Consider the following 270506-nt stretch of genomic DNA (forward strand, 5'->3'; position numbering starts at 1 on the left):
AATCAAGAACTAGGATCTTCAGCAACGAGCACAGCGAGCATCCATTTCCTTACTGAGCTAGCCCAACTGAGCTAGTTCTTCTAGTGCACTGGGCTGTCCATGGCCAGCTTTGTTACCATTAATTACAGTAAACACATATCTAACCTTTCTAGGAAACCTGAAAAAGAGTATTTATAAAGAAGGGGATTTGATTTTTCGAAATAATGGGATACAGACAAAACTGGCTTGCCTTTCCTTTCCCCAAGAAATATGGTCCATTTCAAGTAAGTTACATTTCTCTTTTGTGTCCTTTAGCCTACCCCAAGTGGCTTGCAGTGTTTATCAACTTTAATCAACATGACTGACAGGAAACCTGATAATAGAGAATAGCTGTCTCCACTGGTGGGGCAAAAATCTTTTGAAATGTCAGTAGTGAATATGCTGTATTTACATTTCTTTGGGACTCTAGTTCTTAAAAGATTTTCATCTTTTACACTAGAGGGATGAAAGTAAAGGTTATTTAACTATCCATCAGAAACTGTATCTTATGACAGCATGACAAAATATTCCTGCTTTTAAAAGTACAGAATGCCTGTCTTGCATCTCCAGCAGCCCTTTCAGTTGCATACCAAGTTCATGGCCACTGTTTGTCCTCTAATAATGAAAAAGCTGTTCATCACTGCTTGCTGCTAGCTCTGGAAGTTTCCTTTGAAAGTCCATATTGGTTTTGTATATGATCAATATATTCCTTTACTGATAGTTCTGGTAAAGAAGTAAAACAGATAAGAGAAACTACAAGGTAGTCTTAGATTATAGCAAGGAACACCCTCTGAGAGCAGAGAGTTTCAGAAGAAAACTTGGAAAACCTATCTTTAATTATCTGTGGAGTTAAGTTAAAGTGATGAAAGTCCTCTGGTCTTTCCCCATCCACAAAAGTAAAGAAGCTCCAGAGGAACTAATTGCATACATTTTCTTAACCCAGTAGATTCTACAAATGACCCTAACGAAACTTTAGCTAATCAGCAACTGGTTGTGGCCCCTAACATTTCCATTCTTTAGAGCAATATCTTGTTTTCTATTCCATAGTCTGAATTAGGTTTCTCTTTGGATTCTAAAGCCACCATAACTTTTTGACATCATCTCACAAACTCATGAAAATTAAAAAAAAATGGTGACAAGGGGCTCTGCGACTGGGGACAGAGAACAAAGTCTGGAACCTGAACAAAAATGGGAATGCTCTGGAACAGGAAGTAGCTGGCTTTTAAGACATAAATTAAAGCAGATTTCCTAATCTCCATTGGATTTCTTGATTATTCTATAGTTTGTTGTGTTCTATGTAACTGGTCCAACCAGTGATATGCAGAGCTAAGACAGTTGAGCAGAACTAATCAAACATGAAAAATATGGTTTCACTAAAATTTCAAAAACTGGTGTTTTGTTTTATTTCATAGAGTTTCAAATTAACCATTTTGTGGTTGAATATGATTTTTCCCGAGAATTTTTTGTTTGTTTTTTTGTTTCAGACTTTTTTTTACTGATTTTTTTTCTTTTCCTTTTTTTTTTTTTTTTACAAAGGTTAATTAGCAAATGTTTCTCACCTTTCATAGTTGTTAGGGACTGGAAGGGACCTTGCAGATCATCAGGTCCAGCTTCCCTCACCCCCCCCCCCCCGCCACTTGGGCAGGAAAGACTGCTGGGATCAGATGACCCCAGCAAGATGAGCATCAAGACTTTTTTAAAGATTGCCAGGGTGGGGGACTGTACCACCCCTGGTGGGGAGTCTGTTCCAAACCCTCAGCACTGGACTTGTATAGTTTTTCCTTATGTCCAGCGTGAAGTAATCTTCAGTCAGTTTGTGGCCATTATTTCTTGTCCTCCCCTGGGGGGCCTTGATGAACAGATGCTCCCCCAGGCCCTGATGTACGCCTCAATATACTTATAGGTCACCACCAAGTCTCCTCTGAGTCTTCTCTTCTCCAGGCTGAACAGTCCCAAGTCTTTCAGCCTCTCCTCATGTGACTTGGTCTCCAGGCCTCTAACCATGCATGTGGCCCTCCTTTGGACTTTTTAAATATGATTTTGGTAAAATTTCAAAATACTTCAGAAACGTTTTTGAAAACCTGAAGCTGACAATCTTTCCCATTACACAATTACTTTTTTCTCTTTTAATTAATTCCATTTTCAACAACAAGTGTAAAGGGTTGACAGAAATTTTTCACAACCAGGTAGATTTATGTATTTGTTCTTCTCACTCTTTCTTATCTCCAACTGTTTACTAAATATTTTAATAAAGGAAAGTTTATAAAGGTGAAGTTAATCTTATTGATAGATTGATTATCCAGGGCAATTTTTTTCATCAATTTAGAGCCATTAGAAGGTTACCTGGGGTTCACAACCCAACCGTGTGTTCTTTTCTGCTTTCTTTTTAAAGCACTATATAGCCAGAATATAGTTCTACCCACTCATTGCCCAGGGGTGGAATCACATAGGTTGACACATTCATCTACTATCAGACCAATCAGTATCCAGAGAAAAAGATAACAGGAGGCACTGAGCAGCTTTCAATCACTTCCAAGAACCTTCACTGACAGCTTTGGTGAGGGAATCGGGATTTTGCTGGCTGGCTGAGAGACAGCTGTAGATGCCTTAAAGGACTAAGGGGACAGTAATTGAGCTCATTTGGCAACTGACAACTGTTGATGAGAACTCAGCCTGGCAAAGCACACAGAAGTGCAGAAGTCCTCACCCACCAGAGGTCTCTATTTCTCCTGTCCTTGTGATCCCTTTTCATGCTTCAGGAGACTTTCTTCCACTCCCTTATACACCAAAATATCTTCCCTTTATTCAGGATGAGCTGTCTTCCCCAAGAAAAGATCACTGACAGTTGGAAACAATATACTTTCCACTTCTGTGCTGCATTTTTTTTTTAAATCCACACAGCTGCTACAGGATAGAAAACGGGCACTTGGACAAGAAGTGATGAGAGACAATCCATTAAAGGAAAAAAGTGTGTGGATTTGCAATTTGATGTGGAAAAATTGGACCCTCTCAATCACTTTACATAAACTAATTTGGAGTCTTGCTGTGGAGATGAATCATTACCCTGTTTATATATGCCATCAATAGAAAGATTTAGGATTCCTAGATTTGTTACACAGAGTCAGACTTATTCCATTTAATCTTCATCAATGCTTCTGTCTTCCAGTTTATCTTCCAAAGTGTTTAATGGAAAAGAAAATGTATAATCAGGTAATTTTCTAGAATTATTTTTGGTATTAAGTAGGCTTTCTTTTGACAACAGTGTTAACTATACTTTGTGGCATATGCATTGGGATTACATGTGCAATACTTGGCAAGTCAAGTACATCGAGTTGTATAACTATAGTCACACTCACTTTCTCATTAACAATCAAAACTGCTCTTATCTCTAGCTCTGGCTCTCTTTTTTTTTTTCTTGTACCCATTATAACTGCATACAAGCATGGCTTTATATGACAGCTTTTTGAGCCAGTTTTTCTATAATGGCAAAATTTTCAGCGAACAAAGGAGAAGGCCTAGAGTTATATGCAGTATACACATAATGAGTATTTCAATGTTCTGTGTGGCTAGAGCCAAAGCGAACAGTTATATTCACATGCTGAACTATGGGTGATAATACTACCTGAGTCATGGGCAGTGACTCTACAAGGGAAGAACACTGTGCCAGCCCTTTTACTGGCACAAATGAATTTGCCCTCTGCAGGAGCTCTAGCACCTGGGCTGATGCGCTGGAGTCGGGCCAGTGTTCTGCATGCTCAATTGCTTTTCCCATTTCTTCCTCACACACCTCTACAAGAAAGAGACCAGCAAGAGAGTAGCAACTGCTGTCCATTGGCTATAGGCACCGGCTACAGGCACTCCACATAAGTGCATTTCTTACATCTGATTTATCTCCAACCCAAATGCATAGGAGAATGTATAGTTGAACCCAGTTGTTTCAGACATTTGCCTGATAAATGTGGAAGAATGTTTAATTCTTAAAAAGAGACTTACAGAAATGATTCAGACATTGGATTGGGGCTGAAATATCCGAGTCTGAATGCTACAGGAATTGCTGACAAGCAATCCTATGGAAAAACAAGATAATAACCAAATTGCAAAATAATTGAGCATGTAGGAAGACATAAGGAAAAAGCAGAATGATTCTAATTGGTGACTGTAACTACCCAGACATGCAATAGTGTACATTGGTGAAATAAAGCTAGAGAACTGTTAGTGAAATAAAGCTAGAGTATTTTTTATGGAAGGAGCACAAGAACACCTTTATATGCATCGACTGAAACTGAAAAAAAAAATTCTAAATGCTGAAATACCACATTAGTAGGTATAAATGAGAATACAGTGCTAGAGAAGATTAAGTCATAATATAGTTAGTTTTCATATGCAAATCAAAGTTTGACATTATCATTTCAAATCTTTCTTATGGAGATGTATTTTGAAAAGTGTAAGAGGAACCTAATAAAACCTGAAAGCTGAAAAAAGAAAAAAAATGACTTCAGAATGGAAAATGTATGTAATAAGTAGGAAAGATTGGGTAGAGGCAGTAATGAGGATATAATATTTTACTAATGTGGCTACTTTTCTGCAAGAGTCTCAGAGTACTTTGCAGATATTAAATAGCCTCATGTTCCCATTTAAGCTAAGTATTATTTTTGTACCCATTTTTAGAAAAGAATATGCTGACACACAGAGGTTACAGAACGAGGCAAGTGGCAACCCGGTTCCCTTTGTCACCAAGAGACAAACTTGAGAGATGAAGTGCAGTGGAAAAGAGGTACTGGTTTATTTAAAGGTGTCTTCACATAGCATAGCCCATGCACATGTTATGAGTAAAATCACATTTGAATGAAATCAGGGTGGTCTACATAAGTGTGAAAAGGGAGAAGGGAGGGGAACACAGTGATTGAAGTAAAAAATAGGATATCCGTTTTATTTGCCATTAAGGCTGTGCAAAGCTTTGGTCGCTGATTCAATTTGGAGGAAATTCGGCCTGATTCGCCAGCCAAATCTCTAAATCCAAATTGAATCAGGAGACCCATTAATCTCTCCAAATCAAATTAGAAACCTCTGATTCGATTTGGAGAGATTCAACTATTTGGACATAGATTCAGCTTTATATGGTTTTTCTACATACCTCCAGGTACCAGGTGACTCATGAACACTGATATGGTGGGGCAGATGGAGTGCACAGGAGTGCAGGGAAGGTCCCCAGCACACTCGTCAATGGACCCAGAAGTTGAGCAGAAGCACCAGGTCCACTGCAGAGCACAACAGGGACTCCCCGCTGCCCTTCCCCACTCCCCAGCTCAGCAACGGGTGCCTACTGGGTCTGGGGGTCACCCAGGCCCCAGCAGCCAATTGCTGAGCTGGGTCGGTTGCCGGGGGGCCCCAGCATGGTCCCAGTGGACTGGAAGTACTTCCAGTCCACTTCTAGTTTCACTACCAAGCATTCTCATAAGCATTCTCACCCCATTCTCATAAAAGCACTAGACAACTGCAGCATCGATGCCTACACAGTCAAATGGGTGGCTAATTGGCTTGATGGTCACACCCAGAGAATGGTGGTTGACAAGTCATTTTCGATGTGGAGGGATGTGGGCAATAGAGTTCCCTAGAGCTCAGTCCTCAGGCCTGTGCTATTCAACATCTTTATCAGCAACTTGGAGGTGGGCATGGAAAACACGCTGTCCAACTTCATTTTTGACACAAAGATGTGGGGAGAAGTGGGTACACTGGAGGGGAAGCACAGAATCCAACTAGATCTAGACAGGTTACAGAGGTGGGCAGATGAGAATAGAATGGAATTCAATGCAGATAAAAGCAAGGTGCTGCATCTAGGAAGAAGGAACCAGCAACACACCTATAGGCTGTGGAACACACTTTTCAACAGCACAGTAGCTGAAAAGGATCTTGGAGTCATTGTTGACTTCAGGATGGACATGAGCTGCCAACATGAGGAAGCGATCAGTAAGGCAAACCACACCTTGTCGTGCATCTACAGATGCATCGCAAGTAGGTCCAGGGAGGTGATCCTTCCCCTCTATGCAGCACTGGTCAGGCTGCAGTTGGACTACTGTGTCCAGTTCTGGGTGCTGCACTTCAAGGGGGATGTGGCTAGCATTGAGAGTGTCCAGAGGAGGGCCACTTGCATGGTCAGGCGGCAGCAGGCCAGGCCCTATGAAGATGGACTAAAGGGCTTGAATCTATTGAGCCTCCAAAAGAAAAGACTGAGAGGAGATCTGGTATCCATCTATAAACTCACCGGGGGGACCAGCAGAAAATAAGTGAAGCTCTATTCCCCTGGGCACCACCTGGGATAACAAGGAATAAAGGCCACAAATTAATTGAGAACAGGTTCAGGCTTGGCATCAGGAGGCATTACTTTACAGTTAGGGCTGCCAGGCTCTGGAATGGACTCCCAAGGGAGGTGGTGCTCTCCCCTACCTTGGGGGTATTATGATCCTAGCACTCATTCCTGCCCAGGGCAGGGGGTCGGACTTGATGATCTGTTCAGGTCCCTTCTGACCCTAGAAATTATGAAACATGCAGGAGGTGCCCCTGCATTCCTTTAGGACACTCCATCTGCCCCAGAATTGCAGCATTCAAAAGCCACACCTGGTACCTCGAGGTATGTAGAAAAAACATTTAAATTTGTGTCTATGGCCAAAACAATGATTCTTTGAATCAGAGTCAAATCTTCAGATTTGGATTCAGCCAAATCAAATTGGGATATTGATCCAAATCAGCAAATCAAATCATTCTTCCCCGAATCGGGCCAAATCCAAATCGAATATGGCCTGCTTCGCAGACTCCTATTTGCCATGTTAGAAAAGTTGAAAAAAAACTTAAGTTAAACAAAGCATTTAGTCTTTGGTGTATTTATACACATTTTGTTAATCTGGAAACAATGTTTTGAGTAAAAACAATCAACATATTTCTTTTTTGTTATTTTCAAAATAGGGTTTTAACTTTTGGCATTTCTTTTTTCCTTTACAAAAACAATTCAACAAAAGTGGTATTAATTAACAGGATATTGTAATCTACCGAAATCTTAATTGTTTTGGTGACAAAAGTTTCAGCTAAACAGTTTTTTTTTTTTCTGGGCAGGTCTACACGTGCAATTCATGTGCTCTGTTGAAGTCCAGCACAGTTTGCTCTGGTGTCACCTGCTTCTGGGTGCAGCGTCTTATAGAATCATAGAAACAAAGAACCAGAAGAGACCTGTAAGATCATCAGTTCCAGTCCCCTGCCGCTCAGATGGGCTCAACAAAATGGCTATCCAACCTCATCGTGAACACCTCCAAGGGGGATGATTGCACCACCTCTGCCGGGCGTGTGTTCCCAATTCTGGTGACCCTTACAGAGAAATTCTTACTTATATCTATCCTGAATTCACCCTCTATTACCTTATGCCCATTGGTCCTCATCCTCCCTTGGGGGGCCTTCCTGAAGAGTTGCTCCCTTAGATCCTGGTGCTTACCTCTGATGTACTTGTAGGTGGCTATCAAGTCACCTCTTAGTCTTCTCTTACTCAGGCTGAACTGACCCAGTTCCTGGAGTCTGTCCTTGTAGGTCCTATCCTCCATGCCCTTGACCATATGGGTGGCCCTTCTTTGTACTCTCTCAAGCTTATCCATGTCCTTCTTGACATGCAGTGCCCAGAACTGGACACAGTACTCCAGCTGAGGCCTCACCAGTGCTGAGTTGAGAGGGATCTATTGGCCGCACATCACCTGATGCACACCAGAGTTCTATTTGCCCTTCTAGCAACCTCATTACACCGCCCAACATGCCAGTCTGTCAAGGTCATCCTGGATCCTAGCCTTATCTTCCAATGTGCCCATGTTTCCCCACAGCTTGGTATCATCCGTGAACTTAATCACTGAGCACTCCACCCCATCATCCAAGTCATTAATATATAGAAGAGCATGGGTCCAAGAATTGATCCCTATGGGACACCACTGGAGATGGCCCTCCAAGATGTGACCACCCCATCAATTACCATGCTCTGGGAGCAGCCTCTGGGCCAATTGTCTACCCAACTCACTGTACACTGCTCCAGGCAAGCAACCTCCATTTTGTTTGCGAGTATCCTGTGGGACACAGAATCAAAGACTTTACTGAAGTCTAAGTAAATGACATCAACCTTCTATCTAAATGGCTAGTTACCTGATCGTAGAAGGACACAAAGTGTGTCAGGCATGTTCTACCCTCAACAAAGTCATACTGGTTACTTCTTAATACCTTATCAGCTACCAACTTGTCATTGATGGCCTCCTTAATACATTTTTCAAAGATTTTACCCAGCACTGAGGTCAGACTGCTCACTCTGTAGTTTGCAGTTTCCATTTTTGAAGATGGGCATCACATTGGCCATCTTCCAGTTGTCCAAGACTGCTCCCAAGTTTCATGGCTCTGCAAACAGCTTGGCCAGTGGCACTGCTATAAGCTTCACCAGTTTTTCAGGACTCTTGGGTGCAGATGGTCAAGCCCGGCAGACTTGAAAACATTCAAATGTCGTAGGAGTTCCCTCACCTGCTCAGGACTGATTTCATGTGGCCTGTTGTCTTCCCCGTGCTTCCCAGGTCTCTGACCAGGTGAAAAGTCCCTGTTTGATTTCAGGAATACTGAATACTTTAACTAATTCTTCATGTCTGTTTTCTTGTGCAGGGACCGGGACTTCCCTGCTGGGATGCCAGATGGACTCGAGGGGAACGCCTCCATACCTCTGGTTGGGGAGGACCGGGTTAGAGAGCTTCTGGAGGAGCTGGACATGTTCAAGTCAGCGGGGCCAGATGCTCTCCACCCCAGGGTGTTAAGGGAGCTAGCTGGGGTTATTGCAGGGTCCTTGACACAGCTTTACAAGTGCTTGTGGTGCTCAGGCCAGGTGCCAGATGACTGGAAGATAGCTAATGTGGTCCCCATCTTCAAAACAGGGAGGACGGAGGTCCCGGGCAATTATAGGCCCATCAGTCTTATCTCTATCCTTGGGAAACTCTTTGAGAAGATCCTCAAGGAGCACATCTGTGATGGGCTGGCTTCAGGGATGATGCTCAAGAGCAACCAGCACGGTTTCATTAGGGGCAGGTCTTGTCAGACCAACCTGATTGCTTTTTATGATCAGGTCACAAAGGCAATGGATGCAGGTGTTGCTGTGGACGTAGTCTTTCTGGACTTCAGCAAGGCCTTTGACACTGTCTCCCTCCCCATTCTCATTAAAAAACTAGGCAACTGTGGCATTGATGCCTACATAGTCAGATGGATTGCAGATTGGCTCAAGGGTCATACTCAGAGGGTGGTGGTGGATGGGTCATATTCAACATGGGGGGGAAGTGGGCAGCGGAGTCCCCCAGGGCTCAGTCCTGGGGCCTGCGCTGTTCAATTTCTTCATCAGCGATTTGGACGATGGGGTGAAATGCAACCTGTTTAAATTCGCTGATGATACCAAAATTTGGGGTGAGGTGAGCACACTAGTAGGGAGGGAAAGACTGCAACAAGACCTGGATAGGTTACAGGAGTGGGCTGACATAAACAAGATGCGTTTCAATACTGACAAGTGCAGGGTGCTGCACTTAGGCAGTAGAAACCAGCAGCACACTTATAGAATGGGAAACTCCCTTCTTGAGAGCACAGAGGCAGAAAGGGATCTTGGAGTCATTACTGACTCCAAGATGAACATGGGCCAACAATGCGAGGTCTCGGTTGGCAGGGCTATCCGCACCTTGTCATGCATCTCAAGTAGAGCCAGGGAGGTGATCCTCCACCTCTATGAGACACTGGTCAGGCCACAGCTGGAGTACTATGTCCAGTTCTGTGTGCCCCATTTCAGAAGGGATGTGGACAACATTGAAAGAGTCCGGCGGAGGGCTACACGCATGATCTGGGGACTGCAGGGCAGACCCTACATTGAGAGACTGTGGGACCTAAACCTGTTCCTCCTTCACAAGAGAAGGCTGAGGGGGGACATAGTGACTGTCTATAAATTCACTAGGGGTGACCAGAAGGGTTTAGGGGAGATTCTGTTTCCCCTAGCGCCCCCTGGCATGACAAGGTACCATGGACACAAGTTATTAGAGAGTAGATTTAGATTAGATATCCACAAGAACTACTTCATAGTCAGGGCGGCTAGGAGCTGGAACCAACTTCCTAGGGAAGTGGTGCTGGCTCCTACCCTGGGGAACTTTAAGAAGAGGCTTGATGACTACCTGGCTGGAGTCATTTGAGTCCAGTCTTTTTCTCCCGCCCAGGCGGGGGATTGGGCTTGAAGATCTACAAGGTCCCTTCCAACCCTACTTCTATGATTCTATGAGACAAAATATATATTTAGGAGTTCTTCTTTTTCATGGGCATCATAGAAGGACTTTTTGTTGTCTTTTATTGTCTTTTATTTCGGTGGTCAGCTTGATCTCCATGCCTGCCTTAGCCTTCCATGTTTCATATCTACAGGCCCTAGAGAAACAGGTGTATTCCTCTCTGGTTGCCGAGCCTTTCTTCCAGTGCTTGTATGTTTCTTTTTTTCTTCTTGGCTCTGAGCTTATGTGAAGACACTGCACCCAGAAACAGCTGACTTAGAGCAGAGGGCCCAGGGGGTCAACCCTGGGGCTGGATAAGGAACAAGGGTGCTACAGTGCAGGGCTACAGGGCAGGCAGCTCTTGCACTATAGCACCTTCATGCCTCAGCCAGCCCTGGTCACTGTATGCATGTGAGTTTGATTACATGTAACTACTCTCCTATCAAGTTATCTCAGGCAGTAGTATCCTACAGTAGAGTTAATTCGTTTAGGGTGCAGACAAAAGTGCCAATCTTTACCCAATCTGGCCACCGAAAGCAGTCTATAGCCATTACCAAACATAAGTACATGGCTAAAAACACCTTAAAAAATGGCCAATCAGATGAAAATCTGGCCCCTCATTGCATGACGTATCAGATAAAGATGTTTCAGAATGTAGCATCTTCTGTAACGTGTGTCTGTGGAGCTCCCAGCCTGTCACTGTTTTCAGAATGGGAGGGGGGAAAGGGAGTTGAAAGAGTTCAGTGGAGGGTTTTTTCAGGTCCCCCTGGAGGGTGGGTGGCTGTATTTGAGCACCTCCCCCAGGTGGCGACAAGAACAATCTCCCTCCCCTGCCTTCCCCCTTCCCATTCTGAAAACAGGGAGCCCTGGCCATTGGTGTGGGAACCTGGCTGCAGGCTCAGCAGCTAGATTCCCCACCCCCTGTAATGAACAGTGAACTTGTGTTTGGTCTCGGGTAATGTAACTCAGAGCACTTTTCAGAAATCATTCTGAGTTACAGCTGGAAGCCGCACTTCTGTCTTCACCTTTACTGAGTCCTAATATAGGCACATGTGTAGACTATGATACTTTACTGCAGAGCTAATTAGTCAACTTGGGAGTAAAGCGCATGTATAAATGTGCCCTCTACGTACAGTGTATATGTGAATATTGGGTAAGAGTGCTTTTACTGTCTGGTAATAGAACCAAAATTCAAGACTTGTGCCATTACTTCCATATTTCCAGGTTGGTGACACTCAATCTTGTTAGTGGCATCCATTCTGTAAGATTTGAGGAATCACTTCTCCAGCGTTCAGCACACTGAGCTTGGCTGGGTACTGAATATCTGCTTTGGAGTAAATTGCAAAGTAGCAGCAATGTTCTTCCATCAGTATTTCAGTCCTTTCACCTTTTGGGGTTAGGAATGCAAGCACCATCTTGTCTGTTTAATAACAACCCCAAACACACCACTCTTGTATCTCTCACATTCCTGGGGACAGTTGCACAGAAAGTCTACAAAACTGATCATAAGACTGAGCAGGGGGGCTTTATAACTCTACAGATACACTGTAAATCCTAACACCTGATTAACAGCAGAGGCTCTGTTTCTGGATAGAAACCTCAGTACTTGCTGAGAAACGCACCTATTAATATATTTGATCCTTAGTCCTCCATCAACAATATTTATAGAGTAGTACTTACATACCTCAGTGCAAAGGCCTGATGCAGTAGATAATTATTCTGAAATCCTTCTATAAAAGAGCAAAGTATTATTATTATTATGTATTACCCTGAAGGCAAAGACAGTATAATGTTCCAGTATTTTGTTGTTCTCATCAGAAACTGTAAGAAAAATTGTGCCCAGACGCCACAGTGCAGGATCATGAAGTCTACATGATGGCAATGTGTGCACCAAAAAATTGAGCATATACACTTAATGAGAAAAGCATAACTACTCAATTGAGAAGGACAAAAAAGAATGAATTCCATTGTTTCCCTCAGTCTGAAAGAGCAAGTATCAGCCACACACTAAAGTAAAAATTGACAAAATACTATATTTCTGCCATTGAAACAGAGAAGGAAACAAGGCAATCAGAACTATGAAGAGTTGACAACTCACCAGGCACTGATAAATAACTACCCAGAATTCTAAGGGAAGTACTAAATTAAAGCAAAAGCTTTGTTTAAGGTATCCAGTGACTTGCTATACATGACCCTAGGGCAAGCAGAGAAGCATGGATTTTATTTAAGAAAGAAAAGCCAAGGAAAGGAAGATGAGAAAAATGGGATTGAGGAAGACTGAGTGACAATGACCATATCTCCAGGAGCAGTGGACTGTGCAGTTGTTAGTGTGCAGTCATTTAGTACTTACATAACCAAGTACTAAATGACAGAGCAGTAAGTGGAGTTACTGCCCAGTAGCATCTCAGCATGTTTTTTTAGTGATGCTACTCTGCAGTAGCAATGAGCTTCACACAGTAGGTCATTACTACTGTGCAGCATTGCATCACTGTTAGTGCTCCTCGCTCCTCCCAACACTACTGTGCAGAAGAGCTGTGCAAAATTTCCCTGGTTGTTTCATTTTGATGTTCTTTCAACTCATTTTAAGCTTGAAATAGCAAACTTGAAATGAAACGAAGGGTGTCGAAACAGCCTTGATACAAAATGAGGCTATTCAAAGCGTTACAAAAGTTTTTAAACGTTTTGAGTTTCAAAGCAGCCAGCACCCAGGTAGAGGGAGATGGGAGAGCCAGGGCTCCACAGACCCATGTAGCTCAGCCAGGCAGGGAGCGCAGCTCTGGCTTTCCCCATCTTCTGTGGCTGGGATGCAGGGAAGCCAATCACAGTGCTGGGGAAGGGAACTGAGCATTGCAATCGGGCTGGGGAAGGGAACTGAGCCCGATCATTCAGTTCCCCTTCCCAGCCCTATGATCACGCTGGGGAAGGCAACTCAACCCAGCTGGGCTGAGGTCCCCTGCCCAGTGATACAATCACACTGGAGAAAGGAACTTAGCTCAGCTAGGCTAAGTTGCCTTCCCCAACCTGATCATAGTGCTGAGGAGGGAAACTGAGCAATCGGTCTCATTTCCCTTGCCCAGCTCCCCTGTCCTAGGCGGCAGCACCCAGCTTCCCTCCCTCATCTGGCAAACAGATCAGGGGCCCGCAACCCCAGGAGGACTGGCACAGCCTGCGCAGGCCTCCCAAGGTTGCAGGCCCCAATCTGCCTGCTGGATGAAAGAGACTGTTTTGAGCTTCCCCTTTATAGCCTATTGGCAAAACATCAAAGCAGCATCACTGTTTCGACTAAATGAAACAGAACAGAAGTTTTGAATCAAAATGAAATTTGAAACAAAATGCTGTTCCATCAAAACCTGGAAATGCAAGTCAAAGCACAATGGTGTCATTTCACACAGCCCTACTGCACAGTAGCATCTTATAGAGACATGGCCAATGAAACTAGAAAATGTTTATCTTTCTAGGGGGCCCATGTGGAATTATAACTGTATGAAAACTTAACCATTCAACATCATTTTCCACAAAGTGGCTTGCAAAAAAAATCTGCATCAGTCTATCGTATTTTACTTTAGGAAAATAAAATAAGTAATTTGCACAGTCCAGAGAATGCATCTGAAGGCACAGAAATTTCTGGGGTGAAATTTAAGAGGGAAAAGCACATGCAGTAATAGAAAATAATGCAGGAAAGAGTTAGTTGCAATGTTGGAAAACAGCATTTTGGGGTCACTTTTGTTTTTTTTATAATGCCTTGACCTAAATTTGCCAAAGATATAAATAGGGAAGGGAAGATAAAGGCATTATAGAAGAACAGGACAAATGCATTTGAAGTGGTCTAAATATATTCAGTTTAGAAGCTGATAAGTACCTTATTCAGTTCAGTACGCAGAAATGTGAAGTAATAAGATTAAGGACCAAAAATAATCAAAGAAGATATAGTCAAAAGGTAAACATGACAAGTAATATAATCCATAACGACTGGGTCCTTTTCACTGGGGAAAACGCAGCACTTTCCAATACAACCCGTTGCATGAGATCTTGTTAGCTTCATGGAACACTGTGAAAAAAAATGTCAGTTCTCTTTGCTTCCTTATCCACTTAGACCCTTGTTTAGAAAGTTGTGTAAGCAGTTGGATCACTTTAGGCTGGCGACTCCCATTCCCCTTTCTATAGGTAGGGAGTAGCAAAACCCTGCACAAACTACTGAATTAAGTATGTTACCTTAGGTAACTGGCTTGCACACTGGATGTTCTATGCACTTATTGACTATAGGAGATACACAAGGAGTAGTTATGTATGTATTAGTAGTATGTATTTACTTCAGATTACAGAGTTTATAGTATGAGGCAAAAGTCCCCAAACCTATGGAATGACAAATTAACCCTTGTAGACAAAAAAAAAAAAAAGTATTGTTCACTCCATTTAGTACAAATAGTTTAAAAACAAAAAAAAGTTGTTTTGATTTCCGTAGACGGATGGTATTATGTCCTTTGCAATCCAGGTGAGATGAAGCTGTAGGTTGCAGAGGGTGATTCATTTGGTCATTCAAAGAGTCTCTTTTTTATATATATATTTTGAGTATCAGAAACTTGAGTTAATAGCAAGGTCTGCTAAAGGAATGCTTGTTATTGTTGAGGTGCCCAGATACAGTGGAAAGATTACATATTAGTTTTTATCAGAAGTGATCCTTTACCCAAGTAATTAAAGGACCCAGTTAGGCTATGTCTAGCTCAAAGCCAGTTTACTATTTATATTTTTAAGAGATAGTTGCTGTGTTGGAGGAATTACACTGAGCGTTTTCAGTACACAATTGTCTAGCAAATAACTCCTTAATTGGATTTGTTCAAAGTAATGATAACAAGATTTAAAACACAGGGTTGACACAAGAAAATATAGTGCAGAAAGACCATTCTGTGTCTTGAGCTGTCAACTGAAACTATATTGAATTTTCCAGAGCAAATTCAAATAAAAGTGTTGAGATTAAAAGTGATAAAGCAGCAACAGTGAGATCAGAATCCCTCCAAAAATTAGATTAAAACCTCCTCTGGGCCATAAAAACCTTATTATCTCGACATGACTAGATCAATCATTGCAAGACAATTATCTTAACAAGTTAAACTAGTGCATTGGTGTGATACAGAGAAAGTTAGACCATAATTTTTTCTCTAGTTGGTATGAAAAAATAGGATATCAAGTCCAGACAATGTAGAATTCCAAGTAAAACAGACACTTCTCAACTTCATTGTGACAAATAAGTCATAAAGTCAATCTGTAAACATCAATAAAAACCTCCTTTAAGCAACAAAAGTCTGGGTCATATTGAATTGTGAAGAAGGACAAGAACAGTAACTCTTATGGCTTATTCATTTTTGTACAAACTTATTTAACGCTATTGTTATCTCTTCACTGCCATTGCTCCAAGTAGCCCTGTTTCAGTGAAAATAATGACACGTTGTGTTCCAGTGGTGCCTATCACGAGAGGACATCAAGGAATATGCTATATATTTCCAAATTAATCTCATATAACTTCACATTTTATTTAATGTCTTGGAAGCAGATGTGTGGTAGTATCACTGCTTTACGTCTGGGAACCAAAGCACAAAAAGGGTAAGGGTGACCTGAGAATGGCCACTAAAGTTAGTGACAGAGCAAGAAGTTCAACCTAATTTCAGAGCATTGTAACACTATTCTTAGCCACAACTCCGTGCTCAAAAATAAACATTTGCTTTGTTGATTGGATAGCGTATTAAGCTTAATTTGATTTGTTCTATTTGAAATCTTCTTTTCATAACATATTTTTGTTGTTTTTGTGAAGCAACATTTTTCCAAATCCTGCAAGTTTTATGACAAAAACCCACTAATTTGCTTTCAAATGTGCAGGTTTTTGTCTAGGCGGAAGGAATAAGTTGTGTCCTAGCATTGACTTAGCCACATGGGAGGAGTGGCATGGCCCAGCTCCAATCCAGCCATGGGGCTTGGGAATTTAGCAGGGGTGGGAGGGGCGGTAGCAGTATTAATTGCCACTGCTCCCTCACTGCCAAATTTCCTGACCCATGGGGAGCCCCAATAGCTGGATGCTATGGCACCATAGCCTGGATTTGGCCCACAGATTGGAGGTTGATGTAGGTCTGCTCACTTTTTGAGGAGCCTGTTTAACCATCATGTTTTTAAGCAGAATTCCCCCTTGAAAACAGTCAATTACTTTTAAGGGGGAGTTCAGCCTAAAAGACAGGAGTTTAACATGAAATCAATAGGAATATAATTGGGAGATCTTTAAAAAAATGATCAATGTTGGGTCCCAAATGAGCAAAAAAGCAATTCCTTTGCATTATGAATTAATTGTCTTGAAGTGATCATTACGAGAAATGATGCAATTTTCTTATATTCACTGAATAAGATCACTGATGAGCTTGCGACAAACTCTTCATATCAATTTTGATCTAAACATTATTCCAGTATGCAGATACTGTAGGATATATTTATTTTGAACACATTTTTATTACCAACTTTTATAAATTCCTGGAAATAAAGATTCAAAATACTCGAAGCCATTAACAATGGTGGGAGTAGAGCTGATGCTGAAATAAATGGCTTCACAGATCCATGAAGGACAGCTGGTTTTAGATACCCATACATAAATAATAAGTTTAACATTTCATTTTTGTATAATTGCCACGTAGTTCTTCAGGTTTTATTAGCCTAGACAACTCATAATAATTATGATAAACAGACATTGTCATTAAAAATCAGGAGAAATTTGATAAGATTAAGTATAATGCAATACATCTTCCTTGCTTGCAGATTCAGTATAATAAATTACCCTTAGGCTTCAGAATGAGGCATTGTATAATTGAGGAAAACAGATCAATTTTTAAGGATACTTATTTAAATGCAAAATAGACTTTTTGAGAATGGTAAACTTGATTAAAATCCCTCTTTAAGTACAAATCATAAACAACAATATCTAATACTCACAGGCCATAACCATCATATTAATAATACAACTTATTGTTTGGATATAATTGTAAGGCCTTAATGACATGGCAGCTGTAATTTACTTTAAAAATTAGAAATTATGAACTCTGAAATCTTTTAATGTGACTGAAATGCACACAATGACTAAGTGCATCTTGTAGTTTGTAACTGAAAGACTTTGGATCACAGTTTGAAGCTTCATGATTTGAAGGTGCCACACATCAGTTTTCTCCCTGTGATTTTATGTTCTGTATGTCTGTGGTTTGGAGTTTTTTTTTCATTTTGTTTTACAATATATTGGGCTTAGGGCTAAATCTGAAAAAGGGCTGATGAGGCTAAAATGAGACTTAGATACCAATAAATCTCCTCAATTCAAAAGTATAATCTCTGGGAATGATCTGCTGAACTGGTTAATGAAAATAGGCATGTCAAATTCCTGTGTAACTAGATCACAAGTATAAGAGATTCACTGAAGTTAGGCCCTTAGCAATAGGCCCCAAATAGCCATAGGGGAAGCTCTTGCTTCTTAAAGATTGGCTACATTACTTCAAAATTATATATGGCTATATAATTGCCAAAGGCAAAGATTGCATATATACATGTATAGTGTATTGGTGTAAGCTATGTCAGGATCATTCCAGTGCAGTTATTAGATTGTTAAAAGTAGAATTAGAGTAGGACTCTAAATAGATAATTAGTATTTGGAAGCATTCACCAGTATTGGATAGAGCCAAAATCAACTGCGTTTTAAATGATTCTGTCTTGTACTGTGATCGTTCCCCTCCATGATGACCCCTCTATATATCCTTTTATGTTTAGGAGAGAGCCACATTACCTCTCAATTTTTATCCTTATGTTCTGGAGAATTAACTCAAAAAATAAATATCAGCAAAACTGAGCTTAGATGATGATGATGATAATAATAATAATAGCAGTAAAATTATTATCATTATTATTATTAGACAAATCAATAAGATGTCCTCAGATATAGCACAGTCAGAACAGTTTCTTTCTTATCAGGCTTCCTCTACACAATTTGTTCTGACTGATCCAACCTTGGGCAGACCCTCTGTTCCGTTTCTAAATAGTTGTCTGATAAAGATAAGAGCTTTTCTTGACCTACTCACAGGAGCCGAAAAAAGTGACCATCTCTGGGGAATATGAGATGAAAAGAATAAAATTTCACTGTTTCCAAATTGGGATCCTTCTGCTGCCTGAAACCTTATGGATTCAGAGAAGACCCTTAAACCCAACATTCTCCTCCAGCATGTTTTGCCGAGAAAGCAACATATATAGACTCGTGTTCACTAACAAATATGGTCTTTAACATCCCTTCACAAAATGTCATCATCCTCATCCCTGCCATCACATGATTTTAAACTGTTTCAAGAGATTTTCAGTGGAATCAAATAGATTTTTCAACTGGAATTAAAGTCTATACATGATATTTGATGTTTATTTGATTTATTCTGCCCTAGCAAATTGAATGGAGGCGACTGTCATTGAACACAAATCTTACCTGCCTCAGAATGGTGTTGTACAGAATAACGATTACTAAATATTTGTAAATTCTTGTAAATTCTCCATAATTTCTCTTCAGACACTAGGACTGAATTGTGGAAGGGAATAACACTAAAACCATGAAACTCAGCTCGTGCTTTGGCAGACGCATGCTGTTTGCTACATGAAAGCACTGTTGAGCTTATGATGCATTTACCACAAATAACTGCATTTTACCTCCTAGGGCCAATTTTGGAAGAATGTAAAGAAAAATGTTATCTCGCATAATGCCTTATGACAATACTGTCAACACAGTAGTATGCCTCATGGACTGCCATGCACAATAGTTGAGTTTGGCAATGTGCAGCATAAATACCTTATGCACTTTCTCAGGATCTTGCTCTGATTCATATTTACGCCAATGAAAAGCCAGCCATCTGAAAACACTGTGACAACTCACTTTGCTGTAAGCTACATCAATGAACCATTTTGTTTTACAGTACCACAATGTGTTCAGTATTGTCCACACATGCCTTGAAGAGCCTCCAATCAAAACAGAAAAGAAACAGATGCAGAGAAGAGGAATAGAGGAATAAAGCCTATAATTTTATGATCTCTCAAAATAAATTTCACCCATCCATAACAGCTATTTCTATTAGCTCTCCATTCTATAGTAGGTCAGGAAGTAGGAATTCTTCAGGAAAGATTGGAAGAAAGAGAAAAAATAATGCAGAAGAAAAAATGGAGATAAAGGTGCAGTGCTGAGACTGGCACTGTTGGTAGAGAAGAATAATTGAAGGTAACGCAAGAGATGTGAATAGGTAAGTAGGAAGATGTAAAGTTGTGAATAGTGCTGAAGGAAAGACATAGAAGCTTGGCCTTAATGTGATAAAAAGGAGAGATCACCAAAGATTTATGGAGAGACACAATCTAATAACTGAAAATGCTGTAGATAGGGTTATTTTTTTTTCTATTTCTTTAGTGTTTTGTTTTGTTTTGTTTTTTGCTTTGTTTTATTTTATGGGGATAGTTATTAAGGTGGTAGAGAGGCAAAGAGTGGGAAGCAAATGTGTTCCAGAAGAGACATTCGATAAAGTATTTACAATAAAAATACAGGTTAAGTTCTAAAAATAAATATTTATATTTAAGCAGATCTTTCTTATTTAGATAATGATACCATTGCATGCAGGATTAGATGGACTACTGATCTCAGCAATTAAGGCATTCCTGCATCTCTGTAATAGCAAATAGAAGAATAGCTATTTCAAGCAGGACTGTCCAACTGGCAGCCTAGGGGCCATATGCAGCCTCTGTGCTCTTACCCAGCCACTGCTCCCACATTACTCTGGCTGCAACAGATTCCAGGTTCCCCCTCCCTCCTCTGGCTGACCCTTGCTGGCCTTGCTCCAGGGGCAGGACACCAGGGCCAGCCCATCCATGCCTGCAAAACTTGTAGCCAGAGGGGGCTCTGCAGCCAAAGGGTCCCATGCAGCTGGCCACTCACTCCCCTTCCCGCCGGCTGCCAATGCCTCTGCCAACTTCGTTGGCCTGCATTAATGCATGGGCAAACTGGGCATGTGCCCAGGGGCCCCTTCCAACGCAGGGCCTCGGGATCCTTTTAAACTCAGTGCCCATTTTCAGCGCCAAGTTTACTACGGCTTTCATATTTGCTTCCCTGGCAGCTGGAAGCAGGGTCTTTCCACCACCAATAGGACTGAGGGAAGGGGGACAGGTCTGGGGTCTTGCCTGAAGGCTCATGCCTGCAGGCTGAGTGGTGCTGCACCTGGGCAGGAGGAGGCTGAGACAGGCTAGAAGAGCCTTGCCTTATCTGGAAGGCAGTTGGAGCCAGGCCAGCTGGGCCAGAAGCACTGCGCCATGCTTCACCTTTGTGGATTATAGTGCTAGAGCCCCCCAAAATTCATGTTATCCCCCCAGAGCGGAGCTACCCCTCCCAGGGCTGCTGCCTGCCCACAGAGACATGGCGCAGTACTCCCCGCTGGACCCAAGCCAGTGCGGCCCTCTGAATTGGCAGGGCTGCTCAGGATGGCCAAGCAGCATCCCCTTGCATGTGAGTGTAATGGGGGGAGAGAGGGAGAATGGGACAGTCACGGGGGGGGAGGGGAGAGAAAGGGCCGAGAGCTGTCTGTGAGGAGGGGGATCTGTGTGTGTGTGATATCTTTTATTAGACCAACTAAATAGTTAGAAACATTTTTCTTAGCAAGCTTTTGGGTTTAAAAACGCTTGGTCAGGCTGGGGAAGCATCTGCACTTGGTGTGTGCACTTTTCCAAAGAGGATGCAGCTAAACTGTTCTCAGTGGTGGCAGATGACAGAACAAGGAGCAATGGTCTTAAATATAAGGAAAAAACATTCTCACTAGAAGGGTAGTCAAGCACTAGAACAGGTTTTCCATAGAGGCTGTGGGATCCCCATCCTTGGAGGCATTTAAGACCCGGCTAGACAAAGCCCTTACTGGATTGATCTAGCTGGGAATCATCCTGCTTTGAGTAGGGGGCTGGACTAGAGGTCCCTGCCAACCATAATTTTCTATGTTTCTAAGTTGAAACAACTGGATAACTCGGAAGGCAAGGAATACACATAAAACATTTTATAATTGTATTCATTGGTACAGTCCAACTCAGGCCAATCAGGTAACTGTTTGACGTAAGTGGAGTGGTCTAAGGCTTTTTTCTAGTGCATGTTCCAAAAATCACAACTCATGAAAATAAGCATTAATAGCTAAATTATGGAAGACTTGAACAAGATTTCTAGCTGTGTGATTTCCACTGAATGTTATGAGAAAGCACACTTATAGAAACAATTGGTAAGCTTTGAAAGCTTGCCCTTAAGGTTATAAATAGGAATAAAAAAGCTTTTATGTATCTTCCACATATGATATTTTGAAAGAAATTAAACATCAAATGCTACATTTAGGTAATGTCATTTAGCTGCTTCTAAAAGCAGAAGAAGACATGAAAATTCAAAGTTAACGCTGACAATCCATCTTCAATGTATTCCCATACAAAATGTAAAGAAAAGGCCTTAGGATGATGTATCAGTTTTAATTCAGAATTTTTAGGCTTTTTCCTTTGTATTACAATCCTAATATAATTTGTGTGTGTGTGTACATATCTTTTATTTTTGTTATAATTTCTATTAACATGTATAATTAATTCAATAACTTAAGTATTTCTAAAGGATCCTATATGCACAAAAGATCATATAAATGCAATATGACTTTTTACAGTTTATACTTAGTCTATTTGTATACATTTTACTGTAAGCATAATATGCATACAATTTATTCTGCTATTGATATATATGCATTAAGCTAAAATGGCAGAGGAGATACCCTGTGTTTTGCGTATTATTTCACGTAGCAGGAAGGCTCTGGTTCTGTGAGGTAAATACAATTGTAAGGTTTCTGATATGAAATTGTTTGTTTTTTGCCATTTTTTTATTTGAAAAGCCCATTATGGGTATTGAAGGATTATATTTTTAAGAGTCTTTTTACTTTCAGAGTTCATAAATAATAGACCAAAAAATAATATAATACTTGAGAGATATAGCAATGCCCTTTGTTAATAATCCCATCTCTAAACATGTTGGAAGGGTCTGAAGTAGTGAAACATATCAATTTTCTTTATATGTTAGACAGAAATATCTTGCTAGACCTCATGTTTCCTTTTAAAATCACTTGCACTGGAAAGTAATATAATAACTATATGTGCTGTGAAAAGCAACACAGGCGGGGAGAAGAAAATTCAACCTATGGACAAAGTTGAGAGGAAAATGGGAAAACAGAACAGAACTACTTTGTCACATTGTTGCATCTCCCTTAGAGAAAGATAAAAATTCCAGTACATGAAGTGAAAGCAGAAGAAGATAGATAGCAGAAGAAGATGCAATGTGATTTTAGGAAATCCAAGATATTTCATTGTTTGTGTACTGCAGAAGTTTTCTGCAGTACACAAACCTGCCATATTTGCAACTATGCTACTGAATTGACAACCAGTTTAGTATAGCTCACCTGTGATACTGTCAATGTAATCCAAATAATCTTAATAAAATGAAATATGGGAATGGACACTGACCCAAGAACAGGTACTAGAAAAAGTAAAATGATTATCAAGACACGTTCTGAAGTACTATATCCCAGAGGAGCAGCTAGCACTACAAGTGTGATGCCTCAGAAGCTGATGGAGTAGTGTTAATTCAAAATAACAGCTGTATAGCACTTGCAAGAAGAGCTTTGACAGAGAAAAGAAATATGCTTAGGTAGAAAAGGAGTTGTTGGCTGTGTTCTTTGGAATGGGAGGATTCAATGAGTTTACCTCTGATCACAAGGTTTAGATGATCACAACCCATTAGAAAATGTACTGGAGAAGCTCCTGCCAAGTGTAGCTTAACCATAATGCATGAGACTGAATCTCCAAAACAATGAGTTAAGGATAAAGTACTGCTTGGAAAGTCAATTGTCTTAGCAGATGTGCTAGGACATACTTAGTGGAGTACAGCAAACATGGCTTCATGGAACGTGAGAAAGCATATCAACACATCTCTGTATTTTCACATCTCTGTTAGAAGGTCCCAGGCAATCCAACAAAAGACCATATAAGTTGGATTCTACAGGCAATAAAATAATATATATACCAGTACTAGTCAAAACACAAAGAGAAAGTGGCATTGGAAACTATCTCCTACTACATACCAGGTGAAAGATGCATTGGTGCAGATTTTGTTTACAAATAGTACTATCATATTTCTGACCATGTATTATCATATGTGTGTGTGTATAAATAGATAGATATTGATAGTTATCTATATCTATATCTGTGAGAGGGGCAGTGGAAGCCCCTCTAGAGGGTCCTGGACCCCCACCCCATGTGCCCCAATACCTACCACAAGGATCCCAATGAGCAACAGCCAGGAGGAATCGTGGGTGCAGGTTCCGCAATTCCAGAGCTGCCTGAAGCTGTGGATCAGTGAGGGATGAGGGTGGAGCCTCCAAGAGCTGTGGGCTGCTCAAATACCAGCTGGAAAAGCAGCTGAGTGGCCAACAGAGGGAGAAAGATGCCAACCGGGAGACGCCAGGGGGGAGATTGCTCAGCTGGGCATGGAGGGAGAAGGAGACGCCGGCTGCTGGTAGGAAGATCACCTGGCTGAAGGCAGGAGAGGTGGAGCTGAGTGGTGAGCAGGGAGGAATCCGTAGCCAGGGGAAACCTGCATTCCCTGGGAGCAACCCTGCAGCCCCGCCAGGGAATCCAGGTACAGTGAGAGGAGGCGTCAGCAAGGAGCAGTTACTCCCCACCAGGGGCATGGCAGGGAGACAAGAGCAACCCAGCGTAGGAACCTCACACCCCACCACTGAACCTGGGAAGACAGAGAGCAACCCCAGGTCAGCAGGGGTCTGAGGTGGGCAAACTGAGGAGGTGAATCTGGGAGGGGCACGGGACAGTGGCCCAACCCCACAGTCACCCAGAGCACAGGGACAAGTGAATCCCCCATCCTTTTGCTTCAGTTTGTTTATTTTTGAGCCATCAAGAGGCACTGGGAGATGGAATCCCAGGGGTCCTTCAACAGAGGCCAGATGTTTGTTTCAGTTGGGTTCATCAGATGCCCTAGCTAGCGCAAAGACAGGGCAGGCTTACATGCCCCAGCCAGCCTGAAGCCAAGGAACCATGTATGGGGAATGTGGAACTGGCCTGGAAGGCCCCAAACTAGTCCAAGGTAGGTGAGCTGGGCAAGAAGAGAGATCATCCAGGAGAAGACCTGCTGAGTCCAGCATTCATCCGGGCCATGGATGTGGTAAGGGTGAGGTGAAAGGGAGGTTTGCAGCCCCACAAAGAAAGAACCAGGATCGAGACTTCTTCACTCACTGGAAGGAACTGCCTCCCCAACAAAGAACATTGAAGATCTGGCAGGAGAGTAGGAGTAGCACCCATACCATCTAGGTGGCACCTGAGCCTAAGTCACACCCTGACATCATTTGGAGGCAAGGCGCCCATCAAGAAGAGGCCAAAGTCTTATAACACCTACCAGTGACAATATCAATATCTATATATCTATAGATATAGATATGTATGCTTCACTCTTGCAAATAGAGACATATCTGTAATAATGGACCCCAAAGTTCCGGAAGTAAGGCCATTTCTGTACTGTGTACTAGTCTAGTTACCTCTGGGCATATGGAGTTAGCAAACATTTAAACAAAAGACATAGCAGCAACAAAAATGGTTCAAAGGAAAGATCTACTAACTGTTATGTAGCTTAGGCAAGTGAAAGGTTGCAACAGGAAGGTAGACTGTGGGGCCCAGCCAGAAGGCTAACTGTAGTAGTTTCAACACTTCTGTAAATAATTCTCTTAAAGCCTGGTTTAGTTTTATAAGCATGGAGTCCTCTCATGTTATTACCTACCTAGGTGGAACAGGAAATGCGTACTTTCAGATTCTAGTTCTTACACTTTGATAACCTAAAATCTAGGCCTCCAGGGTATTGTAAAGAAAATAATACTTTGCCAGTTTTGCCCACAGGAAAAAAAAAATCTCAATGAAAAATGTTGACCAGCTTTGATAATAATCTCTTTTAGTGACAAAAGATATATTGCCTTTCACTTGCAAATTCATTGTAAATCCCATGCAACTTGATGTCTAAATGCATAAGCCTTGTCCAGGCCATGAAAATCAATGGAAAGCCTAACGACTTCAGTGTGCCCTGGGTCAGCTTTCATGTGTCAGCTCTGTTTTTTGGGAATTATGTAGAACAGTGTTTATTTTTTTGTACTTGGAAAAAATTTATATTTTAAGTATATCTTAATCATATAAATATATACTTACATCTACGTAGATTTATTTTATAATCTATATTAGATTTCATATTACATCATTATAAATGAAATAGATATAGCTGGATAACATTAAATAGATATATAATTTACTCCTGTCCCTGTCATTCTTTTATAGATAATATATTTTACACAGGATATTTATAGTGGGCTTCCTCATTTCACCACTGACATTGAGTGATCCTTCCAGTCTTGATTCAGGTATGATTAAAAACAGATGTTATAGCACTCAGTGACACACAGAGGAGCAAGTGCTTTTCTTGGTTATCTTAATATATTCAGCTTAACCAGTATGTGAAGGCAGCTAGTCTGCATCTTTTTTAAACCAATGAAAGGAAGAGCAGAATTTGCTGTACTAGGCACATCTATACAAGATGTTTACTGGGGAGCTAATTAGTAGGGCTGTGTGAAGCTTCAGGTGTTGATTCAATTTGGAGGAGATTTAGCCAAATTTGGGAGACCAGTGAAAAGGTTCAAATCGATTTGAAGATCTCCAAATTAATTCATAAAAGATTCAGAGAGCTTCACAGAGATTCAGAGATTTGGGCAGTCCCTGCTCGCTGTGGCAGGGAGCTGGACCTGGACTCTGTGTGTAAGTAGGGGGTGGGAGGGCTGGAGGAAAAGGCAGGGGCCCATTGGAGGACCCCCACCAGGTCCCATCCCCTGCTTGCTCCCCCAGCCACCCTGAGTGCCCCACTGCCCACTCTCCCAGCCTCATCAATGGCTGGCCCACCCAGCCCCAGTGTCCCAGCGCTTTAAAAAAAACAAAAAAACCCCATGCTCACAAGATCCTGCCAGGTGGGGGGGTGATCCCTGCTTCCCCACACTGTCCCATGCTGTTTGGGGGGCTCTGCCACAAGGCCCCATCCCTTGCATACTCTCCCAGACCCATCAATGGCTGCCCTGCCCAGCCCCAGAGTCTGGCTCTTTAAAAAAATCAAAACAAAACAAAAGCCCTGCACTCACTAGCTGCTGCAACATCCATCTGGCCTTCTGGGGACTCATGGCAGAGTCCTCACCATTCCACATGGGGCAGTTGGGGGGCAGTGGCGATTGCCCCCCTGCATGGCAGGAGCTCTTTTTTAAGAGCCGGGAAGCTGGGGCTGGGTGGGACAGCCATTGACAGGGCTGGGAGAATGGGTGGGGGATGGGAGCTCATGACAGAGCCCCCCATGCAGCACAGGGCAGTTGGGGGGCAGTCAGAATTGCCCCCCTTTCCATCCCGCCTGGCAGGAACTAGTGAGTGCGGGGCTTTTTTTTTTTTTGCTTTTTTTTTGGCCTGGGTGGCACAGTCATTGATGATGCTGGGAGAACAAGTGGGGAATGGGGGCTGTCTGATTCAGAGATTCAGCCAACTTGGTAGCAGCAAAATCTCTGAATCAGATTCAGCTGAATTGATTAAGGACAGTGATTCAAATCACCAAATCGAATCACTGTGCCCGAATCAGGTGAATCCAAATCCAAAGTGAACACTAGCTGCTTTGCACACGCCTACTCATTAGCTCCACTGTAAATGTTTTGGCATCTACATGTACAGCCCTATTAGGCCACAGGAAACTAATAAATTCTACAGCAGGTTAGTATTTGTAAATACAAGTACTATCCTGCTGCAGAGTTTTTTCATACACAGCAACTCATGTAGATGCTGACCCAGCTGGCAGGGATACAAGGGTGCTTCAGCACGGGGGGCTGCCTACCAGCTAGACCTATACTGAAGTACCCTTAAGCCCTAGCCAGCCCCTCCACAGTACTTGAGACAGTACTTGAGAGTAGCCCCAGGCTGGCAGGCTGATCCCCCTGGGCCCCTACCAGTCCAGGGCTACTCCAACCCAACTTAATGTGCTGTGGTCCCAAGTGCACGTGTCAACCCAGTGCCCAAAAGCAATAAACTCTGGCATGATATTCAGTGGAGTTTATTGCTGCCCATTAATATGCATGTGTAGATGTACCTACTGTGTAGAAATAAAGAAGCACTTGTTCTGAAAAACATCATCTCTTGAAAGATTTCGCATCACTATCAGTAAATAATGGAAATGATTTTTAATAATAATGACAATCTTAATGCCTGCTGTGGGTTATTAAATCTCTATCACTTAATTTATTTCTGAAGGGAAAAAGCTGGGATACATTAGTAAAAATCATGGAACATATACAATTGAAAGGTAAATAAAATGGAAGTGTGGTATCTGTAAAAGGTACCAGATTACAGGTAGGTTAGCCATTTAAACAGCCAAGTTAAACAACTACATGGATTTATTACTGCCTAGAGGCCATGCTGGCACCAGCCATGTTTTAAAGAAGTAGAACTCTATGAGGGGAACCCCTATGTCACGTCATTTGATTGCTGTACTGCTTTCATACAGCTGATTACTTTTTGTATATTTGTTTCCCTATTATTTTGATTTCATATACATTGAATATTGTATTCTAACCTATGGATACATAAATAATTTCTCCAGAGACGTTGAAAGTTGTGAATTTCTTTGATGGATCTGACATTGTGAAAGATGAACCTTAATCTGTCAATAATCCATACTTGATACATAGCTGAAATATTGGTAACATGTAGCTATATAAAATAATGTAAATACAGTCATTTTAAATACAGAGCGATCTTTACTGAAGCAAATAAATTCCAGCCACGGACAATTAACATATAAGCCAAGAGCAAGTTAAGTTAACTCTTAAAGTTATGAAGCGAAAGGAAAAATTAGAGACGTTTGAAATGAGAGTGGCTTCCAAAGCTAGATTGGCAGAAGAGATGAGTCAACCAGGAGGCAATAAGGAGAACAAAGTTTATTATCCTTCTGCCTTCTGATCAAAATTTTCTGTAATGTTGATGAATATTGGCCTGATACAAGAAGCCTGTCACAAAATGCAATCTGTTACACCCCTACATTAAAAAACAAAAAATAAGTGAAGTATGTGGAGGAAGTACAGTAGGGTAAGAGGATACCTACTAGGGGTGAATGAAACAGGCTGCATTAGGTTTGGATTCGGATTCGGCCCAAATCAGGGACAATGATTTGCTTAATTGATTTGGATCACTGTCCCCAATTCAATTTGGCAAAATCCAAATCTGAAGATTTGATGCTGATTCAGAGAATCAGCAATTCGGCCATAGAAGCAGCTTAAATATTTTTTCTACATGCCTCAAGGTACCAGGCACGGCTTATGAATACTGTGATGCTGGAGCAGATGCAGCATCTCACAGGAGCGTGGCAGGTGGCCCTGCGTGCTCAGTGGTGAACCTGGTTCCACTGCAGGGGGGCTCCCCCATGCCTCCTGGCTCAGCAATTGGCCACAGGTCGACCCCGGGTTCCCCCCCAAACCCAAGAGGCACCAGTCACTAGGATGGGCAGCTCTGGGGAGGTGGCCCTGCATGCTCCCCAGTGGACCTGGAAGTGGACTGGAAATGCTTCTGGTCCATTTCCTGGTCTGCTGCTGAGTGCACTGGGGACTTCCACACACGTTCCTGTGGGATGCTCCATCCGCCCCACCATCACAGCATTCACAAACCACTTGGCACCTTGGTAGCTTCCTAAACATATAGAAAAAACATTTAAAACTGTGTCTATGTCCAAATTGTTGAATCCTTCTGAATCTCTCTGAATTGATTCAGAGAGTTCCAATTCGAATTAAGAGAGATTAAAAGGTCCTCTAATTTGATCTGGATTTGGAGATTTGGCCACTGGATTGGGCCTAATCTCTGCCTAGTCGAATCAGGGACCAAAGCTTTACACAGCCCTAATACCTACAACCAAGGATGGTATCTTTCGTACGATGAAAAACTGAAAAAAGGTTAGAAAAACTGACCACAGCTGGAGATTAAAGAGTGTTTTGTTTTATGTGATGTTTTGTTTAACATCAGGTAAATCTAAGTGGGTCCTATTAAGGTGAGCACTACAAAAATTTAATGAATTTTGGGTTGGATTAGGCAATTTGAGTTGTAGGCTATTTAGGGATTTAGTGCAGACCGTTTCAGAGATAGATCAGTGAGATGTGATTTTTTTTCAAATAGCGGTGTCCAAAATAATATCCTGTATGGATCCAAGTCACATCAGAAGAATATCAGTTTCATCAAAGGGAAGCTGAAAAACTTTCACTGTGGATACACATGCTGGATATTTAGAGGCAAGTGGTCAGATAGAAAAAAAGAATGATGAAATCTTGCAGAAGGCACAGTTATCAACAGCTGTGCAAATAGCACAAGCCAGAAGGTGAACTTTCCTTGCCAGCATACTGAGAATTTCAGATTACAAGTTCCCAACACAAACTCCTGATAGCTCCAAGGCAAAAGAAGAAAGGTTGAGAGCTGAGGCCCACTGAACCTTCAGATATCCATGTGTGCATGGCCTCTTCCTCATCCATAGGCACACACCCAACCACTGAGAAATGACGTTATTTTCGGCCATGAGCGAATATCAAGGGGTTTGCTTCCTTTTCCCACTCCCCTTTTTCCTTACACGAGAAATTGTTTAAGCTTTTGTAACTCTAGCGCCTGTAACAATAATGATAAGTCTTAACTTTTCATTGATTTTCCCCCCTATACCAGGAGTGAGAAAATAGTGTTGGAAGGGACTTTAGGAGGTCGTCTTTGCTCAAGACAGGAGCATCCCTGATTAAACCATTCTAGTCCATTGTCTATCTAAACTTCTGTAAAAAATGGACAACTTCCACACCTTCTGTGGGTAGCCTGTTCAAATACTTGAACGCTCTCATAAGCAAGAAAGTTCTTCCTAATAGCCAACCTAAATTTCCCTTGCTTCAGCTGAAGACAATTGTTCCTTGCCCTGTTCCCTGTGGACAAGTTTTACATTCTCGTTGGGAAATTTTAAAGCCTTCTAAGTTATTCTAAATCTTTATCTATTTATATGAAAGGATAATTATAATTCTCCCTGGATTTTCAATTGTAGCTAAATAATAAACATGTAACTATAGATAAATTTAAACAAATACAAGTGCGAAAAATGTCAACTGCTTCCCCTGTGCTCTGGGTGCCCTGATGTATCCTTACACTGCTGTTTTGTGGTCCTTTTTGCTTAGGTTTCATTGATATGAACAGGGCAATTCAATACCAACAATGCTGTAACTGACTAGCTGGAAACAAGCAGAAAGGATTTTTCTGAGACTAGCAGCAGAAGGACCTCTGAACACAAACAATGGTAGAGCAATCAATTCACAGAACCACTTAAGGAGGTTTTAAAGAATATCCCTATCAAAGTTCATAGACCTTTACTGTACCTGCTTTATGATACTTGTTACTCACTTCTCTCTTTCCAGATCTTCACATGACTGGATTTTGCTAACTCTGACGCTGATGATTTCACTTCTAAATTCAGCTCTTTCAAAATGAACTTTTGTGTGTGTCATTGCAAGAAAGGCTGCCAAGCTGTGAAAAAAATATTAAAGAAATCTTCATTAACAACATAGGATCCAATTCTGAGATGATATCTAGGGTGAACTAATGTAGAAACCTTGACCATGATTTTGGAACCTGAGAAGAAGCTATACCTTATATATGTATGTGTGTGTGTACATGTGTGTACATGTGTATATATATGTGTGTGTGTGTGTATATGTGTGTATGTGTATGTATATGTATGTGTATATGTGTATATATGAGTGTGTGTGTGTGTATATAAGGTAGCTATCTATACTTTATATGTGTAATCTGTGATTAGCTAGCATGTTGCGTTTTTCTGTACTGATTTCTCCACTGTCATACATGCTGTTGTCACTTTCAGGTTGAATTAATGGTATGTTTGTCTCTTTAGACTATCTTGAGAACCAATGGGAAGTTCCAGGTAGTACGTATATCAGTGGACTAGGGTTTAGTATAGCAGGTTGTTATCACAAAGCTACAGCTGTGCACTGTCTTTAGATCTGCTTCTGGCTACCATTCAAGTTACTGGTTCAGTCTATAAAACTATTACATGGGAATCTGGCAACCTTAAAAAACCAGCTTGTCTGCCTATATACTGTAATGATAGCTAAATAACATCTCTTGGAAAATCTCTGGGTGCAAAGCTAGAAATTGGAGGCAGAAAATTCTCAGTAGAAATTCTCCAACTATAGAACTTGCCTTCACTTGCCAAATTAAAACTTCAGCATATAGTGTATTTTTTCTTCCAAACCCTTGCCTAATCTATAGCACCTCTTCCTATGCATATATATGCAGCTTCTTTATTAACTGAAGTTTGCTTTCCTATGCAATGTGCATAGATGCCATGGAAACATGGAAACCATAAATTATTTTTAAAAAAAGAAAACAAGTCCACTCTTGACTGAATTGCATTCTGTCCATTGTAACTTATGAAAAGATGTGTGAGAGGCAAATAGAAAGAGACATCGTTCACCTGAAAACTCCCATCATTTGCCCTACATAAAGTAGACTGTATCTTCAGTACTCTTTATTGTAGGTATAAGTGATTCTGTAAATACAATTACTAGCCATGTCTGTTTATCAATGGTAAATTTGGTGGGATAATTATATAATTCATGTGCCTAAGCTACATCAAATAACCCTCACAGATTCAAGTACAGCACACATTCCTTATCAGTAGTGTAACTGGGTGGGGGTGACTGGGGCTGGGTACCATCATTGTGGGAGAATAAATAGCTCAGAAAAAATATGCAGATTTGGCTCAGAAAAAATAGCTGTTACCGCAGGGGCTGCATGGCCATCCCTTTGTCTCTTACAGAGAGTGTTTGTTTGTTGTAATGCCTCTTCTCAGATTTTTTATAATGCGAAAACTCAATACAAAAGGAAACAACAACACAGGTTATAGGGATACAGCAGCTTGATTCAAGCTGCATCAAAATACATGGAAGTCTTTCTACTGACTTCAGGGCAGTTAGATCAGACCCCTGAATTATTTTCTTTGCTATAACTGTATAAATAGGACTTCTATACAAAAAGTTAACTAATTATATGTTCTACTTATTTTTTTTGCATTCATCACGTACACATACATTTAGTCACGGAAGGAATCAGGACTCGTGGTAGAAGCGATATATTTTATTAGACCACCTAGATTTCTGCAAAAAACAATCTTTATTTACAACCTCTTGGGCACAAGCACACTTCTTCAGACATAACAGAAAAGCTTGTAAAAGTTCTTCTAGGTAGAAATGAAAGCTCCTATTTCATAGGAGAGTTGAAAGGGTGGTAAAATCTCCTGTTTGGAACAGTTCATATTATGCAGATTTGGCTCAGAAAAAGGTTGGAATAATCTGTTTACCTCAAAGTTGTTTGGTGGTAAGCGGGACATAGTCATATTTCCTTCTGGTTTTGATGTTTCATATTTCACAGAAGAGTAAAAAGATGGAATGCTCTTCTGGGCAAGAATTTCTTATGTGAGGTATCTCTGGGCTCTGTGATAATGCAAATTACCTTGAACAAATGCAGGAGCAGGGTCTCAGGTTTCAGGTGATAAAATTTGTTTCCTCCTTGTAAAATTATAAAGAATTCATATTAAAAATCAGCTAAAATTCAATATTTCCCATGTGTCAGGTATCCAGGTGGTAGCTGTATTGGACTAGAGGCAAAAGGAATCAGAACTCATGGTAGAGGTGATATCTTTAAACACAAATGCATTTCCGTGTACGTAATTTTGCAGATCAGGCCTGCCATGTCAATAATCTTAACTAATAAATTGCTTTTAAATTGTATCTAAGTGGAAAATTAGAAGTAAACTTGTTGACTCTCCTATCTTCAGAGTCAACAAGGTATCATTGCTTACATACATGTTTACTGGAATAGATATTTCCCAGAGTTGGTGTATTTTCCAGCTTGTTTTGACAAAAGCTCATGAATTTGTAGACGGTGACATGATATCTGTTCACATCTTGTTGTTAAGGTCAACATCAAGATTTGTTGTCCTCAACAGCTTGTTAGTATTGATATTTCAAGTTCCTCACTCGCGTATTACCTACTTGCTGTTAACTACTTTTCTGCTGGCTTCTCAAATAAATATTCTATCCCAAAGGCAGTAGCAAGTATGCAGACAAGCTTGAGTATCAATCTTCATTTTCATTTGTAAGTATCTTTTTTCCTTTTCAGGTCAGATTTTTATTATGCTGTGGAAGAGCAACGGGTATGTGAAACAAGGCTTTTATGTTTATAGTTCCAAATGTAGCCCAAGTTTGGGCAGTCACCATATCCTAGTTACAAGTTTAGAGGTATATTTTTGTTTGTGGTTATTTTTTTCAATTCAGTTAACATGGCTTTCATGAAAAAGTTATTTAAATTGGTCTGTCTATACAGGTATAACCTTTGACCTTATCTTGTAAACAAAGAAAATAAGCAATCAGTACTAAATCATAGACTCTAGGGCTGTGTGCAGCTTCGGGTGCTGATTCGATTTGGAGGAGATTTGGCCCAATTCAGTGACTGAATTTCCAAATCCAGATTGAATCAGGTGGCCAATTAAAAGGTCTGAACTGATTGTAAATTCTCTGGATGAATTCGGAAAAGATTCAGAGAGCTTCGGTGATTCGGGCAGTCCCCAGTGGCTGCAGAAGGGAGCTGGACCCAGACTCTGAGCTGGTAAATAGGGGGCAGGGGAGAGGGTGCTGAATGAGGCTCTCGGTGCTTTGAAAAAAGGCCCTACTCAGTGGCTGCTGCCTGGTGGGGGGGGGGTGTTCCCCGCTGCCCCCCAATTCCCCATGCTGCATGGGGGGCTCTGCCACAAGCCCTCCAACCCCCGCCTGCTCCCCCAACTACCCCATGGCTGCCCCGTCTGCCTCAGCACCAGCCCTTTATGAAAAAAAAGAAAGAATACCCTGAATTCACTGTATCCTGCAGCAGTCTCCGGGCTTCTGGGTGCTCATGTGGTGTGGAAGAGTGGGGGGCAGCAGGGATCAGCCCCCACCAGCACCAGGCAGGAACCGGTGAGTTGCGGCTTTTTTGTTATTTTCTTAAAGGGCCAGGAGCTGGGGTGGGTGGGGCAGCCAAGGGGAGGGGACTTGAGCAGTGGGGGGTTGGGGGCCTTGTGACAGAGCCCCCCATGCAGTGTGGCACAGTTGGGGGGCAGTGGGGATCACCCCCTCTGCCTGGCAGCAGCCGGTGAGCAGGGGCTTTTTTTTTTCAAAGCGCCAGGAGCTGGGGTGGGTGGGATAGCCATTGCCGGGACTGGGAGAGTGGGTAGGGGATGGGACCTGTGTGATTCAGAGATTCGTCTGATTCAGCACAGTGATTCGATTCAGGACAATGATTCAAATCACCGAATCGAATCGCTCCCCCAGACTGGCCAAATCTGAAGTGAATACTAGCCGCTTTGCACAGGCCTAATAGAAGCCCTAATATGCATGTGATATGCTGCCGGTTAGATACACAGATGCTTCAAGCACTGTACAAGAAAATAAAAAGGCTACTGATTAATCATTCTAAAGATAAAGGTGTAAAAGATGAAGGTTCTCTCTTATCTGAATGCTGGTAAGTAAAGCAAATCAGATTAAAGATGGAATGTTTGCCTCTTGTCGCTTAGCCCTGCTAAAATCTGTGCTTATCTGCAGAGAGTCAGCTATGTTTGTGCTTCAAAATCCAAACATCTGTCTTCAGACAGTGTTTTCTTTTTTTATTAACCTCCATCCCAACCCAGCATCTGTGCAGTAATTCTGTATCAGAGTTCTAAAGATTTTAAACATTCAACATATAACAGAGATCAACATAATAGCATCTCTGAATATGAAGAAAGAAAATAGATTAATTAAAAACAGTGTATTAACTGAGTGCAAAATTACATTCATTCAGTATCATTCATTTAATTTCTGGTAGAGACACATACCTCTAACATTTTCATGATATACAATGGCTACATCTTTGTGATATCATGGGAGATAAAATCACTTTCATTAGAAAGAATGACACATTGTTATAAAGGTGAGAATGCAAAATATAAACAAAGCTTTATACCACAATATGGAACAATGGCAGATAATCCCTTGCTGCTGGATAACAAGCAACCTTGCTTTCTTTTTGTAAAATGATTTATTTCTAAGAAAAAGCAAGTAATCAAAATGTAGCAACCAAAATAAATAGAATGCAGTTTTCCTTTCTTTAACTGACATTACAATGAAAGGAACAACATTTTAAATCCAAGTATTATAACATGGCACTATCATTGGTATCATTAAAAATACAAAAAATGATTGCTATTTAAAGCCCTATCATTTTCTATCATGCTCAACAGTTTTGACTAGCCAAAAATTTAAAACCACACATTTTCTTAGTCATAAGATTCAATTAAAATATGTAACCACCTTGAAAGATATGATCACAAAAACTATTTTAAGTTTTTTTCAGGTTTTTCAAGTATTTGCATTAAAGCATTCTTTTAAAAAAATCAGCAAACACAATAAAACTAAAGTGATTAAAAATATTTCCCATTCCCAATGGTTGGGTTCATCATCCATTCTGTGTTCAGCTTCCCCAAGTCTAAATAACTGTGGAAGTTGAATACATGAGGACGATTATGTTCACTGTTGGGAAAAAGCAGGAATAGAATTTCTTCCTGGCTTTGTAAAAGATCTGTATTAATGTTACTATTGAAATTCAAGCTGTTGTTGACAATTCATATGTGCCTAAATTCATATATATATATATTCATATAGGAATATATTTCATATATATATATATATATGAATTTAGGCACATATGAATTGTCAACAACAGCTTGACAATATCTCCCATGATATCACAAAGATGTAGCCATATATATATATGAATTTAGACTCATATGAATTGTCAACAACAGCTTCACACACACACACACACACACACACACACACAGAGCTCAATTATTTGAAGGGTTTAGCACTCATACCACCATAAATGTAGATACCTAACTTTAAGCACCCAAGCTTGAATTTAGGTGAATTCTTGACACCACTTAAGTAAATGAGAGTTTTGATATTGATTTTAGTGGAAACAGTATAACACTTATGGCAGTATCCTGATTATTTTCATAGTAATTTTCAGCTAACTATTTTTCTGTGTATTTGTTTATAGTTTGAGATTTCCCTAATGCACTAAAATAGACATATTAATTATTTTGTTATTATGTATCACCAAGAGTGAGCTTAGAGCAAAATGTAGAAAGACTTCTTCTTTGCTTTGATAATCTTACAAGTCTAAAAGACAAACCATATAGGATGAACTGGTAAATCCAGGGAGGAAATACTTCAAAAGTTTTTAATTTTTATTATTTTGAGATCAGTGATTGTTACTGTTACAGAAAATGTAAGGTTTTGGCAAGGATTTGAAAGAAAAAATAGTGGTTACCTGGCAACCAGGAATTGAGTATGTAATTGAGAGTGTAGTAAACTCACTGTTTTCATCCGTCTTATTACTTGGGATGAGCAGTGCTAGCCTTTGGAGCCATTTTAAAATTATTGGTAGACTTTGATTCTGACTGATATCAATTTGCTTCAGCATATTAAGTAGGAAAGTGATGGTCCCTAGGAAATGCTTTGGACAAGAGATGGTCCACACAATCATTAACGGAAGAGGAGGTAGCTCTTTAAGATATTAAGTTTACTCTCTCTGGTCTGTACTATGAAGCCTGGAAAAAATGTAGGAATCAATTGCAAAAATTAACTTAGACCAGGTACACACATATTTTAGGTATTAGGTACACCTTAATATACAAGTGCCTGGGTTGGGGTATACAACCCCACTGAGAGACCCCCACGGCCATATAAGCAGGCATAGTGACAGGGAGCAGACTGGGCTGGAGATGCCTGTCACTGACTTGGCAGTGCTCAACAATCTCCAGGAACCTGGGGAGGCTGTGGTCACTCTGAGAAATGTGCTTGTGCACCCCCAACCCACAGGACTGGCTCTGGCAGTGCATGCAGTCTCACCCCTCCACCCTCACTGAAGGGCAAACTTCAGTTTTGTTCATTCCTGACATAAAGTAGGGCGCTTACAAAAACCCATGTAGGTTTGAGCAATTCTTCCTCAGGCTTCTTGAATTCCCGTGCTTAGCCTTAATCAATTTACTTGATTTCTGGTGTGCCTTCACTATCATGAAGTATTAATGTGGCCTGGACACGTTTGTTTCACTTTATTTCATTCCTCCATTAATTTATATTATAAACTATGTTTATAGGCAGATGACATTATTTGGGTAGATGTGATGTCTTTTATTAAAACAACTAAATAGCTAGAAAAAATGTTCTTTGCAAGCGTTTGGGCACAAATACCCTCTTTGGACATAGGGAGAGTCTGTTGGTGTTTGTGTTTTCTCTTGGCTAGAATAGAAATCAATATGCAAAATGCAGGGCTATAAAAATGCAAATGCATAGCAGTGAGGATCTTAGGAAATGGTAGACAATAGAGAGAGAATAGAAACAATAGAAATGGGAGAGGAATTCCCTCATATCCTCACTGCCATGCATTTGAATTTTCATAGGCCTGCTCATGGGCAACTGGTGCCTCCAGAGTCTGAAGGGGGTACCAGCAGCCAATCGCTAACTGAGAGGGAAGGTCCCCCAGTGGCCAATTGCTGACCTGGGGAGGGGGGAGTGCCCTCAGTGTTGCCAGCACTTCTCAGTGCCGGCTGGCACCAATCTCAGGGGGGGACAAGCATTGGCCGGCACTTCACTCAGTGAGGGCCAAACTCAGGGGGGGGCACATGCCCCCTCATGTTCCCTCTACGCATCACCTATGGGCCTGCATTTGGCGTATTGGCTTGTATTCTACCCAAGAAAGCACACAGACACCAACAGACTCTCCCTTTGCCTGAAGAAGGGCATTAGTGCCCGAAAGCCTGCAAAGAACAATTTTCCAACTATTTTGTTGGTTTAGTAAAAGGTATAACATTTATCCAAATAACCTTGATTAGCAATGTCCTTAGACCAACACAGCTACAACCAACAACCCCGATTTATGTTTCTTGCACTTACCAATTGGTAATACTGTGACTTCCATATTTTTATCAGTGACATAAAAATATTTTGTCTAAGGCAGAGATTTCTTTGCCTACTGGATGAAATTAGAGCTGGCCAGTAATTTTTCAGTGATTGAAACCATTTCTCCACCTGCTGTGTATATATTTGTGACATGCTATTTGTCGTCTGGCTTTGTTTATTCTTAAGTGAAATTATAACAACAACATGACATTGTCCAAAAGTTAACCTAGACAACATTCAGTTTAATAGCATATATATAGGTAAATGGGGGAAAATATAACTGGGTTAACTCCTCACTGACTTGTGAATGAACTGGGATAAAACTTTTAAGCTTGATCGTTCATGATTCATGGAAAACTGACTGCTTATATGAGACTGAGTATTCCACTTGTACACAGATCCCCAATTAATTAAGACTTTCCATATGTTACCTTTCCACATAAGCAGTTACTATAGTGGACAAAGGCAAGTTTTGTGTTTTCAAATGTGCCAGGAGGTGGACCACAAAATCATTAATGGAAGAAGAGATGCTTATAAGATAATACATTTACTGTCTGTTGTCTGTACTATGAAAAGCCTGGAAAACTATGAAAAGCCTGCCTAGGTTAAGTGCATGTTAAGCCTTATGATCTCCTTGACATGTTGCTGTTTCTCTAGAAGCCTTTTTTCTTACTGCTATTGCTGATACTAATAATTTATTTCCATTTGAATAATGATTCTCTTCTTCTCACAGCATGCTTTTCAGCTACTTTGAATATGGGGTAGTTGGGAAGTAAGAATAAGGATAGTTATCTAATATTGTGGATCCTGGAGTGATTTGTTTCCTAGTATTAGTATTTAGCTAAATAAGGGTTGAGGAAATATCTTATTCCACATACTGGTGCTTAATCCTATGACATACCCCACTAAGGTGGAGAATCTAATTTGTTCTGGTGACACATTTTAATGAATTCTGTCCTCAAAAATCTTAATAAACATTAATGTTTAAGTTTGTTATATAAAAATCAGAATGTTCCTGTGGATTACTGTGACAGCTACATATTTATTTGGTTCAGTGCCTAAGCGTGAGTTAGCATGAGAAGGTCATCATCAACCCTCATACTGATAGTCTGTCTGTCAGCAATTGGTGGCCAAATCTCCAAAGCACTGGATGCCTAAAGGCTCAGTTAAAATGTAGAATTTTCAACATAGTGTAAGCATGTCTAATGCCTATGACAAATCTGTCCCTAGAAAAGCACCGGAAGGGCAGGTAAGGTGTTGCTGTAGAATCACAACATGAGCAGAAAAGTCATCACAAATTCCAAGAACCATTCATCTCTCATTCCACAGAGCACCCCCCCCCCCCATCAAAACTTTAAAGAACCAATTATCCCAAAATAGTAGAGGGTTTAACTGAAACTAACAATCGGGTACCTTGTCACCTGGACAAGGGCCTTCTACAATCAAGATAGGGGAAATGAGGTTGATGTCATATACATGGACTGCAAAAAGGTCTGTAACCTGGTCTCCCATAATGTCTTCATGGTCAAACTGGGAAAATGTGGCCTTGACTACTTGATGGTATCGTGGCTAGGTAACTGGCTCCTTGGTAAGACCCAAAGGATCGATCGATTGATTGATGGAACTGAGTCATCATGGTGGAAAGTGACCAGTGGCATCCCTCAGGGTTCAGTACTTGGACCAGTGCTCTTCAACATGTTCAGCAATGATTTAGGGTATTATAAGCAATCTGGCACAGATTGTTGACAACACCAAAGTATGGGGAAGCACGGTCATGCTCGAAGATAGGCTGGCAATACAGGCCAACCTGGACAGCCTCGTGAAGTGGGTGGGCCTCAACCTGATGTCATTTAAGACAGAGAAATGCAAAGTGTTCCATCTGGGAAGAAATCACCTGCAACACACTTACAGGCTTGGCAGTCCTATGCTTGCCAGCAGTACAACTGAATGGACCTGGGTGTCATGAATGACAACAAAATGAACATGAGCCATCAAAACAATGCCATAGCTGGAAGAGCTAATCAAACACTGGCGTGCATACACAAAGGCATCTTGAGCAAGGCAAAAGATCTTATCCTCCTGATCTACTAGGCCTTGGTGAGACTGCAGCTGGAGTACTGAGTCCAGTTCTGGGTGTAACGCTTCAAAAAGGATCTGGAGAAGCTTAAGAGAGTCCAAAGGAGGGCCATGCACATGATTAGGGATCTGAAGACCAAATCATACAAGGAATGGCTGAGGGACTTGAGATTGGTGAGCCTGGAGAAGATAAGATTCAAGGGAGCCTTGGTGACAGCCTAGAAATATATTAAGGGTGTACATCAGGGCTTAAGGGAGCATCTAGTCACCAAGGCCCCCCAAGGGAGGACAAGAAATAATGGCCACAAACTGATTGAAGATCGCTTCAGGCTATACATAAGGACAAACTTCTTTACAAGCTGAGGGCCAAGGGTTTGGAACAGGCTCCCCCCAGAGGTGCTACAGTCATGCACCCTGGTGATCTAAAACATCTTGACACCCATCTGGCTGGGGTCATCTGATCTCCACAGTCTTTCCTGCCCAAATGCAGGGGGGCTGGACCCGATAATCTCTAAGGTTCCTTCTAGCCCCTAACAACTATGAAATTATAAAATATTTTCCATCTGATTCCTGTAGGGAATATAACGTTTCTTATATTGCCTCTGAATTTGGATAGAAGCATTCGTGGGGCCTCTGCTGCAATCACTGATCTTCTTTTGGAAGAGAATTTATTAAAGTAATTTCTGCCAGTGGGCATGAAAACTCTTCACTATGAAACAGCTGAGGATAATCTCTGTAAAAAGTATATGGCTGCCTACCTCACAAAGTGTGCCAGATCTATACAAATGTAGTCTTGATGGAAATATCCTTATGCACAGGATATAATATGTTGCTTTATGTGAGAACACTTGGAGTTGGCATGGCAGAAAGAAAGAATTGTTGGTAATTTAAAAAAAAAGTTTTATACCCCCTTTATTTGCACTGAAGTTCCTTTCTGTTATGGTGATGCTGCTGATGACATAATAGATTTTGTGAGCCCCTACACACACTCATTTTTTGATAGTTTTCTTTTTATCCCTAGTCAACACATTTATGGCTTTCAATATATTGACTAGCTGGATAATTATATACATAGTCACATAGAGTTCATGCATACAAAAGCACTGGAAGTCCCTGCATACATTCATTCCCTAGGGATTGTCACCATTACAGTATACTTACTTCCTTGGTTACCAAAAGTCCCATTACCATAATCATAAATGTCCTTAATGTGAATCCCTAATATTTCATATTCCTCTGAAGCTAGAGCCCTGATTATACTATGTAAAAAGCTTAGTAAGGGGATGCAAGATAAAATTTATGATAAGGCAAAATTCTAAACTTTTTAATTTCCAGAAAATGTATCCATTCTTAACTTGTGATGCCGAAGCAACAGTTTTGTGTTATATTCCTTCTGTCTGGGTGGGTTCACTTAAATCAAAATCAATGGAGAAGTCAAACATTTGAACTGGGGAGAAAGAGACAATTTCTTGATATTTTTACTTGTTTAGATCCTCAATGTGATGTCAACAATATCACAATATTTCCTATGGTGTTTAAGTACAGGTAAAGTCTATATCCCAATACCTACTGCATATAGGACTCTTACTTGCAGGCAATAGAAATTAGCAGTGTTTCATGGGCAATTTCTCACTTCTACCAGCTGTTACCAAAATAGCCCATTATTAAAAGCTGAAATCATACCAGACTGTACTGTGTTCATGTTCGGTTACTTTGTGGCATAAGATAACAGGCAACCCCCTGCAAATTGACAGCCAAGTTATGCTAAATAGAGACCTCATACTGTTCTGTTCTACGTGCACATGAAGAATCATTTAGGGTGATGTCTGTGCTGCCTATAAGTAAGTGGAGATAAATACACAGAACAATTTGTAAGAATATGGCATATTCCCCAAATTTAAGCATGTTATAAAGTAGCGCTTTTATTTAGCACCACATAAAGCTAACATAAAGAAGCTTCTATTCTGACACTTATTCACACCAGATTTGACTTTACTCTGCAGTGGTATGTACAAGCATTTCATTTAGCTCAGCATAACTTAATTTAAATGCCCAATTGTATAGGTGTGCAGAGGGCCCCAAAAATGGTGCACCCAATCTGTTAATACATCTGAATAGGTTTTATAGGTTTCATAGACATTAGGGCTGGAAGGGACCTCGGGAGATCATCGAGTTCAGCCCCCTGCCCAAAGGGCAGGAAGTCAGCTGGGGTCATAGGATCCCAGCAAGATAAGCATCCAATTTACTCTTGAAGGTGTTCAATGTAGGTGCTTGAACCACCTCCGCTGGCAGACTGTTCCAGACCTGGGGGGCTCGGACAGTAAAGAAATTCTTCCTTGTGTCCAGCCTGAAACGGTCTTGCAGGAGTTTGTGACTGTTCGACCTCATCATCCCTTGGGGCGCTCTGGTGAACAGACGTTCCCCCAGATCCTGGTGGTCACCCCTCATAAACGTATAGGTGGCCATCAGATCACCCCTGAGCCTCCGCTTTTCCAGGCTAAAGAGTCCCATGGCTCTCAGCCTGTCATCGTAAGATCTGTTTTCCTGACCTCTGATCATGCACGTGGCTCTCCTCTGGACTCTCTCAAGCTTCTCCACATCCTTTTTGAATTGTGGAGCCCAAAACTGGACGCAGTACTCCAGCTGCGGTGCACTAACTTGGATTGAGATCAGGTTAACCCAACCTATGAAGGAGTTAACCCAATGTCACAAACACCTGTACATGTTTCCAGCATAGCCCCAGGGCTGGGAAAGGCCAGGTGCTCACCCCAGGAATTATTCCGACCCTGATTGGGCTCTTTGTAGTCCTCCAATCTTCCCTTCACATGGAACCACTAATCACCCCTCGTGGATGTGCCATCACCCACCGATCCCTCCAAATCCAGAATTTTAACTAAAACTATTTGCCAACTGAGGGAGTTGGTGATTGTAGGTACACCATCTAAAATGTTTTGCAAAAGTATCATGGAGCAAAAGTCCTGATGGTAAATTTATAAACATCAATCTGATACTGAAAAATCATGATCTATCTCTTGTCCACAAAAGTTAATGCCATTATTTGTGTAGGGAGAGAAGACCTTGGTTGTGGATAGAGTAAAGCCTAGATCCAGTGCATAAAGCCTATAAAATATATTCAAGATGCAAGTCCAAGGAATTTTTACATTTTAAAATAAAAAAATCACAGAACAGACATTTTTCTTTGAGTAAGATCAGGCTAATGGTAACTAGGACTTTTATTGCTACTATCCAGCATCCAATATGTAATCTCTAATCAGGCTTCTTTATTTTTATTTTATATTTTTTGTAAGTTCAAGAACCTTTTAAATTGCCTTCACTAGATAAAGAAGGTCATGCCCTGTAAGACTCTTGCTCTACTGATTTGGACGAAAAGAATTTCTTCAAGAAGTTTTCCAAATTTGAGAAAGCCTCCAGATAGCTATAATTTTAATGAGAGGCTCTAGAAATAGAACACTTCTCTTTTTTTCCCACCCCTTTGGAGGTACATGATATATAATGTTTTTTCATATTATGTTTGAACTTCTTTCATATTTGAAGCTAACTGCACATGAAAACCTAGCCTTCTCAAGCTACTTTTACCATTTGGACTCAAAGCAGAGCAAGTTTTATTGCTGTCACTTCTCCTTTGTTATCTTATCTTTCCATCACACTCTCCATTAGCTCAATCATAGGACTGTTATGACTTTTACTGCTGCTATTATGTATGGACCATTAAATCATTTACCATTCTCCAAAACATATTTGTTCATAAAAGTCTAATTTTAAGGGTTAAACATTCAGCTCAGCACTATCACATTGGTAATCAAAGGATTAATAGCACAAAATAATCCAGGATAAAATGCACTGTAATTCAGTTTTAGGAACACAATCCATTTGTAGCTGTAAAAAAATATTATTTGTTTGGATGGTTGGTTATTTTTCTCCTTGTGCTGCTTACTTTGACATTTTCTCAACACGGAAATAAAGGAGGAGACTATAATATGAAATGCTGCCGTACAATGCACACTTCATTGGACATTAAGCAACTTAACTGATATGTTTGAATAATTTATTTGTGGGCCAAATCCTGACTACCAAAGCTGTGCACTGCTGAGTTCTAGCAGTACACACCTCTCCTCGTGGCTTGGGGTAGTAGCAAACATGTAACTGCTACAAAGATACCTCTCTTGAAACAAGGTGAAGAAAACTTAGTTGCAGATCCAACAAGCCTAGCACTACTTCTAGCCCCACAGCTCCCAATCCCAGTCTACAGACACATGGAAGATATCCATGTATTCTGGCTATCCAGAATCTTCTCTCCTCATCCTTGGCCATAGACCTTACTAGTAAGATTTGTCCTGCTGTTAAAAAACAGTAAGCTAATATTTCATACATACCAATTTTACCATATACTTGTAATACTATTATACAGCAACATGAGGAAAGTTGGCTGTGTTATCGTTTCTTTATTGATCATGCAAAAAGCTCCAAACCTAAGTTACCTAATCATGGGCTCTTTTGAAACACTGTGGTGCAAACAAAACATTTTTAGTACTGTTTTGCCTGTTCCAAAAGATCTAAAAATGGGGAGATAATCTCCAAATCAGCCAAAGTCCAATGGAAGTCAAAATGCTTTAAAAAGTCAGGTAAACACTTGAGAAGCTCAAACTCTGTTCTTTTCACGTTTGGTTTTAGAAAAGTTTTTGAAAAGTTTCAAGTTCAAACTGGTACAGGGAAAGAGCAGCTATTACTATGTTGGAAAAAAACATTTACTTATGCCTAATTGAAGTCATCTTCCTGTCTCTAATTATAATAACAAGTGAAAATATGTTAAATGTAATGAGACAAATTCAGTGCCCTTGAGCCTAGCTAGATTGTGCAAGGTATAGATCATTGCAAAATTGGATGTAATGTAGTTTTACTTCTATAGGCTTGTATGCTTTAACCAATGTTCACTGTATGTGGTGTATACCAGTCTTTTATCTAATGTCTTATTCTACTTTTCTGTTCCTAAAACTGCTATGTGACTTAGGTAGATGATAAGCTAACTCTGCTGAAAAAAATGCTCATGTGTCATCAATACCTATAAATAATGTTTACTTTCCCTTCCCATATTCATGTCAGCCTCATGAGCAGCCAAGAACAAAAACATTGCAGTTCTGCAGCTAATTCCTTGTGACACCTCAAAAATGTAAGAACAAACCTCAGTACAATGCAACCATTATCTACAATCTAAAGTAAAATGTAATGCACTATATTATGTTAAGCCATAAGTATAATGCATCTTTAACTGGATGCGGTTGTTCGATGGGTAATAATATCATAACAAAATAAAAATAAAACAAAGAATCTCTGTCACCTACTGTTTATGGTTTCTAAAATCTCTACTTAAATCATGTCCTCAAATAAAAGATTAGGTATTATAGCCTTTATACATGGAAAATAAAATTCCATTGTTTTAGGTTTGCTAGTAAAGCAGCCAGAAATATGTATAGATATATCTATATATTGATATATAGATATACCTATATATATCCCCAGAAGTATTTAGATCAATCTCTCTCTCTCTCTTTCTCTCTCTCTCCGGGGATTTTAAAAGTATTTCAGCATTCAAGTTTACAAGTCACCTTATTCGAATACTTAGTTAAATACATGCTTACACATCTGCTTAAAGTTATTTTTCATCAAAGTAAAAATATTTAAAATGAAGCACTCAAGAAGAGGCGAGCTCTCTTCCAGTGCCTGATCCAGAACCCTTCAATGTTAATATTAGTAAGTTCTGGGTTAGGCCTTTTGTTAAACCTTCAGTTTCTGACTCATTCTACCTTCAAAAACTTCCTACTTTTTCTAATGGCAGACAAGGTTCTTTGCATGAATCTGATATCTTTTATTAGACCAACTTAAATAGTTAGAAAACAATTATTAAGCAAGCTTTCGGGTTCAAAAACCCTTCGTCAGGCCAAGGAAGTTTCAGCAGTTGGTGTGTGCTCTTCCTGGATGGAATGAAAAGTAAGAAGCCAGAGGCTGGGCTGGTATGCATACTATTCCCCCATCTTGGTGTCATCTGCAAATGTGGTGAGGCTGCACTCCATCCCATCTTCCAGGTCTTTGATGAAAATAGTGAATACAACTGGCCTCAGGACTGACCTCTGGGGCACTCTACTTGATACAAACTGCCAACTAGACATTGAGCCATTGATTGCTACCCTCTGATCCTGATGCTCCCACCAGTTTTCTGTCCACCTTCCAGTCCATTCATCCAGCCCATACTTCCTTATCTTGCCTGGGAGAATGTTGTTGGAGACTGTATCAAAAGACTTGCTAAAATCAAGGTACACCACATCCATCAGTCTCCCTGTCTACACAGAGCCAGTCACCTCATCTTAGAAGGCAATCAGGTTGGTCAGGCATGACCTGTCCCTGGTGACTCCATGTTGACTGTTCCTAATCACACTTTTTGTCCTCCAAGTGCTTAATAATGCATTCCTTGAAGATCTGCTCCATGATTTTTCTAGGGACTGATGTGAGATAGACTGGTTTGCAGTCCCCTGGATCCCCTTTTTTCCCTTTCTTAAATATAGGCACTATGCTTGCCCTTTTCCAATCATCCAGGTTTTGCCAAGTTTCTGAACGAACAATAGTTTCAGGGTTGAGAAATCACCTAGGATGAAATGGAAAAAGAATAACTATATTTAGTAGTTCTAATTTTGGAATGTCCAAAATTAGGAAGGAAAGAGAACCAGAAAAGAAATAGAAGGGCAACGTTTAATAAAGAGAGAACATTATTTTTTTCCTTAAAAATCAGCCTTTACAAAGATAAAATTCTTCAAAATAAGAAATTTGTAAAGACAATTTGGCTTGTTGTAAGTTTTTTTTTGGAGAAGTTAGATGGATACTACTACTGTTTTGGGGAGGTAGGGGGAATGGCAGCAGTGCTTTCAAGATATCAGAAAAAGATACAGAGAGATTCTTGCCAATTAATTGATTTTAGAGCTGGTAAGATGCTAGATTGTTATGAAAATTTGTCGGTGCCTTGAAGTTTATGCTCTCAACAGGAACAGTTGAATTCATATTGAATTTTGTTCAGTGTGTCTACTCAGTAATTACCCAATCTATTCTTTAAGAAAGTCTGGACAGCAGTTGGAAACATTTCTAGAAATTACTTGTCTAATAAATGAAATGTAAATAAAACCATGTAATACCCAGCAAAAGAATATGTATGCAAGTATATATTGGACTGCATGTATATTATTTAAAAGACTGGACAATAATGTGTTTTTTTGGAAAATGATAGAGAAGTGTGTTGGCTTTTGCTGGAAGAGCAAAATGAATTTACATTCATTATATTAAACAAATGAAAGGGTTTGAAAACACAACTGCATCCTTTTATCTTTGTAAGCAGAATTGGCTGACAAGATATTTGATGGGCTATCTCCCTCAAAAAAGTTTCCTCATATCCTGCTGAGAAAGACTGACAATGACTCTGAAGGATAAGAGAAGACACTGAATTTCTATTAATTTCTTGAATTGTAAGTTATAAGTACTTGTCTAATGAATTAAGCATTTTATTCTGTTCTTGGCTTTTTGATCTATCAAGCATTAATAATGTACTAATAAAAGCGTTGTAATGATAAACACTAATACCAAAGTCCTTTCTTTAGACATGAGATTATGAGACCACTGACAACTTCCTGTTCCACTGAAGTTACAAGGATGGAAACCAATATTTTAATCCAAAATTACAGTGCCATGAAGACAGAGGTAAATATTCATGATGTAGCTCAGTTGTCAGCCCGGCTATATCTGTTGATATTATTACTTTGTTTGAAATAAATAGCTTAAGTTTTAATTTCTCCAATATTTTTTAACTTACAGAAAAAAACCTGCATTACTAAAGTCAATGCCATTACCTAACCCACTGACTTCAAAGGCAGAATGCTGGTTCAGATTCATGTCCACTAATGCGAGAGTCTACACAGCTAAGAAAATGAAAAATGTCTTTTATAACAAATCAGAATATAATGTCTTCCAAGTGTTCTTTACCTCAGGCTACCTGACTAGAGAGAGATGTTTTCTTGCATTCATTAACAGGAAACACTGTAAATCCCCATAAAGTTTTAATGTCAACTCTAAAACAAAGTATATACTCATGCACGTATAATATATTTCCTGAATAGGAGATGTTGATGATAACCTTGTTTTCCAGACAAATACAGTATTTATGAATGTCACACTGTAAAAATATGTGCAAATGTAATCTAAATTATGAACAGCTTGATTAACAAAAACCAAGTGAACTCCTTCCATTGAGAAGGGTTAAAAATGAGGTCATGGTTTTACATTTAGACATTTTTTGAGTAAATAATGAATTCAGGCAGAATTGTCTCACAAAAGGCTTCTCAAGCTAACAAGTTGAGTCAGGACAGTACAAATGATGCCAAGGGACAAATACTCATATCATTTGAGAAAAATGGAATTGAAGGGTATAGGGCAATAGCAATAAGTGTCAGTGCAGTCAGAATGTGACTGAATCAGTTAATGTGAGTAGATTGGGGATGTCAATTAAAATAGATGCTTGAGCATATCAATAGATAGGGTTGAAATCACAGTGTTTTGCAACATTCAGAGAAAGTACACAGCCACATCAGGCTATGTTAAGAGCTTTACACCTGTGCAACTCTAAGTAGAACCAAGTCGTGACAGTTCTCCCTATTTTGGAAATACAGCAAGCATGATTAAGTCGAGTTCACAGAACATTTTCATATTAGTGACATGTCATCCATGTGAGGATATCTCCACACATCTACCATACTCCATAAATTTCATTGTATCGGTCCTTTCTGGAAAAAAGTTGATTAGCTACCCATTGAGTAGCTATCCCATTCTGTCTCAGCCTGGGATAAGGTACCCAGAGATTGAATGTTCATTGAGTTGACCTGACCTCTTACACTTTCTCCCACCCTTCCTTCCCCTCCCTACTTTTCTGCCCTTGTCCTCCTAATTTCCAGCTATTTGCTTTTTCACAGACAGCCTCTTTTGTACCTTGAATTACTAGGACTGAAGAGTCTCCCTGGTTCACTTTTTTCCTCCCCCCTCTCCTCCCCGTCCCTGTTTTACCTTTTGTTTTCCTAATTTCTACCAATTTATATTCTCACTGACATCCTAGCACACTTTCAGCTTCTATCTTTCCTTGGAGCCTCAGAACAGCACAGATTTCCTATGCCTGAAGAAGGGTGATTGTTCCCAAAAGCTTGCTAAGAACTTTTCCCCAACTACTCAGTTGGTCTAATAATAGATATCACATCTACTCAAAGAAGCTTGCATGCCTATGTCCTTAAACCAACATGGCTACAACCCAAAACCCAGCAGCACTGTTGTCTAGCAACAGGTCCCAGCCCTTTGGGAATGTCCAGATAGCCTCATGATGACAACAACCTAGAGAATTATTTCATTGGCTCAAAGAAAGGATGGTCAACCTAGTTACCAGCCATGGAAATAAATGGCCCAGACAGAGTAAGATGGAATAGTGGATAAATGTGGTATTGGCCACTTACAGTGAAAAAAAATGGTTGTAAGTGTACCTCCTCCAATGAATATATTTTGTTCATTCAATTCAATGTATTCTTTAATATTAGTCTAGCCCTATTTTTTTCAGCTGAATTTGCCTCAGCATAGTACCTCTTCTTTCAATCTCTACAGCATCAATATTTACGTGGTCCATGTAAATATGTAAAATACTAAGCTAAAATATCATGTTAAAAATGTAAAATACTAAGGTACTAGTAAAAGTTTATCACGCGTGGTCAGCTGCCATAGCTTCTAAGAATGAGCGCCTATGATCACAAGCCATATTTAGCAATTACTTTGTCATTAACTAGTATCTTGCTGTGTTATAATAATCACGAGGATCCCTTACAAGCAGTGGTTCTCTTCTGTTTGGCAGTGGGTTAGCCATATCATTCATCACTAAAGGAAGCCTAGAAATGGAAGATTAATCTTTGCAGTACTAAAAAGTGGAATTTACTGCAGAAGAAGGATTATTTTACATTGGAAAAAAAACCCAAAGGAAGTGAAAAACTAAAACCATAATAAAAGACAGAAGGCATGGCCTCATGTAGCAGCATGAGGCTTTTTGTAGTTATGCACCCTGTTATCTGAGGTTTGAATCCTGCCTGCTGAAAGACTGGCTCTTCAATTCCATCAGGATAGAAGAGAGGTAAGAAAATTTTTTTCATCAGTATTCTCTGATTATTGCTTCTGTTACCAATAAAAGCAAACATCAAACTACCTGAGTATGCTTTGTCTGCGAAAAGGAACACTGTCTCTTCACTAGTACCAAGACATCAGTTCTGGATGAATGTCACATGAGCAGATGCATTAGCAACATTTCCGTTTCCTTTAGAGGCATCCAAATAAGGCTAAACTTTACGCTTGGAATTGTGCAGAATTCAGTTGTGTTTCCAAGACTCCAAAATTGTTAATTTATTTTTCAATTGTATATTATTTCTGTTCAGGTGATATGGAATTTCCTCCTCCAAATCATGTCTAAATGCTAATTGTATCTCTTTCCAATGTCATCTGCTTGAATCAAGTTCTTCTCAGTTATGCTGAGAATGGGGGTAACAATAGCCACTCCTGTGTCTATTCCAAGTCATTTTAAAGTGACGTTGAAATGTTGAGTCTGAAGACAGTCAGACAAGAATGCTAAGGATGGTGGTGCTTCATTACGTGCTCTTTGCAGTACCAGAGGTACCATAGAAAGACTTTTATTGAAAGTTTTCCTTAATTATTATTTTTACTGCCAGACTTCTAAACCATACAATATCAGCTTTCTTCAGACTTTGCTTCTCAGTTCCTTTTATGGTAAAGCTTAATACTATGAACATATGGAACAGCTGAAAGTCTGCCAAATATTTAAATGACAAGGTTATAAATATACAGACAGAAATGTCCACACTACACCTTTCCCCCTTAAAAATATAGTTCTGTTGGTCTGAGCCAAAACAGACAGTAAATCAGAATATGTAACTTGTTTTGTCATTAACTTTACAATTTATAAAGTGTCCAGGGTCCCTTAGCCTTATTAGACTGAAATAGTTATTCTGAGTTAATGTGGCTAGGAGAGGATTCTGGAGCAACTATTACAGAGGGAGATTATGTTCTTCGGAGAAAACAGTAAAATGCCTTACAAAATGCCGAGGCCAAGATGCAAGGCCCTCAGCTGTCTTCTGCCTTGCACCTTGATTCGTATAAGTAGGATTAACTTCATTGTGCTAGCTTTCCCCATTCTGTATGGTAGGTGGGAGATTAACTATCTCTGTTTCCAACTCTGTTTCAGGCCCATGAATTCATGTTTTCTGTATACAGAGACTCAAAACTTGGTAAACAGGGACCCAGAAGCCCTGGAATGGGGTATATTTTTTTCCCCTCTGGGATTCTGTTACCTTTTCCTCTTTCCCATGACTTCTCCCTCGCATCTGTGGCCAAAAGGGGGTCCCTTTTCCACTAGATCATTGGAAACAAAGGCAGAAAGCTGAGACTGCTGGGGCACCAAGTGCCAATACATGCCAATGGGCCCAGACTCTGGAGCGGATCTAGTTTCTCTCATATTTCTAAGGATTTGTCTGGTTTAGGAGTAGGTCTTTTGGACAGTTCTACAGAGGGCACAGACCATTCACCTAAACAGATCAACCAAAAATAAATTACATAAGAGATTGTTCATGGAAATTTCCTTCTGCAGATCGTACCCAGCCTCAGGATTTCCATGTCAGGGACATTTCAGTGCATCTTTCCCTAGACTCTTCATCACCCAGGACCTGGTTCTGTCATCTTTGCTCATGTCAGGCCTGATTCTCATTTGAAAGACTTTATAAATTTTTGTCACTATACCAGAATGTTAAAGTAGCAACTCTATTCTCTTCTATTCAGTTTTCTATGCTATCCTTATCTGCATCATACCTTTTATTTACTGCATTAAGAGAAATGAGTAGAATCTGTCTGACTTCTTTCATTTTCTCTCTGAGATTTCCCTCTGAAGTATTTTATTTTGGTAGAATTTTATAATTTGTTTTTATTTAATGTGCAAGCCATATACTTTATTTTTGAGTAGGCACTGTGTACATGGAATAGAAAGTCATGCTTGTGAGATCCTAATGACACAGACAGAAGTTACATTTGTTGCAGGACTGGTCCCTTGAAAACACTCTACAGCTATGCCCTGACGAAAGTGCACAGCTACAGAGCAATTTAAAAGTGCCTGATCACATGACAAATTAACTCTCATTATGTATGGGTATGTACAGGGTTGAAATGAAAGTTTTGCACCTTCATTATCTTCCGTCTGATTGGGGCATCAGCCCAGGCCTTAACCTAGTGCTGCCTGCATGATGGGAGGAGGAAGAAGAGGTCCAATCCATCCACTCTCACTTCAGTGCAGGTTGGAAAAATCCCAGCCTGAGCTCCCTTCTCCCCACTCCCATCATGCAGATAGCACAAGAGCTGCAGGGGCATGGTTATGAGCTAGGGCAGAGAAGCTGCAGATGTGCAGCTCCTCAGCTGAATTGACTCCAAAATTAGCTCTCTTACCCTCCCAACCCAAAAGCAAACATTGGTTGGGTCAGGAGGGTCAGTCTAACTCAGGGGTGTCCAACCTTTTTGAATGTGGGGCCGGATCATGAACTTTTTATCACCTACTGGGCCAGCAAGCCATATTCAAAGACCTCACAGGAAGCAGTATCACATCACCCCCCTGAAATGAAAGTACAGTGCTTGCTTTCATTTCCCATTGCAGCTCATGGCAGATTCCCCCATGTGGTATGGGGCAGTGGAAGGTAGCGGGGATTATCCCCTGCCTGGCAGAGTGTGAGGTGAATGCAAGGCTGGTTTTTTTTTGTGTTTTTTTTATGCGCTGGGATGCTGGAGCTGGACAAGGAAGCCATTGACATGGCTGAGAGCACAGGTGGGGGTCAGGGGCTACTGAGCGGGGGAAGCAGGCAGGGGATAGGGCCTGGCAGGAATCCCCCATGGTCCCCTCCCCTTGCCCCCTACTTACCAGCATGGAGTCCAGGTCCAGCTCCCTGCAGCGGCAAGTGGGGATTGCCCAAATCTCTGAAGCTCTCTGAAAGTTTTCCAAATGGATTCTGAGAGCTTCAAATTGATTCAGACCTTTTTACTGGTCTCCTGATTCAATTCAGATTTGGAGTTTTGGCCGTTGAATCAAGCCGAATCTCTTTGAAATCAAATCAGCACCTGAAGCTTCACATAACCCTAGTAGACATGCCCACTGGATACTAGTTTACTCCACAAACATTTTCATTCATTTTAATGTAATAAGTTATGGGCCAGCCAAGAGTAGCAGAAAGATACCCAAAATAGTGAATGCGAATTAATCTTAAGGCAATTGTTTTAAAAAAGTATAACTCCAGCACTAAGCTATATGCATGTTTGGAAAGCAATAAAGTCTGCTTGGTAAATTCTGGCATATGTGATCTGGCCATTTGCTCTTGTAATATACTATACTATTTTTGACATTGGATTTTGAGATTAAATTGCATAAAAAACTTGTGAAAATAAGGCTGTAGTATTTTGTCAGCAGGATGTGTTAGGAAAGGAGAGAGTTTGTGCATGTATTTATTTCTCTACAATTAGTGAACGCGTTTTGTGATCATAGCTACTAAATGTTGCTAATACTATTAGAATTACTAGTATAGTAAACTCATGCCATCAACTTGAAACACTAAAAGGCAGCTATATGCCATTCAGAAGTATAACTACGCCAGAACCAGCACTCATCTAAAAAAATAAATTATTTTCAAACAGGTGGGGGGATGTGGGTGCACTAGAAGGGTGCAATAGGCTACAAGCTGACCTTGACAGGTTGCAACGGTGGGCGGATGAGAATAGGATGGGGTTTAACACTGATAAGTGCAAGGTGTTGTACATGGGGAGGAAGAACCGGCACCACACTTACAGGTTGGGGAACTCCCCTCTTGCCAGCACGGAGACGGAAAAGGATCTTGGAGTCGTCATTGACTCCATGATGAACATGGGCCGGCAGTGTGGGGAGGCAGTCAAGAAGGCCAATCGTACCCTGTCATGCATCCACAGATGCATCTCGAGCAGGTCCAGGGAGGTGATCCTCCCCCTCTATGCGGCACTGGTCAGGCCGCAGCTGGAGTACTGCGTCCAGTTCTGGGCGCCACACTTCAAGAGGGATGTGGACGATATGGAAAGAGTCCAGAGGAGGGCCACTCGTATGATCAGGGGTCAGCAGGGCAAGCCTTATGAGGAGAGGCTACGGGACCTGAACCTGTTTAGCCTCCACAAGAGAAGGTTAAGGGGGGACCTTGTGGCCTGCTACAAACTGGTCAGGGGGGATCAGCAGGTATTGGGGGAGTCCCTGTTCCCCCGTGCGCTGCCAGGAGTGACCAGGAATAACAGTCACAAGCTGGCGGAGGGTAAGTTTAGATTAGATATTAGGAGGCGCTACTTCACTGTCAGGGCGGCTAGGGCCTGGAACCGGCTTCCAGGGGAAGTGGTGCAGGCTCCTAGCCTGGGGATTTTTAAAAGGAAGTTAGATGAGCACCTTGCCGGGGTCATCTGACCCCGGTGCTCTTTCCTGCCAAGGCAGGGGGTCGGACTAGATGATCTTCCTAGGTCCCTTCCGACTCTAGCTACTATGAAACTATGAAACTAGGTGGTTAAACTATCCCATGCAACCATAATCTAAACTTTACATGAGACTACCCTCAACCCGGACACAATACCCTAACCTGCCACAGGTAAAGCAGGGAAACCACAGTAGCCAATGTCCCGCTTTTATTATATGCATTATATGTTCTATTTAAAGTGTAGTTGCATGATAATGCTTACTACACTTTAAATAGAACACGTCCTAAGCACTGGAGCCATTAAAGACTCAAACGGGTTGCAGTGTGCTGTGATGGCTGGGACCAACAAATATCAATCCCAGACTTCCAACCACCCTGGAGCTGGTTCATTCAGCCATGTTTCTCTTAAGGATATAGGGCCATTTGCCAGTCCCAGCCTTGGCACTGCACTGGAATCCCCTGAATGTATTACCTCCATGAAGCAGTCAGACCTTAGGTCAACATGTTAGGTAATATGATCTGGAGGTAGTCTTTGCCAAAAAAGTCGTAATTTTGCTATACTAGGATGACACTTAGCATGTGTTTACTGCTTGAATGCAGAGATGGTCACATTTTAAAGAGCAGTTAGCATGTGGTAAGTGTAACTTGTGACAGTTTCTCTTCAGAGACGCGTACAGTCACAGCAGAAGAGAGACTATGCACGTTACTCTGCTAGCAGCATTCTTTCGGCACCCAATGTCTTCAAAGTGAGGCTCAGGCCTTTTCCTGGTGGTTCTTGGGTATCAACCTTCTCTGCAGCTATTTTTAGTGCACAAATGAGCTTCAACAAAGGGTTTAATGATTCCATTTACTTTAGAGAGCTCTGTGATTGACTTTGATTCTAAGGCTCCTAATGACAAGGGAAATCATATTATTTTTAGGAAAACCTGGGAGACTGCCCCTGCCCTGAGGCCAGCAGTGCTGCTGCAGGCAGAGGCAGGCAGGCAGGCAGGGGCATGGGGCATAATCCGGTGGGGAGGTGGATACTGCCTGGCACACCATGCTGCTCTGCCTTCTTGCCAGACTGTGCCCTGTGCCCCTGTGATTATGGGACTTCAATTTTAAGTTTCACCAACCCCCCAGGACCAGCCTGTGAAATCTGGGACTGTCCTGGTCAAACTGGGATGTATGTTCACCTGACTGATGACAAGCTACTAATACATCTTTTCTAGAAGTAACTGTGAGAAGTTAGGACACAGTAAAAGAACTTGCCTTATTCCTGAATAGAAAAAATATTTTCACCCCCTCCCAATTACTCCTGCTACCCAGAAAGCAATGGAAAACACTTTGCTCAGGTTATGACTGAGAAAACAACATATTCAAAAAGATATCAACTGAAATGCCCCCATCTATTCTTTCCTTTTTTACCATCCCCCTTTTTGCCAGGAAAGGGAATGAAACAGTACAAAGGGATGTTTGGTTTTGGATAAGTGGGCTTGCCCCCAAGAGCAGAAAATGAGGACTACATCCCAAGAGACCCTTGAAGGGCAGAAGGAGAACGGTGCTATACAACATTACAGAGATTCCAGATAATACTGTACCCCCTGGGACTGCCTAAGGAAACTGCTGTAACTTCTGTAAATCCCGAAGTATGTCTAGTTATGTTAGAGCAGCCTGGGGAGAGTGTGTGTGTGTTGGGGACATAATTTAAATGATGATTTAAAGCCATCTCCTCCTGGGACATACAGTGTGTAACTTAGAATACCTCCAATTATTCCTTAGATACATTGCTATGTGATTGACCCTCTATACACATTACGGGTATCACACAGTTATCGAATTAATTGCTCATTAACCTTAAACCCAGCAACACATGCGAATTACTTATTGCATGACAAAAAGGTCCAACCAACTATGAAGTTAGACCTTGATGATGTGTACTAGATTTATAGCTGGTTGATATCCAGTTCTAATTTGCACATGTAGCAGGAGCTAGGAGACCTATCAATTGACAGAGCTCCTAGATGCAGAAGTGCACCATGCCTAGCATGAAACCCCCGGGCTTACAGTATCATGGCAGCCACAGTCCTCAAGGTTTCATAGTTATAGTTTCATAGTTTGTACGGTCGGAAGGGACCTGAGCAGATCATCTAGTCTGACCCCCTGCCATGGCAGGAAAGAATACTGGGGTCAAATGACCCCAGCAAGATGTTCATCCAACCTCCTCTTAAACACCCCCAGGGTAGGAGCCTGCACCACTTCTCTTGGAAGCTGGTTCCAGACCCTAGCTGCCCTGACCGTGAAGTAGCGCCTCCTGATATCTAACCTAAACCTACCCTCTGCCAGCTTGTGACCGTTATTCCTGGTCACTCCTGGTGGTGCTTGGGGGAACAGGGACTCCCCCAATGCCTGCTGATCCCCCCTGACTGGTTTATAACAGGCCACAAGATCCCCCCTCAGCCTTCTCTTTTGGAGGCTGAACAGGTTCAGGTCCTGCAGCCTCTCCTCATAGGGCCTGCCCTGCTGTCCTCTGATCATATGAGTGGCCCTCCTCTGGACCCTCTCCATGCTGTCGACATCCCTCTTGAAGTGCAGCGCCCAGAATTGGATGCAGTACTCCAGCTGCGGCCTGACCAGTGCCGCACAGAGGGGGAGGATCACCTCCTTGGACCTGCTCGAGATGCATCTGTGGATGCATGCCAAGGTGCGGTTGGCCTTCCTGACTGCCTCTCCACACTGCCGGCCCATGTTCATCTTGGTGTCAATGATGACCCCCAGATCCCTTTCTGCCTCCGTGCTGATAAGAGGGGAGTTCCCCAACCTATAGGTATGGTGCCAGTTGTTCCTCCCCAGGTGCATCACCTTGCACTTGTCTGTGTTGAAACCCATCCTATTCTCGTCCGCCCACCCTTGTAACCTGTCGAGGTCTGATTGTAGCCTGTTGCATCCTTCCAATGTACCCACGTCCCCCCACAACTTAGTGTCATCAGCAAATTTGAACAGGGTGCTTTTTACCCGCTCATCCAAATCGCTGATGAAGATGTTGAACAGTGCGGGCCCGAGGACTGAGCCCTGTGGGACCCCACTGCCCACGTCCTTCCAGGTTGAGAAGGACCCATCCACTACCACCCTCTGGGTGCGGCCCTCCAGCCAGTTGGCGACCCATTTGTCTGTGTGATGGGGTGTGTGAGGCTCCAGGATGCATAAAAGTATTCCAAAGTCTCTAGGTTTCATAAAACCTCCAGGCTCACACATGCAGCCAGAACCAAGAGCCATGTCAAGTGCAGGACTCTCGAGATGGCCCTGCAGCTGGGACCCCTCTCAGGAAAGAGGGGTCCCAGCCATAGGAGCATGTTTCTTGCTGAAGCAGAGGAGGCCTAGGATCTGGCCTTCCCTACTCCAGCAATAAGGCACAACTGGATCTACTGTGTGATCCTGCAATCACACCTCCTGCCATGCACATGTCATGGCAGGAGGTGTAATTGTATGGATCCCACAGGAGATCCAATCATACCTTTACCTGAACATGTGGAGGAGCCATGGGTGTTGCAATTAGATATTCTGCTAGCATTTTGAATTTTTGTTTTCTAATGCAAGGAAACGACAATTGTTCTGTATTCTGTTCTGCTCTATAGAAGTGTAACTATATCCATGCACAATTTTGTTCTGTTTTCCAAGGTGGCTAACAATTTTGAAGGAGCTGATCTGTATGTGTTTGCCTGAATTTTTCCCTGAAGTTTCAGTTCCAAACAAAATTTAACACTGAAAGGAAATCTCAGTTCAAACTGCCAAATCTTGCCTGGCTTGAAGTTGAAACTATGCAAAACCTCCATATTTAATTCAGTTCTGAATGGCTGCTATAAATCTCTATGCTGATCCCAAGAGTTGCATTAAAGTTCACGCCACACTTAAGCCAAGTTTCTTTGAAATGATTGCTAATTTCAACCCTTTATGTCCCTTCTGCCAAGTTTTAGGTTTGTAAGCAAACCTGATATAAGAAAAAATTGGCAGTTCTCCCTCTTTTTTATGTGCCGTTGTGAAAGTTTGACGAAACTCTAATTGTGACACTGGCACAGCATATGAAAGTCAGATTTTTTTTTTCTTGATTTCAACCAAGTCAAATCACTAGGGGCTAAGTCCTGACCCTTTAATATTTTCTTCCCTCAGGCAAATTCCCTTTTAATTCAATAGAATTTTCTTAAGTAAGACCCAATGACAAGCTCAGTACTTCAGAATTTGGTCCTTGGAATCTTTCATCTGAACCTGCATATAGGACAATATTACAAAAGAGATCATGATGTGAATAATCTTTGGAGGATTTTCTTTTTCTTGAGATAAATTTACCACATACGTGGATGTAAAAAGATGCATAGGGTATGTACAGCCATTACATTCAGTTTGACAAGTCAATCTTTGCAGGCATTTAGAGAGGTTAAATCGGGCAAAATGGCAGGCCTGATCTGAGTTAGCTCACCTGAGGGGAACAGGTTAACTTGATCTATCAAACACCTCTATGCATTCAGAGTGCAGCTCCAGGGCTTGGGAAACCCAATGCTGACCCCCCATCTGAGGTTGTCGTTTTCCTACCCGCACCCCCCCCGGCCTGACACTGGACCCCCCCACTCCCCACATGGACCATTAGCCCCTCCCCTGATCCCACCCCATGTTACTTACCCCAGGGTGCCCGTGCAGCTCCCAGCACCAGAGAATGGCTGTACATGCGATTTCCAATCTGTTCACATGGCTTACTTTAATCTATGTGACCATAGACCAGGAGTGGCAAATGGCTGTATGCACACATACATTATGAAAAGGAATAGCCTAAAACTCTGGTCCTGTCATTTGTTCATTATTAAGTTTATTACCTCTGAAATAAGGCTGCAGCAGTTATTCAATTCTCACGCTGCTCTGAACATGCACAAAGATCTGTTTATTAATCGCTCTTTTGTTTAAAAAGGATAACAGGGTAAGCTAAGTGGAGGACTTGGAGCTGCTCAGCAGTTAGGGAATGACTACTTGGGAGTGTTTAACATTTGAAATAACTGCCTGACCAAAACTCAACTACCTATAAAATATATTTATTGCTGAACAACAGACATCAGCTGAATAGGCCTTTGCACTAGTAAATGTAAATTCTATTTGGTAAAATCAGTGGCTGCAGCAGTACATGAACTTCCTGAAAATGTTTAGTTCACCGAAAAATGTTTAGTTGTACTAAATGAAAATGCTTCGTTTCACTAAATATTTTGTCTGGTATCCCACACTGACAAAACCGACATGAGGGCGATTTGGGAAAGGAAGTCTCTGTAAGAAACCCACTGCAGAGAGCACCATACCTACACTCCCTGCAGCCCCAGGAGATCTTTTAGTATCGGGGCCTCCTTTGCCAGAGATAATGATAATAATTTTAAAATTACCATTTCTGCGGCTCCTTTCTGTCTAGGCTCTGGGTGGCCGCCTGGCTCGCCCGTGCCTCTGTCTGGCCCTGACTGCAGAATTCTTCCCCTGTCACCCTGCTTGGTTTGATTTCTCTCTGGATTTAGCTGAAGGCCTTGGAGGAAAGGAGTCAAGAGCACTCACGCAGAAGCCCCTTACTGCTGTACCCCTGGTGCCCTGGCCTTACCATAGATGCCTGCCTCAAATGGAATCTCACCCTCCCGTTTTTGTAACAGCCCCCAGTACATCTTTAAAGGAAAGTAACCTGAGACTGTATTATGATTTGGGCTGGAGCTGGAAGTAAGTACCTGTCCCTGGCCTATCTTCTCTTTCCTCCTCCCTCCATACTATAAATGTTCCTGAATTCTTGAACAGCCTCCACAAGGTCCGGAAAAGAAAGGCATCCTGGGGGAAAAAAATCACTAATCTCATTCTTCCACTCGGGTGGGGAGGGAAAGATCTGTGCAGGAAAGCATCTTCTGGAAGCAGATGTAGGTGGAAATGATCTGGACTAGCATTTTTCAACCCAGAGCCACTATAGGAAGCTCCTTTCAGCAAGGTTGAAAGCAACTGTCTGCATTGCATTTATTTCAAATGATATAGGATGAGGATTATAAAGTAAACTTTGTTGCTGAATACGGAGCCTAGTCCAAAATTTTGAGAACCACAAAGATGGTTTATTACTTTGACTATGATTTATATAAGTTAAAAGGGCCCTTTAATTTGAAAATTATTCTTCTGTGTGGATTTGGTAAGTACTTGAGCCATCAAGAAGATGACATGTAGCAGCTCAGGAAAACAAAAACAAAACGAGAAAGTACTGGACTTCATAGCTATGAGAATTTTTTGCCTAATATAGAGAGCTACTAATCAGATATGTGGCTCCAAATGTATTCTTTTTCATTGATTTCCAAGTCATATTCTCTCCATTTAAAAGATGAAATCCCCATCTGGTTGTTAAAGGTCAAGCTGTGTTCCCCTAACTTCCTACATATCCATAGTAAAAAATATTCTTCAGTTCAATTCATATGAAATAGAATCCAGTTTTCTTCTGGTTAGCAATGCAGAACCACTTCAACTATAGAAAAAGCAAAGGGCAATGCTTGGTAAAGTAAGAAAGCCTAAATGAAAACACAGGCAGTGGGTATAAAATATGTTAAGATTGGTGTCACAACAGTTACCTCAAAAAAGGGGTATGCTGTAAGTCCCTTTCCCTTTCAGCTCAGTATAATTTGTTCATCAGTCAATACCCATAAAAGATAAACTTAATTGAGTTAGAGGAACAAGAAGGGGTCTTAATCATACTACTTTCTAGGAACTATCAAAATGAAAAGGATTAATGATCCCACAGTTATTTTTGTCCATCAGTTGACTAGATGGACATAAAATGCATTTTGCTTTTCATTATATTTTATGGTTCCCTAAATGTGTGTTTTTGCATTTTATACATACACACACTGAGCTGGATCTAGCTGAACATTGAAAACTGTTGCAAAAAACATGTGAACCTGTTTTCATGAAATGTTTGTTCTGAAAGCTGGCTAAGGATTTCCAAGTCTACTTCGGAATACATCATATTCCTATGTTGACAGTAAAGTCTCTTATGATTTGGAAAGAAAATGCCTTTGTACTGTTTTCCATGTATAGTTAGAGACATGCTTGGCTTGCTAAGTTTAGAACTGAGCCTTGTTTAAATCCAAACTCTACCTCCATGTCAGGCCCATTTTTAATTGTGACAGCATCAGTCTTTTCAGGCTTTTTTAGAAATTCAGGACATGATATTTTCTTGTACAATAAGTATTCTTGCTGTCTTTAGTCTACCTGATGTCTATCTGAGGGTGACTGGTATGTTGCTATGGTGGATCTTTTTTACATTGATTCTGGCCTCTTACATGGGGACTATGACCTAGAGGATTGATGGTTGCCTACTACTAAATACTTGTACACTGAAAAAACACCAACAAATTGCATTCAACTGTTCACATAGTTGTTACTGTATTTGTTAAAGTAATGAGGAAATAGACTTTGACTTGATTTGAATGCTATTGTAGGTATTTCTGCAAAAAGGAAAAATATTTCTCTTCTAAAATATACCTGTTCAAAAATATAAAACAGTTACAGGAAAGACTATATTATGTGGAAGCTGTGCTGAAAATAAAATACATGTGGTAAACAAATGTTAACTTTCTGCTTTGCCCCTTAGAAGAAGGAGGAAGCTTGTAGCATGGTAATTAACACCCACTTATCACACTGCACAGATTAAAAAACAGGTCCTAGCCTCAATATCTACCTTTATGAAAACAATCTCTTCAATTAATCTAATCCAGAATAGAACAAGGTTTTTCTTTCATGTCTTTGTTATTCTGGTCCCCCACCCCCTACCCGTTAACTTCTTTTCCCCATTTACCACACAGGAATCCATATATCACTTCAGGGTGAAAATTCCCTGACCTTAAAATACACTCAGCTAAGCCCTTTCAAAAAGAGATTGAGATGTCACAGATATAGGAATTATGAAATCAGGTTACCCAATTTACGTTGGAACAGAAATGTAGTTCTTACAGTAGTCTCTTTGTTACATAGAACAATTTCAGCTCTGAAAGTGGGCACTTCCCGATTCGGCCAGCCATCTAATAGCAAGCATAAGGGCTAGGGACAGAAACTACACTTACGTTGGTGTAAGTAATTGGAAACTCATTCAAATCTGTAATACAACAGAAATTTGGTACACAGAAACTGCCGTCAAAGTGGCCAAAACTGGTTTAAGATAAACCTGGATGGATGTAGTATCAGACTTAACTGATTTAAGTTAAATCAGTTTATTGAATTTCTGTCCCAGATCCCCTCCAGATTCAAGTTAACCCACAGCATCCCAGGATGCTTTGAACCTGCCCCCCTCGCAGGGTGGGCAGGCTAGGCTTGGCCCAAGCTCTCTGCTCTAAACGAGCAGGGAGGCCTGATCTAGCGCCTCCCGGTTTCTGGCCTGATCCACTGTAGGCATGTGGCTGCATTTCAGAAATCAAAAGTGGTTCACTTGCTTATTGGTTTTGTCTACAAAGCTTAGACTAACCTGCAAAGTTTGAATCGATTCAGACTTGGACTTTTTGACTGTCTGTACTTAGCCAATGAGACAGATAAATAGCTGCTATCAGAATGCGCCGATAACGTCCATTCTACTCAAAATGTGAAGTAGGAATTTTTTTATTTGTAGTAATTAGAATGCATATTATTGGGCAGATGCTAGAAAGCTTTAAGTTGACCAAATATGCCTCTAATGTGCTTGTGTAATTAGGATGATTGCTTGGACAAATTGGGTAACTTTATATTCGGGTTAGTTTAGCACATAGAACAAGTGATACGTTCACATGTGTAGTTATGGTACCTGTGAATTTCAATTAGATGCTCCTTTTGTGTATGCTGCTGCATGTCTAAATATTCAAAAAGCTAATGTGTACTCATTAGCAGTTTATAGGCTTCCTTCTTAGTTTTATTTTTAAAATTTATTTCTCCATTGCAAATATACAGCACCTAGCAGTGGCACAGTCAAACATGCTGCCCTTTCTCCTACCGCCTACCCCTAAATTGGAAGTAGCATAGCCAAGTACAAACAGTACCACCAGCAGGTAAATTAGCATGGGGGCAGGTTAATTGGCCCTATCACTCAGCAGTTTCAGTTAAACTACTTGAATTGCCATGTGATTGTAGTTATACTGCTTCTGATTTAGGATGCAGCCTGTCTGGAGCAACATGGTGTACCTCAGGGTTGTGACCCTGCTACAGTCATTTTACTGTGTAGCTAATATAAAGATTCCTACCCTGCTCCATTAGAGTTATGTACAGAGTATTTATGGTATGTAATTTCCATTTTTTCCTTTTATCCTGGTTGTGCCTTATTCACAACTCGAATAGCAAATACCCTAACCTGGCTGCTGCTAAGGTTTCTTTGTACAGCTGCTTCTCTCAAAACCTCTAGTGCTTTCTGCTTCAAACACTAAATTCCTTTTATATGTTAGTTGGAGGGAACATGATGTATATCCATGAGGAGTAATAATTGCACTTTAGCTTTATTCTGAATTCTAGCACCTGAATTTAAGGTTGGGCATCAGAGGACTCCTGTATTCTCATATAGGCAGAGGGGAAGGGAAGTTGAACTGGAAGGGCATATGTTCTGCTGATGTATCCAGTTTGGAGTTTGTTTTCATTTTCATTAATAAATGGACTCTGCCCCTTCCAAACACTGATATGGACAGGACCACGTACCCCTTCCATTCTACAAGTTGTTTTGTTTTAAAACGTAAAGGATGATTTGGTCTAAAATATTATATTGTCTTCCTCCTCAGGCATTCCTGTCCCACATGAGGACCACATTAGGCAGTGCCATAATAAAGCAAGATATGCCCGCCACACTGGGACTACTTAGGGGTGCTTACAGATATAATGTTACCACCTTGGCCATTTGTAGACATGCTTACCATTTTCCAAATCTTATTAACTGATTCACATCATGCTGTTCAAATCAAATTTCAATTTGAATTAAGGATTAATAGACAATCATTGGCCATCAGGGAGGTTTTCCTGCATTTTTGCACTTCAGGGCCACAAAACTGTACTCACGTGCTATACCTGGTGGTGGGCAATAGCAATAGCAAGCCCTAGATACCTTCTCTATATATGTCAATTAATAGAGTTTAAATTGCCTAGTTTGGATTGCCCTAGTCTGCATTAACTTCAATCCTTATTCAATGGGGATTAGTTCATTTGGACTGGAGCTGATTTTAATTTGGACTACAGATGTCCATGTGATGGCTGTAGTCCAGATGAAACCTAGAAAAACATAACAGCCTATAAATGGCCCTTAATGCTGTACTAGAATCAAATCAATGAATGCGCCCAGTGCAGTAAACTTATGGATATGTGCTTAGTGTTGGCACTGGATTTAGGACCAGCCCTTATACCTTTGTTCTGGGCGAGCAGAACCCTCAAATTGACCACAACCTTTCCATTCGACAATACGCACATTTATTGATACAGAGTTATAACGAAAAAGCAACAATACAAACAATCAAGCAATTCTATATCTATCAATCCTAGGGCTGTCATTGGAGTGAAAGTACATCTGGTCAGGATGCAGGCTCCACTCTGAGGCTCTCTCTCTTAGGTGTCAGCAGTTTGGAGGTAGGATGCTGAGGCCCAGAGCCCTCCTTCAGTGGGATGCATGAGATGGGCTGCTGGTATGCCCTCTGTCCATGGAGACCTTGGGGACCCTTCCAGGGGGACAAGGTCCAGGATGGAGACAGGGAGGAAGAAGATGAAGGGAGAAAAGGAGGGACAGCAAGGAGGGGCAGGGAGGGAACTTTTGTTACTCTCAAGTCTCTGGTTTTGGATTCTCCTGCCCTTCTGATAATTCGTCATCCATGGCTATCTCTCTGTGGTACACACATCCACATAGCTTTCCAAGTCTTCTGCTAATTTGGTTTGTTCCCCCATAACTTGGACTCAGCCCCCCTGATGCTCTGGAGCCTTGTAGCTGGTGTCACATAACTTGTGTTATGGGACAGTATGGTACATACTTCCTTGGTTGTTAGGCTGTGCATTCTTGTTGTGCTGCCTACCTTGAAGACTGTGATCTCGTGTTACGACATGCCCCCCTTCGTTCTCAAGCTGTGTCCATCCATTGGCCTTGTGCTAGACAGCCCGTCTGCTTCCAGAGCTATATGGAACTCTGTGAGAGGACCCAAGCTCTTTAGAAATCAGTTAACCCCTTGAACCTTTATATTACATATATCTTATATGGGCTTACAAATAAGCCCATCTTGAACCCTTATAATACATATATCTATACCTACAAGCCAATTCCCCCAAAAACAGACCTTTAAATACCATTTTCAAGCCAACACTCAGCACTGTCATAATGCATCTTAGATTGGGCTGCATATATGAGTTAGGTAGAAGAATATGTATTTGGAAAATTTGGCAGGTTTTAGCCTGAACTAGAGTTCTGAGCAGCTCAGCACAATTAAGATTTAGGTGGTTCTACCCCCAAACTCAGTAGGCACTTCTATCTGTGCATTAATGCATCATGGTTACTGCACATTAAGTTTAGTACCTGTAATAACCAGGGCTAACTAAATGCACAATAACCAGTTCCACTGTGCAGTAATGCCAGGACAGTAGCATGGCTTTTGCTGTGACAAAATAATGCCCAGTAGACTTAGGCTACTGAACATCTAGCCTCTTATTTAGATGTACCCAGTAGTACCTAAAAGTTAGCCATTGGCATTGCTTTCAATTTAATATGCAGGTTCCAGTTTCAGTACCCACCAGCTCTTTTAGAGCAAACTATTACCTTCATGCACTGACTTGAGCTATTCCAGGTATTGGTGGTTCATTCATGATACTTTGTTTGTATGACAGGAATTGAAATCCATCTTCTTGGGTGCTCTTTTGGAAGTAATTTAGTCCATTAATGTCACTGAACCAGAATTGTTGATTCTTGGGCATTAGTTTTGCAATGGTAGAAGCAAGTATAACAAGAGAACGAAGCTGATCATTAATGATCTTACATATGTTTGAAGCAACAATGAACATTTTCAATTTCCACACCATTAGGAGCTTGAAGAACTATAAAAATGCATTTTGCAACCTTCATATAGATAAATGATTACCGCTCTCAGAGCCTTGACTATCATTTTAACAAATGATTATTGGCTGGATTCCAACTTTGGACCTTGGCTTCAGCAAAAATATAATTTTAGCTACATAAAAATAAATTGTTATTGAAACCATTTCCTGTATCCTCTTCACATTACAATTCCAGATATAAAACACTCAATTGAAAATGTCTGGGAAATAGACTGTCATGGAACTGATACCAAGGTTCTTTAATCTCTCTATTCTGGTGAATTTATAGACATGCCCATGTTGATTTATTATTGAAATTTATTTTCCTTAAAGCAGCTGTATGACATTGAAGCTAGGATGACATATAGAATGTAGTCCAAAGTAAATTAAAGAACTTAAACAGTAAAATAGAAAGAAGTGAGTAGTTATCATCTGATTATAACTGAGTGCATTAGGCAGCTCAGTATCCTTGCAAACACTTAATATATTAAGAACATCAGTCATTAGTGCAGTCATGAGAGTCTTGCTGCTATTGTGTATCACTTTTATAAGGAAATGAGCTCTTGAGTTCTATGTAGGACAGAAAAACAACATGTTCCTAGAAAAATGGAGTTTTCAATGTCTATGCCTACTACAATGGCTGAGGCCTGATTCCCCTTCTCTTTATACCATGTGGATTTAGAAGTCACTCCATTACAATGACTGGCATAAACAGTGTATAATGGGTGTTGAATTGGATCTATGTGACTGTCATTTATTTAATATACATAAGGTAAATAAGGGGGCTTTCAAAGTGAGTTAGATAGTGCTCTGTGCATCTGAAAGAAGAGGGTGTAAGAAACATGCTCAACACAATGGCATAATTTCATGACTGGATGAGCATGTGGAGGGTACCAGAGAGTAATAGACACATTCTCAGAGTGTTCAGGGAACTCGTGTTGTAGTGGTGGTGATAGATAATACTAGTTCTTATGCAGCGGTTCTCATCACTGGATGTTAAAGTGCCTTACGAAAGAGACACACATCATTATCCTAAGTTTACAGACACAGAAATATTCCCAGCACTCCCATGGGGCACAACTAACACTTGCTGCTCCAACAATACAGTCCTTAAATGAGTGGCTCTGTGAATCATCTATCTATTTTAAAGCAATTTAGGATACTTCGGGTGAAATCTTGTCCCCACTACATTATTTCAACAAAATGCCCATTGATTTCAATGAGGATAGATTCATGATTTGTTTTTCAGTTTTATAATTTGATGTTCTAGTACTGTGGAATGATAGACACTTAGGTTAAATAGATGAAACGCCTTTCAAAAAAACAAAAAGTTCAATATAAAAACCTAATTTTTGACTGACCCTAAATGATTTTCCCCTTTTTCTATCCAAAATGAAAAACTAAAAAATGGTTTCATTTTATTTTTTGATTTTTTTTAAAATATTTTTTTCAAAATTAAATGCAGCTACATTTCAAAACAAAAAGCAAAAACATTTCACTTCCGAATTCTCAAAATGGATCATACTGTTTTTTTAATAGTTTTCTGGGGAAGGCATGCTGAATATGATATGAATCGGTCAACTTGAACATAGAACATATTGACAATCCATTGACATTAATAGACCCATGTTGTTTTGTACTAGCTGAAGATCTGCATATTCTGGAAGGCAATTTAAAGGGGAAGGAATATCTGCTGAAAATAGCTAAACTACTGTTGAAGTCTCTCAGAGGACTGTCTACCATGCTTGAATGCTAAAATTCTGGACATTTTCAAGCTACATCTAGCCAAAAATTCAATGTAAGAATGCAAGTGAAAAAAATCAAACGAAGTATTCTCCCCACTTTCTAGTCCACACACAAGTGCAAAATCATAATGCTAAACTGATGCTGATAAAGGAAATGCTACAGTGGAGTATTGAATAAGGTAGAGAAAGTCTGTAAGGTTTAAATTTTAAGGTAACTGGTATGAAGAATTTTTAAAGCTTGTAAATGGAAATAGTGGAGAATAAAGACTTGGGGGTTTATTTAGGAATTCAAGGAAAAGTTCAGGACTTAGATCCTCAGTGGCTCAAATCACAAGGTCTGTTATTTATATCTGCTAAGGACCTGTTTGCAAAATTTCCAACAGTATCTCTGGGAGTTTCTAGTTTACATGGGCTATGCTATATCAGTGACGTTTTTCTTGGGAATTGGAGTATGGTGAAACCAGCAGCTATGCAAACCATTCCATAATAAGCTGTTTTAACAGCCACATTTTTACAACAGCTTTTCCAGTCTGTTCTTAGCTCAAATGCTAGACATTAATTCTCAGTTGCATCATAAATGTCAGGTATATATGGTTTAAATGAATACATTCTTTGTTCAGTCCACATGCATCTTTCCTGCTTTCTCAAGTGTTAGACACATAACACAAGAACAATGCAAGAAGAGGAAACTGGTGTCTGTTAAAGTTTATTTATGCTGCACTGATCAGGAAAAGAGGCATAAATAGGAATTTTTATATTGCTTTAAGGTAAGACAGTCATAACAGTTATGGTTCCAATTCAACAGATCACTTAAATATGTGTCTAACATTAAGCAGAAAAGCAATTCTATCCCTATTCAGTCAAGTATGTTGGATCAGAGCCTAAAACAGGACTATAATTTGCAACTCTGAGGTTGGCTCTGCCATATCAGACCCCCAAAGATCTAAGTAATTACCCTGGGATGTTATGTTAGCATAGCCAAGCAAGTACTATTGCTACTATTAAAAAAAGAACTATATGTGCTTTCTATAGCTGTCAATGCTTTATGTCCTATTTCTCATCTTGATCAGAAATTACCATTTTTCTGATAGATAATGTGCTAAAAAGTCTCAACTGATATATAAAGTTGAATTCATAATGACCAATATGGCTCTTCCAGCATCAACTTTGTTTTAATAATTTTTTCTTCAAATACTTCAATTAATTCCATGTGTTCTGTCTGAATAATTCTTCCTCGACACGATTCAAGTGATGTTTGACATGAAAGTGAAAAATGAAAGACAATGTATTCTATATCAGATATAACATAAGCATGCCAGTTTTAGATATTGCTAGTTAATCCTAAATGAACTTACATAATTTATAGTGTGCAAAGATAAACTATGCTGATTTTCCCCTACCTCTCAGCAAAGAAGACTCAAGAGCAGATCGCTATCAGAAGATCTAATATCACTAAAACTGCGTGACAGACATTCAGGCCACCTGGTCTAACTTACTTCACTCAAGTAAGGCCCTGACACTAGTAAGGTAGATCTAAGTTTGAGTTATACAGGAGTAACCCACCTCTGATGTATGCCTAACTTAGACTGAGTAGGTCATTTTTAGTATGATCTAAGTGTCCTGAACTTTTGTACTGATCCCAGCACAGGCCCAGGGGTGACAGTGCCCAGCCACTAGCCCCAGCTGTGGGGATGCACTTTTCCTACCCCCTCCATGGCACTGAGCTACTTTTAGCTGCCCAGTTCCTCCTCCTTCTCCGAGACAGACACCCCGCTGCCTGCCAACCCCCACATCCTGCAAGTTGTTCCAGCATTTGCCAGTGCTGAGAGCTGAGCAATTAAGGCAGGAGAAATGGCTGGTAGGCAGGATGCAGCATGGTTCATCTGGGAGTCGGTGGGCTTAAAATAGCTCCTGGTGTCTGGGCAGGGGTGTGGGAAAGAGAGTCCCCAAATCCTAAGCCTCACCACATATCCTGTTAGTCCTCCTGATCCCACCAATCCCCCCAGACCCTCACAATTCATAGATTTCATAGATTTCATAGACATTAGGGCTGGAAGGGACCTCGGGAGATCATTGAGTCCAGCCCCCTGCCCAAAGGGCAGGAAGTCAGCTGGGTTCATAGGATCCCAGCAAGATAAGCATCCAACTTGCTCTTGAAGGTGTTCAATGTAGGTGCTTGAACCACCTCTGCTGGCAGACTGTTCCAGACCTTGGGGGCCCGGACAGTAAAGAAATTCTTTCTTATGTCCAGCCTGAAACGGTCTTGCAGGAGTTTGTGACCGTTCGACCTCATCATCCCTTGGGGCACTCTGGTGAACAGACGTTCCCCCAGATCCTGGTGGTCACCCCTCATAAACTTATAGGTGGCCACCAGATCACCCCAGAGCCTACGCTTTTCCAGGCTAAAGAGTCCCATCGCTCTCAGCCTGTCATCGTAAGATCTATTTTCCTGACCTCTGATCATGCGCGTGGCTCTCCTCTGGACTCTCTCAAGCTTCTCCATATCCTTTTTGAATTGTGGAGCCCAAAACTGGACGCAGTACTCCAGCTGCGGCCTCACCAAGGCCGAGTACAAGGAGAGAATGACATCCCGGGATTTGCTCAAGAAGCATCTATGGATGCAAGCCAGTGTTTTGGTTGCTTTATTAGCCACAGCATCGCATTGCAGGCTCATGTTCATCTTGTGGTCAATGATGACCCCCAAGTCTCTTTCTTCTGTAGTGCTAACCAACGTAGCACTGCCGAGCCTGCAGGTGCTGCAGGCTTTTCCTCCCAAGGTGGAGAACCTTGCATTTTTTGGTGTTAAACACCATCAGGTTCTCGTCTGCCCATTTGCTGAGCTTGTCCAGGTCAGCCTGGATCACCCGCCTATCTTCTGGCGTGGATGCTTTGCCCCAAAGTTTGGTGTCATCGGCGAACTTGGCTAGTCCACTCCTGACTTCAATGTCCACATCATTAATGAAGATGTTGAACAGTATGGGTCCCAGGACAGAGCCTTGAGGGACCCCACTGGTCACAGGGCACCACGATGAGTGACTGCCATCAATCACAACCCTCTGGATCCGACCATGGAGCCAATTTCCCAGCCAGCGGATCATGGTGGAGCCAAGGCCACAGCTGGGCAGTTTGGCCAAGAGGTGATCATGGGATACCAGATCAAAAACTTTTTTGAAGTCAAGATATATGACATCAATCTCTTCTCCCTTGTCCAAATGATAGGTCACCTGGTCATAGAAGGAAATGAGATTGGTCAAACAAGACCTACCCGCAACAAACCCGTGCTGGCTGTCCCTTAGAATGTTAGCCTGGGCCAGTCCATCAAGGATGGCCTCCTTAATAAACTTTTCTAAGATCTTCCCCAGGATAGAAGTCAGGCTAATGGGCCTGTAGTTAGCCGGATCCACTCTCCTCCCTTTCTTGAAGATCGGCACCACATTGGCCTTCTACACCAGAGCGCCAGGAGTTTTCAAAGATCCGTGCCAGGGGCTGGGCTATGACGCTCGCCAGCTCCTTGAGTACCCTGGGGTGCAGGTTGTCAGGGCCAGCTGACTTGAAGGTATCCAGCTTCTCAAGGTGTTCCTTCACGAGGTCAGCATTGATGGAGGGTAGGGGATCCCCCTCACCCAGATCTCCCTGTCCCATAGCAGGCATGGGCATCCCGTGTGACTGATGAAAGACTGACGCAAAGTACCTATTTAATAGGTTGGCTTTTTCCTGGGCGTCAGTTGTCAGTTGCCCCATCTGGTTTAGCAGGGGTCCAACATTGCCTTTGCTTTTCCTCCATCTCCCCACATATCTGAAAAAGGGCTTTTTGTTGTCCTTGATGCCTGAAGCTAGTTGGAGTTCAGTTGCAGCCTTGGCTTTCCTGGTTTGGTCCCTGCAGGACCGGACCAGCGCGGAGTAATCCTCCTTGGAGGTGAATCCCGTCCTCCATCCTTTGTAGGCTTTCCTTTTTAGCTGCAGGATGTCCGCTAGGTCTCTGGAGAGCCAGGGGGGTTCTGTGCCTTCTTGCTGCCTTTCCTCCGTGTTGGAATAGATTTAGCTTGTGCATTGAGCATCGCTTCCTTGAAGAGCAACCACTCTTCTTGAACTCCCATCACCCTGGGGTCATGGTCCCTGAGGGCCTGACTGACTAGCCTCTTGAGCTTGTCAAAGTCGGCTTTTCCGAAGTCAAGGACTTCTGTGTTGCTGACTGACTTGCCAGCTTTACGGCGGATGGTGAAGGTGATCAGCTCATGGTCGCTGTCACCCAGCTTCCCATCGATCACTAGGTCGCCGATTAAGTCATCCCCCGTAGCCAGTACCAGGTCGAGGAGCGCTTTGCCTCTCGTTGGCCCATAGACTTCTTGAGTCAGGTAGAGGTCATCCACACATGAGAGAAAGCTTTGTGACCGCTCGGATTTTGCTGAGTGATCTTCCCATGAGATGTCCGGGTAATTGAAGTCACCCATGACAACCAAGGTCCTAGAGCAAGCAGCCTCAGTCAGTTCCTGGGTGAACTCCTTTTCAAGCTCAGGACTTTGAGTGGGAGGTCTCTACTAGACTCCCACCGTTGTGTTCCCTGTGCCGAATTCCCCACGAATTTTTACCCAGAGGGTCTCTAGCTGTCCATGCCGGTCGCCAGCATCAGCTTGCAGGGACATGTAGCTTTCCTTCACGTAGAGAGCTACACCCCCGCCCCTTTTGTCAACACGATCCCTCCTGTACAGGGTATAGCCCTCTATACTCGTGGTCCAGTCATGGGTGGAGTCCCACCAGGTCTCTGTTATCCCAATGACATTGTATTTCTTTGCACTGAGCAGGAGGATGAGCTCCTCCTGCTTGTTGCCCAGGCTCCTGGCATTAGTGTACAGGCAGGCAAGTGTGCCCTTGGGGGCTCTTGCCTTGCCCACAGATTGTGCCAGGGCTGAGGCAGGGGTGGGCTCCCTTAAGTGCCTGGTCCACTGGCTTTGCAAGGGTCGCTCAGCAGGCCAGCAGTGGCAGTAGTGCCCCATCCCCCAGCGGGCTTAATTTAAAGCCCGGTGGAGCAGGTCATTCCTCTCTATGGAAGTCATCTGCCCCTGATCCCCCCCAAAGGCCCTGCAAATCCCTTTCATCCATAAGGAGAAATTGGAAGGGTCTTGGGGGGGTTGTCTCCCCACCCCCCCACTAGTCCCCCTACCCAATTTACCTTAGATCAGGTGGCCATATTTAACTTAATCTAACCTCCCCCTAACTTCCCTGAATGCCTGTATCCAGTCCCAGTCTTCATCACTGTTACAAGATACAACAGTATGTTGACTTACACATTAACATCATTGAATTTTAGTTGTCAAAAAAAAAATGACGAGGTTCTCTTTGTAATACATTGTCTTTGTTTTTTATTGTTTCCTAATTTGCCATCATTGTCCCAGCTCTCAGTGCAAATTAGCAAGGCTGTACTATATTTCAATTAATCAACAATGGAACTTGTATTTTCAAGGTCCAAAGATCTTCAGATAATATGAAATGTGACAGTCTTAACAGAAAATTGAATAGTATGTTAATACAGAAGCTAAAAACTTCACTCTCTTTCAAGGATGAATTTGAGTGTTTTTGTGAGGTGTCATTTTGCTATTTGCTAGGAGCACCTGGAGATGGACAAAGTTGATCTATTATTGTAAAAAGTGTTCTAGCCTCTATTTGTTTAATTTATTTGTAGTCAGAAGATCCTGCTGAAGAGAGAGAGATGCTGGGGAGAGATTGGCACATGCTACTTTTGAGCTCTAAACTTTTCTGAATGTCATAAAATGGATGTGTTTTGTTAAGGATTGCCAAGCAGATGTTCTGTGGTTCTTCAGCACACAGGAAATGCCTGGCTTGCATACTAATGGATATATCAGGAGTCTATCCAAAACTTTTAGAAACATGACTTTTTAGGTATAGTAAATACTAGTTGTGAAACAGGCGGTATGGGTAGCAAAGCTACCAATGCTACATTTAGGAGTTCTTTCTCAGAGTGAGGGAATATATGTGAGTAAGCAGCACTGTTCACAATGTTTGGCTTTCGTGGCTCTTACTCATGGGGGTTACACAAGTAAATGAGAATTCAGTTAACGCCTCATTTAATTCAGTACTTCTCTAGAAAGGGCCTTGTGCACAGTCTAACATCTCTGTTTCATTTTTTAAATAATTCAGAAAGTGGGTAGCCTTTGCTTCTCTGCTTGATCTTACTGGGGGGGGAGGTTGTTGGTGAGGGCAGAGAAGCTATCTACTTCTACATAGCTAGCCCTAACTATCTATAATTTAACTGTATCAGTAATGACACAGTGGGAAACAAGTAACAACCATCTCTTCTCCTATCTCAATTTTAAAATGAGAGGAACCATCAGCCTTTTGGTGGGATCATGGCTGATTGGAGACAACCATAATGGCTACTCACAGAACTGAATGTGCAGGCCTTGTTTTTTCTTTCATTCTCACAACCATTCCCTTCTCTTTCCAAAGTTGGCACTTCTATGTCTTGGTCAGAGAGACTTCTCCTATCTCACAGATCCTTCTGACCTAGATTTGACCCTTTCTTTGAATGGTTGTAAGATGAACATTAATTGCCCAGATAACTGCAACCTAAGAATATTGGATGAATTTAAGCAGTCAACCATCCAACAAAGAGATTTTCATCAATATTCACTGTACTTAAAGTGCAGCAGAGCAGATATGCAAAGTAATACTGATATTAATCTGGCAGGGAAGAAGTGTGTTGGCGTGGTTATGGAAGAAGAGAGACAATTCTTTCCCCTGCTTCCTGCCCTTTTTCTCTGAAATGTGGGTGCTCATGCTGATGCATGTCGTAGTTTTCTAAATGGTGAAAGCAGCTCCCATACATCATCTTATTCTCAGACCGTAAGAAATGGCATGGTTTTTCCTTACATTTCAGTGGAACAAGTGAAATTCCAGATTAAAATAAGGCTGTCTTGGGGCCCAGACTTCTGGCTTTTTTTATAGCCAGTTGCTTAAATTTTTGGTTGATATAAAGATTTTAAATTCAGAGAACATAGCTGAGCTCTGGAAGACAAAGATAAAATGGATAGACTTACTGAGATCCCCCAAATGTTTGTTTGCCTCCAATTTTTTAAATATCAGATTACACTTGTATTGTAATTGCTCTGTATTGGCATGCTGTTCCTCTGATGATACAATTTCTGTTATGAAAGAAGCAAAGTTTTCCAGCTTGAGTAATGCTCCTTAGGTGGCTTTCTCAGATTTTAACATAGTTATTGGTGTTCTCAAGTGAGCCTTTAACAGAAGTGAACCATTTAAGGGTTTGCCCTCATCTAGTTATAAATTAGTGTTTGAATATCTATCAGTATGCAAAACATTCATTTGCTACCAGAGTTAGAGCTCCTTATTATACCAGGAAGAATTTGAGTTTTAATTAGCATTTTCTCTGGTGTACTAAACCCACAGAGATTACTACACTTAGTAAAATTTAATTAACTTGACAAAAGATCCTAATTGTTTTCATGCCACTGGTCCTTTGTGGGACTAAAAATAATACCCTTCAAATTAAGCAGCTACAACCAACCTTTCTTTTGGCTGTCCTACATTTAAAAAAAAAATCAAAATTATATTTGGCAGGACGTTTTGTACATGGCGGGATCAGGATTGTTTGCTCAGAAATGGAGATTTTCTGGCCATAGGTAAAGATAAAAGCTTGTTAGTTAAAAGACCTCAGCTGACATTATTCTTTCAGTCATCTTATTGGGATACAAAGCAGAGAATGGGAGGTTTATTGATTTATGCAGGTGCACAGAATAATCAATGAGTTATAATATTAATTTAAATCAATAAATGGGATAGCGGGGGGGGAAGAAAAATTAACGTATAATGTAATCATAATAAACAACCTATATCAACCTCAAATGAAAAATGCTTGAGAATGACATAGAACTTAAAAATCTTCATGTATCACCCCACTTCTCCCTGCATCTCAAATGCAGCAGCACACGTGATATGCTGAAACTTGTTTCATTTATGAAACTTAATTCTTTAATGTTTGGTAAGCACTGTGAGCTGTTCAGCTTGGAAGAATGGGAGTGAAGGAATGTTTTATTGTCCACAGTCTTAGCTTGTTTGGGAAATGCTGTATCCCAAATAATTCAATCTACAAACATCAGATCATTATAACTGTTATAATGGGGGGGAACCCGCCCCCCCAAAAAAAACTTGAGTCTCAGTGTGTCTTTACACTCCATAATTCAAGATTAGTTATTTGTGAAAAGAGATCAAGATGTCTATAAGTGTTTCTACTAGGCTTAGGTGACACATGCTATTGCTAATAAAACCGGTTTTATCAGTTACAGAGGTACAATTATGCCAGTATAACCCCTTCTATGCGCACTTTTACTCTTCTTGAAGGACATAAACTGGCATTTCTATCCATAATGAGAACAATAAGAGTGTCTACCTGGGGATTATGCTGGGATAACAAATCTGATTCAAATCCATATTTTAATTGATTTTAAAAAATCCCATGTGAACAATATTCTATTCTGTCTCTGCCTACAATCCTCAACTTCTGCCTCTGTCCAAGCACTTGGTTGTTTTATAACTTCTGATAACATTATCTCAGCTGGAGATCCCTCCAGATTGGCTGCTAACACTTCTTTTTTCTGTTTACATGCCAAGCTCCTCTTGTGCTTTCTTTCCTCCCAACTTAAGGGAATGCAGAAGGTGCCTCAATTCTGCATCAGGATTCATTAGTAAAATGATAGTAAATAATAATCTTTTTCTGCGTAAATTATAAATGTTTTCTGAATTGATATGGACAACCCCATCAATCCAGTTTTAATTAGCATAATTAGATACAGATTATATTTATTTTACCCTAATAAACAAATTGTGAATGTTAGAAAAGACTGCTTCTTGCTAAGCACAGCACAGTTGTTTTGCAACAGCATCAAGTGATATAGCGAGGTAAACATTTAGAATTAAACTCCCACTAGTAATTCTCTACAGGTCTAATGGAAATAAATCTGAAGTCTTGTCAGAGACTGTGACTTTATAGATATAAGACAAAGGGAGCAAGGAGCAGAGACACAGGCTATGAGAAAAATCCAACTTCAGAAAGTACTTCAGAAAATCACACAAAGGATTTCCTACAAAAGACTTTATGCAACCTAATAACACTTCTAGATGTTGATCACAATGCTATTGTTCTGACTATGTATTGCATTTTTCCTGTTACTGAAATTTAACACAGAAGTTACATAAGGGCCCACTTAATACTATCAAGAATAGATTGGTTATCATATGCACACTTGTAGAGATTTCCATCTGAAAAAAAATTACACCCAGGACACATTAATTTCTGAATATAGGCCAATAACAAACAAAATATAAAGAATAATCAAAAATACTGAAAACCGTGTGTATCTACAAGTTCATTAAAGCACTGTAGTTATTGTCCATTAAGTTTAGTACTAAAGTTAACCAAGGAGTAAATCAATGTGCAATAGCACCAACACACAGGCTCTTAGTGACCCTTACTGCACAGTAGCGTAATAGTATATTAGCATGGTTTTTGAAGAGCACACTATTGTGCAGTGTTATCAGACTACTGCGCAGTTAACGACTTGTGTAGACATGCCCACTGAATATTGCTGCCTAGCCTTGGACTTAAGCATTCTAAAGAACATTAGTGTGATCTGGATCCTGGTAGTTCTGGAAATCACACTATGACATTAGCCAGGATCAAGGGTATGGCAGAGAAAGGAAAACATGGGAATGCAAGGGGCTGCAGTTTTGGGGGGGAACCTAGCCCTAAGGATTCAGCATTCGCTGGAACATGCCCAACAAACTTGACATTGTTGGGGTTAGGAGCAGGTGAGGTAGCGGCTCTTCCCACTTGGTAGCCTCGCTCCCAGAAAGACCATTTGCCAAACATCATGGATGCTAGGATGCAGATTGGAGTGAATGTCAGAGGTGTATCTAACATTAAGAGCTACAGGACTCTGTAGTATGGTATAGCCTGGGGAGGGTGCCATTAATTAAAGCAATCTATGGACTTCTCTAACTTTTGCCAACAGTCCATACAGTAGATTAAAATTTAGATAGCAGAAGATTGGAGTTAAGCCACCTTGACACTACATTCCACCAGTCCTTGGGCTTGCCTTCTGTTACTACATCGGCTTCTCAAATTGTAGCACAAATCTGCCCCTCCTCCTCCTCTGTCTGTGTGCATGTATATGTATGAGCATGCGCATATGCAGAAAGGAAGGGGAAACATACATAATATATAAATATATATATATATATATATAATATATATATATAATATATATATATAAAATGCTTATATATAATGCTTTTTTGGCTAAAGGGGGCCTGAAGACATAACAAGTTTCAGAAGAATAATTAGAACATAGTAGAATGGCTTTTGTAGTTAGCTAGGATGTAAAAAGGGAATGGAAGATGTGATTTCCATAGAGGGAATAAATGTGTTTTCCAGAAAGCTATGAGGATCAATAGCTCAAAGGCCACTGAAATGTCTGTTGTGTTAAGTTTTAGCATACTATCTGCCACTAGCTAATGGAAAGTGAAGGAATCCATTTGTCATATGTATTGTGATAAAAACGCCATAGTCCTTGTTTGTGAACATATAATCACATTGTAAAGCAAGAGGAAGCCTGTGTTCTTTGCTTCATAATTTAGAAATACAGACTCGTTTGTTTGTTTGTTTTCTCAGCAGACAGCTAGACCAGTCCACATAGGCATTGGACAATGTTTGTTTTTTTTTCCCAAAGGTAATATTTTATACCTTAAAGTTTCATTTTTTTCAGTTGAAAATGTGCAAAAGCCACCCTTTTCCCATATTCTAGGCTTCCTTGTCATAATCTAAAGTCATATACCAATAAAAAACCCCTAACTAAAAATTAATTATACTGTCCAATCTGACCCCAAACAGAAACCTAGGCAGATTATAGCTAAAAAAAACTCAAGCTGCCGACAAATTGCCTGCCAAATTTTTACCTACTGCCCTCAGGGCGCTCTGTTTTAACCTGGAGGTGGGGGGAGGGTACAGTGCAGTGTCCTTCAAGCTAGCAGATTCATGATGGAGGAAATAGGATGAGTTTCACAACCACAGGTCTCTGACAAAACACATGAACTGTCTGTGTATTTTATATGGAAGAGTCAAAGGGCAAAATGCATAATCTCCTTGGCACAGAGATCAGAACTCAAGGCTCCCTCCCTGTCTCTTCCTTCCCCATCCAACCCAAGAAAGTGCAATAAATACTAAGGAGTCATACTCAGTAAGGCTGTGCAAAACTTTGCCGGCAGTTTCGTTTCAACACTGTTTCAACTCATTTTGAGCTTGAAACAGCAAAATTGAGACAAAACAGAGAGCTTTGAAACAGCTTTGAAATGAAATGAGGCAAGTCAAAATGTTTCGAAATTGTCTAAATGTTTTACGTTTCAAAGCTCAAGTTAGCCTTGCCTGCAGGGAAACAGAAACAAAAATAAGGAGAGGGAAGGGGAAGAGGGGGGAAGGGGTGGGGGGGGCGGGGGGAGAAGTACTGCTCTCATTATTGACTGTGTAGCTGGTCAGTGACTGTGATCTTTCCCTGAGGTCCCTTCCGATCCCAGTGCTCTGGGGAGGGATGGAAAACTGCATAAAAGACAGCATTGTTTGAACTGCCCTGCTGTCTGGCTTGGGGTCAGTTACTCAGCCGTGTGCTCCAGTTTTGCCTGTCAGCAGCCGGAGGTGCAGGCCCCTAAAACCCAGACTCCCCCTGTCTCCTTGACAGCTGGCAGGCTTCACGGCCTCAGCAGGGACTGGCATGCCTGCAGATTTCACTCAGCTGCACCCTAACACACACAAAGCGTCACCCATGTCATGAGTTTTGCTTGTCCACAGCTTGAGGACAAAGGGTCCCCAAAACCCCTGTACCTATCTCCTTGAAACCTGTCAGGCTTTGTGGCCTCAGCAGGGGCTACCACCCTTGCAGTTTTGACCCCGCTGTGGCTTAACTCATACATGTGCCATGAGTTTTGCTTTCCAGACTTTGAGGTGCTGTTTCCCTGAAACCCCAGCACCCATCTCCTCGAACCTTGGCAGAATTCATGCCCTCAGAAGAAGCTACCATTCCTACCATCCAAATCAGATCAGAAATGACAAAGTTATAATCTGTTTTGAGCTTCCCCATTATAGCCTATGGGCAAAATGTCGAAACAATGAAACTGTTTTGATGAAATGAAGTGGAACAGCGGTTTCGAATCGAAACAAAATTTGACATGAAACGCTGTTCCCTTGAAATGTCGAAACATAAGTCAATATGGAACAGTGCCATTTCGCACAGCTCTAAGCTCAGTTTAATTGTCTCTCTCTCTGCTCTAATGGATCTTTAAGTGTTCCATCTGCAATGGAAAAACTCAACTGGAAGGGCTGAGCATGCCGCTCACACATGCACCATCTGTACATAATATTTAGCTATATGGGCAGTAATCAGGGCACTCTTAGTGGAAATGCAGATTTGCATCTCCTTAGATGGAGAAGGGAATTTAGTCCAAGATCTGTTGCAAAAGAGGAAGTAGATATCCCTCCGATGTTTTAGCAGACTTGATTTATTATGAACTCTAGTTGATGCCTTATCCTCAGTGGGCTTCTCAAACCAGAAACTTCCTTGCTTGCATTCTCCAATCACATAGCCATTCTCTCATCATGACTAACATTCATAAAAGACTACCAGATAGGGCTGTGCAAATCTTCTGTTGCTGATTCTATGTGGCAGAGATTTGGCCTGATTCAGCAGCCAAATCTCCAAATCTGAAGCCAATCAGGAGACCCTTTAATCTCTCTGAATCGGATTGGAACCCTCCGAATTGATAAGGAGAGATTGGATGATTCAGACATAGGCACAGCTTTAAATGTTTTTTCTACATATCTCAAGGTACCAGGCAGCTCGTGAATGCTGAGACGGTGGGATGGATGCAGCATCCCACAAGAGCACCAGGGGGTCCCCAGTGAGCTCAGTGAGCCCCTTGGTTCAGCGACTGGTGCCTCCTGGGTCTGAGAGAGCACCCGGGGTATCTCCATGGACGACTGCAGAGCCAGAGGGGTGGGGGGGTGTCCCCCATGCACTTAGCAGACCCAAAAGTGGACCAGAAGTACATCCTGGTCCGCTGTTGAGCACCTGGGGCCTCCCCCGACACTCCTGTGGGATGCTTCATCTGTCCCACCATCTCAGCATTCACAAACCATGCCTGGTACCTTGAGGTAGAAAAAACATTTAAAGCTGTGTCTATGGCTGAATCACTGATTCTCTGAATCAGCATCAAATCTTCAGATTCAGATTTGGCCAAATCGAATTGGGACAGTGATCTGAATCAATTAATCAAATCACTGTCCCTGATTTGGGCTGAATCTGAATTGAATATGGTCTGTTTTGCACACCCCTACTACCAGGTGCAAGAATCTTTGGGCTGGCACGCATCCCATTGTATGCAATAGTCGAGGCATTCTCCTGGGATTAGGGGTATGCAGGTCTGAATCCCTACTCTGCTTTATTTGCAGCAGACTCCCCCAGGACTTCAGTAGAGTTGCCTGAAGACTGGGGTCTTTGCTAATGTGGGATGAATCTCTCTCAGTCTCTCCTGTTGACGTTGTTCTATTTTGTACAAATTACTATCAATAGGATATTGCATGAATAGGGACACAGCTGTGTGTCATTAAGTCCCATGAAAATACCCCAGCCCACATTTCCACGCTAACCCATATGCAGATTGAGCAAGATGGCTGACAAGGAAGATTATCTGAGAAAAAACTGTGGAATCAGGTCTTGAACTAACTGGGCTGCAGTGAAATTTTATGAGAGCAAGTGCTCACACTGCAAGACTTTTTCTTTATTTAGCTCACAGCATTAACCACAATTTCTGAAACAAAAGCTCTTTGGAGTGAGGATCTGTTTTGTTTGAAAGGGACATACCAAAACCAGGGTCCTGGCTGAGGTTCCTGGGTGCTGCCACAATAGAAAATAATAAGAAGTAATGATGCAAAATTGAAGACAAAATTATTAAGCCTTTTAAAAACACAGCAATGGAACTTTCTATTGTTATTCCTGGCTCTGCAAAATGTCTTCGGTTCCTCCAACACTTTTAGTGCTCTAATGCCATGCAGCAGCAGCCGCCTAATAGGGTGAGATCATACAAAAAACTATTTTCCTCACATTTCTTCTCATTCTTTCAGGAATGTTTGCTCTGATTGCAGTCACTTTTGATTTTGTAACATTGTTGGAATCTCACGCCGTAATAAGTTGATGATGATTAGGGCTGCTCTCTTGCCTCATCCATTGCCCGGAAGCCTTCAGCGTTAGTCTTTCTACATGATAGATTTGTTAACACCTTATATGTCTCAATATTTTCTTTAAATAGTGAATCTGGGACAGAAAAATATGAACAGCTTCCTATATATCAAACGAAAGACCATTTTGACAAAGGGGGGGGGGTGTTTCCATGAGGGAGGAGGAGGGAGGCTCACAGTAAGTCTTATTTGTATCTGAAATTATTAAACACATATGTGAAAGAGCTGTAATGGAAATGACAGGTCCAGCTCAGATCTTCACTCTCTAATGTTCAATAATATTTCTTGCATCTTTTAACAACCTACTAACAGCCTCCCCATTATGAAAAAGGTCACTGTGCATTTTCTTATTCAAAGTAATATGCAGATACCATGTATTTTTTGCCCAGCTTGACATTCTAGTTAAAGAAAATTGGTGCAAAAATGATGTCTGTCTTTCTCTTTTTTCTTTTCTTTGTACCGCTAATGAATCATTGATGACATTATATAAAGAAAAGGGACTTTACCTCACTGATTTGACAGTCTGGGAATAGCAGCTTGGAATATTCTAATATTCTCATCATAATTTATAGGAATGCATTAGCTCATGGGGGGAAAAAAAAAGGACTGTTTTCAGCAGTTTTCCCTGACCTGACCCACTGTTCACCTCTAGTATTCAACATTTAACATCTATAATAAGAAGGTGGATATTCAGTAAAATAATTAATCATGATACAATTTTCTGATCCAGCATTTTCAGTCACCTTTGGAATTCTACATTATACTATAACAATGTATTCATTTTGAAAATTAAAAAGCTTAATCGAAAATTGTAATGACTAAAAGCAATTCTAATTAGCATAAAGTACAGACATTTACCAGGAATGTTGAAGACACAGGAAACAATCAGAATAAACTCTTGAAAAAGTGTGAAGTTTAAAATGTCATTAGCCAGAATACACTCCATATTAACCATGGTGCTTTGGGGAAAGATGGGAGAACACTGAAATAATCTGCTTCTCATTATCTTCTATATAGATCCAGCTCTATTCATCTTGTACTATTCAAATAGCCTTTCTTTTTCCATGTTAGATGCATTTGCAAGAATGGAGTATTTTGAATAAGGCATATTTTATGTTAAAAGTGCATATTATTTATAAGGCATTTAAGAAAAAGGTACAATTTAAAAGTACATTTAGAATGTGCTTTTTTTTTTTTAAAGGAAACCTTACAAAGAAAGAATGCATGCTAAGTCTTAAATAAAGTTAAATTGTTGGACATTTTTAGATTTTATTTTTTTTTAATCACAGATTTATCACAAGTCCTTTATCTTTAATGGCGATAACAGTCTGGCCCTCAGCAAAATACTCCTTTTTTTGCTGATTTGAGCTCATGAAGGTGTGCTTGCAATATTCCTGGAGGAACATAGTGTACATTATGGAGTTAACTTATCTGGGGGGCTAAGAGGCTTTGTCAAAATCTATGGAGATTAAATGGTAGTAACCTTTGATATTCTATTATGAAAGGCCTTTATATGAGACATAATTATAGCAAATTTTAAGTTTCTAGATTGTGAGGGGTATTTCTTTGCTCCAAATAAATACATTTATGTTAAATATATGTTTATTTTAAATTAAAATCTTTGCAAAAAAGAATGAGTTATTAACAGCCAGCTCCTCAGGTAGTATAAATGATATAACCCCATTGTTAGTAGTAGTTATGCTAATTTTCCTCATCTAAAGCACTAACTTATTAAAATGGTGCATTTTGCAAGAAATCTGTTTATACTATGTTTAACCAGCCAGTTACACTGTTAATCCGTGGTGACAGATTTCCTTGTGAATACAGCAGAGATGTTACTTCCTCATGGCACCAATTTTCTTCCAGTTTGATGCTGTTTCCTAAGTTTTGCCAATCATGAGCATTTTCAAGAACATTGAAAAGACAAGTTAATAGTTTACTAAGAAAAAAAAACTGATGGGGGGGGAAAACAGCTGCTGCATTTAAAAACTGATGGAGAATGTCAATGCAATAAATGAAGGCAGTGCAATTAAAGAAAAGGAAAATGCTCAGAGAATGTAATTTGGGGAAAATGCTTCTCAGCTTTGAATTTCTGTCAAGGGTGGTTTAAGCACTTTCTCTTGATCAACAAAAATCACAGTTGTATTACAGTATTTTCAGTCAAGCTCAGTGATTTCAAATGAAGATCCACAAACTAGACGGTGAAAGTAAATGAAGTTGAAGTGAACCTTCAAAGCTATGTGTGACTGTGTTTCTTTTTCCCTGATCTCCCCGGTGAGTTGAACTCTGTATTTCATACAGCATATTGCAGATTTTCTTGAAACCCACGTCAAATTTCAGCCATGTTTCATTTGTGTGAGGGTATGTGTGTGGGTGTGAGCATGTGAATTTTTCTTGGCCTTCTTACAGTCTTTTAGTAACAGCTTTAGTTACAATCTAACAAGATTTATTCTGTTTTTCTCAAGTGCAGCTCCATGGACTTTAGAAGAAGTACTTGTGGCTTACAGAGCTAGGAGACCTGAAGGAGGCCCAGGGAGAGATGATTAGAAATAAGTTGGTCTAATCAGAGGCTAATAATCTCAATAAAAAACCTTAGTAAATTCAGGTCAGAGGAAGAAAAGGGTCTCTTTTTATTTTCTGCCTTTTTTTCCTGTCCCTTTTCCAAGTTCACATTCCCTCTTCTTTGCACACCCTCCTCAGAGGTATCAAAAAAAAAACCCTTCAGTAGACAGAAATGATTCAATTCCATACATGTCTTTACTTATACAATACTTATACTTTTTAGCACATAGCAGCTCGTCACACCACTAAGTAGTTTCCCTGTATCTGAGCTACTCAGATTCAGATTCATGGTGAATTTACGCCAAGGGTTGGACTCCAAAGGTTTCTGCCCTTTCTTACACAAGACCAGATCATCAACATACTGAGGTTCAAATAGATCTAAATACAAGTCAGAAACCTAATTCCCATTGATTTCAAAGGAAGGTAGGGCCCAAATAGGAATTAGATGCTTAAATCAGCTCCATCAGCTCCTCCACAAGCAAATAAAGCAGGAGCTGACCAAAGCAGGATGGCCTGGTGTACTGGAGAGTAAAGTGATATATCTGTTCTTGAAAGTTTCTTAATCCACAGATGCTTCTCAAGCAAATCCTGGGACGTCATTCTCCCCTTGTACTCGGTCTTGGTGTTAGTATTGCGTCCAATTTTGGGCTGCACAATTCAAGAAGGATGTGGAGAACCTTGAGAGGGGGCAGAGGAGAGCCACGCGCATGATCAGAGGTCAGGAAAACAGAACTTATGATGACAGGCTGAGAGCCATGGGGCTCTTTAGCCTGGAAAAGTGCAGGCTCAGGGGTGATCTGATGTCTGCCTATAAGTTTATCAGGGGTGCTCACCAGGATCTGGGGGAATGTCTGTTCACCAGAGCTCCCCAAGGGATGACAAGGTCAAATGGCCAGAAACTCCTCCATGACCGGTTCAGGCTGGACATAAGGAAGAACTTCTTTACTGTCTGAGCCCCCCAGTGTCTGGAGGTGGTTCAAGCACCTACTTTGAATGCCTTCAAGAGAAATGTGGATGTTTATCTTGCTGGGATCCTATGACCCCTGGCTGACTTCCTGCCCTTTGGGCAGGGGGCTGGACTCGATGATCTTCTGAGGTCCCTTCCAGCCCTAATGTCTATGAAATCTTAACTGGAAAACCCTATCATCCCATTGTGAGTGGGCAGCTTGTGTAGGCATACCTGACCAGCCCTGCACTGGCGGGCCCAGTCTCTGTGAGCTGCTAAGTACTTACCCAGGTTTCTGAATGGGCTTGTTAAGTCTATTCCTAAGCCTGATCTGCTGTGGCTAAGTTCCTGCTATTAACCTAGCCAGCTAGCATAAAACTAATATAGAGATTTCTGCATGATACCTCTGTATTGCAGTGTAACCACACCAGCCAGAGATCTGGTACAGGGGTGGATCCAAGGGGGTACAGTGGTGTACTTTCACCCTCCTTTGATTCCTGGCCCACCAAAGTTTAAAACCAACTGCCTGGTGTTGGAGCAAAATTTTAAGTATAGGTGCTGCCAATGCATGAACTCAGTTTGATTGAGAGTGGAAAATTCCATGCAGGGCCTGAGTTACCCCTTCTATGACCTCAGGAGCTGTCAATCAGCCCTGACCCACTTTCAGCTCTGAGCAGATTCAGTTGCTATGCAGATCTTAGTGCAGAGCATGCCCAGTGTACGACTGGAATGAGGTAATACCTCTAGAAATTTCTCTTAACCAAGCAGCCTGATTGGCTATAGGGCTGCTATAAAAGGTCTGAGGGCCCCTCCCTCTGGGGGGAGAAGATCGCGTCACTGCAGACAGAGGCTGGTGTTTCCAGGGACTGTCTGGCAGTCAGGCTCTTAGGCCTACTGGTCTCCTTCCCCAGATTAGCACTCTGTGCTGGTTAGAGCGATTGTGACTTTGATCTCCTGGTTCCTGATTCAATTTGACTGATTGCTGACTACGATTTTGGACCATCCAACTACGATTTCACCTCAACATTCTGGCATCCTGACCTCGGCATTACTCTACGACTACTCGATCGTCCACCAATATTGGACTGGCGTCACGTCTCGTTTTCATCATTCACCGTGTTACAGTTAGTTTGTTGTTTGTGTTATCCACTCAATGAGCTGTTGACCAGCCCTGGGACTAGGTCTTTGACTGAACCTCGTGGGCCAACAGACCCCTTTGTTGTTGTTGTTGTTGTTGTTGTAAACTGTAACTGAAGACATCGTTCTCCTACGCACCTAAGCGTAAGTCAAATAAATTTCCAACTTGTTTAAGAAACCGCTACACTTCCCGTGCCTCAGTTCTCCATAGCCAATAGAACCCGGCCTGTTACCGTGTCTAATTGCCACCCCGGCCCACCGTGACTCTGGGGTTTAGTTCCCCACCCCGGGACACCTGGAAGTAGCAGCAGCATCTCTATTCAAGCAGCAATGAGGTGGGGGGGAGTCAATTGACTTCATAGCTCATTAAACTCTACTTCATTCCCTTTTAACTCTTCATTGTACAGGTGTTCACAACCCTCTTTCCTTTTTACTGGTCTTAATGTTCCACTAATTACGGTAACCATTCTCCTGCAATTGTGATGTCTGCTGGCTGCTTCTGGTAATTGAGTTCCTATTTCACAGTTTTGAAGTCTATTTTTAACTCTAGCTAAAAACAATAACTCAGGTGTGCAAATCACTTCTGGCAAGACACTAGCTACCCTGCCAACATGTTCAAGAAGGCTAGATTTTGTTTTATGAATCTGAAGCAGGGATGTGCATTTCATTCTAATGACTACAGGACTAATAAAACAACACATGTTTTGATGATTTGCACCTAGTTGGTTGTGTTTTTATACACAATATATGACATAACAAATGAAAGCACATTTGCACATTCCAACAAAGCCCTATTTGTTTTGGCGTTGATCTTTAAACTGAATAATATAGCCTGAGAGTAACGAGCAAATCTTGTCGCTTCTTTTTAACTGGGGAAAACTCTTGTGTCTATACAATGATGTGTTATACCACCTGCACCCCCCGCTTCAGAATTCTAGATCTGCCCATGTCTGGGTAAGAGCAAACGTGGGGTGGCAGGAAACTACTTCACATTTATGCAAAACTGAGTCCTTAAACCTTTTGAAACATTTGGAAAGAAATGTTCTTGGAGACAGAGCATGGCAAATAGAGCTTAGTTCCCATTCAGCGTGAGAATTTGCAGGTTCCAGGCTATTTTTCAATGGCAGGAATTGGAAGCACATGGCTACTTTCAGAGAGACCACACTGCTACACTGTCTCTGCTCCCAGGTCTTTGCCAACACACCTGTGCTCTGGGCAGAGTATTATCAATGAAGCAGATAGATAAATGCAATTCAGACAAGTCAGCTTCTCTTGTACTGTCCAGCCCCATGAGTGTTAGTCCTTGATCACTTTAAATTCCCCTTGCAGTCAGTTGGAGTACTGACTTAATTAGAGCCCATCCTAGTAGGGCCAATAGTGTCAGCAGTCACTCCTTTCACAACTGTGAAGTACATTTTAATTAGTATGGTAACAAATGAACAAATGAAAATGTGTCCAACAGAAGCCCCCTTTTTTACCCACCCTTTGCCGGGGGGCGGGGGGGGGAGATGCAAATACCCATAACATATGTTAAGCTTCATTTCTCTGTGGATTTTTTATTCTTGTTTTTATCCTAACCCTTTAACATCATCTGTCTTGTCTCTTGTTTTTGCTTGAGTACTACAAAATGATCTTTCACTCTGTTACTAGCCTTTGCAGACCATTATCCTGCCCCAGAGGAAACTCTGTATCTAATGTTTCTCTCTGGAATTCTGCAATGCTTCTAACCTTTGCCTTGCTTCTATAAAGCAATGCACTCTGGCAGACTCGAGCTGTCTCTTATCTCTCTGATCCATACAAAGGTGTCAGAACGTCCCAGGGAACCATTAATCAACAGCCCCGTTCTGACATCAGCTCCTTAGAAGTTTTCCTGCACCCACAGTGCATTTGGAGATCGAGAGCAAATAGTCCAAGGAAGCTTTTACCAGTGGTATCTTTCATAGCTTATCTACCCTGATAGATGACAGTATTGATAATTAAACATTTATGTTTTAGAAGCCTGGAAAAGTATTAAAAGACATGGTTTAAATTTACATGAGAGGAACAATGTCAATGTATTCAAGATACTTGACATAACAGTTTGGGAAAGGTTATTGTGCCGCTGCAAATGCCGCATTGATTTGCTCGGTGTCATTATTTCATTTGAAACACCTTTATAAAGGAAAAATTGGAAGAGAGAAAATAGAGAGAAAGCAGAAACAAGAAAATACAACAGGAATCCCTCCATCTGCCTGTCACCCCTGGATCGTTAGATTATAGGGCCTTTCAGAGCAGGGGTGGTAGGTCATGGATTCATGTCTGTGAAGTAACATGTGCACTTAAGGCAAGATCTATATACCTCATAATAATTAATAATTTACTACAACTATATCATCTTGGGCTTTGATCTCATTGGGCCCACTAAGAAGCTAATTAATCATTAGGCCTGATTAGTATGTGGATAAGAGACCTTCTGGAACAACAAGAAACAAAGTGCTGTTAAAGATGCTGTTAGCAATTCAGTCTCAATCTCTTCTCTATCAGTAAAGGGTACCTTGGCTCTCTGGAAGCCAATTCATTGCATGTAATGAAGTAGCCTGTAGCTCACGCAAGTTTTTGCCTTTCTTAACAAGCTAGTCTTTAAGGTGCTCTCCTGGGCTGTCTTATCCCCAACAGCAGAAGGGGCATTGTGCTGTTAGAGATGGTGCGTATTGCATGAGACCATTTTTGCTCCTCAAAAATCCTCTGGTGCTTTTAATAATTTTTTAAGGGTGCTAACACCTACAAAGGGTTTTTAACAAGTCACACAAAATTTGGGGGTGTGATGAAGGAAGCTAAATGAGCTGGATTCTAGCTTGCAGTTCTGGTGGGCAGCACGTTGCGGGGCTCAGGGTGGGCAGGCTTTACTTTAAAGATTGCTTGGAAGTAGTTCCCCAAGTTAAGCCATCTAGATGCCCTTTTCACCTCAGGGCCAGGTGGCAATCTAGTGCTGACAGCAGGTCACAGAGACTGCTCTTGGACTCGTTCCCCATGACACGTTTCATTGTATCGGGTGAGGTTGTCCCCAGGTTAAGACCAGAGTTTTGGAAAGGTTTCGTTGCAAGTGTGGCTGATTGGGCTGGAGAAGATGGGAAGCTCTGACAGAGCTAGTGGGGAGAGGAGATCCCAGGGAGGGTAGAGTAAAGTCTGAGTGAAGACAGAGGAAATTGGACTGGCACAATAAAGACTGGCTCTGTAGCAAAGTCTGCTGTGCTGTTTGGGATGTTGGCACTCTGACCCCTCCTCTTTAAAAACGAAACACCCTCTCTCCCTCCTGGGAGCTGACCAGCCTGGAGGAGCTCTCAGGGGTGGGAAGCCAGGGACTGAGCAGAGCCAGGGTCTCAAAGCCAGATGCTTGCCGCTTGTGAAGCCATGCTAGGGCTGGCTGCAGGAGGTCCTCGCAGGAGATGGCGACAGAGTAAGGCTGCTTTTGGGAGAGTCCCAAGGAAGAGCTTTCCCTGTCCCCCCAGAAAGGGGCAGGTTGATCAGAATCTTTTTCTTTTTTTTGGTGACATAGGGAAGTACATTTTGTTTGCTTCCGGCACCGACCAGAGAGAACATTCACTTCCTTTCCTTAAACTTGTGAAGTAGTTTTTCTGTGCTGTGCAGGTCTACCCCAGATGCAGGAGGATTTCAAAGATGCGGAAAGTGAAGTGTAACTAGCTATAAAGCCAAATATTGCAAATTTTCACTGCAAATTCGATCAAGGATTTGCATGAGTAAGGGTGTACGGGATTAGCTTTGTTGTTTTCAAAGTGCTTGGGGCTGATTTAGGATTAAAGGACTGCAGCAATAAGGGTTTTCTTTTAAAAATGAAGCTGCCAGATATAAGGAAAATATCCTTAGTAGTTTACCAAGAGCTTTTCCTGGCGAGATTGATTTGTCTAATCCATTTGTAGTGAGGGAGGCTTTTCTATTCAGCTGGAAATACAAAGAAGTTCAGCCACATGATCTACATAAGACAAAGGATGCAAAGCAAACAAACACATATGTCACATTCTTCCCTCTGCAGCTTAGGTTCACATTCACACTGTGTCTAAGTGTGATGCACACATTATCTGGATCTTGTATTGTCTATCCCTGAGTCTGAGGAAGTTACAAGTGTGGTTCTCACTCCCCCAGGAAAATACCAAGTGTGTGAATTAATTCTTTCTGTAGGTAGATTTAACGTTCCCATCAACACTGTCTTAGTTTGCCTCCAGTCACCTATACAATAAGACAAAATAATCTTGTTAATGGCGATTTAGGCTTGACTCGTGGCCCTCTAGAACATTAATTTCAACAAAACTGAGACTTCTAAAAGTAAAGCAGGACATGAAGGTAGGTGCAAGCTAGTCAAAAGGCCAATAGACATAGGAGACAAAATTGGCCAGTATGGTAATTAGCCTTGCTGTCTCATTGCACCTACTTTTAGGAGAACAGGGAGAGGAGTTCCCTCCTCCACAGAAAGTGAGGGGACTCCGCATCTTAGCTCATGCAAGAAGCAAGGATAGATGCAGTGCAAAATATGAATGCAAATTCTTATCTTTCCACAATGCTAAGACAGTGCCCTCCAATTTAACTTCTCAGAATCTAAGTTAGTTTTGAGCAGCAGTGTGGTGGGGCCCTCTTTGGGCGGCAATGTGGGGCCCGGGCTGGGTGGCAGGATGGAGCCACATTTGGGCCATAGCAGAGGCAGCACAGACCCTGGGGCATGTGGCAGAGTGGGGGTTTTTGTGCAGCAGCATGGGTCTGGGGGGCTGCTGACGCTGGCCATCTCCATTGGGTCCAGGGACCCTGTATTTCATAGCAGGCCACACCCTGAACTTCCAGTGACCCAGTGGATTCCTGACAGGCCAAATGAAATGGCTCTGCAGGCTGGATCTAGCCCCTGAGTCATATGTGTGATACCCCTAGCTTAGATGAAAGCAGAATATAAATGCAAGTTGTTACTTCCCACGAAGACAAGGCTATGCACGTTCCCACAGGTTAGATTTATTTTGCAGAGGTTAAAGGCCTAATTTTTCAGAAGTGCTAAGCACTCACAACTCCATGTGAAATCAGTGGGGTCAGTGGCACCCTTGGAAAGCCATCTACATGTTGTGGCCAGGATCACTCAGCAGTTACGTATCAGAGACAGAGGAAAGAGGAAAACCTCCTGAATTCCATTCTGCTGCTCTAAGTTTCTAATCAGTAAAAATGCTGCTTCAGATCTGAGTTTCCAGGAAGCCATTTGTATGCTAGAAATACATCAATCTTCTCCTCCCCTTTAGAGGGTACATATGAATTCCATTATAGCCCATATTCATTCAAGTTTACATGTATCAGTAATGAAGATGCCTTTTAAGTTATATTATCGGGCACATTACATGCTAAATAGCTTAGTATTATTGAAATGGCTCGTTATACAAAAAGTATCCTGAGATACAGACATTTAATTGAAGTGGTCAGGACTTTCCCATCTCAGACATATAACATACTAGCTTTTTTCAAAGGTTTCACTTCTGTTGAAGGTAACTGCAGAGAGGAGGAAAATTAAAATAAAAGAATTTTTTTTTTTTTTAATGTTCCTCAGTTTCTTCATCAGGAATCTGATCAATGATTGTATAAAAAGTCAATGGTTTCTTTCATAAATGACACGTCTGCAAGGGAAGAGTTTTTGAATATGTAAATCTATGCGAAAATGAACAGCAACATCTCAAAAACATTTTGGCCCTTAGATATGCAGAATGCTTTTCTGTGCAGAGAGAGAGAGAGCCGTTATCCTTGGGCAGAGCTCGGTGACTAGAACCTGATCTAAAGACCACTGAAAACAGGAGAGAGTCTGGAAACAGGGAGACAAAGTTAGGGCATGTTGCACTGTTGTGGTAGGGCAGGAAAAACAAATAAGCGTGACTGATTTCTTACATGGTGCTGGAATGTCTTACTGATCTTCATTGGGAGGCCATAACAGGATGGAGAAGCTAAAATTCATCCTTTGAAATGGTGAAATGAGGACCATCAGGTAAGTGATCACATAGAAGTTTGCTATGGATGAGTTCAAAAAGATTAAGATCCCCCAAAACAAAAAGGGGTTGTTTTTATTTGGGGGGGCAGGGGTGTTGCAGGGGTGGAGTTTACAGCTTTTTACTTCTACATGCCAAGAGCAAACTGTCTAAAAATGAATTGCTTGTGACACTTTATGTTTTATTAATGCAAATCGTTTAGTTATTTAAAATACAGGTTATAAATGGCATTCTGTAATCTCCTTGGTTAGTTACAGGGAAATGAAACAAACATCAGATGTGCACTTTCTGGTGCTACTGTACATAGGAAAACAAAAATCACATGGAGAAACTTCAGTCAAAATGTGTCTAGAGTCCAAGAATAGACTTCAAGAAGATCCCAAAAGAGCCATTATTGGAAGAATCAATTGGCGAGGCATAGTAAAAGTACAATGGTAATTCATTCAGCAAAGTGAAGTGTATTATTCATAAAAGATCACATGTAGCCCACATATACTCTACCTGATTGCAACAGAAGACAACAAAAATAGGCTTGAAATAAATGTGCGGCATAAAAATCCTGTTTTATTTCAGTAGGTTGTGACTGAGTAAACATTTGTCCTAGAAGGGAAAACAGCACATGCAACAATGAAGAGGGGAAAAAAAAACCACTGTAGTATTTTTTAAGGGAGACAGTATATAATTATTTTGCAATTGTGTCATTATTGAAATGTGGCAGGAATAAGTAAATATTGTCACAGAGGCCATGTCTACATGAGACACAGACTATCCAGTTATTTAATACTTATATAAACAAGTACTAAATGACTGCGCAGTAACCTGAGTTAGTACACAGTAGTGCTGACAAACGTTTTTTTTGTGATGCTACTGCACAGTAGCCTAATGCTACTGTGTAATAGCATCACATCATGGTTGCTGCCACATGACACTACTGTGTAGTAGTATCAGGCTCCTGTGCAGTCAGCGTCTCATGTAGACATGGCCAGGCTATAGAAACTGAAGCTGTTATTACCCAGGTAGCATAATTGAGAAGACTTTCATTTTATAATATGCTCACTTTCCTTCTCACCACACTCTTTAGGGGAAGCCTGGCTGCATTATTAGGGTCATGTACAGAAGTTACACTTATTGCACAGTAGGCATGCAGAAAGCACTCTATAGCCATAACCAAACAGATAGTCAGGGCATGTAGAGCGCTGTAGAAACGTGGATCCTACTCTAAGATAACGCTGGACAGATGCAGTATCAGACTTCAGCACTGTAGGTTAGAGTGCCATAACGATCATCTGTACCATACCCCATTTTGACCCATAGTAGGTCGCATTCTGCCAGTATCCCATGGAGCATTGTGGCACCCTGCTCACCCCGCCTCCTCGGGCAGTGCTCTAGCCTTGGCCAGAGCTCATGTGGTCTGTCTGAGCTCCAAGCCAACCCTTCCCCTGGGCTGTCACTAGCAAGAGTCACTGAGGCCCCAGCCACCCCCGAGCCGAGCCTTGTTCCCTCCAGCCAGTTATGAGCCACTGTCTGGTATTATCACTCAGTGTGTGGATTCCACCTACCCCATCTGGGCAGTTGTAAAGATTGCAACTTTCCATTAAGTGCTGTGCTGAGTGTGAAAACTGCATTCACAGAGGGGGCTGTCGGAGATGTTCATCTTGTACAGTGTTGTTCTGAAGCATCTGTATCCAGATCTCAGTCTGTTTAGCTTGACTCACGCTTCTCTGTCAAGGTCATGCCCAATGGGGGACTTGTTTGGACTTGGAAAGAATAGATTTCAGACAGGATTACTCTGAACAATCATTTCATTTTCATTCACCTCACCCCTGCCTAAACTTGGCACAACACACAAGGCCACAGTACCCAGCCTGCCGGGCTCTCCACAGGCCCAGACACTTGGCAGCAGGGGGGTGGTCAGGGTCTATCTTCTTATGCCACTTGATCTAATGCCCAAGAGTAAGGGAATACATCTGTGTGTTTTTTAGCTGTGCATCCTATTATTAGTTGAGTGCAGCGTTGAGCTTCATAGTGTGACAGCTTTTGGATCATACAGGAACACAATAATCTGCCGGGGCGTATACCATTGCAAGTGCAGATCTATGCACTTTGAAGTTGTGCTGTCTAGACATCTTAAGACAGACACCCAAGCAGAGACTTTCCTGCTGACTTTCTGAAGTTGTGCTGTCTAGACATCTTAAGACAGATACCCAAGCAGAGGCTTTCCTACTGACTTTCTAAATGTGATGTTTATAAGTGAGGGAGCAGTCTAATGCTCCTTGGGAAGTTGGGTGCCTCACGGTGAAGGCTCTGGTTGCCTAGTCTGATATTCAGTATTTTCTTGATTTAACTATTGTCTATGTGGGAGACTGATGATAGTGATTTATTGATGCATCTCAGCAAACTCATGCCTCTCAAACACCCCCCTTCTTCCCCACCTCCACCTCAACTCCTGCATCACCTGCCTGGAATGAAGGTACAGAGCCAGGATCAGTCACCACTACTGTTGTTGGGGGCTAATCAGTTTGTATTACATTGAATGGGGCCATAAATCTGTGTAATTGGAAACTGGCCACCCCATCCCTGAAGTTCGGATTGCTTTCCTGAGAGAGGAATTCTCCCTAGCAACTCCTCTACCCGCCACCCCTCCTCCTGAGGAACCAGAGAAGGCTCACCCCCCCTAGTCCCTGAAGCCTGGGTTTCCTACCCAACCCGGCTCCCACAGCAGGGAAATGGAATCCAGGGATTTGGGTTTTCCCAGCTGGGAGATGTAACATAAGCATTTTATGCCGTGGTCAGTGCTGGGTCATGAGGAGCTGTGCAGTTTCTGGCCCTAAGCTGGAAAAGGGTCTGGACAGGAAGACTCACCAGAGGTCCCTTGTGGTCTCCCCGGTCTGCAGATTTCACATTCTGAATGGCTCTTGCAAAGCCAGCGGACCAAGGCGCTTAAGGGGGCACTTAAGGGAGCCCACCCCTGCCCCAGCCCTGGCACAATCTGTGGGCAAGGCAAGAGCCCCCAAGGGGACACTTGCCTGCCTGTACATTAATGCCAGGAGCCTGGGCAACAAGCAGGACGAGCTCGTCCTGCAAAGAAATATGATGTCATTGGGATAACGGAGACCGGGTGGGACTCCACCCATGACCGGACCACGGGTATAGAGGGCTATACCCTGTACAGGAGGGATTGTGTTGACAAAAGGGGCGGGGGTGTAGCTCTCTATGTGAAGGAAAGCTACATGTCCCTGCAAGCTGATGTTGGCGACCAGCATGGACAGCTAGAGACCCTCTGGGTAAAAATTCACGGGGAATTCGGCACAGGGAACACAACGGTGGGAGTCTACTACAGACCTCCCACTCAAAGTCCCGAGCTTGACCAGGAGTTCGCCCGGGAACTGACTGAAGCCGCTTGCTCCAGGACCTTGGTTGTCATGGGTGACATCAATTACCTGGACATCTCGTGGGAAGTTCACTCAGCAAAATCTGAGCAGGCGCAAAGCTTTCTCTCGTGCATACCTGACTCAAGAAGTCTATGGGCCAACAAGAGGCAAAGCGCTTGACCTGGTACTGGCTACGGGGGACGACCTAATCGGCGACCTAATGATCGATGGGAAGTTGGGTGACAGCGACCACGAGCTGATCACCTTCGCCATCCGCCGTAAAGCTGGCAAGTCAGTCAGCAACACAGAAGTCCTTGCCTTCAGAAAAGGACAAGCTCAAGAGGGTAGTCGGTCAGGCCCCCAGGGACCATGACCCCAGGGAGATGGGCGTTCAAGAAGAGTGGTTGCTTCTCAAGGAAGCGATCCTCAGTGCACAAGCTAAATCTATTCCAACACGGAGGAAAGGCAGCAAGAAGGCACAGCAGCCCCCCCTGGCTCTCCAGAGACCTAGCGGACCTTCTGTGGCTAAAAAGGAAAGCCTACAAAGGATGGACGACAGGATTCACCTCCAAGAAGGATTACTCCACGCTGGTCCGGTCCTGCAGGGAGCAAATCAGGAAAGCCAAGGCTGCAATTGAACTCCAACTAGCTTCAGGCATCAAGAACAACAAAAAGTCCTTTTTCAGATATGTGGGGAGCTGGAGGAAAAGCAAGGGCAACGTTGGACCCCTGCTAAACCAGATGGGGCAACTGACGCCCAGGAAAAAGCCAACCTATTAAATAGGTAGTTTCATAGTTTCATAGTTTCATAGTAGCTAGAGTCGGAAGGGACCTAGGTAGATCATCTAGTCCGACCCCCTGCCTTAGCAGGAAAGAGCACCGGGGTCAGATGACCCCGGCAAGGTGCTCATCTAACTTCCTTTTAAAAATCCCCAGGCTAGGAGCCTGCACCACTTCCCCTGGAAGCTGGTTCCAGGCCCTAGCCGCCCTGACTGTGAAGTAGCGTCTCCTAATATCTAATCTAAACTTACCCTCCGCCAGTTTGTGACCGTTATTCCTGGTCACTCCTGGCAGCGCACGGGGGAACAGGGACTCCCCCAATACCTGCTGATCCCCCCTGACCAGTTTGTAGCAGGCCACAAGGTCCCCCCTTAACCTTCTCTTGTGGAGGCTAAACAGGTTCAGGTCTCGTAGCCTCTCCTCATAAGGCCTGCCCTGCTGACCCCTGATCATACGAGTGGCCCTCCTCTGGACTCTTTCCATATCATCCACGTCCCTCTTGAAGTGTGGCGCCCAGAACTGGACGCAGTACTCCAGCTGCGGCCTGACCAGTGCTGCATAGAGGGGGAGGATCACCTCCCTGGACCTGCTCGAGATGCCTCTGTGGATGCATGACAGGGTACGGTTGGCCTTCTTGACTGCCTCCCCACACTGCCGGCCCATGTTCATCGTGGAGTCAATGACGACTCCAAGATCCTTTTCCGTCTCCGTGCTGGCAAGAGGGGAGTTCCCCAACCTGTAAGTGTGGTGCCGGTTCTTCCTCCCCATGTGCAACACCTTGCACTTATCAGTGTTAAACCCCATCCTATTCTCATCCGCCCACCGTTGCAACCTGTCAAGGTCAGCTTGTAGCCTATTGCACCCTTCTAGTGCACCCACATCCCCCCACATCTTAGTGTCATCAGCAAACTTGAACAGGGTGCTTTCTACCCCGTCATCCAAGTCACTGATGAAGATGTTGAACAGTGCAGGCCCGAGGACCGAGCCCTGCGGAACCCCACTGCCCACATCCTTCCAGGTCGAGAAGAACCCATCCACTACCACCCTCTGGGTGCGGCCCTCCAACCAGTTGGCGACCCATTTGACCGTGTGGGCATCAACACCACAGTCTCCCAGCTTTTTGATGAGGACAGGGTGAGAGACAGTGTCGAAAGCCTTCCGGAAGTCCAAAAAGACTACATCCACAGCAACCCCTGCGTCTAATGATTTGGTGACCTGATCGTAAAAGGCCACCAGGTTGGTCTGACAAGACCTGCCACTGATGAACCCATGTTGGTTGCCCCTGAGCATGCATTCCCCCGCAAGGCCCTCCTGGATGTGTGCCAGGATAATTTTTTCAAAGAGCTTACCCGGGATTGAGGTCAGACTAACTGGCCTGTAATTTCCCGGGTCCTCTTTTTTTCCCTTTTTGAAGATAGGGACCACATTGGCCCTCTTCCAGTCCTCCGGCACCTCACCAGAGCACCACGAGTGCTCATAGAGCCGCGCCAGGGGTCCCACAATGACCTCGGCCAGTTCCTGTAGAACCCTAGGGTGAAGATCGTCCGGACCAGCGGACTTGAACACGTCCAGCCTCTCCAGAAGTACCCTAACTAACTCCTCGCTAACCCCTGGCCCAGGCGTGTCTCTCTCGGGGCCCGAGGGGGGCCCAGCAGGGAGGTGGCTGAACTGGTCCCTACTTAGGAAGACAGAGGCAAAGAAATCGTTAAATATGTTAGCTTTGTCATCTGGTGTGATGACTAAGTTGCCCATCGTGTCCTGCAGGGGCCCCACATTACCCGGGACCCTCTTTTTACCCCCTATGTATTTGAAGAAGGACTTCTTATTGTCCTTAATCCGGGAAGCTAGTCCTATCTCCATCTCTGCCTTGGCCCTCCTGACTGCCCCCCTACATCCTCGGGCGACTGTAACATAGTCCTTCTTGGTGATGACCCCATCTCTCCATTGGGTATATGCCTCCCTTTTAGCAAGGAGGCATTCCCGGATGCTCTTAGTGAGCCATGGGGGTTTATGTGCCCTCCTGCTCCCTTTGACCCTTGTTGGGATTACCTCCCTTTGGGCATGGAGGATTGTCTCCTTAAGGAGCAGCCACTCACCTTCGACATCTGATTCCCTTCCCCTCTGGGTCCTCAGCGCTTCCCCAACGATCCTCCTTAGCTTGTTGAAGTCAGCCCCCCTAAAGTCTAGGGCTGTTGCCTTGCTGCAGCCCTTTGCCACCTTACGCTGGATGGTGAATTCCAGCAAGCGATGATCACTGTCTCCCAGGTGGCCCATCACCCGCAGCCCCCTCACCAGGTCATCACCCGTGGCCAGCACCAGGTCCAACAAGGCGTCTCCCCTGGTGGGACTGTGCACCTCCTGGGTTAGATGGAGGTCCTGCACTCTGGCTAAGAACCGACGTGAGCGATCAGACTTGGCTGACTGCTCCTCCCAGCAGATGTCTGGGAAGTTCAGGTCCCCCATGATGACCACATCCTTAGCTCTCACTGCCTCTGTAAGCTGACCTAAGAATTCCTGGTCGAGCTCTTCTCCCTGGTTGGGAGGCCTATAGTAGACTCCCACCGTTAAGTCTCTCTCCCCTGGACTGCCTTTTACTCTAACCCAGAGCACCTCAGAGTGCCCCCCCTCTACCCCCTTGCTAATTAACGAGGAAGTATATTCCTCCTTGATGTAGAGTGCTACTCCTCCACCTTTCCTTCCTATCCTGTCCTTCCTGTATAGCCTGTAGCCCTTGACACTCACCGCCCAGTCATGCGATGAGTCCCACCACGTTTCTGTGATCCCTACTATGTCAGGGCTGGTGACAGCTAGGAGGAGGGCGAGTTCCTCCTGCTTCTTCCCCATACTTCGAGAATTCATGTAGAGGCATTTGAGGCCTCCAGCGGTTGTGCCCACTGACCCCCTAGTCTCAGCAATGCCCTGTCCCCCATCGCTTACCTGTTTCTCCCTTTTGACCATTGGTCTGGGCTCGCTGGCTGTTGCTGGGCCTGGTAGTTCATCGTCTCCTCCGCCCTCATCTTCCCCCTCCCCCGACGAGCCTAGTTTAAAGCCCGCCGAAGGAGGTTCACCAACCTGGAAGAGAACACACGCTTACCTTTAGGGGAAAGGTGGAGCCCATCCCATCCCAGCATGTCTCTCATCACGATGTGCCGGTCATGGCTGAGGAAGCCAAAGCCCGCCTCGAAGCACCATTCCTGTAGCCTCCAGTTGGTCTCCGCTATGCACATCTCGTGGCGTCTGCCTCGACCGCTCACTGGCAGGATGGAAGAGAAGACCGCTTGTGCGCCCATCTCCCTCAGCACGCCTCCCAGAGCATGGTAGTCCTCCATCAGGTGATCAGGGGCTCTCCTGGCCGCATCGTTAGTACCCACATGGACAAGGACCATGGGGTAATAATCGGTGGGCTGGATGATGGACTGGAGCATCCCCTTCACATCCTGAATCTTCGCTCCGGGCAGGCAGTAGACCTCACGTGCTGAGGGATCCTGGTGACAGATGGGGCCCTCTGTACCTCTCAGGATGGAGTCACCAATCACGATGACGCGACGCTTCCTCCTCTTAGGCCTCTTGACTCCCGCCGCCTGCACAGGACATTGTGCGCACAAAGTCTCCTCCCTGGAATCTTCCACTGCTCCCTCCTCCTCCAGGGCTGCCAGGACCTCATATCTGTTCTCCAGATGGACAGGAGGAACTGGTGCCGCAACATGGTTAATAGCCCTGGCGCGGGAGACCGTCTGCCACTCAGCAGTGGAGGGCTCATCCCGGGCTGCCCTCTCCTCTGTCGTACCACCCTGCAGAGAAACAAAATACCTATCAATTTCCTCCTCTGCCTCACGGATTCCCCTCAGCCTGCTAACCTCCTCCAGGAGCTCCTGCACCCGCTCCTCCAGGGTCCTAAGGCGGATACCTACAGGACAGGTGCAGGAGTCCCCAGTCCCTGCCCCCCCAGACCTTGCCGGGCAGTTCCCGCAGGCCAGGGGGTTGGAGGACGGCAGCCCCCCCGAGGGCTCTGTCTGGGTGGAGGCCTCGGACAAGCCCCGGGAAGGCCACGCCCCCCGGGCAGGGGCCCTGGCAGAACTCCGTGTCGACACCATCGCAGGAGTTGCTGCCCTTACTAGCAGAGCAGGGGTCAGCCTCTGGGCCCCGCCTGCTCGCCCGCCGGCGCGAACGCCGCCGCAAACGCCGGCGCGCTCTTACAGACCGCGCCTGTTTGCGCGCTCTGTTCGCGCGGCTCGGGAGCGCGGCTCCCTACCGGCTCGGCTAAGAGGGACCCGGGGGCCTTCCCCTCCGGATCCGGCTCAGCTGCGCCGGCCCCTCAGTCCCTCAGCCCCACTTACCTTAGGGGGATCAGCTGCTGCTGCCCCCTCAGCTGCTCCGCTCGCCGCCGCCGCTGCTACTGCTGCACTCTCCTCCGCTCCGGGTCCAGAAAGGAGGCACAGAAAGGTACTTTGTGTCAGTCTTTCATCAGTCACATGGGATGCCCATGCCTGCTATGGGACAGGGAAATCTGGGTGAGGGGAATCCCCTACCCTCCATAAATGCTGACCTCGTGAAGGAACACCTTGAGAAGCTGGATACCTTCAAGTCAGCCAGCCCTGACAATCTGCACCCCAGGGTACTCAAGGAGCTGGCGAGCGTGATAGCCCAGCCCCTGGCACGGATCTTTGAAAACTCCTGGCGCTCTGGTGTAGTGCCCGAAGACTGGAAGAAGGCCAATGTGGTGACTATCTTCAAGAAAGGGAGGAGAGTGGATCCGGCTAACTACAGGCCCATTAGCCTGACTTCTATCCTGGGTAAGATCTTAGAAAAGTTTATTAAGGAGGCCATCCTTGAGGGACTGGCCCAGGCTAACATTCTAAGGGACAGCCAGCATGGGTTTGTTGCGGGTAGATCTTGTTTGACCAATCTCATTTCCTTCTATGACCAGGTGACCTATCACCTGCACAAGGGAGAAGAGATTGATGTCATATATCTTGACTTCAAAAAAGCTTTTGATCTGGTATCCCATGATCACCTCTTGGCCAAACTGCCCAGTTGTGGCCTTGGCTCCACCACGATCCGCTGGCTGGGAAATTGGCTCCGTGGTCGGACCCAGAGGGTTGTGATTGATGGCAGTCACTCATCGTGGTGCCCTGTGACCAGTGTGGTCCCTCAAGGCTCTGTCCTGGGACCCATACTGTTCAACATCTTCATTAATGATGTGGACATTGGAGTCAGGAGTGGACTGGCCAAGTTCGCTGATGACACCAAACTTTGGGGCAAAACATCCACGCCAGAAGATAGGCGGGTGATCCAGGCTGACCTGGACAAGCTCAGCAAATGGGCAGACAAGAACCTGATGGTGTTTAACACCGAAAAATGCAAGGTTCTCCACCTTGGGAGGAAAAACCTGCAGCACCCGTAGGCTCGGTAGTGCTACATTGGTTAGCACTACAGAAGAAAAAGACTTGGGGGTCATCATGGACCACAAGATGAACATGAGCCTCCAATGCGATGCTGCGGCTAGTAAAGTGACCAAAATGCTGGCGTGCATCCATAGATGCTTCTTGAGCAAATCCCGGGATGTTATTCTCCCCTTGTACTCGGCCTTGGTGAGGCCGCAGCTGGAGTACTGCGTCCAGTTTTGGGCTCCACAATTCAAAAAGGATGTGGAGAAGCTTGAGAGAGTCCAGAGGAGAGCCACGCACATGATCAGAGGTCAGGAAAACAGATCTTACGATGACAGGCTGAGAGCGATGGGACTCTTTAGCCTGGAAAAGCGCAGGCTCAGGGGTGATCTGATGGCCACCTATAAGTTTATGAGGGGTGACCACCAGGATCTGGGGGAACGTCTGTTCACCAGAGCGCCCCAAGGGATGACGAGGTGGAACGGTCAGAAACTCCTGCAAGACCGTTTCAGGCTGGACATAAGGAAGAATTTCTTTACTGTCCAAGCCCCCAAGGTCTGGAACAGTCTGCCAGCGGAGGTGGTTCAAGCACCTACATTGAACACCTTCAAGAGTAAATTGGATGCTTATCTTGCTGGGATCCTATGACCCCAGCTGACTTCCTGCCCTTTGGGCAGGGGGCTGGACTCGATGATCTCCCGAGGTCCCTTCCAGCCCTAATGTGTCTGAAATCTATGAAAATCTAAATCTATACATTTGTGCACATGAGGCCTGGTTGTGGAGCCCAGGATACTGGATCCAGGATGTTTTGCCAGAGACCTGAAGGCATGTGCATAGATGGTGCCAGCAACCTAAGGACAAAAGGGGACCTGCAATGTAGGGTGTTAAAATGGACAGGTTGGTGATTGCTTGTGCCATGGCACTTGAATGAGCTGCCCAAGCTCAGGAACATACTAGGAACATCCAGGGACAAGTTCTCCAAATGGTTGCCACTACAGAGATGAGAGAGTTGCACTGCCAGAAACAGGAGTTTATGCACAGGATCAAAGATCTCTTGGGCTCCTTCTATAACACCCAAGTGGCATCAGCACCATCTACCAAGGGGACACTGTTGCCCTCCTAGGCTGCCGCTCACCCGCAGCCCCCCAGCATGGACAGCTCTGCTCCAGAGGCTCCTCACTGGGATGACATACCCAAGCACCCCAAATGGCGGGCCCTGGATGGCTCCCAAGGGGGAATGTTCCACACTGCTCATTGACTGGGAGATGCTGGGTGGTAAAGGGACCCCAGGACAGCAGATATGGCATGTGGGAGTCTTGGACCCATGATTGAAAAAGCCAGGAAGGCATCCAGTGGCACCCACTCTGGGAAGCAGTAGTGCAGGAGGGTAGGGGCAGCAGACTGCCTGAGACCTTATCCCAGGGCCAGTATTGACTCAGCCCTCCATCTAGGGCCAAATCACTACTCCCAGCTACTGGTGGTTAGCAGAATAGGTGCATGGCCCCAAAGGGAATGAGGGCAAGCAGGCCACCAGGCCAGGTCACTGCGGACGTGGGCCCTGCTGTAGGGGAGTAGTGCAGCCTCTGCAAAGAAAGGCTATGGTCCAAGTGCTGGAGCAGGCAGGTTCCACAGTTTTCCTTTGTTATGCACACAAATAGTTTGGAAGCTGCAACATTAAATTAAAAGAAGGGGCAGCAGTTTCATGTGCACATTCCCGCTGCTACCCCAACGTTTCATGTTTTGTTAACTTGAGCCTCCGTGGCTGCCCATCCCCATCCCCCACACCTTCAACATCATAACTGCCCAGTGTAGCCAGGGTCTTTCCCCCATCTCTCCATGTTAACCGTGAAGAAGGTTTCCAAGCTCTGGAGCGGTTAACATTGCACGATTTTATTTAATAAACACACTAAAAGTTTGGCAATCACATTTTAAACTGAGGTACATCTCTTCCTTACGCCACATCCCCCTGCGCCCTGGCATGTGCCACTGTAGGGGTGCAGTTGGGGGTGGGAGAGGGGATGGGGAGGGGTGCTCAGGCAGCCTGGGTTGTGGGCAAAGGAGCCTATGGCAAGAGACCCATGATCCAGGGCCAGGGTGTGGGTACTTCAGCCCTACACAGCCTAGGAAGGTTCCTGGTCTTTGTGGGTGAGCAGCTACTCACCCAGGGCTTTGCAGATCTGGGCAGCCTGTGGTGGAGCAGGGCTAGGACTACCAATATCATCAGGGATGGGATACAGGCATCTGAGACATGAACACGCATACACACTCACAGAACCCAAGTGTTGACACACACACATACATTTAGCCACTGCAGGGCATGCTGGGTAGGCAGGGGCAGGATGGCCAGCTGATAACTCAGGGCCATGATAAGCCGCTGCTGCATCAGGACCAGGCAAGCAGCCATGATGTCCCCCACCAGCCAGTCAGGGGTAGATCGGGCATTCAGCTCTGCCTGGGAGTCTCTGGCAGCTTAGGGAGCCCATGAGGCATGATGGGAGACATGCAAGAGCCCCCCTACCTGGGGCACTTGGGCTGTGTAGGCCGGTTCTGAGTCTTGTCCCCTCTGCCCCTGGGGTAACCTGTGTTCTGGTTCCTCCCAAATTAAAGCAGGCGCTTAGAGTAAAACTCAAAAGTTAGAGCTCTTTCACCACTACCTTCTTGAACTCCTGGACTTAGCCTAGGTGCCCAGAGATAGCTGCCTACTGGGATTTGCAAAAGCACTTAAACCCCTAAATCATTTCAGTCAGAGCTAAGTGCCTGGAAGGATTTTACTACTTTCTTTCGTCCATTTTTAGGCAGATAAGTATTTCTTAACTCCCTCCCCCCTATACTTCGGTGTGTTTTTTTTCTTCAGGCCCATTTTTCTGAGATGCATTTTTCTGAGCTGCACCACCTCCTCCCAGAACCAACCCTTCATAGTGAGCTCACCGTGTGAAAAACAAAGTTATGAGACAAGTTCTGTTAGTTTAAAAACCTTAAAAGTAAAATCCCACAAGGGAGAGGAGGTTTGGAAATAAAGGGATAAGCTAATTAGTTTTAATTAGGTCAGACTGGGTAGGCTGATTGCCATAATTAATATAGCCTAATGATTGTCCTTGGGGATTGCGCTTGGATGCACCAAGTGAAATCTGGTGAAAGTGGGAATCTACTCCGCTTTTGTGGCGTGAAAAGGTTTGCAGCTTCTAAGGTGAATATGTGAGCAAGGAGCGTGTGTGGGAGGCTGAGAGCTTGGAAGGCGCAGAACGGAGCATGTGTTACAGATCACTTGGGGGAAATGTAGGTTAGTGTGCTGGGAGGTTGCATGGGCTGGGTTAAAGGCAGTTCCCTCTGGAGGAAAGCGTGTGTGGGCTGGGGAAGCACTGACGGGGAAATGACAAGGGAACTGGGTGTAGTCTAGAAGTGGTTAGAGATCTCTGCATCCAAGCAAGCTGCAGCATTGCTTAATTTAAGATGAGTCTCTAGAGCCTAGAAAGGAAACACGTTCAGGCAACTTACATCTCCGATAAATCCGTAGACCCGTCCTGTAGGCTTTCTTGCAGGCTGAGCTGACTGAACCTTATAAGCCTATAGACCTGTGCATGTAAATATTTAAGGGCATGGAAAGACTCATGAGCATTAGGCTTTAACATTCTTATAGTATAGTAGCATTTAGTTTTTGAGCCTCTGCTACTGCAAGTACGTAACAGGCTTTCCCTCTGTGTCTATCTCTCTGCGAAAATGTCTTACCTTTAATTCAGCAGGTCTCTGCGACCTGGCAATAATTATGTGAACTAGGCTTGGATGCTAGCCAAAAGGAGAGAAGTAGTTAACAGTTAAAGAGGCTAGAAACAAGAGAGAGCAAGAGACACAGACTGATCTAACAACCGGAGAAAGCAATAGAGAAACCTCCCTAGTGCTTCTGGCTCCTGGTTGCTTATGAGGAAGGACCCAGACTTGAAACTTCACCCTTGGCCTTACCCTGTTAGCCTCATTCAAATGCACGGGTGAAGCAAGCAGAATACGTTTAGTCCACTCACTCTTCCTGCAAGGCAAATCTAGGTAACGGGAAGAAAGGATCTTTTGCAAAGAGATTTCTCAGTTCAGTTAAAAAAAGCAGCCTCTACTCTTAGTACTGCAGTCTGGGATCTTGTGGCTTTATTTCACTCAGTTACAAACAGAATGGAAAGAAAAACTTTCTGTTACAAAACCTGAAGTCAGTGGAGGAAGGGTGCATGGTAATTGACTGCCATCATGATCGTTTTAATACAGGATATGCCTCCTTTGGTAAAGATCTTGTAAATTGAAGGACTGGATAATGACTCAGCTGAGAGAGCCAGGCCCCAAGTTGTTAACCCTGTAAGTGAAAAAAAATGACATTACATGTGCAGAACTATAATGAAAAGAATATCAATTGTATTCTCTTATTTATTGTTAGCAAGACTACTTGATATGTTTCAAAGTGGTTTGACTTAAAGAAATACAGATTTTCTTCTGTCTGGCAATGACCGGTACAATGTCCTGCCAGCTGTATCTTATAACAAGAAAGAGTCAGCTTGAAGTCAGAAAGAACAGTACGGGTAATTCTTCAGGTAGTTGGGTCCTTGTTTCTCAGGTGGAGAGGGTAAATATCTGCTTGAGTTACTACTGTATTATGATCTTCCAACGGCAGCTAAGTGGTTTAAAATCATTCCTAAACTGTGAACCCTGGAAAGTATTGACGGACACATTTGCTCAATCAAAGGGACTGTTATTATCTCTACCATCCCCTCCAGCTACTTTCCACAACCCACCATCATCATCTCATTTTGCTGAGATACATCCAACTCTCATCCATGGCCCAGTCACAGCCAGACATTTAGCCCCACCCTTACTACAAGTTTTCTTGCAAGCAAAAAGTGTCTGAGGCCAGCATTTATACCAGTCTATTGAAAATTAGGATAGTTTTGAAAAATCAAAATGAGAAAAGATCATAGTAGAAATAGGGGATGCATGGGAGGTGCACTGTACATCTGCAATTTATAGAAGGGGTACACAGCACGACAACCCCTTGGTCAAGCCAATGGGTATATTGAAAACTGAAGAACAAAATGAATGAGTCCTCTTGAAACTTCTGTGAAAAGAAACACACACACACACACACACACACACTTAACTAGCATAAGATAATTCATTATAACAAAAGAGTACCTTCAAGTTTAAAACTAATGATGACTTGGGACCTCATATGTCACCAAACTTTCAAATGTAAAGGTTGTGCCTACAAAATTAAGCCATATATTCCTATTAATTGAAGCAGTGGATTTCCAGTTATACAATATTAGTCTTAATGTTAAGACTATTAGAAACCCTATGACTTTCTTTTGACTATTCATCTGCAATGTTAAGATGGCACCTTTTAAAATGATCAAGGCTAGTATGAGGATGGTATTCACACAGGTACTATTATAAATAAAAGTGACTCTCCTAGATGTCATCAGCAAGTTAACCATTTGAATAACCTTGGATGAGTGGTAGTTTTGCAAGCAGAGGGCCAGCTAGAAAAATGTGGATGAGGACATTTACTATTAAAATAACTTTCTTCAAAATTGCCTTTATCTGATGCTTTCAAAGCACTTTACGTTCACTAAACCTTTCAGAATCGTTGTGAAAAGATCCAGAAATGCAGGCACCTTTGCCACACCACTTTGGCAGCAAACAGTGACACTCGGTAACGAGTCTGAACAGGAAGTGCAGAATTCCATTGGGGGGATGTAGGGATCTGAACCGGGGCACACGGGTTAGCATTCTTATACTTACAAAATAGCATCATGAAATCCTCAGAAACTGGCACTCACGACTTCTGTCTTCCATCGAGCTGAAAGACAGAAATGCTTTATGCAACACTGTGAAGGAATAAAGGCAAGCACATGAATGACAGCTGGTTTTTGTTGTAATGAAAACTGATTTGCAAAACTGCCAGCAGAAACGCTCAGAAAATCATGACTCAGACCCACCAAAATGATTAATTTAAAACCCTGAGATTTAAAAATAATAAATGTGGGGTCTTTTTATTTGCCTTTTCATTTTTGAGCCTTTACAGCCACAGTTTCCACCTTTCTTCTTGGAACCACAAGGACTGGAGATAAAAGAGGAGATTCTCACGTTAACACATGACTCCAAGAATTGGTATGTTAATTAAAACACCAAAATAGTGCAAGTCCCACGATAAAACTACTTGGAATGTTGTTCCGTCTTTGTGGCTCACCCTTTCATGACCTCCCTTTAGATGGGTACTGGCAAGCACCCCGAGATACCCATGAGTAAGAGAGAAAGTCTCTTCTCCCATGAGGGTTATGGAAATCAGACTTCATTGGTTATCTGAATGTGCAGTAGATTTGCTTTTCTGCTATTTTCTCAGAGACCAACCATATATGGTACCAAAGCAGAGGTAGATACTCCGATTTGTTAGCAGCTTTGCAAACCTGTTTGAAAGTCAGTTCATCTCTCACAACTGAAAAATACTTAGTATTCATGTTGTAGGACTTTCAAACTACCTTTTGCACTGGACTTCTTTAAGCAAACTTTACATGCTCTGCTACATTACATAACCGTACTGTTATGGTAAGATTTGAGTATGGTTCAAATATTAAAGGAAAATAAGATCTGTCTAACAATACCTATGCTTCAATTCACAAACCATTCTACCGTGGTATTTATATGGCCCTCATTGCCATAACTGTTGACACTGTTTGTGTCTAGCCTCAGAACAGCCTAGTGAAGAAGGCATTTTCTTTTACACCACTTCACAGGTGGGTAATTGAGACTCAGCTGCTCAAGCGATCACAGAGGTCTTGAACCTAAGTCCTAAGCAAACACCCTATTTGCTGGACTGTCCCTATCTTGTAACTGCTGTCATATGTAATATAGTAGAAATAACCACATATGGAAGGGCCAACAGGCTGCATGCAGTCCAGGCAGCATGCTGCTGCAGCCCATGTGTCGTCCTGTTAAAATACAAATGTTTTAAATGGATGCACAGGGAGTTAGTTGTGTGGGTGCACCCCACATAACACATTGAAAGCTGCAAGTATGGCCCACTGTGGCAAAAAGGTTGAGAACCAATGCGCTAATGAAATGGTCCCTAAATAACCACCAACATAATGCTCATTTTAGTAATCCACAGGAGGCAACCTCCCTACTTCATACAAACCCCTCTCACTATCATACCCCATTCTGCTTTCAGCAAGCCCCATCATCATGAGAAAGGGCCGCTATGGAACAAGCATGCTTTTTTCCAATAAAACTCCTTTTTCAAACCGCTTACAAAGAGTGGTGATTGTTTTTTAAACCTAAGTTAAATCATAATATTGCTTGTTAAGCATCACAAAGAGTTGATGTGCCCTGGAATACGGCAGTTGCTATAGGAGCTGTATTTAAGAAGTATCCAAACAATTAGTCAGTCCTATAAGAATACAAGAAATTTAATACCAGTCCAATCGAGGTTGCCGGAATATACGCTAATCTGCTGGAAATCTTAAATTAGATTCACATATGTCAGCATGAGTCAATGACATCTTCGCAGAAGCAGGAGAAGCAGTTTTACTGGGAAAACCAATTCTAGGAATCGCTTTAATCTACACATGAAAAATTCAATAGAGAGAGAAGCTATAAGAGGTAAAATACAGAATCAGCCACACCCACGTGACATAAATATAAAAAATGGTTCTTGCATCACCAAGGGCCTATGCTCTGGCATAGCAGTCTCCAGCTGAAAACTGCAATGAATAATCCTATGTCAGTTAATTTGCATCAACTGTCCAAAGCATTACTCTACCACCCACCCTGAGTAACTGCACAGCTCCAGAAACAGACCAGGAATCAAGTGTAGCTCTGATAGTTGGGTCTGCCCCTCATTTTTTGGAGGTAGGCAGAGGAAATGAGCCTTGCAAGTTGTGAGCTAGTTGCCCATTATTGCTCTTTTGGTGCATCTACATGAGACATTTACTGCGGCACTGATGGATTAGCTCTCCAGTAAACATCTTGGCAGGGCAATTAGGTTGGAGTGCACTAATTTTTCACTCCACGGCAGTGCACATGTAGATGCTGATGAGGATGGCTTTAGTATGGAGGCTGCTACTAGGCCTGCTGGCCAGCCCTACACTGGAATGCCCTTGTGCCCCAGCCAGCCCCTCTGCAGTATGCTGAGCCCAGTTGAAGCAGCCCTAGGATGGGCCCACTGCCAGCCAGGGCTGCCCCAAATCCTGGGCGTACGTTCAAACAGCAATAAACTCTGGGGCAATAAACACTGGAGTTTATTGCTTCACATAAATTGCATGTGTAGCCACACCCTTAGAGTAATTTGGGGCAAGTTTGCTTTAAACTTACCCCTGCTCCTGGACGGCAGGGGCTTCATGAGGCCCCACTCTGCAGTCACAGGGTGACCTGATCAGAGCAACACACCTGGGAAAGCTCAGCTCTCAGTTCCTACTGGAAGGTTTGTCTGGGACTGTTCTAATTTAGGGGGGAAGAGGGGGCCATTAATCTGCTTAAATGACAGCTTTTTGTCTGGTTATTTGCTGCTCTTTCTTTATTGCTTTTCATTATTTTTAACTGACAGTATTGTAGGACTGTGGGAAAGATGAACTTTCCATCTACCAAGGTGCTGATTGCAATTGACAGCCTATCAGCCTGGGTAGAATATCAGCTCTTGATACAATTGACTAAACTATCTCCGAGTAATCCATCGCTTGGTTTCCTGAGTCAGTGCTCAAAGCTAGGAGCTTTGCTAAAACCACTGCAGCTGCATCTCTCATAGCTCACAGGGCCCAGTTCCAGGAAGTGCTAATACCACCTGAGTATCTGCAACTTCCTCATTATCTCCAATTCCCACTGAGCCTTGCCATCTTTTGCAATCAGGCCCCAATTATTACCCAAATAAATACTAGCATGAGGCAGACCTGTGATGTGCATTTTATTAATGTTTTATTTTTTTTTATGCAGCAACATTTTTTTTTTTAAGCAGCCTTACAATTTTTTTTTACATAGAAATGCTGCAGAGGTACTTCAGCAAAATTTGGCTGAGACACCCACAACATCAGATGCATGTATTAGTCAGGCAGTGTTGTTTTAGATGAATATTAATTTCACTGAAGAATATGGAAACAGAGGGCTTTTCAGCTTCTGGTTTCCGAACAGCATTATTTCTTCTAATAATCGACCAATTAAGAGAAGAAAAAGACCAAACAAAACAGATTGCCTATACATTTTGCAGCAACTGCATATGATTTGACTGTGGGATTTTTGCCGAATCTCTGGGTGTCATTGGCACATCGTCAAAACTGGGATCGATCGGTGAAAAATTCTGTCCCTAGTACAGGTTAATATTGTCCAAGTTTATGCGCAGATGTCCCCGCCTTGGCCAGCATTAACTGCTGTGTTGTGATATATAGCTGCATGAACTTCATGAACCCTGGCTTTTGGCCTCATGAGTAAAATAATTTTTAAAAGGAGGAATTGTAGCACAGACACTGCTGTGAAGTAAAACTATGGGATGGGGAAGGAAAAACCCAACAGGAGGTGTGGTGCGTGAGCATGTATTACAGATAACAAAAGTCTTGGTTCTTAAGGCAATGAGAACGTCTGTTTCCTATTAGATTCAATAGGAGTTGTTGCATTCTTAAAGCTAAGCATGTGATGATAGGCTTTGATGCAGCCTTCTAGCTGGCAATATTTCTACTTTACTGCATTGCAATATTCTATTATTCTTACTAGTATAAGGTAGTGGCGATGCCAGCAGTGTTTATAATAAGGTTGTTACAGAAAATATATGAAATCTTCCCTAGGTATCTACTTGTAAGCGCTTGTTAAGCATTCAATTTTTTACTGCCATCCGATTATGTTATGGAGTAAGGTATCATTCTTCAAGCAAAAGGAAGGAGTTCAGCTTCAGTCAGGAAGACGGTAAGATAGATTTCAGCTTGTACAGGGTTGTGTTGATTAAAATAGTCTCACGTTGGAGAGTTAAACTGTTTTATAATATTGTCTGACTACTGAAATTCACTGTAAGATTTTGTTTTTCCCCCCTCCCACTTCAATTCACAGCAATTTCATTTATTTAGATAAAAAAAGAAAACAAAAAAAATGTGGTTGGTTCTATAATTAGGGAGAAACTTTCAAAGGGTGCCTGGTAGTACAAACACCAATCCTATTAAAAAAGGAATCTTGAGCAATGCTTTGAAAATGCCCCCCCTTACAGTTTGGGATTTTTTTAAAGTCTTGCAGCTGGCATCTGCAGAGTGACTTTGAAGCCTCTTTCATGATTTTTTTTTTTTTTAAATACTGTTGGCACAGGGAAGATTTAAGGTACTTGACTAATTTTTAATCAGGGACATGAGTGGGGATATAATAGCTATGAGGATTTCTTTCACTCAACTTAGCTTAGGAGTACAGTAGAGGAAGCCTGCTGATTGAGGAGTAACACTCCCCGTACGGAAGATGACTGTGCGCAGCATAACAACAGAGCATTACACGCTTCATTCTTTTGTTGCCAAACCAAAGGAAGGAACAAATAGAAGAATGGATGTTAAATAAATCTAGTGCAAATGAAAGCAATTACTTTCAGGCCAAAAGCCAGTTTTGTCTTTCATGAAGCAGATGCAAGAAAAACATTCCCTGGCATTCTAGAGACCTCGGAGTTTGGGTAACGTAATGGTCACATGAATAGCTAATTATCAGTCATTTCTCACCATTTAGCTGCTGTGGTTCCATGATATTGAAAACGTCCATGTAACTTGTTAAAAATGTAACTGCATTTGTTTCCTTGAACTTGAATGGAAATGCCATCATGTGGAGCCATGCTGAACCCTAAATTTGGAGTCTTCATCAGTGCATGGGGGTGGATCCAGAGTAGGTACAGTGGTGCCCTCCCTACCTTTCAGACCATGCCCTTGCAACAGCGGCTAGGGGACTAAGTCCCTGAATCAGGTAAAAATTTCCGTCTCCTCCCCAGTGACTGCTGGCACAGTGGTGACAGTAGTAGGCAATGGTCCTGGCCACCCAGTCACCCCAGGAGTTCTTTGAGCACCTGGGGGCAGGCTCATGCAAGGGGAAACCCTCCATGCCCACCACCACCGCCCCCAGCTGAGCCCAGATCCCCACGTAGCCCATTTGCAGTGGGTCAGCAACTTCCCCCATCCGCGGAGCAGCCAGAAACAGGAAGAACAAGGATAGCTTCAGGCAGAGGAAGGGAGGATGGAAAGTGAGGGGCCACGTCACTGAGCTCGGAGGGGAAGGGGACAGCATTCGTACCGAGTTTGGGCACTTAAAACAGTCCCCAAGCTGCTGCTGCTGCTGCTCCTCCTGCAGCATCGTCTGCCCACCTAAGGGGCAACAGGGGATACACCCGCTCCTGAAGTCCTGATCACTGCTCCTGACCCCAAGTTAAAAAAACCCTGCCCCTGCCCATGGCAGTGCATGCTCAGCGGCTGTGTGGAGATGTTGGGCAGCACACGAGCGTTACGAGGCGGAGCGTGTGCAGTGCAGGCAGAATCTTTAAAGACCTGAACGGCCAAACTGCAGCAAACACATGAACTGATTTTTTTTTTTTTTCCTGGCAACATTTCGGCACAGTTTTATGGGGACAGCTAAATATAAATCCCTGACAAAAAGGTTCCCCTCCTGCCAAATTTCAAATCCCTGCCCCAAGGCATGAAAGCTTTTGATCTTTGCAATGAAAACAGTTGTCAGAATTATTTTTAACATGGTAAAACAAAGCATTTCCCTTCCTCTTGCTCACGGAGAAAGGCTGAAACTTTTTTGCTAAAACTTTCCAGGAAAAAAAAGCTTGAAACACCGGCACCATGAAAAATGTCAGTCCCCCACAGTCAACATGCTAAAGAATGGGTGACAAATTATTTTATAATATGAAGTCATGGTGCTACTCATTCTGACTCTCAGAAGATTAAGCAGGGCAACCTGACAAACAGTAGTGGTCAATCCTACCCTGTGGTAAGTACTGGGACAATTTACCCCTAAATGAATGGTACACTGAATTACCACTTACTGTGGGAAGAGGGCAAGCAGATGAATGTTAGTGTGTCAAGCTGCTATAAATCCTCATCCCCATTTAATATGGAAAATCTATTTTCTCTACTCATACCCAGCGATCAAAGTGGCCTCTTTTACGTCTTTCACTCCCAAAATGCATGCAATGTTTTTTAAAGGCTATAATGGAGGATGCAATATGCTATGCACCGTTGCATCCAGCACATATGTCTTTTTCATATAGGATGTTGTCGTTGCACAAAGCACAGTGCAGTCTCAAGTATAATTCAAAAAATGGATTCAACCTTTGATTTAAAAAGCAAAACAAAAAACCAGCATCGTCTGCACATCAACAATCTACATTGAAAGGCAATCCCAGATTGTAGGGGAAATAGCTGCCAATCTGAATAAGGAAGAACATAGTCAGATGGCAGGGAAGTATTTGTACTAGTTGTATTAACAGAAGCAGTGACCTTTACACACTCCAAAACAAGCCATATGGGCCTTGGATCACAGCAACCGTGTGTCAGACAACACTCCTGAATCATTTTTTAACATGGCAGAAATAGTCCATTTTCAAGACCAATAGAAAACAGCGTAAGAAATCTTTGTTCTTAGTATCCTCCATTTTAAAAGAAGGGAAATGCACGTTTCTGTGTAACCATGTCTCGAAACCTTCACCAGAAAGTTTGTATAAATGTTGGCCTATCAATTGTTTAGGATGGGAAACAGATGGGCTGTAGTTTATAATTCCATCCACAGGCCAAATTAAATTCACTGGCTTGTTCTTACCAGAATTAATGAAAGTTGAATAACATGCACTGGCAGCCTTTAAAGCCCTCTGTTTTTTTGGCAGTGTAAGACGACCATGCCTTAAGTACACATACAGTCACATTCTTCCCCAGTGGAATGCCAATGAATTCAGGAGACTTAAATTAAGGATGACTTTGGCCCAATGTCTTCACTATTTCTTCGCTGCTAGGGCCTTCGTGCTCCTGATAGTCATCTGTGAAGCAGGAGGAGCTGCAAAAGTAACTGAGCATAGGAGTTGTGTTTATCCATTAAGCTTCTGAGAACCAAATTGGATTCCTCCTTGACAACACTGTTCTTCATCTGAAACAAATTAACCCAGTATTGTAAATTTGCTTGATGAAGAGTAACATGCTGGCTTTTGCATGCAGTTGACAATTATATTAATGGAGTATTCGAGGTGGCTGGGGTGCTAAACAGAACAAATTTAAAATGTAATCTGGAAGATAATGGAAAAGAAAAAAGCATCTCTCAGAGTCACAAAGCAAAGACCAAATCCATTGTGTGACCTTTTCCTCAGTGGAGCTAAAAACAGACTGAACTATGTTTGGAGAATCTCAAATAGTTTTGTAGCTCTCGTATCAGAAATGTGAGCCTAACCAAGTCTTCAGCATTGCAGTGAGGAGGGGCTTCAAAGTAATAGACCAACGACCAACTCAAAGTGTTCAGAGGGGAAAAAGTGAGAATGAAGCCATCTGGTAGATAAATAACTGAAAGTTGGCCCATTAAATTCAACAATGCTCGACACCTCACTTGGCTATTCAGCTGTGAACCAAGAGACTTCAGTGAACTCAGGGCTTAAAAGATATGTTATGCTTTATAGCAGTACTCTAATCTGACTTCTTCCACTGCCATGACAGCAGAAATGTTCTAAACCAACAGGGCAGTCTCTGCATGCGCAAAATTGGAAAGGAGCCCAGCAGAGAGGCAGCCAGGCTTTCCAGGTTCTGTCACTAATTTTAAAAGTCAAAGGAGTCAGATGCTGCAAAGAAAGAGAGATTTTAAGAACTGCAGATTTAGATCTGGCAACTATGGCCTCAGTCCACTGAAATACTGCACCCCAACAAATCTCCAGAGCCCTTCAGACATAACGATACTACCTTCCACCCAGGGCCAGAACACGCTTCCTCCCCATTTGATGATCCGTACAGCTATCGCTCACGCTCCTGTCTGTCTGTGATCCTAGGTCAGTCTATTACTTACGTTATGCCTATCTTCCAATGCCAACCACATTTCCTTTAGGGTATTATTAGGCCAGTAGAGTGTTTTTCACTGATCAGAGTTCCATCACAGCTCTTTTATCATTTATTTTAGTGCAGCTTGCAATCGGTTAAAAAAAAATCAGTTAGCAACTATGAGGCACTTTTGCTGCTCCTTCTCCCCTGCCTCCAATTCTTCTGAGCCAGCATCAATATGACCTGAATTTAAAAAAGCAAAGTCGAGGCACTCTGTCCCTTCTCCACCTGTTTTAGTCCTTGGGTCCTAAAATGCATGGACTGCCACTTCTGTAAGGTAGCTGAGTTTCATGCTGTGAAGAGCTCTTCAATGCCTTTTTTTAAGTCCTCACCCACACATATTAGCAACAAAGCACTTGCTGTTGCAAGCTTCCTATTTAAAGTGCACCCAAGAGATTGCTGAATGTTCTCATTTACGCTGTCCACTGCTGAGCACCATCCCACGACCATCATGTGCTGGATTGCAGGTAATGCAAATGCCATGCTGCTAACATATATATATGTGTGTTTACTTTTATTTTTTCCTGTGTACCCTTGCCCACATCAAAGATGACTCCTATACATATTTTTATTATCCTCTTTTGTACTGAACAAGATGACCCTGCCACGCTCAGATTTACAACTGCAAACCGTTTTAGCTTTGCAAGTTTGGATGGAGGTGCGGGGGGAAAAAAATAAACAGGTTGCACTTTTATCATGTCTGTTTGTGATGGTAGCCTGGTGTTGGATGCCAAACTGACTGCCTATTTGGAACGCCTCTGCTTTCCCTGTCCTCCCCTCCCTCCCCAGCCCTTCCACCATCGCACTTGGTTTTTACTTCACTGGCTTTTCTCAGCACCGATGAAATAACTTTGAGACAGCTGCAGTGCCATATAGTAGGAAGTCTAGGAATAACAAGGGCAAGTTTTATTTAGCAAAGCTACGTGGTTGCACATGCACACAGATTATGTTCATCCAGTCATGCAGGGCTGCTTGGATTACATTACAGTAGTGCCACAATTATATTTTTCTAGATTTACTAATCTGAGCGCTACCATTTCTTTCCAGTAGCAAGTGCCTCATAGTAAAGGTATGTAAGATTAGTTTACTAGAAAATAATGTTACAATGACATGTAATGGTGAAATCTTGGGCTGATAAGCATTTCTAGGTTTCCACCTTAAAAAAGCAAAATGGGCAGTAGCGTCCCATAGTTATGAGCCTTTTGGTTCAAAATGTAGTGCTTTCAAGTAAAATGCCAGAAGAAATTAGATTTCTCAGACTAAAGGTGCCTTATTACTGACAACCCTGAAGAAGAGAGAGCATGTTCAATGAATGGCCTCTTGAGGATAGGTCAAATGTATACCAGCACTCAACAGACATCAGGTATCTACAACTTTCATTGTAGACATTGTACAACACAAATAGGTTCATATGAGCAAGTACACCAGAGGGAAAAGATACCTTGTTTCAGTTTTTGTATTCATCAAAACTGTCTTGGAACTGATGACTAAGCAACAGAGTTGTTCTATATAGTAGAATAGTGTGCAAGAGGCCTATAATCATTGTAGAAAATGTTATTAAAAGATCCAGTAGAACCAGCAGAGACCATCTGAATCTGCCATTATCAGCAAGTCATTATAGAACTTATTAAGTGAAGGTTTGGTGCTGTCATGCAACCTAAAGGTTGACATAAATTTTTCATAAACGTTGAACTTTGCTAAATGTGCTTCCAGTTGATTAATGATGTCTTTCTTCAGTGCTCTAATAAGAACAAGAAAATATGAGATCAGGCTGTAGCTAGGAACGTAATCTACTGCATGGGAGGACATCTTCAGCAACGGTGGAAGAACAGGTAAGGCTCTTTTGTAACATTCTAACGCAGTTTATTACCTTGTGAAATATTGCCTCTACTACTCAGTGACCAAAGTCAATGGCATAGTGCAAAGGTGTGAAAAGTACAGATTTCAAGATTATTATATTTATGGGACTGAGCGTATGGCCAATGACATATACAGGAAAACATACCCTATGACTCTGGGGCCTGGAAAGATGGTTTTTGGTCTCGAAGGAGTGTTTAGAAATTATAGCTTCATCTTTTTGAATCAGCCTTCTGAGCTGAAGAAAAAGATGTCTGTTTCTGGTGGCACTGAGAATTTACCCCCATGTCCGAATTGATGGAGGAAAGGAAAAAACAAACTACATTTGCAGTTTTGTTCCAAAATATTCCTGTTCAGACTAGACTACTGTTTTTAAAACTGAAAAATTGTTTATACTGTAGTAGGAAATGGGTGCAGGTGACTAGTCGTGCACAAATTTCAAATTAATGAATGTTGTGCTGCTGGGGAAATCTCACATAACACTTAAACTCTAGTTGTTGTCTGTCTCCTCCTCCTCAAAGAGAATTATTTCAAAGCTATCTATATGCCATGAAGATGAATGAACAATAGGAGTATTGACTATTGCAAACCATTGAGTTAGGCCCCAGCACCACAGGATTGGGATTGGCTTAAAGCCATGAGAGAGTTTTGTTTCATTTTTGTTATGTTTTGGTTCTTTTCATTCACCTTCTACAGTTTGTCATTTTTAGGGTTTGTATTTTCAGATCTTTGTCTTGTTCAAGGACTACTCCCATTGAAAAAAATGCAAAAGCCCAGAGTCTTAGGAAATCGCTTCCCAGCAAAAGCAATGGCTCCAAGATAAAAAAACTCATCAAATATTGTGAGACTTGGGATAAAAAATGTAGTGCTAGGTATGCTGCAGAAGTCAGCTGCTTTCCTTTCATGAGTTTGTCCCCCATCTTCACTGTGAACATGCCCTGGCACCTAGTATGCTCTAACAGCATGTCTGGGTGTACCGCTCTGCGCAAGTTCACATTACACCTCAGCGACAGTAGCAAGCCCAGACAAAGTATAAGAAATCAGTGGTTTCTTTTTTTTCTTTTTTTACATGAATACAGTAAGTAACAGTCATATTACTCTTTGCTTGGGTTGAACCCCTTTTTTTTTTTTTTTTTTTTTAAAGCTTCAGAATGACAAAGTAGGTGTTCTGAGAATGATGTGTAGGTCAACCAGAGTCACACTGGACAGGCAGATTGGGGAATAGAGACTAAGATGACTTCCTAACATAATAAAGAATCTGTGATGGGTCCAATTACACTCAGTGATCCAAGTGGGATGATCTGTAACAACCATACAGTGAGGGAGTACTTACTTCTATGAGTAAATTAACTAAGTACGGTTGCAGCAACGCACATTGAGACGGTTATTTATGCCAATGTATGACTTAGCTCACCCAATGCATAAAAACTTTTCAAAAGTGAGTGTCATTCTGTTGCTTTTTTAAGTGTCTACCTGGCATTTTTGGCCCTTTTCTAGTCAGATAAATTCTGTTCCTGGATGTGTAGCTCTGCGCATGGGGATAACTATTTAGGGGCACAGATTGGGATGTGCGTTGTCAGAAAATTATGGAATTGCCTAAGTCTTCTTCTCTTCTCCCCCAAAACAAAAGCACTGCTAATAATCAGAGAGCATGGTTTCGTAGTCTTCCCTTTTTCCACAGAAAAAATGGGAACTTGAACCTGGGCCTCCCTGATTTCCTAGCATAGTTCATTAACCATCACGTCACAGGTCAGCCACTGTTGAGGATGTTCTCAGGTACTCCTTTTGAAAGCTGATCTCCTTGTCAGCTATAACAGGAAGAAATGTGGAAATATATGGGTCCTGAGCAGCTGGATTATATAGGTGTTGTCCTGAAATAGATGTGGGCCTATGGTTTCTAAACCGGGCTCTTACTGCTAATGGGATAGAAAAGTCCTACTTGCATGCCCCTCTTTATTATTTCCCTAGCACCAATGATGATAGTAGTGGGTCAGCTTCAAAAGGTGGAAATACAGCTTAGAAGGCTGATGTGATGTACCATTTGGTGTACTCTGCTAGAACAACCAGAAGCCCAAGTTCAAAACTCTTTTGGGTAAGCAGGGCATAGAGCCCAAGTTCTATAATATCCTGGGTGAATGCCCTGGCATTTTTTTGGATGGAGAGAAGTAGGATTTCTGCTTGTCTCTTTCCCTCCTTCCTGAGCCTAAGGCATGCATGAGTTTTAATCAACTCCAGTTCTGAGGACCTAAGGATCACAAGAAATTTGTGTCCAACACACCGTAGCTGTTACGCACTCTGCCCAGGCTGCATGCCTGTTTTGGTACTTGTACACAAGGCTATACAACATAAAATGGTGCCATCTAAGGAACGCGAGTTGGGTGTTACTGGAATACTGGAGACTTAAGATGGGCTTAGCAGATCACATTTTTTTTGCTTTCCTTGGAGGCCCTGATGTCAATGGCAGTGTAGGTTTTGGGTTGCGGCCAACACAGCGTTTGAACTGTGGCAGGATAGCACCCGTTAGCAGCAGCTTCAGGCACCTCCCTTTCCCCTCCCTCCCCACCCCCCCCAACAAGCCTACCCCAGGCCTAGGTGCAGAGGAGCAGCGTAGACTGTTGGTGCTATTCCAGTTGTAGGCACATGCATGCGCCTCCCCCATTTTGGAAAGTCAAATGGATTGGGGGTGAGGGGGGTGGGAGGAAGGAACCTGAAACTAATGTTAATGGGTGCTATCTTGCCATTTGGCCTCCATGTTCCCTGAGCACCATGGAACTGGGAGCACTCTCTCTGCACATCCCCTGCCCCTACTCTGGCCTGGCCCACCTATATCCCCACCCCAGCCCTAGGCAATCCCATCCACCAGAACTTAAATGGTACATGGCCTGAGGCCTGGAGAACAGGAATCCTGCTTCAGATGGCTTTGGAAGCCTTCAGGAGGAAGGGAGAGGAAGGGAAGGAGGGGACAGTGGTTTTTGGGGGGCTGGCATGTATGTAGTTTTCTTAGGTGCTGTGTGTGGAAGGGGGGGAGGTAGCATTGCCACCTGTCTGGGTTGTCCCAGACAGGTCCTCCTTTTTGTACCCCTGTGCTGCATCCAGGTGGGTTTTTTTTTTAAAAAGAGCAAATATTCAGGTTTTCTGCTGCCCCAGACTGCTTGATTCGGGCTCATAACAGCAGGCAAGGCAATTGGTTGTCAGGGTCACGCGCTCTCTGCATAGACTCAGGCAAGCCAGTAAGAGAGAGAGAGAGAGAGAGTGCAAGGATAGGGGCAGGGGTCTGCAGGTCCAGCATGTAAGGCACTGATAGAGCTGGGGGGAGCAGGGCAGGGTGCTACAGGTCGGAAGTGAGGGGCATCAGCATGGCTGGCGGGGGGGGCTGTGGAGCGGAAGTGAGGATCACTGGCAGGGCTGGGGGGCAGGGCAGGGGGTTTCAGGTTGGGAGTGAGGGGCACCAAAAGGGCTGTGGAGGAAGGGGCTGTAGGTTGGGAGTGACTGGCACTGGCAGGGGGACAGGGGCTGTGGGTTGGGAGTGAGGGAACTGGGGACAGGATGGGTGACTGTGGGTTGGGTGTACAGGGCACTGGCAACACCAAGGGGCTGTGGGTCAGGAGTGAGGGGCACCAGTAAGGGGTGGAGGGCAGGGTACTGCTGTTTGGGAGTGAGGAGCATTGGCAGGGCTGGGGCGGGGGCATGTGGCCTGTCAGAGGGCGCCCAGAATGGACAGGGGCAGGACACCACGTCCCCCCCTCCCCACTCAATCATACTCCCCCTGCCCCCAGGCAGTCTGGTGATAAGCAGCAGTGGCCTATGCACGTGGCAGGGGCATGTCTATGGCAGCAGGGCAGCGTTGTCGCTGGGATTCTGACTCTCTACCCACTCCCCACCCCAGAACATGCCCCATGCTCAAAAACCTCTCCTCCCATTGCAATAGAGGTGGAGAATTGGAGGAGCTTGGAGCTGGAGCAGGGGGCTGGGACCTGGGAAAAAGAGAGAGTATGCAGGGATCCAGCAAGGAGTCCCAGGACTTGGCAGTATTTCAGGCACCTAGGACTCATTAGGCCATGGGTCAGCAACATTTTTGGGCAGACTGCCAAAAGCACCCGCACGCTTGACTTGTAAGGTATTGGTATGCGAGGGGAGCTGTGAGATGCCCAATCTTTGTTGTGGCAGCACAGCTCAGGCCTCTTCCCCACCAAAGGCACATGTGACGAGCAAAATGTCTTTACATGCTATGCTCTGGCACCCATGCCAGGCATTGCCTACCAGTGAATTAGGCCTCAAGTGGCAAGGCCATGTAGCTCACCCATCTGCCAGACTGTCAACCCTGTGCTCCCTTCTTCCGCTGGCAGAGCAGAGCAGAGTTTTGGAACTGGGCGGCGGGGACATACATCTATGCAGATGACTCTGTTATATTTCAAAGTGGTTTGAACTGTTTCAAATAGTATGTCTGTCCACATACTGGTGGGGGAAGGAGGCAAGTGTGTGTGTGGGGGGGGGGGGGCGGGATGTGGGTGTATGTGCGTGCGCGCGCGCATGCCATTATGGGCAGGGGGTTGAAAGCATGGATCAGTCTTGTGCCTAACCCAGTCCCCCATTTTATCCCTCCAACCCCCAGCCATTAACATAAATGTTTAAGATCTTGATAGCATTAAGATCTCCATCCCCGCCGCCCACCCCCCGGTTTCATGCCTCTCTCCATCAAGTCAGTCCCTGCCCTCCCACAAGACTTTTGTGTTAGCTTTAGTAGTGGCACTAGGATACTTTCTTTTTTCACAGAGGTGTTCCAGAGCTGAGAGAATAATTTAAAAATAACTAATGTTGTAGCTGTAGCTATCTAGCCAGTTCCTGTACACACAGGATCACTTAGAAATAGATGATGTGACATGGCAAAGTACAGGGAAATCCAGGGGCTGTTGAATCATACCAGAAGCAGGGTCTTAGGCAAAATTTGCCAATGAAGTCACTTAATGGAAAAAACAAAACCAAAAACCAACACCCCCCCACCCTTGGCCCCAAATACAGTGCCCAAGGGCCTCACGCAATACCTGGAGAGTGTGTGCAAGTGAGTTAGCATCCCAGGAATGTATCTCACCAAGTGATGAGCCATTGTCTCATGCTAGTCACTAGGGAAGGCTGCGGTGCAGTCTGAGGGCCATGCATCACTGGCAAGAGCTAGATTGATACTGCAGCTAAGGGACTGTCTGGGTGCCTCCAGTCACTGCCTTGCTCCAGTCAATAATTAATTATTGTGCTGCAGTGGGTCACCAGGCTCACACTGCCTCCTCCAGCTTCTGTTTCCTAGGAGCCAGCACTGCCCATGTGACATGGCAGCCTTCGTGAGCAGTGACTTAGCCTAAATTGTCACATACCCAAAAGGAGTTAGCACACAGTCCTAAGAAACTTGGGTGCAAGTCCCTGCAATAAATCAGCTTCACTGTGGAGTGAAAATATAGTGCCCTCATCCTAAGTGCCATATACTGCACATCCCTGGCTATCCTTTGGTTTGGGCCTCATCTCCTTAAACCACTTACCAGAAAGGCCAGGACAGGAGGAGGCCTGGCTAGAAAAGTCCACTGGGACTAATGCCAGAAGGGGGTGCAGAGGGGCATTGAACCATCAGCAGCACTGTGCATGACCGTTGGCAGAAACACAAGTGTTTCCCCTGATGGGCCCATTTAGCAGACATGCTCTGAGCGAGCCTAGTATGTACCAAAGGCTCACCCTTGCCCTCGCCCCTCCCTTTTTATTTTTTAAACCTGTAATGGCACATCGGTGACCAGATCTGAGTTTCTTCATGCTTTTATCCAGCAAGAGCCACAGAAGTAGACTCAAATCTGTATTGTTGCTGGTCAAGGACCTGATAGAGTCCACTAACCAGCATGCTGCAAAGCAGGCAGACTATAGGCTCTTGCTGAATGTGAGGACTGCATGTGTCAAAGGGCTAGATAAGTGACTGGAGGCAAGCCTATGAGTCTGGCTAGGCTATTCACCAATGAGATGGTTCCATTTATCTGTTTAGGTTTATTATGGTATATTAGCAAGTCATTGGTTAAAAAGCAGCCCTCACCATGGGTGCAGGAACCAAAACCAAGAACTTTGTTTTCAAAGGCATGAGGCTAAAGCACCAAGGGTGCAGAAACACACGCACCATAGCATTCTCCTGGCCTTATAAATCTTGCACACTTGGCTGCCCGCTGGATCAGTGTCAACAGTAGGATAGAGAAAAACAGGCTTCTCCTAAAAGAGGCTGGTCTAATGGTCAGGCTGGTCTAGTGGTCTTGTGAGAACATAAAAGATGTAGGTCTGAAGCTCCCTCAAGATGAGAACCCAGTTTCTTGACAAGTGCTTTTACTAGGTGATATGGAAGCACCAGCACAACCACATGTAATAGCTGCAGCTGCACTACTTCACAGTAAACCCAAACTCATTGTTGACACCTAAATGCTTGGCATTACCCGTCTAGTATGTGGGAAGCTGCATCACGCTAGGGAGGCACCTAGGTGTGCCCATTGACTATATAGGAAGTCTTAGCACTGAACCTTATCGATATTGATCCCCTTCTTGGGGCAAGGTACCTACCTTACCTTAGGGTAAGGTAATATACACAGCTTAATCCATGGTGTTGAAGGAGGTAAGTTACTCTGGAAAAGTGGCAAGTGAAGTAGATGTCACTACAACATTTTTCTTGCTAAAAAGACCCGCTCACCTTTTGACTTATACTGGTGGTTGAGTTATATTTGTGGCCAAAAGTAAAAAGATTGTGTTTTTTGGCTAATCTGCAGTTTCAGGTGAGTTCAGTAGGAATACACTAAACTGTTAGTCACCCCATCACAGCTCCAGTTTTGAATGGTGTCCTATCACTCGCTCCAGAATATAAAATAAAAGGTCTAATTCTTGTCATACCCATGTCAGTGGCAAATCTCTTCCTGCTGATTGTAGTAGGAAAAGTATGGTAACACATGTCCTCTAAGCATGGAAACTAACACAACAGAAGCTACTAACAAATCATAAAGCCTAATAACGCTTTCCAGCTAGGATAAGCTCTTCAGCCCCGATACATTCTAATTCATCGCCGTGTTTCCCAAGCAGACAGCTCTGAGCATTTTCATCATGCATTCACTCCAATGTAAAATGATTTTTTTTTTCCAGGTGTGCCAATGTACACTTTGCTGGGAACAGTAGAGCAAAATCACTGAAATGATTACAGAAAGCAAATGTTTAGGCACTTACACAACTGAAATGGTATTCCTTACATCAGTGGCAAGGGGCAGCCTTTTTTGGCAGGCATACCACAAATTAGCCCCATGTGCCACTCCAGTCCTCTTCGCAGGCCCAATGTGCTGCTCTGATTTCTGCCTCCTTTCTTGTGCTCCCTACCCAATTTGCTGCTTTGCTTTCTGCCTCCCAGCTCTGTCTGCTGCTGTGCTTCCTGTTCCTTCCCCAGTGTCACTTGCCACACACAGAAGCTGCCTGGGCCCCTTGTGAAACCCATCCTACAGTTTGGCTGCCCCTTCTTTACATGTTGCCAGATACTACTTAAAATATCAGGTCACATTCCCAAATACACTCAGCAGAAGCTTGGCAAAGATGATTAAAGGAACCAGGTGAATGTCTTGCATTTGCATATGCAGTTGCTTTGTGTTCGTGATGATGCTGGGAAGCACAGGCAACTATATGCAGTGCACTGTCAGTTTTCTGTATGAGATGAGGCAATATGTAACACCACCGGGGCACAGGCTTTCTGTGAGAAGATACAATTACATTTAAAATCTACACCAGGTTAATGATTGTTGCAATAGCCTATTTTTATAGTCTGCATGACTTGAGATTAAAAGCATCATTTTGTCTGCCACTCTTTCCATACCAGTCCCTCTCCCTGAACAGTTTAAGCATTATGGTGTCTTCTCTGGGCATACTCTCCAGTTGTGGATCTAATCCAATGCCTACTGAAGTCAACAGGAGTCTTGCTATTAACTTACATGGATAATGGATAGAGAATTTCATAATTTAGGCTTAGCCAGCCAAGAAACAGAGACATCCAGTGAGTGACCGATGCAAATGAAATGACATCCTAGGATGCTCAGTCCTTAGGGCATTATCACAAGCAACCATCATAGCTTGCAGTCTACTCCACATTATCTTAAAGACTCTAGCTCAGTGTACAGCCACCTAGCAACTGGAGAAGCCCTGGGGCTTATGAGCTTTGAAGACATAGCTAGGATTTGGGCCTGGAGTGAGGTTTGTGCTGTAGAGCTCAACACAAACAAATATCACCTTTCTTTTTTTTTTTTGCAGGAACAAATCATTTTGGTGAGTCTACTACCTCAGATTTACAAATGACATTCCCATAAATCCATAGCCAGCATTGGATGGCATCAACCAATAATCGTTTCATATTCTCGAATTTCATATTCACTGGAAGGAAAAGATCAGTAATTGCCAAAGGAAAAAGGACAAGATCAGCAGGGAAAGAAATTTATTTTCAAGCTTCTAAGAGAGTGCTACAAACAATAGAGACTAAAAATCAAGCATTTAAAACTATTGAAACAGGTACTTGACAATGTCCTTATAAAAAAAATAAACATAAAAATGTAAAATAAAAATGCAGTTAATAAGTCTAAAACTTCTCAAATAGCAAAATAAAAGCATACAGCATCAATGATGGTGATGGAAACTTACCAGTAGTTTTACTTTTTTTCTCCGTTAATTTGTCATTCCCCCCCCCTTTATTTAAATTTATGTTGGAGAAATGTGCAAAACTAGCAAAATATTCTTTGGATTATAAACACTGAAAAATCAACAACCAAAGAAATCAGAACTAAGTTAAGCTGAATAAACTACAGACTTATATAGAAAGTATATAAAGTGGAATATTATAACAAAACATTGTATAGCAAATTTGCTCTTCAGCAAACTCTTGATCTATACAACATAGGGATACAGTGGGGGCAGTGAATATGGATATATAGTTAAAACATTTTTCTTAATCTTTAATTAAATTTAAGACTAACTAAATACATGATCTTTACATAAAGAATACATCAAATATAAGATTTCCTCTTGGGTGAAGCATTTGGATACCTGACTGCAAATATAGGATAGGATTTATAATGTAAAAGATGGAAAAAAAAATGCATATCAGTTCTGTTTATTGCCTCTTCCCATATTGCAGCTGTTGATCTCTGATCCTTAACAGCAAGCTATATTGAATTTAGCAGGATTACAACTGTACACAGATGCTGAAAATGTTGATGCACAGAAGAAATTCGGATCCCTTGCTCATTCTGAACTAGTATTAAAAGTTATAGAACATTTTTAGATTAAAAGTGTACATTACATAGAACAACTTACTCTGAAAGAACTCTATATTTCTCTTATGAAAAATTTTAATGTTTTGTTTTCTGTAGCCAATGCAATTTAACTGCAGTAAACTTTAAAAAAAAAAATGTTTCTAAGTGCCAGAACCATAATTAATACTCAGATAAGGTAACTGTCAGGTGAAGCAGTCTATAGGGATCTTATCATTAAACTGGGTCAGGTGTAAGTCTTTTAAACCCATAGAAGCCTAGCATGGAGATTAACAAGTGTGGAGTAAATTGTAAGTGCAGTGTATTGCCATCCATTTTTAAAGTTGTTCCGATATCCCTAAAAGTTCTACGCTATAAGGTAAATACACATTACATGGGAAAGTTTAAAAGAAATTAAATTAAATCCAGAGTGCAATTGTTCTGAAAGGTATTGCTGTACTCTGGAAGCAGCCACAAGCTGTAGCTAGAGACGGTACAAAATGTTCACCAGACATTACAGATTTTTATCTAAAAACATTTGTAAAATGTGTTTGATTTTAAATAATCACTTAACAAGGCAACCAAACAACTACAAACACATAATAAATAGGGCTATTAAAAGTCATAAATGTAGTAAATTAGTCAGGACTAGAAATGGGATATTAGAAACACTATGTTTTTTTCTTTTTCTTAAATGCTTAATAACCAAAACAAGAATTAAAAAAGAATCATTTTATTTCAAAGTCTGCTTCTTATATTGAAGCACATATTAAAGCAACAGTACAATGTTCATAAAATATAAGTGTGATGCTGTAACATTTCTTACATGTCAGAATACTGATATTTGTATGTATACTAAAATAAGAACTTTAAAATTGTACAAATAGATACATTAAAAATGACATAGAAATAGGGCGCCTCCCACTGCAACAAGACAGAGTTTTTATATCTGGCACGTATTAGTTCAAGATGAAAGTATAAGCAAAAAGATTTACAAGAATCAGCAGTAACAAGTTTGATGCTCAAGAGACATTATAATTGTACATTGTACTGTACATACATCATATGGGTTTAAGCTGGCTGAATATTATATATTTCAAGTTTAAAAATGCACTACCATATAGAGTGTCCATAGTTTAAGGCGAAATTACAGCTCAGAACTGTTGTCCTCTCTAATTTGTGGAAGCTTCTTTGACATAAAAGATTTAGATGTTCATAATACATAAAAGATATCCCTCATGTGGAGGTTCACGTCTAGAATTTTCCTTCATTTAAATATTTTGTACTTCATAAGTGGTTTATTTCTCTAGTGAAGTTGATAACCAACTTCTGTATTTGCCTTTTGTAAGAAAAGGTACTTCACAGTATTTACCACTTTGATGTCCTTTTTAATCAAAGGAATCCTCTCTGTCAAACTTAAATGTTTAAATGACTTTTCTTGGTTTTTAAAAAAATACCTGCTTACATTTCTTCTGGATTCTTCAGAACATCAGACACAGTTCTTAAGGCCAAATTTGTAACTTTATTGTTAAGAATCATCATCAAAAGTGTCTTTGGAGCCATATAAGTCTGCTAGTTTCTTAAATCGAGGTCCCCAGTTTTGTAGATAGTCATAGTCCAAATCAGAATCTGTTGTCGCTGACTCTAAGGAGCTAAGTGAACCAGCCACTGAGCCTCTTCCTTCATAGCCATAGATCTGAATAGAGTCATAAGGAGGAGCAGTCGGATCATTATCAGCCTCTTGTATTCTTGTGTTGATAAAATCATCGACATCAACGCTATTTGGAGCTGGCCGAAGCCCTGGCCTTGGCATATACTGATACTCAGGTTTTATATCTTTACGAGGAATAAATCCATTGATGCCATCAGGGTTCTGCAAAGTAGCAATGTCAAAGGCTTCAGTGTCCTCTTCTCCACCCCCTTCATCGTCATAGGTAATAATGTTCTCTCGGACATCTTCTTCTTCAAAGACAATAAGGGGCTCCTTCTTTTGCCTTTTCAGTGTTACAAACAATACTACAATGACTACAGAAAAAAAAATACAAGAAGGTAAGTTAGGCCACTCTCCAAGCTTACTTTAACACGTGCTTAGGCGGTCTCAAAACACCTATCTGAGGCATCCTCGGGATGTTTCTGGTGTTCCAGGACTTCTGTCACTGGCAAGTCTCCTGAACTACTTATTTGTCCTTTTTTTCCCCTCAACACAAGGGAGAGTAGAGTCATATAGTAGGCACACCTACTGCATTTTGCCACCTGGAAAAAACATCCCCAAATCAAAAACCTGATTCCTTTAACTACCCTTATGGACTGAGTAACATGATGATTCGTAAGGGGATTTTGAGGGTGCCCAACAGAGTTTATCAATACTGTCCAGAACATAATAAAGAGCGTTCATCAGGTACGATAGGACCATCACTCCAGAGAAATGGAAGGAGAAGCTTTTAAACAAGGGGACCTTTTGGGGGGAATATAACAAATATCAAATGTGGATAAATCTGGATTAACATTTAAATGCAAGCAAATGAAAGAATAAAAGGTAGGGAATGTCCTTACCTAACAAAATCACGATGCAAGCAAGAATGGCAATTAAAGCTCCTGTGCTAAGTCCAGCATTGAGGATATAGGCTTCAGCATTACATGAGAGCATGGAGCCCTGACTGTCACAGCCACAGACTTTAATAGTCAGGGTATTGGTGCTGCTCATGGGAGGGATTCCACCATCGCTTATAACAATAGGAAGAAGGTATAAGTCCTGCTTTTGTCGACTAAAGCCTCCACGTCTAACGAGAACATCTGCTGTGTTATCTGCTTGAACAAAGGAAATACTCATTAATCAGACAATTTATCCTCAGCCTTGTCTTGTTCATAAATACTGAGGTTATATTTTGCTGCAGTTGCTTTGACCTTTCTAATGCTTTATTTATATCAGTAAAGTTTTTCTTTCCTTCCTAATGGCAACACGAGCAATTAAGTATTATACTTTGCTACATGCAATGCTGAATTTTCTACTTCAGGTATTCCAGTTCAGCAGGTAGCGTTCCAGTGCCAGAAAACCCCCTCACTTAAAAAAAAAAATAAGCATGTCACAAGAAAGGACCCGATTCTGCTAATAATCATAATGGACTATGTTGCTCACTGCTGCAAATAGGACTCCATCCAACTTTTCCAGGAATTCGCAGTCCACAGCACTATGCCACAGAGTAAGCATTGGCAGGACGCTGGTTCTCAGCCAATAAAGCAATGGCGATGTGGAAAGAAGAACACCCATTGATTTACCAAATTTTGGTATCAGCAGCTTTTGTTTCACTGATCATGGTATCAAGATCTTTGTGTTCAAAAGAAACCGGAGGACTAAATCTTGCAGCAAAAATATCTTAACTGAATGCAATACCATTTGAAATCAAAGTAAAATATACACAACATACAGCCAAATAAGGCCTCCAGTATTCTGAGTGGTGATTATGGTGAAATGTATTTAAGTGACTAATATTTGACAGAGCAATATTTCATCATGAGACTCTTTGATCCAAGAAAATATAAGGCATGATGACATAAAAACCTAAACATGTACATAACAAATTATATCATTTTTCTGAACGATCTGAAGAGTTTCATTTTTTTAAATAAAATTTAAGTGTTTTTTGGAGCTATAGCTTACAGTGAACGCTTGCCCATTACTTTCCTTTTTATCTTAGTGATGCAATCTGAATTTCAGTTTGGATAATACCCCAGTATTATCCAAATTATTATCCCAGTATGGGGCAACAAAATTAACCAGAAGACTATGTAAAATCTGATGCAATTTGCATTGTTTCCCACTTCTGGTCAGTCAGGAAATACCACGAAAACTTGAACACTGTTTGTGGTATTTCTCAGCCTGAACCAGAACACACAGAGCTGCAAGCCATTAAGATGTGTGACAGAAATAATTTTTTCCAAGTTGTTCAGACTCTCAGAAAAAGTATTGATTTGTTTAAAATCCAGATCAGATTGCCCAAGCCTGTTTGTCCAACCCTTCTTTTTCTGACTCATCTAAGAGAAAAGAAAAGAAAAGAAAAAAAAAAAAGGTAAAACAATTATTTTATCTACTGGATAAGGTTTGTTCCCTTTCTCCGACCAAATGGCGCCATTTTGCTTCTGCTTTTGGTTACTACAGGCGATTAATCATTTTCCTGTTGAAGACTCAGCCTAAACTTCAGAATTTAATAATGCAATTCATAAAACTTCATTTAATGATCTGACCAGTGCCATTTCTATAAAAAGCTGTGAATAAATTAGACCTAATGGGAAGATTCTTGTTTCCTACATTAAAACTAATGGAGGAAACTTTTAGAATGAAAATTTGATGGGGATTTCTTTGTGCATATTACTACAGGAAGGGAAAATTATCTGCCACAGTTGCCAGCCCTGGTGGATCTACAGGTGTCCATAGGGGATTAGGGTCATCTAATAAACATCAAAGACATTGGTACAGTCATTCTGTGGGCTTGAACAGATAACACATTCGTGCCAGTGTTGCTTACATTGGTTTCACACATCTAAGTAAGTTATAATGGGCTCCAGTGCTGAAAGATGAGCAGCCAGCTTGGGGAAGCTGCATGTAGTAGGTGTTATCACAGAGCCTTGCTGATAGATGTCAAGAAAACAGGTCATAGCCTACTTGCTTTAAGCAAACAACTCACTTGAAATTGCTGGAAACATGGTCTTTACACAGGTATAAGGTATTTACACTGGTACAGTTTTACTCCTCTTTCTTTCAGAAAGAATAGACAAAGATACTCCAGTGTAGGGGGTCCTTTTGTTTGTCTGCTCCTTTTCTACACCAGATTGAACATTATCTGTCCAAACCGCATGCCCTCTACCTTTTTGAAGATGGAATCCAGCAAAAGTGGTTCATGGAAAGGATGATACTGCTCAGCTCTTTTCCATACAAGTCCTATTTATTTGTCCACTGTCACCTAGGCCCTCTTTACACTGGCCATGATTGTGCACCCACCTCTAGCACAGACCTCAGCCTGAATGAGGAGGGCTCTGCTATACCAGAAGACAAGCATGCTTCTACAGAGGCAGCTGAGCCCTGCCAGATGGGACAGCTGTTTTGCATGTTCATAGTGGGCATGAACTGGTCATTTTGGCTTTTTTATTTGGTGTTCTGAATAGACTCGTAGCAATGTGCTGTCTGTTGAGATTTGGCATCTGGTGTCTTATCTGCTTTTTTAGCTTTAAGTAATATCAGCAACTAATATGTTGCACATTGACATACAGTCAAACCATTCCACAGCATTCTCTATTCTGCAGATAATGATCCATTTCTTCTCAGGCAAATAAAGCCTCACAAGAGAACAGATTTCCATCATGACAAAGAAACTCGCAGACTGCTGGAGGAGGGTTACCTCCGCTGTAGTGGATGCAGCTGCCTGAAAACTACAGATGAGGCTTTGAGAGCACTACTTCCAGATCCAGCAAATCCCCAAACTGTTATCTGCTAGGTCAATCAAAATACTTACAATTTATAGTATTATCTGATTGGCTAATTTCCTTGGTGATTTGATTACCTTCTGGTAATGAAACTTCAATTTAATATTACCATATCGATAAGCCATAAATCAAAGATCACCTTTCTCATAGTCATCTTTTTCTTGTGCGCCATATGATAGAAGATCATTTCCACTATGAACACCTTGTATGGACTGGAAATTTGGATTGTACTTTGCACAAAGTTCATCAAATTAATATGTAGCAATAACTGTGCTTTACATACAGTACATTTTAGCTCTGTAAACTGATATTTTTAAATGCACTATACTTTTGCTAGCTCTTGGCAGTTTAAAAAATATTCCAGCACTAGAAATAAGAAAAAGATGGCAAACTTTCAGCCCAGATGTCAGCTGGCAAAGCTCCAGGGAAGTGGATAGAATTACCCCATGGCTGAATATGCTCCCATATCTAACTTAATTCCTGGTTCTGTGTTCTTCTAAGTATTCTTCCCCCCACCCCTCTGCCCACTGAATGAGAAGTAATTAAATACCAAGGCTATTTATACAGTCTTGTCAGTTTTTCCATATTTAATCTGTAATCACGAGCCAAGGTTTAGAATGGTTAAGTCCCATAAAACAACTGAGTGAACAGAACTGAAAGATCCCATTTTTACCTCAACAAATTACTTCTCATTAAACAGCATCAGCCTCCAGGTATTCCAGGGAGTCAGGAAAAAACTCTGAAACTCATTTAAACATTTTTAAAGAGTAAAGAGGAGGGCCAAGCAGCAATGAAAGATCAGGGTTTCTGTGGGTGCTCTTTTACTGGACCAACTGCATGGTTGGGATAGACTTAAACAATCTTTCTTCTTCAGGTCAAATAACAATTACTTGACCTGAAGAAAAATGCACTGCTTTTAGCAGCTTGTCTAAGTCTATCCTAATCATGCAGCTGGCCCAATAAAAGATACAAGCTGCAAAAATCCTTGCTTTTCCAGTATTCCTTGTACCATCATGGTTACAACATCATTGCAACCCATAGAAAAGATTAGTTGCTTCCTCTACTTCCCTCATATCCATGACTCATGTCCAGAAAGAACATATTATCTGAAGGAGACAGGAAAAGCTTATTAAGATAAAGATAATATATGATCCAGAATAGTATGTTCATCATTTTCACGTCTCTGCGTGCAAATATACAGCATAATTTGTGATCCAAGTAAAGTGATATTTTTAAGCCAAGAAAAAAAAATGCAACTGAACAAAATAATCCTATATTTTTCTGACATAGCCCACAACAACTACGTTGCAACTACTTGGCTAGCAATCTAAGGTAACACAATCCCAAATACCTTCTTGCTACAATCTATGAAAGACTTTCATTTTTCTAGTCTCTGTTCTCTGAGGAACCCCCTCAGCCAGGTATCACAAAGTGATAAGGTCACCAGTAGTCTTTGTGAAATTACTAGCATTGAAAGTAAAAATCGCATCACATCCACCATTATTTATTTCCAAATCTTTCCTTTTCCTCTTTGCCTCTAGGAGTCTTGCCAAAGGTTTCCAAGTTCCTTTCTCCACAAAAGTGACTGTTATTTTAGTTCTATTATACTGTTAATGCATTTTTCTTAAAGAAACAAACAGTTGTTTGATAAGGGAAGCTAACTGCAGAGTGCATGCTGTTATCTACTTTTTCAGAGGTGACAGGGTTGACTCAGCAGGGAGGACCAAATGACCTTCTGGTTCTAATTGCCTTGAATCAGCATCAGGCAGTGATTATTACTGGGGAAAATTTCATGATAGGAAAAAAAAAAAAAAAAGGAGAATCGCACCAGTGAACACATCTATTATTGAAAGTCTCAAAGGATCAAAGATGTGCCACTGAAAGTCTGAGAGCATGTTGGTGTTGAAATAAGATTGAATTTCGCCACTTCAATGGCAGTGCGATTGGATCCTGAGTCTTTAGGAAATCTTTTTATATATTTATCCATTCCAGAATATTACTTCAAATTATCAGTGACAAGGAGTAGGAGAAGAAAATTGGTCCTTCTGTAGAGGACTATACAAGGCTAAGACACCACTTTTAGCTCTATTAACTATCTTTGGTCTTCTGCTGGCTCTTTGCACAAGATGAATTAGTCACAATGGCCTTAGGGGTGGATCTGGGGCTAAAAGCAGGAAATACATGTCTGAGCAATCTGGCGCTTTATTTTTGTTTTTTCAAAGCTAGTATAGACCTTTCAAAATACCCTACTTGCAATGGAAATAGGGTCAGACATCAAATGTATACACAGTCTGGGCAACTGTACTGATGTTTATTTACATGGTGGAATGTAAATAAACACTCAGCGCTAAAGTAATTTGATGCTTTATCACAGCGTGAGATAACCCATTATCTCATGTTTTCTATGGAAAATAGTCTCAGCTGAAAAACTTGGTAACACAGTAGGCTATTAATAGGATATAGAATGTGATTACTTTTTTGGATTACTGCAATATGTAATTACTTCTGGAGCTGGTAGAAAGAAACTCTATTAAATGATAATTATAGGACTGTATTCACTATAAAAGTTCTGTAATAGACCTAAACACTGGAGTTTTCATTAACTGGTCTCCACAGCTAATAAAGCCATTTTTCTTTGAAACTAGCAATACCCTCTGAAAAGTGGCAGGATATAAAAATGACTCTGATTTACAAATGAAAAAGAAACTTTAAATGATCACATACTTTATTTCACTTGCAAATTGTAACACATCCTCTCCCTGAAATGGTTTACTATCTTGAAGTACATGGAAGTCTAACTTCTTCATTTCACATTCTAAAAATAATCTTTTTTTTTTTTGAAGTTAAATTAACTACTCTGGTGAAATTTTCTTATAAAATGTAGGTGAATATATTAACTACATTAAAGAATGCATAAAAATTCTGGAGATATAAACACAGAAACATAAAAGGAAAGGAAGGATTTTGTTACACTGGCATACAACTCTCTAAAACAAAATTATGTGGACTTAAAACATCATTGTCTTTTTCACATAATCTACTGCAGTGGTGTCACACAAAGCCATTATATTGAATAGACCACCAGCATTTCCATTATAAAGCCTTTCAATCTGGGTTAATTTTTTCATTAAAAGAAAAAAAAAAGAAAGCTGAATTTGACGCATGTGGAAGTGGAGGATTAATAGAATTGGCTGGAGTTGGGCACTGCTAACATCTCCATGCAGCTGTTTCAATGAATCTTAATTCTGACCTGGGATGCCCCTCTGATATTTTAGAACTGAATCTGTTTGAATCGATTGCCAGTTATGCAAAATGATGCCAATTTTTGTGGTAGGCTTGTGATACAAACTAATATCCATTAGGGATTTCACTGATACTGCTAAACTCATTCCTAATCTCAATTTGAAACAGGTCTTTAAAGGTAAAAGGCTAGCCCATTATCTGTATGTGCAGTCTTGTCCTTCTCAGAGACTGATACAGTGGCTATAAAATACCTTTCAAGGTGAAACTTGGCCTACAAGATCTCAGGTGAAGAATCTCAAATGTTCCTTTTTTTAATTATTTGTCTTTTAAAACAACATATTCAATTAAGTTTATTATTTTAAAGTAAAGAAAAAAATTAAAAATGTATGTTGTATGCAGGGACCTTTATCCATTTCATATCTGGCTGTTCCAGATTGAGAAGGTTTAATTTTAAGCACCCATAGCCCTTCAGTTTTATTAAATGCACTGCAAGATATTTGGCCAGTGAGTTCTGATGGTATTTCTCTTTCAGGTTAGTATTCAGGAAGGAAGAAATAATAATCATGTTAATAATCATGAATTTGTGGAACGATTATAGCATGCGTGTGATTATGAAACCTACCGCGTGTCTTTATAATATTGAGGACGGCGAACACGCACTGTAATATTCCAAGGAAAATCTCTACCCATCTAATTGTTATTGTTTGTTTTTGGGGAGGAGGGGCTTGCAAAACTTAAGAGGCAGATAGGCAGTCAAGGTTAGTGGAAATATTGCTGTATTATATTATAATTGTCATTAGTTTTCTATGTTCACTTCTCTAGACACAAGTATACAATGAACTTTGCTACAAACCTCTGTTGTCTCTGAGTGTGAAATTTGGATTATGAATAATTTCAGGTGGTAAACTGAAGATAAAGCGTGGTCCATTGGCAGCATCATCCTTGTCATCAGCAGTAATTGTAATAAATGGCTGAAAAAGAAAGGTAGTCTGTAAACAAGTAGATCCTTTGTGGGTACATTGTACATTGCATCCTAATAACCCTTTTAATATTAGGAATTTTGAAAGCAAAAGGTAAAAAGGAAAAAGGAAAGTATTTACTCTTATGAATGTGCTGAGGACAAAAGCTTAAATATATTAGCTTTTGTATTACTGTACTTAATCAATACAAATCAATACAATATTGGCAGATTTGAGGATGAACTGGCAATCATTTAGGCTGAACTGGCAATCATTTAGGCTGAAATACTTGGTTCATACATGTATCAATATTCTAGTTCAGGGGTTGTCAACATCCAGCACATGTGCCACAAGTGGCATGGGCAGTCTCTGTGTGTGGCGCACAGCACATCAAAGGGCAAAGGCAGCACAGTGGCAGATAGGGCAAGGAGTAGAAAGCAGAGCAGCAGATCAGACAGGAAGAACAGGGCATGGAACAGAAAGCCAAGCAGCAGACTGGACCAAGAAAGGAGATTGGAGTGGCACTCAGGACAGTAAGGGGCTTAATTTGTGGCACACCTGCCAAAAAAGTTGGCCTCTACTCTTCTAATTGATGCTAACCCTATCCAAAAGCTAGTGATAGGAAGGATAATCCTAACTGGTTTAATATGGACAGAGTGTGAATGTATACATGTTTGGGCTATATTGTCCCAGAAAGCAGTGCATCTTTCTGCTATCTGAACGACTTATAATTGTGCTTCTGCTGTATGAATGCCGGCATATGCTTATGGCTGCACCATTCAAAATGTAGACTTTAAAGTGTTGTGGGTATGTACTGTTTTGTTTCACCTCTGCTGGCAAACAAACAAAGTGCTTCTTTATTTGCTCAAGGTACCTGTGCCAAAACTTTAAAATAACAGCCCAGCTGCTAACTCCCACACAAAGCAGAGCTCAACCCCCTAAAGAAAGAATATGCCTGCCAGGGGAACATAACAGACAAATGATACCTGATTGCTCTGAGAATTTTCACAAATAAATGCTTCATAGACTGCTGCAAATTTTGGAGCATTGTCATTGACATCAAGGACCTTAATTGCTACAGGAACTTTGGCTTCCTGGTGTCGATTGTCTGTAAGACAAAATAAATAAACAAAATAAAATGGAAACAAAAAACGCTATTTTGGTTCTATCAAAGTACAACAAAATCGAAAATAAAGCATTTCTGTTTAGTATTATTTCAGCTGCTATATGTCATATAAACAATGAGAGCAATACAGCACTTGTATGACTGAGTTAAAATCCTCAGTGGAAAACCTACGAGATTCAGTTGCAAAGACAGAGATGTTATGCCAGGCAATTTCTTCCCTATCCAGAGGTTTTATGGTCTTAATGTAACCATCTTCTGGATTGATACTAAAATATCTTTCAAGGTCAGTGTGACGATCGATTGAATACCTAAAAGAGATTGAAATTTCATAATTAAACATAAGAATTATTTACTGGCATGGTGATTAACTGTTTGTTTTATAGTATATTGCCTATTATATTGCTTGTTTTACCACAATTTTCAAACTTCCACTTAGTAGTATATGTTTTGCCAAATAAACATTTTAAATAGCTTTATACCTTAGTTAATAGTGAGGAGATGAAACTATAAAACACATATGTGAATTACTCAGAAGAAAGAGGGTATAGAGGAAAGCCATAACTTGGAATTAAAAGTTAACACTTGAAAGTTATTTCTATTGCAAATGTACTGTTAGAAAAAAAAAATGCCTACAATAGTACTGTTTGGTAGTTTATGACATGTATACCATATAATGGTAATTGATTTGTGTGAATACTGCAACATCTAAAAGGCAAACACAGCTATGACACATTTACATCGAACATTTCCTAATCATATGACCCTGAGAAAATGTGGAAAAGGGCATCTTAGGCAAAGACATATATAAACATATTATATAAGTGCACCTATTTACATTGTCATTGATATCATTCCTTCCAAAATTTAAGAGGTCACCTAATCCAGTGTACCAACTGAAAAAGTCAGCCTCTATCTATTTATCTATCTATCCATCCACCCATGTAGCCATACAAACAGAGTATACCTTATAGCACTATTTGCAACATCTGGGTCTTTGGCATGTACTCTTCCAACCACAGTACCAAGGTTTGAATTCTCCTGTACTTCAAGGATGTAACTGGGTGCTAAAAAGATAGGGGGCTCATCAGCATCCTCCACTGTAATCTTTACAGTAACTGTATCCTTGAAAGGTCCATTGCTGATGAACTTAGGATCAATATGTACATTGGCTGCTTCTACCTTCAGACTGTAGAACTTCTGGGTTTCAAAATCTAAGACCTGTAAGAAGATGGTGCATTCATTGGACAGAGCTAACAAAATTGGAAAGTTAAGAGTTGATATATATGGACATAAACAATTCCTTAGTGCATGACACGAGAATGCTTATAAAACAGATACGTGGCAGGTTTCAATATACCTGGAACCAAGTGTATGAAACCTTTAAGATATTTAGGGCTGGACCCAATGATCTCTCGAGGTTCCTTCCAGCCCCTAATGTCTATAATATCTATGAAAACTGTCATACAGATTGAAAGAAAGGGACTACACCACTGATTTTGTGAAGAAAAAGGCTATACAATGAAGAAGACCCCTTGTCCTGTTCTGCATTCACTATGTTGCTCTGGAAACCATCCCCTTTTCCTCAGCTGGGCATGTCCCTACTGATTTGCAGTTCCAGCACCAAGAGTATGTTATGAGCAGGATGCAGTAAGGAAAGGAGATGGCTTTCCCAAGGTAGAGCAGCAAAGAGCCATTAACTGTCCGTATTATGCCAAACAAGCCTCCCGCCCAGGAAGAGATGCTGTAGTGGCCCTATGCTAAGTAGTGAATGCTCCAGAAGCCGATTGTCGGCTTGAGGGTCGGTGGTGGTGAACTGGAACCAAATACCTACCACAGAGTTGAGGATCTGGCATATATAAGGGAAATAGATACTGGCATTGATCATCTGACACAGTTACCAGATCATACAAGCTCTTCATAATGATAAAACCATTAACTAAATTGTATTTGTGCTTAGCATGGTGTCTTTCTAAATTGAATAGCCAATTTTCAACAGGTGAACAGAACAGCCCTTAATGTATAAATATTAAGATACTGGCAGAAAATTGCTGGTTCAGGACACGTATGAAAAGGAAATGAAAGATATAACACTATAACACATGTTATCCTTCATACTTTCATGCTTGAGGAAACAAGGAAATGACAATTCATACTAAGGGTTGTTGTAGGCATACTTCTACAGTGATAAAAACTATAATTTCAAGATGTTCCCTAACTAAAGAGACTGGGAAGAGTTGGGAATTGGAGGACAGTTTCTAAGTTCTGAGAAGAGCTGGGACTTGGGAGATGGTTTCTCAATTAAGCCAGTTAGTCAGTGACAGACATCGGGCTTGCTTACTGGTCCAAAATGAATCCCATTGTGTGGTTCTTCTCATTCACATAGGCCTATGTGTATTGAACCCATCAAGCACTACAGCTTTCAGGCACATAATCTAATGCATCTGAAATATTTGGCATAAGATAGTCAGCAGCTGGGATCCTATATGAGACCTTGAGAGCTAATAGCAGCAATGAAATTGGGTATAAGAAGGCTCCTTTTTCAAAAAGAAATATGACAGGATAATTGATAAATTCCAGTTCAGTTAACTGTAGTAAAACACATTGTTATCTAAATATTGTAAGGGCATTAGCTTTGTAATTATTTCATTAGCTGAGGATCTGGTGATAGACTAGGAATACACAAACATCCCTGATTCTGTACTGCTTGAATGGGTACTTAAAAAGCAACAGATTTCTCAGTACTGGCATGGCAGAAACATGGGATTAAATCCTATTATCCCATGTTAATTAGTTACTAGGATGTGGGTTGCATTCATAGGGTATGGGAAGATGAGGTTTCCATATCCATTTCTTCTCCGTTATTAAAACTAGGCTTGGACCTGCTAAATGCTGAGCACTTCCTGTTATCACTCTCAATTTTCACTGAAAGCGATAGGAGTGGAGATTGCTTAGAGTCTCACAGGACTACTCGGTACTGCACTGGATTAAAACCTGTAGGTTTGGTAGCTGGTGTGAGAGACAGATCTCAGATGTTAGATCGTTAGGGTAGGAATAACACAGGGCACTGATTTGTTTGTTTGTCATATTTGCTTGTTTGTTCAAATCCAGGTATTGCCTTTTTGATGTAACAGAGTAACAACACTGTTACACTAGAGAGTCAACTACTCATCTCTTAGGCACATATTCTTATTATATTAGAGATTTTATTAAGCTGGCGGGCATGTCCATGGCATGGCAGTATTGAAAAGAACCCCCCTCTTCCCAGCTGAGGTCCTGCTTTTGAAAAAAAAAAGTTTACCCTTGTAAAAATTGATTTAGAAGCAGGCCAGTTAGTAGATAAATGTCCAATTTCTTCCACATTAGCAGCTGTTTGGGCTATGATTCACATAGCACAGGTGCATATTGCAGAAGGTAACAGGTAATGAGCAAAGCAGGGGGTGCAGGGGAATAAAATTCTGCATTAATGAGACATTGCTGCTTGGCCCTCAAGGTACAGGACTGAAGCCAATGAAGGGAGCTTGTAGCAAGTGCTCATGTGAATTCTTAGGACCATGACCGCTCAGAGATGCCAATTCTTAACTTGGATCCAATTTTATTTTTACCCTGCTTTGAGAGTAAAGAAATGAGTGCATAAGGGACTCCAGATTTCACCCTTCGGGAGTATGTCTGAGTTTGTCTTAGTTGTTGCATGTTCAGTTTCACTTGCCCCTGAGCTGAAGGGCAGTGATGCCACAGCTCTTAGAATGACAATTTGAGATCAACACTTTCTAGTGATGTAAAGAACAGAGAACCTGGGGCCATCTCAATACAAATTAAACCAACAGAAAGTGTTTGGTTGGTCTCAGTGCTGTGCAAGGCTTTATTAGAATAGGAATGTATTTTAGCATGGCTTTCTATTAGGTGTCCAGACTGCTATTTGCAGTCATATTAGCAATGTATCCAAAGGAAACTGTTTCAGGGTTGTGGACACAAACTATTTGAGATGAGTCTAAGTTAGTCAAACTGCAGAATCATTTGATAGGGATATAAGATTGTGCTATGCACTTTTCTTACTTTCACAGAATCATAAAGTAGAGAGCACTACCCTTTTCATGCCATGTACCCCTACCCTTTTCTTTCTATATACACAACATGTCAGGGAAGGAATGCCGATTTAAAAAAATAGTTAAAAAAAAATAAAATACAAACCCTCTATGTTTTGCACAATTCTTAAAATTCAGGTGACACTATCAACTTGAAAATGAATACTTGATTAACACCAAAGTAATCCCAGTATTTATTTCTGAATTAGTACTCCGTATGTCTTGAGGAGCAAAAGGTGTTGATTGCTCAAGTGGCAGCTGGGCACAGAATGACTTTAAAGACTAAAAATATGTTAAAAAGCACAGTAAAGTCTTTATATAATGCTGCTTTCTGTTCATAATTATGCCCTTCCATTGTGGTTCAAGGCATGATCAGATAACAGTGTAATGGGATACTGAAACTTAATCACAGCTTCATAAACAAATTACATAAAATTGCATTTATCATAATTTTAGCTTAAGCACTGATGTACTGCTGGTCTAGTTTATCTCAGAAAAGAAATGAAGGGTGAGAAGTACAGTGAGAAGTTGTAAAGAACAGCATTGTTTACCTTCTTAAGCTTTACAACACCTTCCTGAGTCTCATAATCCGTTGTAATTTCGAACATATCCATACCATCTCCATCAATGATGCTGTAGCTCACTAAGCCGTTTTCTCCAATATCTGGATCTTTGGCCTTCACTCTTCCTACTTCTTCACCTGGAACGGCTGCTTCTGATACTGACATCTGGTACACACCTATGCCAAAATAATAATAATGTACATATTCAGTTGGCTTCTTCCAGTATTAGTAATTTGGCTCATTCCATTCATATGTATGAAGAAAGAACAAGAAATGGTTTAATTTTCAAATTAAGTAAATGCAGTAGTGTTGTCCTCTAAAGGAATGGTCATATTAGAAATGTCTTTGAAATAGAAATCATATGTGAAAACTTAGACTATGTTGGTAATCCATATACAGTAAAATTACCTTCCCAATTTCATATACTACGACCTTTACTTCTAATGCTCCTAGAGCAGTTAAAAGGCCAAGTAGTCGTTCAGTTAGAATGCAGGAATTATTGTGACAAAGTTATCATTCATATCAAGCATATTATTGCAAAACTTGAGAGAAAATTACATTTCAAATGACTCATGGTATGACCTTCAGTTCCAAGAAGTCTAGCAAAGTACTTGCCCCTTCATTCAGAAGCCACAAATTATGGAGCAGGATTTGGATCAGACCTCCCTGCTGTGTCATCTAAAGGAATAAATCTGTTGCTTCCCAAAGCTCTAACTTAGAAAATGAATTTGTATTAATTGAAAACACTGAAACTTCAGATGGGTCAGTATGCACTCGCTTGTGTGTGCATAAAGAAAAGAATGAGGAGGTTTTTCTACCTCAAAGCTGTACTTGAACAGGATGGGTACATCAGCAGCCCTTGTTCAAGGGAACTCGTAGCCTCTACAACCCACTGACCTCAGGATACATTTCTGCAGAAAGAGGGCTGCAATATAAGCATATTCCCTATATACAAGGGTTTCCAGGAAAGTCATAATCAACAGCGACTGTTGCCCCTTGCCCATATCGGAGCTGAAACGTTATGACTCACACACGTTAACTATTTCAGCATTCTTTGCATTACCAATAGCTTTGGTGGTGTTGACATGAGTATAATCAGAAAAGCATGCAGCCATGAAGTAGAAATATACTGGAATAAATCTACACCTGCTAACATTGTAGACACATCGGCTGCATTCTACCATGCCTGAACTGGTCTCATTAACTGCAAAAAAAAAAATTGCAAGCAAAAAAACCCCAACAAACCAACCCCCTAGCTCTAGTCAGAAAACAAAACACATAACTAAAGCATATTGCACAATGCAGGTATGAGCTGTGGCTAGAAAATCGTTAGGGCATCAAAGGTATGTAGTGTGGTAAATGGGTACGTCTGTATAGCCAAAAGATGGCGTGGCTCTTTGTGGGTAGGGAGACGGGTGCTTTATTTATTTATGTATTGTTTTTATTTATTTATTGTTTTATTTATTCACATCATCCAGTGATATTAAATACAGCAGACAATGGATGACAGAATCCCCCTGCCCTGCGCTGTGCTGAGAATAGAATTAGTGTTGAGGGGCCATGCCTGTGTGTCCATTCAGTTCACTAGACTAATTTTGCTAAATTCAGCGGAGAATAATTAAATGAGATCAAATACGTGTGAAAACCAAATAGTCAGCTTGGCTATTAAAAACCTTATTTGTCCTAATGAGCATGCTTCTGCCACCATTTTGAAAATTTAATTGAGCTTATTTTGATTTCTTCTGCCATTTGTAGACAAAACTAATCAGAAGGGAGTGATGGTCCATCCTGTAACTGTGGACTGTATGAGCAGTCCTTAATTTTATACAAGTAAAGGCTGTAGTATTGAAAAATACATAAAATAGAAAAGCATAATATTCACTCACTTATCAGGTCATCTAAGATCTGAAAAAATTGTTAGCAGGATGTGCAATGTTTTTTTCATGGCAAGCCAAGATAAGCAAGATATGCCTAGCCTGGGAAATGCCCAGGCACCGGAGGGTGCAGCGGATGTGAATTAGCATACATCATCTGCCCATATCCATCAGTAAACAGAAAAGAGACAGAAGACAGGGTAGAGATGCACCTGATAGACTAAATGAATCATAGATGTATAAGCTCTTGTAAGCAAGAGCTCACAGGGCTAATTACCTCAATGCGTTATAGATAGAAGTGGATGCCCAGCTTAGCTGTAGCTTGGAAATAGCTGACAGGAGCTAGGTACAGCCATTACACTTTTATTAGTATAAATGCTCAGAGAAACTGGTCTAAACCTGTAATAGTACAGAAGTTTGGTGTACATAAACTAGTTTAAAAATGGTGGAACTTGTTCTATTTTAGACCTGGATCGATGTGTACTCAAACTTAATTGATTTAGGCTAGACCAGTGCATCAAACTTCTGGATCAGATCCCTTACCAATTCATGTCACTCAGGTCACTGTCTGCCAGTGTCCTAGGTACCTTTGTGCACTACCATTTGTTCTGTATGCCCAGCCACACTGAGTGCCCAAGCAGCCCTCCCACCAAGCTCTCTCTGAGCCAAGTGGCTGATGATGATACGTGGGGAGGCATACTCACCCATGCCCTGCAGCCTGGTCAGGCTCCCTGTGGCTGCCCCTGCTCATGGAGGCATGGGGTCCTTGGGTGGGTGTGTGGGAGCCCACCCACGGATCCCTGTGTCCCCGTGAGTAGGCACAGCCACAGGGAGCATGGCCGAGGTCCAGGGGATGGGCGAGCAGACTGCAGTTGACAGAAGCCTGTAGCTGACAATGATGGGGGAGGTGAGGAAGCATGCTTGCCTGTGTCCGGCAGCCAGTCAGGGATGGCCCAACCACTCAGCTCCTCCCAGTAGTCTCTAGCAGCCCAGAAAGCCCACTAGCAGAAATGCAGGAGTGTCCCCAGGCTCCTGGCCTTGGCCAGTGCAGGCAATCTGCATGCCACCCTCCCCCGAAGTGTGAATGTATGTTCTGTTCACTCCTGACCTAACCTACACCGCTTACAGAAACCCGTATAAGTTTGATCAATTCTACTTCTGCCTTTTTGAACATCTGTACTTAGCCAGGGAGTGCTGAAAGGCAGAGGGCAAAGCCACGTGTAAACCTCTTTAGAGCATTGTCTGTCTCCTAGCAGGAGCCTTCTTGAGTGTATAGGCTGCGATACTGTGTACCCCATGATCACTGAACATCTCCAAACACAAGTTTCTGATGCACAGAATGTGAGAGTTTAGAGACCTAGTCTTTTAACCTCTTGTACCACCTCCTTCGTCATACTTTTGGCAGAATATCAAAGATTTCATCTGGTTGTTACAGTGTGAGCAGAATGTTAAACACAGGACCTTTACTCTGAGCAATCTTTTACTTTTTCAGCATACACATCATGAAAAATGAAGTTGTAAGATGTGTATCAAGCTCTCCTAGGTAATCACTACTGCAGTGAAAGTCTTTCCCTTAAAGCATATTTTCCAGTGCTTTTGCCAGCCTACCGGTAGCTGACTCAGTGATAGGGACTTCCCTCCTTTCTATAGAAGTCTAGACCACAGCTGACTGATCTCACCATAGGTATATTTTTAATATAACATGCTCCAGTGGCTTTAAAAATGAAATATGGAGCTAGAAGCCTCCTGAGTTTTAATCCTGGCTTTGAAAATGACTCACTTTGTTGCACTGGACAAATCATTTAAATGTCTCAGCATGCCATTAGTAAAACTGGGAAAATAATACTGGTCTCCTATGCATGTTGCAATACTCCATTTCTCAACATTTCTCCAGAGAGTATAACTGCTTTATATGATGGTTAGTAACTGCTGTTATTTAGTAAAGGATTTGCCACTTACTCTGTGGGAACTTTGGTGGGTTGTCGTTGACATCAGTTAGTGTAATTGTCACTTTGGTTGTCCCTGAGAGTCCTCCCATGTGTCCTCCCATGTCCTTTGCCTGTATTACAACGTGATATTCTTCCTTGGCTTCACGGTCCATGTTGGGAAGGGCAGTTCTAATAATGCCTAGAAATAAAATAAAAATAAACAACTTTATTTTTTTTTAATAATGAAAAGCAGCTCCTGCTTTTCTTATAGTGTCTTGCAGATACACCACACTTATTGTGTATAGCAACAGTGGCCAAATTCTCCCCTATTTTCTGAACATTGCATACCATACATGCTTGCAAAGCAGCCTGAGAGCTGGCACAGCGGAACCTATGAGTACTTGGGGGAATTCTCCATGGCACAGAGCCTACATAGTTTCTATACCATCACCATGGCACAAGGGGAATGGATCTGTCTCAGTGACAGCTCCTTAGTATAGAGGCCCCTGGACGCTCTAAAATATTCCAGGAGATGAATCTACTGAATAGCTTAGCCAGGACTGATGGAGAATGAAGTGGTGTAAAGCTATCTACCACACAGACACACACGCTACATGCACCTTGGCTGTCACTGAAAGTCTGAACCAATATGTATAATTCTTCACTTTAACAGACTGTAAAAAGATATAATATTCCACACAAATAAACCCTGTTCAGTAATACCTGTTTGAGCTTCCACAGAGAAGTACGGCTGACCTTCAAGAATACTATAAACCAATTTGGCACTGTTCCCATAGGTAGGATCATCAGCATCTGAGGCTGTTACCTGAATAACTGATGTACCTTAAAAGGACAGAAAGGGAGAAAGGAATGCTTGTTAAAAGTAGATGCATTTGTAAAAGCCACTCTAAGATGTTTTCAGCTAAAGCACAGAGGTGCCTGGTATGCATGGCTGTCTCCAAATTTTATTCTTTAGATTTAATAATTACTGGGACTTACTTTGCAATTTGTATACTAAGCAACAGAATCTCCATAATGCTTAAAGCAATTTTGCAAGGAAGTAATAAAAGACTCTAAAAGGAATTAATGAACATTTCTGACCAGGGAATTTCTATTCCATCAGATACTTTTTCTTTAGCAAAGACTGCATACTACTACTTTTGATAATAAATAGCCACCCAAGACAGCCTGTTTGCTAGGGTTAGCTACATTCACTTAGCTACATTCTGCACAAATAGGTTCATAGGAATGTTGATAACTGGATTCTCCAAAGCAGAGGTAGGCTTTTTGTTGCTTGCTTGATTTAAACCAGGAGAAAATATAATGGAAAATATGGTAGCATTCCCTAGCTTACGGCTTCGTTAAACAACTCAGTCAAGGAAATGAACAGCATTGTACACCCTGAACCACAAATCCTGGTTGGAGCTTTTTCATAGTCTTTTAGTTGAAAGAACAACCCTATTTCCTGAAGTGCTTGCACAGCTACTCTCACAGTCATATTCAGTTTCTGTAGCAGAGCTTGAAGTCTTCAGCCATTTGTTCCGACTCACTGATAATATTTCAGCAATTAGTTGAGACCAAATAAAAATTTACCTCCCGAAGTCTGGAAGATGATACTCAGTTCAAGTTGAGATGTCAAAGCTCCAAAAATAGAAACTATGCCTGCATTTTTCTGTACATACCTACATTGGACCTCTCTGGCACGTTGGCATGGTAGTTTTCATGAAGAAACTCAGGTGGGTTGTCGTTTATATCTTGAACTTTAACAATGAATTCTGAAGGTGGTTCCAAAGGTCTATTAGTGTTTCTGTCTACAGCTTGTGCTGTTAGAGTGTATTGAGCTCTCTCTTCCCGGTCCAGTGTCTTTGTTGCATGGATGTTCCCTGATTTGTCATCAATAACAAAAATTATTCCTGCACCTTCACCTGAGAGAATGTATTTAATGTTTCCATCCCCAGAATCAATATCCGAATGAAGCTATAAAATGAGAAACAGACATACTGTAACATGGGAACATACACTGTAAACATCCAAGCCTTAAAATATTGAGTTACTATATACTTTTGTCTGGATTTACCAAAATTTTGCCTTAGACTGCAAGCCCTTGGCCATCGTGGGTATGCTTACATGGCAGTTACAGAAATGATGCAGGAAACCGTACAGGTAAACGAGCTAACTGTAACTAGCTAGCACAGGATATGGTAGCAGTTTTAACTGAAGCAGTTTGAAGCTCAGCATAGGATAATTTATCCTCTGCTCCTCAGCAAAGTCAAATTAGCCATCACTCCTGTGGCTAGTTTATACTCCTCACACTATATGGTAATCACTAGTGTGATGGCAGTAAAGTGGGGCTTTGTGAAGCTTCGGTACCCGATTCAATTTGGAGGAGATATGGTCCGATTTGGGGACTGAAATTCTGAATCCAAATTGGATCAGAAGACCAATTAAAAGCTTTAAATCGACTCAAAGCATCCAAATCAATTCAGAAAGAGATTCGGGAAAGATTTGGTGATTTGGCCGTAGAATAAACAGGCAGCTGACAGCTGCCTCCAGCCGGTAAGTCGGTTGGGGGATGGGGGAGGGATCAGGCGTGGGGGAGGGAGGGATGGATCAGGGCTGGGGCTGGGATAAGCTGCCTAGCTGGGGTGGGAGGCACAGGATTTGGGGAGGGTAGTGGATACGGGACGCAGGTGCAGCAGCACTGGGAGCAGGGGTTATGCCCTGCTGCTACTTGCTAAGCCGGGTTGGGAGAGGCAGGATGCAGATGTGGTTCACTCAGGACAGAAGGGGGCAAGTGGCATCAGGGCATAGTCCCCACTCCCAGTGCTGCCGCGCCTGCATCCCATGCCCTCCCATGCCAGCTGGCAAGCAGCCACAGTGCAGAGTCCCTGCTCCCAGTGCTGATGCAGGTGCGGCAGTGCTGGGAGAGGGGGCTCTGCCCTGCTGCCACTTGCCCAACTGGGGGCAGGGGGCAGAAGGAGGCATGATTCAGGAGTGGCTCGCCCAATGTAGAAGGGGGCAAGTGCCGGCAGGACATAGCCCCACTCCTAGTGCTGCCGCGCCTGCATCCCACACTCCTGCCGGCGCTGGCTGGCAAGTGGCAACAGCACCCACTCTTCTATACTGGCTGGCAAGTGGCAACAGCGCAGAGTCTCCATTCCCAGCGCTGATGTGAGCGTGGCAGTGCTGGGAGAGGGGGCTCTGCTCTGCTGCCACTTGCCCAACTGGCACGGGGGGGCACGATGCAGACATGGCTTGCTCCAGGCAGAAGGAAGCAAGTAGCAGCAGTGGCCATGCCTGCATCCGTTCTGGGAGTGAGGGCTGCCGCTTCCCCCTACCATCCGGAATGAGCCACACCTGCATCCCTCCCCACTCTCGCCCCAGCTGGGCAAGGGACAGCAGGACAAAGCCCCCGCTCTGAGCGCTGCCACACCCGCATCCTGTACCCTCCCATCCCTCTCCCTGAGTAACGTGTTCCTCTGCCCCAGCTGGGCAGCGTGTCCCAGTCCCAGGCCCAATCCCTCCCCAACCCCACACCCCTTTCCTCCTCCCTTCCCCAAACCCAACAGACTTTCTAGCTGGAGGCAGCTGTGTCAGCTACCTGTTTAGTCTATGGCCAAATCTCCAAAGTGGCACCAAATCTTTTTGATCTAACTCAGCCAAATCAAATCAGAACAGTGATTTGAATCTCTGAATCAAATCACTGTCCTCCAAATTGGCTGAATCTGAAGTGAATACTTGCTGCTTCACACAGGCCTACAGTAAAGACATAACTTGTGTCTTTGCGTATATTTGCAAAGCCCCTAGCACCATAAAGCTATGAACAGTCTCTAGCTGCAACTGCAACAGAAGCAAATTATAATAGGAAGAGGATCAACCTAGAAATGTGTTCAGACTAAGAGCTTGCCTGTAAGAAAGATTCACAAAGCTCTTGTTCCTCAAAGCTAAAATATATTTTAGACACAAAGGGGTGGGAGAAGTAGAATTAGAATGAGATAGTTACTGTCTTCTATTTGTTCAAATGAAGACAGAGGGAAGAGTAACTTAATGTAAAGGGATTAATACTCGTCATATTAATCAGATTTTGCTACACTGCATTTAAAAGTGGCTTAGTGACACATGGGGCTGTTACAACTGTACCAAACACTGGTTTCCAGACAATTTCCAACTTGTCTTAGAGTCTAAATTTGACCTTCTATTTAATATTAAAAATACTAATTTTGCTTCCCAATGTATTCGCCCTGTGATATTGTATAATAACAAACATAGTAAATAGTATTACGGTAATTTGTGAGTGTTTTCTTAACTTTCTTAACTTGTAGGAGTAACACAGACTTCTTGGGACAAACTGTTCTTTCTGGCAGAATTTGATTCCATTGATCTGATTCCCCATTGTGTTATATCGGACTGATGCTAATTCACAGGAGTAATACACTCCAAAGGCAGGTACAGCACATTGAAACATCAGGCTCATTATATACTACACATTCTAACATATTTTAATCCTAATGAGTAACGTGTTATAAATCAGAAAACAAAGCTATGGTAAAGTCAGCAATTTACTTTTCTAATATTGGTATGTCAGGTCAAATCCATTTTAAATCTCTATTTTAGGACTCTTCTGTTTGGTATATAGGTTGCTATTTTCTAGGCCAGCCTTAAAACAATGAGAAAAGTATTCTAAGTGACAGGGAACCAAAACTAAGACAGATATGAGGTTTTATTTGGACAGATTAGCCATTTGGGGATCAACCTTGTTGTCCATTCAGAGTCGGCAGAAAAAGTGCTAACCTACTACTCTCAAGTAGTGATTCAGAGCCTACTGAAGTCAATGAAAAGACTCCCATTAACTTCAATGGACTTTGGATTGGACTCTCACCAAACTACAGATTAAACGATTACTACCAGATTTATCAGCAAGTTCCGATTAGGCAACTGATGTGGAAGAGAAGTATGAGAGGAACAAAGCATCTTATACAAGATGCGCAAAATAGCACATACTGAAATAGAGATATTTCTTACCCTGCCCACTAGTACAGGATCTGGTCCTGTATATTCTTCTATTACAAAGAACTGATTCCACACCCAGCCTCTTTTTGAACGATGCAGAACTTGTCCTTCTTTTCCTTTTTCATGGTGACCATGGAGTGACGGCCTTGAATGGTTAAGCTTCTCCGTAGATGTAGCATGACTATAGCACAGCATGCCCAGGCATATAAGAGCAGCATGTAAACAACTGTCCTCCTTCATTTTTGGTTAGTTTATAGGCACAGGAGTATTGAACAATCTACCCCTTCCAGCCAGAGCCACCTTGAAAGTTGAAAACAGAATTACTGGAAAATTTCAGATGTGATGTCCTATGTATAGGATGCCACCACTCATGAAGTGCATCACTTTAACGCTCTGTGGGTTCCCAGATCAATTTCTAAAAAAAAAAAAGGAGAGAGAACAAAAATGTCAGTTCTTTCCTTCTCTTAAAACAGTTATAATTAAAAGCTATTTGCCATTTTTAAAATTAAACTAGCATCAATTTAGCATAGGTGTAATGCCCATTGTCCACTTCGAGATAATACATGCACTCAAGAATACTCTGATACAATAATTACCAACTATGAACATTTTAAGTAACAAGGGTTTTCTTTGGTGGTTTGCCAGTAAAATTCCTTGCTGTCAACTACAAAACCTGTACTATTTTAATTTGTAATTTTCCTTTTCTCTTAATTTAGTAGGAAATGATACAGATAAAGCTCTGCGCTGGGGTGTGCCTGTATGGGTGATCTCTTGGTCTCTAGCCTTCCCTAGAGCAGCTCCTGGAAATGACTGTAGAGTACCTGCACTGCCATATGCCAGCAGGTAGGTGGAGTATACTGGGGAGGGCTCAGTCAGAGCTCACTGCCTCTGTGGTGCAGTCATGCTCTTGAGCACCAGTGTCTGGGATCCACAAAGCCCCATCCACAGAATTGAAAGCAACGTAAATGTAGTGGGAAACCAATAGGAGGTTCTGAGGATGTGCGGTTGTCTTCATCTTTCACTCTCTGAGACAATGGTTCTTTATGCTGTAAGAGTGTCCCTCAACTTGCAATTCACAGCCCTGTTACAAAGGTATGTGTCAAAGGTTTCAAAAACCAAAGAGAAGTCAGCTTTTACTTTCCAAAAGTGGTAGCAGCGATGGTGCCATTCCCTTTATGCAACAGATCACTGGGTGAAGCACACGCCAAAGCTGCGCAAGAGCTAAATTCAATTTCCTCCTTTGCCTGATGGGATATGTACACATATCCCCCACATCCTGGGAGACTACATCAATTACCAATCTATAGGGTTATCTGAGGTGGGAGTGCTCTGAATGCATCCTGTGGAAGCAGAGATGGGAACGCATGTTTCCTTATTACCAACACAAGAGCTATGCTCATTTTCCTTGCAAGACAGAACATCTTCTAAATGGAAGGACTGAGATTGCTTCCCCCTCCCTAGAGTGCAGCGTAACAGGGTGGGTAGAATAATTCCCTGGAAAGTGGGAGTTTGAGGTTCAAATCCCCTGAGGTAGAAAAGAGAATTTCCTGGCTTGCTAAGTTTCTAACCACTGAGAGTAGACATAATCACTCTCCAGTCACACTCTAAAAACTAACCTGCTTTGATTGTTCTGAAAATCCTTACTTGATCCAGCCTTGCAGGCAAAATAACCAGAACTCCTGGTTGGTGGATCTTAATGGGGCTTTCGTGTGTTGTTCAGCACTGTTAAGACAGAGCGCATCTACACCTGCGCTTTACTGCACATTAAAGCATTGTTTAAAAAAACGTGCAAATATTCTAATACATGGTAAAATAGGATATTGAGCATTAAGCATCACTAAAAAGAATGTACTTTCGCTACTGCACAAGAGGGTAGTATAATATACATTTATTTAGTACCTCACATCACAGGTACTAAATTCAATGAGCATTAGGAAAAGTGCATTAATGCATGTGTAGACACACCCAGAGAGTAGCTTCTGGATGTGACTAAAAGACTTTTGGCATCTCAGGAACTTTTATGTTAGAAATGTAGATGCCTTTGTACTTTTAGGTGATCTCAACAGTAGGATCAAGCTAAGAAGGGGTTCTGTGAATCTAACTTTTGGACTCAGGCACTTAAAGTGGCAGTTATGTACTTATGCCCATCCAAAACTTCTTTGTGTATCTAGCCCTGAATGCCGTGACATATTCCCACATGCAAATTCAGCCCTTTTCTTTACCTTTTCCATCGACCTCCACTATCATAAATTAATAGAAACATCTGCAGACACTTTTATAATATAACCCTTGGCAGCAGCAACCATTCTCGGTGTTTCTGACATTTTAATTGTTAGGATGACATTATCCATTTCTTCATTTCTGATCATTTCTCTGAAACTAGGTCAGAGTCAAAGTTTGGACCAGAGATTGCTTGATACAGTGAATCCTGCACTAGGACTATACCTCCAGGGGCTAACTTCCCATCCTAAAGAACCATTTTTATGCATCCCTGGGGTTTCTAGTATGGTGTTTTTCAATGTGCTTCTAATAATCAAGAAATTCTTACTTGTTCTAAATTTCAGTGTAATACACTTTGGGTCTGCTACAGAACACTAACAAAATACTAATTTCAGCCTATATTTTAATCTCAGGCACACACTCATACATACATAATGCTTCCCAATTTATATATATACACATTATATAGCAGTGCAGAGGGGACATACATGGGAATTCTGGAATAATTAATGCTAAATGTCTTGCTTTCTTTGTGGTGGGGATTGTTGTGCCAGTTTAGAGGTAGTTGACTCTGGACAATGGAGTTGGGGGAATCTTGACGGGGAATTTCCTTTAAAAAAAAGTTACCTATATTATATATAAACTGCCCATATATGTCCCCTCTGCGCTGCTTTAGATTCAGGCACTCAGATTTCAGGAATGGGGTATGTACTGGGCTTTTCACATGAGGCAAAGAGACTAAGCTCCCATTTTTCCTGCCACCCAAAAAAACCCAGCTTGCCCCCAGCTTTAACTATGTACCAAATTCTGTTTCAGTGTCTATATTCTAGTGAATTCAATTTGATTTATGCATATATTTTAAAATATAATCTGGCACAAGGGGAGGAATTGACTGATTTTTCTTCCTTAATCATATTAATTGAAAACAGTTTTACTATCCCTTTTAATTCCTTCATTATTATTTCCTTCATGATATATTACAAAAGATTCATAAAAGGATAGGAGTCTGGGAAGACAAGAACACTACCTACCACTACTACACACAAGAGAAGAAAGCCAATATTGCTCAAGAAAATGCTTTGAAAATTCATTTTAGTCAGAAATACATTTTGGGTAGAAACGCTACTTCAAGTTTTCCTTCCTGGGTTTAATACTGGTAGCCATTTTGTTAGTAAATGAAATTATTTTTTATACCAGAAGTATAAGAGGCTGAAGAAAGAATCTTAAAACCCTTGTAATAGTAGGTTATTTAGGGGTAGGACGGGGGGAACATCAGTATGAAATACATGTATCTCTGCTAATTACAATTTTTTAGGGAAAATGGAAACATATTTTACCTTACATTTGAAAAGTTACAGTAGAAAAGTTAAACTGAAAAACCTATTATTGGCTAAACTTCTCTGGTGGTCTAGTAACTCATTATTAAATCCTGCTCTCTGTCGTGATCCTGAGTTACTTAGCCTATACTATGAATGTTATAGGAAAAATTTTCTATTAAGCATCTTTCCAACTAAAGTCAAAGCTAGTTGCACAGGAAAAGTACATTTACATCCATCATGAAGTGCATAAGTGCAGTAATTAATTTTGCTGGCACTTTCATTTTTGCAGTAGGGTCCCAACACCCTCAGGAAGATGGATCGGGAAGGCTGCCCTGTTTTGGTGCTGATGTATTGTTAAAACCTATTTAAGTGCCAGTTTAACAAATGAACACCTTCATTAACAGATTTGGGGTAAAAAGCTTTAAAAGAACAAAATTTGCACGTCTGAATTCTGTTCTCTGGGTCATTAATTTCAAATGATGCTATCACCTGTGAAACTAGAAAGTAGACAAATATTTCCATTATAACCAAAATGTCATATAACTTTAGTATACGTATTGTTTTGTAACTTTCAGAAAAGACTTTATAAAAATTGCTTTACAAAACAGGAATAGATGTCCTGGTACACATGTGTTTACTACCACTTATTTAAGCATGAAGCACTAGACACAAAACATTAACCATATATCCATATTTACTTTACTAATTAGGGTTTAAAGTGGTAATTACTAGGATTATGTGAAGCTTTGGTTGCTGATTCAATTTGGAGGAGATTTGGCCTGATTTGGCAGTCACATCTCCGAATCCAAATCGAATCTGGACACCAATAAAAAGATCCAAATTGATTCAAAGCTCTCCCAATCAATTCAGAAAAGATTTGGAGAGCTTCAGAGATTTGGGCAATCCCCGCTCACCACTGCAGGGAACTGGACCCGGACTCTGCCGGTAAGTAGGGGGTGGGGGCTGGAGGAGGGGACTATGGGGGGGAACCTTGCCAGGCCCCATCCCCTGCCTGCTCTCCCAGCCCCCCTTAGAGCCCCCCACCCACTCCCCCAGCCCTGTCAATGGCTGCCCTGCCTGCCCTCAGCATCCTAGCTCTTTAAAAAAAACCACCACCACCCACACTCACCAGCTCCTGCCAGGCCAGGGGGGTGACCCCCACTTGCCCCCACTGTCCTATGCTGTGTGGGAGCTCTGCCACGAGCCCCCATCCCCCACCTGCTCTCCCAGCCCTGTCAATGGCTGCCCTGCTTGGCGCCAGTATCCTAGCTCTTAAAAAAAACCCGAAAAACCAAAAAACAAAAACCTGCACTCACTGGCTGCTTCTGCAGTCTTCAGGGCTTCTGGGAGCTTGTAGAAGAGCCCCCCACACAGCACAGACCTGTAGGAGGCAGCAGGGATTGTCCCCACACCTGACAGGAGTCAGTCAGTATGGGGATTTTTAAACATATATATTAAAGAGCCGGGAGGCTGGTTCTCGGAGTGTGGACAGGAGATGGGGGCTCATGGAAAAGCCCCCCATGCAGCATGGGGCTAGTGGGGGCCAGCAGGGATCCTGCCTCCCCCACCTGGCAGGAACCAGTGTGTTCAGAGCTTTTTTTTTTCTTTTTTTAAAGAGCCGGGATGGTGGGGCTGGGTGGGGCAGCCATTGACTGGGCTGAGAGAGCAACAGGGAACGGGGCATGTTTGATTCAGAGACTCAGCCAATTTGGTGGTGGCTAAATCTCTGAATCAGAATTTGCTGAATCAATCTGGGACAGTGATTTGAATCACCGAATTGAATCACTGTCCCCTGAATCAGCCGAATCCGAATCTGAAGCAAGTATTAGCCACTTCACCATCTTTTATTTTTAGATCTCGGCATATGTCGGTGTGTCGGCACAGAGGGACAGGGTTATGCAGCTACTATAGTATTCTAGCTAAAACACTGAAATGTAACTCAGCTGTTGAGGGCAAACCATTCATTAGGCCTTGAACCAGCCAACGTGAAAACACACAAAATCAAATTTATAGCCCAGTTCTTCTCTTTCCTTTGGCTAACACTAGAGGGAAAATATCTCATCTCTCCCAAAGCATGAAATAAGGATCTGGGAATTGAACTTGAAGCAGATGATTGGAATGTTTCTCTGGTTAGTATCCATAAATCCTCAACAAGTACAGTTTTTATTCAGATGCCATATGACATTGCACATCTACAGAACAGTTAAAATAATTCACTGTTTTTGAACAGTGCCATTTTTTATTAAATCATTTGTGGGGGGAAATGTATTTAAAAATTATTATTCACCTGCTCTACGCTCTTCCTAAAATATGACAAACAATCTAGATGGACCTGTATTCACAACTGACTCAAATGCCACAGCCTGAATTTTGCACTGTGGTTTGGGATTGCGTAAAATATAATTTCTGAGTTCAAACTAAAACTTCCCTTCAAAATGACTACCAATCTGTCTTACTCCTTTCTATACTTACCAAGAATAACCTACAATAATGGCTGGAGATAATATAGATTTAGAAGCAGCTAACAGATTTTATTTGCTAACAAATTCCTTTTTTATGGATATCGAATACTAGTCCTTTCATGGATACAGAGAAACAAGAATGAATTAGCTACCTCACACTATTAAATCATAGAAACACAACCAGACTGGGTTTATGCATAATGGTTACCTGAAATGTGAAGGATGAAGTAAATAGGAATTCCACACTGAAAAAAAGTAATATAGGGTGCGTCTACATGAGTTACTACATTGCCACAGTGGCAAACTACAGTGACGTATCTCTTGCCTACGGCAATGTAGCATCGGTGGGCATGAACTGTGATGCTGCTGCTACTGCGCAATGGGACTGGAAATGACCCATGCAGCATCGGGACTGCGCAGGACCAGTGGTTACTGTGCAGTCAGGCACACATGTAGATGTGTTCACTATAGTGAGATCTGCACGTAGTGAGTTGTCTATGGGCATACCTCTATACCAGGGGTGGGCAAAATGGCACATCCAGCTGATGGCTGGACTCCATTTCCCAGCAGCCCCTGCCCACATTGCTGCTTTTGGTTTTCCATGGAGCCCCCAGGAGCAGTGGTACGGTGACATTGCAGGGCAAAGTTTTCCACAGAGACTGGCCTCAGCAGTGCTGGCAGGAGCGGCTGGGAAATGGAGTCCCCCACGGGGCTGATCTGCTAGGCAAGAACCCTGTTTAGACCTGAAAACCATTCTACCATAACTGTGGTATATTTCCCTGTGGGCTACCAACCTACTCTACAGGCTGCCACCAAGTAGGAATGGGGCTGGGCTCCTGTCCACTTTGGAACAATGCCTTCCCCAAGATGCATAAACGGAGCAGTCCCTGGCCATCTCGGTACCAGAGATCATAATTCTGCTAGGTTTTCACAAGCAAGAGGCTAGGAGAGGATGCATTTTTCCTTCTCCTACACATACAGGTGAAGGGAAATTAGAATACTCATATCTAATTACAAGTTCAATATTGAACCTACACTGATTTAACTTTATTGTGCATATGGATAGTTCAAATAATAGAAAAATGCAAACACTAAATTCTATTCTTCTTCACAACAGATCATCTTCAGTGAATAACATTAAGCTATGCTATATAACCCAGCAGAATTTGTTCCATTCTGTGTAAAATAGTTCTCTCTGTAAAAAGACGATTTGCCATGCAAAACTTCAGTTTGAAGTCTCAAACAAAAACTGTGATGATTATTTACTCATGACTCATAGACAAAACTAAAGAGCCAGAAGAGATTATTTTAATGACAAGACCAGAGTCTCGGAAGTTGTGTCTAGCCAATTTTCAATTTCTTTTTCTATATATAGCAGAAATAATCCCGATACAGCCAAGTTAGCGTCCCATGTGTGCCACTATTAAACGACAATATGCCAAACTATAATAGACTAAACAATCCCTATGAGTTGTCTAGCCAAAGACTGTTACATGATACATTAAAATAGTAGTTGTTCCTCAGGGATGCATTTGACACCATATATTCAAGAGTATGTTGTAATGACAAAATGATGGATGCTTGTATTTTGAGCGATTTTGCAGAAATATTGAGTTAAATTTCACAAATGCAGAGTCCAAATAAAAGTCTAGCTGTAGGAAGAATTAGTTGAGAGAGAAATAATCCTGTTTTCTTTAACAATAATTTAATTAACATAGTTGCAGTAGAATTTCAGCATAAACTCTTCCCTGAATAAATGATTAAATAGTACATTACTGTGGTTCACATTACCTTTAAAATTGAGATTTTGGTGTTGGATTTGGCTTGTAAACCTACTGGTATTCAACTGTAAATCACTCTATCAACCCAAACAGGATCTGTGTGTTTCTTTTTACTTACCTGAATGAGCTACCACTACCCAAATGTGAAACAGAACAGGGGAGACGGCAACCAGCGGGCATCTATTATACTCCTAACTGACAGTGTGTACATGGAAATGGGTGGGAAAATGACACCACGTTAACTCCTCTTCTTTACACCTATCCACCAGACACAACAGTTTATCTAGCATGGAAGAAGAATTTAAATCCATTCTACTCCTCAACATGTCCATTTTTGAGGCGTTCCTTATATGGAGCCTGATAGGCTGTAAGCAGTTGTCTCAACTAACCCAGGATTGATTGTCCTGGGATTTGACCCATATTAAAAAACGGTACGGCACAGCTCTATACCGAAGCTGCCTTTCCAAACTGCATTTCTGCTTCTGTGCCAGTAGGTGGCAGTGAGAACACACTACCTGACTGGCATGTCCCTGGAATGAACCGCAATAAATGGGCAGACATACAACAGAATATCCCAGGAAAAGGTACTGGTGTGTTTTATCCAGCATACTTCAGAGGGACTTGAAGCTGAATAATGGATGTGTATGTCTATGTGACCCCAGGAAAAAAAACAAACTAACCTTTCTTCTGGGACAAATGCAACATCTGTTCATAGCTACAGTAATTCCAGGATCTATTCTTAGGCAGCTAAAAAAATCCCGTCTCCTAGAGTGATATGACTACAACTGCACTCTGAAGCAAGCAAGGAAGTAGTGCCCCAGAGTAACTGGGAAGGTGCTAGTATCAGAGATGTTTGCGTTAAGAAACCAAATTGGTTCAAGAGGGCCTACACTTGTTCCTTTTTGGGATATGCTAGGAACCTATTTTATAAAGGAAAATAAGTTGAAGGGGGTGGAGAATGGTTCATTACCTGTGCATACATTCACAAGTGAATGCTATTTTTGAGAAATATGTTTATCCTGATACTGCATGTTTGGGGAAATTTTATCCCTGCTAGTTCTGCATCTTAAAATGATAAATACCCACAAACATTTTACTACATAGTTTACAGATAGGTACATAAATGATTTAATAATACATGTTATTGAAGAAGAGTGGGTTGCCAATTCTTAGTGGAGGGGAAAAAAATCTGTAACTGCAAAAGGTATAGCTCTAGCCACTAGTTTTCACTACATGTTGATAGCTATCTAGTTTTTAAATTACTGCTTTTCAGCAGGTAAGGATTTTTTCCTCCTCCTTTTGTCTCTGTTAAAGAAAAGGTGTTCAAGTAAATCTAGTTTCTAGTTGAGAATTTTTTATGAGGCAAAGTAATATATGCAGATTCAAGCAACTTAGCACAATAGCACATTGAAATGTATTTTCTGCTCCCTTTTTAACTTAGTGCTTTTTTTCTTTATCAGACCAACCGATGAATTCTCTTTGCTTTAGAAAAATTGCACTTGTGCAATGTACCTGTGGGATGTAAGAGGCCTCCCATTTTATATATCCTAGGTGTGTCATCATGCAGAAGTCTGCTCTGCCATGTTGCAGAATCCTTACATTTTATGTCACGCTTAGAAGGACAAATAGTGACACTGCAACCTTGCAGTGAGTTGTTGGGTGCTGGTACCAGATCTTAGAAGTGGGATTAGGACCATCTTTTCCCTGCCTCTGGTGTGGAGGATGGAGATGAGAGTAGTGTGAGAACCAAGAATGTCTGCTGCAGGGATTGTACCACAGGAGCTAAAACAGCCCAAAAGGAATTGGAAAGAAGTAAAAGAGACTGCCTAGTTGCTGAAGTGACCAGATCTCCTAAAGCAAGCCAGAAATATTTTGCCAGAGTTCGGTAACTTGTGCACCCCTTCTGTACATCAGGAGAGACACAAATCTTTCCAAACTTCCTTTTGGCTCCCTCTACTTACACCAGCCACCCTGGTTTCATGCAGAGTTGTGGTCTCTAACCGCACATCTTAATGGAAAGGAAAGCAAAAACGAAGGCCTCAACCTCAGCAAAGTGCTACGTAACTTGACTAGTCCCGTATTAAACTGTGAGATCATTCACAAGTTAGGTACCTGCTAGAACCACGGTCTAAAAAACCAATACAGCCTCATGTTAAACACTTGGACTGAATGGGAAACCATGAGAGTAAAGCTAGAATAATGACATAAATTAAACCCCCACAATATCCGTATTGCTTTACATCATAGTTTTTCTGTGGTGGGCTAAATATGCTTGGTGGGCATCAGTAAAAAAGTGCTGTACATTAACGTGATAGCTTCACATTTTCTCTTCTACTAGGAGACAATGATTATTACTCAAATCTCTGGCTAAGGTAAAGATTTTCAAGTTTTAGCCACGACTGGTGAACCTCGTTCTTTCTGAGGAGTAAATCAAATACAGGCTACCAACAAGTGCCAATACGCACTTCCGAAGCACTTGGCCTTTTCTTCTCTTTGAAACCTAATTCTGATCCCAGTGGAGGAGTAGCCAAAAAACCTCTCACTGTTTCCAATGGTAACAGGAGAGAATTTTTAATTTACCTCACAAAATAGAATTATGTTTTCCTCGCTGAATTTAGTCCAAATCCTGCCATTTTCCATATTTATTGACAATTTCTACCTGAAGTTTTCTATTGGGCAACAGTCAGTCAGCCAGCATGTGCATAATTGCTGACCCATGCGATGGCATCCTCAGCGCCATGTGCAGTTGCTGTAGTCCGCCGCTGAACTTAGTCAGTGGGAAGGCATTGACAATATGCGACCTGGTGTGTGCTTTCCTACAGTTAAATCTGGATTGTCACAATGGTAGAGGTTGGCCAATTGGGCAATGGTGAAACTTCCTCTGGCTCCAGAGGTTGCGAGAAAGGGATAAATAACTATCGTTCTCGGTCCCCATCCTGCACAGATTTAGCGTTATGCATAGTGGACAGTGTAACCAAGTCTTCTCGCTCTGTTCTGTGTGTATGACTTCTCATTTGGTTTGGGGCCAAGATCCTGAGTGCTACCATAATATAAATATTAACAAAGAATAATGAACTTGATCGTTACTGCTACTGTTGTTTGCAGGATTGGGGGATTACTGCTTTGACAATTTTTTACTTTAAAAATGCTCCACAGGTTTTGTTAAATCCTATTCTATGTACTTTTATCAAAGGAAATCCTCTGCATTTTTGTATTTGTATTATTGTATTTTATAGTACTGTATTGGATTACTGAGATGTTTAAATCCAATAATCCCCAGATGTTCCTAAGCATAGTTTTTGAAATGTAGCCATATTTTTTCTATGGCAGTTTTTGAGATTCAATATCAGGAAACCATAGACTAAAACATAAAATGATGGCTCTTTGAAAATAAAAGTCATTTTGTAGGAAGGAGGAGGAAAAATAAGCATCCTCACTAATATGATGTGATATTTGCTTTCGGTATCTGCCTCTGAAATCATCACTGAAGGAAATTATTTTTCCCTGACCTTAGTTTAATTTGCAGTCATTCAAGGGGAGTGAAATTGCCAAGCACTGCGCCCAGGACAAGCAGTAAAAGAAGGAAGACAACCCAGTACATTACAAAGTGAATGACATAGCAATAGGCCTGAGAGAGTGATATTAAAAGGCTTGGGAAATGAAAAATGGTTGTAAACAGAGTTTTACATTTACTTGCTGCCCTGGGGAGATCCACTTGAGATAAATGTGACAGAGACTGTCTTTTTTAAGCATAAACTCTGCGGGAAAATAACTAGCAGGAGAAAGGTAGTCTTATTAAAGAACATGGTGATTGATAGAGTCATTTGAAATAATGACTGAGGTCCTGGAAGAGTTTATTTTAAATAATAATTGTGTACTTGTGCATCTCAGAGAAAGCAGAACTCCCATAATATACTGTGAGCTCAAAATGTAATGTAACTCTACCCTAGGTCCACTCTAGTTTTAAGATGGTTTGCTATTATATAAGTAAGTGGTTACAGATGATGCCCTGAGGAGGAAATAACTGACAACTAAAGTCAAGTTTCTTCGGACCAATATATGTTATGTTCACATGTAAAGCCAAGTGAGGATTTTTTACTAAGAGCTTATCCATGGAAATGACAAAATTGCCCTCACATGTTTAGATTAATTTGATAAAGCACTGAAATGGAAAATCAGAGTCAAAAGACCATTTGAAAGACAATCCAATGTGTCCAAAAGCTAAGTACTAAAGGATGAGCCCACCTACATATCAAAAAATAATACTATGCACATTAGGTGAAATCCTTCCCTTATTTACACCCGGGCAACTCTGAGTTTCATGTTTTCCCGTTCATGTAGCAAATCAAATCGAGTCAGCAGGGAAGCTCAGAAGTTCTTCCTCGGAAGCTGTTCTTAAAATTCTTAAACAAATTCGCTTTAGACAAATCATGTTACGTTGAGGATGTTCAGCAATGTAGGGAATTAGTTCATCCGGGGCTGCTCTGACCACAGCCTTTCTGTAGGCAGTGGATGCATCTACATGTGTGCTTTACTCTGGAGTTGACAAATTAGCTCTTCAGTAAAGTGTCACCGTCTACACATATGTATTGGGGCGTGGTAATTAATTCACTCCTCTGTAAAATAGCATTGGCCAGAACAAGTACTTCCCTATTGCAGAGTCATTTAGTGCACCAAAATGGATGTGTAGAGAGGGACTGGGACCGGCTGGGGCACAAACGTGCTGCAGTGAGAGGGCTGCCTCCTAGCTAGCCACCGCCTGGAGCCTGGGACTGACCCCCCACGTCTCCTGCCAGCACAGGACTGCTCTGACCTAGCTCAGATTGCTGTGCTTGTGGGCACACATGTATACACTGTACCCAAGAGCCTTTAACTCTGGTGCAAATTGCACTGGAATATATTTCTGCATACTAACTGCATGTGTAGATCCACCCGACATCATTCACTTTGAGCCAGCTATAGGACCCTTGGTAGAGTTGAAGCTGTAGGCATCTTTCCCCACTACCAATGTATCTTTAAAAGATTTTTCAGCTGTCAGGTTTTGGGTTATCTTAGTCAATGTCAATGTAACTCAGTAGTAAATCTACTATATAATATTAAATGGATTTTGCAGTCTTTCCTTTCCAATAAAGACCAAATGATATTGAAATGTTATTTTATTTATTGCCATTTACTCTTGAGCATTTTTGGCATGCAAATAAGTAATATGGAATACCTTTTCAAGTACACTATCACTATTCCAGAATGGCTTAGCTTTATAAACACTTCTATGATACAAGTGAGAGAAGCAACTATGCCAAATCAAAGTTTTTTTCTTTTCAGGATCCTACTATAGAACAATTTATCCTTTAATATTTATTCCAATCCATTTCTCCATGTAAACATGGTGTCTGGAATATGTTTTTGCCACTACTAATGCAATCTTATTAGACTACTTACATCTACTCTGCTGGAGATAATTACTTCATCAACAAATGCAAAACATTTTCAAAGGACTAGAATCTATTTAAGTCCAGCAACCATGGTGGCTATTATTTAAAGAGGTTTGCTTAACTAGATGGTAACACATATAACGGTTGACAGAATAGTGAATTACTAAGGGCACATCTACACCCAAAGATCACATAGGTCTACATGTGATCACCAGCTATATTGTCATAGCGGTTGCTTCCCGGTTATAATGTGCCCGTACTGCCCCATGCTTTAGGAAGCACTAAAACACAGCAACGTGTAGACATGCCCTAAGTGTCCCATTCATTTTCAGACACATTTGCAGGAGAGATAAGGGTGAGAACTAAAAGTCTAATCAAAGGGTCTGTTCTTTTTCAACTCTTTTTTTTTTTTTAAACTACTGAAACCCAGGCCAGGCGCAGACATTACACTTTTTCCAGTTTTGGCAGTTGGAAATCGGTGTGTACCCATAACAAAACACAAGTCTGAGGCACATAGGCTGCTTTAAAAATGGTAGATCCAAGTCTAAGATAGATCTAGATTAAAGTAGTATCAGACTTACTAGATCTAGGTTAGACCAGTGTATCAAACGCCAGTGCCAGGTCTGCTCACGAATCAAGGTATCCCAGGGGCCTGTGCAGTTTCCCCACTTGCAGGGAGCTATGCCTTGGCTACTCCAACCTAGCTAGCCTCATTCCAAAGCTGCAGGCAGGAAAAAGACAGAGTGACGTGTGAGCTGCTGGGTGGAGGTGGTGCCAGCTGCACACCCCAAGTTCCTGGGCCACAGAGAATCCCTCCCCTGTCCTGAGCCCCAGGACCCTCTGCTGGAGCAGCTCCAGAAAAGGCTCACAGCATTTCTACCCTGCCCCCCAAAAAGCCAATGCCAAATTCCAAGCTTCTCTGCAGATGCTTCCCTGCACAGAAGGGGCTTCAGCCATGAATTTGGGACTGGGCCCGGGGAGGGATGGGGGGTGAAGTTAGGAATCCAGAGTTGCTCCAGCACATCCCCTCCCCTATCCTGAGCCCCAGTATCCTGGGCTGAAGCAGCTCTGGGAAGAGCTCACAGGATTTTCCCCTCCCCAGAGCCAGCCCCAAATTTCCAGCTGAAGCCACTTCTCTACTGACATGGGCTCTGGTCTCCAGGGAAGGGTGGCAGCCATGCCCTTGCGGCTGTAGAGAAGTGGCGTCAGCCAGGAACTCGGCACTGGCTCCAAGGGAGGGGGCGGGGGGAAATCCTGTAAGGCCTTCTCAGAGCTGCTCAGGTGCATGGTCCTGGGGCTTGGGACAAGTGAGGGACACACTGTGCCTTGCTGACCCAGCTGGGAATGCACTGTGTGCTGCTGGCACCACCACCCCTAGCAGCTCATGAATCCCACTTGTCTCCTGCCTCTGTCCTGTCTGGGGTGGACCCCAACTCCCCCTACCTTGGACAAAGCCCAGAGACCTCTCACGCTGCTGAGCAAGAGTGAGCATGCCTCCTTCCACTGGCTACCTGCAGCTGTCAATTCCAGATGATAGGACAGCAGGGGGAAGGCATATGCCTGACAGCCAATCAGGGATGGAGCAGCCACTTAGCTGCATTTGGCTGCCCTTCGCAATACCTGGCATGCAGGGAGGCATGTAAGAGCACCCCAACCTTCTGGCTTCAGTCACTGAAAGCATTTGCCTGCCTCCCCCAACCAAAGACAAAATGTGAGTCCCATTCACTCCCGGTCAAATCTACACAGTTTAGAGAAACCAGCATAGATTGGACTGACTTTGCCCTGGGCTTTTTGAATCTCTGTACTGAGCCCCAAACTTTGACTTCAGCATTATTATTATTTTACATTGTGTTTGCATTAATGTGCCACATAGATTTTTCTCTCATGAAATGAAAGAGCACATCTAAATGCAGGACTAACAAAAAACAATTTACAGCAATCCTTTTCATTTACATCCCATGCAAAACAACAAAGGATAAATTCTGTATGAAGTGTTTTATACAAACATGTTCAAAAAGAAATTAATTTCAGAATGAAGGAACAGATGAAGAACTATTTCAAAGGTTCAGGAAATGCAAAAACAAGGATTAGGAATTTCTGAGCTATAATCCTTACTTTGCCACTAACTTTCTGGATGGCCTTTTGCAAATCCCTTCACTTCTTTGTATTTCAGAAGAGAAATACTCAGAATTATTACCACATTAAAATTTGTTTCTTCTAACAGTTAATGAAGATCTCTAACCATTACAAGTACGCAGTGTCTATGCAGGTGGTCAGCTCGACTTAAAGAGGTACAGAAACAAGCTGAAACGTCTGGGTAAAAGAAGACATTGCAGGTACATTTTATTACATTTAAAAGCTTATAAGCACCATGTGGGAATCATCTTGTTCAACAGACACCATGTAAGATCTTAAATATATAAAAGCTTTCCCAGATAGTGCATGTCTACTTGTAAGCAATCCAGTAAGTTTGAAGGATGAGTCTATTTTTTATTTAGTTCCTCTGTGTGAAGGTAAGCTTCTCCAGCAAAGGGCATAAATGCCACATACGAGTGAGTAACCATAACTCATTTTTCACAGATGTAAGATTATATCTGAACATAAATGGCATGGTAGCCTTGATTCACCCAAATACCTTGCTTATCCAATGACAGGAGCTATGGGAAAGGAAGCTACCAAATGTGCCCAATGGCAAGCTAATGCAGAAAGGTCTACAAGCATACTTTTAAAATAAAGTAGCTATATTCCAACAAGCTAGCTGGATTAGTGACTATCATTTTGAAAACACCTGTATGTGTATTCATACAATGCTTTTAAATTTGCTTGTCTTGCTTCAAGCACACCTTGCTTAAACTGTGACACTGGGAACACTGTCACATTTCACTTCCCCAGTCCTTAAAGCTACCACACAATAGCAATATTTTCTCAGGCTGAGACATCCTAGGCTAAGACTGTCTGTTCTTCTGTGAAATAGACCAAAACTGAATCTTTGCAGTGTTCTTACCCCTTTAGGTGAGAACAATTGCCAAATTTGGTCCTGTATGCTGCTAAAATATGCACTTAGAACAGCCACTGAATCTTAGAGATAGGCAGATTAACCTGTCAACTACTGGCAGTGGTGACCTGAGCAGGGTGTGGGGCCTGGGGCTAATCAGCCCATGCGGGGCCCTGCCGCCACTTTGATCCCAGACCTGAAGAACCTGCTGCTGCCATCGGCAGTGGTGGCATCAGGGGGAGGGAGGGTTGTGAGAGGCTGGACGTGGAACTGCCGCTTCACCCAGCTCTGCACTACCGCTGCTCCCCCCGGCTCCACGGGGCCCCCCAAAGCACAGGGCCTGAGGCAGTCACCCTGATTGACGCCCCCCCCAGGGACAGCCCTGACCACTGGGCCTGCCTATTTGCAATCAAAATCAGTATTTCATTTGAACAATATATATTTTTTTAAATGCAGTATGTTTTTCATTGGATTTTAGTCTGAGTTCATTCTGTTTACTGAGTTCATTCTATTGACTATCCTCCAAAGGAAACACTATCATTTCCCACAGATTATTACTATTTGGCACCTATCATAGAAGAAGCGGGGCGGGGGGGAAGAAAAATTTTAAAAAAAGAGTAAGCGTGATTAAACATGTCATTTGAGTTTTAGGGTTGGAAGGGACCTCAGGAGATCAACGAGTCCAACCCCCTGCCCTGGGCAGGAAAGAGCACTGGGGTCAGATGACCCCAGCTAGGTGCTTGTCCAGTCTCCTTTTAAAGACATCGAGGTTAGGGGAGAGCACCACCTCCCTTGGAAGCCCATCCTAGATTCTAGTAACCTTTACCATAAAAAAGTTCTTCCTGATGTCCAATCTAAATCTGCTCTCTGTCATTTTTTGACCGCTGTTTCTAGTTGCCCCAAGGGGCACCCTGGTAAACAGAGTACAGGAAACCCTCAATTTTCGTAGGTTTGGCATTCACGATTTCAAATATTTGTGAATGCCAAACCCACATTTTACATACACTTTAGACACATATAGGAGCTCCCCAGGGGCTCTCTGCTTGCTGCCGTCACATTCCCGGCAGAGCCGTGCCCCCCCCCCCGCCACTGGGGGCACTGCATTCATGAAAGCAGTGCCTTATTTGTGGATTTCACCATTTGCAGGGGATACAAGAACACATCCCCCGTGAATGGTGAGGGTGGCCTGCATCTCGTTTCCCTTGCTGACCCCCCCCCAATGAATTTGTAGATGGCCACAAGGTCACCTTATGATAAGCAATAGATTAACTTTTCATATGAAATACACTCTAAGTGTTCATTTTATTTTTATGAAAATATTCTTGTCAAAAAATGTTGCACAGATGAGACTTATTTCAATTCAACCACTTTCCAGTAGTAAAAATTTCCTCTTAGTGATAATATTAAATAAACTGCTCTTGGAACAATTATGCTTTTCTGGGAAAAGCACTTTTAGGGAGGAGAGCCGAGAGAGATTATGCCTCCAAATAAATCTCTCTAAATGTATATATGGACTTCTTAATATTTATTGGGAGAGAAAAAACACATGGAAAATGTTTTTTCCTGTTTTTTTTTTCTGTTTACCTGACACTAGAAACCTGAAATGATGATTGACAACACTAGGAACTTCTACAGAGAATACATTAAGGACATTAAGGAGCTTGGGAGTCAATGGGAAGCTCTTAAAATCTTTTATGTCAACCACTGCACAGCTAGTCTAAAACAAAGATTCAAATTACCTAACATTTTAGAAATGAGTAACAGGTGGACAAAATGAATGAAGGCGAGTGAAAGCACAAAACTGATGGGCGAGCACACTGGGTATTCTTGCATTCTGCATTCAAGTGAGTCTACAGCTTGTTTGCTAGAGTTTGAGACTTTGGAGAGCCGGTTGCTGTATTTGTTAAGAAGATTCTGCTTTAGGTCATTAATCAGTTCAAGTACCTCTAACCTCTGTCAGTTTCATCATTTTAGAAGGAAAGTAAAGTGATGCTTTCACAGTTCATGGTCTGATCCACAAGTAATTTTCTGAATATGTAATTTTATGTTTTATGCATTCTTCCCACTTGCTTACAAGTCAGTCTGAAATTGCTAGTTGCAATGTGCTGAACGTACCATGAAATGAGTTTCTTTTTGTTTTGAGATCACTTTTAAAAACTGGTTATATCTTTGACTCATACCTCTCAAAACTGGCCATCTACTGTCAAGAACCTATGGCATCTCATAGACTAGCTGCTAGGATGCTTTTACCTATTATGTTGTCTTTACCTCAGCCATGAAAACCTTAGAACCTCAAGCAGTTCCACTGCGACTGATACTACACTAAATTTTGCTCTAATTACACAAGTTCTCTCTCAAAGAACCTGGTGTGTATCACAGGGAAACCAAATACATAATTCCAAAAGGTCCCTAGTACATGTTGTATAGTTGTAATACTGAAACATATGTATTTTCCTTTTTGTTTCTCTTCTATAAACAGGTTTCAAAATACTTAAGGCAATCTGACTGTGAAGCAGTATTCAAACTATGACCCCTTACATTATTCTATAGAGAACTGGCGATAGGTTAAGCTTCTGGAACATCAACACCATCTTCCCCTATTGTGCGATTAAAGAAGTAGGGTTTCTTGCAAGGAGTAAAACAGAGACATTTGATACTGTACATCCTTTCCCCAATCTAACAGGTGCAATTCCTACCCCATCTAGGCAGCACAATGCCTGAGGAGAAGAAACTGGGTAGGTAACATGGAGTAGTTGCAGCATCTAGCTCATGTCTTGCTTGAATGCAAAGGCTTTCAGGCTCTGGCAAATATAACATGTAAGCTGTAATTAACCTGTTAATCACATCTTAAGTAGTAGCCCAGTCACATGTCGAAGCAGTTAACAGAGTAATAAAACAAGAAAAGGTATAACAAAGTTGTTATACAAAATATGTGTAATAGCTTTGTGGCCGATTCGATTCCCATTACACCTTAAATTAAACATGGGGCCATACTGTCAGAGTAGGCACTGCCTGAGAAACTTCTCAGGGAAGTTTGAGCAAGTTTACCCTCTCTTTTCTTTAGGAAGTGGTAAGGCAGATCTTCAGGCTAATCCAAATTTATACCTGTATATGTGACTCAGAATTATACCCAAGGAATAATACGTAATTTAATCAAGAAAGCACTTCATTCTGTGGGTTCTATGGGCAAGACTGCTATGTATACTACACCGCTCAATCTATTTTTTAGATTAATATAATGAACACATATCTACAGATGCAGACAAATGTTGCTCACATATGCATACTTCATTTATAGATGGGTAGATCCAGATATAGAGTTCATCGTATAAAACAAATTGGCACAAATGAGTGGTAAGGTAACAATGAAGAGGGGAAAGCAATTGTTAATTGAATTCTTGGCCATTAAGTGGGTTTAATTAAATAGTGTAAAAATTAATTGCTTTTCCACAGTTAAGTTATGCAAACTTGTTAAAATTCCACAGCTCACAGGTATAGTAAGTAATTCTACATCATCAGGGCTAGGGAGAGACATTACAAATAAACTAACATAAGTGATCAGAAACTAGTTCAGATCTGTAAGGCTAAGGACAGACATTACACATAAACTGATTTAAGTGATCAGAAACTGGTTTAAACCTGTAACAGAACAGATGCTCAGTGCACATAAATGAGTTTGAAAATGGCTGAAACCGGTTTGAGATAAACCTGGCTGAATGTAGTGTCAGACTTAACTGATTTGGGTCAAACCAGTTTATGCAATGTCTGCTCCAGACCCCTTCCTGGTTTAAGTTAAATCAGAATCCTCTAGCATCCCAGTTACTTTGCATCTCTAGGTGAGGTTCTGCTCTCTGCTCCAAACCAGCTGGGCTGACCCCTCCTCCCTGTTCCCTAGCTGCAGCTCTAGCAAAACCTGCAGGTACAGGGCATCTGCCTGGCTTCCTCCTGCTCCCTCCCCTGCCCCCACCCAACTCCCTGCTGAAGCAGGGATTCCTGCCCCCTTCTGCCTTACACAGACACTTCTCAGTATTAGCTAGCATACTACATGTTGGCTACGGTCCATGCCATGGGAAATAAGGAAGACAGGACAGTGTTGCTTAGGGCTTTTTGGAGCTAATCAACAGGCAGTTGGTAATGTCCCTTCATTCCTTCTTTGGAACGAGTTGTTTAAAAAGAGCTTGAACTAATGAGAGATCCTTTCATTTTGCTGATTGGGTGATAAATTCCCCTTGCTGTGCAACTAACCTGCAAAGATTGAATCAATTCAGGATCAAGCTTTTTGAATGTCTGTCCCTAGCCTAACAGAACAGAAGTTCAGTGCACATAGACCTCTTTAAAATGGTTGAAACAGGTTTAAGATAATCTTGAATGGATGTAGTATCAGACTTAACTGATTTAGGTTAAATTGGTTTATTTAACTTCTATCCCAGCACCCCTCCAGACTCCAGATTAAAATGAATGACCCCCAGCATCCCAGGATGCTTTGCACCTCCTTCACAAACCCCCCTCCCCTGCAGGGTGGGCAGGCTAGGCTTGGTGCAAGCTATCTGCTCCAGATGAGCAGGGAAGTGTGCTCTAGCATCCCAGCATCTGGCCTGAGCCACTGAAGACATGTAGCTGCAATTCCAGAATCAAAGGTGAATGTCTGTTCACTTGGTTATTGGTTCAGTCTACCCAGCTTTAACTAACCTGAAAAAATTTAAGTGATTCAGCCTCAGGCTTTTTGGCTGTCTGTACTTAGCTCAGAGGAACAAAAGACATTACCGTCTACCATACATGATTTCACATAGTTTAGAGAAAGCAGATTCTGATTTGGAAGGCAAGAAGGAAACGTGAAAAATAAGATTTTAACTTAACCAACAACTGGGCCAACAGACAGCTATATAGAAGACATTACACCTTTTTTTTAATACCATTTTCTATAGCTGTGGGGAAAGAAAATATGTAAAGATAAATTAATTGTTCTTTCCTCTATGTATAAGGTTCTCTATTGAAATATCCATAGTTCTGATTTTTCCTATAGTCATTAAATGAAAGGCTATGTTTGAACAAATACAATTTTCTGCAGAATTCTAACTCAAAAAACTCTATTGAGTGTTACACCAGGTATCCTGAATACACTACTATTGTATTGTTTTGTTTATGTAGCAAGAATGCAGCAAATCAGCAGTAACCGCTGGGTTATTGGCTTTGCTGTGATATAGCACAACAGAGTCTTTGTTAGGCTCTCTTTGGAGCCATTTGTACATTGTGGTTCATTGAAAGAAAGGCTGTTCCCTGGGATAACATTTTCTCTCCAATGTTTAGGTTGGGGAAAAGGGAATAGTATCTATGGACATTTAAATAAAAAGAAGAAAATATCTATATATTACACGCTGAACACTGAAATGAATAGAAAAATGTACAATGCACAAGATAAATTTAAAATATGGAATTCCCCCCCCCCCAGATAACTCAGTTTTAGTAACTGTTAAATGTTACTTGTAATTAGAGTAGGCAAAGGACTTTTCTTTACCTTCATACCTCCTCAACTCAAGTATAAACAGTGAATTTGTGAAAGTTGTCCATTGGACTAGCATGCTTATTGGACTGATGAAACTTTTCAAACTGTGTGTTCCTTTTTCCGTTAGCCCTATGCCCAGTGCTAACTCCCTAAGCACATTGATACAAGACTGGCAAAGCAGGCCATCCATCTCCACAAGGACCATTTCTCTTCAATAGTGGAGAATGGGCTATACTATACAAATCTTTTTCTTCATATGTGGGAAGTTTCCAGCAAAATCAGCCAATACTCATTGGAGTCAGGCTGAGACCACTAGTTATCTGTCCCACAGAGACAGTACACACCACAGCAAGCTTATTTTTTGCATTTAACATCCTAAGCACATTGCACAATACCATATTTGACTTTTAAACAGGTTATTAGGCTCCGTACTACATTTCCTGAGGCATAGGCAACTGGTTGGGGGTGCACAGGGGTGCACGTGCCTCCCCTGACGGGGCGGTGCCCCCCTAACAGCTGACACTGATATTGTTGGTAGGGCTGGTGCCCCACCTTACAGGGCCGCTGCCGTCGGCAGGTCCTGCCAGTGCCCCTCCAAATTCAGGAGGCACCAGTCACTCATGTCTTGAGCTCTCCCATAACCTTGTAGACATCAATAAAAGACAGTTTGTTCACCTTTAGAAGCAGTCAGCATATCACTGAATCTCTAGTGTGTGAAATGTCTTTTGAAAATGTGTGCAAAACATGTTACTTGTATTACTTTTGCACTATGTTTTTGTGCACTTAAGAGAGTCAGAAAATATGTTACATTGACTCTGTTGCACTTTTAGGCACAACATTAGGAGAGGGGTAACCCCAGGGAGTAGCTTCAAGGAACACCATCTCAGACAGCACGGAGCTTTTTCAATTCTTCCTTACTTCTTGTTTTGGACTAAGAAACAGTTATTTGATTCTGGCTCAATGCACCTACTAGACTGGCCAATAAATGGAGGGAAGACTTCAGCCACTCTCTGCTTTTGGCTCTGGACATCCATGGAGTTAATCCAATATACAATACAACCCTCATTGATATTTCCACACAGGGCTCGAATTATAGTGGAACTCAGGGGGGGCTGAGCCCCCCCGTAAGAGTTGAGAGCTCCCCGGCTCACCCAATGCCTCAGGCGGCAGTGGTGGCTCCTTCCACCTGCCAACACCACAGACCCCTCCAAGTGTCAGAATGTCATTCAAACACTGCATATACATATACAAAACCATGCACACACAAGTGTGTGTGTGTGTGTGTACGTACACACCTGAATATATGTTTATTGTTTTGCTTTCATTTTTTATGAAATATGCATTTCTTATCAGGTTAAAAGCTATAGATTAGTTGTCTGTAGAAATGTTACAAAATATTACATCTATGGACAGAGTATGTATCTCAAGTACAGCTTTCTCTTGTAAAGGACTAGAAGTATAGGTTTTGCCTAAAACCTTGAAACAAACCTTCATTTATGAGATAGGGGAAATCATTTTTATTCCACTACATGAATTCAGTGGGCTGCCACAGGCCAGTCATAATCTGTTATTGTTTCCCTGCAACCCTGTGCTATTAATTTTTCTTTTTAATGAACTGTCCAGTCTAGTTTAGCTATGGGAACTATGATGGAGCTGCAATATAAATGGTTTATGTCGTGCCTTTGTCAAAAACCTTTCCCCTACAGCACTAGAATATAATTGAAAAGCCGTTTCAAAATAAAATAACTGAATGGTTGCAAATGCAGGTTGTCAGGAATAAAGTGGGAAAATCCTATTTCAGAAATGCACTGTATTAGATCTAACCAATCCCAATTTGTGTGACTTTATTAGCATTCTTTATACAAATTAATAAAACCACATAAATCACAAAGTTGGTAAGGTCTATTACTATGCATTTCAGAAAGACTCCTGAATGTAAAAAGGTTGTTCTTTAGCAGTGAGAAAGCAGCAATAATTGGTCCCGGTAAATGTCTCAAGTGAATTAAATATGCAATATGTAGGGGTATTTTTTATAATATGCAGCACAGCACCTTGACTGAGGAACTAAATAAGCTTCTGGGTACAATTCAAGATATTGTTTATTGTCTACAAAACCCTGAAAGGTCTACCACCTGCAATCTCTTTCTATGCCCTATCTCAGAGGTTGCACTTTGATGGGACATATTTCTGCAGTGAATCTCCAGGGAATTAATGTTTGAGGCCTGATTAATTTCAATGGGAATTAAAGGCTAAATACTTTTGAGGACCTGATCCATATGCGTTCTTAATTATGAGAATGGACTAATCTGTGTTTTAGAAATTATTTTTTCTAGTAGTGTCATAGACTACGTAAATTGAACATTTAAGATACAAGAGAAGCATCATAATTTTCATTCTTGATCATACTTTCGACTTCATGTATGGCTTTGACCAGCATTTGTTATGTCATTCAGGGTAATTTTAATATATTATCATGTATGGTTTTATCAATATATAATGGCATAACTGATTTCCCGAATCTGTTCATTGTGGCTTGAAAGAGGTGAGTGAGGATTGACAACATGCAGAAACATTAGTTTACCAATTTAAAGTTCTAGCTAGCTTTCCCCAATAATCTAAAGCATGCAGAGCATCATGGGAGTCCCACAAGTCAATATTGTGAGTGATGTTGTCTGGCCAACAATCCAGCAAAGTATTATGTGAGAGTAAAGCAGCCCAATTACATCTCCCAGGAGGCATCATGGTAGCTTAGGCAGTTGTTGAGATAATCTTTGCTCACTGACCTGACCAGGAACAAAATATTTCATCAACCTGACCCAACCGAAGAGCAAATATAATGATTTTGGCAAAACTGGCATTTTCCCCTGAAAACTATAATATGAAAAAGATGTATTTTCTAATGAAAGAACATTGACAAAAAATCCCAGTTAATTACATGAAGAAGCAACACGTTCTTATGAAAGATGATAATGTGGAAACAGATTCTTTCTTTTTATTGTGTTTTGTGTACCTTGGCTATATGTAGCAAAATTATAGTAATGCTTTGAAGAGAAGATGTGTCCTGTATCTACTTTAACTATCTTTCCAAAGATGGGATTTTTTTTTTTGCTCAAGCAACTTCCGAGGTATTTCCACAAGGCAGAGTCTGCATATGCTATTTCAGCTTGTCAAACTGACTATATTATGAATGAAAAGGACCTGGGGGTAATAATAGACCACAGTATGAATATGAGCCAGCAGTGCAATGCTGTAGCCAGAAGGGCAAATAATACTCTGGCATGCATCAATCGATGCATCTCCAGCAAAGCCAAGGAGGTGATTCTTCCACCCTACTCAGCACTGGTGAGACCACAGCTGGAGTACTGTGTCCAGTTCTGGGCACCACACTTTAACAAGGACATGGACAAGCTTGAGAGAGTCCAAAGAAGAACCACCCATATGATCTGAGTCTTACATGGCAAGCCATCTGAAGAAAGGCTGAGGGATCTGGGACTCTTCAGCCTGAAGAAAAGAAGGATAAGAGGGGACCTGGTAGCAGCTGACCACTACACTAGGGGAGGACATCAAGGGCTCAGTGAGGTTCACCAGGGCACTCCTGGAAAACCAGGAGTAATAGCCACAAATTCCTGGAAGATCAATTCAGGCTCAACATTAGGAAAAACTTCTTCACAGTCAGGGGAATAAACTCCCTCCAGAGGGGGTGCCTATCCTGGAAAACTCCCTCCAGAGGTAATTACCTACCCTGGAAATCTTCAAGAGGAGACTGGAACATCACCTTGCTGGGGTCACCTGACCCCCAGTTATCTTTCCTGCTTGGTGCAGGAGGTTGGACCTGATGATCTTCCAAGGTCCTTTCTGGCCTTACAATCTATGAATCTATTATAAACCAGTCTGGCTCTCCAAACTTACTCCAGGAAAGCACTCATACATATGATGAATATTGAGTATTTTACTGAAGCCAGAGGGACTACTCAATAGCTAATTACCTATGATTCAGTGTTTAATTGAATCCAAACCTTAATAGCCAACCAAAACTTATGTAGTCACCTACTTCTTCCTAAATACCAAGTGTTTAATCGTGTAATTAAGAATTTTCTTCATATACTGAACAACAACATACAAAAAAAGCTCTAAGGTTAGGGACAGAAGTTACACATAAACTGAATTAAGTCATCAGAAACTGGTTTTAACCTGTAACAGAACAGAAGTTCCGTGCACATAAACCAGTTTCAAAATGGCTGAAACTGGTTTAAGATGAACCTGGTTGAATGCAGTATTAGACTTAACTGATTTGGGTCAAACCAGTTTATGAAACGTCTGTCCCACACCCCTTCCTGGCTCAAGTTAAATCAGAGATCCCCAGCATTTTGTAGCCCTGGGTTGGGCTGCACTGCTTGCTCCAGTAGAGAAGGGTTGTGAGGTGGTGAGGCAGGGACTTCCCTCTCCCCAGGCAAACCCCAGGTTTGTGGTTTAGGGCCAGGGATGGGGGTTAAACTTCCCTTCCCGTGAGTACAGAGCTGCCTTGCCCTGCTCTGCTAAGAACTTACTGCTGGCTGCGGCTGTGGACTACAAATCGCAGAGGTACCTGGAAGCAGGAAGAGATGAGCAACCTAGCAGAGTCCTTCTGCTGTGATTCTGGATTGCAAATCCCAGAGAGCTTGGGGGCAGCAGAAAGAGGAAGCAAACACACATCCTATGCAGGCTATATGCCAGAGAGGTGTGGTTTAGCACCCCCTGGTTTCTGGCCTGAGCCATGCAGGTGTGTGGCTGCATTCCCTGAATCAGAAGTGGATGTCTGTCTACTTGTTTCTCAGTTTAATCTCAGCAGTTTAGACTAACATTCAAAGACTGAATTGATGCAGCCCTGGGCATTTTAACTGTCTGTACTTAACCTAACGGTCAGTAATCCTTTATGTCCAACTACAGGATGGCCATATAAGCACTGGTATGCATTTCCTCATACATTACATAAGGGTCTGCCACAATACTTATTTTCTCCGATGATCCGAGTACAGAACATTAAATTGAATTCCCATAACTTGTTAGTGTAAGGTCACCTTGTATATACTGTGCACAGTAACTAAACCAACTGCTTAAAATTCATAAGTACAAGTCTTAAAAAGCAAGTAAATACTGAAGTAGGAAAGGAAACATGATATATGTAACATGACGTATGTTTGTGTGCAACATAATAAAGCAAGCTGTGGGAGGCCTACTGCATTTTGGAGATACAGCCAGATCACATTCAAATTTGCTAAAACTGCTATAGGAGATGAGCATTTTAAATATATGAAGCCTGATCATTTTTCCTTATACGATTGGTGCAAAAGCAAATATATGAAACTGCCTTCTTTCAGTCTAAAAACATTTTTTTTTTTTTGAAAGAAAGAAGAAAAGGAAGAAACTGTTGCTAACAACATGTAAAAATAATTCGGAAACTGTATAACTCAGATACCCAAATCCAGTGAGATCAGTGGCCATCTTTATTTTAAGCCTCTAGAAGATGTATAAATAAAGGTGTGGTGGGATCTGATGCAGGATCCCCATAATCCTTCCTACCATGCCACAGGTTCATGGGAGGAGGTATGGCCGTGGGATCCAGCATCAGATCCCATCACATCTCATTGCCGGTGCAGGAGAAGCGAGGGATCATGATCCTGGGTTCCCCCTGCACCGACAAATAGCAAGCTCCCACATTGTACATCCCTGTGGCTGGGAGCTCCAGCCTGGCCACAAATTCAATTAATGGTGTGCTAGGAACCAGTCACAAAGTGATTACACATTTTTTGCATAATAACAACTTGTGGCTTATTCCTTGTTTTATCATGCCATTAACTGCTTTAACATGTAAATAGGTTACAACATAAGTTGTGGTTAATTGGTGGTCTAAGATTAACATGTACTAGGGGCTTTAGATCCTGTTCCTATAGGCTCTGACTTCAGGAGACTATCCAGGTCTGTAGCCAAGTCAGAGCTTTGGAGCTTCCTCATTTCTGTACATGTGGCACTTTGCAGCATAGGCAAGGAAGTGAAGGCCCAGACAGAGTGTCCTAGCCTGTGTTATGTGAACAAGCTCACTAGAGGCATTCTGTCGACACTCTGCTCCTTTGTTTCAGTAACAATAGTTGGACATAAATATTTTACCTTGGTTACCGTTTGATTATTTAGATACTGAAACACATTTGCATCCCCGAATAGACACAGCGGGAGTGAAATCATTTAAGAAAAAAAAACTGCTTCAAAATGAAATGGAGAATTTCAAGAGCCATATGGATATTCAGGTTTACATGACAATCAACAAGGCAATGCTTGTTCATTCTTCTTTACAGGGAGGCAATTCAAATCCCAAACAAAGTCGATATCCTGAAATCACTCTGCAGGGAGTCTTCTTTTAGAAAGGGTTGCATCCTTGAGAACTTCCCTAACTCTGAAATGTAAAAGAGCCCAAGGCAGTTAACAGGGGTGTTTGCAAAATAAGATACTGATTAACTCAAGTCAAATATGGACAAACATACATTTTAGCCACTTTAAAAGGGAGGGCCAGTCATTCCTTGGAAACAAGAATCCGCTGTTACTCTGTAACTTCTATCTGCTGGATACCTGGGTCCTATGAATTAACTCAGAGATGTCAAACCCACCTGAGACCCCAGGCTGGAATCAGACCATCGGGCTCCCAGTCTGGAACGTGGATTCAGCTGCCATGGCCATCGCAGTGGCAGTGGGTCTAGAGATGGTGGTGGTGGATGTGGGAGAGGGGCTATGAATGCATAGCAATGCTCGAGGAGTGGCAGCAACAAGCAAACTTGCCATTGGTGGCCATGGCCAGCAGAGCCTCCACGGCAGGCCATAGCTCTAGGCAGGCCAGATAGAGAAGTTCCATAATCCATATTATTGGCTTTGCAGAGTTAGCTAAATCACTCTAACTTTGAACTGAATGAAACATGACTACACAGGTATCATGGCAGAATCATGCAGATGTAACAGTTGCATTGTAACAGCTTATATTTGTTTCCTTTGGTAACACAGTTGTCACATCTGTCTATAGATTTAGGCTTCAAATAATTTTAATTTCTTTTTACTTTTTTCAAGTGCAAGTGGTGGGTCTTTTATTTTTCCTCCAAGTCTGTTATTAAAAGAAAATCCACTTTGGAGTGCAGCTCTGAGCCAATAATAAATCAGAACAGAAGTAGGCCTGAGGAAACCAGAATACGAAGGGGTGCCCCAATAGACAAGCTAAACCAGAACTGATTAATTCTATTTAGAGCCTTGATAACTGAAGTTCAGGTATTCACATGCACATGGAAGGCCTAATCCTACTTTGACTGAAATTGATTTCCAAATCCTACTGATTACATATTCCAGGGTCTGCCCAGAACCATTCATTTAGAGCAAGTTTTTGTTTTTCCTTTTTAGTGCAGATTTTTGTGCTATACACATGTGAACTGCAGTTGCTTGAAGTCATATCCTGCACCCTTTACTCAAGCTAAAGCTCTTTATCTTCATTCTTGGAAAATCAGAAGAAGGAAAAAACACAGGTAGCAAAATTTAGTTCTTGAATTTTGGTAAGGAAGAAGCCTTGTGAGAGACACAAAAATACACAGAACACCTTCTTCCTAGTTTAAAAGAAGGTGCACATAGATTTCTTCAAGAAATAAAATGAGGTGCTGTCAGTAAAGCTACTGAATCCATTCTGTTGCAGCACAACACTAATTGCTGCAGTCTACCTTAACAACTGAGTGAATCTTAGATAGACACATCCTATGTAGCTGTTCACAGGGATGTTGTAGTGTACTGCCTATTTGGCTGCCAGAAATAAGGTTATCATCATTCAAGGACATTTCCACAGAAATGAAGCATCTGTCAAGCAGGACTTCAGTGCTCCAAATGTAAGAAGCTGAGAATGAGTCAGCTAGACACAGGGCTTATATATTCTAGCCTTATATATTTTATTTAAAGCAATTCAAAAGCTTCTTTACATCTAATGTTGTTAAAAGTGACGTTATATACAGATTGCAGGTTTGTGCTTTCATTTTAGAAAACTATGGACAATTCTGTATGCAAGAAGTCTCACCTCAGGGGAACTACTCATACCAGTAATAAGACATCAGAAAATCAAAGACTGTGAGAGGTTAAAGACTGACGGCAGAAGCACTAAGCAGCAGAACCAAACCATCTTTAAAGTCTGTAAGATTTTCCTGGCTCCATATTGTCAGTAGTGTCTTTCTCCTAAGCCCAACAGTCAACATCAAAATCTCACGTAACACAAACATAAATGACTGTTTTAAGATTAATGACATGCAGAAGGTAAAAAACAGAGAGCTAATGAATGCCTTGTCCATGTAGACTTGAAATTAAAATATTACAGAGCATCACATGTGACTGATATGATTATCGGCCCTTGTTTTAGAGAATTCTTTACTGTCACTCCAGCACCCTCAGTGTTATGCGTCTTTTTGCAAGTTTGCAAAAGATGCTGTGAACTTTTAAGCATAAAATGAAATGTGTGCAATTTGAAGATTGCAACTTGTTAAGGAGAGCTTTATGGGACCATCTCAACAAGACAGCCAACATCTTAGGACATACTTTGCCTGAGCAACATTTAATGCCAGTGGACACATACTATGAAGAAAATTAATAGGTAAAAGAACAGGTTACTAGTTCCTGAAATTTGGAAGCTTTTGTAGCAACAAAGTGCCACCTGCTCATACCTAAATTATCAAGTTTAAGTTCATAGAATCAGATTTCTTACTTACCTTCATCCATTGGTAACTTGCTGCCAATTTATATAACATATTCCACCCATTGGAATGGCTACTTAATGAGTCTGTGATGACAGTGCAGATGTATGTTTTGTGCTGCCACTTATCCAATAGCTCAGCTCTTGCTGCAAAGAATGAAAAGCTCATTTGAAATCACAGGCAACATTGCAGCCACAATAAAACAAAAGACCCCTCCGCCATCCCCAAAACACCCTAATTTTTAAGCCACCCATACAGCTCAATGATATTTGGAGACTGGTAGATATTTTATATATGGACGGGTGGGTAGGTGGGGGGGGGCTGTATACACACACATACATACATATACACACATACCCACACACATACACTAGTGACAGAATTAACCAGAAATGTTATCCACACAGGCCTTTATTGGAAAAATGTTCCCATAATTAAAAGTTCTGGAGGTCATATCAATATTCTCTCGTATCTTTCTCTCTACCTCCTGGACAAATAGGATCTATCAGGAAAAAATGTGCTCTGGAAACATTATTCAATGCAACAGACACTGTAGTAAAAAAAAAAAAAAGTAACAGTACAGTTGCAGTTCAAGTATCGTCAGCGAATAGGAAGATGCTTCCAGCATTTCTAAGTGCTTTAAGGCATATTAGAAAATCAGTTACTTCAGTATTGAGTCTAAGAAAAGGTATTAAATGAGAACTGCCTGTATATTAGTGAATATATATTTCTATAGTAAGCTGTACTGGGGAATTGGAAAATAAGCAACAGCTGCCTTTGCTGACTGGCAGGTAAATGGAGTACACCTATAATTGGCAAGGCAATGCCATGGTCCTGGCAGCTTCCTTTGGAAGACAAGAGAATTAACTGTATTTACATTATCTGATTTGCTCAAATGCCCTAGAGCTAAATATGGCTTTCCTGATGCTTCTATATAGCTTAGATGGAAGTGCAGCCTACTAGCAAGAACAATTATTTTCTGACATTTTCATTTGCACTTTCCTTTCCATACAAATATAAACAGTAGGTGCAGGAGAAGGAAATTAAACTTCAAGTACTCTTATTCCTACTTAAAAACTAAGCAGCAGGAAAACATAATAAAACAAAAATGGAATAATACACTCATTTTACAGAGCTAAACAATTCTAAACATGCTATAGCAACAGATTAACCCCTGGGAAAGGTGCTAAGGCTTCGTAGTAACTGAATAGCTGAGGGATTACACAAAGTTCACTCTTCATTTCTTATATAAGCAGATGTGTCCAAGCTATAGGTGCCAGCCTACTCCTAAAGATAGCTACAATATGAAGTATTTTCCTAACATTTCTTCCAGGTTGTGGAGAGTTAGAATGTTTCTCCCAAGCTCCATAGGTATGACCTATTTGTATGATGTCTTTCTCTAAACTCAGATATTGTATCCATTCAGTTTCACAGCCAATGTACAATTGGTCTGGCTATGGCTTCATTAATACGATTAAAGGATGGGCATTCTTTCACAGATTAAACACATGTTCTCAATCTCACAAGTGCAAAAATGTCAAAGCTAACCAAGATGACACATAGAATGGGTATATACAGCCTCAATGGAGAGCCATTTGACCTCTCTTAGAAATATCACAGAAATGGTAGATGCCTGGAAGACACCTTCAGGGACTGAGTCCAGACCAGCATAGCCATGTGGTATGTGGTGCCACAGACCTGTCTGTGATGCCACACACCACGCATTCAGGCACTCCCTATGCTGCTACCTTGAAGCATGGGGATGGCGGGGTGGGGTTGACGCTGGAGATTCTGGGGTCAAAAAAACCCTGTGTAAAAAAAAAGCAGGGTGGCACACGTGGCTGCAGTGTGCACCAACCAAAAACAAAGCCTGGCCTGCTGGAGCTCCGCTTAGGATGCTAGCACAGCTCCCAGCTGCAGGAGTCTCACAGCTGCAGATTCCCCAGCCCCCAAGATCCCAGTTAAGGCTGCTGTGGCCAGCACAGTTGCTGGCCCTAGCCTCCCCTACCCCACATGTGGCTTAGGCATTCCCCAGGGACAAGTAACAGTGGCACAAGATGTGCCGCCACTCCTAGTTCATGGCAAACCAAATATCCGCACTTGTCCGGACATGGCCAGTAAGGTCTGAATGATCACTTTTGATCCAGATAAAACATAGACTCTACGGGTACTTACAGGCAATATATTTAGATTGACCTAGCCACAGTTAGGTCAATCTAAATATCCAATTGTGTAGGTATTCAGAGAATTTAAACAGCCTAAAACATGGCACCTGATCAAAATTAATTCACCTCAGGAGGTGCATGAGCCTAGATCGAGAAAGAGTTAAACCAGTCTAGGAAAGAGCCAACCCAATTTTTCTAATGCTTGCATGTATTTGCAGCTCAACCACAGGACTGAGAAAGTCTAGCCTCTTCAGCTGACCCCCTACCCTTACTGGGCTATATTTAAGCCCCAGGCCATGACTGGGCAACCATATCCATGGACTCAATTCCCTGCTCCCCCCCCCCTCCCCCCACACCTGCCAAGACCTGTTAGTCTCTCCCCCATGCTGAGTTACATGGCTCCCAGCAGTAGAAAATGCCTGTACACACTGCTCCTGGTCTATGTTTAAGTGGCTTAAAGTAAGCTGTATGAACAGAGACTGGGTGCAGTCCGTGTGTATTTGGAATAATTCTTCGTATGCTAAAGACCATCCACTTAAAAAAAATTAACTGTTTGATTACCTAAGAGAATATATTGGTATAAAAAATATAGTTGTTGGATCCCTACAGATTTTGATCACATAAATTCTTTCACTTAGGGAAGTTCATGAATGCTTACTGATTCTCATTTGAAAGTAAAACATCATTTTGTTCTAAAATTGCATTGCCCATCTATTACTATTACCGTATATGGGCATGCATGCCTGTACTATGTGTGTGTGTAAACTAGCTATATCAGCAGCTGCACTCATATACTTAGTTTATGTATATTTATAAAAGAAGTCCTCTTGTATTTTCATTTTATGTTCTTAAATACAATATATGTCCTTATATAAATATTTTAAGTATAAAATTCTAAAACTAGTTTTTCAGTCTTTCAGAAAATATTACATACCTCTTTCTGCACTGACTACATTAAAAATATTAAAGTCTAATGAAAGCAGTTTACCATTAGTAGGCATCAGACTAATGCTAAAATAAGGCTCAATCCTGTATAAATATCCAGGAGGAGTTTCCTTACATCATGCAGAACTCCACAAGCATATAGGTGTTAAACTACACAGATTCCCTTAGCAACAGTAGGCCCCTAATTAAGAACGTGCATATGTAATTAGAGAGAACTGCCACATTACACAGAATGAAAACAGTATGATTGTTACTCCAAATTACCCAATGACCACTACTAAAAGCTAATCAAAGAGAGATGCATCTTATGTTCCTAGAGCTAATGCTATGCAGGTGACACAATAATTACTAAGTACTTCAGCATGAAATAATTACAGTGGGACAATTGCTGTCCTCAGTTATACTTGTTCAAGCTGGGTGAAATCAGTGGGAATGCACAGGAATAACGAAGGAAACAGTTTAACCATGTAACCCCTGATAAACTGGTTTATTCAAAGAAAAATCTAGGTCTGTATTTCTACTAAAATAATAAAATTGTGTACATTTTCAGAAGTCTGCTATTTTTGCTTACATGACAAATTATTTTCTTTACAGATGTTTAAACATTTCCTAGATATTTAAATAATAAATATGTGATACAACTGTGGGCCAGCTGTAGGTTCTGGTCTCTTAAGATTTTCTTTCTTGTAATGCATTTACTATATATCTTGTACAGATATAAATTTCTCATATAAAATATTTATAATTAACACATTACCTCAGATCCTGAGTTTTAACCTAGACCTACACAACTCAGGAAAGGCTCCCTTGGATGGTCTTTATGCCTAGGTACAGACATGATACCTACTGCATGCAGAAAGCACTCTATAGCTGTAACAGAACAGACATTCATAGAGCTCATAGAGCATTTTAAAAATGGTGGATCCCACTCTAAGTTAACCCTCGATGGATGTGCTACCAGACTAAAGTGCTTTAGGTTAGAGTGGTTTTTTGAAAGTCTGTGCTATCTCCCATTAGGTGTTAAACTAGATTGCACTTGCTAACATCCCAGGGGCCCCTTGCAGGGCAGCATGCTCGCCTCAGGCAGAACTTGTCTACTCTGCCTGAGCACCAGGCTAGCCCTGCCCCCTCAGCTGTCACTGACCTGAGTCAGTGACAGCCTCTGAGTCTAGTCCCATGTCCACCCTCCAGCCAGCTGTGAGCTACGGCCTGGCAGGGGCAGGGAGTAGAAAAGGTGGATTTCTGTCTGACCAGCCACCCCAGCCCTATGATGTGCTGCAGCCAGGCCAGGGGGCTTTTTTCCTCCAGCTGCAGCCAGGAACTGCAGTGCAGTGCCACCTTTCACCAAGCAAGGAACTGTGGCAGGGCAGGTGGTAAAAAAGGAGTCCCACTGCCAGATGCGCTACCCCAGCTTCCCAACCTGGGTCTTGATGAGTGCTGGGCTGGGCCAAATTCCTGCCCCGCAAATCGGGGGGGAGGGGTCTTTTTCCACCCCTCCCCTGTCAGAGTTCCTGGTGTAGCAAAAAGCAGCATAGCCCCACACTACCACTCCAGCTGACTTTCTGTGTGGAGCGGGGTTTTGAGCAGAGGAGGGGACATCTGTGTGTGTGTGTGTGTGTGTGTGTGTGTGTGTGTGTGTGTGTGTGTGTGTGTGTGTGTGTGTGTGTGTGTGTGTGCGCGCATGCACACGCATGAGCATGTGTGTGGGTCTTCACCCTGGCCCCACTGGGTCCATGGCACAGTGGAGCAAGGAGTAGAGGTGTCATTGCTGGCATTTGGCGAGGCATAGGACATGCACACACATGTATGTGTGTGCGTGCATGCATGTGTGTGTGGGTCTCCAGCCTGGCTTGGAGTGGGGCCATGGCATGGTGGGAACTGGAGCTGCTACCACTGCCACTTCCACTGCTGCTGGCATTTGGCGGAGCATAGGGCTTCAGTGTGTGTGTGGATGCACGCGTGTATGTGAGGTCACGGTGCATCAGGGCAGGGAGCACAGCAACTGCTGCTGCTGCTGTTCTTGCTTGGTGGGGTACAGGACTTAGCGGGGAGTACCTGTGTCCAGGCTGGCCTGAGCGATCCTGTTCTGAACCCCTCTTACCTCCTTCCCCAGTCCATGGCAGATCCCTGTAGGACAGATGCCTTCATCCCCCATCACGGCTCTGAGATGACTGTGGGCCTGCCCCTGCTGGCATTTGGCAGACAGGCTCCTCTGCCTGGATCCAAGCCCCCAGGTGTCCTCAGCCTGGCTCAGAGGTCCCTTTCAGGCCTGCTTCTCTGTCATTCTGTGATTCCTACCACTGATGGAATAGTAAGAGGGGAAAACTGCTCCCATGCACCAAGCAGCCAATCAGGGACGGCTTGCCCATTTGAGTTTGCATAGGAGTCTCCAGCATCACAAACAGTCTGTGGAGTAAGTTGAAGGGGGCATGCAGGAGCTCCAACAGATAGACCACTTATGTCCTGGGCTTTTTGAACATCTCTACTTAGCCTATGTCATCCCAATCTTTGTCTGGCTGGGCCAGTTCAGTGGGATAAGTTAAAGAAGTTTAAATGCTGCTCTAACTTATGTTAGCCACCTTACGCAGGTGATTTGGCAGTCACAAATCAGCATAGTTTAAAGAAGCCAAGCCGTCTTTGCCAGAAGCTGGTAAGGGAGGAAAGCAATGGGGTCCCTCTTCAATGAAAAGAACCACCTCTCATCAGGTATACTGGCTTAGGTCTAGAATGCACAAGGGTGTTAGAAAGATCAGCCACACTATATCCTAAGGCCTAGGCAAATTTATTTCACACAAACTGTCCAAGTGCATGCCCAGGTGATAAAAGTTTTCCAATCTTGTAACTGACTGAACATGTCAGATATGCATGAAGGTCCAATGTTATAAGGGTCTGAACACTTCCTAGAAGCTGTGTGGAGTCCTTAACTTCCCTTGCTTTTAACCTTCAATGAGAATGCTTTATAGCAGGAGTTCCCAAAGATTTTATTTGGCAACGCGGCAAACCACGGCCCCGAAGTGGCTGTGGCCCAGCAGTCACAGCTGACCACACCTGGAATTTCTGGCTGGAAGACTAGTAAGGATACCCTCACCCCCTGTGCAGTGGGGTGGGCCAAACCCTGAGCTGCCATGGGCCCTGCAAAAGGAGCCTCTCCGCCCAGCTCTAGAAGGCCATGGTTTGCTGGTCCGCAGCCACTTCTGGTACGGCAGCTGACCATGCTACTGACCAGCAGCCATCCTGCCACAGTAGGAGGATTGAGAGGCCCTGCTTTATAGAGTCAGAATATACGTTTCAAAGGAATCACAAAAGAAACTTCTACCAATGGTAGGTAGCACAGCTGTTTGGATTTATTGCAAAGCAGTAATAGAATTTCCCAAGTATCATGCTTTTGATGACCACCTGATGCCTTTACATGCTCTTTCAAAGGGAGGACTTTACCAAGTCATACCGGTAAACAATCTTAGCAAATGGGACAATGTTATAGCCAGTATCTTTTTTTAAAACAACTGCCAAAAATTTATTAAAGGACAAAATGAGGGCAATTATTGCAAAATATTCTTAGAATATACACCAATATAATTTTAATCACACGCAGAAACATTGGAATTGTGCAAGTATTGCAAATGCTGGTCTATTTGAACAGTTTTGAAATGAATTTACATCAGCCTCTCTCCCCCTCTGAATTTACTTTCTGTTCACATCAGTGAAATCATTTTAAAAATATTGAGAGAGAGAAAATTTCAAAGTTTCATGAACAATTCTTCATGGAAGACAAATCTGAAATTTGCATAAGTATTTGGATCAGAAACACTTCTCACTCACCTCACCCCACCACAGAAAGTAAATCATGGACACTGACAGACTTGGGGAAAAAAAGACTCTCTACTGCAAGTAGCAACATGTTAAATCCGATCCAGCTCTACAGCGTGTGGATGGATTGGGTGCTTCAGTGGACTTTTCCAAAGCTGATTCAATCTGCTATTACATAAAAGTACCAAAAAAGACTGACTAAAGAATCCGATCTCTACAGATGTTGGGAAAGCTGGGTACATTTAATGTGCTGCCTCTTCTGGGAATTTGTTGGGCTCACCAAGGGAACATGCTCAGTTTCAAGCAAAGTGCCGTTTGTTCTGTTTTTTTTCCACTTCTACAAACAGCCCATGTAACTTATTTGACCAGTAACAACTTCAACAACCAAGACAACTTGCAACTTCAGATATCTGTAATCAATCCGTAGTTGAAAAAAATGAAAAACATATTCACCAAACACATTCAAATAATGAGTAAAATTGATAAAAAGCTCAATCTGCTCATGGATATTTTGCATGCATATTAGGTTCAATGTAAGAAAACTAATGTAACTGCTATGGATCATGACATATAGTATGCAGTCTCTCAGTAACTAATATGCTAAACACTTGATTCATGAATATACACCATGTTGACAAGGTTTTTATGCAGTATACTGTGAAGAACACATCACACTCTTAAAATAAAGGTTTTTGCAATTACAGTCCTTGTTTTTTGTATAGGTAACTCACTCCTGTTTGAAATTATACAAAAGAAGCTAATGAGGACTGGAAATGGGATATTTTTTTCCATTTTGATTCATTGCTAACATGATCCCAAAAATATTTATAGATGCCTCTGCAAGACAAGATAGAGAATGTTGTAATGTAAAATTCCCTTGCTTTTTGAAAAACCCATCCTCAATGACTTGGATGGATGGATATGGATTTCCATTCTCAGCACATGATGTAACACATTTATGTGCTATCAATTTTTAAAATCTAGTCTGGACTTAATGTAGGTTGGGTAGGAATCATCGTGTTGATTGCCAGTCTCCAGCTCTAACCATTATAGCCAATGAAGCTTCCTCATGTACATTTAAAGACGTAAGACAATGGAGTCACCAATGCACCTTATAATTTAACCGTCAAACAAAGGCTCCATTACCCTTACGCAGCATTTATGTAGTCAACATGGCCTACAAATCAATATTTCTTACTTATATTGATCATTCCTTGCAACAAATATCAAATAATTTTGTATTTTCACCTCAGGGAAGCAGAAAGAAATTCCATAAGCAATGATTTTTCATGACAAACATGCCTGAAAACTCTTCTTCTAGTCCCATCTTGTACATTAGTACAGAAAGTATAAAATAATTCAGCTTAATAATTCTGATACATATTTAAAGGGTACCACCCTACATTGTCTGAGCTCAGATTTTATGGGCTTTTCTTTATCCCATCACACACACTGCATGCTACATTGCAACCGTTTATTCAAGTAGTACTGTGGTTTACAGTCTTTAAAAAAAAATCTAAAGCACCAAAAAGCCTTCTGTATTTACAGAAGACCGTTTTAAAAGACTAATTATAATTACAAGAAAACATTAATAAACAGCCAATGCACAGTTCTTGTGTCCTAAATGGATTTGACATAGTGGCCCTTTAACTCAAACTCTTAACACGATTAATTATATATTTCTTTATTGTAAAGTAAGCCATGTCTTAAGAGTTGGTTTATACGAAGTGACAACTTTAGCAATTTTGCAAGTGTTGTTAGCTACATGCAAAAACCCCATTGTCACTATTGTAATTACTTTACAATGCCTAATGTTAAATGGACAGGCCTGTGGCCCAAGAAGCAGCTGAATCCTGCATTGTCCATGCACGATAAAAAGATTTGCGAGTCTGAAAAGCAGAGGAACGGAATCTCACAGCTTCTTAGACTTTGCACTGAAAGGGCCATTGTAACATCATCATAAATCCTGGGTTCCCTAGGCACTTGACAACTAAAGCAGTGGACAATAGAATTCTTGTGTTGAACAAAACACTCCTTGTCTGCCAAAGGGCTTATCTGCTTCATTTACAAATGTCTTTCATTGTACCAAAATAATTCCCTATTAGAAAAACTATTAGGAGCAGAACTAAATAAATATTCACAGCTTTGTGGTATGTTCAAAGACATGAATAAAATAATATAATCAAGAAACATGAAAAATATAAGACTTGTACAAACTCTTTTGCTTCTCTCTGTGCTCCGCAATCCCTCTCACTGCATCTTCGGAGCTATTTATTCACTACATCTATATTTCATGACATGGATAACATCTAAGGTACACTGCATTTAGCAAAATAAAGGAAGCGGATTGTTTAACTTGAAGGATTTTGCGTAAGAGAAGAAACTGTTGTAGGTGCTGTGGAAAGAGCTAAACACCCTTCACAGCAGAGCGAGAAAAAATATTTATGGGGATAAAAAAAAAAGATGAAAAAAAAAAAAAAGAAAAAGAAAATTTAGAATAAATATTAAAAACAAATGTTCCTGCTAGTAAAAGATATCAAACTATAAGCCGGTTTTCAAAATGAAATGACAGTAGCCAATATCTTACCATATTTAACACTACTTTGCTCAAAATATTGGGATATTCACAGTGATGTGAGCACTAAAACAGAAATACTTCCGAAGTATTTATTTGTACCTCTATTATCTTTAACTTCCACAAACTTTTTTTTTAAGCTTAACAGATAAAAATACTCAAGGAAAGAGAATTTCTTGTCCGTAACAGACTCATGAGGAATGACCTTTGCAGATATTGATGAAATAACAGCAATTGGAAAACACTTTCAAAGACATCAGAATAATCCATACGGCTAAAATATAAAATAAAGAGGGGTTGAGATTTCTTGATTATTTATTGTGACTTGCTTTTTTCAAGTTTAACTCTAGAGTACAATTTTACACTAGCAATGCAGATGGACGGGATGATATAATTGTTTCCTTTCAGGTCTAACTGTTAAGAATCTATAAAAAGATATAAGAAATGGTCATGGAGATACTGAATATAGAATCTTTAAGAAAGTGGCAGAAATTAAGCATCCAGGATGCTCACCTTGGTAAGGGTCACCATAGTTAAAAATATCTCAGAGCGTTTAAGAGAATAAACTATAAATACACAAATTACAAAGATTTAGGCTTGTAGCCTCTTATGCACAGGACACAAAACTGGACGGGAATTCAGATCTATCCCCACCTCTGACATGGACTTGCTGTATGACCCCAACATAAATAAGAAAAATATTTGAGATATTGAGGATCATGATCAATGGATATCGATCTTATACCTATATGCAAATACAATATGACAGAGGTGGTCAACCTGCAGCACACATGCCACAACTGGCACAGGCAACCTCTGTATATGGCAGGGGACAGGCAGCACAGCTGCAGAGAGGGCAGAGAGCAGAAGACAGAACAGCAGGTCAGGAAGGAAGCACAGGCTGGGAAGCAAAAAGCAGACCAGCAGATCTGGCAAAGGAAAGGGACTGAAGTAACACATAGAGAGTGTGGGGGGCTAATTTTTGGCGAACCTCCCACAATGCTTGGCCACTACTGCAGTAAGGGAAATGAAGAAGGTAGTACATCAGCTCTAAGACTGGATTATATCCAACCACTCTAGCTCAGAAGCATTTCCAAAACAACAGAAGTGTGATATTCAGCTACCTTGCACCTCTGAGAAAGAAATGGCATGAGCACACTGAAGCAGACTGGGCAGGGTCCTGAACCAAGCTCCTTCACATTCTAGGTAAGTGTCTCCACGATTAAGTTTTGGAGTCATTTCCTCCTCCCTCTCTTTGGCTCTATCCAACATTTAATTATTTATGCAAGTGAAACAGCTTTAATAACCTGTTGATTAGGGAAGTGCGTTAGATATAGAAGATCCAGGTTCAGCTCTAACTTATTTATATCAAGCACTTGAAACACTGTCTCCTACATCCCAGGGCATGCCCTGACCTCCTCATTGCTGGCTGTTCTGCAGAGAGTCTCACTACATTTCTCGGGTTGAAACTATACTACTCTGTAGAAATAATAAAGGTTTAAGATCAGCTCTGCCTGATTTAGACCCAGGGACTTACACTGGGACTGAGTCTCCCCACCCAAGGTGAGTGCCCTAAACCCATCAGGGGTACATCCTTTTGAAATCCCGAAAAATGTTATGGGGCTATTTCCCATGCAGCCTTACCAGGTAAACTTAGTCTCTACTGTGTGTCTCATTACATTACAAAACCACAGCACCTTTTGACAGTGTTGGCAGTCCATGCTCAGGAATGCCCTATGATGGGAATAAAAGGGTCTTGCTAATCAAAACTGAAATGCCTTAGTATAAGCACCCATACCATTTAACCACACTGGGCCTATTATTATCAAGTGACACTAGTCTGTCATGTTATGGGCATCAGGTTATATCTACAGGGTAAATTTACTTCCTCCAGTGGCAATGCCTTCAAGTACATTGGGCTGCTCCGGGTGGGCTGCCTCTTAAACCAGAAATTGTGTAACTGCATCTGAGCTGCTCGAGGTGAGCTGCCTGCCACTATCACTCAGCAGTCACAGCTAGTCAACTAGAAGCCCCCTGTGGAAGGAGCTAAACAGCTTCCAGTTTAAGAGGCGGCCCACCCAGAGCAATGCAGAGAGCTTGACATAATAGTAAAGCCATGGATAGTAAATTCACCATAAAGACAGCCTTTCTAGTTTAATCCTGCACCATGCTAAGTACCCTCTGTGGATGCAAGGAAAGCTGAGGTTGGTTGGCCTGAGCTAAGCTGATGCTTCCAATAAAGGAAAATGTTTTAAAGGAAAATAGTGCACCAGCAAAACAATGCATGAGAGGACAATACTGAAGGAAAATGTCCAGATGCTTAGCTCTTCCCTTGGTTTTACCATTTCTGCTAGGTAATGTACACTTGTGAAACAAAGAATACATGTGAAAAAAGAACACACACAGAACCATAAATCCTACAGAGAACATAAAACACATGAAAACCAAACACTAAACTAAAGAAATAAAAAGAATAACAAGTTGTGTAAATAAAGAATATACAGACAAATGAGTTTGTAAATGCAAATTACACAGGGCAAACAGAGCCCAGCTCTGTATTGGGAGTTCAGAGCTATCATCGGAACTATTATCTCGGTCCAGGCTGTTCATGCCCATGTGTATAATGGATGGCAATGGTGGAAGGTCTATTCAGCACCTGCTGCAGCAGCTGAGCGTGCTCACCCTTCCCATCACAAGACAGTTTTCCTTCCTTTCATATTTGTATCTGTAGGCAGAAGAAGGGCCTTAGAAAACAAAATCTATATTAATCAGACTTATGCTGGTCTAGACCAGTATTGTTCAAGCACCGAGAATGCAAGTGGATTCAGGGGCCCACAGATCATGTCCTGCATTACCTTAAATACCATTAACCAAGTCCTCTGTTTCTATAAATCCAACTTCCTTGAGCTAAATTTTATGAGAGAATAGGGAAATCAAGGAAATCTGCCTGTACAGATTATGTCATATATATATTTATGTGAGAACTAGCCCCAAATCTGGGAGTACATCCACAGACAAACACTGAGTGTGAAGACAAAAGCATGGACAACCCAGGAACAAACCTGGAAATCGATGGAAGTAGCAGATGAAAATTTCCTGCATTTGGAAATATTTTGAGTTTGACACTAAAAGGTAGCTTTCCCACATCAAACTGTCCATTAGACTACTGTATAGTAAGTCTTCTAACCACCAGGGGTAAAACTATATTTTCCCATCAGGTTAATACACAGATATTAAACACAGAAAACAAAGTTGATAAAAGACACAAGATAAAACCCACCTTTTTACTCTAAATTACCAAGATCTTTCTTTCCTACTACATTTTACTTAATCAGTGCATTTCCCACAGTAGCCATTACAGAGAACCAGGGTTAGCCTGGCCCTCTTAAAATCACTGGGTGCTTTGCTATTGCCCTCAATATGCCCTGTTATGTCACCCTGTCTCCATTAAAGCTCTGTCCTCTCATAAGAAAAAATGAAATATTTTCATACATTTTAGCATCACATTTTTAGCACAGGGATTTTCTTCCCCCTCCCCACTTTTTGTTTTCATACTTTTCCCCTTTCCTACCCCTGTCCTTTCCTTCTAGCCTATGTTGAAGGGCCTGATCCTGTTTCAGTTATGACCAATAACATATTTCCCACTGACTTCCCCGAATTTGGTCCCCACTGTATCTTTCTTTCCTGTCATCTTCAGTTCCTTTCCTCTAGCTTTCTTCTCTTCTTTTTATCAACTTCTCCCAGTGACCTGAAAAGAAAACCTAAAAATTGAGAACGACTGAAGTATGCACTAAATGCCCCTATTAGACAAGCTGTAGGGGACACTCAGCACAAAAATAAACTTCAACTAACCTTTCAAAAAATCTTTATATAACATCCCATAAAACCATCCTGCTGCTTCCAGGTCCACTACAGACTCCCCAAGAAAGAATAATTCCAGGACATATCAGTAGACTGCTTTAGAAATGGGCCAAGGGCTCAAGAAACAGATGGAGCTTTTTTGTCTGAGGTCCCCCCCCCAACTTCCCTCTAATATTAATAAATAAAGATAAGAGAAATTATTTGAAATCACTGCAGAGATCTTACATCTCTGAATCCACATATGTTTGATTCAAATGACTGAACAGGAGAGCTGTATATGATTCATTCTGAAAGCCTATAGAAAACCTAAAAAAGATTCTTCAAAGGCTTTAAAGATCTTTTAAAAGTTTGATTTCAACTTCTTTCTGTCCCGAATGTCCCTTAGCATTACCATGGCATATTTATGTATATATTAATCATAATATCATTTTGAGGTCACCTCTAAAGTGCTCTCTGTCTTTATTTCTCTCTCTCTGCCACCTCACCATTTTTTTCCTACAGAGTAGAGAAAGAAAGATAAACAACCCTATAACAGAACCAGGTATGAAAAATGTACCTTACATTTCATGAGTGTCATTTGTTGAAGTAAAAATTAATAGAAAATTAGGAACATCTCGATCCTAGCAACAGTCTCTTTAAAAATCTCTGGTAGAATTTAACAATGTTACTTGACTGATGCTATTTCTAACAATGTAACATTTTTAAAGGTGTCATTTCCAGGAATAAAATTAAAGATATTGCAAAACATCAATGAATAAATACAGTATTTTGAAATATTTGCAAGCAATAAGAGTATTCCATTACACTGTGCAATTTTCTCCAAAACTAACACAGCTCCCAGGATATTCAGCTATGTTTATAGTTCAGATGAGATGATATTTTATCTCCTTTCAGTTCAGGCTATTTTACTCTAGAAATTACAATGTATTTCTAATAGGCAGTTATTTCCCCTGTATTTAGTAATATGCCTGCCTATCTAGTTTTGAGAGTGAAGGCATAAATACTGTGCTTCAATTCCACAATATAATGAAATGCTCATAATTCTGAAGTTCACAGCTAAAATTAACCATAATGTTCTACAATATTAATTTAACATTTTTCTTCTGTTCATTATGTTTCCAAATACCACGGATACTTTAATTTTCTATGTTATAATTATTATAAGCTATGACCAAAAGCATATTATGAGACTTCTATAAAAACTGTTACTGAAATATTCATATCCAAACAACAACATAACAAATGTATGCTGTATTCAAGAGCCAGTTGTGTATTGCACACTTGAGCAAAACTCCCCCTCCAGCTAATGGGAGTTTTCCTGAGTATACAATCTCCACTCAACCTACAGAAATATATTGACTTTAAATAATGCTAAAAACCCTCTACAGCAACAGCCGCTAACATCAAGACAATTATAAATGCAGACTTAACAGCAAGACAATTACAGATGCAGACTTATTTCAAAATCTAGCTATGCTAAAATGTTAGGGAAATAGGACAGGAGAACCTGTAGTTGAGGCACTATCTATATAAGGAACTAGTCTCGAGATCTCCCAGCCATGTCTCTCAAAAATGCTTTGGGATGTTCCTTCTATCCTTGAGCTACACCAGAGAATTCTGATGTTCACCTTTACAATCAGAACCTGCATTCATAGGACTTAAATACAGAACAGTCTATACAGCAAATACAGGAGTAGTCGATGGTTACTAATAGATAACCATAAGCTCAAACAACTCAAAATGGTCCCCTTTGGTACTTGTATAGCTAAACAGATCTCCAATGAAAGAAGGAAGACAACTATATGCAAGAAAGCTGAATTAAAAGTAATTGTATGCATTCATCTGTTGGAAATCGTCTCCCTTATGACCAAATTGGTATAGAGATAGAAGAAGTTTCTTGGACCTGACTCTCACCTCCTACATGACTTGGGTAAGTTCCTGTGTTTCCTTCTCTAAAAAGAACAGATGAAAAGGATTACCTATGGTATCTCATATGGATACTGTGAAGCTATATTATTTCACATTTGTAAAGCATCTTACTTACTATGCTAGAACTTTGTAGTTCCAATATATTCATTGACAATTCCTATGTCTATTTCAGTCATGATTTATTCCTATAGGCCCCTTCAATTTGCCTCTAATGTAATATATGAAATGCTATTATAGCACAAATGACTGAGGGAAGTTGGTAGCAGAATGGTTAAGGTGTCTCAGTACAATTCCAGAGATGTAAATTGGGCCCTAATCTGGACTCATGCCAAAGGCTGCAGTTGACTCCGATGTACATGGATACCTGGCCATTTGGCCTGGGGAATCAGAGACGTTGAGAGGTGACATCATTCCCCTGTATAGAGAGGTAGTTAGCCATGTTAACAGAGGGCAATGGGAATGGCTATGGAGCTGGAGCACATGACTTAGGAGCAGAGGCTGAGGGGACTGGGCTTATTTAGTCTGGAGAAGAGCAGACTGAGGGGGGATTTAATAGCAGCTTTCAACAACCTGAAGGGTTCTTCCAAAGAGGATGGAGCTGGACTGTTCTCAGCGGTGACAGATGACAGAACAAGGACCAATGGTCTCAAGTAGCAGCAAGGGAAGTTTAGGTTAGATATCAGGAAAAACTCTCATTAGGAGGGAAGTAAACAGGCTACCCAGAGGAGTTGTGGATCAGGCTACCCAGAACATGGTTCTGGAATCGGTTACCCAGAGAAGTTTTGAAATCTTCCTCCTCGGAGGTTTTTAAGACCCAGCTAGAAAAAGCCTTGGCTGGGATGATCTAGTTGTGTGGTGATCCTGCTTTCAGCAGGGGGTTGGATTTGATAACCTGCTGAGGTCCTTCCAACCCTAATTTTCTATGTATTTTCTATAATACTGTGTTAGTTTGAAATCAGGCAGAAGGTAGGGTGGATGTGCACCTTACAGATAAAATAAGATAGATATAGAGCATAAGCTTTTATGAACTCAAGCTCACTTCAGCAGATGCTGTGAAAAGACAGGCACAGAGAACACCTCTGGCAACAATAATTGGCATGACTGAACTATACCAGCCTGTGTGCCACCAGGTCTAGGTGGCCCTCTGAAAGCTGTATTTACAGACTTAATATTCAATTTTACAAGCAGCAGCTGTTGTTCTAGTAATAAAAGGGCTATTCATGTATCTTCACTGGTACTTTGCAAATTAATCAGAGGTGTGGATAATCTGACTTTTCTAAATAAACTAATTATTTTGAGTTATGAAGACACTAAACCCAGGGAGAATTACTAAAAACTAATTACCTAATAGGTTTTACCTGAGAGTGGGTGGACACATTTACTGCAACAAGTTCCTGAACCTCTACTTAGTGTTCACGGCAATTATAATGATCATGTAGTCATTTTATAACAGACAGTCTTTTTTAACTTGTCATCTACCATGCTAAACAGAAGCAGAATTGCTGTTAAAAAAAGTGCCCCAAAATCCCTACGGTTAAAATTATGAATGGGTATATAGTAAAGTTTGAGAATAAGGGCATTATTTTTTCCTAACAATAATTTAGAACAGGGGGAAAAATTAGCATGTTACTATACTGGTGTCTACAACTACCAATGCATGTACGGAGTGAGAGAGAGAGAGAGAGAGAGAGAGAGAGAGAGAAGGGGTAGAGCTAGAATGATAATGTAATGGTGACTCAATTTTCAGATAATTTTGATTACTGAGAGTTAATCATGATTCTGCATCAGATTTTTGATATGCAATGCTCTTTTATTTTTTAATTAGCATTTTAATAATAAGGCAGCACATAGAAAAAAGCCACTTCTAATGCCTACTAGGAAGCTGAGCAATCTCAAATCAAATAAACTAAATATAATTTTCATTTAAGAGTGGTGACAACAGTCTTCCAAGGTAGTTTGTGATGCATCACCAGATTGAAAATAGTCCATGGCATCCTGCAATAATATATAACATCAGAAGGTTACTCAAGATGTAACACGTTACCACTGTGTACTCTATATACAACATTTTTACATCACAGCAACTTGTGAATCTCAAGGTTGACTGATATATGTCACTATGCTACACTATACTGCACAAGCATCCTTGGATGCAGAAGGGAAAGGGGAAGTGAACGTGCAAGAGAGCCCTGCATAACCTAGTGGAAGCACATCCTTTGGATGTTTTGTGTCAGCAACTGTACAACGTCCACCACAATGGTGTACATTCTGATATTGGTAGACAATGACAAGCAGATCACTCAAGTTCTAATGGTTTTGTCACACTGGCTAGGCACAGACATTCAAAAAGCCCAAATTGATTCAATCTTTGCAGGTTAATCTAACCTGGATAGGCTAAATTGGTTTTTAATTGCACAGACATCCCAGAAATGCAGGCACATGCCTGCAGTGACTCAGGTCAGAAGCTGGGGGCCACAATCTTCCCTTCCCTTCCACAGGGCTAAGCTGAGGGGGAGGCATGGCCAAGCCCTGGCAGGACGTCATGATTAGGGAGCTCCACCCCCCCCCCAAAAAAAAAACAAACAACAACAAAAAACCCAGCAGGCAGTTGATAAGACAGTGTTTATCACCCCTAATTCGGTGTTTATCAGCCCATTAAGAAAACAAAGAAAACAAAAGCTTCTCTCCATTAGCGCAAGCTCTTCTTAAACAACTTTTTCCAAGGAACAAAGGAAGGGACATTATCAGCTACTTGTTGATTACTGCCAAAAGCCCTAAGCTAACACAGTCCTGTCTGTCTTTGGCCGATCTCCCACAACATGGACCTTAGCCAGAATGTGGTCTGCTAGCTAATGCTGAAAGGTATCTGTGTAAGGCAGAGGAGAGGGGGGAATCCCTGCTTAGCAGGAGTGAGGGGGAGCAGGGGGAAGCCAGGCAGATGCCTGCAGTCTCTGCCAGATCTGGCCAGGGAGCAGAGGGGAGGGACCAGCTCTGCTGTGGAGGAGAGAGCCCCACCCAGTCCAGAGAGCATGCCAGGATGCTGCGGGAGTCTGGTTTAACTTAAACCAGGAAGGGGTCTGGGACAGACATTGCATAAACTGGTTTGACCCAAATCGGTTAAGTCTGATACTACATTCAACTAGGTTTGTCTCAAACCAATTTCAGCCATTTTCAAACTGGTTTATGTGCACTGAACATCTGTTGCATTACAGGTTTAAGCCAGTCGCTGACCACTTGAACAAGTTTATGTGTAATGTCTGTCCCAAGCCACAGTCCACAACTAACACTTTTCCTTCATGCAAACCTGGCTGTAGTAGGATGCTATCCTTCATGTTATAATTTGCATTCATTTCTTTCTAACAGGTCACTCTGACTTAAACTTTGATATTACCAAAAACATACAAACAAATCACTAGGTTGTTAATTTCTCCCTCCCCCCCCCACTCCCAACCACCTCATCCCCCAGTTCCATCATCTCATGACTCCTTTCAATAACTAAAAAAGAAATGAGACTCTCTGGAAACTTGAGTGTCCAGTTTAGATGCACTTTTAATAATTGCAATGAGCAATAATGAATATTTTCATCAGCCCTTTTTAACTATGTACATGAAAATAATAGAGAAGATTGTCCAATATGACTGATGGATTTAGGAACAAAAGTTGGTTTGATAGTCATTGGGAGCTAGCTCCTGAATCCTTCCAAATGCAGTTGATTTTCAACAATAATTGTTAGAAAATTTTAAATCATTTTTTAAAATGTTCTCCTCAAACAGCAGAATCAAACCTTGCATTTTAACACGACAAATCCCCAGATGCAATGAAAGTAACCACATAAGCAATTGTTCAATACCTTTGTGCAAATGTGTGCATGTGGAGGGGAGAGGTCTACGTACAAAACAGACTCACTTGTAAAATGTAAGGACCGTGTTTAGTGGTCCTGATAAAAATAATAATTATAATCCTTAAAAGTATAACTGACTAGTTTGGTGAGCCAGCAGGCTCCCATGTTAGCCATATGCCTTCATATGTCTCTTCAGCAGAAGTGTGTTACAGCTCCTGCTGTTTCATTCTTCATTCTTAGAGAAAATGTTACAAGGCCATAAGGACTCTCAAACATTTGTTGACATTTCTTTTGGGTCAGCCTTAGGAGACATGCAAGAGTTCAGCCATATGGCAATGTTTAGTTGCATGAGGGAATGGGTCATTTCAATGAAAAGCAGTATTTAGCTGCAAAACACTTCAGTCACCATGAACATTTCTGCTTGGCAAAAATCCAGAAATTTCACATTCTCAGAGCAAGCTGCCTGCTTTCAGTTCAGTTATTATTCTGAAATATAGTTGTACAGACCTTCTCACCAATAACACTTAGAGATAGAATGCCAGGTCAAAATAATTTTACTTGACTTTACATTTGGAAAATGGTGGGAAAGAACATGTGCACAGAATGCAAATCACCTAACTTTGTCAATTAAGATCTGTTGCTTTAATTCTGAAACTTGGAACACTTGTTTATGGTAATAAACATAGTTCAGCAGCAATGGATGCAGATTTAAAATGGAGGGAAATTAACTTACAAAATGTGGGGGGGGTTTTGCCATTTCTACAACAATGCCACTTCCTTAATCATAAATTAAAGTAAATATCAGTTGGTTGTAAGCTCACAAGTACACTTGCTCATGCTGTTCGTGCTTTGAAATTAAAAAGGAGCACATGCCTAAATCCTATTTTGGTTCATCTAAAACCATCATAGTTCCCCTCCCCCACCCTCCACTGTAGGGATTCAAATTACCTGACAAGACACCCCCTAAGGCAGGGGTGGGCAAAATACGGCCTGCAGGCCAGATGTAGCCTGCCAGAGGGCCCCTAAAACATTTAGAAGATTAATATTTATCTGCCGCTGGTGGCCTGCATGTGGCTCTTGATGGCTTGCCAAAACTCAGTAAGTGGCCCTCCACCTGAAATAATTGCCTGCCCCTGCCCTAAGCAGAGAAGGAGAACAACCCACCCTCCTTTTGCCCAACAGCTTAATGGTTACAGCACTTTCCCAGGAAGAAAAATATTATTTTTGGAGGAAGGGACCCTGAGTTCTGATCACTGTTCCCAATGATGTTTATCAAATAATTAAATAATAGAGAATGCACATCTGGTCCATGTAAGAATGCAAGGCAGAATTACTCAGTAGCTTAATGTTAAGGGTAACCCCACGGAAATGGACTTCATTGGTTCTGGTTCCTGCTCCCAATGCTGTTTCCTATGCTCTCCTCCCTCCACATGATCATGCTCCTCTGTACTTGATCATTGGAAGCAAAATGGGATCTGGGTCATAGAGCTGAACCATGACACTGTCACAAACACAGAGTAAGGGGCAGTGCACTGCCACATTGCTCCAGGAAACAGTGCAAGCTGAGGCACAATACAAATATTCTGACATAAAATGGAGCATCTGGTGAAAAGACAAACTGACCAAACACAACACAAGAGATAAGTCCTAACCCTGTAGAGGCTCATAGATGCATAGATTGTAAGGCCAGAAGGGACCTTGGAAGATAACTAGGGGTCAGATGATCCCAGCAAGGTGACTGTCTAGTCTCCTCTTGAAGATTTCCAGGGTAGGCTCCCTCTGGAGGGAGCTTATTCCACAGTCTGGACACCCAGACTGTGCCTTGTATGAAAGTGTTTCTTTTGCCACAGTCCGGTCCATTAGCAGCACAGCACAGTGTTTAAGTGCTGTTTAAGCAATGCTTTTTTTTAATAAATAGGGAATTGAGCCCTTGCCACAAACACACAAAGGCAATTCTTCACCTTAAAAGTATGTCATAAGACCTCCCACCTGTAGCCATCATATGCTTTCCAAAAGGGGGGGTGGAAAAAAGGTTATACTTGACCAAGTATCAAAAAACAATCTTGGAGAAGATGGGTTAGTTGGAGATGTGCCATAGGCAAGCAACCACAGAACATGAGCACCTAGTATTTGCAAATAGTTCCAGCAGATAACTCATCAACACCTAATATAAGGATTTAGGAATTTAGGATTTTTTCAGGAGTGTAAGAATGTCACAGAATTTGGAATCAATGCTGCCATTAAATAAGCTTCTCTGTGACAGTAGAGAAGAAAAGATTAAATGAGTTCATCCTGAAAGAAATAAAAAGGTACTCAACTTAAGCATTCCCATACTGATTTTGGATACCATATGTCCAAGTCAAAATAATTGTTCAAAGTTGGCTTTGGTGATATAGTTGCAGTACACTTATATATAAATGATTGAGGTAGATAGAAAAAGGTAACCAAAGTTACAGATGAAAATGAATGATTTATTTTTAGCAAGTATAACCTGAGTTTTATCCAGGCAGTTTCAAAAAGATACATGCAATATGCTTTGAGCTTCTTTGGGAGTTTATTAGATGCCACTAAGTGGTTGAATGGACATATTAAAAACTGTTCAGCAACAGTGTTGCTGTTTCATCCCAATTACAGCCTGTAAAACCATCAAACATCATAACCTTTCCAATCAATCAAAGGACAAGGCTAAATACAAGGGTTCTATGTATATAACTGAAATCTATTTAACGATCAAAATAGAACAGAAAGAAGACATTAAGTAGACAAAATCACAAGATTCAAAACAGAACATGGGGAATGTGTATAATGCACAACTGAGATCCTATTTTCAGCCAGACTTCATCTCAAATAATGAAGTACTTGCAGCCATATTTTAAATCCTACAGTGAATCACATAAACAAACACTAGGACTCTTTATCGGGTTTCTGGAAAACAGCCCTCCCCCCACCCCCAAATCCCTGGGCTAGGCTAAGCTGTGCTGTGTGCTCCGGAGAGCAGGTCTGGCCCCAACCCTCCGCTCCCTAGTTAGAGCAGTGAGGACTGGCTGACAAGGGGCTGACGGGGAACAAGCCTGCCTGGGGTTGCGGCCCAGTTTGCAATGGTGGGGGCTGTCCCACCAGGTAAACCCTGGCTGGGGTCTGGGGCCAGGAAGGGGAGTTAAACGTCCCTTCCCCCACTAAAGTTTACTACTGACTATGGCTGGATTACAAACATCCCTTCCCCCACTAAAGTTTACTGCTGGCTATCACTTCTTCTTTATGGAGGCACCATGAAGAAGCGATAAGCAAGCCTACAGAGACCTCCTGCTGTAATTTTGGACTGCAAATCCCAGAGACCTCAGGAGCAGTGGGAAGAAGTAAACACACAGGCCATGCTGGCTACATGCCAAACGCCCATAATCTAGCCCCCTGGCATCTGGCCTGAGCCACTGCAGGCATATGGCGGCACTCCCTAGACGTCTGTTCACTTGCAATTCAATCTCTGCAGCTCAGAGTAACCTGCAAAGACTGAATCGATTCAGTCTCAGGCTTTTTTACTGCCTGTACTTAGCACCAGTGGGATCTGAATCTTGTTAAATTTCATACAACTGAACAAAATAGTCTACGTGCTATATTTAGTTACTTATCAAAATGTTTTAGATTGAATGGTCTGGCAGAAATATGGATAACTATCCTTTCAGAAAGCTTTGCTAAACAGTAACTTACAAAGAGTTTGCAAAATGTAATTTATCATCATTTGAAAATTACCTATTTTATTTTAATTTTATCTCTTGCCACTAAATTGTTTAATATAAACCAAGTGAAGCCAGGAATTCGATGCTAAGGAGGGCAATATCATAGATCATGAATATAGACCAACAAAAAGTTAAAAATATGGCTGTAAGAAAGAACTAGACCTTCAGAGTGAGCATTAAATCAGACAAACACTGATTGCTAGTCACCTGGACTCAGACTTGATAAGACAGGGCCACTGAAAATACTTCAGACATACGCTCAAGAATAGAATTTGGCCATAAGGGCAGGACCAAACTGTTCAAAGAAGAAAAGTTGCACATTCTAAAGAAGCTAGTGTCCTCAACCGAAATCCATTGTGGGGGGGAGGGGAACCCTACTGCACAGCCAATGCCAATAAATCAAAATTAGCAGTTGGAAACAAATTGTCTAACATAGCAGTACCCCAGATGGTAACTGAATCCGCAGCTTATGGATATGGAAAGCCAGATGGATTAACTGATATATCACCAGAACAGAAAAAAATAACAACCGCTGAATAAAATGGACTATGTGACTTGGTGAAACTTCAGTAAGGGAAACCAGCGAAGAACCAAAGCAACCAGCTTGTAGGGGGAAGAGGGATATAAAATGCTAAAACATTAACTTTTGGATTAAAAAGAACATCTACATATTCAAAGAGCTTCATTCAGTCACAAATTGCCTTGGTTTTTAAATGCTTGCAAAGTTTAATAGAGTTGGTAACTATGATAAAGCAACTGGTAGTTTAATAAGGCTTTGTTTTTAAACTGAATTCCCTCTCTCTCCAGCACTGTAATAGGGGATTGGGAAAATAAGTTCAATTTCCAAAAAAAGTTTAACATACCAGTCAATGTTGGTCAGTAGATGCAGGATCCATGGAGCAACAGAGGTACACAATCTGCTGGAAGAAGGTCAATGAACTCACAACATATACATCCCAGAATCCCTGCGACAAGTCCAATAGTACAAAATGCCATATTCTGCCCCAGGCTGTTAGGGTCCTGATTCAGACCAACAAGCCAGAAATGACACAAGTAGTTCTGCAAGTGACATTAGTGGTTTCAATTAATTATGAGCCCCTTAATTAAATAAACAAAGTTTGAATTCAGATCTCATTTTTGCCATGATTCTGCAACATGCAGCGTGTGCATCATTGCTGCTCCCTCTGTTGTCGTGCTACATATTGTGTGATACTGGCTGCAACTTATGGGTCTCAGGATTACAGCAATCTTCACGTTTTAGAGGTCAGCGATTTTCCCTGGGCACCATGTGGATGCAGTTCCCGAAGGTGTCAGTTGTATTGAGAAATAGCAAGTCTCGGATACTGAGATGCTGCTGTTATACAAATCAGGAACAGAAACTCAGTCTTCTGATTCACAGCTGTGGGCTGCATGACATCCGTGACATCAACTGCATGTTTAGAAAAGACCAGAGTCTTGCTATATTGAATTGTTTGCCTCTAGAAGAATGGAATATGAGGAAAGACCCAGGCATTCTTTTGTTTGCCTAAAGAAAAAAGACTTTCTAGAGACTTTTTCTTATACTATACTGCAGAAAATTTATCGGCTACTTGGCTAGCTATTTAAGACAATCCAGTATATATTCAGCTAATCTATTCTTCCCTCATTTCCATGACAAGAAAATAAAGATGTTCTGATAGACCCATGGGCCACTACAAGAACTGTATGAATACTGCCAAAAATATTCTATAAATATTCATTTTAAATTAATTCTTTTTGACCAGGCTCAGGCGCTGTGTATTCCATTTTCACAAATATTCTTTGAATAAGCTTACTTTACTATTGGGCCTATTTGCTGAAAACAGAAAATTTTAAGTGGCTATCACAGTATGGTCTTAGAAAGCAGATTTTGAATTTGTAATTGCTAGTATTCAAACCAGAATCCTAACTCTGGAGCTGCACTTAACCACTGACAGCACTAAATTCTACCATATAAGTTTTATATCCAGTCAAAATAGCTTTGAATGCATTCAGTGGCTCACAAACAAATAACACACTTAATATATGATCCCTTAAATAATGCACATCAGTAACTTTATGCTTTCAATGTACTCGGGTGCATAAAGATGCTGACATGCATAACTTTTTGTAGAGTTATAGGCAGAAGGGAATGAACTCGTGTATAGTTTTCAAAGTCTAAATTAGAAGACAATGAGTGGACATTTTGCAATCAGAAAAGAGAAATGATATTCACTGAATAAACGATGCATCATAAATTAACAGACAACTTTAGTAGAATAAGATAAACTACACTAGTAAAAACTAAAAGAATATATACATATATATGATGGATATTACAAAAAACATCCATGTATTATGCAAGTTTTAAAAATAAACTTTGGGGAATATACAAATCTAAATATTAATTACAGAACAAAATTCAGTAGGAGTTCATTCCAGCTCTTCTCAAATCAATTACAGTCTTTCAATTGACTTCCACATCCAATAGCTCAGGCCCAAAAGATCATCCAGTATTCAATTAAATCAATATATATTAATAGTATAATATTTTTAGTTTTAAGAATTGCTATAATAATCTACTTCTAGCTTTTTTCATTTCTCTGATATGATCACAAAATAGATATATTCCATTACCCAAATATATAGACAGAAATGCATGAAAAGATCAACTTAGCTCATGTTTACAAATACAATAAAAACCGTTATTCCAAATGAATCCTTCCACGCTAATGGTACAGCAGTAATTGTAGTTTTTTGCTTGCTCAGCATCTTGTTGAAATCTCAGATAGAAAGTTTTGATTTTGCAAGACACCTTTGTCATCCTAAATGAGCTGGCTCATAGGCCAGTGACTCTCAACCAGGATGCTGTGGCACTCTGGGGTACCTTACGATCCTTTCAAGGGTGCCAGGGGGCACCACACAATGTTAGATTTAGCAGTGTTAGGTATGCAAAGATGATTCACGAGATAAACCCAGAGTTTTCAAACAGGAATCTGTAGAGTTGAAATCATTCTAACTGTTGTCTTCCCAGTTCTTTGCAACAGATTTGCTCTATTTTTTTTTGTAGTAAAAAAGGAGTAATAACTAACACCTTGCATTTTCTGAGAGGTGCCTTGAGTCTAACAAAGGGTGCCTCAAGTCTTAAAAGATTGAGAACTGCTGTCATAGGTGTTACTTCTTTCTACTTTGTTGCCATTTAACTGAACATACTTCCACGCTTCATCATTATGAACATGATCAATCTGAAGACTTTTGTTCTATTCCCTAGTATACTTCACCTATATTACAGTTACTGCAGGGTTATCAAATCTAAATGGCTCACTGATAAAAGCTTGTAAAGATTCTCATGCTACCAGTTTTTAATCGCTTCTGCTGCTTCTAACAAATATTCTGAAGTATCCTTTATTCTTCATAGCAAACAGCTTGCAGGTATGTGTGTCAGCTATACTATGCCTGCTTAATGTATATTAAATATCAAATGTTATAGGTGAGATTATCAAGCTTCCTAACCTTACCTGTGGAGATATGGAATGATAAAAAGGTCAAGCTCAAACACAGTTTCGGCAATGGTGTAATTTCTGCTTTTTTCTAGCTTATCTCATCTTCGGAAATGCAGATTCTGAAGCCTGACTATGATCTTATGTCAAGTCGTGACGGATCTTTAAGATGATTACAATACTCATAGCTAGGATGTCTCTTTGGGCCATGACACGTGCTGCACTTAGGACATTAACTGCACTTAAAATGCACACGTCTATGCACTGAAGCAGTAAGAAATACGTTATGTGCAATCAAAGCAGAGCAAAGTTACAGCCTTTTGCACAAAGAGTTTCTCCAGCCTGTGTTACATAACACATGTTCACCTGTTGTTAGACTGATCCACGGAGATAATGCAAGTTCATTGTTCCAGTGTAGTGCAGGGGCTGACACCAACAATCGGTTGCTTGTCAGTCCCAGCCCTGGCATTGCATTGGAGCTGATTGAAGACTGCCAGCAGCAGAGATGTGGTTTGCCCAGTGCATCCAGCAGCGGAAGCAGCACCCTCTTCCAGGATCAGCTCCCTGTGTCTCCCTCTGTCTGCTCTCAGCAGCAGAAACCTGCCTCACCCTAGGATACCAAGGGCGGCAATGTCAAGCTGGGCAGTGTGCGGCACATGGCGAGGAGGGCACGGGCCCTGGTAGTGGCGGGGGTTCTACATTCTTCCAGTTGTGATATGAGATGCAGCATCCAGTGCCAGGGTCAAGTTGGAGGGGAGGGGGAATAGATGGCTCCTGCCGTGTCCAGAGTAGGCTGAGATCATAGCAAGCATTACCATGCAACTGGTCAAAACACATTGTCACTTTTAAGACAGTAACGCTTACTGCAATCTGAATAAAACACATACTAAGCATCCTGTACACCAGTAGTATCTTAGATAACCATTCCCCACACTTCTGAATGCTCCCAAATTTTAACTACCTGGAGCCCAGGTTCTAGCAAGAAATATAAAGTTACATATGAGCAACCTTGCCTGGCAGCTTACTCAATGTTAAAGTCACAAATGCCAAGCAATAATTCCTATTATAAGTCTTGGAGAATCGGAAAGTTTTGTCCAAGCAAAGAACTTTTTAACCAAAGTAAATGTACATAGTAAATGAAGTTAAATTTAAAAAATAATAATCCCTATTGCATCTAAATCTGGTGCAACTCTCAATTCAGTCAATGTCTTCTTTTGTTTTCCAAAGGAAAAATACAGCAACAATGAGGTGGGTAGCTGATTCATTTGCTGTCTGCCAATTGTTTAACATGAACAGTCCTTTCAAGGTCATGTTATAGCAAAGAAGCCAAACTTTTCACCTATATGGCTCTGAAGTTTTTACAAAGATATTACTACACTGAAATACACTAAATTGGGCTGTAATTCTGGCTATGTGATGGTAAGATGCATTCCTGACACCACACTATTACAATTAAAGTCTCAAGCAAGCACCCAACTGTACTGGCTTCTGGATGGAGATTTAAGGTCTGATCCCAAGCATGTTAAGTAGACCTAAGCACATTTTTCCTAGCACTGGTTCATTCACTTGGATAAACTAATACTAATTTATTTTTAATTTCTTACACGAAACAAAAGCAGTACATTGTCCAGTGACTCTGGTTGGAGATTAGCACCTTGAAATAGATGTGTGGGCTTCCTTCATCTAATATTAACACAATGTTATCTAAGCTGAGCTAAAATATTTGGTTGATTACATTTTTGAGCCAAACACAACTTTTGCCCTGAATGACTGCCATGGTATTATTAGAATCCATTTGTTTCATCCAGCATGCCAATACCTTGCTCACTTTACACCAAAAGTTAAGCTAATTTTATTTAGCTAGTACATATTTTTAGCATAGCATGCCTTACAGCTCATATTTCTGACACCATTTCTTCTCCTGTTTATTGTGGATCAAAACTCTTTTTAGTATGCAACACTGAGTTCCAAGAACATGATTTTCTAGGCCTGCTATGGGGTTTTTCTTGTATTCAGAGAAGCTAAGGACAACATTAAAAATCCAAAGCAATATATATATGAAATGCAGCATAGTAACAGAAAATAAGATGCAAGTAAAAGTTTTATTTAGAGCTATTTCTCTCACACATGCACATACACAAACTCAAACACACATGCAGCCAAGATTTCATAGTCTCATAGATTCATTTAATTGCTATCATTTCCAGACAGTCCACATTTTGAAGAGTAGAGAAGAACATAAACTGGAGAAAAAGTAAATGACAGCACCAACAGCATACAAGCAAATTTTCATATCTGAAAAATGAGGACAAATTTACTTTCAAGTGATTTCATTTTAAATTTGTTTCATAGATTTCATAGACATTAGGGCTGGAAGGGACCTCGGAAGATCATCAAGTCCAGCCCCCCGCCCAAAGGGCAGGAAGTCAGCTGGGGTCATAGGATCCCAGCAAGATAAGCATCCAATTTGCTCTTGAAAGTGTTCAATGTAGGTGCTTGAACCACCTCCGACGGCAGGCTTTCCAGACCTTGGGGGCTCGGACAGTAAAGAAATTCTTCCTTATCTCCAGCCTGAAACGGTCTTGCAGGAGTTTATGACCATTTGACCTCGTCATCCCTTGGGGAGCTCTGGTGAATAAACGTCCCCCAGATCCTGGCGGTCACCCCTGATAAACTTATAGGTGGCCATCAGATCACCCCTGAGCCTGCCCTTTTACAGGCTAAAGAGCCCCATGGCTCTCAGCCTGTCATCATAAGGTCTGTTTTCCTGACCTCTTTTTATAAGGCTAAGACCTCCAAAACATAAACCCATGGATAGATTTCACACAAAATTATTCTGACCGACAAGAAACAAAGTCCATAGATAGTCCCACTAAAAAGAAGATGCATATGAACCTCAGGAGTGACTCCTGCCACTTGCACCTTGAGCCCCTTGCTAATGACTCCTCACTTCTGACAAGGATCTTTAACACATGACTTGGTGCTTCCCCGTCACAATAGCTGTACCCAAAAAAAGAGCAAATTGGTTGGACTGGACTCTAAGGAAAGTTACAATCCAAGTGACTATGTAAAAGTAAGGCAATAAAATTTATAACTTCACACTGATGCTTCCTCAGTTATCAAGAATAATGAAGTACTTTTATACACAGCAGAAAAGTACCAGAAAACCAGGTGTTTTGCAATAATATTTGCTTTCCTGGTGGGCAAGAAGGAAAAGAGATGTATTAATTTCCTAGACTCTTTCATCCCTGTTTATTTAATACTGACATATCTGAAGATCCAATATATAATCAAGTCTTGGAGGGTGTTTTTCTTTCCACTCACTAAAAGAATTACACAGAGTTCAGGTTGGGTCTATAAACTGAAGAGAGAGGGAGAATCACAATAGAAAGCATCCCTGAATACACTTCCCTAAATAAAGAATTCAGAAATGCTTAGCATATTAACTTGAGAGAATGCCAAACAGAAGAACCCCAAGAAAACAAGAAATAATAATGAGGAAACATAACATATAAGCTAAAGATACAATAAAAGTAATTAAATAAATCATCATCATAAATAATAATGTCATGTACTTAAAATATTTTACATACAACTCTATATGTGGAAAACCAGTAGATAATGCAGTTATGTACTGTATAATAATGCATATGTACGATACATATATTTTGCAAACAACCTTACTACTGGCATTTCCAAACTTCAGAACACTTAATTTTGCAAATGTACACGTATAGCTTTGTAAATAATAATAGTTTATTGAAAGGGGGCTCTCATGAGCAGATGCTTAATCTTTGGTCACATATGACTTTTCTCAGGTATACATACATACATTTGGTTCTGCTTTATGAGCATTTTTTATGCAATATCTGGATAATGCCTAAAGAGACAGGCAAGTCATTTGCATGAGGGGTCAGATGAAGACATTTCAAGACCTAGCACCTTCTGTAACTTGTGCCTGCCTGCCAGCCTCGGAGACATTTTCAGAATGGGGAGAGGGGGAAGGAAACAGGGGGAGGTCAGTCTGGGGTTTTTTCAGCCCCTGCTGAAGGGTGGGGTGGGTGGATTGGGGTGGGAAGAGGGCTCCAATCCACCTGCCCCACCCTTCAGCACTGGGTTGGGAACCCCTAGAAGGAGATCCCTCTGCTCCCCTTCCCCTGTCCCATTCTGGAAACAGCACCCAGGCTTGGAGAAAGGAGGGGTCATTGTTAGGAGAAACTGGCTGTAGGCTCACAGCCAGCAGATGGACTTCCCAACTCCCACACCTCCCTGGACCCAACAGTGAACTTCTGTTTGGTCTGGGGAATCGTTGCAACTCAGAAGGCTTCCTGAAAAGCATTCTGAGCTACAGCAGGGAGCTGCACTTCTGTCTGTACCTACAGAGAAGCAAAAAGGCATGCCCAAGGGCACACATTCGATAAGCAACAGAGCCCCAAGAATTCAACCAATGTTTTTTGACTGTTCACTAATTTAAATCAGAAAACTATCATGCTAAGCCATGTATTCTGTTTATTGATCTACTTTTCCAGTCTTTGAAATTCTTCTACCATTTGATATTTTTCGTGTAACATTATTTGGTTAAACAAAGTTATGATATTCAAGGAGTCTTAAACAATTAGGATGAAATCAAGAGATTGTTAGGATAGTTTCCTACCAAAGCATGCCCCAACCTGCCTAGAACTTCATTTAGACCTGGTCTACGCTTAAAACATTTGTCAGCATAGTTATGCTGATTAGGGATGTGATTTTTTTCTCCACCTAGAACTAATACGTCTATGCAGGTAAATATTTTAGAGGAGAGAATGCTTCTGGCAAAACTGTAACAGGTACTGCAACATATTTCTTCTAAGGAATGGTATCCTTTTGCTGGTATAAGCTGCATTCACACTAGGAGGGCTTGCTACTCCCTCTGCACTGGTACAGTTAGACCAGGACACCCTGTCTAGCATAAGGTGAATAAAAGAAATCTTTAAAACATATATTTTTAACTTAGAATATTCTTTATATTTTTTTTAGCTTGCTAAACTGTAAAGAAGTTTAACCTTAAATAAAAATGTTTTGGGATAGTTAAGGAAGATAATTTGTTTAAAAAGGGGCATGTTTTTCTTTGAAAGTGAATTTTCTTTTCTATTATTGACCAAACCTAAAACCAATTATAAATACCAATAAGGATTAAAGAAGTAATTTCAGACATCTTACCTATAAAGGGTTTTTTCTATATCCTGCAGCTCCATCAATTTTGTCTAATGGCTTTTTTCTGTTCTCAGAATGCAGAAGCAGCTGCCAATGATGGCAGAAAAAAATATAAGCACCTTCCACTTTCCACAGATTGCATATAAAGGACCATATTCCCCAGTGCAATTATGGGCTGCAGGACTCCTTAAAAATGTTTCTGGAATGGGGTGGGGGGAGGTTGCACAGTGCAGGCAGGCTGAGGAAAGCCCATGCAGGATGAGTACTGCGTTTATTTTGGAGTTGTTTTTCATATGGGCTTCACCCAGTCTAGCAAAAAAGCAATCCATGGAGTCGCTTCATTGTGCAGGAGCAGATAATGTCAAGCATAGCCAATGGATTGACAGCCACATTCCAAACTTGTGCAGAGGTGGACCCAGGACAGAGACTTGGCCCATGTAGGGTTCTGTCTTATCCATAAAATCTCTTCATATATATATTTTTTCAGAGCTACATCCGTAAGTCTGGTCTCTTGCCTAGATACATTCAACTGTTGATTCTACCATAGTGGACATAAGTGAAAGTAGTAAAAACATATTATTTGCCAAGTTAAAGACATGTCTACAAAAGACTTAAAACCTTGTATCAGCTCCAGGAAATAGAACATTCTCTTCTAAGTACGGAGGAGACACAGAAAACTTGGTGTGCTTCTTTTCTGCCCTACATTTAATCTAACAGATGGACAAAAAGGCTGGTAGGGTTCTGTGAGAGACTGGGAAAAAAAGACACAGTTGAATTCAGAATGAGTGTTGTATTTCAAGAATCTGCCATGGCTGTGAAAGCTGGATCTGAGTAACAATCCAATTTAATTTCTGTGTTTTGCAGAAGGAAAGAACTGAATATGAATTTGGAAACCGATTCTCAAATGAGTTATTTGCTGAGTATGCTACAGGATGAATACATGTCCCTCTGAATTGATTTTTTTTTCAGGGAAGGGTTTCTACAAGATCATTCACAGTGAGAAACTGTTATCTTAATTTTGTGTCCATTCCAACTTTTTGGGGAACAATGAATTCAAAAGAGTGAATGCACTGGCTCTCTTCTATATGAGGAAACATAAGTATTATAGAAGCATAGAAAATTAGGGCTGGAAGGGACGTCAGGAGGTCACATCTAGTCCAACCCCCTGCCCAAAACAGGACCATCCCCAACTAGATCATCCTAGACAAGGCTTTGTTTAGCTGGAGTTTAAAAAGCTCCAAAGATGTAGAGTCCACCACTTCTCTGCGTAACCTGTTTCAGTGCTTTACTACCCTCCTAGTGAGAAAATTCTTCCTAATATCTAACCTAAACTTCACTTTTTGCAACTTCAGACCATTGCTTCTTGTTGCCATCTGCGACCACTGACAACAGTCTGGCCCCATCCTCTTTCAATCCCTCCTTCAGGTAGTTGAAAGCTGCTATTAAATCCTGCCTCAGTCTTCTCTTCTCCAGACTAAATAAGCCCAGTTCCCCCAGCCTTTCCTCAAAAGTCATGTGCCCCAGTCCCCACCCATTTTTGTTGCCCTCCGCTGGACTCTGTCCAATTTTTCCATATCCTTTCTATAGTAGGGGACCCAAAATTGAGCTAATATTCCAGAAGTGGCTTCACCAGTGCTGAATAGAAAAGAATAATCACTTCCCTTGCCCTGATGGCAACACTCCTACCAATGCAACCCAGTAAGCCATTAGCCTTCTGGGTAGCAAGGGCATATTGTTGGCTCATTATGCCTATCAGTAAGATAGAAGAGGCGCTCAGTAAATTATTTTGAGCCTTGTTTGTTTGAAAAGAAACTGAAAAGGGTAATAGGTTTAGGAATAAGCAGCATCTGCTTGAATTCTTACTACCTGGAGACTATGCATCAGAGAATCCATGGTGATTAATGTTCTTTGTTTTGCAAACTGCAATAGCTTTATTCCTATTAAAGCATCCTTGGGTGACTAGTAAACAGTGAGAATGATCATCTGGAGCATTCTGTGTTTTATAATATCTTCATCCTCTCCTGAGAAATAACAAAGTGGCGGCATATTTCCTTTCCTTCCCTCTTAACCTAAGGAAAAAGGAACTGAAACAAAAAATGGTTTTGTAGAACTGCCTGAAGAGAAAATTAGAAAAAACAGAGTGTGGCTGACACTTTTAATTTTAGCCCGTTCTGTTACTGTTTGAGCTAGAGTATTTCCAAAAGTCTCTCTTTAAAAGAATAAGCACAGTGGCCAGGATCATGGAGAGGTCAGTTGATCAAGCATGTAACTCACAAAGTTCTCTAGGCATTTATGAACATTTATTATTCCTATTGGTCAATAAAAAGTCTTGAGCAGTAGCAATAGAGACAACAGCTTGCACTGTGGGCAAAATCATATGCAGTGCAAGCATAGAAAAGGTCTTAGTTTTTCTGAACTGTGTTCAGTCATACAAATATGGTTCTGGAGGAATACAGGACATTGACAGAGGTGATAAAAGAAATCCACATAAAATCTTAGTATCTTCTAATTTCACTCTTGTCGCATTATAAATATATTCTTTAACAACATAATTGCCTTCCATAGGTAAGAAAGATGTCTGTTCTCTTTCACACCATTGCAGAATTAACTTCTGAAGAGCTAATTCACAACTGAGCTTTATCAGGTGTCAGGCTATATAATTTCTGCAGTACAGAAGAAACTGAACATTTTCTATCAGGCTCAGCCCAGGTTATAGCAATTAAAGCTTGCACAGCTGAATGAGTTGGAAGGACTTTATCAGCTTTATCTTGATCATTCAACAGGAGAAGCTCTTCTGACATCTCCTTAGGCTTAATGCCTTTTTAATATTCCTGCATAAATAATTCAAATCCTCTTCACTCAACTTCCTGGCAAAAACAGCAGAATCTGGGTCCTCTTCAGAAGACTCCCAGCGGTGTTTCCTTCTAAAGATGATGAGGAATATCTGATCTGTTCCTTATTGTGCTTTTTAGCAACCTGCAAATCATTTTATCCTGAATGAAACTTTGGGAAGCACTTTATGTGACTTTTCTAAATTAAAGCCATAGCAGGACTAAGGAAAGCCTTAATTATGTGCTATGAAATAGTTGGCAGAAGGCTATTGAGCAAGGCACACATTGGATGTAAACCAACTGAAATCAATGGCAAAACTATCACTGACTTCAAAGAGGCAAGGTTTTCATGCAGAATGGGAGATAGTTCCTACCCAGAAAACCCACCAGATTAAAGGGACAAGAAAGACAAAGCACGACACAGAAGAAGGGAAGGCACAAAGATGTGAAATAACGTGTTTAAGGTCACACAGTAGGTAGAAACCAAGTTTGCTGATGTTCAATCCAAAGCAAGCATTGAGAAATTTTGTTGAGCAAAAGGCAGCACAGGAAGCAAAAAAAAAAACCACACTACAAATACTTAACTACCAATATAACATCCTTTTACATGTCTTAATTCAGACAAGCTTAATTTATCTGAATAAGCATCACTAGCTGGTTAGCACAAGAGTTTTACTTTTAACACAGATGATTAGTAGATGCTCTTGCACCACAGTTTGCTTCTGTCCTGGCACGGAAGACCATCTTGCAAGGAATCGCTCTACCCCAAAGTTTTCTGTTCCTTTTGCAGCAAATAAGGAATGATTTTCCTTAAATACACAGACTTTTCTAGCAATAGATGAGTTTTCTTATCACTCACTGCCATAGTGCTGGGCTTTGCCTGAGGCTCACTGATAGTACTACAAAAGACAAACCAAGATGTGGATGGAGTGAAACCACTTTGCCTTAGCTAAATTTTGGGATAGCTTTTCTTCCCGACTTTTTTGCTTTACATTAACCACTGTCACCAGGAAATTTATTGGAAGTTTCTCAGAGAAACACTGCTGCATGACCTGTCTTCAGTGATGCAAAGCAAAGCTGAGAGATAATTATCTTGTGAGCACAAAGTCAGTGCAGTGTAAAAAGGTACCAAAAATTCCAATACTGTCATTAGCTGCTGCTAGCTGCTTGTTGTCTGAGAGCTGAGAACAACCCGTCATTCTGTATTGGTAAATTGAGAGATGGGAACATACCTTGTACACCACTGGATATTTATAAAATCTAATCATGTTGGAAGAAAAAAAAATATGAATTGTCTTACAAAGAGCTGTAGCACTTATTTCAATGACATGACATTTCATTTTTCCTCTAGAGTCGGCAATGTCATATCCCTGATCCTTTTCTGATTTAAAACCAAGAGTTTCCAAAAACCTATTAAATATTGAATGTTGGTATATTTCCTGAATTGTAACAGGGAAGAAAGAATCAATGAATTCATTAGAAGCATATTTTGTCTGTTTCTAGTTGATCTATTTCTTTTGAAATTGAAAGCTAAACTTAATGGAAAGATGTCAACTGTTTTTTTAATGAGCATTTTTTTTAAATTCAGGTAAGACTAGAGCACCCATTAAATAGCACAATCTAATTTTAAATAGACTGCTTTATACTCCTATATTGACGACGTTATGCAGACAGGCAGACAAATTGTGCAAACGCAAAACACTGTCATAATACTAGACTGAAAAACTGAAAGAGGATTTTTTTTTTATTATGTTCTTTCAATAACAGTAATGCTAGATAAAACCCAACTACAATGGAAACCGCTTTTTTCAAACATATATGATTATCAAGTGGACAGTTACATTATAATGTTGTCTGTGAAAAAAATTGTTTATAATATCCCAATATTTTCATTAAGTATCATTAAAGTATTTACATGTATAACTTTTAGTTGGTTTACATAAGATGTAACTTTTAGTTTGTTTAGCTGGCCAACTTCTATACTCTGTTCATGGTCCATACCTCCGTAAAACTTCCAAATAGTTTACTTTCATTTAATTTCCCCTCCCCCTTTCCCACATCTCCTATCAAATTGAAAAATCACACTTTTCTTATTCATAAACAAATATACTTACGTATCAGATTTTGACTGGAATCTGTGAAATGCTAGCTGATGAGTTAAAGGGCAGGAGAAAACTATATATCAAACAGAATGAAAATGGAATAAAAAGCAATGGTGTGTCCCTGGATACAAGCATGGGTGAACACGGGATGCACAGATTACAATATATTGGTTTTACATTGTAATTGGAAGTAAAGGGATTTTTCATGTCAACAGGATATTTAGTGAATTTTAACTATAAAGCTCTCTTTATAAATTGGAAGTAGGCCTTAGTTTGCTGGAAAAAGAACTTCAGTAGGGCTATGCAAACCCTGAGGGACCGTTTCATAGCCATTTCCCATCTGAACCCAGCAGTTTTAATACCCAAGGCTTGGAAGCAAAGGTGTAGTTTGAGTTTAACTAACCCATTCCCCCAGTTAGAATGCCCCACAGAGAAAAGATCTTTAGGTGGTGTAACCTCTCATTGCCCTACTGATTTCTTCTTCCCATTAGCACACCCCTTCCTTATGCCACAATGTGGGGTTCTGCATCTGACAGGGAGGAAAAAAAGGACGAAAAGAATGTGTAGAGGAAGACGGTGCATGCTGGCAGCTCCAAATGAAATTTTCACAGCCCATATTTAATCAGCAGTCACAATCATGCACTGACATTTGAAAACCTCAGACCTTGAAACCAAGTTGCAATACAAGTAGGTTTAATGTTCAATGAGATTATTTTGTCGAGATCTCAAAATTAGCTTGGTTTGACTGACAGTTCTCATACCACAAGCATGTGCAGAATAGAAGAATGGCTTAAAAGGTGCACGTTCCCTTCTTTCATTCTGGGCCAGGTGGTACTTGGATATCGTTACAGGTATGCTAGACTAACTCCACAAACAGGACAGAGTAAGATGCAGTTACCCTTGTTCCAACCCTCTGTTCATAGAGCTTTTCCCTCTTGCTATTTTCTCCTATGTATTTTTAATCTTAAGATTCGAACAGAAAACTCAACCAACAGCTCGTTTTTGGGGACATAAGAGAAAAACAGAGGAAAAAGAATGGAAGAAAAATGGTGGTCAAAAGCAGGGTGAGGTAACACTTACAAGGATTTTTATGTTGTATGTGATAATTTATGGGAAAACTTGACAAAAAGTAAGTATTGTGGCCATTTTTACGGCTGCATAATTATGGCTGCATAATTAACATAAGGCCTAGCTGTTGCATGAATAATCTCCAGACTGATCTTTTCTCCCTGTCTGAACTTCTAACTTTTTCTCAGAGGTTAATTGGCTTAAAATTTGGTTGTTGTACCCTTCTTAACCCTGGTGTGTTTTATCTGCAAATGTGCATACATATTAAATTCTTATTTACAGTACATTTAAATTTACAGACTGTAACTGCCTATTAAGTCTTTTATGATTCTTTTGTATAACATAGTCCATAGAAGAATATATTAATTTATATTGTTGTGTCTTCACCCTTTGTCTATGGAGTTGTTGCGCCATAACTAACAAATTGCTTTCTGAAGAGTTCTGCATACTTTGGATATAAAGTACCTCCCCTGTTTATCTTGTCTGCCACATCTTCATTTTTCTTTATATCAATTGGGAAGCTGCCCCTGAGTCCCAGAGCACTCTCGCTGGCATCTAACCAACCAAAGTGACCTCTCTGACTCTCTGAACTCTCTGCCCATGAACCCAAAAATTCATGGTTCTTTGTGGGTGCTTCCTATACCCCGACAGATCTACTCATGCCCAGTTGGCACTACTCAGAGCTACTGGTCACTGCTGTGGTCCTTGTGGCCCTAAGTAAACCTTAATGCTCTTAACTGTGGCCTCCAACCTCCCTCATAACCATGCCAATACCTCACAGGTGTCACTCTGTTGCCATTACTATTCTTTATAGGCTTTGGTCCTCTTAGGGTTAGCCGATAGGTTACTTTGGCCATAGGCTTGTATGGCCTGACCTTTCAGTCTCAGACTCTCATCAGCCTCTGGCTGCCAGTGTCACCCTCTTGTCACTTAGGCTCTGGCCATTTTGGTCCAAGGCCACCTTTGTCTCACCCCCTGTTGGCTCAGGCTCTGGCCCTCTTGGCCTCAGGGCACCTTGGCCATTCTCCCCTTACCCTGGGCTCAGGGTATGAGACCTCTTGGACTTGCCTATGTCTTGTTCCCAGGGTCAGGCTCTGGCCCTCTTGGCCTCAGCCTGCCTTTGTCTCCCTCTGTCTTGTCTCCTGCACCTGGCAGTTGTCATGTGTCCTCAGGCACCCATGTGTTGCTACCTTACTGCCCCCACATCCACCACCCGGTCTTCCGTTACCAAGTTTAAATGCAACACAAATACAAGTAACCACTTCCAACTGAAAGATTCAAAGTCCCCTTTGGGTCAACATGCCACTGCAGAAGCCCTCTCCTCAGTCACTGGCTTTCCAGCCCTTGCAAGTATCTGACCAGGCCGGTCTTCATCTGCCTGCAGCAGTTTCTCCCCTTAAGTAACAGGAGCCCCTATTCCCTATTACAACCAAAACTGTTCTTAATTTATTACAGAACTTAAAATACTTATAAGTGTCAGCTATGTACTTTCTCATGTGCATAAACAATTTTTTCCAATATATTCACTTTTGCAATATGCTCCCCTGCTAGTTTTTTTCTTAGCTTAACACTGAATAAAAGCATTTACCTCACAATTTAAATTTCTAAATACAGTACATTGCTAACTACGGACATGACACTGGCATGAATTAAATTATGTATTAATAAACCCATTTTAGTGAGTGCTTCCATGATAGGGAAAAGCAATATCTTAAATATCCTTTATACTTAAATATAGCAGATTACTAAATGAACTAAAGAACTTTATAATCTGGAAAGCACAATGTTTTACTATGAAAATGCATGTCTTCTGTTAACAGCTATTTATGAGGAGTAACTACAGTGGGGAAGGAAGGCCTATCTACAAAATACAAAAAACTTGCTCTTTGTCAGTAAATTACATCTTAAAGGCTGACTGCAGTTCTGTGCTTAACTTTTTATTCACTGCACTGCCAAGAAGTATGATTGTCTAAAGCTGCATGTGTTCTGCATTTGTGATGGCAGATCTCCACAAGGGATTTTATTAGATCAAAAGTAGGCAGGTTGAGCAAAATGTAGACCTTTAGAGACCAGAACACGGAACAATTTACCCTGAGCAAATGGCAGCCAACTGTGCTAAAGTGACTGTATTATATTTTATTTATTTGTATTATGTATGAAGTGCAGCATGTGCCACTGTATCATGTATTCAATTAAATAAACAAAGTCGTAATAAACAAATGGCATTATTAAATGTCTTACTTGGATGTTCTTATTTGAGTAGCTTACAGGTTTCTGCCTAACACATACATTTTAATATAATCTTGGCTTATTCAAAGAGCCAAATGGCAAATCTTATGCTATGGCTGTATTTGTGACAGACTACAAAAGGACCTAAGTATGCAAACTAGCAAACATATTACAGTGCTGTTATCAGGACCTTTGCCACAGACTAAGTCACAAATTTAGCAAAATCCTATATTTTTTCCCTTCTTAAATTTAGCAATATTCCACAAAAATGTTGAATTATCACTTCTATCTTCCAAAAAGCTGTTCGATTCACACGAATGAAACGAAAATATGGAGATGCATATTTCTGGTATTTTCATTACTGTACCAGGTTTATGCCCAAACTAAGGTACGGCGTGACCAAAACAACAAGTACCATTGCATTACACAGGTGAAACTCATCTCTTTATTTGCAATAATGATAAAGTTGAACTTAAATGTACAATAGCAACCCAGACCTGAATACGTTTATCCCGGCTTTTTTTAGAATCAGGTAGTATAGACAAATTCTGCACTCTTTCCCTTAGGAACGTTCATCTTTCAGCATTACATTTTTTACGAGGATATTTCTGTTTAATAAACGTGCTAGGGAACTCACTCAGAGTCTGGTGAAATTGAATTAGCAGGTTTACAGAAAATAAGTTATAACCAAAATTACAAAGTTGGGGAGGGGAAAGAAGGTAATACACCGGCAAGATGCAGCCTATTATGTAAATGTGTTGCCACATGCCACACATAATGAATAAACCTTATGCTCTTAACACTTTGATTATAGACTGTACAGACAATGCAAATTAAAATTCCTGCTGCTGTATAAATGCAGTGAGGAGAAATTATGTAAATTTTAACACATTAGATTGATTTGGTTAAAATGAAACCTGTTCCACTTGATGTTTTAGGGGAAGAGCCACAATTACTATGATTGAGAAAGTGCAGTGTTAATGAAGTGTGTTATTGCTAATCAATTCCTCCTCCTCTGGTAATGGCACAGGCATGTGCACTCTTACTATATCATTCACAGATGAAAGTAACCGCTCACACTGCTGCACAGTATTCACAACAAGAAGTCAAGAGTCTGTAAACAGGCCTATCTAGCTCTACTTACATTAACTGTATTCACAGCAAAGAAAACACGCTATATGAAACAGAAAGTTTAGTTATTTAGTTGAAAATACTGTGTGACTGACTGCATTGCAACCTGCATAGTTATTTCACATTTGTTCAGTCATACCAACCACACTATTTTATTTACGGCTGAATTACTTCCTGGCCTGTTTGATTGGAAACTACAGAATTAGACGACCACAATTTCAATGTGAGATTAGAAGCAAGATTCTGTAGTTATAAGAAAGGTATTCTACTCCAAATGAAAAGTATCAAAAACCACTCGCTTAAAATAAGTCAATCGCAAAAAAGCATAATTTAGTTTTTGATTCTACTCTGGTATAAATTGCTTCAGATTTATTTCATGAGTTTGATTGTGGTATATGTTTGATTCATGAGTTTGATTCTGCAGACTTTGGTCTCCACATAACTGTCATGTAGTAAGCGTGGCTGCAGTCCACGTATGAGAGAGAGTTATCTGGAAGGGTAGATTGTACTTCCCTTATTTTACATGAAGAAGCACCTTCTTCTGAGAGTAGGCCCAATGATTTCAATGAGATTACATGTTCAGTAAATACCTTGCCAACATTAGTATTTCTGGCAGTGTCTGGCCCCGGATGATTTTGTTTACTTTCTCTAAATATTAAATATGTTCTATTAAATAACCCATGAGAGCATTTAGATCAATTAAATAAATTCAGCTGAAGTTGGCACACATTTCATACTGTAAAGATTTTTCATGAAATTTTATAACTTTGGGTTTGTCTCTCAAATACGTTTTCCACTGAGCATAGTGACATTTATCCCTTGTCTCCATTCACTTGCCTTGCACTACCTTAATTTTGCTTCCCTGCTGAGTTATATAGCTAGGCCTCCAGGTGCTCTACACAAAGAGATCCTACTGCCTTCAGTGGGAATTCAGCACACAGAATAGTTCTGGAATTGAGTCCAGGAAGACATACTCTGTATAGCAGGTGGGTAAAATAGGCTCAGATACAAGGCATCGTTCAGTCATACACTGCAGATTTGGGATCTCTGTCTGCTGGACAGAGTAGATGGGTCAGAGAAGAATCACTTCATCTGTGATTGTGTAAACCTACTAACTAGAAAAACTTATTTACTTACTATAAAAGTGTACATTATAGGCACATGTAAGTAGTGAGAAAGTACTGGCATTTCCCATTTAATCAGATCATAGTGCATATATACCTCCATCACGCACACGGTGAAAGGCCTAATCCCGTCTACACTTACTACATGAGAAATTCACCTGTGTAGTCTTATGAAGTCACAGTGCATACAGGAGGAACTGGAATGGGCCTCTATGGGTGTGTCCAAACAAATGGGAACGTGCGTTTCCCCATGGACAAGTAGCAGCACGACACCTTGTGCCGGTGCTATTCGTCCCAGGGGAATGCCTGTGCCCCGCGTGCTCTGGCACACAGTGGGTTACCCGAGGTGGGATAGGGGAGGCTGGGGTCAGCAACTGTGCAGGTGGGACAAAAAAAAATGAAAAATTAAAGAATGAAGTCATTCCTGGTTGTTTTTTGAGAATTGGGACTCTTTTGTGTTACTGTGCAGCTCTCTGCCATGTTTCAAGTGTTAGTAACGCCAAGCAGCTGTTGCTTGGATAACACAGCATCCTGACTTCATGCCCTCGTGGGGCAATAAAGGAGAATCAGCTATTATATGAACCTTCAACACCTTCTTTGATGCCCCACATACATTTCAGCTGGATTTTTGGGGTATTCTGGACCTCATCCTTATTGCTTCCATATATAAAGCAAATGTCATCAATTTAACAGAAGTTCTGTACAAGGAGACCGTAGGATCAGGGTATATTCTTTGTCCATAAATTCCAGTCATTAGACCATTAAGCTAGAAGCTCTGGAGACTCCAGTAGATTTGTGAGCTTTCCTCCGATCACCCTTAACATAGGCAGTTTATGCCAGATGACAGCTGTAAAATAACACTCAATATATGTCAAAGGTTCCCCTGTCATTTAGATTTGTATTTACTAAGAAGTAACTATGGAATGATTTACAAAGCAGACTACAGAACAATGTTAAAAGGAGCAACAATTTTAAAATGAATGGGCTTATGGGTGTTGAGGAAGCTCAGCATTTCATTCAGTGCTCTGCGAGACATAGTCCAGATGTTTAGTTACATTAAATAAACACAAGAAATCACAATGGTAAATATCTCACCACACAGGAATCACCTTCATTTCCAGCTCACAAAGGTGTGGGGGAAACAAGCCCCTCCTCTGTCTGCTTGTCTCTCCAGCCTTTGCTTGAATTCTTTGACTTCAGGCTGCTTTGTTTATAGGACAAACTCTCTTTGATGTTGGAGTATTAGCAGGAATGAAACAATAAATTCCCCATATTCTAATATCCAGACATCCTGGGCTTGTTCAAGGACCCCTTGATTCATGACAGCAAATAATTAAATTACCTGAGCTTTGATCAAGGAGTTGCTGTAATTCTTTTTTGATGTAGAACTTGGCAGTTTGAAGCTCCAGACAATCTGGCCCATACTTGGTTTAACCCTTTCTCACTGCCAAAAGCATTTTTACAAGATCCAATTTTTTCCAGCACTTAAAACATGACTTGCAATATCAGCTTTATGGCGCTGAACCAGTGAGTCAGTTCTGTATCACAGATGTGGTAGGCAGGATTATAGGCATTAAATCAAGCTCCACTCTCTGCCGGGAAGCGGGGAAGGGGGGATCCTCATGCTGAAATGATTTTTCTAATTGAATTAACTTGTCTTCATATTTACATCACATACCTAGCATGGGGCAGAATCAGCCACTTGTGTCTATAACAGATCATCATAATGAAGTGGCTTTCTAACTGAGCTAACAAGGCTTCCATGTTAGAAAAGAAATCCATATTTAGCACCAATTTTTCACACTGTGATGTCCATTCCACATCCAAAAATGCATACTCGAGTACACATGCCAGTTACAACAGATTCCCAACAGTTTGGGTGTGCAGGCATATGGCATTAACTGCATGCAGGGAACAGAATCTATATGTGGAAATACATGTCCTTTTGGCACTGATAACTCTGCCTCCAGTTTCTGGAAATATAACCCTTCTTGATAACTGTGATCACTGCATTAGAGCTAGGAGGAAATAGGACATGTTTACTTTAAAATGTAAATGCAGTTGGAATTGTTATGTCTTGGAATAAAATACCCTCCTCTGCAAAAAGCAAGAATAAATGGTTGTTTCTATCCAGAGCATGAAGAAGGAACAAATTCATACACTTAACTTGCTGGCAAGCTGTGGAACTGTAGAACACAGATCCTCTGAACCCCCAAAGAGAGATTTCCTAATTGCTAGGTCTACACAATCACAGATCCAATGCCTCTTTGCCTGGCCATCTACTCTGCAGACAAAGAGCCCGCGTCTGCAGTGCATGACAGAATAGTGACTTTCATCTGAACCTATTACACCCACATTCTATACAAAAATGGCAGGCATCCTACTCAAGCAAGAGGGATTACATCCTTGAAAAATCATAACCTGATTTTCGGAAGTGAGAAACTCCAGCTGAGGTGAGGTCACAATGCTAGAGCTAACACCAGGTTTTAAAATACTTTGCACACATTTTCTCCAAAAAACTGCATTCTGGAACTTAATTCTTGTATCTTCCTGCTCTAAAGCTTTGAAATCTTTTATAATTGCCTCCATTAAAAATCCCTCAAAAGTAGGAACTCAAAAGTATTTAGTATACTTAACAGCAGACATAAACATTTTACAGTTCTCATTCATGCACACCCCATTCTTATACATCAAACAAATGCTAAAATTGTCTTCTATTTTCTGATTTTCAATTTGCACTGTTAGCCAATAGTAAACATTTGGATTACTCGTCTCTCCAAACACATCAAGGCTTCAAAGAACGTATTTTCTTAAATTTAATACATTTGCAAAAGGATCAGTATACAGTCAATGAGGACAAGATTTCAGGTTTTTCACTAAACTTGAGAAAATTCAAGGCTTAGACGTTATCATGCTCATTATCATCCCCTAGTCAGAAAAAACTCTGCTCTTTAAAAGATGTAAGCACAATTCTCGTGGTCTCAAATATCTTGCATACTTCAATGCTGTTCTGATAACAAATGTATGTATTCTACAAGTTTTGTTTTTATTGCATGACTACCTTGGCATATTCATTTTGAAGAATGAACCTGAAGCTCTAGAGAGGACCTACCTTTACATTAAGCTATAAAAATATGTTTTAGGTTTCTAAGAGGAATTACCTAATTGTTCTATTATTCATAGAGCCATAGAAAATTAGGGTAGGGGCCTCAGGAGGTCATAAAAAGTCAAGAAGGTGCTGAAGAGGATTTTTGGAGAAAGGGTCTTACACTAAAATGCGATTTCCAGCTGCTGTAAGATTTAAGATTCAGTGACTCAAAGGTGTTCCCATCTCTGTAGATTCTACCTAATCTTCCCTCCCCAAAAATGACAAATCGTTGGGGCATGGAATACTTTGGATGAGCAAACTATTTGAAATACAAAACCATATCTTTCAACTTTTCCAAATGTTCCCCCCATAGAGGCCTGAGCTTACATGCTTTTTCACACAACTCAAAAATGTCAATATACTTAAAAATTTCTGATAAATTAAACTTTACATAAGTTTATTGTACAAATGGGGCATGAATCTTCCCTCAATCTAGTAATGAGAATGCACCTTTGTTACAATGAGAAAAACAATCAATGAGAGAGACAAAGATTTCTTAGGGTGGTGTCTTGTATTGGACCTACCTTGTAGCTGGGATACAATGTCTTGCATCTGAAAGCTTGTCTAACTCTATCCCAACTACACAGTTGGTCCAATAAATGTTATCACCCTAAGAAACCCTTTCCTCTCAACCATCAGTTGACAGGGCCCCATCACTCTTACACTACCAAAATCAATCAGTGCATTCACCAGGCTTTCATTCCTTCCCCTCTAGAAACACACACCGCTCAAGATATGGAAAAAATATTTTGATGGAATTTCTTGACTTGTCCTCGTGCAATTTCCTGGTTTTTTGTTATGGATTAGGAACCCAGGGGGACAGGAAGATAATTAAAACAGACCGGAGGAGACATGACTTGATCATTTCACATTCCTGATATTGCCAGTGATTTGGAGAAGTAGCCTCCCCAAACTGTTGAAAACAGTTTGAGAGAGGACTTCTATTATATCGTTCATGACAGAAAGGTGGTCTTCCTTTAAGACCCAAGGGGAAAAAAGAATCAGGTAATGCAAACTGACATCTCAATTCATAAAGGTGCAGGGTCTTAATGGATTACTAAAGATAGCAGACACATTGTTTCTGTGCATGTGGATATAGTGATGAATTAATATCTTTTAATGTAAATATTTGCTGTGTTACTAATTTGTTGTATAATAAAGTTTGTGGCCTTTTACGCAACCCCAAAGGGGAAACGTGCATAATGGTTTGGGAAGAATGGCAGAAGAGGTTAATGTGAATAGGATTTTATTTGTATTCTATTCAGTCAGAGGGGCTAGATGCATAAAAACAGGTGAAATAGGAAACTATCCAAAAGAGTAACTCCTAAACAACTTGTGCATCATGTTAGCTAGAAAGAAGAATTGAAAAATAAGAGATTAATATAGGCTGCTGACCCTACATACAAGAAATTGTTGACATTCATCACATCAAAAGTAATAAGTTGTCAGAGATGTGCAGGTGGTGTGTGGAATATTTGTAAGAAAATGCAGAAAGTTTACAATGGAAGCCTCTATGCATTTAATTTTGAACTTGAAAGTGGCATGTGTGTAGTACAACTGAATTTGTTTTCAGGTTACTTTGGTGCTAACGTCATGGGAAAATTATGAAAGCGGAAGTAGCAATTTGGTAATTATGGGTGAAAGAAAATATAAAATAACAGTTCAATATTAGACTCAGTCCTCAGTCCTCAATTATTGTCAAAAACTAATTTTCTAGTTTGTTTCAGGTATAAAAGGGAGGTTCATAAAGGCTAGATTATGTCATTATCTGTTTATATTAATGTTGGTCATAAAAACAGCATTTAATGGCTATGTGAATATAGATTGGAGGTTGTTTAGTTAGTAATCTGATATATGTAGACAATCTGGTTCAAGTCGGCTGCAGTGGCTGGCCTACAGAATTTTATGAGAGGAGTAATTACAGCTAGCATCCTTTTTTGACCTCTAGCTAAACATAAAAAAACAAGGTCATGACAACAAGTAACTGTCACATCTTGGTAAGTATCAGACTTGGCATTTTCACTATAGTCTTGATTATTTCAGCCAAACTCATTTCTTGTTCAATTTGATTGGAAAATTAAACTTATATTAGTGCAATTTCTCACATACGATTGTGTGTGTATTGCATGCCTAATACAGCTCACCTCTGAAGTCTGTTTAATCATGAAAAACATTCCTACATGAAGGTCACTACTAAAAAAAAAAATCCAAGTAATATAATAACAAAGCTACATTAAAGAAAAAAAAAAAACAGACGGAGTTCTTTCTTAAATATTACTGTTGCAGATCAGAATAACTTCTTTGACTTAGGTATTGCCAGTTATAGCAGAAGGACTGTAGGCAGAATTTAGATCACTTAGGGCACATATATACAGGTGATGTTGTTCCTTTTGGAAGTACTAAATCACTGCACAATAATGGCCCATACTGTGCTGTACACATGGTGCATGGTTATTTTTAGCAGCTACTTTGCCGTAGCAGTGCGCTATACCAAGGGAGCATGTCACTATGGTGAAGTAGGTGCTGGTCATGTGTAGATGCCCACAGATGCTACGCTGCCATAGTGCATTACTACAGCAACATAGCATCACATGTAGATGGGCTCCTAGGCTAGGAACAGACATTGCGTTTGTCCCTGGACAGGTTGTGCCAGTGTTTGTTCAGGAACCGCAATATCCCCGGACAAGCATGCACACATATTACTCTAATCAGGGTTTAGTGAGCAGCTGAATGCACTACTACTTTTCTGCCCTCGATTCAATGATTCAATGCAATCCCAGGATAAACTGTTAGTATTTATCCTGTGAACCTTTCGCTGCATACATGTTCAAATGATCTGGTAGAATACTCCCAGATTTGTTTTCCTGGTAGAAAAACTTACCCCGAGACCCCTGAACAGACGTTTGAATGCTGAGCTGGCATCCACCAGGAGGCCGCTATGCACACATCTCAGCCTGCTCTGCAGGCTCCCGGTATGCTTGGCAAGAGATGACAGTAGCACAGAGGCAGTCTTGATTGGCTGCCTCCCAGACCACCTCCCAAGCTCTGTCTCCCTGCACCAGGAGGAGATTGTGAAGAGTCTGGGTGGGCTGGGCTCTGCTTGACTGGAGCAGCAGAGTCCAGCCCAAGTGACAGAGTCCCTGGACCCAAGGGGGGGTGCAGGAAGGAACTGGGAGGAAAGCACGCTGGCATGCCAGAGGACTGTGCTATAGCTTCACTCAGAAGGTACTTGTACAGAAGTTTGCTCTACCGGGAAGAACTGTCCCAGAAGCCATTGAATCCCAGTTGATCCCAGGTTATCAACAGCTCTCTGTTATCCCAGGTTATCAACAGCAGCAACTGTCCCAGGAGAAACTGGATGTCTGTACACAGCTTTTGTAAGGTTTATCCCAGGTCAATAGGCATGGACATCTGAATGACTGTACTTTGTCCTGAGATAAAGTGTTTTATTCCTGGACAAATGCGACCTCTGGAATTGAAAGGTATTCTGTCGGTAGCCTGTCTTCAAGCATGTGCAGATTACGTTTCAGTCATGATCACTTATTCAAAATAAAATTAAGCAACTAAACACGTGCATAAGTGATTTCCGTGAAAAGAGATGGTTTTCCAAATTAAGGCCTTCATTATTAATTATCTTTCCTCTGTTCTTTTTTCGTTTGACGGATGTTAATTGATGTCATGCATCCAATAGATTAGCAATCCTAGGACTCTCTTCTGCACATAACTAATTTAAACATATATTTGTCAAAAAATTATATCGGTCTATCAGTGAACCAATAAATCTTGAAAGGGTACTTCCACATATAAATTGTAAGCTTTCATAACTTTCCAAATCTGAGATCTCCATTTGTGAGGTTACAAAGGGATATCTGACATATTAGCATCCAAAGTGTACTTTAATTTTCTTCCATCAGAATCCATCCATCCTTGATAATACCAGCTGCCACCTCATATGTGATGTTTTTGAACATACTACAGAATCACAAAACCCTACAAGAATATAAAATCAACCTTTGGGTTTCAAGCATTAATACAGTTCATTCATGTATGTTACTGAAGAACTTGAGCCATGCAAACTATAAACTGTGCAAACATATGAAACAAAGGAAATTAAGGCACCCAGCATTTTCTTTCATTCTAACTGTAAGTGACACATCGTACAAAGACAGTGAACACATTACACGTCATATATTCTACATAAACACAACAGAACGATTTAACAACAGGCAGGGCACATCTACATGGGATTTACACATTACTGTGTAGTAGCGTGCCAGTCAAAAACCATGCTAATACACTACTGCACAGTGTTATTAGGCTACTGAGCACTAAGTGTCACAAAAAAACCCCATGTGCTGGCACTACTGTACAGTAACTATAGTTACTGTGCATTTAGTTAGCATTTTATTAAGCACCTGCAGTGACATAACAGGTATTTTCATTATTTTTCTATGACTGACAATGTCTTGGTCTGGATCAATTATGCGAATGTTGGATTTTGTTGCTTTTAATCCACAGAAAATATTTAATCACAAAAACCTGTTCACTATTACAGGCGACCCTTGCCATTCGTAGAGGATACATTCTTGTATCCTCTGCGAATGGCGAAATCTGTGAATAACACTGGGCTCCCACCACTGCCAGGCTCCCGCCATCTGTGTTCATGAACTCAGTGCCCCCGGCAGCTGGAGAGGGGGCACAGCTACTCCCGATGGCGGGAGCCCAGTGGCAGCAAGCATGGAGCTCCCAAGGAGCTCCTTTAAGTGTATTTAAGAAGCGGGTTTGGCATTCGAGAATATTTGAAACCACAAATGCCAAACCCACAAATGGTGAGGGTTTCCTGTATTTATAAATTTCTACGATTTTGCCATACACCAAGCTAAACAAACAAAAGATAAGTCCTGACCTTGAAACCTTATAAACTTAGAAATGTGTTTTAAAGGACATAGCAGACATTAACCTCCATTCAGTTAACCAGTGAGGACTGGTACAGCATGATGGATTTAAGAGAGAAACATATTCATTTTGGGTCTAAGAGCTAAATGGAGAGAGGAGGTTGAATGAGGCAAGGATGCAGCCTTTCAGATCCTCTTAGAAGGAGTACTTCTAGCACTCTGTGCATTCAGGAGGAATGGTTTTGTGGTAAAAATGGGTTTAGAGGCAGAGATGATGATGTGAGAAGTGACAAGGTTGGCATTGCAAGAAAGAGTTATGAAGTCCTGAAAGTGATGACAAAAAGTTTAAACTGCAGGCAACAGAAAAGCTAACAAAATGATACAAAAAGTTTGCAAAATGCTTAGACCAATGGGTAAGGAACATGCTCTAAGGTTAAGGCAGTTGACTGATTCAAAGAGTTGATGTGGGAGTCTAGGAAACTAGCAAGGAGGCAGTAACGTTAACCAAGGTGGAGTGGATGATGAGGGCTTTAATTTTTAGCCTCAACAGATAAAAAAGGATAGCTCTTATAAACTCTGCAGAAAAAAGCAAAAGAATTTATATGCATTGGAACTGGAAAGAGAAAAACAAAGAAGCATCAAGAACAACCTTAAAATTATAGCACTTGAAAAACAATGATAGTGACCATAGTAACAGAAATGAGAGGCAGTCAGGAACAGATAAGAGATCAGTTTGGGTCATATTTTATTATGGAGGAGGATGTATCAGAGTGTGACTGAGCTGCATGACTGAATTGATTGAGAAAGGTCAGGTGTGGAGTGGTATACATGGAAGGTCAAGTGGACAGAAGGATAAAGAAACCTTCACCTGGGACAAAAGGAACAAGAGGGAAATTGTGCATGGCCAAAAGGGGAAAAGTGAGAGCATGCTAAGAGGAAAGACAAAAAGGGAGATCATAGTGAAGCCTGTCACCATTTTCTTTAAAAATATTCCAAGAACCTTTGTGAAAAGGGCACAGGAAAATGAGAGAGCTGGAAAGTTTCAAGACGGAGGTGGAAGTTCCAAATGTTTCATTTCCGTTTGGGTTTGAAGTTGGCTAACTTTCAATGCTTCGATTCCCCCCACCCCGAAACCCAGGATCTAAAACTTTTTACACTACAGTAAATCAGTACTCACCTACAAAGCCCCTACGTTCAATAGGCTTTCATTGTCTATGAATGTACCTTTTAAAAATAAATATAAGACAACTAATAGATTTTAAGGCCAAAAAAGTGACCATTACAATCATCCAGTTTGATCTCTAATTACTTGACTTACTATCTCATCAATCTTTTTTGTATAAATGGATTTGTGTTATACTTTACTGTGTTTCTCTTTAAAGAGAAAGATGCTATATAATGTTATGATCACCAAGAAAAAAATTGCACAGTATATTAACCAAGTTTATTCTCTAGGCTACCTACTCTGTAACTAGGGCAGTGGTAGAACACTTAATGATAGACAAAGTACAAAGTATTTTCCATTTGAATCAGACCCTTACATATGGATTTTATTCAAACCCTTCTGAAGTTTTCTTGAACCTCTAAATCCTGGGAGACTGTCCTTGAAATCTTCCAATAATAGTAATTCTCTCTCAATAATTTAGAACTGCTTGGCTTGAAAGGGAAGTGCAGTTGTAAAAAACCTAGGCAAAACTGAAAAATAATGGGAGAAGACAAAGTATCTTGGAATTAATTTCTGTTCAGGTTATATTGTATTTTGGATGAAAGTCTGAGTTAATTCTTATTTTGGTTGTACTGTTTGGCTCACCATTAAAATGAGAGATGGGGACATATAACTGTAACTAGAGCTCTTGGTTATTCTGGAATTAATCTACCAATTCAACCCAATATAGATTATTCTTCCACATAATTGTAACTACCCAGGGTACAAAATATTCCCAGTAAAGAAAGCCACTGAAGTCCATCTTGTCTGGGGAGCCAAAATGAGCTGAATGATAACAGTAAATTCCTAACTAGAGACTAACACATTGACAGGTACACTATAGGTGAGGACTGACTGTTCAGGGGAAGAGCTGATATGAAAACTGTGACACACAAAGGTCTATGAAAACTGAAGAGGATAATTTGATAGGAATTCTGCAGGTGCTGTTGAACAGCTGGGGTCTGATACTTTTATTCTTGTTTAGCATTATTTTAGTCCTTAGAAGCCAGTGGAACTTTCTGTGGAAGCCAGGGATTCAAAATAAGTAAAGCTATCCAAAGTTGTCCCACATCATTGCTAAAACGTTGTATTTCCACACATGATCTAACGGAGGGCAATATATAGTCCTATATAAACAAGAATGAATTTTAAAATAATGCCAATAAGAAACCTTCTTCTACCACAAAAAGGTAGCATGTTTACTTAAATTTTTATCTTAAATTATTAAATCATTTGTTTCAAAACCAATGCGCAAACCCTTTTGAATTTCATTTTTTATCAAATAAATTAAAAGTTTTATCCTTTTATATTGTCTGAGATAAAAGATAAGCCTCTTCAAATAACGTTCTAGAAGACACACTATCTACTTGCCTATCAAATACGTTGCAATCATCTAAGGGGAGAAAAACCTGAAGGCTCGATTCTGAAACTACTTTTCCAGGGACTATTATAGTTTAAAATATCCTGGCAACTTTATAATTGTATATTTAACTTGGTACTAACATTATAACACCAAATACCAAACCAAGTTTGCACAAATCTATTTCTTTTGTTTCCCTTCCAATGTCTACCTTCAAGAAAAAAAATGGGTAGATGAAAAAAGAGGAGAAAGGTAACACAGTTATTCATCCAGCACCTAAGATCTTTGAGATATTACTTGAAATCAAGACGGGAAAGACCATTTAAATTTATGAGTTAATGCTGGCACGTGTAGGAATTAATAAAAAAGATAAGCATCAATGGAAATAAGGTTTAGTTTCCTGATTCAAATAGAGCTATCATTTTTGGTTTACACTGAACTAATGACTTATTCTTGGCAGAATGATATGCATGCATACATTTAAGTATTTCACTTAGCCATGGAGACCAATAAAAAATGTTTCTAGATTTTTATTTCATTAAAAAATACTCAACAGCAACCTCATTTCAATAATATAACATATAGGAAGCATCTCTTCAGCAGCTCGTATAATTGGTAACAAAATAAGGAACCTCTTCACTTCCATCCAACGATGGCTGTTTTAAGAGCCCATGTGAAGTGAAACTCTGGACTCATTACACTTCTAAGAGGAAAAAAAAATTCTATATATGATAAACCTGTAACTTTACTCTGGTTGTTGGTTTCATGCAAAAGACCAAGAGTGCAATGGACCAGAGGAAGAAGTAACTTCCCAAGTGTAGAGGCAATACCTAGAACTGGCAGAGGACCATGGGAAATCTTGCACTGACAGGATTGCACAAGGCTAATGGATAAATGGAACTACTTACTGCTGTTTTTTCTGCTGTCAAATTGTCACCCCTTACAAACATTAAAATTCTGCAAACTGTGTTTTAAAAGGATAATGAATTGAATTCCTTCTGTACGTTATACCAGTGTTTGAGCAATGTGATCCCTTGTCTCCTACTAGCATCCACAGGTTTTCTGGAGAGCAAGGTTAGGTCTTACCTGTCCAATTGTATGAAATCTGAATTTAAATTACTTTCTAGACATATGGATACTTTCTACACCATGCACTCATCAGCAGCAATACACTTTAGCGTTGTCTGCTTCACAATGGGCATGTCTACATGTGCATTAATGCGTGTTTTCTAATGTGCATTAAATTTAGCACCTCCAATGTGAGGTACCAAATTAATGCTCATTAGGTTACACTAATGCTCAGTAGCACATTTTCATGCTTTTTTAGTATTGCTTAATGAGCAGTAGACTATTTTACTGCACATTAACATGTCACCACTTTTAAGCATCACTTTAATATGCAGTAAAGTCATCTACTGAGCATTAAAGTGCACATGTAGACACACTCAATATGTACTAAGCCAGTTCTCAATTAGCTAAAGTTGCACAATCCAATCATTTTTCTATAAACGTAGCAACTGCACACATACTTATTTCTGGCGCATTTTACTTTTTGGTCGATGAACTGCTATGTCATCATTTAACAAATAAATTATATCTGGAAACATAGTAGCATTAGACCAGTTATTTTGGAAAATCCTTTGCACACTTTTCTACTCAGTTACTTAATCCGTGTTCCTATAATCCATTTACATTGATTTCTACTACTCCAACTCAAGCCTTCCATTCCAATACAATTAAGAACTTCGAAGAACTCTTTTGCTGATTCAAAAGGAAGAGGGTTCTTTCTCACTGCAAAAGTTTAAAGCGACAAACTAGCATTTGCTTAAGACAGCACTTTAAAACTTAAGAGCTAAATTATGGCTGAGGGAGCTAGCTGAGCGCTGTGGGGTTGGCAAATGGAAAAGCCACTGCACCATCCATGCAGTTATGGAAGAAACTATTTCTCCTTTGTCAGGTAAAAGCAGGCATAATGTCTTGTTCTTCCACAGTTACAGCTCAGCAGTGCCAATGCCTTCTCCATCTAATATTAGCCTCTGAATGAGAGCTGGCTGCAAGCTGGGAAGCCTTCTCAGCATAACAACCAAACCCCAACGGTCCCTTGTGGGCTATTAGCGCTCCGCTGGCAACACTAACCATCCACCCACCACAAGCGCAATGAACAACTTTCTCTATGGTTGCACTGGGGATGAGAGAGGAAGGGTCTCAAACTGCACAAGACATTTCAGTAAGCCCCTGCAGAGATATTTTCCTTTCAGTATGTAACAAGCCTCTAAATCACTGTGCACTTAAGTGATTCATATTAGCCATTATAACTACCATTAAATTGTATTCATAAGCATTTCAGGTGCTGCAGTTATAACTATCCATTTCTGTAAGTCACTTAAACTTTCGGTTGCAGGCCTGGATATCAGCTCGAGGGGTGATAATGCTGAATCAGAAATGATGCTATGTGCTAATTACAGATCAATTTACAATTTAATTCGCTAATATTTAGAATTGACACTTATTTTTATGCCCGTCTGCATGTTATTAGTAACAGCGTATGTTCTACTATCAGCTGGAGCTTCACTTTATAAACCCAAATGGCAGCTGGCCAAAATACTGGACTTAATTGCACTGGTGCATAATCTAAAGGCATGCATTCACTCTGGGGCACGCAAGAGCAGAATATGGCCCTCTGAGGGAAATAAATGCCTATTTTCTTATCTAAAATTTCTCTCGGTAGTCCCCAATATCCTTCCGGAAGAATATACTAGTATTTACTAGTATTACCTTTCTTTTCCTGCATATTACTTTTTCTTTCTCTTTTTTTCTTTTGCCATGGCACAAAGTGATACTCTTTTTGGAAGAAAGAGAAAGAGAAAACAAATCCCTCAAAAATCACTGCTGCTGGGAGAGGCGATGCTGTTTATTTTACACCTAGACTCCAGCTGTGGCACTCTTCAGACAATCTAAAGTTACACAATTTCAAACTTTGTAGTGAACTCCAAGGTGGTAATATGATGCTGAAGGTAACACGATCCACTGACTAGAAAGATGTTAATCCTGACAAACTGCCTAAGCATTAGCCTGAACCACAGCTAGATTGAATTCTGTCTCCCCTGAGAGGGCTAGCAATGCTGGTGGTAACAAAACGTCTTTTCATAGTGCCCTGAAAAGCAGATGGGCCACAAGTAGCGATTTAGAGAAGAGCATCAGTGCCCTCTAGTGTTTGCAAGTGTAACATTCCTGAAAGAACAGCTACCAAATGCTTAGTGCCCCAAATTTCCAACTAGCATTATATACATAAAAAGACAAAGTTATATTTTTTGTCTATTTATGACCTCAGCCACTCTGGCCTCTGAGATATTAAGGTACATAATGCCTAGTTTGGTACACTGGAAGGAAATCGAGTTAATTATTTCCAACTCTTTGATTTCTATTCATGTAATTTTTCTGAAACCTAAATATGTAGCAGGCTTAAGTAGACCTGCTGATCAATTTTAAATAACAACAAGTAATAATAAATTATTTATTTAGCAAAACACATGCGGGCCTTTAGTAAAACCTATCCTCTGCCTTACAAACACCAAAACCTGTCTTATTACCATACAGTCATTGTCTAATTAATGTAATGTCTTTATTTACATGGAAACAAAAAATGAATGGGTTTAACTATTCTTTATATTCATTTTTGGAAAACAGTATTGTAAATGTAACAATAACTATTTACCGTAGTAGAATGTTTAGGATTACATTTTTTCCCATAAAAGGAAGGAGATTTTTTTTTTTTTTGCAATATATATTCAATTTATTATTATTAGCCTTACTGAGAAGAAATGAAATAGAAAGTAAGGCAGACACAGCAGGAGCTGCTAGGAGTTATATATAAAGTAATCCTTCTTAAAACATATGCATAAAGGGCTTGATCCAAAGTCTATTAAAGTCAATGGCTGCCCTTCCTTTTACTTCTGTGGGATTTTGTTTGGGCCCGGCAAAGGAAAAATGAAAAATGGAGTGCCATTTTAAAACAAAGAGGCATGATAATGACAATGGTATATGGAATTTGAGCTTTAAATACGAACATGAAGGCTATGCCACCCAGAAATGTGTATAAGAGGCATGCTGCTTGCTCTTTCGGGTGAAACAAGTCCAAATGAAAACACAGGACACACATGTGACTTTCAAAATCTATTCAAATAATTTTAAGGTATCCTGGGCAAAAACTAAAACAAGTTTGAAATCACTTTATATTTCCAATATCTGAATTGCAAGGATCCCCTGCCTCTGTCTTTTTGAATTTATTGTAAGCAAGGAAAAACCACTGGCAATTTCAATATATACATATATTTTGTTTAGTCTCATTATTTTTTCTAGTGATCTTCAGAAAATGTAGCCTCTTAAACTGCTGGAACTCTTAAGTTCAGGCATATATCTTGAACTGAACAAAAAGAAATGTGTCAAACTTCATTAAAACGGCTCATTAACTGCACTTGAACTCAGATAACACATGTGAAAAAAAATACTTTTATCAACTAAATCACAAAAACCTTTCTAACCCTTGTAACCGCTCCAGACTGTGGAGCAACAGAATATTTCTGTCCTTCTATCTCTCAATCAACCTTTTTCCATAAAGGTCTTCTTTTGGAAAGGACAGGTCATAAATTGCAATGACTTAGCTCATCTATTGACATAATTTACTGTAATAGCTTCTGTAGTAATGAGCAATCCTAAATCTTAATGCTTTTTCAGACCAAAAAATACCCCCAACCTTATATGAGTAGACTTTATAAATGTCAGCAAAGTTGATGCAAAAAAAAATAGCGTTTTTAGATTACTTCAGATTACTTATTCCTGTATGTGATAAGCTTCAGGTTTGAACGCAGATCCCATTGTCCAGAACCAACAACCCGTGGGTCATAGGGAGAAAAGGTGCTTTCTAACATATTTTCCTACAAAATGCTACATGCCTTTGTGGAAACATAGTCCTTTCCTTTTGCAACTTTATTTCTTTGTTCTCATGCCACAGCAAAGGAGGCTGTTTTCAAAGTGGAGCCGGAAACTTCAGTTTTCTAGAGTATGCTGAGAAATGTGCTGAAAAAGGCTTCTTGGATAAAAGATATGAAGCCAGCTTCCTTTGCTCTCACTTGCATTATTCTCTCTCCTGTTCTTTATTGCTTATCTCCCAACATCATGAATTGCGCTGATGCCATGCTATAAAATTCTTGCTCATAAGAAAACATCTGCATTTCCATGACCAAGTAAAAAAAAAAAAAAAATCCAAAGACCCAGAACAATCATGGACTTGTGTTTCAAATCCCAGTGCGAAAGACACAGATTGAGGCAGGCTTCGGATAACCCCCTGGTTAAAAACAAAACTTATTTATTGGCAAGGGAAAGGCTGGAGGAAGAAGGCGAGGTGGTTACCTGAGAAAACACATATGCTTTGAAAATACTCAGAGAATCAAGAAAGAAGGGAAGCTAGAAGGAGGGAAGGAAGGAAGGCAGGAAGGAAAAAGCTTTTACCTACTTGCCTAGATCTGCTTCAAATTAGTTATTGATGCTTCTTTCTTTCTTTCTTTTTTTTTCATTCAACAGTTTCATTATCAGATCATTAAAACAGTTGATGTCTTAACGGAGGGTCGATGGTCTGTGAAATTCTTATTGGCTCATCAGCACAAATGGAGAGGAAGAAAGTCCTTCCCCGGGCGCGAGTGCCGAGGCGCTGCCGCGGGAGGAGGCGGCCGCTTCCCCCGACGAAGGGCCGGGGTCGGAGCCGGTGACCTCATTTGCTAAAGAGCCTCCTTTGTGCCGGGGGCCCGGAGCCCCGCGCCGCCGCCTGCCGCGGCCAGGCCCACGCGCGGTCGCACGCGGGCGGCTCCCGCAGCCTGGCCCGGCGCGGCCTCGGGATGCCAAAGTTACGGGCTTGTCCGAGGACCCGCGGCTGGCTCCCCCCCGCCCCCCGGGGCTGTGCCGCCGGCCCGGGAGAGCCCGGGCGCAGCCTGCGGCACTGGGGGGGGTCAGCAGCAGCAGCAGCAGCAGCACCAGTGTCACGGTCCGGGTCCCCTTCCCGTCCCTCCTGCCCTGCCCCGGGGCTCCTTGCTTGGTGCTTTCCCCTCGCGGCTCCTTGCCGCGGGGCAGCGCGCGCGGACACACACACACGTAGACATACACACGCACGCACATACAGACACACACACACACAGACACGCATACGCGCGCGCGCACATATAGACACACACACACACATGCACACGCACACACACACACACACGCGCGCGCGCGCGCGCGCGCACACACCCCGCTGCAAAACGCCGCTTCTGCCCCCGCCGCTCCGACGGCCCCGCGCGGGCAGATGAGAGGTGGCAGCGGTGCGTGGTCGGTGCCCCAATCCAGCGCGCGCGCTGCGGGCTGTGGCCGCGGCCACCCGCATCGCCCCGCTCCGCCGCGCTCCGCCGGCCCCGGGCTGCGCCTCCCGCGGCCGGCAAGTTTGGAGCGCGCACCCCCCCCCCCCGACACACACACTCACGCACCTTCCCGGCTCCCTCGTGCCCTCCGCCTCACGATGCTTCCAGCCGCGAGCGGACTCCCCGCTCTCCGCCGGCTCCGCAGCCCGCACGTCTCCTCAGCCTCGTCCGCCGCCCTGCCCCCGACACGCGCGCGGCGGCGCCCCGCGGCGGGCCGTACCTGAGGGCCGGCGGGGCTCGGCTCGGCTCGGCTCGGGCGGCTCCGCCGCAGGCAGACGAGGCGGGTCCCGTGCGGGCGCGGGCGCGGGGCGGCGCAGCCTATTCCAGTCCCCGGCAGCGGCCGAATGAGGCTGGGCGCGAGCGGCAGGGCTTAGAGGCGGGCGGGAGCGGGGGGGGAGGGGCCGGCGGGCGGGAGCGGCGAGGGGGAGGCAGCGGGAGGAGGCTGGAGGCTGTTGCTCCTTCCCGGCTTCTTCCTCTCTCGCCCCCCGCCGGGGTGGAGCCGGGGCCCCGCCGGAGCCGCGCGGGGAAGGGCTGGGGTTGGAGCGGGCCGAGGGGGCCCCCAGGCTAAGCGCCAGCCCCTCCGACACAGGGATGCGGCCTCTCGCCTGTCCAGGAGCCAGTCCTGCTTCTTGCCCACTGCCATGGAAAGTTTCCTCGCCCCCTGCACCAGGAGGAGCCACTCGGTGCCCCCCTGCGGTAGGGGCGGCGCTCTGCTCCCGGGCAGCCTGGGGCCCAGGTGGGGCTGGAGACCCTCTTCTCTTCCAGGCGGCGCTGATCCCAGGAGCAGCCGGCCCTTCTCCGTCTGGACAGGGCCAGCGCCCCAAAAGCTGAGGCCGTGACCGCCTTCAAGGCTGGCCAGAGTGCAGCAGCGACAGCCACCTCCTCTTCCTCCAATCCTTTAATAACGAATGGCAGTGGCCTGAAGCCCTGGTTCTTCCAGGCACGTTCCCTCAGACACCTTGCGGGGGCTCAGGCCCCTTCATCTGCCCTTGAGCTAGTCAGGTCGTGCTCGTGGGCCCCCTTCCTGAAAGAGCGCAGTGACAGAGGCATTGTCACCTGCAAACCAGGGGCAGTAGGTCAGGTTAGGACCTACCTCAAGAAGAAACCCATCTGGGGTGGGCTCTTCAGCTAGGCGCTTACTTTAGCGTCTGGGTTGGATCCATCCATGGGACCTTCCTCACACGGGGGTCATTTGCCACCTTCCCCCTCCCTCATAACTGCAAACACACTCTTCTGTGACCCCGCAGTCAGGCCTGAGGAACAAGGCTTTTGCATTTTGTGGTTAATTCTGTCCTGCCAACAATTCTGTATGCAAAGAAAGAAATGACAAATGAGCTGCCACTGTACAAGAAGCAGAACTTGGAAGGGCCAGACCGGTAGGCAGAAGGGCTACAGCAATCTGGGCAGAGAGGAACACAAACATCAGGAATTAAACCTGTTCTCTCCTCCTGAGTAACACTGGTCCAAGGGAAAAAGCAAAGACCATCAGTCACTCTGGCTCAGTGAGTGTAAGAAATTAAAACGAAAGCTGATTCCAAACGTCTTTGGGAGTAAGAATATCTATTTATAATCCCATCGGGTGAAGGCTTGTTTCTGTGGAGGAACAATTTCATAGGATGGATATATTTTGTGGTAGATATGGAACAATGTTGCCTGGCATCATCATCATAATCACTATTATTATTACTAATACTAATAATACACAGGGGGATACCAATCTAATTCCTATTGCTTTAAATCAAAGTGCAGACAAATAACAACAAAAACCACCTCTGCCCCAGAATACTTACAACTGAGGTAAGACAGGATGCGATAAATGCATATAAAATAGAAATGTGATGGGGATAAACTGAGAGGAGAACGTAACAAAAAAAAGAGAGAGAGATTAAGGGACAACTAGAAGGGGTTCTGAGAGGGTTTTAGTGACCGAAAGAGTTTCATATCAGAAGCTTGATGGGAATATATTTGGAAGCTACTTTGTTACAGGAATTTATTTTGGGGAGAGAAAAACAGACAGGAAGTAGGATTTTTATGGATATTGTTTTCATGGAAAAAATACTTTGGGAGAGGGCAGCAAGTTCCTTCTTGAGAAAGTTCTCCTTAAACATCCAAGCGTTGACCAAGGCAAATGAAAACTGGCCCCATATAAGAAACAGATTATGTTTTCCTCACTAGAGACACAATGCAACTACTCAAAAAGTAAGTTAAGATATTCTGGGTGCATCTACATGTGAAATTAGTGCAACACAACACACTCTAGAGCAGTTCGCGCTGGAGTTTATTGCTCCTGGGGGCAGCATTTACATGTGCATCCAGGACCACAGCATGTTAAGTGAGGGTGGCACAGCCCCGGCTGGAAGGGAGCCCCGGGGGGTCAGCCTGCCAGTCCAGAGCTGCTCCCCCTGGCTCAATGTGCTGCAGAGGGGCTGGCTGGGGAATGAGGGCACTAATGCTCCCACACTGTAGCACCCTCGTGTCCCAGCCAGCCCCGGTCGCTGTCTATACATGCACTGGGACAATAGTAGACAAATAACTCTGCCACAGGACAGTACTTGTTTTGGGCAGTACTAACCTACAGCAGAGTTAATTAGTTTACTCTGGTCTAATAGCCCTGCATGTGTACATGGTGACACATTACTGCTAATTAGGCAACTCGCAGAAAGTGCCCTGTGTAGATGCCCTCTCTACTTACTTTAATGGGGGCCCTAAGTCTTCTGTGATGGCAACACATGAATTAACAATTTTTTTTCTTTGCTTACATGCTCTGACATTTTCTACTGGTCTTTTTAGGGGCAGCTAAATTTCTCCTAAGTGAAGCACAGAGCAGGAGAGTTTCATGGAACTTTTTTCTCCTTTTCTGTTGTTAGTTTCTGGAGCCAAGATAGAGGGATTCTTGTTGTGCTTTTTTAAATTGCTGAGATCAGATTTTTCTTGAATATAAAGGAAATCTGAAAGCAATTTCAATCTAATTAAGCATACACAAAAGGTACCCATAATACTCTGTAGTCAAAGAGCATATTGATCTATAATGAAAGGTTTCATTAATTCCATTCAAGGAGGCATGTTAACAAATGAGTGTGGTAACATTTGATCTGGTGATTGGCTTGAGTTTGCCCCCTGCTTTCTGAGCTGAAATCTCAAAGAGTAAAACTAATCAGATGTCACAACTACATTTGTCTTGTCAGCTCCTCTTCCTATAGCAGCTGTAGGTGGAAGAACTCATACTGCAGGCAAAATTCCTACTGAAATCAATAGAGCTCCAGCTTAGGGCTGTGTTTTGTGTACATTCAATTGCACCAGCAGTCAGCAAGTAATCGGAAAAATAAAATGTGTTGGGCAAAGTTCTTTCATGGTTGGAAACTTAATCAGTGGGTTTGCATGAGTATAACTGAGGGAAGAGCTTGGCACATTAGAATTAGCCAGTACAAGGCATACAAATAAAGGGACAGGCCCTAATGCTCGTGTCTCCATTTCAGGGCATTTATTTTGGAAGGCAAAACTCCCACTGCAGTCAATGAGAGTTTTTCATATTTGTAGACCTCAGAATTTGGCACAAAGGTTCACACCCCAGATCCCAGACTAAACCAAATGCTAAAGGGAGATGCGCATGAGAGAAAGGCCATGTTACAGGCAACAAAACCACACTGGTGCTATGATGAAAGAAAGTTATGACTAAGGCAAAATGGGAAGATCTGCATAAATTACAGAAATCATACTAACCTGTCTCTTCTGCTTAAAGGGCTCATGTAAAACAAGGCCAAGCAATGTTGGTACGTGGACTCTGCCCCATGGAAACCCTCCTTCCTTAAGAACGTTTGAGCTGGACACTGGCCATAGCGAATTCTTCATTTTGCTCAAGATGCTTAGACTTCTTGCCCTTAATGAGAGGAAAATCTGTCTAAAGAAGATATTTAGAAGTTAAATAGGAAAAGGTAGCATATCTCTCAGAGAGAGAACAGGCCTGATCTTAAGTCAGCACAAAATGTTGTGATGAGCACAATAAGGCTCATAGTTCCCGCTTGCATCTGCTTGAAACCTGTTGTTAAAGTGAGATCAGCGTCAGACATAAATAAAGGAAGTTTATGGTTATTTTAAACATAATTTATTTATGCATATCTATATATTTAGGTTAAGAACATCTGTGATAACACATCTGCAAAATTTAAGAGAAGATTTAATTTAACTTACTGCAAGTTTAATTTACAGAACCTGGAGTCAGTTAAAATTCTGCCAGTGGCTGGGTAAGTTAACACAATTTATCATTTGAAAATAAGCTCACTGATTTGTTTTCCAAGCGTCTGAAGAGTCACAATGCAGTTTTGCTAATTGAATCATTGTTCTAGGAAATGTAGTATCATGCTGCAGTTCATGAAATTTCACACACACTCTCATGTTTTACATGGGTGTTCACAACTAAGCTAAAGCTTACATTTGGCTTTCAGCTAAAACAGTGAAAATTGGGCACGCAGGTATTGGTATGCGCAAAAAGGTTTGATAGGAATTATTGATTGGTGAACTTGAAGAGATTCAGTTCAGGTAAGCACTTCAAAGTTCAGAGGATTATCCATACCTCACCCACCCAGAATCCCAGGGACTATTGCTACATTAATATGAAAGCTTTGCCTCTGTTCTGCTTTTCTCATCCGTTGAAAGATCCCTGCCACCAGTGACCTCCATCATTCTCAGTTGCCTATAACAAACTTGCTATGTCCTTCATTCCCTCTTCTACAAAATATTAAGGTTACAAAAGCCACAGCATACTCTTAGCAGCAGCTGGGGAGGGACTCAGGAAAAGATAAAGATGAGGAAGGGGTGAGATTATGTTAAAAAGAAGATGTCTGGGGAGCTAGGATAGCTGACAAGAAAAAAGGTCTTCCCTCACTTACACTCGTGACTTCAATGACCAAAGAAACAAAACAGAATTGGGTCTGGCATGAGAAGCAAAAGAGTTCCTGGAATAGAAGAAAGCGTACTCATGCGCCAATAGGAGGGAGAAGGAAATGCTGACAGCTGCAGGAACCCAATGTGAAAAGGAGAGCCAAGGCAGAGAGAAAGTGCCACTTAACAGAAGTATGCAGCTTCTAGAGGGAGCTAATGTTAGAACTTCATTCACTTACTGTACAGTAAAAACTGGGAGGCCCTACCAGAACATTCAATACTTCAAACTCATCTTGCAACTACAGATACCTAGTTTCTGGAAAAGTACATTTGTTTGTTTTGAAAAGGAATGAAATAAACAGAAAACGTATCATGGAAGAAGAGAAAAATCATATAAAATACAATAATACAGCAGCCACTGCAATAATAAAATTGGGAGAATCCTTTTTTGGCCAAAGGCGGTAGTTACAATGTGGGACCTTGAATGTATTAAAAGAAAAAAGAAAAGAAAGAAAAATCAATGGCTTTGTTTTATAAAAAAAAAAAAAAGGTAGGAGGAGGGAGGAAAAGAAACACAGCTCAATCCCTGATTTGGAAAATATCTATTCTTCTGTTTTATCTCAAATTTTATTATTTCTGGTTTGCTGAGTAGTATATAAAAGGCTTTCTGTACATTTGAAAAACACATTGATCAAGCACTGACCTACAGCACCGAGTCTAAAAGGGTCATTTCACCTCTCACCCAAACGACATCTTACAGAAAATGGAGGTGTCTATGCTCTACTCGAGAGAGTGCTGTTTGAAGGAAAGCTGTTCTGAGGTCATCCAATGAATGTTGTCCATATCCAGAAGACTGACAGGGGATGTAATATGGAGTTACCACACATGGTGTATTTAAACAATAGGTCCTGATCCTGCTAACTGGCACAAGAAGGGCAGACTCTTGGACTAACTTCAGCAAGAATCCATGCAGACATAAAGGCCTGCCAGCACATATCAGAGTGCAGAGTGCAGGTATGAGGCCCAAATTTGTTTAGCTTATAGTGGGAAAAAAATCTTTCTGAGCAAGGAGTGTTTTCCATTTTCTTCGAATACTTCTTAATGGAAGGTCTATTTTTTATTGAAACCTTGACAATTGAATTTGCATACATTTACATCAGTGGTGTTCACTGTATAGTCTATGGGCTGGATCCAGACCATGAAGCCAAGTCATCTGGCCATGAGGCTCCCCATAGGCCCAGATATTTGGTGGGTGGGGAGTGGTGGCACCGTTCATTCCTGCTACCCTGAGAGTCCCATGGCAATGAACACTGTTACTGTTCTTCTGCCGCCAAATGTATAGACCTGTAGGGAGGCAACAGGCCAAATAACATGGATCCATATACAACATTTGGCCGACATGTGGAGCCAATCCATGGCAGGATGCAGCACACAGGACTGAACCTGGCACATGACTCCAGACCCAGTGCATGGGTCTGGAACTAGCACACAATCCCAAACTTGGCATATGGTGCTAGTCTGTGGCTGGACCTAGTGTGCAAGCTCCAGACCTGGAGTATGGGATTGGTTCATGTCCTGAATCCATCCCACAGGCTGGCTGCACCTCATTTATCTGGTGCACGTACTGAAAACATTGAGCACCACTGATTTACATCATGTGAAAATCTAGTTCAACATGTGTTCATCAGAGCTGAGTAGGGGTCTTTGTAAATTCATGATTATTGGGTGTTTCCCGTCCTAAGTTTGGTATGGCTTAAGGATGAAAAAAATAAAGCTAGTTGGCTGGGTCCTGAAGGACTGGTATGCCAGTTAGAGAGGACTATGGCTCCTTCTTTCAGCTTTACTCTCAACATGCTGCGGGGTAGGTAGGAATTACCATAGTCAGTTCCTTTGCTAATCTGGAATTTTCTCAGGCCAGGGCAATCAAAAGGCAGCCATTTAAGCCAATTGTCTAGCTTCTTTATGATATAGAACAGAGTGGACACATCCAAAGATCTGTCTCCAGATGCTTAATTGAAGTAGATTACTTGTCTATAATGGAACTGATACAAGCTCAAATACATTTACAGAGGGTGTCATTCTCAAAAGAAAATGAATTGGTATCAAAATGTTACAAACACAGAATCTGCTATGGACTTCACTGTAACTTTAGGCTTAATTTATATATTTTCATAACTCAATATCCAAAAACATACAGCACAGACAAACTGAGGAAAATAACTAAATGGTTAGTGAGACAGACTTCATAAACTTTTAAATGCATCAGTGTCCTTCACTAATGGGCTTTGAGAAATACAGGTCGAAAAACTAGATTTCACATTTCGGCAAGACATCATTTATAGATAGAAACTTGAGATCTGTCTATTCCTGTCACTGCTTAGAGACTAAGAAAGCGAAGAAAAGCAAAAGAATATCTCCAACTCTATAATGTACAACAGGGTATTTAGGGTGCCAAACATGACCTGGCAACTTATATTAGATCCTAGTTAGAATTCTAAAGCCTGGTGGGGGTAAGCACGTGCGTGTGTTGGGGATGTTTTGCTCTGGCTTTTGGAGCAAGTTGGTATAGAAAGGGGAAGTAACTTAGGTAATTTATTTTATTAGAAAACACATAAGCAATTGTTTCTCAGGGTGCACCGATAAAGATTTTCTTGGCCAATACTGATAGCTGATTATTCACCATATCAGCTGCTACCAATCCAATAACCAACTTACAAGAATGCATCGGGGCAGCATGGAGAGCAGCACCCTGCAGATAAGTCTGCAGAGGGGAAGGGGCTTGGAGAGGAAGATTGAGGCCCCTACGTCGAGGAAGGGAGTGGGGCAGGGGCTGGGGCTGGGCCTGAGGGGACTGCCCAGCCAGGGCAATGAATGGGGCAGAGCTGCAGGTGGCAAGGGATCAGCATCCCAGCACTTACAAATGGCAGTGGGAATGCTTGAACTAAAGCTTGTTAAATGAGCTTTAGTTCAAGCATTGCCACCACCATTTTTAAGTGCAGGGATGCTTTTAGGAGCAGAGCCAAAGGGGGCAAGGATGGATGCAAGCTTCTCACTATAGGCTCAGGACTCTTCACTCTGCTGCCTTTGCCGTGGGACCTGCGTCCTGGCCACACTTCCCCTGCATGCCTGGCAACACAAGGCACAACCTGCCACCCCCACTGCCACTGGGCAGACAGGGGATGCAAAACCAGCATGCAGCTTCCGGGGCAAAGGCAGCAGAGCTGAGAGTCTTGAGCTCACAGCCGGCAGTCCACCTCTGTCTTCACCCCATGCACAAATCTGGGGGGGACACATGCCCCCCCATGCCTCCCCTGGGGGTGTGCACAATGGCGGGGAGATACCCCTCTCTCCAACCTCCCCCATATTCCCTGGATGAGCCACCTGTGGCTCAGTGCCACTCCCCACCCTGGTCCTGGGTCATACCCATATCCATGTCCATGCCCCACTCCCTCCCTCACTGTGGGGCCCTCAATCTGTCCCCCCTTACAAACACCCCCCCCCGTCCCATGCCCCTTCCCCTCCACAGACTTACCTGCAGGATGCTGTTCTCCACACTGCCCGGCTGCATTCTTGACCATGGACATGCTGCAGCTGTCCATGTGAACACGGTGTCTGGGAGCCCTGGCCAGAAGGCATATTATAGTCATTGGTGACATTATCAGCCACACTGGTCAAAAAAAGCTGATAGCCAATAATGTTACTTTTCTTTTTATCGGTGCTGATCCAATATGGCATCGATATATTGGTGCACCTCTAATTATTTCATCTTATCACAGTGTGTACACATGATCTGATAGTAAAATAGTAAATAGTAGAATATAGTAAATAATTAGTAAGAACACCCATGTATTTTAATTCCACTTCTAAGTTTCACATCTGTTCTACAACATGGGGTGAATAATAAATTACTTTGCTTATTCTAACAGTGTTATTTATAACCTAAATAATTTCACATTTATCTTTTCTTTCTTGTGTTTCATTTAAGGAATATTCATGTTATGATTTACAAGAATATACGTCTGCTCTCTTAGTAATGTGTTTTTCAACATATATTGGGCATATCTAATGTCAGTTTCCAATAGTCCAAAATGTATACAGGGAGATTGAAGGGAGAATGATGTTCCTGTAATCTCAGCTGCTAACCCTTCTGTACTGATGAACACCAGGCAGTCATGCTTATCAGGCACAAAGATCTTTCTTCATTTAATGTCCGCAGCTTGAGATAGTCAATCTTGCCCAGCATGCGCCTCAAGTATTTCAGATTTTTATTTGTGATTTTTGTGTATGTTCCTGTGCTAGTTGTGCTACTATGAGTCAATAGCTACTTATCTACCCATACAAGGCCATAATCAAAAGCGCTGTTACACTTGTATATGAATGACCATATTGCACAGATCTCAATGTTCAAACACCATCACAATTTTAACCTTTCAATAAACAATTATAAATTATACTGTTTGTATACAGCCCAACAAAATAATGATAAAATGCTAATGCTTTTGCTATATGTTTAACTTTAAATCATACTAAAGTTTTAAACTGTATAAGTGTCTGATGTTCAAAAAGATCAGTAGTCACTTCTGTCTAATAAGGTGAAGTGAGCAAACATGGATATAAAAAGAAGCATCTGTCTGCTAGACTATTTAAAGTCCATAGGGTTATAATTCTTTAATGTTGCTTTTATCATTAGATAAAAATATAACTAGACATTATAATTATTTTAAGTCAAATGAGTCATAACTAAAAACATTAGATGATTCACAGAATAATCCATCATAAAACAAGGAAACAATCCCAATAATTAAGCTTGTTGAAAGATGAACGTAAAAATCTTCCATTGTGTTTTAAATGGTCATAAAACACTGACTGGGGGCAAAATCCCCATGTATAATAAAGCCTAAATTTGCCTGATCATGGATGATTATTTAAGGAAACTGGTGATACTTATTCTGCATTTCCTAGTAGTTTAAAAATCACCTTATATGCTGTTTTTACCTTCATGTCCTACTAGGTTAGCAGGTATAAATAATACCCGACAAATAAGAGTTTATTTCAGGTAGGTTAGATGTTGTCTGGACAATCTAGTAGACTTTATTTAATAGACTTTATTCCCCAGTCTCTGACTTCTAAGGGAAAAACTGTTTTTCCAATGATACATACTCAAAATCTGCATCATTAGAATGCACAGGGCCCAGTTTAAGTTTAGGTGGTTTACTTTAAATTGAATGAGTGGCACTTGCAGGCATTTGCTGCTTGCTAGGGACAGTGCAGATACACCAAGGTAAATACTGTAAAGGGAGAGGGGATGATGGGGGTGGTGGGATCATGGGGCGGGGGCGCCTGTTTGGGGGTGGGCAGTTGTTGGCAGGTCCAGAAAGGCTAGTAGGTCTACAAATCTGGCCACTTAGATCTATCTATGGTTATGTTGATCTTACAGTACAGACTCTTTCTGAAATACTGATTTCTGCTGAGACAGGATATTAAAGTTTATATAATCCACTGCCAACTGAAGTCGATAAGAGTCCTTCCATAGAATTCATAATGCTCTGAATCATAACAGTACACAGTGGCCATGTCTATACAAGCTGCTGACTGCGCAGTAGCCTGTGACTATTGCACAGTAGCATCACATGGCAGAAAGCATGACACAATGCTACTGCGCAGTAGTCTCGGGCTACTGCACAGTCAGCTTCATGTGCAAAAGCCATTTGGCAGTGCTGCTGTGCAGTAACTCCAGTGATTGTGCAGTCATTTAGTACTTGTTTAAGTTTATACAAGTACTTGCTTATACAAGTATTTATACTAAACTTATACACGTAAGTACAACTTATATTTCTTGTATAAACTTGTATAGCATCTCATGTAGACACGGGCAGTATACACTATAATACTTGGCATATACTATAGTAGTGGTTTACAAACTTCCTAATGTCACAGAACCCTTTCATACAACTTCTTGTGCCACAAAAGTGCTACCTACCCCTATCCTGTAAGCTGATGCACAGCCAGGTGTCTTAGCCCAGCAGTAAACGTGCACTGCCTCCCAGCCTGCTCTATCATTACCAAAATCTCTTTGTGGAGCTCCAGACGACTTACCGCAGGACCTGCAGAACAGTTTGAAAACTATAGAGTTGTGCTCATAGCAGTACGTTTTTGGTATGACTTGGAAACTGTTTGTAAAATACACATGCAATGGCCTCTGGACCTTCAACTAGAAGGCTCCAGCAGCCACATGGTTCCATCCACATACGATATGGCAGATGAACCAACCACCACATATGGCTACAATTATGAGGTCACAGGAAATAACAGTATTTACTAGGGAACACGCATAGGAAAAGAACCTGTTTACTCAGAGTTTTTGTAAAGGAAGAATATTTGGGCCTAAGAGAGAAGCTGAGATGAACAAACAGGAAATTTTAAGTATATATGACTTAAATAATGGAAAGGCGATAGTTTTATGAAGTATTCACATTCACCGTTTAGTGAACAAAACTGCTGCCATTTTCTATTATATAAGCATACAGACAGAAAATACAGCTTTTAACAATGTCTTTAGCCATAGTATTAGTTTGCTTTCATAATTTGATGTTTTAAATATTTTATTTTATTTATTTATTTGGTGACACTAATTATTAAAGAAGTATTATACAAGAGACAAAAAATGATACTGAATCTTCTAGTGATTCAATAGCTAGACCTGCAATTGTTCTCTTCCATTTCTTCAATATCAGGAGTTGGATGAAGGGTTTAAAACATCACACAATGTCAGACTTTGTAAGTGGGAAAATAGTGGGTGGTAGAAAATGATGGAAAACATTTTCAGACTAAGCTATCATGCCATGCATGTGAGTGAAATCAGATGTTAAGGAAAGGTCCCACCTGAAAATGCCTATGCAGTATATCATGAAAAAGAAATGTAGGAAAAAAATTAAAAACTGTTATTGAACAAAGCCTATTTCTAGTTTCACGACAAAAAATATTTATATAAGTGTTTCATGCAGCTTCACAAATCTGAGTGGCAGATTCCTACAAGCCTGAGAAATCATTTCAGCTGCCCTGAAACTCCTCTAACCACTATGAGAAGAGCCTGCATTTCTATGCAAACGCATTCACAAGAACTCTTCTCTTGCCTTGTATTATTCTAGGGGTGGGGAGGTAGTCCTCTCTCCTGTAGCTAAGCATTTATCCTGCCTCATCACCATGGTAACTGGTGGTGTATAAATCCACTTTCTACTTTGTTACCCTTAAGAGGGGCTGTGTAGCTATTTTCTTACCGTCTGTTTTTAGGAGAACATCCTTTGTTTCTCTTTCTCCCTATGCCTTCCAAGAATCCTCTTTTGGGAGTGAGAGGCCTCTCTGCAATAGTATGGACAGAAAAACAGGCTATTCCACCACTGGTTACTTTGGATTCAGCCCAGGGAACAAAATGGACTTGCTGTCCTACATGATCACCTGAAATTTTAAAGAGAACCTACAAAAGCACTGCACATCCAGCCAGTTGACAAGTTTCTTACACTCTTATGGAAAACCACTTCATGGAGCCTCACAATTGCCTGGATCTGCTTAGAAGTTTCCTTTATGGTTTTATACTGTGCAAAACTGCTACCCATTTTTTTTTCTTTGATCAGTGGATGGTGCAGTGTCACACAGGGGCAGATCCAAAGGGGGAGCAATGGATCCAGAGCTGCTCCTGCCTGCTCCACCTGCAGAGGCCAGGGCCAGGCTCAGTTTGGATGGTAGCAGAAGCAGGAAGATTTCCCCTCTCTGCCTGTTCCCCTGGAAATCCCATACCAGCCTGGGAGTAGGTGCAAGGAATGGGAAACCCACCTACCGCCGCTGTCCCTGGCCTGAGCTGAGCCTGGTCTCTGAGCAGCCTGGCTGAAGGAGTCAAGAACAGCTCTGGAGCCCACTCCTCCCAACCCTGACCCCATGTCAGTGAGCACAGCAGGCAAAGAAAGGGAGATGGAGAAGGAAGGGGATGTGCTGCTGAACAAGGAGAAGAAGGGGGGAATTTTGATCTGCTTTGGGGACTTAAAAACAGTCTTTGATTGCTGTTCCCATGCCATAGTCTGCCCACCCTGGTGCAAAAGGGGAGGAAAGGAAGTCTGGGAGTGCAGGGTCACTGCTGCAGGTCAAGTCTGAAGCACCTGTCACTGCTCCCACATCCCCCTTTGCAAAATCCTGGATCCACTTCTGGTGTCGCTGTATCCGTTCTCATGGTACTGTTAAATGGCAAACACAGAAAATAAAGATTTCCTTGAACAAAAATTTAACACAAGAACAGGAAGAATATACCACAAAAATATGGATAATGCAAACAGAATTAAATTAGAAAGTTAATTATATAGCTACCTGTCTAAATGCAAAACTGAAAACATTCTTGAACTTTAACATTTACAGTTAGAGTCAATGTCTAACTTTCTTGCTTGCTCTTTTTGTTTTCAGCCCATACTCCATCCCTGAATTACCACCAAAAAAGCATTCAGGCATTTACCCACGAAATTCAGATAATGATTCCCAATATCATCTTCAAATGTCTTATACCTGTGTAAATGGGCATTATGATAGTATATACATGTTCTTTCCATGTTACAGAAATTGAACTTTATCACCATTTAATTTTACTAGATATTTTTAACTAGATTTCACTGTCTACTATGAATAATAGTATTTGAAAATGCTCAGTCAAGACTGAAATAAACCAAGACAGAATTGAAAATATGTATTCCTATGTGCCAATGAGAGTTACATATGTATGCAAGGAAAAATGGAACCTATACTGGCTTTGGTCAATGGAGATGATGCTCTTGTAGCTGAGGAAAAAAAGATGCTTAAGCAAATAGTCAATAAAAAACTTAGAATAAGATTAAGAATCATCAAGATGAATTGTGATGCAGAGACAGGAGAGAAGTTGTTTTGTTTTACTGCAATTATTCTGGGGGAAAAAAATCCTCCTCTACTACATGCCATAATCTAAAATTCCAGATTGTGCTTAATTCCAAAATCTCTATAGAGAAATTAAAGTTTTACTTCAGTGAAGATTTATGGAGGCAAATATGCATAGTAGAAGAAGCTACAGAATATATTGGCTTAAATATTAATATAATTGTACTGATTTAGTTATCATTTGTCTTCTCCATCCACAACCCTCCTGAGCATGCATGAGTGAAGTCTCCCTTCTTGCAACTTCTTTGATTTCTCCCTTACACAGGTGTTGCACTGCTTTTATGGTTGCAAATCCCATTGCAATATTTAATTCTCAAACCCCAGGCAGCACTTCCATTAACATCATGAGATGCTTCATGACCAAAACAACATAAGGCTGTGCAATATCTGTTTGCAGCACAGGCACAAGGAGAACGTTGACCTAATTTCGCAATGTGCTTTACTACTTTAGAACAGAATTCAGCAAAACACTTAATCATATGCTTAACTTCAGTGCACCTTTTCCAGCAAATTACTTAAACCTATGCTTAAAGTCATAAAGAGTGTTAGTACATAAGAAGTGCCATACTAAGTCAGACCAATAATCTATCTGGCCCAGTATGATGTCCCCAGCAATGTCAAATTGCAGATGCTTTAGAAGGAGAATACATGAATCAGGGATACATCGGGTGATCCATTTACAGTCATCCCTGACATCAATTATGATTGGTCTAGGGATGTCAGATGATACATTCATTGTTGATCTATTTAATAGCTCCCAGTGCACCTATGCTCCGTTAATTTGTCTAATCCCTTTTTGAGTCCTTTTATATAGCATGTCATTATGCTTCCTGTGGCTAGACGTGGAATCAAAGCACATGCTTAAGTTCATTGTTCAACTGGAGGATTAGTTTGTTTCATCACCACCTTAAAATTATTATTAAATGTACAGCAGTGGCTACCTGTGTTAGTCTGAAGTCAGGCCGAAGGTGGAGCAGGTGGGCACCTTAGAAACTACTGGTTCAGAGACATGAACTTTCATAGGCAATAACCTACTTCCTCAGATGCCTGTCCTACCTTCTGCTTATAAAATGCAGTCTATTACAGTATGTGCTGTGAGACATTTACTTGCAAATACAAGTAACAAGTTACCCACACAAGACCTGATAAAATATGAAGATACATCTTTGGGATGACTGAAATTATTGAGACAACTATTCATACAAATTCTGTTAATAATTTGGCTAAACGCAGGAAATAGCTGAGATACAAAAGAATCCTTTTTTGATATAACATTTGATATTTTTTATTTTGAAATAAACTGAGAAAAACTTTAGCTAAATTTCAATTAAAAAGTAAACAAATTGAAAAAAATGTGTTTTTCCAAATGAAACAGTTTAATTCACCTTATGTAAGGATTTTTAGATTTTTATTTCATTACGAAATAACATTTTTTTCTGTTTGTTTTTCCTTAGGCAGTGGGGGGTTGGGTCTGCCACTGAGCCAAAAATCAATAATGCTTTCAGTATAAACATGTTTTATTTATGACAACACATATTAACATTTCTATCAATTAATTAGATAATGGAGACCTGAGAATTATTCTGCTGAACTTTCAAATCATAAATTTCAATGGGCTCCTTACAATGTACTTTTATAACTTTGTCAGTCAGGGAATTCACAAACTGGTTCTTATGGTAATATAATTGAGTGCAAATATTTCCTCGCAATCTACATCTTCCTGGATCTACTGGTTTATTCAGTCTCTACACATATTAAGCTTATGAAGGCAATGAAACATGAGGAAGCAGTGTTTAAAATGTCTAAAACAAACATTTATAATGATACAATCCAATATAAACACAAATTTCAACTTATTCATGGTACAGAATACATGACATGTAAAGATTGATGGGGATGGTTAAGTGAAGTTCTATTAGAAATAGAGTGATGTTCTAGCTAACAAGGTTACTACACCATTATGCATTTTCTGCATGGAGGAGCAGGTAAGCCTCATTGAGCATCAAAATACTGTATCTGTAATCAAAGTCCTTGAAAGCAAATATAGGGAGAAAGGGGCTTAGAAAATGTATTGCAAGAAATCATTATGTAATTAGAGACTTATAATAAATGCAGCTTAAAGAATAAGGAAATATGCCTATTAAGTTCCATTTATATCAAAGTAATTACATGACACAGAACACAAAGAGAAAACAACAATATTAAATAGCTTTGTAGTGTCTGTGCAGTCTTTGAGATACACTCTGAAAAAATAACCACAGTTGCTTGAAGCATCACAAAATGCATATATACAATAAAGAGAATGCAAAAACTCTTACGCAAACCACGAGGAGAAGACCATGAAGTGCCCTGGTAACACATTTCTGACTACCAATTCAAACGTTAAAAAAAGGCAAGAGAAATGAAAAGGTACTGGTGGAGAAATGAAAGTCCACATGCTAAGTCAGCTCAATCTGTCACACAGTTAAAATTAAATTCCTTCATAAGGAGAAGAGTTAGTTTTAGGGGAGGACTATAATCACAGGAAATATAACTTTACAATGTTCTTCAAAGTAAGGATTCAAAAAGCTTTGCAGCAACAGTAGTGTCAGGTAGAAAGCAAAAATGTAAACTAATAGCAGATTAAGTCATACCTCAGAACCAGACTGATCTGAAGAAAGATCATCTAGACCAACAAAGAAGAGGGATGAATAATTCATTAATCACATTCAAAGTAAAACATTACACGTACTCCATGTTTGCTTTAAGTGGCAATACGTCAACAGCTGATAGGTTGCCTTCTCAATAACCAAAATATTGTAATGTTACTAAACAAAATGGCAAATTACTGTCTCAGTGACACTGATTATAATGAGAAGGGTCATTTTTCTGTTTTACAAGGGTCTCACGAGGCACGATTCATGACGTTTATCAGACAAGTACATTTAGAAAACTGCACTTTTATGTGCCATTTTAAGCTAGGTTATTACAACCAAAACCCTTTCTTATTAGACCCAATCCTTACTGCAATTAGTGGGGCACTACAGTCTCAGGGGGCCACATATATTGGTGTATTATGAACTTATGAAAAGGAGTCAGATATTGAAAGAAAACCAGAGAACTCTGTGAACAAGAGTTGCAAAGATGCTGGGGTGGGGGGGGGGAAATCACATATCCCCCTCTACTCTTCCTGTTCCCAAACTGCCATTGTCACATCTAGTAGTTTTCAATCTCACAGGTACCAAATTTGAGAGACTCCAGAATACAGCTTCAGGGAGCGTTATCTTTAGGCAATTTATCTTTTCAAGCAAATGCTCGCCAGAAGATCAGGAACTGCATGTGCTAATTGTCTCCTCTGATGTTATTCCACTGTTCCCATACATAGCATATGTCCCAGACAGTCTGAACAAACACATCATTTTATATGTATAGAGTGTTGTTAGAGGTCATTGGTATATCTGGGCAAATAATGATTTTTTGGTTCACTGGCCATAGTATATAAGTTATTTGTTCTTTTACTGAAAGCTGCCTTGACCCTTTCTTGGGAAAAGCAGCATCTAAATCTAATAAATTAGGGGTGTCAGAGATACAGTTCGTGTGTCACGGACCTCTATCATATGGCCTGCTGGACTCCTATCACATGGCCTGGCCTGCTGTGCTGCCTGTGGATCTACATGTTGCATGTGACATGTCCCAAACTGGCACCAAATGCTGCATGCAGCATACACCAGCCCTGGCTCTGTGCAGCGCAATCTGCACGCAGTGTACAAAACCAAGCTGGCATACTCTACACATGGCCTGGGGGACTGGATCCAGCGTCTGTGTTGCATGTGGTGCATGAGGTTGGACTGGTGCACACTGCACATGGCAGTACCAGAATGTGATGCATTCAACAACAACAAAACAACCTAGCCATTACTACCTGAGCTAAAGGAGAAATGTGGGGACATTTAATTCACTATGAACATATATAGCCAGCTTGTAAAATATCTTTTCCTTTCAAGAATCAGCTATAGCCTCAAGCAAGTAAGGGTAGCGCTGATACTGTTGGCTTGTGGATTAGGCCTATTCAAGCACACTAAAAATAAAGTGGGTTTAGTTGCATCTTTCCCTTATTTGTCAGTTTTGCCTAATTCACAGAAAAGAGAACACACAAAATGATGATTAAAAAAGGGAAAACTTATATTTTTTCCCACAATTTTGACCTTTCAGACCTTATTTTCTTTTCTAAAGTGTTTTGTTTTGGCAACATTTAATATTTTAATAGTGTTAAAATTAAATTTCCTGACTTGGCTCATTAAAATACTTAGCAAGTTAATAAGTTTATAAATCATAATTAACTACTTCTTTCTGTATCATTGCTCTCCTGAATTGTATTCCCTTTTTTCCGCTATAAAATTTATCCCATGTGCATTTTGCTTAAAATATGATTATACTTTGCTTGTGTAGTGTTATGGACTAATTTTGTTTGAATTAGGTGCTCTAGGTAAATCTGTATATTAAAGAGATGACAGGATGATTATCCCCCATCCAGGACAGAAGTAACTCCTATCAGCTTTAACAGAAATAACTCATCTGTACATAGGGAGAATCAGAGGCCAAATGTTTTCCCCCAGCTAAACCTATGCAATCTCACTGACTTCAAGGGTGCTATTTAGTCTGCCATTATTTAGGTCTGGCAAACTGTGGCATGGCCGGGCAATACTGCCGATTGATGTAAATTCACAAACGTCATTAAATCCACAAAGCTGTGCCTATTTGCACCTGTGGAGAATTTGGCCCATTATTTCTAGCATCACACAATAATCACACATTCCACCAGAGAGTCCATGTTTTTATCAAAGATTTACTTAAATAAAGTATATTGAATTATACAACATTTATAAAAGGCTTAAAGCCTAGAGAATTTGAAGAGTATATTACTACATTACTTATGGTGTGGGGTGAAGTGTCACCTCTAGGTAAATTCCTTTGAACACTGATGCATTTATATTGCCTTCATAAAGTTCCAGGTAACTGCAAGCAGGCTTCATATTAGAAATAAAGAAAAGGCTTTCCTTAGCACACAATGAAGACTAAAATATTTCTTACTTTAAATTAAATAACCTAGTTTGGGAGCAGTCTCTTTGCATGGTTTGCCATTTCAGATGCTCCAAGCACAAGTTCATCAGCACACTCTGCTATTAATGAGACTGCTGGAGTCTCCTTAATAAGTCAAAGAATGTATCTCTATGGACAAGGGGTGGGGAAGAGGCAGAACCATGGCCATTCTCTCCCCATCCTCACTAGCCACCAGAGACAGACAGTTACAATGAGGAGGGAGCTCTACCACCCAAAGACGATAGACTATGTCTCCCAGTTCAGCACACTAATGAGTTCTGGATGGCATACTGTCTCCAAAGCTACAACTTCTCCAGATGTGTCAAGGGCAAGATATCAGCTCAGTGTGTGTTCTTGTCTGTCTATGATGACCCTGGCATACACGGCTTTGTAGCCTCTTGTTACAGAAGACCATAGTATGAGTCCTTCAGATAACATGCATTCAAACTGACATGAAACCTAGTGATGACATGGTAAATGTCAACATACTCCTCCTTACACTCAGGTATGTTGAGGGAATCAGTGCACAGTTACACATTCCTTACCCCTAGTCTACAAGGACCAGGACTCCTAGGGCTCCAAATGCGAGGTGTGCGGTGATCCTAATTCCAACCCCCAAAATCTTAGTGAGCTGAAGAGAGGTAGCCTGACTCCAGAAACACCTGAAGTTCCCATCCATGCCTAAGCAGCACAGAAGGATCAGTAGTTCTGTTGTCTTTGGTTCACAGGCTCTAGGTGAGCTCTATAACTCAACAGAGGGAGGTCAGAAACCACCCTGTAACAGTTCATGCTGCCTCACCCCACAGATTTAGAAGAAAGTGTCTTTTTTGATGTAGTTGAGTCCTGTCACAGCTATACTCAGTTATGTTGTTGCAGCTATATGGAGGGAAGCAACATCTGTTAATATATGGATTTGCTCCCTATCATGGGGTGCAGGAAGGGATGCACGAACAGAAGAGACGAATGAAGTAATTATAAAAGAACATTTAAAATGTTGTTCAGAAAAAAACCTTGAAGAAACATGAAAAGCAGATGAGCAAGTACAGTAAAAAGAACATGAAATAAGGGAAATAACTAAAAGCACAGAAGGAAAAATATGTATTTCTGGTTTTGTTCAAAGTGTAGACTACTTGAAAGAATCCTGTGTGAATATAACATTGAAGTCACCTCAAAAAAGCATAAACACCTGATGTTAGAGCTATAAGACAAGAGAAACCGAGGTAGGACATCAAATGTAATATAGAACATTGACTGTTATAGCTACAAGGCAAGATACAAAGGTGAAAAAATAAAGACATTACAAAAGAATCCTACAAATAAGAAAGGTGTTAATTGCCATTTGGTTTTAAAAATGCATTTTTGCAAGGCATTCTAACTAACCATGCTGTAACAGGGCCTGACTGAGACCCTGTTACTAAAGGAACAGGGGCAGCTGAAGACAATTACAATGTGGGGGTGGGCCCTGCCCACAGAGAACCGATGAGGTCCGGACCCGAAGGATAAGAGGGACAAAGGGTGAAGGAGAAACTGCCTTCGGGCACAAGAGAACAAGCTCAGGGTTAATTGAGACCCCAGGAGAGGAAAAGTGGAAAAGGATTCTGACCTGGGATATCAGAGAGAGCCATGAGGTTGGGGACTCCAAAAGACAGGTCAGATACAAGATAAACAACTGCCTGGGTAATTGAGCTGCATTTTGGTGAGTGCGGGGAGAAGCGGAGCTGCACCGCAGGCTGGAGCCACAGCTGGCGTTAAGGATCGGGGAGGCTACGCTGATCTGAAAAGATAGCGGGGAGGAACGACCCCTGCCCAGACCCCTAAAGAGTCCAGGGAAGCCAGAACCCATCCTGAGTTGGAAGAAACACTGAGGGTCGAGAAGGCAAGCCCTGACCATGGGAGAGTCACAGAGTCTGCACTCCAGCTGCCAGAGAAAGACACAGGCGGTGACTGTAATAAGCCACTAATGAGATAATTATCGGCGGATACTGGGAATTTGTGTGGTACTTACTGATTGTATTAGTGGACCGGGATCAGCCTGGAGACCTGGGGAGGAGGGCCCGATGTCGGTCTGTCAGACTGCTTCCTCCCCCAAAGGGGGTTCCTGTAAATAATTGAGAAAAGAGCTGAATAAAAGCACCTCCATTATATCCGATCCAGCATGGTACTTCCCGTGGGTACTCTCTCAAATATCACCCCCTTCCTCTCTATTTCTATTAAGATCCAAGTCATGGCAGGCGAGAATCAAGAAGCTTGCGGGGGGGGTACTCTGCACGGACCCGCTGACACATGTCATTCCCATTTGTATAGAAAAACAAAGTTATAGTTAGAATAATGCATATGTAGGGAGAAATAGTGCATATGTAGGGGAACTTGAATAAATCTTAAACTTCAAATGTCATCCCACCAATTTTACACAAAACAAAGCTAGCGACATTTTCCTTGATAACGAATTTGCTGTCATTGACTATTATATCAACCTGTATAGCAATGTCTTAGTAATCAGGTTAACACGATCATTTATATCAGTTAGCACAGCCATCTGGAGAAGAATCAAATATTATTTTAAGAGGCACAGAGCTTATTTCTTCCTAAAGGTTGTCAGAGTTTCACCTAAACGATTACTTCAAAAGACTATCTGTTTTTAACTAACCTTAACATTAACTGTTATTAAAGGCATATCAAGTTATATTTTTTCTTATGCATGTTAGGTACAATACTGTTTTTAAGCTGACTAGAAATAATGCAAGATAATATGTCCAAAAAGTTTCTATTCCAGGAAGTATCAACATAGTAACTCTGGGTTCATGGAAGTTCCCCTATAGGTCCACATCCATGTTTTGGCTGCTGAATTCATCTGTATGTTGCAGCTTCAGAGAGGGATCTTGTGAGGACAGATTATCATTCAGATGTTTAAAATGCACATGTTACTATGTGCCTGAAGTGTGCCCCATTATTTGCCATTCGCATATAGGCCTCCAGACACAGAGGTGAATGGTTTGATCATTCCTCCAATGTCTGGTTAAATGTAGTGGGCTGTCCATTAAAGCAGTGCTTAAAGTGAGAAATGTCAAAAAAGGCAAGAGGATTAGAATGTGTGATCTTGGATAATGAATTCTAAATCAGAAGAGAAAATAAATTCCACAACTGGTCTTTATATCCACATATATAACCTTTTAACTGTTAAATTTAGGAAATATGACCTCCCTCTATCATTTTTTTAGGATTAATGTTTCAAAGAATAACATTCTTCTTCTACATAATAATTCTTTGTCCTGGACTCTGACTCTATGTAACTCCTCTTAAGTTTCACTTGTATTTTACTCCCTGGGCATGTCTACTTGAGATGCCTTGAGCACAGTAAACTAATTCTACTGCTCATTAACACAGCAGGCAAACCCATACTAATGAGCTAATGTGCAGTAGAATTAATCTACTGTGCACTACCATTCCTCCAAAAAGTGTGCTGGCATTAATGCGCAGTAGCACCAATTATGGCACATTAAAGTAGTACCTATGGGCATTTATACATGTGGTCCAGGAGGTGGGAGGGGACACTTTAATTATCTCCCAGTCAATTCCACTGCACTGACTTCTGTCAGAATGTCTTTGAAACTGCCTATCAGCTATGTGGTTGACAATTTGCTTACAGATCAAACTCCCTAAAACACTCACGTAAGTATATGTGGGTGCATCTAAACAGGCATTAATGTGCCTTCTAATGCACATTACATGTAGTACCTCTGTGTGAGGCACTAAATTAATGGTCATTAGGTTGCGTTAATGTGCAGTAGTACATTTGTCCACTTTTTAGTGACATTTAATACTCTAATAGCTATTTCACTGAACATTAGCTTAATACCATGGGTTTTTACATGATGCTTTAATGTGCTGTAAAATAGTCTACTACACATTAGAGCACACATGTAGATGTGCCTTTTAAGAGGTAAAAACCCTTATTTTTAAGACCAGGTATGTTCACAATGGGTTCCTGATCTGTAAGAAGTTTTTCACAATACAGGAACACATCAGAATGATGCTAACCATATATGTACCAAGTGTAGGGTTGAGTAAGCGCCTTTTATGTATTCTAATGGTACTTTATACAAATAAATACTTTAAAGAAAAGCAGCTACAGAACATGCATAATCAGTTTGGTTTTTTTAGTGTACGATCATCAGGAGTCACCAGGAGGGAAGGAGAATACTAAAGCAGAAACTTGAGAGTAACAAAGGGTCTCTCCTTCTCTTCTTTTGGGTCCCTTGTTTCCTCCCTTTGTCCCACCCCTCCCCATCCTTCTCCCTGAGAGGGGTGCCTATACCCATCTCCTGTGAAGGGTCCCCAAAACCACCATGAACAGAGGGTACACCAGCAGCCTATCTCATACACCGCACTGGAGGGTGGTGTGGGTCACAGGTGACTGGTAGGGGGGGCATATGCCCCCACCAAGACTGGCCCCCAACTCAGCACCACTCAGGATTGGGTAGCACACAGGCCAGTGGCATGTTGAAGGGGTGGTCACTAAGCCATGGCACAGAGGTATAGGAGTGGATATGGGGCTTTTGGTCCCCCCAGGCCTGCCCACAAATTGTGTCTCCCAGACTCAGAAGGCACCAATCACCCCTGGTGTGCGACTCAGCATCCCATCTCCAGAATGCTGATATGCCATGCTGACGTCTGACATAACACTTAGGAGACAGCCTCAGAGTGAAGACTGCAGCCTGGCCAGATGTACTTTGACTCGGACGACAGCCTTAGAATTTGGTAGCTATATACAATTGCTTGATTGTTTGTATTGCTTCTTTTCTGTTACCACTGTGTATCAATAAATTTTCCTATTATTGAATGGAAAAATCACGGTCGGTCTCAGGGTGGGTCCCCCCTGGAACAAGGTATCTGGATCTTAAATCCAGAGTCAACAAAGACCAGAGATCATGGCTGGAGGAGCAAAAACTATTATAGAAGATCAGATGCAGATCAAAGAGGGCTTGACTCCAAGCCAATGTAGTTCCTAGTAGTTCTTGTACAGCCATTCTGGGATGTATTCTGGAATAAGTCAGGACAGACAAAGGGAGTTGAATATGAAATCCATTTGCCTAGCGGCTCAGTAGTCCGAGAGTAATGGTGCCTGGTGCCAGTATGAAGCAGCTCGTCAAGAACCAGACAGGATGTTGAACCAAGGAATCATAAAACCATCCAGAAGCCCCCGGAGAAGTCTGTTCATACCAGTTACCAAGCCTAATGGGTCCCTGTGGCTCTGTATAGACTTTTGGAAGTTAAATGCATTGGCCACTTTGACATTTTTCATATGCCAGGTGTGACAGTGAGGGTGCTGGGAGAGATGAAGGATATCAACCTACAGAGAAGGAACAGGATGCAGGTAACAAGAATAACACTAATTTTGGTACGCCCCAAGGCACTGTAAATGAAGGGATGTGTAATGGTGGGCTGAGCCAAGTTAACGAGTCCTGATGAAGGGGGGAACTTGGAGGCACAATAAGCCACCAGTGGAGAGCCACCAGAGGCCCAAGAAAGGCAGGAGACAGCACTTACTTTTGGGTACAGTGCTGACAGCAATGGAGTAGTGGATGAAACCGCGACAGCAGTTTATAAGCACTTGCTCTGTGAGGTTCACGCTGCGTGCTGGGAGTGACACCACTCCCCCATGACCCAGTGTGAGCAGAAAAAGATAGGCGGATCTGCCTGGAGGGAGGAAGCAGAGCCTTTTTGAGGAAAGACCCCTGGAGGCTCCCGAGCCAGAGGGGAGCAGAACTATCTCCACAGTCTAGCCTCCAACCCTAAGCCACACAGGAAAAGATGTCCCAGGGACCAAGGCACCAGGATGCTAAGCATGAACATGTGAGTCGGGGCAGCCACTGGAGCCTGGGAATCCCAGGTACGGTGAAGACCCAGCTGTTTTTTTCCCCCCCTTTAACAGTTAATTGTCTTTTGTTATGAGTCAGCAAATCATAGAAAAGAGGCGTGGACTTAAAGACCCTGACCTGAGGAAATGCTCTAGAATGCTCCAAGTCAGGGGAGTTGATAGATATTTCCTTTCCTTTTCATTCTATGAACTGATTACTGCAAGAACCAAGAGCTCCTCACAACTTGGTGATATAAATGTATGGATTACTTCAGTTTTTTTTCAAGGTGGGCTTGCATCCCACACCATGGCTCAGAGGGTGTATTGTCTTTGTCTGCCCAAGATCCAGGCATCATCATAACTCAGGCAAGTTGGGCGGATCAGAACCAGATGATGTTCAACACTGAGATGTGTAAAGTGCTCCATCTGGGGATGACCAATTCCCAACATATTTACAGGCTCGGTGGCGCCAATTTGACTAGCACCATGACTGAAAGGAAACTGGGGATTATAATAGACCACAGTATGCTTATGAGCTGGCAGTGCAATGCTGTAGTCAGCAGGGTAGACAATACTCTGGCATGCATCAACTGATGCATCTCAAACAAAACCAAGGAAGTGATCCTTCTGCTTTACTCAGCACTGGTGAGACCACAGCTGGAGTACTGCATCCAGTTCTGGGTGCCACATTTCAACAAGGGCGTAGAAAAGCTTGAGAGAGTCCAGAGAAGAGCCACCCATATGATCATGCAAGCCATACGAGGAAAGGCTGAGGGACTTGGGCATCTTCAGCCTAAAAAAGAGAAGGCTGAGAGGGGACTTAGTAGCAGCTTACTGCTACACCGGGGAATACATCAAGGGCTCGGTGAACAACTGTTCACCAGGGCACCCTTGGAAAAAACCAGGAGTAACGGCCACAAACTCCTGGAAGACCGTTCCAGGCTTAACTCTAGGAAAAATATCTTCACAGTTAGGGTGTCCAGACTGTGGAATAAACTCCCTCCAGCAGTAGTGCAATCACCTACAATGGAAATCTTCAAGAGGAGACTGGATGATCACCCCGCTGGGGTCATCTGATCCCAGTTGTCTTCCCTGCCTAGTGCAAGGAGGCTGGACCTGATGACTTTGCGAGGTCCCTTCCAGTCCCTTCCAATCTATGAATCTATAATGCGCCATAATTATGGCGCATTAATGAATGTGTAGACATGCCTCCTAAAGAACAAATTGAAGTTGTACTTGACCCTGTACTTACTTTTTGTCTCCACTGTTCGTTTCCAGTAAATCTTCCCACCCATACAACAATACTAACATTTTCCTCACCTTGACCCTGCATATGCAGAAATCTATCAACAGGAACTGCTGGCTTTTTGTTATGTCATTCATAAACTTTCTTGCTGAGCTCATAACATCTTCAAGATTCATATGTGCTTTTGATACAAGCCCACAACACCATATTACCACCACTTTAAGGGAAACCCCCAACAAAGGTTAATTCTACTCTAGACATTTTTTTGTTAAAACTTCCTATGACTTGTCATGAATGCAGCTCTACCGTTAGCTTACTGGCATAGACTGGCTACATGCATTTTAACTGTATCATTTAATCCCAAACAAAGTCAAGAAGAGATAATGGTTAAAATACCATTATCTACTTGTGTCATATGAATTATCCGCTATGAACAGGGATGCACAGGAAAAACAGCAATAGAAATTTTAATGGAAAAAATATAACATGGCCTCTCTTTGAAAGTATTTTGCTATGCTTTAAAAGCAAAATACTACATAAAAATAAATTGGATTCTATATTGTGGATGCAGTATTGGCTGATATCTAGAACAAAGAAATGGCTATTGAGCTTCTGGGAGATAATTATGGATGATGATAGGATCTTGCATAAAATCTCCCAGGAGAAAAAATAATTGATCCAGGCTGTTGGTTCTTGAGAAGGTAATTCTGCTCTATCTTTCTATCTCCTCTTCTGCTCCTATTTCTTTTTCTCCTCTTTTCTTTTTACCTTACTTTTACTCTTATTTAACCTTCAAATAACCATTTAAGTAACCCACTGAACTGCTGTAATAAGCACATTAAATCAATAGTGTGGTATATAATCCCCTTGCCTTTTGTGTTAATGTCAGTTTTCTTTTGCTTTTCAAACATGACATTCTTTCTCTTTCCATGTGTCAAGAATTCATTTTCTGTGGGGGGGGTTTCCAGCTGACAATTGTTACCACATATGTACTTTTTAATTTTGTTAATTTCTGAAAGTTAATATTCTCACTTCTCCAGGCTTCATTTCCTATATCTGCAAGTGACTCACTGCTTGGCATATGGTTGTTGCTTAACCTCTCTGCCTCAATTAGACTTTCTGTTCAACCAGTGTTGTATTTCCTACTACAAAAAGATATAATGAGGCTTACTTAATTATTTTATGCTTTTCATAGTCCATCAGAAGGAAGGTGACATATAAGTAATTGAATAGCAATGTATCCCTAGCAAGAATAGGGAGACATTAGTTTTGGGAAGAAATAGCATTTATATAATCCTAAACTGTATTGTAATGCTGGATTTCCTATTATAGTTCCAGACCAGTCAGGTGATCTCAGTTTTTCATAGTATAACTGAAATGTCCACAAAGTTCATAGGCAGGAGATGAACTGGGCAAGGCAAGTAATACAGAAATCATGTTTTAATACATAAAACCCCCCAAATCTAATACATTAAAGTAACAATATTTTTAAAAGATTTTGCATCTGCTGTGTTCCCACTAGGGCCGTGCAAAATTTCACCGAGTGTTTAGTTTCAAAACTGTTTCGACGCATTTCGAGCTTGAAACAGCAAAATTGAAACAAAACAAAAAGCATCGAAACAACCTCAAAATGAAATGAGGGCACTCGAAACGTTTTGAAAATTTCAAAACATTTCGAGTTCTGAAGCAGCCTGGTGGTGGGAGGCAGCGGAGAGCCAGGGCTGCACTCCAAGCGGCTCTGCAACCCCATGTAGCTCAGCCGGGTGGGGAGCATAGCTCCAGGTCTGCCCACCTCCGGCAGCCAGGCGCTCCATGGGGCTGGCAGAGCTGATTGGAGTGCAGTCCGGTGGTGGGAGATGGGCAGAGCTGGTGCTGTGCTCTGTGGGGCCGGAGGAGCTGATCAGAGTACAGTCCAGCAGTTGGAGGCAGACACAGCTAGCACTGCACTCCAATCAGCTCCACCAGCCCCACAGAGTGCAGCCCAGTGGCAGGAGGTGGGTAGAGCTGGG

The 270506-nt window shown here is 41.5% G+C and overlaps 1 protein-coding gene and 1 long non-coding RNA gene across 6 annotated transcripts; one reads left to right on the forward strand and one right to left on the reverse strand.

Moving 5' to 3' along the window:
• The first annotated feature begins 113193 nt into the window (after positions 1–113193).
• LOC149857117 (uncharacterized) lies at positions 113194–127832 on the forward strand. Its single transcript, XR_016444319.1, has 3 exons — positions 113194–113419; positions 119284–119378; positions 127696–127832. It is a non-coding gene; the product is annotated as an uncharacterized LOC149857117 (long non-coding RNA).
• Positions 127833–129404: 1572 nt separating this feature from the next.
• CDH11 (cadherin 11) lies at positions 129405–242910 on the reverse strand. Of its 5 annotated transcripts, none has more exons than XM_090063724.1 (13): positions 242709–242910; positions 183416–183546; positions 152963–153365; positions 149623–149917; positions 148664–148783; positions 147972–148139; positions 144127–144314; positions 140458–140711; positions 139665–139801; positions 139354–139475; positions 138262–138379; positions 131241–131492; positions 129405–130712 (listed from the first exon to the last, which is right to left on the reverse strand). In XM_090063724.1, exons 3-13 carry the CDS (start codon positions 153188–153190, stop codon positions 130216–130218), a joined length of 2379 nt encoding a protein of 792 aa, XP_089919850.1. In that variant the 5' UTR covers positions 153191–153365; positions 183416–183546; positions 242709–242910; the 3' UTR covers positions 129405–130215. The 5 variants fall into 5 exon arrangements, with proteins under 5 accessions (XP_089919850.1, XP_089919849.1, XP_089919851.1 ...); XM_090063723.1 differs by having other exon boundaries at positions 242555–242910; XM_090063725.1 differs by lacking the exon at positions 242709–242910 and adding an exon at positions 241552–241771.
• Positions 242911–270506: the final 27596 nt, after the last annotated feature.

Source organism: Crocodylus siamensis, chromosome 9 (assembly GCF_052110815.1).
Source record: "Crocodylus siamensis isolate JL-2025a chromosome 9, ASM5211081v1, whole genome shotgun sequence".
In the NCBI taxonomy this organism is placed as follows: domain Eukaryota; kingdom Metazoa; phylum Chordata; order Crocodylia; family Crocodylidae; genus Crocodylus; species Crocodylus siamensis.

What these genes read in the sequence shown, in the direction of transcription:
- CDH11 (XM_090063727.1), bottom strand. Translation starts at nt 153,190, where the DNA reads ATGAAGGAGGACAGTTGTTTACATGCTGCTCTTATATGCCTGGGCATG. An exon ending in GTTGCAAATAGTGCTATAAG is followed by an intron (nt 139,802 to 140,457) that starts GTATACTCTGTT and finishes AATCTCTTTTAG; the next exon opens with GTATTCAATCGATCGTCACA. An exon ending in AAAATTCTCAGAGCAATCAG is followed by an intron (nt 138,380 to 139,353) that starts GTATCATTTGTC and finishes TTTCTTTTTCAG; the next exon opens with CCATTTATTACAATTACTGC.